Source organism: Patiria miniata, unplaced genomic scaffold (assembly GCF_015706575.1).
Source record: "Patiria miniata isolate m_02_andy unplaced genomic scaffold, ASM1570657v1 HiC_scaffold_29, whole genome shotgun sequence".
NCBI classification, from domain to species: domain Eukaryota; kingdom Metazoa; phylum Echinodermata; class Asteroidea; order Valvatida; family Asterinidae; genus Patiria; species Patiria miniata.
Genome location: NW_024037068.1, coordinates 19,693,859 through 19,936,130, shown reverse-complemented (window position 1 = coordinate 19,936,130; position 242,272 = coordinate 19,693,859). Strand labels below are relative to the sequence as shown.

General features: G+C 40.2%; 11 protein-coding genes across 13 annotated transcripts; all 11 read left to right on the top strand.

The window, feature by feature from the left end:
• The first annotated feature begins 3,511 nt into the window (after positions 1-3,511).
• On the top strand, positions 3,512-17,469 carry LOC119735915 (proton-coupled folate transporter-like). 2 transcript variants are annotated; one of them, XM_038209865.1, is made up of 7 exons: positions 3,512-3,598; positions 8,477-9,817; positions 11,321-11,452; positions 12,981-13,064; positions 14,880-15,036; positions 15,990-16,048; positions 17,207-17,469. In XM_038209865.1, the coding sequence occupies exons 2-7, from the start codon at positions 8,869-8,871 to the stop codon at positions 17,239-17,241; spliced, it is 1,416 nt and encodes a 471-aa protein (XP_038065793.1). In that variant the 5' UTR covers positions 3,512-3,598; positions 8,477-8,868; the 3' UTR covers positions 17,242-17,469. The 2 variants fall into 2 exon arrangements, with proteins under 2 accessions (XP_038065793.1, XP_038065794.1); XM_038209866.1 differs by having other exon boundaries at positions 3,512-3,647.
• A 5,651-nt stretch (positions 17,470-23,120) lies between these two features.
• On the top strand, positions 23,121-43,589 carry LOC119735745. Its single transcript, XM_038209661.1, has 8 exons — positions 23,121-23,437; positions 24,931-25,039; positions 30,729-30,795; positions 32,319-33,124; positions 33,389-33,494; positions 34,740-34,940; positions 38,747-38,879; positions 41,859-43,589. The coding sequence occupies exons 1-8, from the start codon at positions 23,302-23,304 to the stop codon at positions 42,722-42,724; spliced, it is 2,424 nt and encodes an 807-aa protein (XP_038065589.1). The 5' UTR covers positions 23,121-23,301; the 3' UTR covers positions 42,725-43,589.
• An 8,821-nt stretch (positions 43,590-52,410) lies between these two features.
• Positions 52,411-68,606, top strand: LOC119735920. 2 transcript variants are annotated; one of them, XR_005272232.1, is made up of 10 exons: positions 52,411-52,841; positions 54,400-54,607; positions 55,499-55,664; positions 56,827-56,980; positions 60,464-60,655; positions 61,644-61,776; positions 62,070-62,230; positions 63,278-63,454; positions 66,513-68,057; positions 68,331-68,606. XR_005272232.1 is itself a non-coding variant. In XM_038209869.1 (9 exons), the coding sequence occupies exons 2-9, from the start codon at positions 54,427-54,429 to the stop codon at positions 66,660-66,662; spliced, it is 1,314 nt and encodes a 437-aa protein (XP_038065797.1). In that variant the 5' UTR covers positions 52,411-52,841; positions 54,400-54,426; the 3' UTR covers positions 66,663-68,606. The 2 variants fall into 2 exon arrangements, 1 of the variants encoding a protein (XP_038065797.1); XM_038209869.1 differs by having other exon boundaries at positions 66,513-68,606.
• Positions 68,607-68,864: 258 nt separating this feature from the next.
• Positions 68,865-84,441, top strand: LOC119735895 (cell division cycle-associated 7-like protein). Its single transcript, XM_038209840.1, has 8 exons — positions 68,865-69,019; positions 75,739-75,816; positions 76,629-76,694; positions 77,903-78,112; positions 78,570-78,809; positions 79,442-79,591; positions 81,350-81,486; positions 82,611-84,441. The coding sequence occupies exons 1-8, from the start codon at positions 68,939-68,941 to the stop codon at positions 82,624-82,626; spliced, it is 978 nt and encodes a 325-aa protein (XP_038065768.1). The 5' UTR covers positions 68,865-68,938; the 3' UTR covers positions 82,627-84,441.
• Positions 84,442-87,808: 3,367 nt separating this feature from the next.
• LOC119736232 lies at positions 87,809-93,993 on the top strand. The gene is made up of 4 exons (XM_038210271.1): positions 87,809-88,008; positions 89,797-89,887; positions 92,747-92,833; positions 93,495-93,993. Exons 1-4 carry the CDS (start codon positions 87,865-87,867, stop codon positions 93,722-93,724), a joined length of 552 nt encoding a protein of 183 aa, XP_038066199.1. The 5' UTR covers positions 87,809-87,864; the 3' UTR covers positions 93,725-93,993.
• Positions 93,994-98,737: 4,744 nt separating this feature from the next.
• LOC119736140 (gamma-aminobutyric acid type B receptor subunit 1-like) lies at positions 98,738-144,353 on the top strand. The gene is made up of 17 exons (XM_038210153.1): positions 98,738-100,262; positions 107,124-107,261; positions 120,267-120,437; positions 122,243-122,350; positions 127,669-127,734; positions 128,912-129,100; positions 133,709-133,954; positions 135,230-135,293; positions 135,833-135,913; positions 137,220-137,370; positions 138,331-138,463; positions 139,232-139,339; positions 139,689-139,808; positions 140,330-140,475; positions 141,128-141,323; positions 142,096-142,272; positions 143,373-144,353. Exons 1-17 carry the CDS (start codon positions 100,020-100,022, stop codon positions 143,445-143,447), a joined length of 2,412 nt encoding a protein of 803 aa, XP_038066081.1. The 5' UTR covers positions 98,738-100,019; the 3' UTR covers positions 143,448-144,353.
• A 2,413-nt stretch (positions 144,354-146,766) lies between these two features.
• LOC119736246 lies at positions 146,767-153,082 on the top strand. Its single transcript, XM_038210285.1, has 2 exons — positions 146,767-147,054; positions 150,019-153,082. Exon 2 carries the CDS (start codon positions 150,021-150,023, stop codon positions 150,795-150,797), a length of 777 nt encoding a protein of 258 aa, XP_038066213.1. The 5' UTR covers positions 146,767-147,054; positions 150,019-150,020; the 3' UTR covers positions 150,798-153,082.
• A 2,238-nt stretch (positions 153,083-155,320) lies between these two features.
• LOC119736125 lies at positions 155,321-160,902 on the top strand. Its single transcript, XM_038210138.1, has 4 exons — positions 155,321-155,467; positions 156,989-157,079; positions 159,830-159,916; positions 160,483-160,902. The coding sequence occupies exons 1-4, from the start codon at positions 155,372-155,374 to the stop codon at positions 160,695-160,697; spliced, it is 489 nt and encodes a 162-aa protein (XP_038066066.1). The 5' UTR covers positions 155,321-155,371; the 3' UTR covers positions 160,698-160,902.
• A 6,744-nt stretch (positions 160,903-167,646) lies between these two features.
• On the top strand, positions 167,647-174,085 carry LOC119735531. Its single transcript, XM_038209266.1, has 4 exons — positions 167,647-167,826; positions 168,574-168,667; positions 170,717-170,803; positions 172,401-174,085. Exons 1-4 carry the CDS (start codon positions 167,731-167,733, stop codon positions 172,613-172,615), a joined length of 492 nt encoding a protein of 163 aa, XP_038065194.1. The 5' UTR covers positions 167,647-167,730; the 3' UTR covers positions 172,616-174,085.
• Positions 174,086-196,760: 22,675 nt separating this feature from the next.
• LOC119735561 (E3 ubiquitin-protein ligase TRIM56-like) lies at positions 196,761-199,655 on the top strand. Its single transcript, XM_038209310.1, has 2 exons — positions 196,761-198,051; positions 199,030-199,655. The coding sequence occupies exons 1-2, from the start codon at positions 196,761-196,763 to the stop codon at positions 199,653-199,655; spliced, it is 1,917 nt and encodes a 638-aa protein (XP_038065238.1).
• Positions 199,656-219,402: 19,747 nt separating this feature from the next.
• On the top strand, positions 219,403-222,423 carry LOC119736194 (E3 ubiquitin-protein ligase TRIM56-like). Its single transcript, XM_038210220.1, has 2 exons — positions 219,403-220,693; positions 221,710-222,423. Exons 1-2 carry the CDS (start codon positions 219,403-219,405, stop codon positions 222,318-222,320), a joined length of 1,902 nt encoding a protein of 633 aa, XP_038066148.1. The 3' UTR covers positions 222,321-222,423.
• The last annotated feature ends 19,849 nt before the right edge of the window (positions 222,424-242,272 follow it).

Below are 242,272 nucleotides of genomic sequence, written 5' to 3'. Positions count from 1 at the left end.
GTAAACAGATTCACTGATTAATTAGGCAAGACCCCGCCTCTTTTGACCAATCAGCAGGCCATTTCTATATCGGGCCTTCGGTCATTCACCCATTGCGCGTCATAGACAATGGATAAAAAAAATTTGACACGCGCTCTGTATCATGTTACGCGATATCGCGCCCGGCTGTTTTTGTATAACAAAACACTGCATTCGAATTGACCAATCAAACCATTTAGTCCTGATTTAGGAATGAAATGACGTCACAATTTAGTAAAGTCGACTCTGATTCGCTGGCGCGTGCAGCTTGCATATATCTGCATGTCTAGACATATCAGACGTTATGAGGACTTGGCTCCGTGCATAAAGGGTGATACTCGGACTAAGGAGAATTAGGCCCGTTTATGAAACGGATTCACAACAGCCATAGCGAAATTGTGTTCACTGTATGAGTCTTTGCAGTGCTCGTCGCGAACCAATAACCAATGGTTGCACCTCGAGTTGACCTCTGAGTGACATCATGACTATAGGCAGCCTTAAAATGAGCCAATAAGTAATAAATATTACCCGCATATATGCTTAATTTTTTTCCAGTTGATTATAAGCCAGCTTGAGGCCTTGTGTTTAAAATGAACAATAAGAGTGATTTCCCATTGGATATAATTAAATGTTTATGTGATGTGTTTATTAAAGGGAAATTACAACATTTGCAAGCATCGAAAAAGAAAACTACCAAGTTTTTATTAAATACCTTACAGGATGTTGGTAAATGACAGTCTAAAGCAACCTGTAAAATTATGGCACCTGGTGTGAAGTCATTTTCAAGTAAATGGTATTTTTGTATACATTTCCAACAGTGGTCGGCCAACCACCATTGGAAAAACCTATATTTTTCAACTGCTTCTCCAAATTTACCATTTTTTCTTCAGTCCAAATTTTGTTTCCTATTGGTTGCATGTTCATGAATGGGGGCAGGCCAGCTAGACTGGTTCCCTTACCATGCAATTTTCCGGCATCTATAAATTGATCCATTTAATTTTCAGTGGAGTCAGGGAACCAGACAACTTGAACATTTTTGGTTTTTCTTGGTTTTTCCAGCATTTCCGAACACAGTCAGTGTAACAATAATTTGATCTATTATATACTAACCCCTCAAATAGTTAATTTCTGAAAATTAAAGCAAAAGCAAATGATGTACATTCCCTTTCAAGATATCTTTGTGCAACTGTTACTGCAAATAAATAACATCTCTTAATTAGGCCCCCAAAAAAAATTATTGGTCTCTGGTCAGACCAAAGTTCCGGAATTGACGCGGCCACGCGGCTTTTTTTTTTTTTCTTCAAGCTTGGATTGTACAGACATGGTGGGTACTATTTTGCTTTTTTGGTGTCCTCATGCACATAATTGGTGTCCTCCATAATTTGCCTTGGTGCTTTCGATCATTTGCCTTGGTGCAATTTCCAATTCCTTGGTGCTCTTTGGTAAAAAAAATTGAGGTGCAGAAATAGAGGAACATTTTGGAGGAAAAAAAAGATCGACGCGCATGATTAAAATCGACGCGCGCGCTGACCAGAGACCGACTTATTTTTTTTTTGGCCTTATGTTACTCTTTGTTGAAATGTTTTTGTTTACTAGGCGTTAAAAGCGTAACTATATTCAGAATATTTTACAATTTAAGATATTATATATGTAATTGATTTAATTAAAAAGCTTGTTTAATTTATTGAACATTTGGAGATGTACGTGACTGTTGAAAGTTGTATTGTTAACAGGGTAAGGTTTTAGGAAATTTTTCGAAATTGAGTTTGACCAAAATCTGTGCATTAACATACCCCCCCCCCCAACCCCTCATATGCCCTCTGAAAACCTCAGTTGATCCCCCAGCTAGTATTTTTTGTGAATGAAGCCAACCCTTTCTTGTTCAAAAGTTAACATCATTAGTATCGGTTTTTTTAAATGTGGGTACGTGGCGTAGCTACTAGGGTTTGATCGGTCTGGGGTTCGATCCATTTGCGCTGGCCATAATTATGTATGTGTCCTTGGGCAAGCCACATATCACTAGCACTTGCCTCTCTCCACCCAGTAGTATAAATGCCAACTTATATTGTCCGTGGGATTGGTTAGCAAATTAATATGACATTTAACCCCCCCCCCGGCTCTTAAGCCCCGCCCTTTTTACTAAATTTACAAGTTTTGAACCGGAAGCCAAACACCTGCACCGCGCGCCACGTGACTCTGTGATCACATGATATTGAGAAATGATCAGGGTGACCGTAAGGTTATATCAAAATTCTGATAGATGCTGGTTAAAAATCTGCTAGATTTAACAAAATCCTGCTAAATCCAGTATTTATATCGCGAAATACACTATCGACGCTAATAGACTCACACACAGATGTTTAAATTTCCTTGGAAAATAAATCGTAAATTTTCCTTGGGAAAAAAATACATGAAGAAAACATTTTAAAAAAAATTCACATTATGTCTGGCAAGTTGCAATAATTTTTCTCAATGGGTCTCAACATAAGTCCTGTAATATCACGTCAGGGAACCTCAAATTGAAGGTTTTTTTTTTTCAAAACTAATCAGCTATGTTGTTGAAATCTGCCATAATTCTTTCAGATCAACAAGTTACAAAATTCTGCTAGAAATCAGCTAAAAATATTCATTCTGCTAAATTATTCGAGCTCGTTCCCCCAGGCGCGGTTCTAGAACCAATATTTTTGGGGGGCTAGCACGGTGGATCCAGAATTTTTTCAGGGAGGCGTGCTGAAATGTTGACCGGTTATTTTTTCCAGACACTTAGGCCACCGAAAATCAATAGGGGGGGGGGGGGGGGGGGGGGGGGGGGGGGGGCTTTTGCCAACACAATTTTTTTGGGGGGGCCAAAAATTTTTTTGATCCCCCCAAAAAGTGGGTCAAAAAAATTAAGGCGTGGGGTTCGGGGCCCGCTTAAGGGCCCCTAAAAATTTTTGGATTCTCGATGCTCTGTGCTGCGATCTGAGGCAATTTCTGACCACTTTAACCAATGTTTTTTGAGGAAAAGATGGTGGTGTACAGTGTACTCATTGCCTGCCTTTATTGCGATGTCACATAAAAAACAAAATTGGTTTCGTTTTTTTTTGGGGGGGGGGGGGGCCATGGCCCCCTTTGGGCCCCCCCCCCCCCATCCGCCCTTGGCTCATGCCATATTTTCAATGGGGAGCGCCAATAAAATCCTAAAATCATTCACACTTTATTAACTAATGCACCCTCGTCACGGCTTTTTCTTCTTTAGGGGGAGACCGTTCGCATGTACATCACAATCCTTCTTTTTGCTAATGCATTTTTTTTTTTACGGAATTTATTTTGGGGGGGCTAGACCAAATTTTTGGGGGGCTACAGCCCCCCCTAGCCCCCCCCCCCCCCCCCCCCCCCCCGTAGAACCGCGCCTGCGTTTCCCCCCCCCCCCCCCCCCCCCCGCCCGCGCCCCCCGAAAACTTCTGTCAAATTTAGCCGAAATTCGGTTTAAAACGGTCACCCTGAGGCCTGAGTCAGAAATCTGCAGTCAGCTGTCGATGTCGAGGCGACGAGGGTCGGAGAATGCTGAACCTATTTTTCATGAAAATCCTGCATACATGTACGTATGAATTATTTCTTTGGATTTACGGCTTTTGTGAAGGTTGCCTGTATGTATGTATCGCGGTTTTTTTTAACGAGTTTTTTAGTTGGACAACGGACGGGCATGACGAGTTGGACATTCAACAACGGACGACTTGACTTTTCCTGTTGAACGCAACGGGGAATAAACCGGTCGGAACACAGTTGTTCGATCATTCATCATATCTCCTCGATCGATCCTCCTATTTCTGCGCAGATAAGGCTTTGCAACCCAGTAGCTTCAAAATAGCAAAGCAACCACTTTTTTTCTCAACAAAACTTATATTGCTGGCTTACGATCATCCACCGTGCCGATCAACAAAGCGAAATATCTTTACTTGTGGCAGCAAGCGGGGAATTCCTAAGCGTGCAGTTTTGGCGTCGTAGAAAAGAATCCTGCCTAACTCTGCGGCTTCAGGGGACGCGTCATGAAAAATATGTGCTGTTCAGGCCATGTAACTCAATATGAATACTTTTTTTAATAACTTAGACTTGTTGGCTTCAGGAAAATATATTTTCCTGAGCTTTTCAAACATTATTTCTCTCTTTTTCTTTTCTTTTTTCAATGTCAATACACTTTTCGTAATTTCACGATTATTTTCAATATCCTATTTTAGAGATTTATACAAAGCCTAAAGGCCTATATATACATATTTACATAAATAGATTTTATACATATTTACCTATTAAATGTAGATCCCAATGACATTGTTATTCTGATCATCCCAATCAACAGAGACAGTTTTTAACATGTCGGATTTAAAAACTTATAACCCAAAAATTTCCAAAATAATATAAGAAATGTGTCTTTTTAGTTGCACCGTAAGTTTTACACCCTTGTAGAAACTGCAAATTATTACCTATGACATCATAACTATAATACTGACGATATTGGGAGACCAAGAAAGGTCACCTTTTGGTCAGATTTTCGCCTTCTGCAGGCCCGGAAGCATCTGCCTGCATTTGTACTTAGTAATTAGCTGTAAAATGCTGATGTTTTTAATTTTTTGCCTGAATTCCTGGTGAAGCCTTCAATTTCCACATTTTTTTGGGCTGCTGGTTAAAGTTCGTACATCAAAGTATACAATCCCGGTGAAAGTATGTCATTTTTTAGGATGCACGCCTTGCAAAATATAACTTAAGGCCAAAAAAAAAAAGTCTCCAGTTTCTGGTATGCGCGCGCGTCGCCGTAGCCATGTGTAACGAAGAAAAACGGTTCACTAAAGAAAATATCTGTAAAGGCCTGGTTCAAATTGATAAGTCGCGAAAAATTTAATAGAAAACTGGGACAAATTAAAAAAAAAAAAAAAAAAGACAGACTGAATTGGGATGGAACTTCACAAAAAAAACTATTTAATCCAGGATTAACTGCAAGTTTGACATTCACAAAAAACAACCTTGAAATGTGACCAAAAAAACCTTTTGGGAAAACAAAACCAGAAATTAATAAATTTGGAAAAAAAATCAAATTGGAAACAAAAAGTAATTGGAAATGAAAAGTCAATAAACCCAACCAAAAAAAAACTAAAGAAGACGAAAAGAAAATACCAACACAGAGCGTCAAAATAATGGACCTTAAATGCACTCTGACTGAAACCTAAAAATCAAGAAAAGACAAGAAAAGAAAGAATACAATTAAGAAATATATCAAAAGAAAAATAAATTGGTTAAATAGCGCAGTCTAACTCTATTATGTACAGCATGTTTATAAACAAGGTCACTAATGCCCAACATACACAATGGCAACACAAGTTTCTGGCTGAATATCTAATGAGTACTAATCCATGGCTCTTATCTGTTCCACATAACTTCTAATTAGACTTCACCCAGTCTAAGACAATCAAACTAAGCCTCAATGTAAACAGGTGGTAAAAGTCGATTTAAACATAAAAGAAAATGCAGTGAAGGAAGTGGGACTAAGACAAGTCTAATTTCATGAATAAACATCTGGTGATCTTCTAAGAAAGGAATTTATACACTTGGGTCTCTAGATCTGTGGGAAAGTCAAACCTCCTAGCTTAAACAATGGTAGAGATACACTAAAAAGTCATTCAATCTACATGTTCTAGGGGTAAAATATGAATCTTTCTCAACAAAAAAAATCAATTCTCCAAGCAAATCATGTCATCTTTCAAAGAGGAACCAAAAGTTATAAAACAAAACTCAATAAATGCAAACTCATGAAAAACATTCTTCCAACCTGTAAAACTATAGTCAAAGAAACTTAACTCCTTTAAAAAAACAATACTCATCCTTACCCCATGTATGTCAAAAAGGTAAGAAAGAAAATATAATTGTGCAGAATCCAAATCATAACCCATCATGGAACAGTAAAATCTCAAGCTTCAAAATTAAACTTTCACAAAAACTTTCCAAAGACAAAAACACACTTTAGACCATAACTAAGTAAAAACCTTCCAAAAACTGCACTAGAACTCAAAACATGATTATACAATATAAAAGAACAACAATTTCACAATATAACTCACCAGGACGTGACTTGAGCAGATAAACACACAGGGCAGGCGCTCCCAAGAAAAGGGGAAGAGTGGATATATAATACGCAGTCCTCTCTCTACCGCCGCTGGTCTGTTAAGTGAGGGGCTGTGGACTTGCAGGGTGGCAGAGCACATGGGTCTTATCAAAGGGGCTATTGTTCTAAGGGGTCATGTTACTGGGGAAGAGGGAAAAGTTAATCAGGGGTACACACTTCTATGAAAGGGTACGGGACATCTAATAAAAAGGGGTGATTTATTCAGGGGAGCTACACCTATACCTAAACACTAAAAGCAATACAGTAAAAACTACAAGTTCAATTTGGCCCTGCCACACATGCGCGTCGGCAAAATGAAAAAGTTTTTTTTTCAATGAAAGATGATGTCTCAAAACCGCCAAACTCACTGGTTTGACTGGAATCATGCTGCTGCACAATTTTAACGTGTTTTTAGATTGGGTTATGGTCGAGAATAAGCTTTATGTGGCCTCTCTGGACTCCCATATATTTGCACTAAGTTTAGTCGGGCACCATTTGCAGTCATCAGCCGACATTTGAAGCAAAAAATCAGGTAAAAAAAAAAAACAAAGCCGCGTCGCCGCACCACTTTTTGGGCAAGCTCCAAACCAGAAACCGGAGACTTTTTTTTTTGGCCTTAGTAGACAAACGAAGGACGCTCACAGTGGGAACGGAATGATAGAAATGCGTTAAAGGGAATGAAACGAACTCCAGTGATGTGCACTGAATGAGACACAATAGCATGAATCTGGCAAAGGGACAGAGACAATGAGCATACAGGATGGAATAATACTTTATTTATTCAGATTAATTGGTAAAAACACCTGTCTCCCAAACATACAACTATCCAATTAAAAGTAGTATACCAAATTTGATTAAAAACCGTCCAACAGAGTAAAAATACAGTAACAACAATAATTCCCTTAATTACAATAATTCCCTGAATAATATGAAAAATCTGTGCGACAATTACATGTAGTCGTGTATATTATAATTATTTTGAGTTGCATTATAACAGTGTGTTAATTATCTCAAATTTCTGAAAGATTAACGAAATACAAAGCCAATTGCAAGACTGAGCAGGAAAAAATATACCAGAAAAACTGCATAGTTATATTTCTACTGAAATTCTATTGATAGAGGATAGTCGTTGTGTTTTCCAAGCTTTTGATAGCATTTTTGAATACAACCATTGAATGTCAATGAATCGAAAAATAAAAGTTTTGAATTTATGGGACGGAGCAGCTTTTTGTGCATTTTCACTTTGACGTAGGCCATGATGACATTTCATGCCAGATTGACTTGAGCAGCCTTCGTATTTCTTAGACCTCATGGGTAGACTTTATGCGTATAGCGGCCATCTTATAAGGCATCCTTCGTTATTTTAATTCAGTAACAATGAGTGCTTAAAAAGGTTTATTTCTGGTATGTCACAGCAAGGCAAATGTATTGCCTTGATGACTGCTACCTATAAGGTCCATATACGCCTTTTTTGAAATATTGTGGGCAAGAGAGAGCGCCTTTTTTTCAGTGGGTGACCTCTCTTGTATATTCACCCCGCAAATGTATTATATTATGTTATTCATTTTTAAAAAATTATTTCATTGAAAATAAAACATGACAAAAAATAAAAAGCCCCGCTTCCTCCTTTTTTTGCAAACACCCGGACGAGAAACATGTTTTTTTTTATTCTGCCTAAGGAGCCAGCCGACAGGTTGCTTGTATGAGGCTGCATCCTAAGGCCAAAAAAAAGTCTCCGGTTTCTGGTATGCGCACGCGTCGCCGTTGCCATGCATGCGCGTCGGCAAAATGAAAAAAAAAAATTTCAATGAAAGATGATGTCTCAAAACCGCCAAACTCACTGGTTTGACTGGAATCATGCTGCTGCACAATTTTAACGTGTTTTTAGATTGGGTTATGGTCGAGAATAAGCTTTATGTGGCCTCTCCGGACTCCCATATATTTGCACTAAGTTTAGTCGGGCACCATTTGCAGTCATCAGCCGACATTGGAAGCAAAAAAAATCAGGTAAAAAAAAAAAAAAAAGCCGCGTCGCCGCACCACTTTTTTGGGCAAGCTCCATACCAGAAACCGGAGACTTTTTTTTGTTGGCCTAAAAATATTCATTCTGCTAAATTATTCAAGCTGTCTATGGTAGTATGGACGTACACCATATACATGTACATACAAACACGTACGAGAAGCAGGGGCCGGGACATGACCGTGACCTGCATGACCTGTGTCCAAAAAAAAAACTCTGCATGTAGATCAAGGGATGCACCAACGACTGTACTCTTGTACCGCGCCTTGTCATGAAACAGTTTATCTGTTCTTTTTTTTCTACAGACACAGATGCTTGGCTTGCAGAAATATCTGAACGCTGATGTTCATCAGAAGATTCCAGTTAGAATTGTGAACGCCTACACAAGGCGATGAACAGCCTTCCAGAAACATGATCGGCAGCCAACATCTGCCGTTTCATTTGTAAACAGTTTCTGTGGCTGACGAGTGGAAGCAAAACTTTTGAAGTTGGAAGATTTTGTAGATCTGAAGGAGTATCAAGATTGCACTTGTACATGGCACACGTACACGGATGACTTGTGAAGACTCAATCTGGCAAATTATGCAAATTTAAAAGAATTTGAATGTTATAGCACTGTTCAACTTGGCAAATTTCTTTTGAAAGAGCACATTTTGCTATAAATGGTAAAAAGGTTGTTACGAGGAGGACATTTGAAATGGCTATTGGGCGAGGTTTGTACAAATATGTGGCCACCGAGCATGTACTGATTGTGTACATGTTGGCCTATAGCCCCATCATCCCCACCCAGACGCAATACATTGAGAAGCGAATCATAGAGCAGCTGGGAGTCATTAACTTCACCCAGTCCAAGTGTGACGCGAACAAGTCCAGTCCTGAGTATAGACTTCGGGAGAAGGTACAGCAGGAGTCCAGCGTATGGTCCCTGTACCTCACCGCAACCTTGGCCCTCGCTGTGATATTCTCGGCAAACATCTGGGGAGCGCTGAGCGACAAGTACGGCCGCCATGTCGCGCTCGTCATGCCCTGCGTTGGCCTTGCTGCGAACAGCGCCGTCAACCTGCTTGTCGTTTACTTCCATCTCCCCTTGTACGTTCTGATCTTTGGCAGCCTAGCGCAAGGGATCGGCGGCGACATCACGACCTTCATCGTCGGCTGTGCAGGGTACAACTCGGACGTGACGATGCCGGAGAGTCGGGAGCGTACTATCCGCTTCATCCTGATCGACGTCTTTTACTGCTTTGCGGGGAGCATATGCCAGTTTTCGCTGGGGTTCATCATCAGAACATTCGGCTTCGAGGCGCCCTACCTGTCTGTCATCGGTTTCGTCGTGATCACGGCAGGCTTCATAATCTGTCTTTTGCCGGACCGACGCGTGGCTGACACCGTTACTTTCGTCAACTCCCGCGAGGAAGAAGTCCCCTCGAATCCACTGAACATCGTTAAGAACGTCCGTCGCGTGTTCACGCAGGACAAACTCCGTGGTTGGCTCCTGGCTGGTTTTAACTATATCATTTTCTCCAACATACTGGTTTCTGTGGCGTGGGTGGCTATCAGTGTGCTGTACACTACAGGGGAGCCGTTTTGTATGGATCCGCTGTATGAGGGATACTACCAAGGCACTATGAACGGTATTTATGGGATAGGTATGTGAACTACGGGTTTGCAATATTTGAGTTGCTGTTTGTTTTTTTTGGAATACAACAATAGGTCTCGTTCAAATGACGTCATTTCCTACAGACCATCCACGTGCATTCGCATTTTTGAGCGTCAACTTGCACTACGCGCATCAACTGCGTTGTATTTCGAACACATTTCGAGCAACAAGCGCGCGTTTTTGGAACATTTCAACACTGTGCAGTGCGTGCATGATTGCTTAAAATACACAGTTGCAGTTCTCCTACAGAGATGGCCGTCATTGAACGAGCCCTATTAACAACAAGCGTGGCAAGAACTTTTGCCGTACACATGTAGCTATTAACCAGTCAAAATATCCATGATTTGTAGCACCTTCTACTTGTAACAATGTTGCTATAAAGTCAGAAGGTGGCAAAGGCTAGCCATCTGTTGCTACTAACATGTAACAATTAACAATTGTGGACTGCTGTGATGTGGGATAAGATGTTTTGAACACCCGTGGGGGGGGGGGGGGATTTAGGACTATGAAATACGGACTCAGTGGTACTATTGCGCATGCCTATGTGTGCATTGTGAACGTTCAACCAACAAAACGGTAACTAAAAGGCACCGGATTTCAAAGGAGTCACAGTTTCATGTGTGACACTGGAAAAGTGTTAAAGACCAGCCAGCTGGTCTTAATCAGCCGTTTAAAACCGGTCACGTGACGGGCTCTCGACCAATAGGAATGGGTAAACTTGTCTTGGGTATTTATGAATAAGAGTTCAAAACATAGATGAATAAAGATTGCACCCTTTTTAAACTGGCTTCCAAGAGCAGCGGCGAAATATAAGAAGTGTAACAGGTCGACCAAAAGGGATTTTTGGTTTCATACTTTATTAAATGTTGTGTAGTTCTTTATTGACTAGCAACAGCCACTTGTTTACATTATGTCACCCCAAACTGTTTCAATTCAGTTTTGTCCCAAGTGATTGTACAAAAAACAACTCACGTGGGATTCGAACCCACGACCTCCTGCGTACTTGTGCAGACGTCTTACGACTCGACCACCAAGCTTGCTGGGCTTGGCTGGGTGGTTCCAATCCGGTTCGAGTCCCTCCTGCGTACTTGTGCAGACGTCTTACGACTCGACCACCAAGCTTGCTGGGCTTGGCTGGGTGGTTCCAATCCGGTTAAAGTCCCTCCTGCGTACTTGTGCAGACGTCTTACGACTCGACCACCAAGCTTGCTGGGCTTGGCTGGGTGGTTCCAATCCGGTTGAGTCCCACCTGAGTATACAGTGTTTAAAAACAATACATTGTTGAAGGGCAAAACCCAAAATTAAATGTTCATCATTCCGACTCAAATTTCATTTTACGAAACTGTTTCAAACTGCGAAATTCTCAACTATTTTATTCAAATCTTGGGAATAATTTGGACTGCAAGTCTAAACAGGTTGACTGGCCACATTGGTTGATTTGATATTTTAATGATTTTTTGCTGGTTTTTTTAAATTTTGTTTCATTTTGTAGGTGTTTTATTCGGAGGAACTGTAGTCTGCAAGTATCTGTCCAAATTTTGGTCGATGCATCTTGCCTCTCTCACCATTGTCGCTTCCCTGGTGATCACGGCCGTCGCCCAGAATTACTTGACACTGTACTTGGGTAGGTTTTACTATTTTATATCGGGGGTGTGAGTGACCACTGATAAAAATAGCTGAAAACAGCTGCAAAAAGGTGTAAAAAAGCTGAACTTTGGAAATCTCCTATACCTTTGTACACAGCAAGTGAGGGAAAAAGCTGAAAAAAAGCTGAAATCCAAAAAAAAGAAAAAAGCTGAAATTAGCTTTAAAGCTGAGATTTCACACCCCTGTTATACAATGTATGGAAGAATTTTTGCATTGGGTAGATTCAAACATTCTTGCCCGGGGGGGGGGGGGTCGGATGGCCGGTTGGAATCTGGGCCCAATTTCTTGGCTCTGCTTACAGTTAGCGAAAAAAATCCCTGCTTACTATAGCAGAAAATTCTTTGTTTACGGTACGCGTATTTCACGTGATGGGAGGAATTTTGGCTTCTGCGCATCCGTACAACCCGTAACTATGGATTCTGTGCTTAGAGGGTTTTAAGCACAGTATATTTCTGTTAGCGCGGTTAGCGCAAAAGGGTGATCGAAAGTGCGGAATTTTGTGGTTAGGAGAGCTATGAAATTGGGCCCTGACGAAGCAGCTGCTACTGCAGTCACTTGCTAAATCTGCTACACAACTGTTAAAAACTGGCAAGCGGCGTAGCTGGGGTTCAGTTAAACTTTTTCTGGAGGTGGTATTTGTTCTGGTATCTGCATAAGTGTAGCTTCAGGGAAGTGGTAACTTAAGTTGAACCAGATAACCCAACCGCAGAAAAAAAGAACACGATGGCCAAAGGTCAGAGCTTTGGTTTCCATTCAGTCTTTATTCCACGGTGAACTGTAATGAAAAATAAGCAATGCCAAATTTAATTGTCGTACAAATCAAACTCTAAAATCATGAAAGTGACCTTAGTTAGAGCAGGTGTAGTGTAAAATGAAGGGAAAAGTCAGTTCCAAACAAAGGAACAACTTATAAACGAGTCTACAGTGGTTTTCTCAAAACCTTAAATAAAGGGATGGCTCCTAGGTATGAGTGTACGGAGACCGTAGAGCTGTATGACAGAGCCGGCTACAGAACCTAAATACAGGGATCACTCCTACTCGAAAATTTGGCGTGGAAACGTCTGCGGCTTTAAATTTCTCAAACGAGGGTTTATTATCTACCCAGAAAACGATATAGAAATACTTAGAATAGAACTGGGATCTAAAATCCAACTAGAACTACTTTAAAACCGTAAAACTAGGGCTGGCCGTGGGTGACGAAAATGGCTTCTTCTAAAATGTGCTTTCCTCGCCTCGAGTCAGTGGCCAAGATTGAGTGCGCCCTCTCGTGTTGAGAAAAGGTAGGCGCCAGAGGCCGCTACAGTATTCATTTTAATTTCTTTTTCGGACAATACTGATGTGGGGCGTGCAAGCACTGGTGGGGGAACCCCTATGCCACTGGGGGCAAGAGGGGTCAAAGGCCTGGAGCGGGGGACTGGAGCGCACCTTACCCTGTCTACGCCTTTTTCCAATTCAACTCCAATCTTACTTCAACAGATTCTTTTGATTCATTTATTTTTTTTTAGGTTTGGCAGCCGGATTTTTTACGTTTCTGACGACCCCGCTGTGCAGGACAAGCATGGCCAACCTGGTGGGCCCTAATCAACAAGGTTAGTTCCTCACAATCTGTGTTTGCATTGAAGACTCTTCTTTTCGGGGCAATTTTATTGAGACGATAGTGGAAATTCTAATGGTTAAGTCTTAGTAGTGTCCCCACTTGGAATTTTGAATCAGGAAAGAGTGTGGTTACAGTAAGATTGTGGTTGAAGTAGATAAGCAAGGAAAATATTGTTTTCTGAATTGGTTAATTTGTCTACATCTCAAAATGGAACCTGCAAGGGATGGCTCCTGCAGGGAATGGCACCTGCAGGGGACGGCACCTGCAGGGGGATGGCACGGCACCTGCAGGGGGATGGCACCTGAAGGGGGGGAATGACACCTGCAGGGGGATGGCACTTGCAGAGGGATGGCACCTGCGAGGCATCTGCAGAAAAAGACGGAGCAATGACCTACTTTTCATCAATAGACCGTTTCATTAGGCCGTCCCCATTTGACTTCTGAGCAACTGCACATGTGTCTCTTCAGTGTAAAATCTTTATGTTGCAGCCGCATGTGATGTACATGCGTGCAGGCATGATGGACTTTTGTCCAAGCCTGTTGGACCTTAACCCTCATTTTGTTTGATCAGTCACAGACAGTCAAAAATTCAAATGCCATTAGTTTGCACAGGCAAGTCACCAACAATCGGACCGTATTTCTTGTATGGACTGTGACAGTTAAATGCCTTCAATAGACAAAAGCAGGTGAATAATAGGCCCAGCTGGCTTATCAATCTCCTACAGTCAAAGCATAGCAATCACAGCCAGTGAATCCTGCTTTATGAGGGCAGGGAGCACTCAACTGTTAAAAGAAAAGTCACTTGATTTATTTTCCATTGCTGGGCTGGCCTTGTTGAAAGTGCCAGCCAGAGAGGGAGGGTTAGTCTTGGCAACAATAAGCCTCAGTACCAATGACGTCACACTTTGTTTACATGTGTGCTTTCCTATGGTGCTCAGTGGACCGTGGGCCTCCACTGGTTCCATAGGAAAGTGCACATGTAAATAAAGTGTGATGTCATTAGTACAGAGGCTTATTAGTCAAAGTGTCATGAGGCAGAGGCTGATGTATTGGTCTTTCGCCGTTCGCACAGTTTTCATGGTCAATTTCGTGTACCCGATTTCACGAAACTCATCGTAACTTACGATGCGTCGCAGCGCTGCGACGCATCGTATCCCTAAGATGTGTTGCAGCTGCGACGCGTCTTGCGATCCATTTCACAAAACAAGTCGTAAGTGTGACGCGTCCTACATGTATGTGTATTTATAGCACAACTCGGTGACTGTTTTATGTATGAAGTCAGCGTTCAGTAAAGAGTCGTCTGGTATTCAATAAAGAGTCGTAAGATCTCCGCTCGAAATTTGTTAAAACGTAGGACAAAATGGCGGCCGTGCGATGCAATTTTAAAGGAGAACAAGCTCTCAGTGGACTGTGTAGCTACTTTGAAATTTCAACTGCAATATTCTAGGCTAATTCATAATTATTCAATGAATTTTCTATTTACAGCTTCACACACATTGCCTCGGTATTATAATCTCGTTTATGTAATGCTTATATGGCACAAAACTGGCTAAAAACGGAATCTTCTTATTTTGCGACGACCACTAGACACGTCGCAACTTGCGACGTGTTTAAGCCGGTCAACGAACTTAAGAAGCGTTCAACTCAATGCAACTTTCGTGAAATGGATTATAGGACGCGTCGTGAGTTGCGACGTGTTACACGTAGTAACTCGAGTTGCATCGCAGCGCTTCGTGAAATCAGGTGCCGATCGAAGAGTAACCATCTCCATATCTTATAACTTTTCACTTCGTTGTTCCTTTCCATAGGGGTTGTTTTTGCCTTCAGCGGTTGCCTAATGAGCCTGGCTGGTTTCCTGTCTCCCATCATCTTCAATGCCATCTACAGCAGCACTCTGCATTTCATGACCGGATTCGTCTACCTGACCATGGCGCTGCTAGTCCTGATTTCATGGGGCGTCATTGTGTGAGTATTTTTTTTGGGGGGGGGGGGGGGTTGACTTATGACTACAGAAATAAAAATGTTTGGATTGTTATTAGGCTATCAGCTTTGGTCCAAAAATTGGGCCGCCAGTATCAAATGATCGAAAAGAGCAATGTTCATAGCGATTTTTGGCAAGGTATACACATGTAGAATTGGAAAATGTGTGATAGCTTTGTAGTGTTAGCGGTGACAGTGTTTTTGGGTGTTGTTGCTTAAAAAAAAATTTTCAATAATGGCCGCCGAGCTGTTGCAAAAAAGTTATAAGTATAAAAAAGGGGGAAGAGGAACAACAGAAAATCCTCGATTTACACCATAAACAAATGTGGGTATTCCCGTGTGTGTGGTGCAAAGATCTGTTACACGGTACCCTCTGGAGACGTGCACAATAGGGAACAAAAGATTGTATACGTCCCCACAGGGCAATTTCTATAGGTGAATACGTCTCCACAAGTTTATCACGAAATAGATATATGGATTTTACTCAAAAACTAGGGATTTCCAAGGTGCGTTGATCCGTCGCAAATTGAAGTATTTTATGTGAGGGACATTAAGTCCGAATTTCAGCCCAGGAAATGAATTCTGGTTAAAATAGGAGCATTTTGAAAGTACACTTTCAAACTCGAAAACTTTAGTACACGAGAACAAAGGAATGACGACACAAGGATATAAATTTCAGTATATAGTCGTGTTCCCTAACGTGGCGCACTTCGAAGCTTACATTGAGAGGACTGTATTTTGTCTAAAGATGTAACAGTCTGTAACCTGACCCAAGACTTGCAAATAAAAAAATAATAGTAGTAATTACTTGCTCTTTAGGAATGGACATAACACATTTCAGACAATTAGAGGTTCATAGTGTCAGGTACATGCACTTTAAATATAATGCAGATTTTGTTAATTATTAAGCACTACAAAATCGTTTGGTTTTTTTCTAGGTTACTTCATATTTTTGAGCCCAAACGTCGAAACTGCTACGTCGCAATTGATGGCCAAGGTAAGTGTGTGTGTGGAATTGTTTCTACCAAGAGTGTAATAAAAAGGTGTTGTATAACATGTAAATGGTCAGTTAAAAGGTTGTGCCAAATATACATTGAATATTTCAATATTCAATCATCCACCGAATAATTAGTAGAATATTGGAATATTTGAAAAAAAAATGCAGGTGGTGGTCTCAATACGAGGGAGAAAACAGTCTGTTATATTAGTTTAGGCCAAAAAAAACAGTCTCTGGTTTCTGGTATGCGCGCGCGTCGCCGTAGCCATGCGCGTCGGCAAAATGAAAACGTTTTTTTTTCAATAAAAGATGATGTCTCAAAACCGCCAAACTCACTGGTTTGACTGGAATCCTGCTGCTGCACAGTTTTAACGTGTTTTTAGATGGGGTTGTGATCGAGAATAAGCTTTATGTGGCCTCTCTGGACTCCCGTTATATTTGCACTAAGTTTAGTCGGGCACCATTTGCAGTCATCAGCTGACATTTGAAGCCAAAAAAAAAAAACAGGTAAAAAAAAAAAAAAAAACACGTCGCCGCACCACTTTTTGGGCAAGCTCCATACCAGAAACCGGAGACTTTTTTTTTTTGGCCTTAAGGTATAAGTTGCATGGTCCAAATCTTTCAAAATTCAGCTAGTTGACTACTTTGTAAAAAAAATTAAATTGATACGTATATACAGTGGAAGGCTGCTATAACGAACATTGTGGGATCCACAGAAATTGTTCATAGTAGCAATCGTTGGGTATAGCGATTTTCAAGCTGCCGGTGCTCCGGTACTCACTTATCAATAAATAGCGCTCTTCAAAACTTCCCTGGTAGTTACTGAAAGATGACTTTGAACAAGTGCCGACTATTGACCAATGTAATTACACAGTTTTTGAGCTTACTACCTGCAACAACGGGTGGCGTTTCCCTTCTATTCCTTGGAGAAATAATATACAAATATTGAATGCTTCGAGTGGTGTAGTAAAACTAGCCTCCCGAGGTGATCCATGAAGTATTCTAGCCGAGGGAAGATAGAATGCTCCATGGATCATCGAGGGAGGCTAGTTTTACTACACCACGAGATAAAGCAGTCATTGTTTGTTTTGTAACACCTCTCCCATAGATTCTGCATTCACGTTTGTTCACAATCCTTTCGTTCTTCGTCCTTTACAGATGTTGCAGGTGTCAACAGCGACAAGTGTGCCTGATGTATACAGTGTGTGATAAATGCTTGAAAGTCCCTGGAAGGATTTGCCTTTTGTCTTTTTTTGTTGGTGCTTGAGTCGAACAAGATCCGTAAAGAGTCATTTCATTAACCCTAACTGCCCTGAATCCTTCAAAATCCTCTTTGCCAAAGTGGAGGCATTTGGAGGATTGAGGTTACGTGGCAAAAGTGCGTTACTGATTTCATAGGATGCACTTTGTCAAAGTCTTGGGCTGGACCTTGTGTTGTTTTTGCTCAGCCATGCATAAATATAGGCCTGGATTATGCTTGAAATCCTCCGTACTGCTCCAGGATGTCACTGGCCAAGCCTCAACATATTGACAGTCACTGCTGCAGGATATTGCAGGATTCAGGCAGTGGTCACCCCTCCACGGACCATATTCAAGAAATAATGGAGGATTTGCAGGATTTAGGCTATGTGCTATTTTTTCATGAGGCCAGTTGGAGGATTTTGCAGGATTGAGGCTACATCCTAGCAAAAAAGGCCTAGGGAGTTAGGGTTAAAGGCATATAGGATCATCATGCATTTTGTTCGTGTCCAATCGTAAAACCACTCAAAATCCGAAGACGAATGTTCAAAATCTAACCTGTTGAAGTTTCAACTCAGAAGCTACACTTTCCGCGAAAAACAGTGAAAAACCATCCACAGCCTCTTGATCAAGAATTTACGATTGACTGATTTTGGGAAATCACTTACAGTCCTTGATACCTTCTAACATGCCAGCAAGCCAGACGGAATAATTTCACGGGGTGTTTAGTACCAGTACACTCTTTAATCCAAGTAAGCTTTTTGATAATGATTCGGTAGGTTACTATTTGGATACTACAATGCAGATGCAAATGATCCTATATGCCTAGATATATCAGGGAAAGTTGCAGACAAGCTTATTCTCAGTAAAGAATGGACCTCGTTGTAATAGTTGCTGGATTTTCAACGAATTTCCTGGAACTAATCCCTCTCACCAAAGTTCAATGTGAAAGTACAATTGATTATATTTTTATTGTATTTTCACTGACTTTGAAATGAACTTGTATTAAAAAAACAGTTGTGTATTAAATATTTTTGCTAAATTCACTAACTTTAATCTAACTGACATTTTTTTAACAGAAGGTCCTCTATTTTTCAGAAATTCGTTTTTTATAACCTGGGTCGACAGTTGTTCAGAAACAAAAATCAACAAATAAATAAATCATACACATGCACACGAAGTTCTGATAACCATTTTCAACAACAATGATGTGGTGCTTGCATGTATATAACGCTTTATACTGAAGGTCTCAAAGCGCTTCACAATTATTACCCCTGATCATCAGGCCATGGGAACAGTTTTTGCAGCAGCTCGAGATCAGCGCATTCTGGTCTTTACCCTCACAGGTACCCGTTTATACTCCTGGGTGGAGAGAGGCAATTGTAGTAAAGTGTTTTGCCCAAGAACACAATCACCATGTTCCCCCATCAGGGTTCAAACCCACGTACCACGGCACAACAGTCGGACACAGTAACCATTGGACCAGGCATGCAACTTTTCTTGGATCAGCTGATTTCCTTGTTTTTCACTTCACATTTCTGCCATTAAAAATTGAAAAACACCGTGAAAAGGCTTGGAATTTACTCTTTTTGGGGGGTTAGCTCCATTTGCATATGCCTGATATTTAGGGTAAGGTATTTTTAAACAGAAGTGCAATTTGTCTAATAACGGGTCTTTCGAATGTGTTCAGTTCGTTATTAAACATGTCATCCAAATTGTACTGTACCAGGGTCTAAATATTGACAGTGACAAAGTACGCAGATCCGACAATTAGAGTTGGAAGTTCGCACTGCTCAGTTTTATGAGCTTACCGTTGCAATACAAATTAAGAATGACTTTTTTATAGTGCAATACAGTGGAACGCCGCTATAACGAACATCGTGGGATCCAAAGAAAGTGTTCGTGATAACGATCGTTCGGCATAGCGATTTTGAACTGCCGGTACCCTCTTTTGACCAATAGTGAAGTCACTGAACTGGCATTTCTCACATCCCGCGGCCGAACGAGGAGTTGTCACAAACGTTTAGCAACGGGTGGTTTTCCTTTTTATTCCTTGGGGAAATAATAGCCATCTATCGCTCTTCAACATTCAAACACAATGTAACCATGGGTGGTTTTTGATGTTCGGGAATTAAAAGTGGCCCAACAGTGTTTAATAGGTGTACAACCGGTAGGTTTTTTTGTTAATCTGTTGACTTTTTTAACAACGATGTTCGTTACGTTTTGTACATTAAAACCGGGAGCCAAGGATGATGTTCGGTATAGCCGAATGTTCGGTATAGCGGCGTTCCACTGACAAGCAAGCTAGCACGCGCTAATAAAAACGCATATTAAAGACTTCCTTAGGCACGCTGACTTCCCAGCAGCACGATCTTCTCAATGGTGTACATTTGTATTTAAATAAAAGTTTTTTAATAGTGCTATTCCTGTATATCCTGGGTCACAGTTTAAAGTAACGATGCCATTTTCTGAGTTCAAACAGTAGAAAAATCATGTTTATTTAAGCACTTGAAATAACTTTTCTACTAAACGATAGGAATATCATCTGTGTATAATTAGGGGAATTAAGTATTTTTTCTTCAATCTTAAATGTGAAGATATAAATGTGTGTGTGTGTATAATATCAGTTTGTAATGCCAATAACCTTGGGTTTATTAAGACTGTTTGTATCCTCATTAAAGTACTAGAATCATGTGGGAAGTTGTAATATTAAAATGTTGGCAGTTGAGTCGGCCATGAACTTTGTGAAGCTGCCTAGCTAAAATACAGTCGACTGTACCATTACTACAAAATCGGCAGGACCTTGCAGAAATGTTCATTGTATTCCGTACAGTGGTTTCCCTTACATTGTTCACTAATACCATAACGATTTTTTACTCTGTATATCAATAATAACTAATGTTGAAAAACTATGCATGTAAAAGTTCCAAATGTTTTTGAAGTAACATTTTATAGTAATGGAAATTGTATACGTGTGCATGTATCATGCATTAGAGAAACAATTCACATTTAAAAGGTACAAGGGGTGTAAAGTGTTTTTAAAAGCCAACTTATACGCTCAATTTAAAATATGTTTAATGTTTTAAATAATGTAAAACAAAATAGTCTTCCTTTTGATTATTATTATTGGATTGTATCGGGGTGCATAACCTTACTAAGTAGAAAGCACTCAGAGAGCGCAAACCTCCCCCAAGGCTGAAAAGTTTCCCCGTCATATTGTCAGTACACCCAAAAGACATACTCGCATATCCACTAGACTTTTATTGCACATTTAAAATGTCAGCAGGATTGCTCATACCTTCAAAACGACTCAAACATTTTGTAGTCTACATGCGTATGCCTGTGTCGGTCTACCTCTCCTCTCCCCCATTGTATAAAATGGTCTAGTCCATTGACCTGTGTGGTTAGATTGGTGGGTGATATACATACAGGGTCACCGGGTCAGTGCACGTATATGAAGCTGCTCAGTTGTACATTCATGGTCTCCACACCTAACATACACCCAACCAAAAAAATAAAGTCCCCCTTAATACTTTTTTAGTCCAAGTCAAAAACTAATGGGCACATCTTGGTCAAATTACGACTGATCAGTACAGAAATTCCTTAGCAATCCAGCCATACTCTTTGTTTGGCCAAAACAGTGATAATGTGTACAACATTATGCAACTTATGAGAAATGGTGCCGAAAAAAGTTGCACTTTTGTATATATGCATGGTGAGTGTGAACCACAACTTGCACGTATACAAAAATGCAACTGTTTTCGGTACCATATGTCATTACATTGCATAAATTCGTACACATTATCACTGTTTTGGGCCAAATAAAGAGTATGGCTGGATTGTTATGGAATTTCTGAACTGATAAGTCGTTATTTGAGCGAGAGCTGCTCAGTAGTTTTGAGTTAGACAAAAAAGTATTGGAAGGGGGGACTTTCTTTTTTGGTTGAGTGTATTACATGAGTGATTCGAATGATTCTTGTACTAAATGAAAGCTTATGAATTGGGCTTCATTATCCTAGATTTTGAAAGTGCTACATATGCAGAACTTCACTAAAACAATGGGGCCGACATATGGGTTTCGGTTTTTTTTTACTCACCCGGTACTTCCAAATCATCCTTCGACATTCTATGTGGCGGGTCCAACGGGTTTGGGGATAAAACTAATTGGGTGTGTAATTTGCTTATCAGCATAAAGAAGATGTATTTGTTGAGTGCCGTATTGCTATGGTCAAAATCAGCTGACTTACGACATGTACGAGGAACTGTCTCGCGATATAACAAACGTCTCGATCCCGCCTAATCCCTCTCGTCCACCCTCATGAACATGCACACCCTAATCCTCTTAATCATGGTATTGGGCGTAAATCCCGCCGGGGGATGGGGAGCTTGGGGATATTCCCCACTTCTTGACCAGGGTGCGTTGGGGATCATCTCCCGGCCCCGGACCCATTTTTTGTGTGGTTAATGTCAAAACAATGCCCGGATTTTTGTTCAGGTTGTCTTGTAAGTTGTAACTTAACAGTACAAATATTTGATAAACGGAGAACAAACCTCTACAAAAGCTTTCAATGTACTTATGACGCGAAGGCTATAACATTAATTGCCACACGTGTGTGCCTTTACCATCTCGTGGAGAACGCTTATGTTTTTCTTAAAAAATAGTTTTTCTTAAAAAATTGTTACTCGTAGAACATTTTGATGAAAATAAAATCACGATTATCAGTGTGTGCACACACTGATAATCGTGATTTTATTTTCATCAAATGTTCTACCAATTTTTTTAAAAGGCAGAATTCTGGTTCATATATAGTTTGCACCTAATTGCCACAAGCTCTTCAATGCAAGTTCCACAGGGCTCCTAATTAAGAGGAAAATTGAGTCATAACATTTTGATTTGGTCGACGCGTAGCCTACACTAGCCCTTAGTCAAGTCCTAGCACGAGCGGCGAAGCCGTGAGGGCCTTTACTATATCTCGTGGATCTAATCACTTATTCATTTATTCACGCAATATAAATCAAGCAATATAAACCAATCATCTAACGGTGGTTTGCGGTTACCAGCAACAGCACACGCGCCATCGCGCGAGTGCTGACTGGCGCGCCAGACGACGGCTGATTTACGTTAGTAATTCTGCTGGCATTTTCATTGGTCAATTCACAACAGGTAATGCACTATGCATGTCTACCAAATCGGTAGACAAATGTTAAGAAAAACATAAGCGTTCTCCACGAGATGGTAAAGGCCCTCGCGGCTTCGCCGCTCGTGCTAGTCTTTTTACGTGCCAGCATCCGGGGTGTGTTACGTGTCCGGATGGTCCGGGTATAGGCGCGTGGGACTTGACTAAAGGCTAAGCCTACACTGGTCCGCAACCTATACCGCCCTCTTGCGGCATAACTCTTAAGCTGCTAAACTTCAGGATTATGCACATCAAGATCAAGCATATTTCACTTATTTTTTTTTAATGTAAAAGGTAACGTTTGCGAAACCAATTGCGTTACCTAATTACCTACTTTAAATCAGTCGATCATTTATTTATTGAAAGACACAGATTAAAAGTAACAAACTTTATTAAACTTCATGAAGTTCTAAGCCGCTATGATTATACGAAGTGTCTATGGCTACAGTGTTACTTGGCCTTTGGATATCTGAAAGTGAATTAAGAGACGAAGACATAGCCGTTAGAAGGGGAAATCAGGACGCGGCCTATGACTCATGAAGTCTAGTTTCCGCCGCATTTTCTAATGTGATAATACCAAGCCCTTGAAAGTTAGCCAGACTAACGGGTTCAACAATACAATGATAATAGCAATCTGGTACCCAAACTCGCACACGTGTAACAAGACGACAAGTGAGAATGACTGAATGGGACCCTGTCATGCCAAGCTCAATCACTGAAAATGAATGATGCAGTGAATAATTATATACCATTTCCGGGTACAAAAAGTATCCGATTCTAAGAAATTTGCGTCGCAAATTTGGCCAGATATGATGAGGAGGGGACAGTGTGGCCAGAATGGATGACCTAAGGTGGCGTTCTGGTTGGATTCTGCTGGTGGTTTTGGTCCACAATGGGGTTAATTTGGCCGAATGCCGTCCGGTCGAATCGAAGGAAGGCGACTCGTTTGCGTCGGCGGGTTTGTTGACAAAAGGTTTGTTGTGGATGTGACTCACTCAGTCACTGTAGTGCCGTGGCCACTGGCCATTGGTTTTTTTTGTACAATACAACCAACATTACTCTAATAGTGGGGAAAGAATCCCATATACGGACGCCCCTTTGTTTCAAATAATTTTGAAACTCAACACAGGATTTTAAAAAGGGCAACATTCATTTTGGCATGTTTGGGGGGTTGTTTTAAGAAAATAAAGTAGGCCTAAATGTTTTGAAATAAAAATGCACAATATTTTTAATTACTAACGACATTCATGAGCCCAAATTTCAGCCTGATGTGATTCTTCGGTACAACTATAGAATGCAGGGCCACTTTACTCTACATCCACGCCTCCGTACGGCTGCGTGGAGGCGTGGAGCCGCAGTCGACCTAGTACCTACCTCCGAAAATCGATGTGGAGTCGTGGAGCCGCAGCTCAGTCGATATCTCCGAGAATTGCGCCCTCTATCGGTGCGCGTTTCTGCGACTCCGCGCCTCCGCCACTCCAGTGCCCCGCGTCTCTGCGACTAGACTCTGCGACTCCCAGACTCCGCGCCTCCGCCACTCCAGACAGTGCCCCGTCGCCCTTCTCCCTTCCTAATTTGCGAGCCCATTTAAAATGGATACGGATGCTTCGTTCTCAAAAAAATTCCGCCGAGAATTGCGCCCTCTATCGGCGCGAGTCCTGCGACTCCGCGACTCTGCGCCTCCGCCACTCCAGTGCCCCGCGTCTCCGCGACTAGACTCTGCGACTCCCAGACTCCGCGCCTCCGCCATTCCAGACAGTGCCCTGTCGCCCTCCTCCCTTCCTAATTTGCCAGCCCATTTAAAATGGATACGGATGCTTCGTTCTCAAAAAAAATCCGCCGAGAATTGCGCCCTCTATCGGCGCGAGTCCTGCGACTCCGCGACTCTGCGCCTCCGCCATCCCAGTGTCCCGCGTCTCCGCGACTAGACTCTGCGACTCCTAGACTCCGCGCCTCCGCCACTCCGATCCGTACCGTGCCCCCAACACATTTACAAGCACGCCCTCCCTTCCGATCCTTCATGAGAAGCTTAGAAGACAAGTGCATTCGCTGTACTTAGCACTTTTTGCAGGTTTGCATATCTATTACTCCTATCCATCCACGCCTCCAAGCAAAATAAAAAACCTTGCTCCGGCGTGGCCCTGCATTCTATAGTTGCTCCGATTCTTCATTTAGAAACATTGGCAGCACAAAACCTTTCAACTCGATTATCTCCAAAAGTGCTTTTTGCGTGCCTGGGCTGCTAACATCCTTTTCCTTGGCACACGATGAATTAGTATTTAATAAATTACATTTTCATGTATTTATCAATTAAATATTCACAAAAGATGCATTGTTATTAAGTAGGTTTCATCCAAACTTGATCGAAAGGCTAACCATCTCATGTTGGATCCCCATTGTGCACAGTGTTTCTGTGTATTACGTTTTATACAATTAGGCAAAATTTCTTTCAATTTCTCTGTACAGACACGAAATTGACGCACAACTTGGTGTTGGGGTTACTGGTTACCGCAGCTACCCTCATCAGTCTCATGATTGCGCTGATGCTGTGCGCGTGCGACAGCATGCCAGAAAGGTGAGTTGGAGTAAAACTGAAAGTTTCCTGAAACCCATTTTTTTTTCAGTAACTCTTGGTTCTTGGTTGGTTCATCTCCTAAATACTCCGCGTGGGAGTTTATACAGGAGACCAGAAACACCAGGGCAAACCCCTTCTCTTAGGGATAAGTGTCACTGGGTTCTTTATGCATTGGATTACACAACACACGGGACCTCTGGCTCAACGTCCCATCCGAAGGACGAAGCAATAATGGTTAAGTGCCTTGCTCAAGGGCACAAGACAAGTGTCCACCCGGTGGGCTCGAACCCACGGCCACTGTTGCCTCTGAAACACCAGAGCATGAGTCTGGTGTTCTTAACTGCTAGGCCATGTAAATTCCCGTCCAACATTTTGAAATGATTGTCTTTAAAAACCGTGTCGTGAAAAGTGGTGGGCATTTATGGGTAGTGCGGGAACGGGTGCATACCTATGTTCTCCAATACCGACGTTCCCCAAAATCCTTACCATACACCCTAATCCTTAGGATTTCGGGGAACATCGGTATTGGGGAACATAGGTATTGGGGAACATCGGGTAGATCCCTACGGGAACTGGGTACCCTTTTGGAGTAAAACATGGGTATTGGGTACTTGTAAAGAAAACCCAAGCCCAAAATTCAAATCCTGGAAGTTGTCTATATAGGGACACTGCGTCCTGGAACAGTCAATCCATACACATTAAAGGGCCCATCAAGTGAATATTTCTTAGGAACTTATTTTGTGCTACTTTCTAATCCTAATTAATATTCCTTTTTTAGTAAATTTTGTTGAAAAGTGCATTTCTTTCAACATTTAAAATTGTCCACGCTTTTCCGGACAACTGCGGGCGCTGTTGTCGTGATGTCATTTCAGGGAGACGCTGTTCATATTATCTCTTTCAGCACCCGTGAAATTTGAAAAGTTTAACCCTAAAGTGCCCAACTTTGAGCGTTTTATGTAATTGTTCAAAATTCCATAAAAAAAAAGTAAATAAGTTTTACTCACTAAATTTGTTGTTGTTGCTCTCTGGTATAATCCTTGGTATATTGGAAAGTCAGTATAGTCACATACATAGTGATACACCCCTGAAACACTGTTCTGCACACAGGGGAATTCTGTGCTTTTTGCAGAAAAAACAAGCGTCAGTGCTGCGCCCTCTCGCAGGAACTCGAATGAAACAAATAAATACAGGTCGTACCTGAATGAAAATGATATTATTAGAAAGAGCGAGAGCGCCCCCTTGTGATAACATGCTTACTCTACCTCGTACATGTACGAGGTTTGGCGATTTTAAGTACGAACATTACCTCCTACATGTACGAGGTTGGCACTGTCGAACTAACAAATATACGTCGTATATATACGACTTGGGCACTGAAAGAGTTATTAGGTGTTTTTCTGTTGAAAGAGTGAACCCAAAAAAATGCTCCTTGAAAACATTTGTGAGAAAAGTTTGCTCTTACTGCCATGAACTGGCACAACAACGAATCACTAATGAAAAGAAACTTTACGACAGCGAAATATCCAAAATTTAGGCAACTCTCTGTGCATAAACTAATTGCAACATTGAGGTTTCTGCCTGATATGACATCACACTTTTGCTCATGAATATGGAAATTCGCATTAGCATAAAAACCAAAAGTGCACCAAAATACCCTTGAAAGTGTCAAAATGAAAATTGAAAATAAGGTTAAAGGGACACAAAGGTACATTTTCAAGGATTGCATTAAAAAAAATTACATTTCATGGGCCCTTTAAGAATACTTACACTCTCTTTTTGCAAAACTTATCTATGGGCTCCATGCGGAGGGCGCCCTTTTACCTAGCAACGACGTCCCATGGGCGGGACATTTCCCTGGTTGACGCGCACCGTTCCTTGTGTGTTACGCAAGTACACCAGGGGATTTGTACTATGTACACACGCAGTGGCCGCGCTTCTTGGCAAATGAATTGCAGTCAGGCAAGATGGCGTCGGTCGGTCACCCCAAACTGTACTGTCTTTGCTGGTGAGGGGGTACTTGTAAACAGAGTGGATAGAGTCTGAAGGTGTAGTAAATACTCTACACAATGGTCTTGATCCCATCTCATTTGGACACCCCAGTCCAGAGATACAGCTAATTAAATGAAAGGACTTGAATTCCAAGTCGGGCCACTTGGTATCTAATGGTAGGCTTCACATACCAAGAAGGTGAAGAAAGTGGCCCAAGCAGATTTTGACAGTCTTCACAAGCTGTGCCGTAACCTTTAAACAAAAAGGTCTAAATCACACAGAACACAAATCCTGTCAAGGGTAAAGAAACACATCTCATGGTAATTTTAAAAAAAAACACCATTTACTTTTCTCAGAAAAAAATGTTGTTCGACTGCTACTTTCTTTTTGCCGACACCCTGTCATGCCTGTATTTTTTTCCCCGTTGTAATAGGAAATAATATAATTGACAGTCTACCACAGTTTAGGGATCATATTTTGATGAAGAAGATGTACAGTGTACGTTCACTGGTACAGGAAGCAAAACTAGATTAGTCAGGAAATGCAAATTAGGGCATCGTGTAAAGGGTGTATTCAGGAAGGAAACATACATTTAAAATGGTTACATTTTAATAGCGGAAAGTCTGCAGAACAGCCACACAAATGTATACACACACACATTTGTTTATGGTGTAAATCGAGGATTTTCTATTGTTCCTCTTCCCTTTTCCTTTGTTTATACTCTAACTTTATTGCAACAGCTCTCATTGGTTTTGTACACGTTTTCTAATCGAGGTCGTCCTCGATTTGGTTCCTGTCCTCGATGATGTTGCACGTGTGTGTCCTCGATTTACACCATAAACAAACGCACCCAACTGTTAAAGGGTTCATGATATGATTTTTTTCTTAGGAACACATTTTGTGCAACTTTCTACTTCTCTTAAATGTATGAAAGCTGTTTGTCATCTCTTTTTTGTTTTATGTTTTTTGAAAAGTGCACTTCTTAAACATTTAAAATTGTCCATGCTTTTGCGGACAACTGAGGGCGCTGTTGCTGTGATGTCATGTCAGGAAGACACTGAATATGCAGAATAGTTTTTATTACACATGTGACCTGTTACCATGAAATGAGCTTAAAGTTATCAACTTTATACAAGTAGACCCACTTTTTGACCGGGGGGGGGGGGGGGGGGGGGTGCAATGGGTCATTGAATCACCCTCAGTTAATTTTGCTGAATTCAAGCATCGTTGTGGTTGTGGAAAAACAATCTGTGAATAAATACAAAAGACTATTCAAGCCACACACATGTTAAATTAAAACTAGAGTATTTGCAGAATATTCCTGGCTATTTATTAAGCACTCGACAGATTAGTACGAGTTAATATAAGCCTTTCTTGAGCAGTCTGGCTCAGTGAGGTCATGTTGGGATATAGCTGTGTGTTCACCATGTATGGAGGCAGGAAACCAGTCCTGTCTTTTTCTTTGTGGGTAATAATTAACAACTTTCAGTGACTCAACGGTTTTGTACTCAGCTATTTTTTTTTTTTTAAGTGATGTCATACGAACAGGGAGGCAAAAGCAGTCCTTTAACTGCTTTTGTAGCTGCATTTCCAGTCAGTTTTGTTTTGCTGTTGTATATTTACTGTAGATCCATTTTAAAGTGTCCCGTGGTAGTTCAGCAACTGGGCAATTCCACGGTTACCGGTACTCACGTTACATTTTTGATGTACTTTTGAGTTTCCTTGGGCTGTAATTACCTTACTGAAACGGTTTAATAACTGTTATCCTGTAGATAGAGTAGACCTAGACCTACCTAAGCACCAAAGATGACATCCAGAAAAATGTGTTATGTATGATAAACAAGCACATCAAAATGTAACGTGAGTAACCGTGGAATTGCCCAACTGACACGAAATGGGCTGAATAGGCACATACAAGGCAGCGTTTTCCAGTGTTCTGATTATTTTGTTTCCAACTTGTACTACAAAAAAACGATACGAAAAAACATATTTTGTCCAGATTTGCCAAACTATTTCAAAATAATTTTGTTGTTGTTGTTGTTGTGGATCTCAACTTTCTTGTCCAAAGTGTTCTTTATTGTCCGTTAAGTGGTCTGCCAACATCAGTTTGCAGTCAGTCTGTTGCTGAATACTCTAACCATTTTCCATGTCTCCTCTTCTGAAAAACAAAACTACCTAATTATTATAAAATACTTAACTGGAGTGTTAGTGAATGACAGTCTAAAGCATCCTGTAAAATCATGGCACATACCTGGTGTGCTGAAGTTTTCAAGTGGCCCTTTTCAAATATTGCCCCCAATTTTAGTTAGTCCGTATGTTGTTTGTAATGGATTACACACCTATGAACGGGTACAATCAGCTAGATTGGTTCCCTGACCTTACAATTCCCTGACGTCTACATATGTACATGTACCGGTATAAACTGTTCTGTCAGGGAACCAGACCACAGGAATATGATTGCTTTTCTTGGTTTTTCATAAAATAAAAATAAAATTTCAAACAAGTCAGTGTAACAACATTTGCTATAAAATACGGTACTAACCCCCAAATTCATCCATTTCTGAAATTACAGCAAAAGCACATTTGTTTGTAGGCCTTATATTCCCTTTTAAGTGCAGGGGTGAGATCTTGTCCTGAAAGGATATTTCCTGACATCAGGAAGTTTGTGTTGTCAGGAGTTTTCCCGATTTCGGGATCTTACATAGAATCTCGTTTAATAGAAATCTGGAATTACTGAGGTCCTACCTTAACCCTAACCGAACTCAACCCATCAAAGTTCAACAGCAGGTTTTGTTTAAATCTGTTGGGATAGGTACAGTACCCCTAAACTGATGGTCTTTTACACTGGGTTGTATTGGCATACATGAACCTCCAGAAACTAAGTCCAACAGTGTGTGTGTACAATTTCCCATGTGGGTGTTGGAATTTGCCAGAATGGGTAGGCCTATGGTTCCTAGTAAATTGTGACCTGTTCTGTCAAAATCAGACTTTTCTGGGCATAAAGTCAAAAATGAGATTTTTGCATATTGTTAAAATATGTTCTGTTTCCTTTTAATAGGTGGTTTAATTTTTGAAACCGGTCATTCCTGGGCAGAGTTATGCTATTTTGAAGTTCATTGTGTCGAAAAGTAGAAAACAGAGAAAATGGCCACAAACGTCAAAAACCAGTAATTTCTTTAACTGATATACCTTAACAAATCATCAAAAATACTATAATTAGAGATCAAATTAGGGTTTCAAACTTTTATAGTATATTTTACTATAATTTTAGACATGCTCAGGATTACAAATATATGCAAAAATTAGAAAATGGAAAAAAATCACCCCCACAGCATTTTTTGGCCCTATCTCAATTTCAACCTCTGCCCAGAAGCGTCTGCTTTTGACAGAACAGGTCACAATAATGCTAGGGAGTTACATGTAGGGTTGAAGGTTTTTATGTTTAACAAATGTATAGAACAACAGAAATGGATATTTTCAGGGGTGCCTTTATAGGCAAATCCCATAGACTCTACAGGGGCCCACTGTGATCATCAAACCCTTTGCCAATTATTTTGTGGATTTTTCATTCCCCCTGATCTCGCACCCGAAAATGGCCATGCAGTACCTCATCAGGCAATGGCTCATAACACAAGCAAAAGTAAAAGCAGATTTTCTTATTATGTTGATACATAGTATATACATTGTACATGTCTTTCAGGAATGATCAAATAGAAGTTGCCACTGACAATGGCGAAGTCGCAGTAGTGGACGATGGAGTACCGGCGGTGAGTCATGTCAAACAACAACATTTTGCTCAAATCAAAACTTTGTTTCCCCTGGAACTAAGAGTACGTCTTAGGCCAAGTAAAAACAAAGAAATAATTTCTCGTCCTTAGGCTTTTTGATAAAAGGGAGGAGGGGCCTTTTTTTTATCCCCTTAACCCTAATCCCCATGAGGTATTCTTGAGGTACACTACTAAATACAACAATATCCAACACAACTGAAGTGAGAACCATGCTAAATGCAACAAAACTGCAACAGTGGATTCCGTTGCATTTTGCAGTGAACCCAGTGCATACCAGCCTTGGCACCAAGCAGTTACCCTGCTAAACGCAACCAAATGCAACAGTGGATTCTGTTGTATCGCCTTGGCACTATGAGCAGTTACCCTGCTAAATGCAACAAGATGCAACAGAGCACGGGCACTTGAGTCGGCTGCTAAATGCAACAGTGATGTGCAACAACTTTTTACCATTGTTGCCTTCTGTTGCATTTAGCATGGTTAGGGGTTTACAGGTGGCAGATTTTCCAAGATGGTGGATGGATTCTTTCAGATTTCTTGGCTCTTTTCCTGATAATTTGTGTCCAAAGGAGCCACCACCAGATTTTTGAACATGCATATTTACATAAAAATGTACATGTATACTTTTGCTGGGGAAAAAAAGTAAAGACAAAATATTCTGCGATTGTATGGTTTAAAAAACAACAACACAGCTGTGGATAAGAAAGTGGTTAATTTTTTTTACTTTGCCTTATTATTTCACCTCATACAATTTATGAACCAAACATGCTTCATTCATTGATGGATGTTTCAGCATGTAAGAGCGGTAGAAGTTGCTACCCTGCACGCCTACACGCAGGGACTGGTTGGTTCCTAGACTTGTAAAATTGGTTCCTAGACTTGTAATTATGCAACAGTAGCAATGGCATATGAGGTTGCTAGTGGTACCGGTACCAGACTAAAACCTGACAGTTGAGTTATTAATACAGGGTGACCCCCCCCCCCCCAAAAAAAAAGCAACCCTAAAACATTTGCCTAAAAAAAAGGGATGGGTGGATTTGTATGTTTTGGGTATTATTAAAGCTGAGAGCTTTTTCTTTCAAATACTGAAAAAATTCATGAAAATAGCACATTGGGTTGTTGAGAAAAAGTCAATTATGTAAAAAAGTAGTCATTTTCATCCATTTTTTGGTGTTACCCTGTACCTGAATCTTTTCATTTGAGAGGGTTTTGTGGAAATCTGTCAAATTTTGATATATGGAGCAACAAGTTAAAAACCCAAACATTTTGTTATTTTGTGTTATTGTACAATGTATACATGTCTGAATACATACATGTCGACCAGTCCATGGAACTTCGCCCCATGATTTTTTGACCAATCACAGTCATGTATGCGCAAAAAAATGTCCAACAAAAGTTTTAATGAACATGTATGAACATGCACTTATGCCTGAGTTCTGCAACTGAAAACAGGCACCCCAGCATTTTGCAAATGACCATTCAAAACAATGATCGTTAATGCACAGAGTCCGTCTCCAGACGCCCTTACGGCTCCAGTCCCAGACCCCGCACTAGCAGTCCCAGCCGACAGTGCTCCCAAGATGCGCACGGCATCCGCTTCCTCCAACAACCCCGGCCACTCCGACGACCCCCTCATCCGTTGCTCCACCATCGACCGCCGGCTCCCCGAGCTGCCCCCTACCCCTATGCCGCCGGTCACGCCCACAAATGAAGATGAGGAGGATGATTATAACCGGACTTATGACGTCATTGGAGAGACGAAAACCAACGCCGGTGCGACGAAAGATGACAAGAAGCAGGAAAGCTTTCCCGAGGACGAAGTCGAAGACGAGCAGTATGCCTCGGTGAGCGACAGTGCTGCCGGGAAGCAGAACCGCGGGGTCAAAGCGGAACCCACGGCAGATGCCGACTACAACAGCATCAGTGTCACGAACAGTGGCGTTGGGAATGCAGAGGAAGGCGACGAGCCTTACGCTGTTGTGGTGGTGCCCGGTGCGGAGGCCAAAGATGTGGAGAACGCAAACTACGCCAGCGTCGGTACTGACAAAGAGGAGAAGGAAGGCTACTCGCGGCTGCGCAGCATCCAGAAGCGCACCAGAGAGGAGTCGCCAGAGGGCGGGGAGAAGAATGGCTACGCCCGCCTGCGAGACATCGCCGTGGACGGTTCTACTGCAAGCGGAGCTGTGGGCGGGGCCATGGGTGGGGCCATGGGTGGGGCCGTGGTTAAAGAGGAGGATGAAGAGGTGCCGCCTGTGCCGTATAAACCACCTGACCTCCAGAATGAGGATGAAGAAAACTCACCGATTCCAAGGTGAGTGACATTTGGACCTTTACCCTTGACCCAAACTCTCACCTATGGCCATATCCCACATCACAGCAGTCAACATTTGTTCAGGCACATACATGTAAGTGAAACAGAAGTGTAGCAAGTTTTCATGATTGGTTAGGGTGGGTTTGCCCAATTCTTTTCTTGGACCGGGACGTGCTGTACTGGTATAAATACATGTCATGTTTTTGACGTCATGACATCATTTCTTTTTTTGAAAGAATATGTTTTCTATTATTGCCAAACCAGGACTCCCAGTGTGGGAACTGCAGCTGGTGCTACTGTGAATGGTATCACTGTTAACATTGATGGAAATGCACCAGCAACAAAGAAGAAAGAACCGCCATACACACAGGTAAGGGCCGACAGACATGGTGATAGATGGTATGACACATACTGCGACAGACACAGAGACAAAATCCATTTCTGGCATTGGACAATACGTGAGAATCCGGTGTACATAGTAAAGGGATGACAGAAATGGTGACAATTGATGTGACTAATATTGTGAGCGACACTAGACAAACTCAGATACTGGGTAAGATGTGAGAACCCCGTGTACATAGGAAAATGGGTTCATGACAGAAATGGTGACAGATGGTGTGACGCATACTGTGACGGACAGTCGGACACGAAACAAACTCAAGTACTGGCACTATACAAGATGTGATAATCCCGTGTACATCGGAAAGGGGTGACAGAAATGGTGACAGATAGTGTGACGCATACTGTGACGGACACAGAGACAAACTCAAATACTGGCACTACAAAAGATGTAATAATCCCTTGTACATAGGAAAGGGGTGACAGAAATGGTGACAGATAGTGTGACGCATACTGTGACAGACAGAGACAAACTCAAATATTGACACTGGACAAGATGTGAGAATGCTGTGTACATAGGAAAATGGGTGACAGAAATGGTGACAGATGGTGTGACGCATACTGTGACGGACACAGAGACAAACTCAAATACTGGGACTATACAAGATGTAATAATCCCGTGTACATGTACATGCATGGGCGTCGCCAGGATTTTTTCTAGAGGGGGGCAAAAACATTTTTTTGCCAAAAAATGCTTGTATTTCTCAACACATTCTCGATTTATCAGTTTTAGAGGGGGGCAGGGACATTTTGCCCCCCCCCCCCCCAACACATGAAATTTACACCACTTTGTCTTCGCGCCTCTTTTTCTTTTCTTTTTTTTCTTTTTTTTGTTTTTTTTTTTTTTTTTTTTTTTTTTGCTTTTCCAGGGGGGGGGGGGCAAGTGCCCCCCCTTGCCCCCCCCTCGCGACGCCCATGTGTACATGTACATAGGGAAATTGGTTCACGACAGAAATGGTGACAGATGGTGTGACGCATACTGTGACGGACATAGAGACAAACTTAAATACTGGCACTGGACAAGATAAGAGAACCTCTGTACATAGGAAAGGGGTGACATACATGTATGGCGACAGATGATGTCAAACATACCGGGTACTGTGACATACTTGCTCTATGATTCCACGGGCATGACGGGTACTACAATGGGCATATTGCTCTAAAATAACCGGGTACAGCAAACTCTTACCGGTACCTTCTAATCTTTCTTTCCTAGGTGTCGGCCAGGGAGAGTTTGGAGGTGGTCCGAGCACGGCAACAGGCTGAGCAGAGCGCCCGCCAGGCCGCCCATTACCAAACCATTGAAGAAGACCAGAACCTAGACGCCGACCATGACGGCATCTATGAACCTGTGGATGACCAACAGCTGGACGGCCAGATGGTGTTGTCTCCACCTCCCCTGCCTGGGGATAGACAGGTAAGCACCGCCCACCTAATGAATATTCTCGACACATGTACAATATAGTTAACTACTGGTACCTGGACTGTCACTGTGAATTCTGACATTATAGGCCCTATTGTATTGTCCAGCCAGCAAGGGGCTTGTGCAAAGTATTATTTTTCTACTGATCTTTATGTTTCAAGTTGCATTAATTGCTTGATTTCGTGCCAACATTTTCTTAGGCAACTAACCCTTCACCCTTAAATTTGAATAGAAGGGCCCATGATATGAATTTTACTTACATTGTAGAAACACAGTTTGTACAACTTTCTACTCTTAAAGGGAATGTACAACATTTGCTTTTGCTGCAATTTTCAGAAATAAATGGATTTGGAGGATTAGTATGGTGTATAAAATATTGTTAAACTGACTTGTTTCATGTTTTGGGCTTGTAGATGCTGGAAAAACCAAGAAAACCTATCATGTTCTTGTAGTCTGGTTCCCTAAACCCCACTTACAAGATGAAACGAAGCAATTAATACACTTTGGGGAATTGTAAGGTCAGAGAATCAGTCTAGCAAGCATGTACCCCTTCACAGGTGTGTGATCAATTGCAAAGAGAAGTCAGAATAACTAAATATGAAAAATTAAGAACACTTTTTGAAAAAAGCCAGTTTTCTCCAAGGCTGGTCGGCCGACCAGCGTTTGAAAAATGTAGTTTTTCTTGAAAATGTCAGCCCACCAGGAGCCACGATTTTAAAAGATGCTTTAGACTGTCAGTCCCTAACAATTCAGTAAGGTATTTCGTGATAATTTGATCATTTCGTTTTTTGATGTTTGCAAATGTTGTATTTTCCCTTTAAAGTGATGAAAACTATTTGACATTCCTTTTTGGTTAATCTTTTTGAAATAGCACAGCTTTAAACATTTCAAATTTTCCATGCTTTTCCGGACAGATGAGGGCGCCGTTGTTGTGATGTCATTTCAGGAAGACACTGTTCAGTTTAGGGGTTTTCCGTTCAAATTGTGAACCCAAGATATGCTGATTGAACACATTTGTGAGAAAAACTTTTTCTCATTAGCCTACTGTCATGTACTGAAACAACAAATCACAAAAGAAAAGAAAATTTACGACATCAAAATATCCAAAATTGGGGCAAATTTTGGTGCTGAAATAGCTTGTGACATTGAGGTTTCTGCCTGAAATCACATCACGCTTTTGCTCATGAACATATAGGCTATGCATTAGCATGGAAAAAGACACCAAAATGCCCTTAAAAATTGCAAAATGTAAATTGAAAATGAGCTTACACACAGGTGCATTTTCAAGGACTTCATTACAAAAAAAATTACATTACATGAGCCTTTTCAAGTTTCCAGTATAAACTGAATGTGCAGCTATGCACATGCATTGTGTAAAAAGCTTAGGAAAATTTCTTCAGTTTGTTCAACCCAAGATTTGCCCATATAGAAAACCTGTACAAACATGACAAAAGATAGGTTTGTGGTTTCCCTCTTTCAAATTTTTGTTAAAAATGCATGATTGCGTATGAATTGCCATGCAAAGGTCAGCAGACAATATGACACAAATACCGTAAACCCACAGCTATCGCATTTTTTAGCAGGAAAAGAACATGTTTGGACAAATCGGGGCTTTTAGCCACCAAAGAAGGAAGCGTCTAGCTGCATATTCCCTGGGACTTGTTGCGTTTTCGTTTGGCAGAGAAATCAGGAAGTTTGAATGTTTTTTTTGGCATCCTAACCAGGAAGCAATACGGGTGTTTAAATTGTAGAAGGGAATTTTTCCTGCGTATCAAGGGCCACACATTGATATCATTCATGTGTAGCTGCACAGTTTCGTATTGACTCGTTCCCGGTAAAAGAAAAACACAAAAAGTGGAACTGTTTTTACTGCAAGTGGATTAAACATTTATCCATGTATATGTACGTCATTTTACGAGTATTTTCATTTTCACTTACAACTCGTTTCTGTTTGGATTGGCTTTCATGTTTGCTTTTAATATTTAAAAAAAAAAAGAGGCATTTTATAAGAATACAATTGTGTATATGCATAAGGGACAGGTTCGATGCTGAAATCAAATTTGATTGTTTTAAAGAGTTGTGAATATATACAAGCAAATTGTTCATTGTTTACATTGTCTAAATGCGTAGATCCTTTTGCAATCAAACCAAATGTGAAAACACTGATTAGCTGAAACTTATTACGAGAAACTGCGTATCATGATCCACTGTTGGCTGATGGAAAAAAAAAACAGCAACAACCCAAAAACCCGTAGATTTACCACGTCAATAGTGTTTCTTAGATGTTTGAAAAAACTTAATTCCTGGACAGAATCAGAATCAATTCCACAATCACCAAAAGCCTATTGTACATGGTGAATCTGACTTCCTTTGACGCCAGGTGTCATGTTTTTTTTTCCCCTCGTGATTCATCGTGCCATCTTCCTCGCTGTTGTCTTAACCAACAATTTCCTGTTGACAACTTTGGGATTTGGGGCCCCGAAGGTTACAACACCGTTGTCTTTGAAATATCCTGACCCTGTTCGAGCAACAAATCAGGTTTGGCCCTGACTTGTGATCACAATTTGCAAAGGCTTATTGTTGTTTTGTTTTGTTTTTTCAGAAGGGGTTGGAAAAGGAAAGTACAAACTGTATGTAGAAGGTTGAATGATTGAAATAGAACGGTGAAATAAAGTACAATATTGTGTGAGAAAAAAAGTGCTGTAAGGCAAAAAAAAAAAAAAACTCGGTCTCTTGTCAGCGCGTGTGTCGATTTTAATCATGCGCGTCAACTGTTTTTCCCCTTCAAATTAACACGGAAGCTACAACAGCGCCCTCTATTGCCGCGCCTTCTCAAATTTTTGTACCAAGGAGCACCAAGGAATGGGGAAATTGCACCAAGGCAAATGATAAAGGGCACCAAGGCAAATTATGGAGGACACCAATGTACATGTATAATGAGGACACAAAAAAGCAAAATAGTACCCACCTTGTCTGTACAATACAAGCTTGGAAAAAAAAAAAAACCACCAGAAAAAAAAAAATGCGTCGCCGCATCAATTCCGGAACTTCAGTCTGACCAGAGACCGACTAATTTTTTTTTTGGCCTAACCCTAACGCCCGTTGCAGGGTCCCTATGAACCAAATTATTCCTAATACTAAATTTAAATTTGACTTTAAAACAGTTAGGCAGGGGTATATGTGGGGGGGGGGGGTGGGGGAAGAGTTCGAGGGGCGAGGAGGGGGAGGGATATTTTTTAGGGATTTGTATGATAATTTTTTTTTGGGGGGGGGCAGAGCTGGGTTTTTTTGTTTTTTTTACCCCCCCCTGGATCCACACCTGCTGAGCAAATACAACACAAGGTCCGGCCCAAGACCTTGCCAAAGTGCATCCACGAAATCAGTAACACACTTTTGCCATGTAACCTCAATCCTCCAAATTCCTCCACTTCGGCAAAGAAGACAGTTTATTCTTCCTTTCTTAATGTTATGAAAAAAAGCCAAAATCACTCAAACGGCAAGCCAGCAGTTATGTATGTGTTGCTAGCGTATATTTCTGTGACGTTCAGGTGTGTATGCATGAAACAATGTGGGTCCTCGGCGTGCACGTTCTTGCAAAAACTCCTAACAAAGAAATGTCTGTGTCACAGTTAATTTGAAAAACTTGTGATTTGACTTGAGACTGGAGAACTTGTGATGGACTTGTGATAGACTCTTCTACAACACTGAGCACTGGCTTATTGTGACTGTAGATACCGGTATGAAATTGTTCTTCTTTCCTAACCTCACCAATTTCTTTTTTTCTGTTTATTGTCACCCAGGGGACCACCAACGGACCCTCAGCCAGCAACAACTGGCAGATGACGAGGGCTCCCCGTGTCTACGAAGAAATCACCGACGAGACTAGGCCCAGGCCGCCCAACATGCTGGCAGCTGCTGCAAACGCACAAGCAGGTCAGATTCTCCCTTTTTCCCCAGAAATGGATTGTCTCAAACCTCAGAGCAATCCTGTTCTTTAACCAGTTTGCGCCGGATGATGTGTGTGCCCGCAGCGGTTTTGCGTTATTCAAAACGGGTGACGGATAAACACGCAGGGAGCGAGGCCGGAAATATCTTTCGGCAAACCGCTCGCAGCGAGCGAGGCCGGAAATACGAGTGTGCTGGCCTAGGGTGGTGGCTTCAACCGGCCTGGCAGTGAAAAGTAATCCCGCGCCTCGTTCCGTTCTTGTCGAAATAATCCTGGTGTGAACTGGTTTTAACCCTAACCCCTAGGCCCTTGTTGCTTACAACCATCCTCAATCCTCCAAAATCCTCCAAAATTTTTCAAAATTGTCAGACAGTCCTGCCTCAAAACGCATTCATCCTCAATCCTCCAAAATCCTCCTCATCCCAAAACTTTGCGCTCGTGTTTAAATGAAGGATAACCAACGCCAAATCCTTCAAAATCATCAGACAGTCCTGCCTCAAAATGCATTCATCCTCAATCCTCCAAAATCCTCTTGTGCTTCATTCACCATTCATCCTCAATCCTCCAAAATCCTCATGTGCTTCAATCACCATTCATCCTCAATCCTCCAGAATCCTCATTTGATTCAATCACCATTCATCCTCAATCCTCTAGAATCCTCCAAAACCGCCAGGAGGATTTTGGAGGAGTGAGGTGGGTTAGGGTTAAGGGCACATAGGATCATTTGCTCTTCGTGAATTTTGATTGTTTCCAAAAATAACACCACTCAAGATCCAAAGCAGAATGTTCACAACCTAACCTGTTGAAGTTTCAGCTCAGTGGATATTACTCTTTTTCGAGAACACAGTGAAAAACCATGCAAAACCTTTTGATCATTAAACACGATTTTGTTAATCTTTAATATTTCCAAATATCAGACAATTGACTGATCGTTGGAATCAGTTCTACATTTCTTGATTTCTTCTAAACGACAGTAAGCCAGATGGAATAATTTTAATCGGGTGTTAAGTTCCAGTATGATCGTTAATCCAAATAATCTTTTCTTAATATAATTTGTGAGGTTACTTTTGAGATAAGTGCAAATGATCCTGAATGCCTTTAAGGGGAGAATGTGAAATTAAACAGGCTATTAAACTCAAGGTTTAGCTCACGGTTTTATGAGGTTTTATGTGATACCTCAGGTTACCAATTTTTTAATTTTGCATTCTGTCCTAAATTACCCCTCTTCAAGGGCGGATCTAGACCACAATTTTTGGGGGGGCCAAATTTTTTTTTGCGATCTGAGGCAATCTGAGGCAATTTCTGACCACTTTAACCAATGTTTTTTTGAGGAAAAGATGGTGGTGTACTCATTGCCTGCCTTTATTGCGATGTCACATAAAAAAAAAAAAAAAAAAAAAATTGCTTTCGTTTTTGTTTGGGGGGGGGGGGCCATGGCCCCTTGCCCCACCCCCCCTGGATCCGCCCTTGCCCCTCTTTTGGTTCAGTCATGTTGATTCCAGAGTACATGGGCTAATTAAAAAAAAATTCACTTCATAGTGAAGCTATACATGAACATTGTCACCATTTTGAAGAACATGGTGAATATGTATGAGGATAGTAAAACAAATATGCAGCTTCACCTTGGGAACAAGTTTGTCAACTTCCAGTACCCCAAGGAGCTAATATTGACTATCCACCCTCAAACCGTGTGATATTTGTAAACTACTTCCCCTCAATCGGTGATATATTTGTACATATTTCCCTGCACTGGAGGACCTGGAAAAGTACTTAAGTACAACACTTGCATACAATAACATTGTATTCTCTGTTAGAATTTAAAACAATACATGTATGTCAACAGGTGGATGGTGATTGACACAAACCTTGATACACATCTGGTGTTTGTTATGTACACGTACATGTGAGGCTTTTGAAACATCTGTACAATACATTTAAATACACTTCGGTCAGTGTACTTTGCTGATGTTTAGACCACAAAAAACGTATGTTTCCCATTAATGGTGCACACTGACCTCACAGTAATGGGAAAGTGGGGGATAACATACCATTTGGTCCCCCCCCCCCCATTTTTTTTCTTGCCCCCAAAATAATTTTCGCATCGATTGATGCTGATTCATTTATCGTTACTGCTGAGCTTAGCGAAACTAATTCCATCCACACTTGAAAGGAGTTTTAGTTGTTGATCAAAACGTCTATGGATACCCACATGTTCCATTGGTTTGTGTACATACATGCACATGTACATGACCTGGGGGGGGGGGTAGTCTGAGTATCACCTGTTATACTCGGAGCCCAGACTCCTGTCTAACGTCTGATATGTCAAAGCATGCAGATTCATGCGATCTCGTGCCTCAGCCAATCGGAGTCGACTTTACTAAATCGTGACGTCATTTCATTCCCAAATCAGGACTAAACATTCGATTGGTCAATTCGATTGCAGTGTTTTGTAATGCAACAACAGCCGGGCGCGTTATCGCGTAACATGATAACAGAGTGCGCGCGTGACGCAGGGCTTTTTAATACATTGTCTATGACACGCACCTGAGACCCGATCAGAAAGCGCCCGCTGATTGGTCAAAATCTAGAAAGTCAAGAGGAGGGGGGGGGGGGGGGGGGGGGTTCTTGCTTAATTAATCAGCGAATCTGCTAACATTTCCTAGACCCATGGCATTCACCATTGGTCTATTACATAGACTAGGGAGGGTGGGGTTAACAACCAGATCGAAAATGTTGATTTTTGCGGAGGGAGGAAAACCCGTGAACTCAGAGAATAATCCTGGTTGCACAGGAGAGAATCAAGGTCTCTGCTCATATAATGGCCCGAGGTGGGGATTGAACCCAGGGCCCAGCGTTGAGAGGCGAGTACTTTACCCCCTGCGCTACCCATGTCACCCAAATGCGATGCATTCCTGCCAACCATTTCTTCATAGAAGAAGATTGACTTTTTTTTTTCATGCCTGCAGAAAATGATGACGACATTGAACCCTATGCTGTCACGGAGAAGCGACCCAACCCAGCCGACATTCCCACGTACTCAGTCGTGGACAAGAAATCTAAAGTCCACTACGCAAAAGTCAACAAGGCCGCCACGAACCCGGATCAAGCCAACAACAACGCAAGGACAGAAGTCAGGTCACCAGACCCCGGGTCGTCGTCTCCAGTGCCAACGGACGAGGCAGGCCTGCCGCTGTATGCCGTGGTGGAGAAGAAGGGTAGAAGTAAAGAGTCCGAGACGAAGGAGGACGCAGCGGAGTATGCGTGGGACGACCTGACAGCATCTACGAAGCCCCAGGAGGACGCGTACCAAGCGGTGGAGGATAACTACCAAACTGTGGGCGACATGCCAGGGACTAACGGTGACTTAAGTGCCGCGGCCGTCGCTGGCGGTATGGTCCATGTCAGCCAGCGCGATCCCCCCAACGACCTCTGGACCAAGAAGGAGCACATGTACATTGACGTGGAGACCAACCAACCGAGCACGCCGCCGGCTGGAGCCGAGCAGAGGTCCCCGGCCGGCCCACGGACCAACCACAGCTACGAGTCGGTGGAGGTGGTCCCCAAGCCCGCCAATAAAAAGGAGAAGCAGAAACAGGCCAAGAAGGAAGCCAAGCAGGCCAAGAAGGAAGCCAAACGGGAGAGGAAACACTCAAAGGGGTCCAAGGGGGCTAAGGAGAAGGACAAGGAAGGCGAAGCCAAAGGAGCTGCGGGCGAAGACACAGTCTGGCAGCGACAAGAATCACCCGAGGCTAACGGCAACAGCAACAACAACACCGATCCGTCTGACGACTACGAAAACGTGGCTTTCCCTCTTCAAGAGACCAGGCTTTAGAGGTTCTACTCAAGGCAGATCCTCAATTTTGTCCCCCTGTCCGCATCTTTCACCATAGGGCTGATTCACACTCAACATGGTAATGGTTTCTGCGTAGGGAAACAAATTCTGCATTTTGACCATTCAAGGCATGGGTGTGCATGGCGTTGCAGAGCTTGGCCTTGATGTTGCCCTGTAAACCTTTAATTAGTTTGCGTAAAAAAAACTGGCATGGTTTTCCGCCCCTGTGTAAATGTATCCTACCTTGCAAGTATGCTCACTTCTGTGTATTAAAGTTGGCCCTCGTAATTATGTTACATCTCTTCGACAGTTTGAACGTCTTGCCAAATTCCTCTCTGAGAAAAACCCTCTTGTGGGACACCACAATGTTGTGGACAAAATCTGCGGTGTTCAATAGTCAAATCTCTGTGTTTGAAAGTACATGCCGTTGGTTTTTTAATTTTATTTTTTAAAGTAAATCATTCATAACAAAATCCTGGAATAAGGTTTTTTTTTAAACTAATGTGGAACTAGCCAGAGGTTCTGTAGTTGAGAGCCAAAATCAATGCCATTTCATTATTTTTAAATGTTAAAAAAAATCTCAACAGAATTTGTTTCAAAAATATTTTTGGAACGATACGTTCTCTTGAAAAAAATTTTCAGTACAGCTATTTTACAGAACTGTCTGGGCACAGAGTATGGCCAACTCACAGTTTTCATAATTTTTTTGGCCATAACCAGTAAGTTTGTGAGAACAAAACAAAAGCAGAGCTGCCAATGCTCCCTGATTCTGCAGAAAGTTCCCTGAAAATAAACTAATCTTTCCATGTTCTGATGAACAAATTTGAAAATCTCCCTGATTATGGAAACTTTTTCCCTATTATGCTGAATGTAATTCTAAATATGTCCCTGATTATTGTACAAAATCTCCCTGATTGCAAGATGATAATGTTGGCAGCTCTGCAAAAGTATACTTGCAATAAAATCTTACTTAACTTGTAAAAAAAAAACATTGTGAAATTGGCCGCAGCTTTCAAGACGGCGACTGATTTATGTTGTATGTTGGTTTGTGGATTGGTCAGCAATATTTGTTATGGAGTACCGAAGTGTGACGTCATTTAGAACCAGAAAGTGTAGTCCAAACGAATGGAGTATGTGCGCGTGTTGGTTCACGGGCTGAATCAGTCTTTCACACACATTTTGTGCGCGTGACGTATTCACTTCGGTACTCCATTGTACATGTAGGCAATTTACGAAATCTTGACTTTTTTTCAGAGACTTCAAATCCTGTTGCACAAATCCAATCACTGGCGTGGATTATTATAAATCTTAGTGCAGGAGATGAAGGCGAAGCTGGAGACAAAGTCGGGGTTTCGTAAACACCTCTTGCATGAGAATAGGTGTTGTTCTTGAGCAATGAGGGCGCTATAACAAGAACATTGTGGGGAGTAAACAGGCGCCAATTGCACGGCGCTGCTTAGCACAAAAATTTGCTTAGCACAAAAAAAGACTGGCTTATAAAAGCAGCTTACCAGCCAAAACTCCACGTAATGTATATTGCTCATGATTAGTATTCAGCTGTTGTTTGCTAAGCATGAAAATCACATGGAGTTTTGGCTGGTATTCTGCTTTTATAAGCTAGTCTTTTTTTGTACAAATTTTTGAGCTTTGCAGCGCCGTGAAATTGGGCCCTAATCTGAGTAGGTTATTGAATTGCAGTTGCTCAGGAGAATAATTTGTCAGTCTTTGATTTTAAGATTTAAATCAAGTTAGTATAATAAGTGGATTAAGTTAAGTGGTTGTATCCAGAAAATGATGTTACAGTTGACTTGTTCAATCAAACATTGCATAATGAATGCTTTGTTGAAGAGAATGCTGCACTCTATTGAACAATTATAGAGAGCCTATCTCCATTTTGTTCTAGTGATGGTTTTAGGGTTGATGGGTGCACCCCAGTTAATAGGCCAAAAATCATTCTATATCAAGACAGTTCCGAAAGCCATGGAATGGGGAATTGAAGATAAACATGTATGGCACCGTACCTCTGGCCTGGACTCGAGAATAAATTCCGAGCATTTGGGTCCGAAAGCGTCGCGTCAATGCTTGCGCGCACTCATTCACGGATTCGCCCAAGTATAAACCAACTACTAACGGATATTTCCAAAAATGTTTCACTTGATTGACACATCCTTGGAAATGACCTTCTTTTATTGTTTTCTCAAATGTGACAGCATGCCAGAAGGAATAATAAGAAGTTTAGTGTCATTACTTTATCTTTAAACCAAGTAAAGGTTTCAACAATAATTTGGTCGGTTACTTTTTTTGGATCGCTGCAAATGATCTACTCTACCTTCAAGCTCTTTTGTGAAATTCTTGATCTAAAACGGCCAACTTGAAATATTTTGAGCAAAAAAATAAAAAAAAATACTCAGAATTAATCAGAATTAGGTATCAATTTGATATTAGTTGTTTTTTGATACAAATATTTAATCTGCCCAATGTACATAGAAAAAAGTATATATTTTATGACAGTTTTTAAGCTTGTATACTGCAATGCGGAAATTGACTTAATACATGTACATGTAGTTAGCATCCACATTTTTAGAAAAATTATATTGTATTCGGTAAAGTTTAGTTTAAACATGATCCTTTTTTTTATTTACTTGTGCTTTCGAAGTCCCAAAACGTATGGGTACACTAATGTACAAGATATTCACATTTCATGTGCAAAAGGCATTAAAAAAGGTGTAATTTTATTTAGTTAATAGTTAAAGTTTTAGTTTTTAATTGGACATGACAATGAAGGATATTAGAAATAAGGATGGCATTTTTTTTACTTCTGAATTTAATTTTTATTAGTTAGGGGAGACCACTAGTCTTGATCCAAGGCTGTTTTGTTTTTTATGCCCCTGGTACAGTTACTCTGTGATAAGCAGGTTGCTATCAACAAGTTTAATCAAATATGCAGTCTTGGCAATATTGGCAGCGCTACCCAGGAAATTCCAAGCATACCTGATGTGCACTGCTTTGAAGCTAATGTATGCACATGAGGTATGCGCGTGAGGTATGCTCGGCATTTCCCGGGTAGCGCTGCCAATGTTGCTAAGACTGTCTTAGGTTCATCTTGTTGATAGAGACCTCCACTGGCGCGGCAACTTTACTGCATTGTCACGGGACTGGCTGCAAAATAGGGGAATGAAAAATCAAATCCAATCTTGAACAAAGACTAGGAGACCACTGGCTGTAACAGACTTTGGAGCGCGTTACTGACTTGTACCGGTAGATCATGGGTGTGCACTCTCTTAAAGATATAGTCCATCATTTGTAATTTGTGCATTTTGTTCGTTTGAAGCAACAAAAGTGTTCAAAATCTAATGAAGGATACTGAACAACTAACCTGATGAAGTTTCAGCTAAGCTTCAGCTGTATATTCCGAGAAAAACAGCATTCTAGGATCTCAATTTCAAATAAAAAAATACTGAATCATGTTTGAATTGTTTTGAATTGCAGCTATACGCGACGTCGCGCACTGATCTGACGAATTATAGCAACCGCGTGTGCGTCGTGCCAATGCTTGTGCGCGCTTCGCCGAATAACAAAACGAACTACAAATTTAAATTTTCCTACAGTGCGTCTTAAGACGCACTGTTGGAAAGGCTTTCTTTCGTTGATTACTTCAAAATGACAGCTTCCCAAAAAGAATAATTTCACAGGGAGTTTAATTCCCTTACTATCTTTCAACCAAGTTCGTTTTTCAACAATAATTACGCCAGTTACTTTTCGGATGGCTGCAAATGATAGACTATAGCTTAAATAAAACTAGACTTGCGTTTTAGTCCACAAATCACATTTTTTATTTTACCCACATTGATCAAGTGATGACTCAAGATTGTTTTCCTGGATTTTCGTCGCCTCTCTTTACGACATAACTGTTTCAAAGTACACTGTGCTAGGGCTGTGCATCGGAGCCGGGTACCCGAGTACCCGACCATTGATGTCAGGAACTGGTTCCAGATTATGGAATCAGGTACCCGTAACCAACTTTACAAATTACTTAGTAATTTCAGACAGTGAAAAGAAAAGGTTTTGAATGCCATTTGTGGGTGATTTTCAAAATGAAAACCAGGCTACATGGGAAAACAAAACAGATTTCATGTTTATGACATGGGTCCGAGTCCCACCCGAGTGATTTTTTCCTTTACTCGGGAGGTAACACACTGAGTATACAGTGTTTACACGTCGGTGAAGGGCAAAACCTAGTTTGATTTACATCACCCCGACGCAAAAATTCCATCTTATGAATAATAGTTAATGCGGTACCCGCTGTTATATACATCAGATTAAACCGGCCAACCGATCCCGTTAGCTCGGTGGTCGAGTGGTAAGACGTCTGCACTAGAAAGCAGGAGGTCGTGGGTTCGAGTTCTACCCGAGTGATATTTTCCAAATTTCACTCGGGAGGTAACACACTGAGTATACAGTGTGTATACGTCGGTGAAGGGCAAAACTTAGTTTGATGTTTATGACGCTCGCAAAAGTTGCGGTTTACACCGTAAAGCTATAAAGCTCACTGTACACACTTGTATCTTGCTGTATTGACGCACAGATGTGGTAGTCATATTGTACGGGCCTTTGTGAACAATCTGAACAGCAACTTCCGAGATTTGAATTTTGGGGTTGGGTTTCTTTAACGGGTATCCGGGTACCAGTTGTTTTTTTCGCAACAGGTTACCCTGTGTCCGTACTACCCGTCAATGCCCACCCCCACAAAGTACAGTCATCCAAACAAAATAATCATTTGTACTCGTATAAGAAAAGTAGCTTTTTTGGGGGTTCGTTTGAATTTGACTTTTGTTTTTTGTAATATGATGTAAATAGAGGTGTCCACCTACAGGGTTGAAATGTGGACTGCATTCAGACGGTTAGAGCATACTGACCGGAACGTTGAGTTTATACCTCTGGTTCTTTTCAGAACCATTCTCTTAGTTGAGAAATTATTCGCACATGGTGTTTCCGCAAACCTTTCATTATTTAGTATCTCCACCCTGCAAAGCCTCAAATCTTACTTGCATTCAGTAGAAAGTTGAACTCCTGCGTAGTTTGGACAAAGAGTTTCAGAAACTTTTTGGGACGCATCAATTTTTCAAGCCCCATTGATGGCATTATTCGTTGCTCAATCTATGTTCCAATAAATAGGGGAGGGGAGTCAGTGATCCCCTCCCCACACTACACCGTTCTGACGTTACTAAAAATACTTGTTACTTGGGTAATTTCACTCTATAAAGGGGTACAAAAGTGTGACCAAATAAAAGGGAAGATTAGCTTTATTCGAGTGACAATTTAGTCCCATGGACTGAAACTAGAGGCCAGACATTTTAGATGGTGAAATTCATTTAACTGAATAGATCACTTTTTGATTGGTTTGATTTCTTCCTTCAAGTTATTTGAAACCAAAATTTGAATCATTTGCACCGTTAAAGGGAATGTACATCATTGGCTTTTGCTGTTATTTTTAAAAATGAACTATTTGAGGGGTTAGTATAATAGATCAAATATTGTTTCACTGACATGTTTGAAGTTTTGTGTTCGAAAATGCTGGAAAAGCCAAGAAAAACAAAAACGTTCAAGTAGTCTGGTTCCCTGACTCCACTAAAGATGAAATGGATCAATTTATAGATCCCGGAAAATTGTTAGGTCAGGGAACCAGTCTAGCTGGCCTACACCCGTTCATGAACATGTAACCAATAGCAAAAAAAAATTGACTGAACAAAATGGTAAATTTGGAGTAGTAGTTGAAAAATAGTTAGGTTTTTCCAACGGTGGTCGGCTGACCACCGTTGGAAATTTATACAAAAATACCATTTTCTTGAAAATGACTTCACACCAAGTGCCATAATTTTACAGGATGCTTTAGACCGTCATTAACCAACATCCTAGTGAGGTATTTCGTAAAAACTTGGTAGTTTTATTTGTCGATGTTTGCAAATGTTGTATATTCCCTTTAATCGTCAGGTCCCTACTTCAACTCTTTGAAAAAAAGAAAGTGGAATTTTTTTTGTAATTGTTTTTAATGGACGTTGCTACTGTACCATCTTACAGTTCAACTACTACGTAACAAAACAAGACATAAGTTGCCAGTTGACAGTGATAGGAAAGTAGACTTTTAAGCCCAGCAAGTTATTCCTCAGTTTGATAGAGCTGGTCAAATTGGAGACATGTGGTCGTACGCGTACATTTGCATTGCTTGGAATTTTACGTCTACTTTGTAGGTTATTTTGTACATATTTCAACTTTGTATATAATTATATCCATTGTTTTGCGTAATGTCATCCACCATTGTCAAACAGAAAAATTGTGTAATAAGTTTGCATTAATACATATTTCTTTTTTAATTGCCAAATGCGTATAAATATTCAATTATTTTAAACAAATATATTTTCATTTTGTTTTTTGATTTTATGAAATCAGATTTGTGTACCTGTAATAATTTTAATTTTTTTTTATCGTTGCTGCTTGGTTAAATGGAAGACTTAAACATAAAAATGAATTTGTTTGGTACCTGTAACCTGCTCTTGTAAATAGTGACCTTAGTCGTAACCCCCCCCCCCCCCAATTTTTTTTGTAAATATGGTTGAAAAATTGAAATGCCTCGATATGATTTTTCTTTAGGTATATATGTTGTACACCCATAGCGTGCACCGTTCATGTTTAAATACAAGAATCAATTTGACAATAATGTGACGCTAATATAGCACTTTAAACAAAAATCTCAAAACGCTTCACAATTATTACCCCTGTTCATCAGGCCATGAGGCCATTCTTAATTGCTTGCCTGAGATCGTCGCATTCTGGTCTCTGCCCTCACAGGTACCCATTTATACTCCGGGATGGAGAGAGGCAATTGTAGTAAAGTGTCTTGCCCAAGAACACAAGCACTGTGTTCCCCTGTCGGGTTTCAAAGCCACTTACTATCACGCATGAGGTGGACACCAGAACCTGCATAATTCATACGTAACTTACAAAAGAAAATTGGAAGGGAACATCGGGAAAAGATTATTCACTTCAAGAGTGTGATTAAAATGTGGAAATTTTTTTTAAGAGTATTGTCAAAATCATCCTTTGAGCTAAAGATGCAATCAAGAACAATAAAGAAAACCTTTTTTTTTTTTTTTTTTCCCAACAGGTTTTTCCAACCTGGGTTTGTTGAACAGCCAATTATGCGCATAAATTTGCATAGCGTTACTTAGGTTGCCTTTGCAAGAGCAGGTACATTTTGTTTTTACTTTATAGCTATATTTTGATCTTTCAGAAATGCTATGTTTGTATTGCTGTTCATGTTTGTAGCAAGATTATTGTTGTCAAGCAAAAACTGTTTACTTTCATCTTTCACCTTGTAAATTCTGTGTGCTTTGACATATACTGTATATTTGCAACGTTAGGAACTTTCTTTATAAGACCAATATTAGTTTAGACTTAGGCAGAGTTTCAGCAGAAGATATTGAATCTCATTAAATTTGTTTGAAGTCTGACCTGTCATCACCAAATGAACATAAAGTTGGCCCCGCCCTCCCAGCGGATGTCCTTGCCCCCCCCCCCCAGGTGCATATCCAAGGGGGGGGGGGACCAACCAGCTCTGTCAAAAAAAATTCATAGAAATTCCTTAAAAATAATGCAACCCCCCCCCCCCCCCCCACTCTGACACCCCAAAGAAATGATACTGGTAATAATGTCCACCTGTGCACAAAATACGGACAGAGCCAGCTTTGTTACGGGGTATTTGTACACTATTCTGTAATACAGTGTTAATAATTGTTGGATTTGAACAGCACCCCCCCCCCCCCCCCCCCCCCCCCCCCCCCCCCCCCCCCCCCACACACACACACACACTATTGATTTTGTTTTTCAGAGGCCAAGTGTCCGGAGAAAAAAACCTGTCTACATTTTAGATTTTTTTGCTGATAATCCACCCCCCCCCCTCACCCCCTACCCCTTTTGAAATCTCGAATTGAACAGCAATAATCGCTTGCCTTAAGGTGCCCCCCTTGGAACATTTGTGCACCCCTTGGTGCCCCCTCAGAATCTTAACCCTATTTACGCCACTGTTGTCCAGCATTATGTTTTGTTTGTACATGTATCTTCCAAATAATCTAGAGATTTGGAATCCATATTCAGAAAAAAAGAACAGAGCAAAACATTTCAATTATTTTTTAACATTTATTTTGAGCAGCTGTATTAAATTCTGCTTCAAACTTTTTCACTAAACTGTATTTTTTTTTTTAGCTCTTCATGTTTAAATATTAAAAAAAAAATCACCCAGGACGAAGCAATGTAATATTGGATGGGTGCCCTCTGTTGATTTTTCTGAGAGAGTGGCAGGCAAATATGCAGTTCGTTCACAAATGCAAGTTTTGACGTTTGCATATTGCATTTATAATCCAGCACATTTTGTTGTGTACATTTTTGTTGTGGTTGGACTCCATGTATCGATTATCCAACACGCTTTTTTTGGATGTTATAGAAAAGAAATTATAGAAAAATTGCTATATGGAAGTAGAAAGCGAGATAATCAGCAATGGGGAACAAATAAACAAATAAAATTGACAGTAAAGTCGGGCAAAAAGAGAAATGTTGCATTGGCATGCACAGAGAGCATTGTCAATTTTGCCTGTCACTGGCTGTAAAATACCACCAGAGGGCGCTTTGATAAATAACTTGTAATCTTAAGGAACGTTATCAATTCATTGGTGCTGCCACAAAGTACCAGCCTACTTACACATAACTGTACACCCACGCATCACTGTGTGGACTTCCGAACAAAAGAGGGCCACATAAACCAGGTAGAGGCGACGTTGTGTGGACTTGCCCACATCCACGCAAGGTTTGAAAACAGGTCTAGAGGCATTTTGGGGTTAGGTTTATCTGTGGCAAAATAAAGAGAAACTCTAAAGGGAATCATAGAATTTGGGTTGAAAGAGTTTTCACAGTTTTTAACAGTAAAATTAGTTTTTTCTCTGTTTTTTTCACACGAAAATAAAGGAATGTCCACAATATGTGTGTAAATGAAACAAACATGGGTGTGGTACAGATGTTAGTGGTGAGAAAAAATATGGGTAAAAAGGGCTATTTTTTCCCTCAAAATGAGGGATTAGTCCCGGATTACTGTTACGATTTGGAAGATGATTAGATCAAAGCGGCTTGGAATAAAAGAAAAAAAATCATTGTTCCCACCACTAGCTTTTTTCAGGAGAGATACAATTTTTATACTTGTGAATAAATCGTGGCCTTGATTTTGTTGTGTTTGTTTACTTCCCGTAGTATTTGACAGACAAAGTTATGGGGCAATGACAGTAATGCGCCTTTCCCCCCACCCCACCCTCGTGGGCTAGCTGCCCCACCCATGACGTTAGGATTGTCTCTTGTGAACTTGAAGTGACAAAATCCCCACCCCTCGGGCAAAATTTAAGTGGCAATCTCCGACACATACACTTATGCTTGGAAATACTCTTTCACATCAATGCAAGTCTTTGCATAGAGCAAAGAAAATATTATTGTCTTTGCAAGACCAATTTAGGGCGAATGCTTGCCCCCTACCTCCAGTGTTTCTGTGATGGCCGCGCCCCTTTTTGAGAATTAGACGGGCGCCCCGCTTTCGTGCAAGTGTCCATGTAGACAACACATGCTTCGTCTGGGCTTCTGTCATCAATCACGGCCTGTGAAAAAAAAGTAAACATTGGCCGCTACATGCAGTGGACACTTGTTGATCAGTGTTGATAGGGTTTCAGCGATGGATTTTGTGCGGCAGATGTTCACTGAACTCTGATTTGTATAAATACACGTGTGCCTTTCGCAGTGGTGAAAATAATGCACATTATCGATCTGAAATATGGAGATCAGATTTATCGTGTGTGTGCAAAAAGACCGCAGACGGTAGCGTGGGCAGTTTCACATTTTCTCCATCCGCATTGGCATTGTTAATCTGTTAATGCTGCACAGTGCACATTACACGCATTTCAAGTTGGCAGGCCGCACCAAGTTCAATTGCTGACTGCTTTACGTTCATTATTCAACCCAGGCTACTTTTGATTTTTGTGCTACCGATAATTCCTCATTTTGGGTGTGTAGACTCCTTTATCGCAAAGTAAGTAGACTTTTCACTGTAAACTAGCTGGAGTTACCCAGCCCTAAATTTTATCATTGGGCATGTTGGGTTGTCATTTAGGCAACCCAATGATAAAATTTAGGGCTGGGTAACTCCAGCTAACTGTAAACATGGAAAAGTAAATTAATTTTAAAAAGGAGTCTTTTTTATTTATTATAATTATGCATAATTAACGTTAATAATAAAAGTGAAATGTGTTTAAACAAAGTTATGTTAATGCCCCAAAATAAATAAGTGTGTTTGTACTTTGTTCAAAAATGTGATTCACTTGAAAAAAAAATAACTAATGGTAACAACTTTTTCAACCTATTAAATTTGTCTCAAAACAGTACTAGGACGCAACTTGCGTGTCACTTCCGCTGTGCAAAGCTATATAAGCCATTTCACCAATCATGAATGCACGAGATTAGTCCAAGTAACTAGGACTCTACGAATGGCCTTTTTTAACATTTGGACATGGTCGGGCGATAGTAGATCACCCGACCATGTCCAAATGTTAAAAAAGGGGATTCGTAGAGTCTAGTTACTTGGACTAGCATGAGATCTGCTTGACCACTAGTTCGCAAGAGATAAACAAAACAGTTAAATGTACACAAGTCTTTGAGGGACGTGGTAACCAAATCCGCATTTTGCAATTTTTTATCTAATCAAAAAGAAGATGGAAAGTTTTGTTTCGCACAAAGTTGGAGCATACAAAACAACTTAAACCATGGTGCCGTTAAAAACAATCAACATTCTGCATCTACTTCAAAACAAGAACTTTTCTTTGATTTTGTTGGTACTCCGCTGTGATTTTGCACGCATGTTGCGAACTGTTTATCGTTCGAAATTAAATCATTGAATCTGATGTGCGCACGCGCAGTTGAAATAGCGAAAAGGCTTATATGTTCAAGCATTTGTTTTCAAGTTGCCTTCTGCCTATATACTGCAATTCCTCTACTACTCAACATATAGCCCAGGTTGGACGACGTCTTTATTGCATAATGTAGGGAGGTAAGGGAGTCCACCTGGGCTACTGTACATGTAGCCCTAGTCTATGGCCCCGCACCGGAGTAGACTACGAGCATGACGAGCAAAGAGTCTACTCCAGTGGGGCCATAGTGTAGGGCTACTCCACATTGGTAGCTTTACTTTACTTTACTACATTTACTTCTAGAATTACAAGGCAGCCGTGTACCTTTTAATTCTAGAGGCAGGGAAGCCCATAGTTGGCTCATATTTGACTGATCAGCAAGTTCCCATCCATTTCTTCACCATTAATACAACTCTTGGAGTTTTGTTGTAAAGGCCAAGTGGTCAATGAATCACACCCAGTAACATGTGGAGGGCATTGCATGCGGCACCTCACTTGTCACTTTTTGTTGGCTTTGACTGTGAGCTAAATTGGAGTGGAAATTAGATAACCGTTATTCGGTTGGGAACAAAAATTAGGATTTATATCGCGGATTTGGAAATCTCTGAGTTTTCTTACCATTACTTTTGAGCTGTACTCTCTACCATGCCAAACGTCAAATTACATTTGATTAATTTTTTTTTGGTTGAACAAAATCTTCTGACAGCAAAAATGAAACTAGATATCCGTTCGCCCGATGCGTTGATTGTACTGACACTACTGCTGACGTTACTTCGAGATGCCTTTTCCGACGTTCCCTTCCCAAAGGACCAGCGAGAGATCAAGTTTCCACCCGATATTCCCAAGCCTCGGCCAGGCTCCAGCGTACCGACCGGCCATCTCAGACCATTCGGTGAGAAAAAGTGATGAGAAAAAGAAGTACTTTTTGATATCTCCCTCTTCTTTGCTAAGTTTAGTTTAAGTTTTTTTTTACACCATCTCTAAAATGCTTCTTTTGTTTGATCAGTCATAGACAGTCAAAAATCCAATCCTGTTCCCCTGCCACGCCTTTTCACAGGCTAGTCACCAACAGTCAGATCATATTTCTAGTAGGCACTTTGACAGTCAAATTCCATCAACAGGCAAAAGCAGGTGACTGGTAGGCACAGCTGGCTTATCAATCCCCTACAATCAATGAATGGCTAGGTTTCATAACTATCACAGCCAGTCAATCCTGCTTTATGAAGGCAGGGCAGGGTTTGAAATTAGCGGTAGCCCGCCAGCCAAATGCTAGTCAAAACAGCGGCGGGCTAGTCAAACTATTCCTTAACTAGCCCGGCTGGCGAGTGAAAAGTTATTGGGATACGGCAAAGATGAACGTACAGGAAGAAATAAATCATTACATTCAGAAAGAAAACCCCATCAATTTGTGTCTAATTTTATCAGCTGTTTTAAAGGGTTAAATTATTAGATCTGTTAATCCAAAAACACTGTCAAAATAGCCTCAGAATTAAGCCTGAACGTAAGCCATTTTGTATTTCAGATAAGAAAAAAATGCAGGCTAGTGAAAATGCCCGCGGGCTAGTTAAGAGTCCGTTTCAGTAGCCCGGCTGACTAGTGAATAAAAAAGTTAAGGTCGAACCCTGCAGGGAACACTCAACTGTTAAAGTCACTTGATTTATTTTGACAGCTGGGCTGGCCTTGTTAAAATTACCAGCCATAGAGAGAGGATTAAGGAAATTCAGGATCTGCCCTCGGTATCGCAGTCATAACAATTTTAACACTCTCCGTTTTCATATTTCAGGGTTCCAGAGAAGACCAGAGGGTCGCGTTCATGAATACAACCACTTCCTGCATCCCTTTGAGTTCTACGAAACTCACGTGAGTAAGCGGAAACCGGTGGTGTTTCGCCAGACCATCACGGACTCACCGGCTATGCAGAAATGGAGCGACGAGTATTTGAGGGAAAAGTGAGTAAAAGGGGTTTCAGTTCCGGTCCTATAAACTAGGCAGGATTTTGCTTTTAAAACATGGAACATATTTCCCATGCAAAAAAAAAGGTATGTGGAATTTAAAGCTGTCGTGGAAAAGTCATGGAAAGTTGTGCCGAGAGTCATTCCGAGGAAAAGTCATGGAAAGTCATGGAATCCTGTACAACCCATACGTGATGATGCATGCATGTATTACTTGGATACGGCAGTCATCAAGTTCACGACATACTTCCTCTTTATGCATGCTCTATGGAGTACCGAAGTGTGACGTCATTTAGAACCAGAAAACCAGAAAGTATAGTGCAAACGAATGGAGAGCGCGCGCGTGTTGGTTCACGGGCTGAATCACACGCTAATGTCTTTTACACGCATTTTGTGCGCGTGACGTATTCACTTCGGTACTTGTTTAACAGAGCCTGCAAGCTCCTACACATATGCCGCAACAACGTCTAATATATGTGAGCGTTCAAATTGTATGCGAGCCCGCGCGACAGCCAATCCGAGTGTGTGGTCATTCACAAAGATAAGCCTGGAGCCGTAGTGATCAAAATTACGGAAATCTGTAACCCTCCTGCTATTTAAACAGTCACAGACAGTCAAAAAGTCCATCCACTTCCCTTGCTACACTTTTAAATAGGCCAGTCACCATCAGTCAGATCATATGTCAAGCAAGCACTGTGACTAGTCCAACTCAGTCAACAGACCATGAACAGACAAAGCAGGCAAGTTGTGGGCACAGCTGGCTTATCAATTACCCACAGCCAAAGCAAAGCTGTATCGAGTTCCATAAACAGTCACGGCCAGTCAATCCTGCTTTGTGTAGGCTGGGAATTCTCAACTGTTGAAAACAGTCACTTGATTGATTTTGACTGAAAGGACAACTTGGCACAGATTGTATGTTTGCCTAGTTGAGCAAAACCCACTGCATATATGCACAAAGTATTGTTGGTTTTACGTAGATATTTCTGTCATTGCCGTATTTTAAGATCGAAACTGGGAGCAGAAAGCAACTCCCCCTTCCTCTGTAATATACTAACCAACCCCGCCTCCCCCTCCCCTCCATAAAAGGGCTTTTTCAGGTTGAAGTCCCCAAATCACCCCATTCCATATATTTATGATTTAACAATTTCTTTCCTTCCAGTTATGGGGACCTGGACGTTCTTGTGGAAGTCAAAAAGGAAAATCGGGAATTGCGGCCGAAGCGCATGAAGTTTGCCGAATTCTTGAAGCGCTACATGACGGACAGCGTGTACATTGTGTCTTTAATCCCGCAAGAAATGGCCCACGAAGTTAAAGTAAGTACATTTAACAACTTACATAAGAAAAAAAGTAAGACTGCTGCAAACTGCTTACTGACTGGATGGACCTGAAATATATAAATCTAAAAATTAATGTGGCCTGACGTTGCGAACTTAGCAAGTTCTTCTTCAGAGGCTAAAACAGAAATGACAGAGGTACATACATTAACATGGGGGTGCACACAAACCATGTGTTAATGTATACCTCTGTCATTTCTGTTTTAGCCTCTGAAGAAGAACTTGCTAAGTTCGCAACGTCAGGCCACATTAATTTTTAGATTTTTAAACTTACATAAGAAATATTTAGATACCTTTTTGGAATCAGAAATATTGCGGGCCACTTTATAGCTGGATACGATCTGCCAGGCATCTACGATTTGAGTGCTGTTACCCAAGTGCAATGTGCATGCGACATATCTTTACCGTCCATCCAGAGTTAGAAAGATTGACCCAGGCAAAAGCAGCCTTTAACGCACTGCCACTGTACGCTTGGCAATCAGACAATGCAGATGCAACGGGTTACTGCATGTTCCGATTAAAATTAGTCAGGTGTACTTGGTGCATTATGTATGCGAACCAGTACATGCCACTGGGCGTTTTAAAGATACCAGTAATATACAACATTAGCAAAATATGAAGAAAAAAAAACTACCAAATTATAATGAAATACCTTACTTGACTGTAAGTGAATGATAGTCTATAAGCATCCTGTGAAATTGTGGCAACTGGTGTGCTGTCCATTTCAAGAAAAGTGGATTTTTTTTATCAATTTCCAACGATGGTCAGTCGACTATTGTTGGAAAAAACTGACTTTTGTAAAATACTGCCCCCAATTTACCAAATTTAGTTTAATAGTTACCAAATTTAGTTTAATAGTTACCGAATTTAGTTTAATAGTGACACATTTTTTTTTGCAATCGGTTACACATCCGTGAACGGGTGGAAGCCAGCTAGTCTGGTTCCTCGACCTGACAATTTCCCGAGTTCTATAAATTGTTCTGTTTTGTCTGAAGTAGGGTCAGGGAAGCAGACTACAAGAAAAGTATTTTTTTTCTTCATTTTTCCAACATCCATTGATACAAAGCTTTAAACGGGTCAGTGAAACAATATTTGCTATAAAATACTAACCCCCCAAATCCATCCATTTCTGAAAATTACAGCAAAAGCGTATGTTGTACGTTTTGTATTATCTTTAATACGGTAGGGGTCAAAAAGAGCCATGTACTGTTCATGCATGGAGATCATAATCTGGAATCCCCAAAAAAAATTCTGCAAGAAAAAAGGAAAAAAAACAAAACCAGAAAAAAACAGAAAAAAAAACACGTGCTTGGGTTGAGACAATGATGTCGTGTCAATATCCTGACTTGCCACGTGTATTTATCCATTTCTGCACCTGTTGTGTTTTGTTACCGTGGCGATAATCAATAATCACTGCATGATTAAAAGAGAGAGTTCGTCCACAGCTGTTATTAAAATTGAGTGCACACGACACAGACATATTACAAGGCAGTTGCTTATTAAAGGGAAAATACAACATTTGCAAACATCAAAAAATAAAACTACCAAATCATTTTGAAATACCTTGCTGGACTGTTAGTGAATGACAGTCTAAAGCATCCTGTAAAATCATGGCACCTATACTGTCATTTTCAAGAAAAGTGGTATTTTTATATCAATTTCCAACGCTGGTCGGCCGACCAGCGTTGGAAAAAACTGGCTTTTTTTTCAAATACTGGCCCCAATTGACCATAGCACTTGTTTGCAATCGATTACACACCTACGAACGGGTACAAGCCAGCTAGACTGGTTCCCTGACCTTACAATTCCCCAATGTATGTAAACTGCTCTGTTTCTTCTTATATGGAGTCAGGGGAACCAAACTACAGGAAAATGATTGTTTTTCTTGGTTTTTATAGCATTTTCGAACCCAAAACCTCAAAAAAGTCAGTGTAACTATATTTGCTATATATATATTTCCAACCCCCCAATTCCATCCATTTCTGAAAATTACAGCAAAAGCAAATAATGTATATTCCCTTTAACAGTTGTGTGCAATCCAGTGACTGGATTAGTGCGGTTCTAGAAATGTCCTACTGTCGTATGACACGTGGATTTGTTCAGTTTTCCAACTGCATGTGTGCACATCCAGCTTGTCAATCTGGATTCGGATGAGCAATCAATCTTTAAGCATGCAAAAGCATTGAGGGTAATGAAGTTGGAAATACTAGAATGTATAGACTAAGGCCAAAAAAAAAAAGTCTCCGGTTTCTGGTATGGAGCTTGCCCAAAAACTGGTGCGGCGACGCGGCTTCTTTTTTTTTTGGTACCTGATTTTTTGCTTAAAATGTCGGCTGATGACTACAAATGGTGCCCGACTAAACTTAGTGCAAATATATGGGAGTCCAGAGAGGCCACATAAACCTTATTCTCGACCATAACCCAATCTAAAAACAAGTTAAAATTGTGCAGCAGCAGGATTCCAGTCAAACCAGTGAGTTTGGCGGTTTCGAGACATCATCTTTCATTGAAAAAAAAATGTTTTCATTTTGCCGACGCGCATGGCTAAGGCGACGCGCGCGCATACCAGAAACCGGAGACTTTTTTTTGGGGCCTAATCCGGCGAACCAAATTTGAAGCATGAGGTAGCACCATGTTTGCACTCATGCCGCACGTGTTCTTACAGACCTTTATCATGGTGCCACCATTTCAGTCATGTTCCCTGTATCCAGTAACAGTACTGGATGATAATGTTCTTGTTGTGCAAAAAGGAACCGAACTATTTTTTTCTTCCAGCCTTGTTTTGGTTACGTTAATTTGAATGGGAAAAAAATCAAGATGGCCGCAACATGATAATGGTCTATTAGTTGAAGGAGCCACAACGGAGTGCGTGCATATTACCTGACTAACCTGAGCACGACTCGCGTGAGCCTGCTGCCACCTCAGAAAATGGTTTAGTCTACATAAAAAAATCCAAAAATGTTGAGATTGCTTCAGGTTTAAGCAGTAATGTCCAATAATTTTCACCAAAATATGCCTTGTAAAATGAATTTTGTGAATTTAGAAGTTGGTTAGTTGTGTTCATCCTGTTTGTGTCTCCAACTCGTTTTGAAAGATTGGGCTTAAAAACTACTGTTTTTTTTGTTGTTGCAAGATTTAGTTGTGAAAATTACAGGGGTTTGTCTATAGTTAACGGAGTAGTCCCAACAGCGTTATTTGCCTGCCACTATTTGCAAAATATCAAGAGAGGGCGCTGTATTCTTCACGTGAGCAAATTGGCTTTGTTAGATAAACTTTAGGATTTGGTAACTTACAATGTACTTGGGAAAAGTCTCAACGGCATTTTTTCGCCTGCAACATTCTCTGCAGAAGTCATCTGAGGATGCTGTCAGGTTTTTCTTTGCTGTTATAATAACATTTTTGCCTGACACTGCCTGTAAAAGTCAATAGAGGGCGAGCTCATTTCCTTGTTTGTGCTCCCAGGTTCCGGAGAGCCTGTTGTGTGGGACGTTCAGACGGCGTCTCCTGGAGACCAATCTCTGGATGAGTAGTGGCGGGACAGCCTCTGTGATCCACTATGATGCCGATCATAACATCCACTGCCTGCTGGCCGGACGCAAGGACTTCATCATGATCGATCCCAAGTATTCCAAGGAATTGGAACTCACGGAGGAGGTATGTTAGATCGGGGTTCCGTTTGCCATTATCCTCATTCAGGCCGGTTTGAAACCGGCCAAGCATATATTTATTTCCTTATTTCATACATTTTTCAATGACCAGTAACTATCAGGTGCGTCGACCATATGGGCAAATCCATGGTGACTCGCATTACACTTTTTTGCCTCCTTTGACATTCTGAGTGCTTTGACCTTCGCAGTGCCCGAAACTACCTGCCTGTCACTTAATAATAATCGTAGTGCTTTTATAGCACTTTCCATCGTATCAACAATCTCAAAGCGCTTTACAATTATTACCCCGTCCATCAGGCCATGAGACCACACGGCAGCCGATATCAGCGCTCAATCGGTCTCCGACCCCCATGGCCGGGTACCCATTTATACTCCTGGGTGGAGAGAGGCAATTGTAGTTAAGTGTCTTACCCAAGGGCACAAACACCATGTTCCACTTGCAGTGCTGCCCCAAACCACCCGGGCACTCTATGGTTTTATGGATTCATCAGTGAATAAATACAATGTAATACAATGTAATACAGTGTAATACAATGTAATACAAGGTAATACAAGGTAATACAATGTAATACAATGTAATACAAGGTAGTACAATGTAGTACAATGTAATACAAGGTAATACAAGATAATACAAGATAATACAATGTACATGTAAAACAATGTAATACAATGTAATACAAGGTAATACAATGTAATACAATGTAATACAAGGTAATACAAAGTAATACAGTGTAATACAATGTAATACAATGTAATACAAGATAATACAATGTACATGTAATACAATGTAATACAATGTAATACAATGTAATACAAGGTAATACAATGTAATACAATGTAATACAATGTAATACAATGTAGTACAGCTGCTGATGGGTTAAAGTGTTCTGTGAAATGTTTAAACAATACATGAACGTTTCTATCCTTAATTTAATGTAATGCCGCACGTGCATTGTTTGTTTTCTGCTACACAGCACCACATGACAGGCTCAGGTTATTCCAAGCTTGACGTGGACATGATCAATCTCTTTGAGCACCGAGACGTAGGCAAGGTGCCATGGAGATGGAGCACGTTGAAGCCTGGTGACTGCATCTATATCCCTGCAGGTGGGTAGAGTGTACAGCTGTGGCGTTTATGGGTATTTTCTTTGTGTATTAATAACAATACTTACAATACCGGAGTTTTATAGAGCGCACGTATCTACCAACAATTAGGTACTCAAGGTGCTGTCAAATATGTCTATTTTTAAAGACAGGTAAATGAAGTTTATGAGAAATATGAGACCCATTATCTAGCACCTTTATAAAGGGTACACAAGGTGCTTCTCCTAGCGAATCCCTGTACCTCTGCAAGATTTACCGTCATTTAATTAATTTATTTTTAAACTTGATTTGCCCAGGCCACTTGCACCAAGTCCGTTCCTACAGCCGCAGCCTCTCCGCAACAATCCTGTTTGCCTCTGAGCCGACCTTCGACCAATCAGACTGTGCAGATGCGACCTTCGAATACACTGACCTGACCCAGGTCAGGGTAATGTGGACCTACAAGAAAGGCGATAAGGTAGGGTCCTAAGCCGCATCACAGCTAGCTGTTTTATGGAGTATGGCTACGACTACATATAGGTCTTAGATGGACATGTCTGACAGTTACTATCCATAGCCATACACTAAAATAGATGCCCGTTTTGGACACAGCACATTTGAGGTATACCGAACTTCCAAAGCTGACGACAGAACGTAATATTTTTGTGCCAAGAAGGCACTTAACAGACTTTACATAACTTTGAACAATATTTTTTACTTCTGAAATATTATTACTGAAATGAAAATAGTTCAATATGGGAAACAGTTCCATATGTTGCAAAGATTGCAAGCGCTCCGTGGTCACCAGAGAAGTTTGCATGAGCAAGAAAAGGCCTCTCCATGGTAATTTCTTGGTGATGCACTTTATTGTGAATTGATCTTGTAATACTACTGACCCCATTCCCAGTGGAACATTCCAAATGTTTATCACATTGTCAATATCATTGTCAGTCACATGGCAACCACATGTTGATCACACATCAGTCTACATCCATCACAAGTCAGTCACATGTCAATCACATGTCAATCACAAGCCAATCGCAGGTCACCTAAGTCTTAATGCAAGTCCAGAGCTGTTGAGCTGAGCTTTGACACAGAAACATTCCTTAGTCATTTGTCCATCCCACATTATTTGTGACCTTAAAACTGTTTATAATATGAATAAATAAGTGGTGCATATATAGCGCTTTATACCCAAGTTCTCAAAGCGCTTTACAATTATTACCCCTGTTCATCAGGCCATGAGACCAGTTTTTGCAGCAGCTCGAGATCAGTGCATTCTGGTCTCTGCCGTCACTGGTTCGCATTTATAATCTTGTGTGGAGAGAGGCAATTGTAGTGAAGTGTCTTGCCCAAGAACACAAGCACCATGTTTCCCATCAGGGTTTGAACCCTCGTACCACGGCACGAGTCGAACACCGTAACCATTGGACCACAGCGCTCCACAAATTGATTTGACCTCAATTCTGTTAACGCCATTTAATTTGAATGGACCTGTAAAATTCTCACTTTGTGGCATTTTCAGGTGATAGAAATTGGCTACATGGACACGGAGAACATCCGCAATGACATGATCTCACTCCTGAAGGAAAAGGACAAGTTGTCGGCGCACTGGTTCGGCCATTACTTCAAAGGAATGAGCGCCATGGAAGACGAAGAAGTGGCCACAGAAGACGAAGACATCCCTATAGAAGCATATGAGGTAAGCACAGAGTAGAAAAATAAAGCTTAGGCCCCCCCAAAAGTCGGTCTCTGGTCAGACCAAAGTTCTGGAAGTGCTGTGGCGATACTTTTTTTGAGGGGAGTTGTTACTTCTTTTTTATGCCCCGCGGCGAAGCCGAAGGGGCATACTGTTTCCGCCTTGTCCTTCCGTGGGTGGGTGGGTGGGTGGGTGGGTGTGTGGGTGTGTGTGTGGGTGGGTGAGCTTGTCTTACATACGCAGTGTGGACTTCCGAACAAAAGACGTCCACATAATGTAGGTAGCACCGACGTTGTGTGGACTTGCCCACGTCCACACAGTGTTTCCCCATTTCTGGAAAACAGGTTTAGAGGCATTTTTGGGTTAGGTTTATCTGTAGCAGAATGAAGAGAAACACTAAAGGGAATCATAGAAAAAAAATTGGGTTGAAAGAGTTTTCACAGTTTGAGAAAAATGAGTTTTTTCACTGGTTTTTCTTAACTACACGAAAGCAATGGAAAGTCCACACTAGTCATGTGAAACAAGGGTGGGTGTGTGGGTGTGTGTGTCCGGACAAATCTTGTCAGCGCGATAACTTGAGAAATACTTTACATATGAACTTCAAATTTGGTTTGTGGATTGTCCTTGGTAATCCTAAGAAGCCTTTTGCATTTGGGGCCGAAAGGTCAAGGGTCAAGGTCACAGTGGCTGAAACAATAGAAATTTTGTCAGCGCGATAACTTGAGAAATACTTTACATATGAACTTCAAATTTGGTTTGTGGATTGTCCTTGGCAATTCTAAGAAGCCTTTTGCATTTGGGGCCAAAAGGTCAAGGGTCAAGGTCACAGTGGCTGAAACAATAGAAATTTTGTCAGCGCGATAACTTGAGAAATACTTTACATATGAACTTCAAATTTGGTTTGTGGATTGTCCTTGGCAATTCTAAGAAGCCTTTTGCATGTGGGGCCAAAAGGTCAAGGGTCAAGGTCACAGTGACTAAAACAAAAGAAATTTTGTCAGCGCGATAACTTGAGAAATACTTTACATATGAACTTCAAATTTGGTTTGTATATTGTTCTTGGTAATCCTAAGAAGCCTATTGCATTTGGGGCCGAAAGGTCAAGGGTCAAGGTCACAGTGGCTGAAACAATAGAAATTTTGTCAGCGCGATAACTTGAGAAATACTTTACATATGAACTTCAAATTTGGTTTGTGGATTGTCCTTGGCAATCCTAAGAAGCCTTTTGCATTTGGGGCCAAAAGGTGAAGGGTCAAGGTCACAGTGGCAAAAACAAAAGAAATTTTGTCAGCGTGATAACTTGAGATATTCTTTACATATGAATTTCAAATTTGGTTTGTGGATTGTCCTTGGCAATCCTAAGAAGCCTATCGCATTGGGGGTCGAAAGGTCAAGGGTCAAGGTCACAGTGGCTAAAACAATAGAAATCTTGTATTTATTCTGAGATCATAGGGATTAGGGATTAATTCATATAAAACCTACAGAAGACACTAATGCTGTCAATGAACGTTCCATTTGACCAAGGTACATGTAAGTTGATGTTAGAGTGGTGTTATGTCATGGAAACAGTCACGGTTGCGGGGCATTTGTGTTTGTAAACACACCTGACTTGTTTTTTCAAGCTTTGATTGTACAGACAAGGTGGGTGGCATTTTCTTTTTTTGTGTCCTCATATACCTTGGCGCCTTCCATCATTTTTGCCTTGGTGCCCTCCATCATTTTGCCTTTGTGCCCTTCCCCATTTCTTTGTGCTCCTTGGTACGAAAATTTGAAGCGGTGCGGAAATAGGGGGCGCTGTTGTAGTTAATGTGGAAAATTTGACAAAAAATAAATGATTGACGCGCATGAACAAAATCGACGACTTGCGCTGACCAGAGACTGACTATTTTGTTTTTTTGGCCTTAGCAACTTGTTGTGCTGGGCAAATATGAGCCCAGCACCCGATTTCACAAAGCACTGCGACATGTTGTAACTCGAGTTGTGAAGGGTAGCTTCTAGCTAAGCTTCATACAATCCATTTCAAGAAAGATACGATGCTGGAATGCATCGCAAGTTCCTTGACAGCAGTTTGAAACATTTTACAAGTTGTGATGTGTCTTTTGGTAATCACACAAGTGATACTAAATATTTTAGTTTTTTCGATTCAAATATTTGATAAATGTGAGCGGTTTTGAGGAGATGATAAGAATGCCCACAAAGTAAATAATCGTATAGTTGTGTGGTTTTAACTGTTTGTCCAGTAAGACAATTTTGTTGATAGCAACCTTACATGCATGGTTGATTTTGAGCTTCCTGTAGTAATGTTAGCTCAACTTTCATCTTTAAAATCTGTCAAAAATTGCATTGTGGATATGTTGTCGGTTCCCCATTTTGTCAGTGTCTTTGTTCAAGGGGCTGCTAGTCAGAAGCCATAAACCTGTATATGCCATGTAGCCAGGGATCACGCCTGATGCTGGCAACACTCAATGCTGCAAACCTGGGAAATAGCTATAGATCTATACGATCACACGAGAGGAGGTACAACTTTTTATTAAGGGAATAAATGTGTGCTTAGCTGCGTTTTAAACACTATGTTTAACATCGGTTGGAGTCTGGGTGGGCAATTACTACCCCAGCTGAATCCAGAGGTCGCTGGTTTAAATCCCAGTGAAACTGGGATCGTTGCCGTGATCCCCAAGTTGGAGAGACACGCCCTATTGGCGACAGTGTTTTGTTTCACTTTTGTTCTTCTCCTTGGCAGCCCTGCACTGTCCACGTTCTGTCTTTCGTGTGTAGTGTTTACTTGGTTTCTTATTGTTTGTATATTCTTTTGTTTTAATATCAAATTTTATGTATTTATTGTAATTGTGTGTATATATGTCAATTTGCCAAATAAAATATTATTATTATAACTTTTTAACTTTTCTAAAGTTGAATTAACAACCACCATAGTGAAACACAGTGTTCACGAACGACTGCTGCAGAGCGCACACATAAAACTATGGTTTCACCGAGTTGACCTCCGAGTGACCTCACAACTTCGGCCGCATATTAAATCTCAATTTTTGTTCTCTCCCGACAGATTTTTGCCACCTTCGACACAGAAAACAAGGGGTACCTGACCCGCAAGCAGATCGAAGAGATCGATGTTGAAAAACTCAAGAACTTTGCCCGGGTCCTGGACCAGCCAAGCGGCCCGGTTGTCGTTGAGGTGGAGCATGATGAACTTTAACCTTTGACCTGACCTGTGACCTCATCAGTCACAAAGTCAACAAAAGCAATATTTGAGTACTTATATTTTGCTGCCTTGAGATAATTTTATTGGAAAACCAGCTCAGTACTTATTAAAAACTGTCTATATCGAATATTTTCTGTTCAAGCTTCTTTGAAAAAAATCTAGTATAAGTTTTAATTGATTAATTAGATTAATCGTTAGTGAGCTTCTATTTGGCATTTATGATGAGATGGTCATTATTAAGCAAGCACACTTTAAATTCTATGACGACGTCCACGCCAGGAAGAACAGGCCCACGTACTCTGAATGAAATTGGAAGTAATGGACACCATTTGCAAAAACTGGTGTTTTTTTTGCCAATTCAAGGAGCAACATGATAATAAATCTGAAGCAGGTCATACAAAAACTGGCAACATTTAAGCTCATAGATATACTTTTTTTAGAAAACTTTGAAGATGCATCTTAAATTTTTGTTGACGTAGTGCATAGGTTTCCGTTGCGAGTGGGATGGTTTGATCCTTACCATCACATGGAAATGATGGTAGTTCCTCTTTTCTCGCAAATGATATAGGTGCAACGACCTCACATGATGCTTGATCCCATTATTTACTTACATTTTTACAACCAAGTATAGGATATTTATGATACTTTGACAGTACCTTTTTATAATGTTTGAAAACCGTGTCCATTACAATGCCAGTCCCTTAGTCTGCTTTCGTGAATTGTGGCCAATGAGCAATTCTCATCTCTGTGCACCATGAAGATTTATTTATTTAGTACAAATCAAAAGTGCTTTCTTTGGTCTCATCCGATTTGTTCGTTATATTTTTACAAAGCTGTATGTGAATGATGCTGATTCTGTCCTCATGTCAAATGTTTTTATGGTAAACGTGCTTCCGATTTTTAGACTCTTTTTACAGAAATGATTTATTTTAGACCTATATATAGCCTTTATATCGTAGAGAATTTAAGGTGGAGGTTGCAATAAAGTAGAGTTCACGGGGGAAAAATTACACTAAATTCTGATGTGTTTTCCAAGACACTGCATATGCTTTGATTAAAAAATATTATCAACATTCCTAAAAAACATTCTAGTTTTGTCATGATCAAGAATAGGGAAGGACAGCACTATTGTGTTGAGTGTTGACTACACAGCCATACAGTAAACAATGATAATCATAGTTAAAATAATTTGAAGGGTACATTTTTGCTGTTTTCGAGGTGAAAGTTGTAAATAGCATGGGGTTGAAATCTCAATAAGTCAAACATCAGGGGAATGGGCTCAAATTTTGAGTTAAGCAGAGTTTTGAGTTAATAAATGGATTTTCTTTTCAACAACAAGTGACGGGAATAAGGTCTTACTTTGAGTGAGAAGGGTTTTTGAGTTAACAGGTTTTGACTTATCGAGATTTCACTGTTCCTGTAAATTCCTTTGACACGCTGACGAAGAAATATGTTTGAAATGAAATAATGAATTGTTGCAGAATTAAAGTGATGTTCATGAATTTACAGATTGCAAAATCATTATAGTCTTTTTAGAAAAATCGGCTGTATGTCTTTGCTTGCCAACTATTAACAATTAATCTTATTACTAATTGGGCAAAACTTACAACTATGTCAGCAAAACATTTGGCGAAGTTTTCGACTTGTCGAGATTTATCGAAGTTTTTGACTTATCGAGATTTCACTGTACCTGTAAATTCCTTTGACACGCTGACGAAGAAATATGTTTGAAATAAAATAATGAATTGTTGCAGAATTAAAGTGATGTTCATGAATTTACAGATTGCAAAATCATTTTAGTCTTTTGGAATGAAATCGGCTTTATGTCTTTGCTTGCCAACTAGTAACAATTAATCTTACTGCTAATTGGGCAAACCTTATGTCAGCAAAACATTTGACAAAGTTTTCGTGTACAAAATATATTTTCCTTTTCTTAAATACAGGCCGAGGTTTTATTTATTGAACTTTTATAACTTTATAAACTCCGTATCAGCGCGCTCCTCCCGCCAAATAATTGCCCTGTCGACCTGCTGAGGCTGATGCCGCACTGCACGCTGCAACTAGGCCAGGCCGTGACAAGCGCGCGCAAATATTTTAGGCCCCTGGGAAACTTGTTGCTATTTTTAGAAACATAAATGTCGGTTCCCCTGACTGCTTTACATGGTGAGCTGTGGGGAGAGAAGCCAAACACAGTGGACTCCGACTATTGTGTATAAGCCCGCGATTTAAACCCACGTGTGCGCCATTAGTTTAGTGCATGTATGTAGTGCATGGGACGGGCGGTAGAGTCAGAAACTGCAACGGACAAGTGTAGCTGGAAAAGAACTCCAAAAATGGCCCCAAATCCGAAGGTAAGTCATGTCTTTCATCGCTGTCTGATAGATAGTCTCATAAAACTGTGTAGAGATAGTTTTACGTAGTCGTATGGTTATCGTTACGGCAAGTTTGTCCATTAAAAAATGTGGGTCAAAGTCAAAAGTCAAAAGTGTACATGTGATATAGCCCCATAAATGTGGCCTATTTACTGGACTGCCTCCGTAAACATAAGCCACACATCCACATGTACAAAAATCGTGTCGACGGAGCCAAATTTTGATTTTCACATTTAGGCTTAGTTTGTAGGTTTTTTTTGCTTTAGAAGCATACTCACCCTCTTTACAGGCTAATCAGAAAGTGCTGCCTTTTTCAGATGTCTAATTTTTGTGAAATTTTCATGTTGAAATTTTGATACGCAAACGTGTAAAAATGAATCTGGAAATTTCACGAAAAATATACATCTGAAAAAGGCAGCACTTTCTGATTAGCCTATAAAGAGGGTGAGTATGCTTCTAAAGCAAAAAAACCCTACAAACTAAGCCTAAATGTGAAAATCAAAATTTGGCTCCGTCGACACGATTTTTGTACATGTGGATGTGTGGCCTATGTTTACGGAGGCAGTCCAGTAAATAGGCCACATTTATGGGGCTACATGTGATATAGCCCCATAAATGTGGCCTATTTACTGGACTGCCTCCGTAAACATAGGCCACACATCCACATGTACAAAAATCGTGTCGACTTTGCCAAATTTTGATTTTCACATTTAGGCTTAGTTTGTAGGGTTTTTTTGCTTAAAAAGCATACTCACCCTCTTTATAGGCTAATCAGAAAGTGCTGCCTTTTTCAGATGTATATTTTTCGTGAAATTTCCAGATTCATTTTTACACGTTTGCGTATCAAAATTTCAACATGAAATTTCACAAAAATTAGACATCTGAAAAAGGCAGCACTTTCTGACTAGCCTATAATGAGGGTGAGTATGCTTCTAAAGCAAAAAAATCCTACAAACTAAGCCTAAATGTGAAAATCAAAATTTGGCAAAGTCGACACGATTTTTGTACATGTGGATGTGTGGCCTATGTTTACTGAGGCAGTCCAGTAAATAGGCCACATTTATGGGGCTACATGTGATAGTGACCGTCACATGTTAATACTGGATGGAGAATGAACTTCCGCCGTAGGCCTATGTTTTTTGGGAGCCACACGAAAGGATGGGATAGTGTGTGGGGAAGAGTTATATTTTACGAAGTGGCTATCGTTACGGCAGCCGTTGTTTAGCGCCCTCTACGATACTTTTTTGATACGCACGCAGGTATATAATTATTTGTTTCCCCACGTTTGGAAAAAGTTCCGTACTCGATCGCCACTTTTTTCAATTAATTTTCTAGCGCCAAAAGTTACATCTTTTATGGTTATTCCTCCACTTTCCCTCCTCTACTCTCACCCTCTCCTTTCCTTAATTTCTATTTATTAATCAGTCAGTTACTTCATCGAGATTCGAACCTCTGACGCTTGCTTGATACACGAGACTCTTAACCGCTAGGCCGCGCACAATCGCTGTTGCAATAATCAATCTTTGGACGTATTTGAAGTATCTATTGAAATAAACTAAATATTCATGAGAAAATAAATATTCATAATGACGTATTGCACTATCATTGGCCGGCTCATGCGACGTCATGGTTGTCGATGTCATGCGTATAACGTACCGCTGTCTTTTCAGCCACTACAATCAGTTTTGACCGGCTGCTTCAAGCATGGAGGAATAAGAACACATGGAGTTTGAACGGACTCCACATCAAACGTTCAGGGTAGGCTGCCGCGGTCGTAAAAACAGCGGGTTAGTAAACACCCGCAGGCTTATCTGTCAACTCATTAGCGCGAGCGACCGCTGTCGAGGACGCGCATTCCCCGGATGTACCGGCATCGCGTGTGCGCAGTGCATTCTTCCTTCGTTCAAGATGGCGTCGTACGGGAAGGAACTGCGCAATAGTCGTAGGATGATTTTGTTACTGGTTCTGATTTGAGCGACATTAGTGACTTTTGCGAAGAAAGTATTAACCCTAGCGAACTTTTGGATGAGAATTCCGATACAGAAGATGGCGGTCGTCAATACTGTGTGTGTGGTAAACCATCCACAACGGAGATGATCGCGTGCGATGACGATCAGTGTGCGATCGTGTGGTGGCACATCTGCGCGCGCCGGGCTTTGTTCGGAGACAATCCCAGAGTTTTCATGGGTTTGTGAACGATGTCGCCCTGAAAGCACTGGACCATCAAATACTGCTACTGGTAAGTACATGAGCAACAACAAGGGGATAAGAGTTTGACTAATAATTTAAATACAAACATTAGGCCCTATTTATTTTTAAAATAAAATAATTTTTTTGTGTACAAGATTTTTTTTTCTGGCTTTTGTTTTTGCTTGGGCTATAGTATAATTTTTTGTTTTTGCTTAGGTCTATTACCTAATTTTTCATTTTTCATTATTTTCTTTAGCCATGTCAGCAGCTTCAGCGGATGGATCTCCCTCAAGTCTTCCAGTTTTACCAGTCACACCAGTGTTGCCAAGCACAAGCCAGAGCACAGTCTCAGAAAGCAAGTCCAAAGGCAAAGGAAAGGCTGCCAAGAAAGCTGAAGCCAGTACAGCCGACCCAGCCAAGAAAACAGCAAAAAAGAAACCTCGTAAGCCTGGTATGTAATCGCATTTTCAAGACAATAAAACACTTTTTAATTTTGTTTGTGTTATACGATGGATTCCTGCTCTTAAATTGAACTTGGAAGGTCTCAAGAATTTTGATTTTAATTAGACCTACTGTTTAAAAAGTTGGATCCTTCCATTCCTTCATTTTGGGTAGTTCTATAAACCTGAACTTGAACAATTATAGGCCAAATGTATTTAGTAGATTTTCAAGTGATAAAAAAACTAGATTGTCTTTGTGAAATTAGACGCAAGTAGTAAACATTTTACAAGACTTAATTATCAATTCCATTTTAATTACAGCTGTCAAAAGACCACAGGCAAAATTCACGAGGGAGGATGCCGTTGGGAACGCAACAAGGTATGTGAGGAATAGTCTCCAGCAGATGAAGGAGCACCCTGTGATCAGCGCAAGCTACCCCCTAGCTCTCTGCATGATGGGACTAGTTCTGCAGTTAATCGGCATCGGTGACTGTCAAGAATTGGATGACTTCTGCTCGGCAACCGTTTGCGCACTCTGGCTTGTTGTTACTGCAGGGGACACTAAGAGTCTCAAGCCAGAGGGAAGTGACCTAATGTGGCGGACATTTATTCAATTTAGGTTGAATAGTCAACAGACGTGGAACAACTTCTTGTCTTCCTTGAACATTCACAATGAAGGTCAAGGCGTTTGCGTGTACATCCTGGACTTCAGTAACTTTGCAATGTCTTAAATATGGCACTGAAGTTTGGCACTTCGGCCTATTCCGTCTCTCGTAAATAACCTCACCCAATGACTGTAATACCAAGGTTTAAACTAGATTTAATAGATTATTGAAAGTCACCGAAAATGAAAAACAAATACAATTAAAGTTTTGTAAATGTATATTTTTCTACTACCTCTTAATTGATAATTGCTTCAGTTTCAAATCAATAAGGATATTGCATAAACACATTCCTTTGTGCCCATTTTGCCAGGTAAACACTCTTTTCCTTATTTGATCTCATACACAGCTTTTACATGTGACAGCTTTACATGTGCATTTACTATTTCTTTCATTTTGTACTGCATCATGTTTTGTTAGCCCTATTTTAGTAGCAGAAATGCTGATATTAATTGACTAAAGCTATGATGGGACTTAAGTACATGTATTGAAATAAAAATATGAAAGAAACATAATGTTCCCCATGTCAATTCCTGAATTTTGGTTTTTGGTTAGCACATGTATAGCCTTATACTGAGAATAATTCCCTTTTTCCTTCAGTGAAGAGTGACCACTGTAAATTCAAATCAATGTGGCCACCTTCCCTCATTTCAATCGGTATCTTTACATATGTACATGCATTGCCCTCTATCTTGAATATTTATTTTCTCCGTGGGAGAGGTGTGGTATCCAAAGGAAGTTCTTCCGGTCGACCTTCAAGTCGACAATTGCCCCTCTTAGATGCTTTGATGCAAGTTGATGCCACTTGGAGTGCGAGCATGTTGTGCCCGAATTGCTCTACGGTAGGGTTATCATTGCATCCTCCAGCCCCTCATTGCTTACTGAAGTACTCTTCGATGGGATCTTGCGAGAACTTCTCACTTAAGAGATGTGTCACGCCAGGTAGTTCCATCAAAACTTTTGCCATCTCGACAAAGGAGTACACTGAATTAAAAAAAATAATTAAATAAAAGTAATTATTTATGTATCACTGAAAATTGAGTTGGTCTGCAAGTGCAACATTGAGACAGATTTCTACTTGACGATCAATCAGTCATTATTGCCACAACCTCTTTTTTAACTTGTTATTGTCCTAAAAAAAAAATTAAAAAAATATTTATTTTCCTAATTATAAAAAGTCAAGTCAAAAACATGATAAATCAAATGTAAAAAAATGTGAACAATAAATATGTTAAAAAAACAGCCCTACTGGAAGCATTTCAAATTAAGTGACTCCACAAATATATGTAACTTTTTCAAGAATGAATAAACATTCAATCTTTAAATACCATAACACGATTAATAACAGCTTAAGATTTAATACGAATCCTCAAAAATATATTTCTTGAACATGATGAAACTAATGTCCAACAAAATGTCAAAAGAATTCAGAATTCACAAAAAAATAAGTCTTGAAATTCTATTAAAATGAACGCAATAAGTAACGAAGATTCGTATCTCACCGTTCATGATCGTTTTTGAAAGAAAAAAACAACACAAAACGATCCCCGAAAAAATTTGTGGAACAAACTGGACACTGAAATGGAACACACGAACGGACAAAGAAAAGCCGAACGAACGAAATCGTCGTGTTTTCATCAACTGCCGACCACTGGAAAGCCCCTAAAATTGTCAAAATATGAAATCATAATATATGAAATATGCCAATATATTCTAGAGGCAACAACAAATGTATCTTACCATCGGAAAGTCCGATTTTGGCGAACGAAACACCAAAATTTTTCGCTTTTCGAGAGGAATTCGCTGAAGAAAATCGCGCATGAGGTATATTGACACTGGGTCACTGCGCATGCGAAACGTGTTCTATTCGTGTGTTTAGGTTTATTTACTCCAGTGACAACGAGCGATTCGTTCCTCCACTGTGCATGCACTCGCGGCAGCCAACCCTGTGCACAAAGGATCTTATCGCGGTCGTAAATCTGTCGGTCAGTGGGCGCGCAGCGGGAGGCCTCCATGCCTTTACCACTGGTCAGCCTGGGTCGCTAATTGGTCAGTAAATACCCTGTGGGGCTTGGCGGGCCATTCAAACTCCATGCGTTCTTATTCCTCCATGCTTCAAGTTAGTTCTGCATGACGTGTGCATCCAAAATGTGCTCTAAAAACACATTTTGCCTAATTTTTTTTCGCATTTACACAGCTTCCTGGATTCCTCTTGGTTGAAATCACAAGATGAGGTGCAAATTGATATGTTTGGCGGCAGTTAAAGTGGCGATCGAGTATGGACATTTTCCCCCACGTTTTAGCGAGCAGTGCGACAGCTCAGTCGATAGCGGGTAGGATTTTGCACCGCGAGGTTGCGGGTTCGCATCTCAGTTTTGCACTCGAAATTTTTTCCTTTTCTAACCTGAGGCTTTGGAGGATTTTTTTTTAAAGGGAAATAAAGTCCGAATTTCATAACGTTCAAATTCACTTTTTTTCCTTCTAATTTTATATTTTCTTATGTTTTTATAAAAGTTGCAGTAGGGCCTACTACCGTAACGATAGAAAATGGGAAATGCGTTACGGCTGCCGTAACGATAGCCACTGCGTATATTTTAAGGAAATTGATATCGTGACTTTTTTTTTTGCTGCCGTATATTCACTATAGCCTAGGCCTAGTACTTAGTAGAAACTCACCCAGTTAATCACCAGGAAAAATTAAGGAAAAAAGTTGCAACCTGACGCCACTTCCGCGATTGTAGCAATTTAACTTTTAAGCAATTAAGTCTAGTATTGAGACTCAAGACATTTTTTAAGTGTTTTCTAAAAAATTCCTTAAAACTAAGACGTGCGTCACATGACAACAATACGAAACACGTCACCATGATTTTGCCGAACTCGATCTCGAAAGCAGCTGTCAGTGTCAATGTCTGCAAACAAATTACGTTTTTGTTTTTTGTCATTTGACATTTGCTACACACATGACAAAAGCTCCTGGTTATAGCAGATGTCGTCGCGTCAGTGCAAGAAGGTCGTAACTCCATTCTGCAACAAAGTCGTATCTTGCGCGAATACGCTCCTTGCAACAACATCTCAACGTCCATTGACTAAGTGACACTTAGTGTGTACTGTACTCTGGGTTATTTTAAGTGAGATACGACCTTTTGATATTCTGAAACTCGCATTTCACGTACGGCCCATTTTAGGAGATACAACCTTGTTGCACGGACACAACGATTATCAGTGAAGAAAAAGTTAGATTTCAACTTCAGGAAACACATTTTACACAATTTTTTTTCAGGAAATTTAGCATGCATTGTTGTATGGCTCTACATACTCGTGAGATTTCCCAGACTTTTCTTCTATTTCTGTCAATATTGGGTGTGACACTGAAACCTTTCCTGAATTATTTTTTTCTTCTCTACAGCTGTCAGAGATTGATACTGAAGATGACGTCAGCTACGAGCTGCGAAGGCAGAAAAACATCGAAGAAAACAAAGCCATGGTATGTTTCTCCTGTTGAATTTCAGCTCGGTGGATATCACATTTTTTGGGAAAACAGTGAAAAAAACCATGCACACCTTTTTGATCATGAAATATGATTTTGTTAAAAGTACTCTATTTATTTCCAAAGAATTGGTCAGTTGACTGAATGTTGAATAATTTTGAAATAATGACAGCAAACCAAATGGACTAATTTCACGGGGTGTTTAGTACCAGTATATTATACAAATATTGAGTGGCTCAGCGTGGAATGGGAGGAATATTATCGCAAGGTAAAACTGGTCTTTTCCATTTCATGAGGCGAAGCCGAGTGAACTGGAAAGTCCAGATTTTACCGAGCGATAATATTCCTCCCATTTCACAATTTAAAGCCACTCAATATTTGTTTTAAATAATTTACATATAGATCCTTGTCATTTGATATATTTGAACTTTTATTTCAATACACAACTGGAGGAAAATGTATTTCTCTCGTCCAAACCACCCCTTCACGAAAATGTTTGAACCCAATGCTGTAGCGCTGGCTTTTTTAGAACAATACGCGCAACGCTGAACGCGCACACCAGCATGCATTTGCACACAAATAATGCGTCATGATCCTAACTGTTCAATAGTATTTCCCATTCCCCATGGGCGGATAGTACTTTTTGAGCCGTGGCGTGAATGGAAGCAATAACGAATGTCACGTGATTTGAGTTCCACCAATCAAATGACAAGGATCTGTATGTCGGTTATATAATGGATAATAATTTGGTTGATTAGTTTTTTGATCAATGGAGATGATCCTATATGCCTTTAATCTCGTTGCTACAGCTGAATCAGTTGCTGTCAGACCTGCATGGAATGCCTGGCCTGCCTCGTCGTTCCAACTCGACCAAGGTGAGCATTTTACTGGTGTAGAGTAGTATACAAATATGGAATGCTTCGAGTGGTGTAGTAAAACTAGCCTCCCGAGGTGATCCATGGACATTCTATTTTCCCAAGGCGAAGCCGAGGGAAAATAGAATGCTCCATGGATCACCGAGGGAGGCTAGTTTAACTTCACCACGAGATAAAGCATTCAATATTTGTTTTATGACACTTCACCCACAGATTCTGCTTGGTTTTAATATTTTAAATTATTTAAATCTGAACACAGTTGAAATAAACTTCAATTTCCATACAAAATTGGTGGAAAATGTTATTTCTCTCTTCCAAACTACCCCTTCGCGAAATGTTTGAACCCAACTCTGTGGCGTGCTCTTTTTGGAACAAAACGCGCAACGTGCACACCAGCATGCATTTGCACACAAATACCGCGCCGTGGAAATAGTACTTTAATCGGTTGCTAATGGTATAGTACTTTGATTGCTACGGGTATAGTACTTTTGGCCGTGCACAGAAAGATAGCAAAAATAGAAAGTATCATGTGACTCTCTCTCGGCCAATCAAGACACAGAATCTGTGGGTGAGGTGTTATAATTTCAAAGATACAATGTACAGGAGTGCCTCATTGCTTGATATGTGATCAAGTAAGGATAATTCTTATCTATCAGCACTATACTATAGGCGTAGGGGATGTGAGGATGTGTGTGTGCACGAGTTGTTCACAAGTTGACTGCTCTTGAAGTGGGCGCCTCACCCACAAATCAGGTGTTTGTCAAGAGCCAGTGTGGCCCATCAGGCCGATGTGTATCTCCGGTTTCAGTAGCATGAAACGACTGAGAATATTTCTACTCTACCTGGATGGGATGCTAGTCCATCGCAGGTTACTCCCCAGCTAATGCCGGTGTAGCGTGAATTTACGTTTCTATGAAATTCGGACTCATTGGTAATACCGCGCATGCGTAAGTATGGTATTTAGGAAAGTGACCGGTCACGTGAGAGGGATTAACCAATAATAGGGAAAAGGGGTCCGATTTTCATAGGAGTCGGATTTTCATGTGACACCGGTACCCATTTTACACTTCTGTGTGGAGAGAGGCAAGTGGAGGTGAAGCAGCTTGCCCGAGGACGCAACATTGGCCAATAGCTGGATTCGAACCCCTGACCCTCTGATTCTGTATCTAATGACTCGTCAATTCCTTCACCTCGTTCCCTCTGTGTAGAGATCCCCCAAGACCCGGAAATCCCTGGACTGCAGTTTCATCCGGCGGCGCAACCCTTCCCGCAAGGCGCGCCTGAGCACGCCGCTGTTTGCCCGCCCCTCCATCATCCGGACCCGGGGGCAGAAGAGAAGGGCGGAGACTGGGGAGGAGGACGAGGTCAAAGTTTACGTGGACGACGACGAAGACCTGTTTCCTGTTAAAGAGGGGGAGGTGGGTTACCAAGGTTTTTCTTAGATACATCTTATATTAACTATTTTAGCCTCGGAACTCGGGTACCAAATACCTAATCGCATGTTGTGGTGTACTAGGGCTGTGCATCATCAGAACCGTTATTTACCAGTACCCAACAGAATCCAACTATCTGAATGTTTTCGGTTACCTGCTGACTCCAACAGATTTCAACAGGAATATATACCAGGGGTTTACTGTTCAATCCAACAGGACCCAGCGGGTATCATATGTCATATAGTTGGATCATGTTGAATTGAGCAGGGTTAGGGTTAAAAAAGACTCCCAGTAAAAAGCCACTCTGAATCAATTCATCAGAATGATGTACGCTCTGGGACCAGCTTTATTAGGCTTCCCTCGTCTTTCTTTTAATACTAAGCGGAGCAAGGGTATATGAGTCCGTTGACAACTCACTGGTTTCTTTTACTCATTCTTGCAGAAACTGATCATAAAATTTGGCCCAACGTTAAAGAAATCCTCCCTGGGCTCGGGCAATGATTCTGACTCCGATTTTGAGGTTTACGAGGATGATGAGATGGAAGAACTGCCGACGCCGACGAAACGCCGGCGGCTGAACAACCGCCCTCGGGAGGCGGTGAAGCGACCAGAAGACATCACGGAGGAGGAGCTACGTATGGTGGCCGAGTGCGTCAGGGACAAGAAGTACAACACTGAAGTGGTAGGTCAGAGGTCAACAAGCACCATGGCCCAGTGGGTATTATGATGCTTGTGTTCTTGGGCAAGACACTTTACTACAATTGCCTCTGTCTCTCAAGGGACAAGAAATACAATGCTGAAGTGGTAGGTCAGAGGTCAACAAGCACCATGGTCCAGTGGGGATTGTGGTGCTTGTGTTCTTGGGCAAGACACTTAACTACAATTGCCTCTCTCCATGCAGGAGTATAAGTGGGTACCTGTAAAGGTGCAGGACATGTGCCAATCTTGAGGTACTATAGTGTAACTAATTTCATTGCCTGATGATCAGGGGTGGTAACTGTAAAACAACTTGAGAAATCTTCTGAAAAAGGCTACTTGTTTGGTCTTGTTTTGTTTTGGAAAGATTTCCATATACGAAGTTCACTCAACACCCTGTGTACAAACCCTATGAGATTGGACTGAAAAATTCTAAGTGTTTTCTAAGAAAATGCTTGTATTTTCTCACTGCTCAAATTGCCTTTGATGACATGAAATTGCTATCCGGGGGCTTGTTAGTCAATATAGAGGAAAATTAGTGAACTTCTTATATGGAAATCTTTCCTTTTTTTTTGGTAAATAAATAACATTGCCTTTGAAAATGTCAATGTTTCGTAGGGCACCAGTTGTCACCAGTGTCGTCAAAAGACCATCGATATGAAGACCATCTGTCGTGATGACGGCTGCACTGGGGTCAGGGGTCAGTTCTGTGGGCCGTGTCTGCGGAACCGCTACGGTGAAGATGCAAAGGCCGCCCTGCTGAACCCAGTAAGAAAAGACGCCGGATTTCCTTTTTTTTCCTCTCAGATTCTGCCACCGTCCGACCTGCCCCAACCTCCAATCGCAACCCACCAACCTTCTATATTGGATGTTAGTGTACTGACGAAACAGACTAACCAGGGCCATTAAGAAATAACAGGCTGAAACGTACCCCTGTTTTCGTTTGTGATGCTACATATGACCTGATTGACTCGGGCTGGGATCTGACTTGACTCGACCTGAGCACACTTTTTTAGCTTGACTGGACTTGACCCTGTTGACGAAATATCTCATTTCCGTAGACTTATTTCCGTATGACTTAAAGGTAGGGTAGATCATTTGTCATTTGTGCGTATATTTTTTGAAGCAACAAAAAAGCTCAAAATCTTAAGACAGAAGCTTAGGCCAAAAAAAAAAGTCTCCGGTTTCTGGTATGTGCGCGCGTCGCCGTAGCCATGCGCGTCGGCAAAATGAAAAAGTTTTTTTTTCAATGAAAAATAATGTCTCAAAATCGCCAAACTCACTGGTTTGACTGGAATCCTGCTGCTGCACAATTTTAACGTGTTTTTAGATTGGGTTATGGTCGAGAATAAGCTTAATGTGGCCTCTCTGGACTCCCATATATTTGCACTAAGTTTAGTCGGGCACCATTTGCAGTCATCAGCCGACATTTGAAGCAAAAAAATCAGGTAAAAAAAAAAAAAAGCTGCGTCGCCGCACCACTTTTTGAGCAGAAGCCGGAGACTTTTTTGGGGGGGGCCTTAACTACTATTAACCTGGTGAAGTTTTAGCTCAGTGGATGATGTATACTCCAAGAAAACAATATTTTAGGATCTCAATTTCAATTCAAAAGTTGTAGTGTCATGTTTTGAATTGCACCTGAAATCAGTGCCCGGGACACGTTCTCTTTCAGCCGATTGCAGCTACGTGATGTCACACACTGAATTGACGAATATTAGCAACCCTGCGCGCTTGTGTGTCGTTTCAACACTTGCGTGCACCCATTCACAGATTCACTGAATTACAAACCGACTAACAACAGAAATTTAAAAACATTCGTCACTTAACAAGTCTTTGGAAATGGCCTTCTTTAATTGTTTTCTTCAAAATGACTGCATGCCAGAAAAAAAAGAATTTCACAGGGAGTTGTAGTGCCATTACTATCTTTAAAACAAGTAAGCCTCTCAACAATAATGTTGTCGGTTACTTTTTGGATAGCTGCAAATGATCTACTCTACCTTTAACTTGACTTGAATTACTGCGTTGCAATGAATTGATTCCTCTTGAGCCACAAGATTTCGTTGGCTTGTACTTGGTACTTGGTACTTGGTACTTGGTTGGTTCTTCTCCTAAGGAATTCCACAAGGGAGTAATAACTAGGAGGCCAGAAACACCGGGGCAAACCCCTTCTCTTAGCGATAAGTGTTACTGGGTTCTTTTACGTGCGTTAGGCCTTATACAACACACGGGACCTCCGGCTTAACGTCCCATCCGAAGGACGAAGCAATGCTGGTTAAGTGCCTTGCTTATTGGGCACAAGTGTCCGGGCCCGGGCTCAAACCCACGCCAATGTTGCCTCTGAAACACCAGAGCATGAGTCCGGTGCTCTAAACCGTTAGGCCTTATACACTCTGTAACACCACAGCCTCCAGTCACAAAACTGAGTGAATTGTTACAACACTAAGGGGGCCAAGATGTAACCCCTTGTCCTCTGAAATCGGGGGAGTTTCTCTTTCTAATTGTTCTCTTTGGCTTTTTGTTTCTCAGGACTGGATCTGTCCGCCGTGTCGTGGCATCTGCAACTGTAGTTTTTGTCGCAAGAAGCAAGGCCGTCATGCCACCGGCATTCTAATCCACCTTGCCAGGGGGAGTGGTTACTCCAGCGTTAAGGATTACCTGGAAAAGTAAATATCGCCACCTGTTTCAGATAAAGACCGGCGGATCTAGAACTTTTTTCGGGGGGGGGGGGGGGTGGTGCGTCTTTATTAGGTGCGTCTTTATTTTTGAAAGCGGTCATATGTTGATCCGCATAAAGTTCGGTTGGACACTAAGGCCAAAAAAAAATATAGTTCTGTATCCAATTACATGGCATTTGAAAGTAGGGTAGGTAGGCAGGGAATTTATTTTTTATTTTTATTTTTGGCAAATTTTTTTTTTTATGATCATAGGGAGGTGTGTGCGTGTAGTAAAGGGTGAAAGGTAGTAATTTATGTTTTTTCAGGGTTTTCTCCTTATTTTTCCGAAAAACAAATTAGGGTAGGGGCTGTCAAAATAGGGTAGGTAGGGTAACCGGAAGCAGAACGCTTATTTTCTTTGGCCTAAGGAAAAGGGGGAAAAATGTTGCAACCTGACGCCACTTTTTTTCTTCATATATCATCTCAATGAAGGTCATTCACTGCAAAAATGATGATAAGACATGAATCTGGGACTGAGAAACATTTCCAATTTTGTTAGGAAATACTTAGAAAATGAGCTTGACTCTCCATAGACTTTGTACACAACCGCTGAAGTGGCGTCAGGTTGCAACGTTTTTCCGAAAAGGGTTATGTAGGCTACTGCATTGGTTTAAAATGGTGGTCTGCAATTCGTCTGGTTGAACCGTTTTTTTTGTGTGTTTTTTTTTTGGGGGGGGGGGGGTGGGGGGGGATGGGTTGGTCTGGATCTATCCTAATCTTGGTTCCAAGATGTCCTTAGCAGTGCAATGTTTCAGTATGCACTGATTATTGGACTGCAGTAATTCACCGAAGTGGGAGCCGAAATAACACGCGCCAGTAAGCCTCTGGTACTGATGACGTCACACTTTGTTTACGTGTGTGCTTTCCTATGGTGCTCAGTGGACCGTAGGCCCCCACTGGCTCCATAGGACACTGCACATGTAAACAAAGTGTGAAGTCATCAGTACAGAGGCTTATAGGCTGCAAAGGACATCCTGGGAATTTTATATTTCTGATAAGGAAATTCAGACCAGAATTTCTAATGTGTCTTTTAACATGGCAACTTTTTTGGTTCATTTTTCTTTTTTCATCAGATTTTCGAGGGCTTGAGGACCCGCCAACAGTGCCTTGACTTCAACTGCTGCAGACTACTCAGGTCAGAGGTCAAAAGGTCAAAGCATGGACTTACGTTCCAGCCAAGTTTGAAATATGCACACTCAGAATGTTTTTTTAGGATAACAGTACTCAGAGCCAGACAATAATTCGTAGTTTTTTGGGTTAAGAATTTTTGTTTAAATAGTGGATTTTTTGTAAAAACTGTTGCTAGGATACATGTATTCTTTTGTATTATATCCCACCGATTTGGATTCTTGTATTTCTGTAACTGAATTGATAGCCTGAAATACTTGTTTAAGAGTAATTTCAAGCCGATAAAAAGATTGCCTGTTAGTGTTTAGTTACTAGATTGTTGTACTAAAACTGGAACAAATAAAATAAATAATATTCCAAAATAAAATTGAAGCTTTTCCTTAGATATAAAATGGTAACAGAAGACGTTGCCGTTTTAGAAATTTTTTAATGCTTTGTTTTGGATTTTTTTTAATGTTAGTTATCAAAGAAGTTGGATTAGTTGCACACAAGACCAATTGTAGAGCAAGCACGAGACCATTCACAAGACCAGCCGCAAGTAACAGGGGACGAACAATGACAAGGGAATGCTTTTGTAACAGTTCATTTGAACAGCTTGTGACTTGACTTGAGACTGGAGGACTTGTGATGGTCTCGTGATGATCTTGCGATGGTCTTGTAATGATCTTATGTTGGTATTGCGATGGTCTTTTGTTGATCTTGTGATGGTCTTGTGATGGTCTTGTGTTGGTCTTGCGATGGTCTTGTGTTGGTCTTGTGTTGGTCTTGTGATGGTCTTGTGATGGTCTTGCGATGGTCTTGTGATGGTCTTGCTATGGTCTTGCGATGGTCTTGTGTTGATCTTGTGTTGATCTTGCCATGGTCTTGTGATGGTCTTGTGATGGTCTTGTGTTGGTCTTGTGTTGGTCTTGTGATGGTCTTGGGATGTCCTTGCGATGTTCTTGTATGGTCTCCACTTCAACACTGCTGTTCGGCTGATTAATCCCTTTAATAAGGCCCCCCTCCTCAAGTCTGTGGAAATTGTTCTTCCACAAGCCTGATTTGATTCATCTTAAATGTCTTGTTGAAGATATATGTTGTAAGAATAATGTTTTAAAAGTCCTAAATGATTTCTTGCAGCGTCATTGCATCTTAGCTTGGATTTTTATAGTTTTTGTATTGCCAAAAAAGAGAAATTATTGTAATGTTGCTTGGATTGGTTTTATTTTTTGTACCGCGATCAAAGAAGAATTTATTTGAGAAAAGTCTTTGTCGAAGCTGCTTGGCCATTGGGCTGCTGCTTGTACGGTTTTATTGTAATCTTTAATTAATCACTGCAGTTATGTAAGTTTTGCAAAAAAATATTCCGTGAGGAGAAAAAAGTTGCAATTCTTCAACTTCTAGAGAGAAATTAGTAAATTTTCAGAAGAATTTCCTCTTTTAATTATGATGTTTGTATAGAGGATGTTTAATCAACGATTTTTCAACAAACAGAAACAATGTTGCAAAAATCACGAAAGCCTTTGCGCCATGCATTTACCGTGTCATGTGATTATCATGTGACAGTCACGTGTCAGCTAGTCACATATACCAACAGCCGTCAATTAATCAAGATTTTATATATTCAACTATTTGTTAAAACAATTTATATTTGGGAATTTAAATTTGAATTTGTAATAATATTTGAATTTTAGATTAATTTCGTAATATTTTTTTATTGATAATCTTGTTACTGTTTTGTCTTTTTGCATGTATTTTCAATGAATTGTTTATTAATAAATTGTTTCAAGCAATGCAGCGGTTTCGTATTATCGTTTTTTTTTATACTTTACAATGATGAAGGCATGTGTATGGACCAACTTATCGTTAATTGAAGATAGCCATGTCGCACACCTCAATTTTCCAAAGTTTTGTAAACAGTATTAAGAAAGTTTGGGTAAATATTTTGTTTACACTTCTTGATGTCTGAAAAAGGGATGGCTCTTATACGCTCTGAAAAAAGGGTATGTAAAAACTACTGGACAGTGTTCTTTGCCTGGCAAGAAATGACCTTCATTGTTAATTCACATAATAATTGACAAACTACGGAAAACTTTGCTCTAGAGTAGAAGCATTTGGTATGGGTTGACAAACGATAAGGAGAATACCCATTGCCCATCTTTTTTGTTTTTTAGTGTGTCTTGTTAAAAACTGCATCAGTGCTTCCACTTTTCAAAAGTAAATTTCCATAGATGTGCATATAATTTTTTTTTACCCCTGAGTGAGGTTTCCTACAATTGCCTTTGAATTTTTTTTTGTGGGGGGGGGGGGTGGTTATTTTTTTCCCCTAAATAATTACAACACGAAGTCAACATGGTAATGATGGCAAACACAAATTTATTAAATTAAAATTATATTTTTGAAATGTCTTTGAACTGTCAATCAGATTTTGGATTTTTCTAAAAATTCCCTAATTTTTTATTTTTTTTTTATTTCTAAGAATGATCCGGAGGACGTTAAAAAATTTAAGGAAATCTTAAAATATAAAGGAAATTTCCTTTTGACAACCATATTACGAAAGAGGGCGCCATTGATCTTTTCACTATAAGATTCATTCATTTTTGACGTTCAAAAGTACATTTCGACATTTAACAGTGTGCATACTAAACGTTACAGTGGATTTTAGATTTGAAAAAACGTATCAGTTAGATCCTGCAATGATTAAAAACAAAAACAAAATATTCATCCAGCATTTTGTTTGCTTTAAAGAAATCGGCTTGAGCAGTATGGTGTGCTCAAGATGACGAATGAATTTTGTGTACGTACTCGATAATTGTACAGTTAAGTATATAAACAGCTGAACTTAGGATTGAGCATTTTGAGAAATAAACTTTATTTTTATAAAAAAATACAGATCATAAGCTTCAAAATGAAATACACGTTTCATGTGTGGCATTTCAATTTTTTGAAGTTTTGGCATTGAGGTTTATAAATCCGTGGAAATTCCTTTCTGTTTGTGCTTCGGATTTCGGAATAAAATAAAAGAAATTTGGCGATGGCTCTTTGGTTGGTCGGTATGAATAATGGTCTCCTGGGAATAATCGTTTTGTAGCTTGCGTCGTAAACTTTTGCATATATTTAGGATACGTATTAGTCTTTACTAATAAAATGTATAGGCCCTTAAGCATGGGCCATATCATTCCGCTTTGTCCAATCAAATCAGATTGCACTTTATTTAACCGGCAATTAACTTTAATATTACTGGCTTTTTATATGTTCTCTATGCATCGGTTATGCATACATGAATAATAAAGACAATAATGCGAGGTCAAATCTCTGTTCATGGGCGTCGCCAGGATTTTTTTCCAGAGGGGACAAAGCTAATTATTTCCCAAAATTCGTTTACTTTCCTGTGTAGCATATTCTCAATTTATATTTTGTTTCGGGAGTGGGCGGGGACATTTTTGCCCACCCCACCCCATTGACACCCCTGCAGACGCCCATGTTGTTAACTGTGCATTAAATTAGCAGTAATTATGACTTCGTACCTCGCCTTCTTTTTTCATTTTTCTTCCTTTCTTTCTCCTGTTTTTCTGCTTTTGTGTGTGTGTGTGTGCGTGAGCTTGTCTTACATACGCAGTGTGGACTTCCGAACAAAAGACGTCCACATAATGTAGGTAGCAGCGACGAAGTGTGGACTTGCCCACGTCCACACAGTGTTTCCCCATTTCTGGAAAACAGGTTTAGAGGAATTTTTGGGTTAGGTTTATCTGTAGCAGAATGAAGAGAAACACTAAAGGGAATCATTGAAAAAAAATTGGGTTGTAAGAGTTTTCACAGTTTGAGAAAAATGAGTTTTTCCACTGGTGTTCCTTAACTACACGAAAAGAAAGGAAAGTCCACACTAGGTATGTGAAACAAGTCTGTGTGTGTGTGTGTGGGGGGGGGGGGGGTGTTTTCCGCTAGAGCACAAACAGAACAAAAATCCTTCAAATGCATTTAAGAATAATTACAGAGCGTCAACGGAATTCTAAAAGAGTTCTTGGTCTGCTGACACAAATTAATAAATATTTAATAAAATAATGTAAACCTACAAATGTCAGTTTCTTGTCATTATTGGTTTTTGAAAATTAAAAAGAATTGAAAACCAGTTGCAACATTTTACCACGAAATATAACAATCATAATAGAAAACGTTCTTTCGTTGAAGGGATGTATCTTGATGGCACTTTGACGTCGAGTACAATAACGTACATGTGATGGCAAAACGACGTAGGTTTATTATTACGCCCTCTTGCTTATAAAGTCACATCTAGCATAAAACAGGATTCATCTTAATATACGCCCTTTTATCTAAGAAACTGAATCCAACATGCACATTGAGATATACCTCTTTGCGTAATTCACGGTTAGCCTACAGAACCTACACTGAAAAGTTGCCTGGCCTTGGGTTAATTTTACCAAAGAAAGGGTGAAAACTGGAACTACCCAAACTTGGGTTGTTCTATAACCAATTGTTTGGGTTATAATTTATGTTAAATTCAACCAAAAGTTGTAGTCATACAAGACCAAATTAAATTTGGTCTTGATTGACCACAAGTTTTGGTTGAATTTAGCAGAAATTCTAACCCAAACAATTGTTTATAGAACAACCCAAGTTTGGGTAGTTCCAGTTTTCACCCTTTCTTTGGTAAAATTAACCCAGGCATTTTTTCAGTGTATACGAATTTCTTTTTACACGACCCAAAATTTCTAGTATTCAAAACAATAAGGGTTCCTTTACTGACTGAAGTGAAAAGAAATAATTTCGAAATATTTGGACTGCATAAATTATGCACCATAAGAATTATGCGAACTGTAATTTATATAGCAGCGTTTTCTTCTTTGATTGCATGGAAAATTACCGATTGCACTGATTGTGTTATGAGTGTGCCCATAAATACTTGTTTATATACGGAAAGACACAAAAAATATCCGTTCAACTTTTGATTTGCATATGCATGCGCTGCTCGCACAGGAATTGCCGAAGCCGCATTAACATTCCTACGGAGTTTGCAGAAACGATTATTATGGACATTGTAAATTTATTGAGCTAGGCAGAAAGAAAAGAGTCTCTAATTTGCATTTGTGCGCTGCAATACAACCTGCAAAAACTACTGAATCACTCTGCATACTATATTACGGAGATCAAGTTGAGTTGGTCTGTAAATCCAGTCTTCTGCTGCCGTTAGAAAACCTGTAGATGTTAGTTTTTTCCCCCTCATCCAACATGGCTGCGATGTTGACAATGTCATTGATGAGTTTGCTGCTCGCCCGCGGAGCGAGTGGTCGCGATCGACGCAGTCCCTGGGTCGATGGAGGCAGGGATACGACCTACTCGCACCTGGTAACGACTTAAATTTGCTTTTTTTGTGTTAAAGGCATATAGTATCATTTGCATTTATCCCAAAAGTAACCTACCGAATTTTTACGAAAAAGCTTACTTGGATTAAAGATCGATCTATAGTACTAAACACCCCGTGAAATTGATCCGCCTGGCTTGCTGTCATTTAGAAGAAATCAAGAAATGTGGGTGATTTCCAACGATGAGTCAATTGACTGATTTTTGGAAATAAATGGTGTTCTAGACGAAGTCGTGTTTCGTGATCACAATGTTGTGCATGGTTTTTCACAGTTTTCTCGAAAAGTGCAACACTTAAAAAAAAACACCACCTAAAAAACACACCTAGATTTGACTACAGGGTGAGTCAGAGCAAAGGAAACCCAAATGACAGGACCATTTTCTTAATAAACTTCTGCATGTAGCACTTTCAAAATCTAGGATATGAAAGCCCAAGAAATAAGCTTTCTTTTAGTACAAGAATCATTCAAATCACTTGTGTATTTTTAAGTAGCGGAATTTTGAACACAGACACCGTTTTAAAGTTCTGTCCACGGATCACAAGAAGGTAAGTGTTCTTTCAGCAAAACGAAAACAATTCATATGGACGCATGTGAATTGTTTTCGTTTTGTTAAAAAGAACAATTTGTTTTGGGTGTGATCCGTGGATAGAGCTTTAAAACGTTGTTTGTGTTCAAAATTCCGTAACTTGAAAAGTACATGAGTGATTTGAATGATTCCTGTACTAAAAGAAAGCTTATTAATTGGGCTTTCATATCTCAGATTTTGAAAGTGTTATGCAGAACTTCATTTAAAAAATGATCCCGACATTTGGGTTTCCTTTTTTTTGGACTCATCCTGTAGAGAACAGACAAACGCGCACCCAGCTGACTAACCGAGATATTATTGCTAATTGGAACAGAAGTAGGGCACATGTGAATCAAAGGGAGATATCCTCTGTTAGGGTTGAATCTCCTCTTTAAAATGACACCCTGATCATGTCATTACATTCACGGTTGACTGAGCAGTGACCAATTTGATGAAAGGGTCTATTTAGAGAATTGCGCCACTTCTCAATTGTGGTTTTTGTGGTGTCATTTGTTTGTCACAGACTGAAAGGCTATGGTTGCCAATCAAGGCAGGTGGGGAAAAAAGAAGAAGAAATTTCACCATGAAAAGTGGTGCAATTCTCTAAATAGACCCTTTCATAAAATTGGTCACTGCTCAGTCAACCGCGTATGTAAGGACATGATCAGGGTTTCATTTTAAAGAGGAGATTAAACCCTAACAGATGATATCTCTCTTTGATTCACATGTGCCCTACTTCTGTTCCAATAAGCAATAATATCTCGGTTTCGTGTTTATTTTAATCCACCCTGTTCAGCTAGGGTTAGCTGGGTACAAGTTAAACTATTTCTAGTCAAATTTACTTAGAGCGTTCATAATGTAGCACGATATGAGACGGAGGGAATCCTCTCCCCCTCCTTTGTGTTGGTCATTGTGTTGCCAGAATCTCAGGAATTCTATTGAGATATCTAGGGGGATGTGTTTTGCAACAATAGTCTATAGGATTTGCATAGGGAATAGGGAGATGGGGGGGGGGGTACCCCTTCGTCTCATTTCGTGCTTCGTCTCATTTTCGTGTTTTATTTTTCATAAAATAACAAGTGACATGTGCCTGTGGGAGACAAATTTCAAGTAGTAAATTATTTACATTGTAGGGAGACATTGGTCAAACGGAGACATATTGGTGTCATATTATAATAATTTATGTTATCTAATGTTTTTCGACAGGGATTTTATGTCAGGAATGTGATGTGCAACACAGATGGAACTCAATGCTCGAACACCTACACAATAAATGATGAGGGGCGAGAGATTCAACGTACGTACCTTCCTACTTTTAAAAAATACGGATTTTAGTTTCGAACGGAACTGTCCTCTGAAATATAGCTACTTCATTGCAATGTAAAACAATATGGCATTTTTTGGGGAGGTGTTTATTGGGAAAGGGCGTAATCATTCATGCCGCCACTACATCTTAAGTTAAATGGAATGGAGTTTGGCCGCCACCATGAATGTCATTTTTCCTCAGACTTGTGTTTTCTTAAAAAGAAGCGGTTTTATAGCCGAGAAAATAGCAATGAAGAATCAGTTTTGTGCAAGCAAAATACAGGGAATAATCCGTTGATATTAATATCTTATTGGAAAATTCCAGCATCCTTCCGATACAGTTGCCGCCGTGAATCTGAGTTTATGAAGGGGAAGGAAAATGGAATTTGTTCTCAGCATCAACAGGGCCGTTCCTCATTCTTTACATTTCATGGAATGTAAATCTAATTTGAGGACGAGAGGATCTGCGAGCTGATGTATTTTTTAAGAAAAACATTTGTTCTTCTCGCAACCAGCTTGTAGGGAAGATTTCCGTTTATTTAAGACTTAATTCCCCGGACAGGTGTACATCATTGAACTGTCTAGAGCTTAATATGTGTGAAACAAAGAAAGCCGAATGTTTATTAAAAACAGTTATACCACACAAAATATTAACTGCAACGGATGAGGATTACTGTAATGTTGTTATGTTGAAATGCTAGTAAATGCAAAACAAACGCAGGCACCTTTTTTATGCGTACGGGAAGCGGTCATGGCCGCGGCCGCTAATCCTCATTGGAATGCAGTTGCCAGCTGCGGTATGCCGTAGCACACGGCTAGTGGGTAGTTCCACAGCTGCTGCTTTTGTGCAGTCCCGCTACCACACAAAGGCTGTGCAGTCAAGCGGGCCACTTGCTCTATGTGTGGAGGAATGTCCCCATTACACCCATCCTTAAGGGGTTAATACGTGTACCTAACATCATTACCACACCCCGAATATCGGGGTGCGAACATAAATGTCAACTGGTTTGGTAAAACGCAGTTAATGACCACTCCGATTGCCTATTCGCATTTTTATTTTCATTTTTAATAAAAAAGAATTAAATTAGAATGATGACGCATGAGCGTGTGTACCAACCATTTGCAGGACACGAAACAAAAACGAAAGGCAGCGATAAAACTGTGATAAAAGTTATCACAAGTCAGTGAAAAGTCAACTTCAAATCAAGCACAATCAGTTAAATCGATCATGTATATGTCAAAAAGTCAATCAAAATCAGTCTGCAAGAGAATATAACGCCGTCACACATGACATTGGCTACCACTCTCACACATCTCTTGATCTCCTGCCTCCAAGCTGTTCTGACCTCAGCTAGACGCTTGGTTAGTTGTACAAAGCTCATTCCTGTCCATTCTTTGATGACGACCCCTCCTTTCTTGTTCCCTCTGCCATTCCTTCAATGAGCTGGAGATGTGAAATTCAATTTTCAATTCAGTTGACATTTATTTAGCACTCTCCAATAAACCAATACAAAGTTGGATAATAAATCAAATTAGATGGTTTCAAGGAGGCACAGGTGTCACCTGCATATCGTAGGTTAGAGATGTTTACCTCCTAGAGTTATTCGCTGATCTACTTTAGCATCTGTCATTGCTTTTTCCGTGTAGGCAACAAACATGTGTGGTGATGCAATACAGCCTTACCTTTAAACACCTTGCTATAGCAAACAGGGTGACCGTTTTAGCTGATTTTAGGCTAATTTTGACATATCTTTTGTTTAAAAAACGAGTTTGACAGAAAATTTGACAGAATGGATTTTTTGGCAGATTTTTGGCAGAATTCTGCAAAAATTGTTATTTGACAAAAAACCATTGCAATTTTGCAAAAAAAAGCTTCAATCTTTTCAAACAAACCCTTGCATAATGGGTCAGGTTGGCTGGTCTGGGTGCTGAGGTTCACTTTGAACTAGACTTCGTCGTGACGCGTGTTTTGCCTGAAATTTACGCAATAATTTCATAACATCGTTGTGTGACTATATAGATTGTTTATAATGTAATTGGAACCTTGATTAACATCTGCATATGATTTTAAGTGTTTCAGTATATATTTCGAGCAATTCTGGGATATTTGGCAGATTTTTGATAAATCTGACAGATTTTTGAAGTGCATTTAGCAGAATTTATGACCTTACGGTCACCCTGATAGCAAACACCACTTGTATGTTCTCCCATCTGATTTGGCCCTTTGGTTTACACATAAAGATTTTATGAGTGCAACAAGATGCGTCGGGAAACCCATTTCTATCATTGCAGCAAACAGCTTGATGTGGCTGACTGCATGAGTCAAAGGCTTTGGAGTAATCAATTAACATGATGAAGACTTTACGGTCTAGAGAAATGGCCTTTTACATCAGAATCTGCAGGCTTGCAAGCATGTCTCTGGTGCCCCTGTGTGCCTTTCCTGTATTCAGCCTGTTCTGGTAGTTCTTGCTCAAGTGTGGTTGTAAGTGAAGAGTAATAATTATGATCATCAGAAGAATCTTACTAGTATGACAGAGTGCAATTGAACTAATCACAAATCAACCACACAAATAATCACAAGTCGACAATAACTCAACCAAAAGTCGATCACAATGTCCACCGCATTATGCTATATAATCAATAAGAAGTCACTCACAGGTTACTGTTCAACTCAATCACAATTTATTGTTCAATCACAAGTCATCCACAAACCCATCAAACTATCTAAACGATCTGCACCTGACTTGACTGTTGAGGTGGCAATATGATTGTCTTGGTCTTGTGATTGACGTGCGTTTGTTCATAAAATCTCGTATCATAATAATTATACTGACGTCTTTACATTTTGCAGAGAACTTCACCTATAAGAAGAGTCCGTATGAGTTGGTGTTTGAATCTAGTGCGCACTTGGGCCACATAGTATTGGACATGGAGCAAGGTAAGGAGCCAATATAAATATTTCTTTTTCAGAACGCAGAGCGTTTTCACAAAATATGTTCTTGAATTCCAGGGGACTTAAGTTTGTGTAATCCAAAACATCGCTTCTGAACTCTTCATCATATTTTCAAAGCAACGAAGTGTCTAAACAAACTCAAGTTTCCATTGAAACTTGTGATCGGTTAATTTAGTCAAATTTGAGCAGCCAACACTTTTTTGAAAAATATATTTAGTCGTACATTTTTTCTTCCCCCCCCCCCAATGCATCACCAATTGAGGTAATTTCTTAAGAAGTATTGTCGTCACCGCTTATGCATATTCAAATCCGACCATTACTATTGTTGGAAGATGTAGTTCTTGAACGTTGCCATTCTGAAAAAAAATAATGAGCACTTATTGACAACAAATGAAATATTCATGATGCGTGACGATAGCCTCCTCCTGTACATCGTCACAGCTCATGCATATTCAAATGTGATTATAATGAATGTTGGTAGGTCTCGAACTGTGCCTTCCTCAAAGGTTGGAGCAATTCGAATATTCATGATGCATGACGGGAACAACTGAAGTGAGTCGTCACAGCTCGTGCATATTCAAACGTGATTACAAATGACGGTGGTTCTCGAGATATGCCTTCTATTTGGCTCTTGCCATATCCGCAGGGAACCAGGATCCGTTTCGCATCTGTTTTGAATACCAGTCCACCATTCCCTTGACGAATGGGGGCGTTCACATTCACAAGATGAGACGATGTGTGGAGAACACCTTTGACGGGGTGGATGTGCCGCCTGACTGCCTCCTGCCCATCGCCGCGCAAAACGTGTACGTGAAGGATGGGGACGAGGAAATACGGGGAACGGAGGTGCTGTACTGCGCAGGCGTGAATGATTAAACCGTGATTGGTTGAAAGAGAGAGAGAGAGTCAAGCTTCAGCCGCTTGAACGCGTTATATAGTTTCATACTCTGCTTTTTCATGTGATCAAGAATGGATAGCCCACTGGCCATTACCCATCACCGTACAAACAACTGAAGCTAAGCGCTGGTTCCCAATACCTCTATTCAAATGCTGTACGGAAACCAGTACAAAGGCCTATCACTCCAATCGAATAATACAATAAACTAGAGATGTCTTAACCTAAAAGGTGGGGGTTGGGGACCATCTCACAGCCCTTCCCATGGGGGTGGGGGGTGGGGGGGGGGGAGAGGTGAGGGTGGGAGGGGCGGATTTTCACACAATTTGATTTTCATAACAGAAAGTGTTGGCCCCATGATCGAATGTGAAAGTTAGCACACTGTACAGCAAGCAGTATGTACATGTATATGGGGAAACGTGTTTTTCTTCGTAGGTAACCTCAACTAATGTCGCGCTGCGCGGTGACCCTAAGGTCAATTTTCATAAATTTGGTACCAAAACGTGCGCCAGACTTAAAGCTAGAAAGCCAGAAGAGCTTACAGCGAAAAACGAGTGTTTGGTCAAAATATTGCCAAAAAAAAGTGCAGGTGGCGGTGTGGAATTCGCCCGGTCCTTTTAGGGTTAAAAGCATATCAAACAATTTTCATTGTAAAAGAAATCTCGCCGAATAAAAATTTTCTGGTTATTATAATTTATTATAAATTTAAAAAAAGAAAAGAAATTTAGTCACAAGGGTATACATGGCAATTACATTTTGTTTATGATTCTATTGTTAAGGGGGCGGCAATATGGCGGACGGTGCCTTCACTTTGAACAGCCAATGGGCTATCCAGATATTTTTACATAGTGTTCACTGTATAGAAGACCCTGAGATGGTGGCTTGCTTATGTTTCCTGTATTCTAATTCGATCCGCAAAGGAAAGTAATGGGTTTTGTTTATGGCGAGTAATGGATTTAGCGTTTTAATTTGTAACGTGTATAACATGTTTTAACTTTCATTGTGCATGTAATTATTATGGTCTACAGGTTTAAGAATTCTGACTAGCTAGCGCCCTTTGAACAAAAACATTAACAAATTGGTGAACTGCCAACATAGGGCTGATAGCTCAGTTGGTAGAACACTCAGTGGGAACACAGCAAATCGTTCAAACCCCGCTCCAGTCAATTTCTTTATTATCTCTATTCTACAATATTCAAATAATTACAGATCAGTCACTTGAACGTGTCAAACATTGACTAATTTTTAAATTGAAGAAGGGGAGTTACAGCCGTAAAAAAGGAAAGGCGTGAGCATTTGCTTCAACTGGCCCATTTGGATGACATCATCAAGGTTACGGCTCTATACAATCAGATTACTGTTTATTGTCATACTCCTACACATGCGCATATCGTGTGACAACAGTGTTTGGTCTGATCATGCATGGATGAAAGTCAGCTGTGGATAGCAGCTCAACAAATCGTCATGTCTCTCCGTTAGTTAGTTAGTTAGTTGTCTGTTGCTCCTACATATTTTGGCCGATTTCAACTAAACTTTGTCAAAGATATCGGTAGTCCAGCCCCAACATGTCACATGACCAAACTGGGGTGAAAGGTCATCATGGGATCAAGGTCAACATGGTGGCCTTGGTCAAACATTAACAATATCCATGGTGACCTCTTTGTCTGACCTACAGTTATGGGGTCAAAGGTCAAAATAGGTCAAATTCAAAGAAGCTCAAAATTACAAAAGTAGTGCTGTCAACATGTTGGCCTTGGTTAAACATTAAAAAATGTCCATGGGTGTTCTCTTCATCTGACCTACAGCTATGGGGCAAAGGTCAAAATAAGGTGTACACACAAATTCGTTGGCCTGCAGCTTCCGAGATCAGATCTAGTTTGTTTTATACTTCAGTTGGAAGGAACTTCTTGAAATTTTAGCGCTTTCGCATTGATGGTTACTATAGTTAGAGAGCGCTGCGTAAATATTGTTTTCTTTTACGTCCGCATTAACTGGCGTATAGACTTGAGGAGGTCTATCTTACCTTTCAACAAAGACCACTGCGCGCGGTGGCTTTCAGATTTGCAAGGCTCTTCCCCCGATCTGGCCTCGAAGTCTGTCAAGCCAGCGAATTTTATTTTTGAATATTCATGATCTACGTTTTTAGTTTTTATTATTGAATTCTGATAAGTGATAACTACATAACCATGGTAATGCCGAGAACAATATCTTTAGCCTTAAGATGAACAATGAAATATCGCTTTTGTTTCATCGGTTCGGCATCCTATCTCTCTATGACTTTTTAATAAAAGCCTAATTAAAAACGAAATTTGGGTAAACGGTGTTCTCCTCGAAATTTGACGTTTATTTCCCGGGTAAATACTTCATCTATGACGACAAAAAATGCACAATACCATCTGTTATATCCTGAAGTATTTATTTAAAAATAATTTGGAACAATTATATTTTAAATTAGAGGTAGTTTTACTTACAGTTTTATGAATATTTCCGTTTTAGATATCGTGCATAAACCCAACACGATGGCACACCTGGAAAATTGGCGATTACGCGCCAACGGGTATTAATGCCCGTTAGCACGCGTCTAACCAATTAAGTCCACTGAGTGCATTTTGTACTAGAGCTCAGAACAGTCGTTTATCCTGGTGTCTAGGATCCGTGATTGAAATGGGGCCCAGCCAAAGGTTCTTGGCTCATGTTCGTAGATCTTTAACATGGACATATTTTCTGTTCCTTGACAATAGAAATACACTTTCTTCAACTCAAAACTCCGCCTGCTGGTGCAAGTTTGTTCCCCAAATCGCGGACAAATCTAGAAATCCACATTCTCCAACTCAAAACTCCGACATCTAGTGCCACCCTATTTTGTCCCCCAGATCGCGCACAAATCTAGAAATGCACGTTTTTCAACTCAATACTCCGTCAGTTAGTGCCAATTATTTTTCCCTCCAAATCGCGGACAAATCTAGAAATCCACGTTCTTGAATTCAAAACTTCGCCAGCATATAGCCTACGGTGCGAATTTGTGCCCCAAATCGCTGCGGACAAATCTAAAATCCATGGTTTTTCAACTCATGTAGCTAGCATCGTGACTTTTGGCGTGATCCAAATATAGTTACATGGCATATACCTTTATTGGGAATCCTTTTGGAAACAATTATTTCCTTTCCCATTTTACTTATTGCCATATTTTGTATGATACCATGTTGTATGAGTAAGACTATCACATTAGAAATTTGAAAACATCTAGTAATTGGTTATAAAGTGCATTTAAAATAGTCTTGTCTATATTATCACAACACCTTTCAGGTTCTAATTACTAAGTTTAAACTCCAAATTTAACTTAATTTCAGTCATGTTATTTTATTGTTTAAGTTTTAATGGCATATAATTATATGTAATACGCAAATAATAATTTTGAATCTCGCACACTTTATTGTAAATTGTAAGTTATTAATTACTGTGATTGTTATCTTCGAGGTTCTGAAGATTTCGGTAGGCGTCTGTTAAAACCCTGTGCCCACGTGGGTAATAGGGGTGGTGGACAATGCCAGTGGTGTCAACCCCCCCCCCCCCACCTCCCCCGGGTGGGGGACACGGCTCCCGTTCCTCAAGATCTCGTATCACTCACATTTTTAAAATTTTTTATGAAATTCGACGGGGTTAAAAATTATATTCCTGAAATTCAAAATAATTTGAAATTTCGCATAACATCATATTAAAATTTGAACGGTATATTTTAGGGATTCTATTCCTTACAAAAGCAAAATTTCAGAGTACCCAGGAGCGTCTCCCATAAACGGGTTTCTGGATGCAGTTTATCAAATACCATGTACGACAGACGGATTCTTGGGGTAAAGCCATAATGCATATTCTGCTTTTTTATGGAATTTCTAAATCCACAGAAACCACCCGGTGCTAGCTGCAGTTGCCCGCAATTCATTATTCACTCATTAATTAATACGAGAATATTAGAATTGAATTGATGGTCAGAATCAGAATCGGTAGACTTGAGGGAGCTCACTGACGTCACTGGAGCTTATGCAACATATGATTATCTCAATTTAAAAAGAAATTTACATTTTGTCTTTTGCAAGCATGGGCTTAAATACAATTCTGCTCTGAGATTACGAAAAAATTGTGGCTGCACTGTCGAAATATTAAATTTCTGCATGAATGTACGAATTAAAGAGTCACTGTTGAGATGCGAGTTACGCCGAAAGAAATCAGAAAAAGGACTAGAATGTTAGTATTGAATGCTTTGTGTGATTTTTGTAAAAATTCCTGCATCCTCCCCTGAGTTTATTCTTATAAGAGCTTGGATTTTGCAGTCCCTTGTGAACAAATATGATGAAATTATGTGGTAGCGGTACTATCATTGTAAAGCAGTCGCTTTCTTATTTGAGCCAACAAATATAGTAAAATGTAATAAAATGCTTCAGCTTCCTAGTTATATTAAAAATAAGGGTGGAAGTTGTGCATCTTACTGTTAGCTTGTATTTGTGAAATTTGGATGAAATTGGGCCCTAAAAGCGCTCCATTTTGCAATGGAGTGTAGGCACCGTTTTTCAAAACGGCGATGGCGTCAGGACTATTTTAAGGGTGATCATCTTCGGATGGAAATTTATTTCTCCCAAAAGTCATCAAATTACCCACACAAATTGAAAAGAAAATAATAGATGATGAAACAAGCTTTAATTTGATTTATGTCTCGAACACCTTGGAGAGTTGTGAGTATTTTTCCTGAATTTCTGAAGTGGGGGTATTTATCATTGGGGTCTATGGCAGTTTATTTACTGGTCTGGACCCTTGTGCCGCCGTTAAAGCGCCACCTATGGTCCGAAGGTGCACATGATCGTCTGCTTTACACAGCGCGCCACCATAGAAAGATGATGTCCAGACCAAGTAAATAGGCCTAACATTGCCTACGCTGGCGAAATCATGATTTCTATACTGTCAATGTTTAACTTAACCCCCCCCCAAAAAAAAATAAATAAAATAAAATAAAGAAATTAACAGAAAGTTAAAGAGAACAAATCTATAGCTTTGATTGTATCTGTGAGAGTTGCGAGTACAATTTCCCCCCGATTTTTGAAGTTCAGTATTTATCATTGGAGTCTATGGAAGTGTATTTACTGGTCTGAACCCATTTGCTGGGTACAGAAAAATCCCGTGTATAGACGAATTTCAAATTAAAATTCAAACCGAGGCACTCGGTGCTAAGTAATTTATGAAACAAGGACCTTTCCTTTTTTTGAATCGGGGGCCCTCGGCTTCAGCGCCAATATTTGAAATTAGTCTATTATGTTCCATCGCTGCCTTGTCTTTATTTATATTTGGGAGATCGATCGTGTTTCGTTCAATAATTGTACACTTTACATAAAGTTCTTTGGCCCTGTTTCGTTTCGTTTCAGAACATGATTTAATTATTTTGGTTCACACAACTGCCGTTCATTAATTCAGAACTAGAAAGAACCCCCAAAACAGCAACACATCACAACAACTTTCATTTGTTCGCATTTCATCGGATTAATCGTAACATATTTCAACTACATTGCTATTCAGCCAATAGATTTTTTTCCCGGTCCATACTCCGTTAATCTTTCCCTACCTCCATGCTTACATTGACTGGTTTTCGGGTTGCACCCAGTTGACCCAAGTAAGGGTCAGCTGAGAGCAGTGACGTATCCCAGCGTGGGTGGGGGTGGGGGCCTTGCCTGTTTGTTTAAGACGCTCTTTAAGACGGTTCAGATGTCGTACAGTATATTCGTAATTTTGCCCCCCCCCCATCCCCCCTCCAGCACAAACATAAATTGGATACGCCGCTGACTTGGAGCCAAGTTTGACTATATGACTACAGTTTCTAACAGTGTATAGTTTTGTGAACGCTTAATGAAAACAGAACCCTTTGATCGGGCTCACTGATTGCGATTTCTTTTCAATTTGAAGTGGACGGATATCCCCAGCCTTTCACATCAGCCCTACGGAAGAATTCTTCAGGAATTTATAAAAGCCACATCTTCTCTTGCAAAAAGAATCGGCATCAAATGCGCTCACTTCCTTCCGTTCATTTGCTCTATCTGCTCATCTTGAAGGAAAACAAACGGTCGACAGAGCTGAAGGCCACTGCGCATGCGTCTTTTTCACTAACCCACGTGACTCCCAAGCACCAATGGCGTATCAGCAATAGTTGTATATGTTAGGTATGCACTCGTTGTGTGTGGCAGTCTTATAACTGGTTGTGCTTCGCACACACGCACACAAGAGAGGACTTTAAAGATGGTGACTGGACAGCTCCTCCGGTTCACGCTCACCACGACTCTCACCCTCCTGTCTCTCACCATGGGGACCTCCAGCCTCACCAACGTGACCCTGGGCGGCCTGTTCAGCTTCGGGGGTGCAGGGACGGACTGGGACGGCGGTGCTATTCTGCAGTCCACGCTGATGGCTCTGCAACACGTGAACGAGGATCCTACGGTGTTACCGGAATACCACCTGAAGCTGGACGTTAAAAATTCTAAGGTAAGATTTTTAAAGTTAAATCACCAATTAGGCAAGGACACTAGCTGGGCCCAATAGAGCCTGAAAGTTGACCCCTGGTGGCGCGCTTCCGGACACCTGAAATAGAAAAAGTAACGTGTAAAGCCCGGTTCATACTTCACGCGAATGCGAATGCGAAGCGAATTTGACGTCATGAAACAGTCGCTGCGAAATTCGCCCGAGTTGAAATTTGTTCAACTTTTACGAATTCGCAGCGCAAATAGTTGCCACGACGTCACAAATTCGAGTTCGCTTTCGCTTTCACGCAGAGTATGAACCGGGCTTAAAGTCGGGGTTTTTAAAAACAAATTGGTATTTTGCTTTCTTAAGAAAATCACTCTTTGGAAAAGGCTTTTGTAAACTTGTTACTAGCATCTCAAGTTATGGAAACTGAAAAATTGCATGACGTGAAAGAGAAATATTGAACTCTCACTTCCGAAAATCTAAAACAGGCCCTACATGTGGAATAGTGGAACTCGGAGCACACGAATAAAGATGAAAATGTATGAAATAATGTTGTGGATGTCATTGGGTAAAAACGTTAACTTAAATAGGAGACTAAAATGTTTTTTGGGATACACATTTTTTTGGGAATAAACTTGAAGGACTTATTCGCATTTACAAACAAATAATTTTCATTCTCACGCAAGTAGCTAGGCTACGCGATGTGAAAACAAAAATCCGGATGTGAAAGGTCGTGAGTAACGTTCGTTTTTACCCGTCTTCAATTGATTTCTCATCATTTGTTTTCTTGTGAAAATAATGCCAAGATCAAATTCCACCATGAATGTTTCTCAGGGGTGATACCGGTTAGAAATCGTTGTCAAAAATTGTAGCAAGAGAAAGGGCAACCCCGTGTTAAATGCCCATAGAAGGGTCACGGAGGGGTCCGGAAGCTCAAAGACAAAATGGCGTACTTTCAGGCTCTTTCCCGCTTACTGCAGAGGGAAAAACCTTTGCATTTTTTCAGGTTATATAGGAATGTTGGTTTTTGCACATGCATGCAGGTGTTAGTCGCGAGGCGCGCGGGTCAGTCCTAATGATGTGCATCGGGTCGGGTTGACCAGGCCAAACCGACCCGAAACATTAGAGATATAAACCGAATCAGGACCGAAACCGATCTTACTCCCTCAAACCGACCGACCCGGCCCGACAAAAAATAAGGTAAAACCGACCCGAACCGACCCGAACCCGAATCGACCCGAAAAACGAATATCTGGCTTGGACAAAGTGATTACTTTTGGTGCCTGCCCTTACCCACGTACGTACGTGGCATGAATTCTTTTTTAAAAACCATTACATCGTCTCTCTCTCTCTCTGTCATACTCAGTGGGTTGATCGAGAGTAACTCCGCTTATTGAACAAAAGCATGGTCACCACACGGTATCAAGAAAACTGTTACAGTCTATCTATTTCACTGTCAGTCCCGATCCGACTGGAGAAATTAATACCGTTGGAACGTGTTAGTGCGCTCGGTGGCCACACCACAATGGGTTGCGGTCACAGTGACTGTATTGCATCACCTGAATTTCTCAACTGTTTCGGTTTATTCGGTTTATTTCGGTTTTTTCCAAAAGTTATGGCTAAACCGACCCGACCCAAAAATGTGCAAAACCGACACAACCCGACCCGTAGTCGGTTTGGGGTCGGGTCGGTTTCGGGTCGGGTTTGCACATCATTACACGCGAGCGCAACGCAGCAACAGAGTGAATATTTTTTTTATACACAACGCAGTGTACATGAGCTAGTTTATTTGCAACGCGGTGTATATGAAGTAAACGTTTTTTCACAGTCTGGACACATGGCTGTTCTAAAACAATGAAATAACAGTATCATTGACATAACAATTGGCAAAATAACAATGTAGATATTTGTCTCAGGTGTCCTCCCTTCAATGGATTTAATATACATCACTATCAAACGGCACTTAACAGTTGATGGCGGCAAAATGGCGGCCATTTTAGCCACTGGGCAAATCTGATACGGCCCTATAGACCATTATCATGTTGCGGTCAGCTTGATTTTTTTCCAATTCAAATCAACATAACCAAAGCGAGGCTGGAAGGAAAATAGTCTGGTTCCTTTCTGCACAAATAACATCATTAATAACTGTTGTTGGATATACAGGGAAAATGACTGAAATGGTGGCAGCATGATGAAGGTCTATAGCCAAAAATTCCAATAAGGGTATTTCCAACAATATCCAAAATGTCATGCCTCCATCATCAAAGGAACAATTCCATCAAATATTTGACATTATTTTTATAACTATAATAGCAGTCCTGAAGCCCATCGCTATATTGAACAAAAACAAAGAAGATCGATATCGCTCCTGACCACGCAATTTCACGCAAGTCCAATTTCATCACAAATTTCATAAAAATATAAGTTCATAGACCCGTTTAGAGCTAAAACCTTTTGTTTCTACAAACCTTTACGTTCAGGGACCACAAAAGATTTAGATTTAGGTTGGATTTACATTTAGTTATTTTCACACCAATCGTGGCCCTGAGCCCAAATTAATACAATTAACATTGGCAGTAAAAATACGGATACATGAAATAAAACAGTGGATATTAAACATTTTTTAAGACAAAAACGATAAGAACTATAAACGTTTTCATATTAACACTGAAGAAGTAAAATTAGTTATTGATACATTTGGATAAGTGGGAGATAACCTAATTATCTAAAATGTCGATAAAAAGGGAACTGGATTGTTTTGTAACCTGTTAGTTCTTGCTGGTAACAGCAACATTTTGTTGTTTGACTTAGACATCTGCCACGACTCTGTAATAACCGTGTCGAGGGAACGTGGGGGCTAGTGCGGGGATTGGGTTTTGAGCCCTTTAGCGAAATTATAGCAATGCTGCAATCTCATATCAGATAGGGAATCCAGATTATAACTTTGCAAGTCATCTTTATAATTCCCAGACCTATCACCCAGTGACAGTGGGTGTCAAAGCAGGGGGGGGGGGGGGGTCGCATTTTTGTAGGGATTTCAATGGGAACATTTTCTTGGGGACACAGCTGGGAGGGGGGGGGTTGACCCCCCAAATCCCCCCTGGATCTGCGCCTGCTATGTACAGAAAGCATTTGACAGTATACAGATCGTGAGTTGGCCGCGCCGTCGTAGTCATTTTGGAAAAAAAACCCCTATAATTACCTAGCAACTGAGAGCGAAGAAATGCACGGAGAACTACCAACACACTCTTTGTTGCTTTTATAAATAACTAAATTACTTTTCATTTCTCTCGGGAAAAGCATCGTATATTCCCAACTGACGGTTCAAAAAATAAATAAAACAATTATATTGTCTGCTTTTTTTGTAATATTGTCTACTCTTTTTTTTTCTCTTTTTTCAAATTGTCAAATTAACTTGCCATTTCTTTTCTGGCAGCAACTGAAGAATGACTTTCACTACAGACATCGAACGATGCAATTAGTGACGATATGTTTGACAGAGTCTGTATTCAGTAGGCCCAGACATAAATTGCAGTAAGACGTCGTGCTTATGCCGTGTTGAATACAATTGAATTTAGCACGGTGTAAGCACGGCGGTGGTTTCAAACGTCGAACTTAATTGCAAACGCCTAATCGAATTTAAATAAATCCAACATGGCGGACCAACAGTCACAACAACAAATATGATTTTGTGCTCTAAATCAATTATTAGAGTTTCATGATGCAAAAAATATTGCTTCAACAGGATCCTTAATCAAGTACTTAATCCCGGAGGAAAGCTTTACTGGTGTCCCTTATTGTCGTCCTTTTGTTGTCGTGGCCCGATGAGAACTTTACGCTAATTCCTCATCTGCCTATCTTCAATTTTGTTTTCAATACTCAGAACTCTCACAGGTATTTAAGCTGCAAAGCAAAATGATGATCAACATGTCATCTGTTCATTTCCTTTTAAATTTTTGGTGGGTTGACCATTAACTTTTCGAGAAAATCGCATCCAATGAAGACGTCCCTTATTTTCCCAAGGCGGAAAAGTAGCAATCTTAAAAAACGATCCATCCACAATATTTCAAAATAGCGCCAGTTTCGAGTCCAGTTGCGGGGGCGAGTTAAAAAAAACCCAAGGGCGAGTGCACAATAAGCTCCTGCCGTCTTGCATGAAAGTTTTACATGAACTCTACGCTATTGTACACAGACCCATATAAACAGTAAACTCTACATGTATAGTCACATTGGCGTTTAGTTTGGGAGTTGCCCTTTCATATGCAACACTTTTGATGTATTATAGCGATTTGTGATAATACCACGTCACTATAACATAACTGCACATGTTTTGCCTCAATTTACAAACTTTTCATATAAGCATTATTTCTGAATTGTTACAAATAATTTTTTTTAGTACTTAATATATTTTGTTTGCTTTTATGAAAATTTGATTTTTGGTTGTTATATTTTGTGGGAATCTTAGAATATTTTTGAAGTACTCAATATATTTTATTTGCTTTTTTGAAAATTTGATTTTTGGCACTTGTATTTTGTGGGAAACTTAGGCCTATGCTACGGGGCCTTATTTTGGTCAATTTTCCGGGGACAGCCAGACAGACAAACCGACCGACCGTCCAGCCACCAATTAACATGTAGAAGTTCCTGCCAGAGCTTAAAAAAGAGCAATTTTCAAATGAGTTTTTGTTTTTTGAGCAACGAATAAAAAAAAGCTGTAAAAAGGCATCATTTGCAAAATTAATTGTTTTAAAAATGATGGAATGAGGGACGTACATAGTTTGAAAATGCGTTTCCCTTCCTATTGTCGAGTTGGACCTCTAATTTTTTTTCCAATTGCTATTTCCTGCTACAATGTAACAGTTATTTACTTTTGAATGAGACATGGAACGAAAAACACCCCCCCCCCTCGACGCGTAGTTACTGAATTATATCTTTACAAGATTCGAATTATTGACCACCAGGCCATAAATTGGCTCTCGCGGCGGTTCATTCGTGCGCAAAATTAAAGCCATTTTTTTCAGATGGTTGCAGTCGCTCAAATTCGGAATAGATTGAAATTAAATTCGTCAGGATAAAGACTTGTTGAACTAGAAGAATGGCTACAGTGTTCAACGCAATATCTTTGTTTTATACTGCACTGCCCTGGTAAACATTTTGAATTGTATGATTTCTCTTGTCTGATATTCTGTAGCGTGTTTTTTGTGTATTGATTTGTTTCTGCTCTTGTTTGGTGTGCTCCTTTTTGATCGATTTGTATGCCTCATGACAGCTCTACAAATCAGCTACATTCTAGTCAGCTCATTAAGCTTGACTCAGCTCTGCTCCTTAAAGGTATACAGGATCATTTGCTTTTCATGCATTTTGTTCGTTTCCAATAACAAGACCATTCGAATGTTTAAAGAGGTTGTGGAATGCTCGAAGACATTTCCGTCATTTTTCGGGTAAATGTAGCCTAAGGTGTGATGAAACAAAAACGACTATTGTGTCTGTCATGAAATAGAGTACAAAAGGTACTTTTGAGAGCTGTTTTTCAGGTCCTGTTTCGACCCGAACGTTCAGTTTGTGTAAAAGTCGTCGTTGGGGGCAGCAAACAAAACATAGTAAATCGTGACGTAATAAACAGGACTCCCGATGCAGCGTAGTATAAACGAGTCCTGTTTATAACGTCACGATTTTTCTCATTTTACGAAGAACCCTAAGACTGTTGATTTCAATTATGCGCTCGCCGACCAACAAAATACTCGATGAATTTCAGTTTTATAAACATATAAACGCACATTACAAAAGAATGGGACTTTGTCATTGTGAAATATATGGGTCTACTCTACAATAAAAAAAAATATAAAAAACAAAACGACTTTCAGCATTCCACAACCTCTTTAAAACCTAAACTGTTGAAGCTGCAGCTCAGTGGATATTACACTATTCGAGAAAAACAGTGACAAAGCTATTGCACAATCTGTTAAAGCCAGAGTCCATCATTTGCAGCTATCCAAATAGTATTTGGCGTACATATTGTTGAAAAACATACTTGGTTGAAAGATAGTAAGGGGACTAAACTCCCTGTGAAATTATTCTTTCTGGCAAGCTCTCATTTTAGAGAAATCAAAGAAAGAAGGCCTTCCAAACGGTGCGTCTTAAGAAGCACCGTTGGAAATTTCTGTTAGTAGTTCATTTATTTTTATTCGGCGAAGCGCCGCGCACAAGCGTTGACACGACGCACGTGTCTCGGACGCTGAATTCAGGCCCAATTCAAAACATGATCCAACAACTTTTGATTTGAAATCGAGATCCTAGAATGTTGTTTTTCTCGAAATATAGAGCTGAAGCTGAGCTGAAACTTCATCAGGTTAGTTATTCAGCACCCTTCTTTAGATTTTGAGCTCTTGTGTTGCTTCAAACGAACAAAATGCACAAATTACAAAAGATGGACTATACCTTTAATCGTGAAACACTATTTCGTCAATAGCACACTTTGTTTCCGAAATCAGTTACATTTCTCGATTTTTGTTGTGTCAGCAAGCCAGACGGAATAATTTCACAGGGTGTTTAGGAACAGTATATACGATCTTTAATCCGAGTTAGCATTTTGATACTTATTCGGTAGGTAACTTTTTGGATAAATGCAGATGATACTGCAACGTCTTTAAACACTGCTCTCCTCCCCCTTCACTCTGCTCTGCTAATCTTCTACTATATGTTCTTCTCTACCATGCAATGTTCGTTTTCTACATTGTTCGTTTGATCGTTTCTGCTCCGTTCGCATATTCTCTTCGTATTTGAAATCGTGATTAGCTACATGCAGCCGGAGCCCATACCGGAACCGAGGTTTAAAATAACCCTCTAAATCTGAGCTTCGTGTCTGTGTCTTGTTTATAGTGCCGTCCGGGTGAAGGCATGAAGGGGTTCGTGGACCTCATCAACGAGGAACCAACGAAGCTGATGATCCTGGGAGCAAGCTGCTCCGTGGTCTCACAACCCGTGGCGGAGACGGGCCAACACTGGAACCTAGTGCAGGTAAGTCCGAGCGGCCGAAATAAAGGGAACAACTACAGGGCCGAGTTAGCTCGAGAACCAATGGTTTACCCAGGCCCAGTGGTTGACTCGTGGCGTATGTTGCACCTCTAGGCAAACGTTGGTATCAAACGAATATCACAGAACTCGGTCCTGGCTTCATAGGCACCTTCAAATCTCATATAGGCTCCTTGCATCATCAGACGTCAAATCTGAGGGCGTGTTCTGGGTCTTTGTACATACCTTGCACATTCATTTGTTAATGACTTTAAATAATTAAAATTGTCCTCAGTGAGGGCGCCCGGTACGGTGCGAGGGGTCCATTGTGATTCGCGCGGCTATTGATCATAAACGATTTGAAAACAATTTGGTAGACCGATATACACCGATGATTGTTACGAGTGATATCGTAAAATTCATGAGCCTCCCAATGTGATCACGTTAGTCAACCCTTCGCCTATTTTTTGGCCCAATTTACGGGCACCTCATTTCCCCTTTTTTTGGTTTGTTTTTTTTGCTTAATATCAGGATGTTCTCATTGTTCACGTGATGTTCCATTTACTTTTGTTAAGGTTATTGTGCCGGTAAGTAACTTTGTGAATTTGAAGCTCATGTTATTTAAGTAAGGATAGGCCTATGTAAGTAGAATCCTAAAGGTACACTTTCAAAAAAAATTAATAAAAATACATATAATACCCAAACAGAGAATAAATATATTACACAGCAGGTATTAACGATTAATGCAAATAAGATGGCTAAAAACTCAAAATTTCATTTGGAATCCGGTTTTATCGGAACAGTATATACCTGAATAATGCCGAAAAGCCTAGTTCCCAATTTTTACCCAAATATGCCCCTTAATTCTTATTTACCTTTTTCCCCCAGAAATTCCACCAGACTAAAACGTGACAAATGACCCACTATTTTGCTTGAGATGGTGCGTTTTTATCGACAGAAAATTCCTGCCATCGACAAATTATATTTGCACTACCAACTCGGCGCTGCCAACAGACCTATGGGAAATATGAAATTCTACACCCAAACGAGCGCAGCATCCGATTACTTACACGCCCACACGATACGGCAATCGGTCAAACAGCTGATAACGCAAGACGTCAACATTAGACGGATGACTTGAGTGCCATGCACTTTAAATGCACATTAATGACACTCATCGTACGAGCACAAAGGCATCATTAACGCTAACTCCCTAGGGGGTGTGCAACATAATATTAAAATTGGAGGATTCGGGACTGTAAGGGTTACAGATCCATGCAGTGTCATTGTTTTAAATGCAATCCTTGAAAATGCACCCTTATGTCCCATTTAATCTTACTTTGAATTATACATTTTGCCATTTTCAAGGATACTTTGGTGCCTTTTTGATTTTTTACGCTAATGCGAATTTCCATATTCATGAACAAAAGTGTGGTGTCATTTCAGGCAGAAACCTCAATGTTACAGCTATTTCAGCACCGAAAGTTGCCAGAATCGTGGATATTGTGCCGTAGTAAATTTCCTTTTGTTTTGGTGATTCGTTGTTGTGTCAGTACATGGCAGTAAGCCAATGAGCAAACTTTTCTCACGAATGTTTTCATTGAGCAAACCTTTTGGTTCACAATGTGAACAGAAAACTCCTAACCTTGTCCGGAAATGACACCACTGTAATCGCGCTCACATTTGTCCGAAAAAGCATGGAAAATATTATTTATTTTTTAAGTGTTTAAAGAAGTGCACTTTTTAAATAAAAAGAGCTAACAAGTAATGTCAAACACTTTTCATAATAGGAGTAGAAAGTTAAATGGATTTTAGGGCCATTGCGTTTAAACGGTAATATTCTTGAACGGATTGAGCAATTTCAGTATTGTTTTTCATCTAAAAGTAGCTTATGAAATTGGCTTTCCAGTCATTATTATGGTTGGTGCTATACATGTTTGTTTAAATATGAAATATATTTTTTGGGGGGTTGGGTTCCGCGTTTTTTAATGACCCTGTATTTGCATGTCTAGACATATTTGACTTACCCTGTATATGCAAGCCGCGCGCCAGCCAATCGGAGTCGACTTTGCCAATCGGAGTCGACTTTACTAAATCGTGACGTCATTTCACTCCTAAATCAGGACTAACTTGGTTTGATTGGTCAATCCGAATGCAGTGTTTTGTAATTCAACAACAGCAGAGCGCGTGACACATATTTTTTTAATCCATTGTCCATGACGCGCAACGGGTGAATGACCTAAGACCCGATAAAGAAATCGCCTGCTGATTGGTCAAAAATCTATGAGGTAAAGTGGAGGGGTCTTGTTTAATTAATCAACGAATCTGTTCACGCGTGATGGACTATGGCTTTCCCCATAGTCTATTACATAGACTACATGTTTGAATGCTGGAAACCTTTGTTGGTCCAACGTGATTCCAACACAATTCGAAACAGGCTGTAACCCTGCCCAACCCAACAGCTTGGGCAAACAAGACATATTAAAATCACGGTTTGTTTACATGGGCGCTTTTTCCCATGGGAGCCAGGTGATGGGATCGAGAGCCACTATAAGCTCCCACAGGAAATCACACACGTAAACAAAGCGTGACGTTACTATGTCTCAGGTTTCGCAAGCATTGATTGCAGAACATATTCAGCCGTGTGATTGATAAGCAAAGTTAATCTGATTACGTACTTAGACGCTACAATGGAGCAGGGAAATTCATGCAACCCCAAAACATGGCCGTTTGAGCGTTGTTTTTCTCAGAAAATATGCTCAGTATGATTGACATGTTGCATTATAACGGGAGATGAATTTCTAAACTTCATGTCAGTGAAAAATTACCTTCATTGATGCCAAGACGTCAGTACTGGTTACCGGTAAAGCTGACCTTAAAGTCGGGAAGAAATCGTTCGAAAACGCCCCCAAATCTATGTATTTATATCGATTTTTAGGAATTCCCTAAAGTTGTTCTTACACGAGTAGTTGGAAACTCATATCAGCTGGGTATATTCCGAATTTCAGCTTATTCTGTTGTTGCAAACGCTTGTGTTACACCTTGAACTATCGCCAAGGAAAATTTCGAGGAGGATTTTTTTTGCCGACCAAGGCCCACGTGCATTGTTTTCAGCAAAGGCCTAATACGGTTGGCCAATTTCGGCCCGGAAACACAATGACGAAGATCATATTAGCATATTCATTAGCGTCACTCGCCGTGACTTGGCGTGGGTCTTGGTATCGACCAATGGAAGCCGGCAAAAAGGGTGATATTTATCAATTAATAACGCTTTAAGGAGGCTTTTCTGCACATCATAATAGATAGGAACTTTATTAATATTCGTGAGTCTTGAAAAGATTGACAGATATTGCAAACGCCAGTGTTACAACTTTCAACAATGCACGTAACCAGTCCTATTTTTCCAATTTCAACGAAAAGTACTAAACATTTCAAAACGATTGTTAGTACATATACATTGTAGTTGGATCATTTTAAGGGAAATAAAACCTGAACGTTGCATGAAGATACGGTTTTCCAAACGTGAGAAACTTATTTTCAAAGATTTCGCCGGCCAACGTGAGCATGTCTGTGTGCATGTTGTTTCATTCAAAATAAAGTATGACGTAACTTAGAAATCGCAGAAATCGCTCTTCGAAACCACACGGCTGTATTTGCGAGGCCCATCATCTGCCTTGGCTCTTGGAAATGAAAAACTGTTTATGATCCACCATAAAATTTAACTTTTCACACTGTTCAAGTCAATATACAGGGTGAGTAAAAAAAAGGAAACCCAAATTTTAGGACCATATATAAAATGATTTTTTTCATGTAGCACATTCAAAATCTAGGATATAAAAGCCCAGTTAATAAGCTTTCTTTTAGTACAACAATCATTAAAATCGCTCGATCATGTACTTTGCAAGTTACGTAATTTTAAAGGTTGCGTGGACGCTATAATTCACTTAACTTAAAAAAGTAATACACTTTGGAAATAACACCAAGTACACGATATAAATCCATAATTTGATGTTGCTGCATCGAATCTGGATATAAAAAAACACGTTCCCCCGGGGGTACTATTGGAGACGAGGTTGAAAATGAAGTAACCCTTGAGACGAGATTAAATCCGGGTCACATTTTTGACAGGACTGTTGTGGTGGTACCTTTGAGGGTCAAATGACACCTTTCGGGGTCGAAAGTTAAACTTCGCTGGTTCATTTTCCTCGGATCGTTTTAAACCGCAAACATTGACAAAAATGTCATTGTAACCCAGAAAATTCTCATTTTCTCCCTGAAAAGTATCACGTAAAAGACAACCCCGATTCTAAGTCAAGTCTGGAGTTTTTACAGTGTACGTATTAAAGCCTGAGGTGGAGTTGGAAATGAGCACATCGTAATCGGCCTAAAGCACCGTTTCTTTTACATGACTAGCGGGATGCCGAGTCATATACTAATGTTTACTTCGACTTTAATTTGCACTTTGACCCCAAGTGGGCGTGGTAAGCCTTTGCGAAGCGATTTGGCCACATTTTTCATCATCAGCTGTATGTTTTGCGTAATAGCGATATGTTTTTGAGTATTTACATAGATATAATGTTATATTTAACTATTGAAAGTCTAAAAGAAAGACATCTGCAAAAAAAGCAAAACACAACAAATAAATCATTTTGGCATGTATGTGCGTTCTGGAACTTCAGAGGACAGTGAATTCATAGCATAGGACCTCCATAATCTGGAGAGCTCTCCATCAGCCGTTCCATCCTGTAAACGCTCATAAGGCCATTTACAAAAAACAAAACAAAAACGTGACAAACAGACTGACAGCAGATACCGTATATTTGATGAAGGACTTTTAAACAATATCTAGTAAAAGGAAGTCGATCCTCACTCTGGAGATTAATTTGTTTCTTAATTTGATATTGATTAAAACGTACACGTTATAGTCAGATTCCCTTTGTGGTTCTATAATGGGGGGTTACGCAACTCGATTAACAGTATTCTTCAGTTACAATCAAATTAAACGTGTACATAAAGAGCAAGCTGGTAATTGGAAGTAATTTAAACCGCAGCACGTTTGTGTCTACAATTGACAGAAACTCCTACGTCAATGGGTATTTCCAGGGCCCTGAACAGATATGTTAAACTATTCTGTGGGTCGAGACCGAGGTATGTGTTTACAACGAACTTGTTCAAGGGAATTAACAATATTTGCAAACATCACAAAACTAAACTACCAAATAATTACGAAATGTGTTTTACAACAACTTTATACTTCTTTTTTTTTCACACACCATGCTTCTTTGTTTTCACACACCAACCTTGATTTTTGTTAGGAGTTCTTAACGTACAGAAGTACATTTGAATTAATGTGTAAATGTTAAATGTATCTGTGTGTCACAAGCCATGGTACGTGCATGTAAATTTGCCATTGCGGGCGATTAATTCGATTTAATTAAGCCTTTGCGAAGCGATTTCACACACCAACCTTGATTTTTGTTAGGAGTTCTTAACGTACAGAAGTACATTTGAATTAATGTGTAAATGTTAAATGTATCTGTGTGTCACAAGCCATGGTACGTGCATGTAAATTTGCCATTGCGGGCGATTAATTCGATTTAATTAAGCCTTTGCGAAGCGATTTCACACACCAACCTTGATTTTTGTTAGGAGTTCTTAACGTACAGAAGTACATTTGAATTAATGTGTAAATGTTAAATGTATCTGTGTGTCACAAGCCATGGTACGTGCATGTGAATTTGCCATTGCGGGCGATTAATTTGGTGCACATCCATGCTCTCCAATACCGATGTTCCTCCTTACCATGTCACCCTAACCCTAATCCTAACCCTAATCCTAAGGGTTTCAGGGAACATCGGTATTGGGGAACATAGGTATTTGGGAACATCGGGAATGCCCGACTAATTAATATTACGCCAAAAAAGTGATATGCACTATGCTATAGAACCTTCGTTTCCTTGACAGGCAACAATATTTCCAAAAGCATAATGTTGCTAGCACCTTCTATAATACACGGCGTGATAATGGTGTGAACTTGGATATTCTTCGTTCAGCACTCTTACCATGGGATTACGTAGTTTTATACCCAAACTATAGGCCTACAGCAACTAAGAAATATATAGATACCTTTTGGAATAAAAAATATTGCAGCGACGTAGCTTTTGTTGTCATCACGACATCTTCATTCATGATCGCCCAAAAGGTGGTTACATGACCGGAGTAGTCTTAGTCACTACGTTAGATGTCGTGATGACATCGAAAGCTACGTCGCTGCAATATTTTTGATTCCAAAAGGTATCTAAATATTTCTTATCAACGTGATGGAATCCAATAATAGAATACATGCTGTTAAACAGAAACTGATATTCTGGCGGGTTGAAATTATAATCGCTTAGCTTGGAAGTCTAGAGTGCACCGGCGCAACTCGTTACAATGTTTCGCCGACGACGACAACCGAAACAAAATCAAAACAAAACATACAAAAAAGAGAGTCCACACCAATCTTACAAGTTGTAGTCCAACACGTAAGCTTGATTTGCCATCGTTCACATTATGTGCACCGTTTGGGAAGTAATCCTTCAACTTGGCTAAATGTCCGTCGAAGATCATCCTTAAAGTATTCATGAAACCCACCATTTTGAACAAAAAGGAACCTCCACAACATGCATTGTATAATACAGCGGATTTCAGTTCCAAATTCAATCATAAGTATGTACAGCTTGCCGTAAATATTATATGCTCCGACTTGAGATCTTCATTTCCCCTGCCTCATGAATGAGCCGCAACACCTGCTGTTAAAAGAGAAACATGGCATCCAATTTGGGGCTAATTCCACTCAGTATCCTTCCGTAAAAAGAACTACGGAGGCAATTAAAAGGAAAGTACTTACGTTGCTGGGCAAGAACTATTGATTGTTGGTCATTTGCACAGTGGGGCCACTTGTTCCGTAACATCCTTGCTACGTCGTAAACGGTGACCTTTACTGCCCGTGCTGTTTTCGAGCTTTGCTCTGAATAATAGATTTTGCTATGAATTGGTATAGCTTTTTTTGTCTTGCAAAACAAAAGTTATTCACTTTTGAAGCAGACAACCACCGAATAATCATGACAAACGTTTAGTTGTGAAATAATTACAATAAGAATTTCGAAATATTTGCGGCCTTGCAATAATTCGGCTCTTGCAGGGTAGACTGGTTCCCGCCCCAATCAGAATAAATAATGGAGGGAACGAGTTTACTCGCAGGGCGGATCGGTTTTAGAGGGTTGCAGATGCCGAAAATAGACAAAACAGAAAATCTCGTAAGGAAAAAAGGTATCGCACTGTTGAAGGTCACAGACAGCACATTTGAAAATTCCTTCTTAATTTACCGGTACTTATACAGTATGTCCCCAAGGGCGGATCCAGGGGGGGGCCAAAGGGGGCCATGGCCCCCCCCCAAAACGAAACCAATTTTTTTTTTTTTTATGTGACATCGCAATAAAGGCAGGCAATGAGTACACCACCATCTTTTCCTCAAAAAAAAACATTGGTTAAAGTGGTCAGATATTGCCTCAGATCGCACCACAGAGCATCTAGAATCTAACAAATTTTCGGGGCCCTTAAGCGGGCCCCGAACCCCACGCCGTAATTTTTTTGACCCACTTTTTGGGGGGACCCAAACATTTTTTGGCCCCCCAAAAAAATTGTGTTCTGGATCCGCCCTTGTATGTCCCCCCCCCCCTCAAAGTGTTCGCCTGACTGTTTATAAAATAACTATAAACTATGAGGTTAATTTTAAATATATTTGGTTGTGCAGATACTCCTAAGCAATGGCCTCAACCCCGCGGTGAGTGTCATTTAATTTCAGTCGCGCATCACTGCACAATTTATTGTCATTTGTCAATTGAGACACTTGTGGCCAAGTTCCATGCCTTAATCAGTTTCAATACTGTATATAAGTTGTGCGAAATCCAGCATGTTGAGAAAAAAAGGCTGATGTAGTTTGTAGTTTGCCCTTGAGCATTAAAGTTTTAAACTGATGTCAATTAATTGTCATGGTAAATTATAGTCAGGCAAATAACTCCAATCCCAACTGCAGCCCTTTTCACAACACGAAGGATTTTACACAGCTTACTTTAAAAACACAGTACTGAAATTGAATAAGGCAAGGAACTTGGTAATAGTGTCAAAAAATGTTGTTGTGCTCCATTGACAATTGTGTAGTGATGCGAGACTGAAGTTAAATGAAACTCGTTCTAGGGTTGAGCCCAAGGCCTAGAAGTATCTGCACAACCAAAACATTTTCAAAATTGACCTCATGGTTATGTAGTTATTTCAAAAATAGTCAGACGGACACTGTTTTGGGACATACTGTATGTTTACTGGTAGGGCTAGCATAATGTCCTCTTTGCAAGTACGTCACTGAATACTGATGACTAATTGACTGATGACAGACTAACTGACTGACTGACTGGCACTTGTGCATTAGACTATATTGTAGACCGGTGAAGAGAACCGGGCAGTACTATCGTATAGTATTACCCTGTTTCTAGTAAAAAAAAAACCAATCGGAATCAATTGAAAGGAATTGTTGGCGCTTTACCACCAGCTTAAATAGACTTGTCTTGTCTTGATTATAGTCTGTAAAATTATATTTCCACCGAAAAAAATTGCAATTTATGCTTGGTTTTGCCCTGAGTATGCGTAATTGTAAAACTGCGGCATGCCCAGTGCTGTCCAATGACGAAGATCTTGATGTTCAGAAACTCCATTCGAAAAAAATATTGTTTTACAGCTTTATGATGAACCTATATTTTACATTTCAAGTGGGCAGTAAAACAAATCATCGCATGGAGAGTCGTGCCGAAGATCTTTACGGCAATCCCATTATGGTCCTTGGATATTATCACTGTATTGTGCTTTTGCCCGCGAGACTTGCACTCAATTTTCAACGTGATTACGAGCAGACCCTTATTACCTTACGGGTGAATCATTGAATCCTTGGGGGGAACCGTGACGACTCGCCCAGAGTCAATGCAGACTCGGAATAACATAAGAAAGAACCAACAGACAATGCAATCTGGGCCAGTTTCAATTTCCATGTTGTTGACATTCAACAAGAACACATGTCTGAGCGGCAGGCAATTTCATTTTCTATGTGAGTGCCAATCCAATTTCGCGCTGAGTTAATAGACCTAGTCAAATGACGATAACAATTTGGCGGCAGGGCTCTCTAATAACATCGAACTGTCATCTTTTTTTTCTGTAGCCGTCTGAAAATGAATGACTAATGTGATACTGGATTGTGAATCCTGTGCACTTCAGTCACTTGTCCTTGCCGGTGATGAATTTCGCTGTTGAGTGAAATGGATTTTATAGAGCCTACTAAAGGACGTGTTCCAGTGCGGGTGCGTACATAATTATGTTCCCCAATACCGATGTTCCCCAATACCCTATAACCCTAACCCTTACCCTTACCCTAACCCTAATCCTAACCCTAAACCTAAGGACTTCGGGGAACATCGGTATTGGGGAACATAGGTATTGGGGAACATCGGGTAGACCCCGTTCCCGCGGTCTTTCTTCACTTGTTTTCCCCGACCGTTCTTCCAAGTCCCTTAATCACATTTACCATCAAATTGCCATCATAGTTAATTTACTTTTGAAACAACAAATGTATCTTGTATTATTTGCGAAGTTTGGTGGTCGAGTGGTAAGACGTCTGCACTTGTAAACAGGAGGTCGTAGGTTCGAATCTCACCCGCGTAAGCTTGTGAATTTCCGTGGACAACGAGATGATGATCAAACCAATATTGCATTGACAATCCGTTCCAAAAGCGCAGCTTCAAAAAGAACTCTCAGAGAAGTTCTCTTCTTCGGCTCAAGGTTCAAAATTCACATCAATCATCATTCAAAAGCAACTCTTGAAAGATCATCGATAAGACAAAGGCTCAGTGTTAAAACAGGGGAAGATCCATTCCCAAAGCGCAGCTTAAATAAGCACTCTAAGAGCTCTTCTTCAGCTCAAAGCTCACAACCCACATCAATCACAATTGAAAATAAATCCTTGACAGAACATCGATAAGACTAAGTCTCAACGTTAAAACACGGGAAGATCCATTCCCAAAGCCCAGCTTAAATAAAAAAATCCATTCTCTTATCTTCTAAATATGTGTATAGCGAAGTATAGCTACAAAAATTGGAAACGAAGCAACAAAATGACATGCATGATTTACGAGCTTGCTCTGTTGTACAAGGAACTTATTCTCAAACCGCAAATGATGCGCATACAATGAATTTTAAGTGCACCTGTGTTGCGATCGTTACAGATCGTATCCGCCGCGTGTCCACTTTTTAAAATGGGTATGCATTAAGCTTCGGTGTCGCTGTTTGGTATGTGGCTCTCCGTTATATTATAATATTATAACGGAGAGTCACATACCAAACAATACGGTAAGATGGAAATTAATGGGCTACTTAGCCTCGTTATGTTCTGCACGCTTAATGACTGAGTCATCAGTAATAATTGTAGGTAGCTCGCTGTGTTTGCAAAGTGTGTTGGCGCCAGAAACCTGGGATATATTCTATAGGGGGAATGATGCATGTACAGGATATGCGGCTCGCGTTACTCCGATTTGCAGACCTTAGGTGTCACGATTATTTCGGCTTTCCGGACTCCTTAAAGCTATAGTCCATCATTTGCAGCCATCCGAAAAGTAACTGGCGTAATTATTGTTGAAAAATAAACTTGGTTGAAAGATAGTAAGGGAACTAAACTCCCTGTGAAATCATTCTTTCTGGGAAGCTGTCATTTTGAAGTAATCAACGAAAGAAGGCATTTCCAACGGTGATTCTTAAGAAGCACCGTAGGAAAATTTAAATTAGTAGTTCGTTTTGTTATTCAGCGCAGCGCGCACAAGTATTGGAACGACGCACACGCGCGCGCGGTTGTTACAATTCGTCGGATCAGTGCGCTACGTCGCGTATAGCTGCAATTCAAAACAATTCAAAACATGATTCAGTAACTTTTGATTTGAAATTGAGATCTTAGAATGCTGTTTTTCTCTGAATGTACAGCTGAAGCTTAGCTGAAACTTCATCAGGTTAGTTGCTCAGTATCCTTCATTAGATTTTCAACTCTTTTGTAGTTTCAAACGAACAAAATGCACAAATTACAAATGATGGACTGTAGCTTTAAACATTCATTAATGTCCCGTGCTTTCGATTGCTCAAGTAACCGTTGAAAGGAAAACTGACCAGTCATACATTCATAATGTAGCGAACGAAAGCCCTAGTTGCTGTCGTCGGACTCTGCCGGACCACCACCGGACTTCCACCGGACTTCCACCGACTTCCACCGGACTTCCACCGGATTTCCACCAGACTTCCACCGAACTTCCACCGGACTTCCACCGAAGCCCCCAATTGACAGTCAACTCTAACACTAAGAACGAGAATTGTTTGAAACGCTATTATTCCGGTAAAGAAAACATGGCGGAAACTGACACAATGATAGTCATTTTTACATTTCAGAAATTTTGTCAGAAACAAAAGGGTTTACAGACATTTCTGTTTGAAACGTTGTACGAACCCTATTGTGTTGCAGCTCCGGAAACGCGTCCCGGAAATAGGCTCTGCGAATCTAAGTTCTCAAATGGGTTTCTTTGCTCAGTCTTGGCTGGAGGGGTCGGCCAGATGCAAGTGCCAGGTTGTGGCGGGTGCATGTTGATGTTATACATTGTATAAAAGTTGTCCACTTTGTTAGGTTTTGTCTGGCCAGGCGGTTTTTTTTTGGGGGGGGGGGGCAACATTCTGATTTCAAAACTAAACTGTCACCTAACCCAAGTTGACCTTATCCTTTCTCCACGAAATTCGATGTTTTTACTGATTGGACCACAAGAAATCGATCTAGATGGTTTGCAACAATAAAATGCCTTGTCCTAAGGATCGTTTTTTTTTACAATAGGGTGACACCAAATTGTCGCCCCGATAAGGCGTGTCGCCTGTTTGCAGGATTCTGTTGATTAGTGAATTGAACAAAGAAATTGCCCTGTTCAGGTTATATTTAATATGTACAGGGTGTTTCAATAAAAAGGAAACCCAACTTTGAAGAACCAGTATGGACAGACTAAATGTTTACTGGCTATGAAACTGGTATCATCTGAAAGCGTAATCTCTATGTTTTTCAATGATACCTTGTTTACATTTCCAGGGTCATGCATCACTGAGCGCCATTGTCATGAGATTTTGATGCAAAATTGCAGTTGGTTCACCGTTTCATGCCAAACACAATATGCATGGTGTGCATGAGAAAAAGTATTCAAGAAGAAGACACGAGTACGTAAAAAGAAACCAAAACACAATTCGGGTTGGTTTCAAAACTGGATTTTATCGTTTGTCATGAATTTCTCGTTTTGACCAAGCCACGTTCAAAACAATGTGCCATTTTCCCGAGGAGAACATTCAAGCCATTTCACAGACATTTCCGTACCAATTGGCACATCGTGCCCGGTGGGTTTTTTTTTATGAAAGAGAACCAACTGCATTTTTGCATCTTATTTTTAAGACAATGATGCTCAGTGATGCATGACTCAGAAAACCTCAACACGGTATCATTGAAAAGCATAGAGATTACGCTTTTCAGATGATACCAGTTTTATAGCCTGTAAACATATCGTCTGTCCATACTCATTCTTTGAAGTTGGGTTTCCTTTTTTTGAAACACCTTGTATATGTGTGCACCTATTCAGTTTCCCTTTGGGATTCGTTTGATTATTTGAAATTGTCTTCCTGAATTTACAAACTGAATTTAATAAATGGGCAACCCAAGCGTTAAGTGCAATGTCCGTCACAGGTCAATTACCCATGATATATAATGAATAATTCAGAGAAATTATCTAAAACTCATTGTCTGTAATCTCCTTGAACATTACTAGATGTTGGATGTATACAAATACACATTTTCGGGATTATTCACTGAGCTCCTGAAAGCTCTGTCAATTGCCCATAATGCATTTATTTTTGTTTTTCCAGATGTCGGCCAGCTCTACATCGGACGTCCTGTCCTTCAAGGAGCGGTTCCCCTACTTCTTCCGGACGAATCCGGCTCAGTCCGGTTTGAGCACGCCCCGGATTGCCATCATGAAGGAGTACGGATGGACAAGGGTGGCCATCATACACGAAAGCAACGAGGTCTACACCAGCGTATGTCATACTTGTTTTCTCTTTCAGTATTTCATGTTTCAGCATTGGCAAAAAGAAGAAGAGGGCTGAAAAAAAGGAAGCGGGCGGGAATGTTATAATAACAACAATAAGTATTATTAATATTGCGGAAATTCCATAAGAACATGTTCAAATGCGAAATACAATTATTACCCCTGTTCATCAGCTCAGTAATGAGACCCTGCAGCAGACCGAGATCAATTTCATTTCAATTCAAGGATTTTAGTATCGATTCGTCGCAGCCCTAAAGCTGTATTGTGAATGATTTACAATAAAGTACTATAACAAAACTGTGATTTGAATTACTTCATACCAAAAAATGAATCGTCATAACAAAATAAATAGCTATAAAATAAGAATAAATGAATATATAGATGTCAAATTGAATAGCAATATAGCCCACACGTAAAGAATACATATTTTATCTTCTAAGTAAACAATAAAGCAACATTCGTGCTGATGAAATTACAAATCATCATACCGACATTCACGTATTTCCAATCCAAGCAGAAGTTATTGCGGAGATTTGTTATGTGTGACATCCATTATATTACATACATTCATGTGAATCCCGTTACGCTTGAACACCAAGTCATATCGTGAATGAATAGAAAAATATATGAATTCCGCACAATATGGTCCGTACCTTCACAGGTATACCCATTTGTACTCCTGGGTGGAGAGAGGCAATCGTAGTAAAGTGTCTTGCCCAAGCGCAAAAGCACCATGTTCCCTGTCAGGGTTCGAACCATGCATGTACCACGACACACAAGTCGAACACCGTAATCGTTGGACAGCTTTTTGTTACGTGGACTTATGGGCGATCGTTCAGTCATTGATAAATATTACACACTGTTAAACGTTGTGTTTGAACACATTTCAAACGTTCAATGTGTTCTTTTGACAAAATAACACATAGGGGTCATCCAGCCTACACTGCAAAACCTGTAGTTTTAATTTAACACCATTCGGTATCTATATAGGACCACACCAGTAAAATTTAACACCAGATGGTCCTATATAGATACCAATGGTGTAAATTTAACACTGCAGTTTTTGCAGTGTAATGGGTCCTAGAGGGTCTAATGTGTGGCCTTTGTCCTGTCCAAGTTACCTCTGAAGCTTGTAATTAGCCAATGAAGCGTCATCAAAAACGAGCTCCAGATGTTTTCATTTGTTTGGAGGTTCGTTTGCTTTACCCAGTCAATCTTGGAGGAAGAATTAAGTAATGAAGGATGTCATGATGTCAGATGTAACAAGGTCAGGAAAACGTGGATTACACTTGTTCTTTAAGAATGATCATTACGGATTGTTACCCTCATGGGCGTCACTAGGATTTTTTTCGGGGGGGGGGGGGGGGAAAGCACATTTCCCCCAAAAATCCTTGTACTTTTTATAGCATATTCTAAATTTATCATTGTTTGGAGGGTGGGCGGGGGACATTTACCCATCACACCCCCATTGACACCCTTGCAGACGCCCGTTTGTTAAATGAGTATTGAATTAATAGCAAATATGACTTCACACCCCTTTTTCTTTTTTCTCTTTTTCTTCTTCCTTTTTTTCCTGGGGGGGGGGGGGGGAGAGTGCCCCCTGCCTCATCCCGGCGACGCCCATGTTTACCCTTCACTTTTTTCTTGCGTTATATTTTTAGTTTCGTTTCTGGCGGCTATTTTTTGGCTTAATGCAGAGTTCGTAGCAATACATTGGAATCACTTCAAGACAATAGATGCATGGATCAGAATCATTTTGATATTGTTCTATTTGCTTATTTACCTCCTTTCCAGGCAATGAACAAATTGTCGGAGGAGTTGCCGCTGCACAACCTTACCCTCGTGGCTAAAGAGTCTTTTGCGGCTGGAGAAACACCTACGGTCCAACTCAAGAACCTCAAGGTTCGTGGATCAAAACCTTTGAAATAAATACCTGCACGAGTGTGCTTATCTCGTAGGGATTACATTTTCTAGTCGGTTGATTCTGCAGGAGAAAGTCTAGTCGAGAGGAACGTTGGCAGCTTTATTTCAAAGGTTGAACACGATCGAAGGATCTACCTTACGATCTTAATTTACCCAAGGCTCAGCTTTTATTGATATCATGCGGACAGGGTCGGAAATATATTAACAAAATCAGTAGATTGAACTTCTATAGGTGCATGTACGTGTATCTGGCAGCCTTGTGAATGCAAGTGACGAGTTGAATCACCGACATTTGTATTAAAGCTACAAGATTTCAGATTTGTGGGATCACATGGCTCTTATGATGACGGCAAATGAAGGAACCAATGGGCGGATTATTTTCGGGATCTAGACAGATATATGCGTTCATGTAGGTACGTGTAGGTGAACGGAATTAAGAGAATTCACAAAATCGGACAGACAAGTACATACTAGGATTGGTTGGCTGTTTCAGAACCCCAACCCCCTCCCCCACTCCCACCCCAGTCCCCCACCCTCACCCCTTTCTTTCGTTTAATGTTGTCAACGTTGAACGTCATTTTGTATGGGTTGCAACAAGTGCAGAAATTAAAGCTGTGATGGGCAACACATTTTTAACAACAATTGCATCATTATCAACCTCATTATAAAAGAAAGAAACATTTTTATTACAGACTTTGATAGTGTGTGTTGGTTATATTATATTTAACAATTGAATGATATTTTATTTCTGTTTTAGCCTCTGAAGAAGAACTTGCTAAGTTCGCAACGTCAGGCCACATTAATTTTTAGATTTATATATTTCAGGTCCATCCAGTCAGTAAGCAGTTTGCAGCAGTCTTACTTTTTTTTCAATTTAATGATAGGTTTAAAAACATTTGTTTTCTTTATAATTGCAACGTTGACCTTTCACAGTTTGCCAATCCTTGCTAGTCAAGAAATGTGTATACTTGGAATAGGAGCATGACGTAGGCCTTTATAATATTAAAAGAAAAGTATTGAAAGAAAACTCGGTAAATCATTTATGAATCTGAGGTAGTCTAAGCAATTTTGACCTTGGCTCCTTGAAAATAATTCATGACATTGACATACAATGGATAATGACATACAATGGATAATGACACTGACGGATTTTTTTCATAGGAGTATGATGGAAATAAGGGTGTGCTAGTGTGATAAAGCATTCATAAACGCGCGCTTTCAGACTGGTTAGGGGCCTTGCCGCCAATGACGGAGTCATTCACCCGACACCAATTTTTTTAGTGGTTCAAAGACGCGGCCGTAAAAGGTATGATCGTGCTTGAAGCAAAGTATTCAATGCGAACTAGAAAAAAAAGGTAACGAACAATGCACCGCGTGCACGCACAATGTACAGCACTATGTGCATCTTGAAGTGTCGGGAGAAGCTGCCTTCCCTTACTACGGCTCCTACTGCCGAGCAGTAACAAACCATCTTGCACTGTTTTTCCAATTTCATAGCGCTGCTAAGCACACAGTTTTCTGCTTCGTATTACATTGTATTTCATGGAGACCGTAAAAGCAGCAAGTACAGCAAAAGGCACGCTAATCTCAGAGGAAAAAGGTGCTTAAATTAGTAACGCAGCAAAAGAAATCTCCACTGCGCGCGCAACCGTTAGCACATCCTCGCCATGAAATAGTGCTTGCGTTTAGCACATTTGTTAATTTTTTTATTGTAAGCGCAACTTTCTGTTAACTGTTAAGCAGCGCCATGAAATTGGGCACTGGTCTTGAATTAGTGCTGACCGGTGGTGAAACGGTGGCTTAAGACTGTACCCACGTGACAGGTTCTCGGCCAATACGAATGGGAAACTGTTTGAGGTATTTATGAATACGATGTTTTAATGCCTGAGTGGTTTTCATTGTTTTGTTTATTGCTCCCGAACAACCTGTTCTTGAACAATCGCCACAGCCCACAGGGTTCGCAGTTGGGCGAGAAACCATAATTATGTTGACATTTGGAGGGGCTGTGGGATAGATATAAATTTTGTGACGAGAGATCATGTATCACGTGGAGCCCTCCAATAGCTCCTTTCGGAGTTCAATCCTTCATCGAACTATTTATGTAAGAGTTACCGATGTGTAAGTGTTCAGGTTCTCCCAGGTCAAGTCCTCACAAGTCGATCCTCTGAAAGGTTTTTCAAGATCGACCGTGAAAAAACACATTTCCTTTTTCGTTTGTAATCACGTTACTTGTGATTACTTGCGATTGACTTGTGATGTGTCTTCTGATTGACTTGTGATTGGTTTGACTCTAAAGGCGCGTAGCAACATTTGCAATTACACGGGAACTTACCTACCGATTGAACGAGAAAATCCTTGCTCGAAGTGAAGATAGGACTGGTACCAAATACCCTGTGAAATTATTCCGCCTGAAATGGTTCATCCCGAAGAATTGAAGGTGGTTTTAAAAAAGTTGTTTAAGAAAAGGTGCTCGCGGGCACAGGTGTTTTTTTCTTGCGTTAGCAGCGGAATCCAGTTACGAGCCCCCAAAGAATGTGCATTCGGTTGCTCTGTATTCTCAAAATGTATAGTATCCCCTGAGCTAATATTTTTGAAAAGTTAGCTATGATGCACCCCTCTTGAACAATTGAATGGCTTCAAATGAAAAACGAATGCAAAAAAAAGCAAATGATCATTCTGTACCGTAAAAAAAGTGCCCCTGTCACATGCAATTTGGACTCCTATGAAAGCTGGTCCCTTGTATTGGTTGAACCCTCACACGTGACTAGTCAGTCTCCTAAGTATCTTCAATTAGGTATGCGCAATACTACCAACCAATGAGTCCGTGTTTCGTAGTCTTAAATTCACACTGCACCTTGATACGGATATCAAAAGTTTGCCAACCATGAAGCAGTATTACACACCCGCGTAGGCACTGAGTCAATTGTCCTTCCGAATGGCGATAGTGGATTTGACAATTAATCGGTAAATGACATTACCGATACCGCTAATTCTACGATTTGTTTAAGCCATTCGGAATCAATTGAAAAGAATGTTATGTGCTCTGGGACCAGCTTTACTATAAATTGTGAGTTAAAAAAAAAATAACTTGGACGGATGATTATTTCCCCTTAAAAAGCAACGAGCACGTTCACTCATGTGAAAGAAATTACTTGCTATCATAACTTTTCATGTTTTACTTAAAGAACCCATTTTCCAATGAATGCTAAATGCTTTGAAGTGATCTAGCTGAGTGCACGCATGCATTCAAATTCAAATGAGATTAAATTTGAGTCAAGTCTGAAACTGTCAAAATGTTGTGTTTTTTATTATGTGGAATTACTTAGGTCCTTTTCTGGAATGAGAGTGATGAATATTACCTGTTTTCCTTGCATATGCGCATCGGTAAATGATCAGTGGTGGACAGCTGAATTTTGTGGAATTTCTATAAAAATGGAAATAGCTTGTGAATAGAGTATGAAAAATTACGTGAAATTGTCACAGTTACTAGCCTATAACAAGTCTTGTACTCTACTTTTATGTTATTGTTTTTATCAAATGGATCAAGCCACATTGATATTATTATGTTTGTTTTTAAATTTCGAACTCGTTTCCCTTTCTTTTTGACTCACTTAGTATTGTCATATGTACGTGCTTAATGAGAACATTTAGGCCTACTTGTCTTCAATTTCGTGGTTAGTTGCATGTTTCCTGCATTTCTTCTCTCGGGAATTAAGATCCTGATGTCGCTTGCAAATTGGGAAACTGAGGTGACATTGTGTGCTTGCAGGAATCGTGAGCTTCTTAAGACTTGAGTTAAAATGCCTGCATAGTGCGTGCCTAAATATCTCCTACGAAATGTGAGTCATGGGGAAGGTGCGGAAACAAGGTTTTTTTCTGCGGGCAAAAAATTATTCATGGAGGGTTCGGACAACACGCGATGTGTGGACAACAAACATTCTTTAAGGACGACGGAAGGCTGTATCCTCATTGATACAGTCAAGGAGAAGGGACGATACTGATGTCACTTGCCAATCGGGAAAGCGAGTTGGTATTGTGTTTTGTATGCCGAGAATCGTGCTCATTTAGCAATTTTGAGCTTTTTGAGATATAATTTGAAATGCCTGTAGTAGGTGCCTAAATATCTCCTACGAAATGACTCATGGGAATGGCGCGGAGACAAGGTTTTTTTTCCCGCGAGGAGAAACTGATTCATGGAGGATTTGGACAACACGCGATATACCCAGCACGATATTATGACAAAAGGGGTACCCCCGATCTTCCTATACCCTATACACACCCTAGACTATTGTTACCTAACACATCCCCTAGATATCTCCAAAGATTTCCTGAGATTCTGGTAACACAATGGCCAACACAAAAGGGGGAGGGTCCTCTGTCACATGTCGTGCTACATGTGACACGCGATGTTTTGACGGAAACTGCGTGTTTACTTCCGTTTTGGTGCAACACTCAACTGTGAACAACAACATGAATGGAATCCTTTGATTGAGTAGTCGTGAGTGCGGCGTCTCTCCACGTCGTCTCCTGCCTCAGAGATCAAGAAACACATGCACATGTAAATAATGCAAATGTCTTTAAAGAAAACTCGGGAAAGCGCCCATTTGGGCTCGAAAGCGAGTTAGCCATCAGATGATAAAGAGTTGAAATGATCGGCGAAAAGTAAAATAAGAACGTGTGTATAACGATATGTTCGTATGGGATCAAATACATAGGGCAAGAAATGGTTTTCCTAAAATTAGGCCTACTAATAGAAATAAAAGGTTGGTTGGTGGGTATTTTCTATGGCATTTATTCGTAATAGTTAACATTTAAATAAAGTGTTCATTTTGCGCGGCAAGACCGCATGATTACTGACCAACTTTAAAAAAAAATGACATTTTGAAAAATGCAGGACGATGTTCGCAAACTAAAGTGCGGGCGGTACCATATTTTTTGCTACATAAACTTTTTCTTATAAACAGATTTAGTTTCGGCGTGACTTTCTAAGTTGGAGGGAGTAACTGGAAACACAGGTGTTTTTTGGGGGCCTAATGTACATTTTAAAATATTCGTGCACTACAGAAGTAGCAGTGCACTACAGTACATGAGAATCAATTGAAGTGGAGAATGTCATCACATGTCATTGAGAATGCCAAGCTTTAGCGCTCATGTTTTGTGAATCAACACACTTTGTTCGTCTGGCGTGCGTGAGAGGTTTTGTTTGGTGAAAAAAATGCTTTCCTCTTCTAAACGTCTTCCCCCGCGACATGTGATGGACGACCTCTCCTATTGTACTTTTATTTCTATCTTGGCAGGATAAGGATGCTCGAATCATTGTTTCAAGTGCGTACACGGAAGGATATAAGCGGATGCTTTGTGAGGTAAGTGGTATTAAAAAAAGAACTGCAAATGTAAGCAATCAAAGGATTAAATTAAAAACAGAAATTATTTTCACTTATTGTTCATATTCGATGAAAGAATATTCGAGGAAAGAATATACTTTACGCTTTGTGTTGAAATGATCATTTTTAAAAACTTTTCTTCTTATTATTTTTTTTAAATTTATAGGCATAGGCCTATGTGAGTGAACATTGCAGTTTCTCTTGATTTATGCCAAATTTGTAAAAAGGCCTTAACGTTGCCGAATATGACGTCACCTGATCACCAGGTCAGCCTCATTTCATAAACAATGGTTCACGCGCATTCCATAACGACGCATTCCACGTACGTTTAATATTTACACGATCACAATCAGAAATCTCCAACCCTGATTTTGTAGAGAACGTCGGACGGGAGAAGAGTGGGGTTCGGTGGGGAGCACTGCCGCCCGACACCCAAGGTCCACCGAACCCCCCCCCCCCACAACCTCGAAAAGCTCCCCGGCGTAAAAATGATACAGGTCATGACGCCTCTCATGTAATAAAGTTCTCAAAATTACCGACGTGGGTTCTTTAGTGAGCTCAACATGATCTTGCATCTGACGCCCCGAAGGAGGACCACCCCCTGCCTTTTGAAAATGTCTAGATCCGCCGATGCTTATAGAACATCTTTACACATTACCTGAAATGGGTAAAGTTATTTGTCGCTGATTGTCACCACAAGAGTTAAAGCAATATTTGCACTTACGTTTGCTTACCCAGAAGCGATATCAGCCAATGGGAGACTTTTGAGACGCTTGGTGGCAGCACACAGACAGGTTTTTTTTCTATCGTTTGCGTTATTTTGAGCATGCTCACATTAGCTTAAACATGGCGTAAGCATTTGAAAAAGGGCCGGTGCGTTTGCTGCCACCAATTGTCTAAAAATAAACATTATAAAACTTTGTTTACAACCGCCATTTAGCAAAGCATGTGTTCTCGTGCGCGGTTGCAGTACGCGTGAAAGATTAATTATGTTTGCAACGAATTGACCTCAAGTGACGTCAAGATTCAAACAAAGTGACGTCAAGATTCGGCAGCGAATTTGGCGAGCTAGGTCACAACGCATGCGGAGTTGGCATACCGGTCTGGCTTGTTTGAATGATTCCTTGTCCCTATCTCGTCCAATTCCCTTCCACAGGCGTACCACCTGGGAATGTACGGCCCCAGGTACGTGTGGATGATTGACAGCTGGAACAGCCTTGATTGGTGGAGAAATGTCACGTGGCTGGGTTGCTCCGAGCAACAGATGTACGAGGTGGTCAAGAATCACGTGGGCACCGTATTCCTGGACTTGCGCACGGACAACGAGCGAGCAGTCTCCGGACTGGTAAGAAGTCTATGAAACGAGTCTTGTCCCCAGGGTGTTGGAGAATCAGCACATTTCTTACTGTTCATTTCACCTGTGGAGACCTTGACATTCAGTCATGATTGTTTTCCAATGGAAAATTACAAAATCAAATTAATTAAAAACAAAATCATTCATTAAATATATGAATTTCAATTAGTTTTTCAACGTGTAGATAGTGATATCCCTATATTATTTTCGATCGTGCACATCATTTGATTGTTGTCGAAATAGCTTAAGTTCTTGTCATACAATTTCAAATATTTATAAATAATGTTACAATATTTATTTCATACTGCTTATAAATTGCAAGCAGTCCACCAAACGAAATTGCAGTTATCTATGCGAAAATGACTATTATAATTATTGTATTCGTTCACAGAAGTATGGAAATACTTGTGATATGAATTTATATGAATTTCAAAGGGCACCTCTGTAAGCTCTCCTTTAAAATGTTGGACTTCAATGACTCAAGCCCCCCCCCCCCACCTTTGAATACATCCTTGATCATTCGTCCGACTGAGAGCTCTCCAATTTGAGACCAATTACACTCTAATAGCCGTTGCATAATATAACGGTTCAGATGATCAATTCTAATTATAATTGCATGAATGGTTCATTTCCAGTTCTCCCCCAGAGAGCGGGTCATTAATTATACGCCAACTGGGAAATCAGCTTCTTGCAAATTACAGCTCAAGGTTAAGCCATCGATTTTTTTTTAAGGCTACCAGCTCAACTGATTTGCCAATTACCCAAGTAAGCAAAGAAGACGAGCATTTTTGTCGTGAAAGGATCCAGGAGATGATTTTTTCTTAGGAACACATTTTGTGCAACTTTCTGCTTCTCTTAAATGCATAAATACTATTCGACATCCCTTTTGGGTGATTTTATTGAAAAAAGTGCACTTCTTTAAAAATGTACAAGTTTTCCATGCTTTCCTGGACAACCGAGGGCCCTGTTGCTGTGATGGAATTTAATAGAAGACACTGTTCGGTTTAGGGTTCTTTTTTTTAATTGTGAACCCAAACATTTGTTCATGGAAAACATTTGTGAGAAAAGTTTGGTCACTGGCGTACTGCCATGTACTGACATGACAACGAAATGCCAATGAAAGTAAATTTACAATCAGCAAAAAGTCAAAAATTGTGGCAATTTTTTATGCAGTAATAGTTGTGATATGGAGGTTTCTGCCTGAAATAACATCACACATTAGGTCATGAATATAGTAATTTGCAATATCTCATAGACCAAGATGGCACCAAAATATCCTTTAAAATGGCAAAACGATAATTGAAAATAAGGTTAAATGGAACACAAAGGAGCATTTTCAAGCATTACGTTAAAACATAAAATTGAATGAGCCTAATAAACATTTACTTGTCTGTGCTATTTCAGAGTTTAATCCTGAAAAAGAAATTTTCTTTTCAATTGATTAAAAAATATGAAAGTAATTCACTTTTGAATGAGCCAGGAAACGAAATGTTTACTTGTGAAATAATTGCTTCTAATAAATTCCGGCCCTACAATAATTAAGTTCGTGTAGGATAGAATGGCAGGCGCGATTCTAGAGCCTATATTTTAGGGGGGCTAGCAGGGGTGGATCCAGAAATTTTTGCAAGGAGGCGTGCTGAAATGTACACTGGTTTTTGTCTCCGGACACTAATAGCCTTCGAGAGTCTATAGGTTGGGGGGGGGGGGGGGGGACGGGGCACCTTACCATATTTTCAATGGGGAGCGATGATCAAATCCTACAATAATGCACACTATAGTGTACAAATCACCCTTGTCACGAATTGCTACGCCTCTGGCGGACATGTACGTAATTATTATCTATACAATTTTCAAAGCGGGGGGGGGGGGGGGTGGATTTGACACAAACAACACCCCTCTCTGGATCCGCGCCTGGCTATAGCGAATATATATATTTTTGGGCCCTGTTGAATAAAAACACACACGTCAATGATGGTTGCAGTGCAAACGATTTTTTTGACCGCAGTGAAGCATGAAATGCGAGGTTTTTCAATGATTCCACTATTTTAGTCATGCATGCTCCCAGTATCCAATAACATTACTGAATGAAAATGGTTTTTGTGCAAAAAGGAACCAGACTATTTTTTTCCTTACAGCCTCGCTTTGGTTACGTAGATATGTATGGGAAAAATCCAAATGTTGCAACATAATGGTCTATAGACCTTTCTACGCTTGGTTGGCAAACTGCACTTTTGCCAACCACGGGTTGCAAAACTATGGAAGGCCCGACACTGCAAATATGAAGAAGACTTAATACAGATAACCAAAATAATATTTGATTCTTGGAAATACAACATTGTCAACAAAGCTAAAACATTATTCCTAAACATGCTTTTTTCCTTCTATGTATTGAGGGCGTTATGGGGACGTTTTTGTGGGAATAGAACGGCCAACCACGGCTTCAATTTATGCGCTTACGGCAGCCCATATAAAATGGCGCCAATGTTTACAAACACAAGAAAGGTCCGGTCCTACTAAAGCGCGTCAACAAGCGTCAACAAGCGTCAACAAGCCTAAACGGTCGTCAACGAGCGTCAACAAATTTTGTATAGGCTTTTGAACATTAAAAACAGCTTTATATTGTAGAAAAAGTATTAAAGAATATCTTCTGCATATCAATTAAAGTTAGAATTATTCTAAAACTTGGTTTTTTGAACGCGAAATGTACGACGAATTTGTCGATAAAAGTTGGCCGCCATCTTGTTTGGATGGCGCTGTGGACTTCGCGCATGCGTAGTATGGCTCTGTACACTTCACGCATGCGTAGTACGGCTAGCATAAAATACAAGCACACGGTCCTTTGCACGGCCTCCACTTTTTTTTTTTTTTTTTTTTTTTACAAACCCTCAAGTTTATAGCCCACAAAATGCCCTTATGCCGAAGAATTTGAGGGCATGGAAATCGTGATTTGGCCGGCGTAGGCAATTTTGAACCGATTTACTGGCCTGCACCCGAAGGCACACCGTCTGTACTGCACGGTCAAGGTATGAGCAGTGTATAGCGCGCCCTCACACGTCAGCTCCAGACCACCATGTTGAAAATGTACATGTATATGTTATTTTAATGTGCTTTCGGAGACTTGCGGACTTTTCGAAATCTCATGCACGCACATGTTCTGCTCAATTAATTTTGTTTGCGCATTGTCGTGCGGCACTGAAGTGGCACGCGTGTTAATTCGGCACTTGTCTCACGCTTATGGGACGATGTTAGTAATGGGATTCAGGGCTGGTTTTGGTGCCAGCGGTTGTTGTGGGTATCGACTTATAAAAAGTCCGACTTAAGTCAAGTCTAACCGTACATTGGAATAGTGTTTACATTCAGGGGCCGTTGTGTGTACTAATAAACACGATATTTACTTTTTTTTTCAATTTGATGAGACCTGTTGTCTTAAAGGGAAGATACAACATTTGCAAACATCAAAAAAACGAAATGATCAAATTATCACGATATACCTTACTGAACTGTAAGGGAATGACAGTCTAAAGCATCCTGTAAAATCGTGGCTCCTGGTGTGCTGACATTTTCAAGAAAAACTGTATTTTTCCAACGCTGGTCGGCCGACCAGCGTTGGAAAAAAACTGGCTTTTTCAAAAACCTGTTCCTAGTTTTTCATATTTAGTTATTCCGCATTTTCTTTGCAATTCATTACACACCTGTGAAGGGGTACAAGCCTGCTAGACTGATTCTCTGACCTTACAATTCCCCAAAGTCTATAAATTGCTCTGTTTCATCTTAAGTGGGGTCAGGGAACCAGACTACAAGAACATGATTGGTTTTCTTGGTTTTTCCAGCATCTACAAGCCCAAAACGTGAAACAAGTTAGTTTAACAATATTTGCTATAACATGCTAATCCTCCAAATCCGTTCATTTCTGAAAATTGCAGCAAAAGCAAATGTTGTACATTCCCTTTAATTTGCAGACACCTGAGCGTCTAAAATAGCAAGCAAACAAACATAATTTACAGAATATATCCCATTTTCGGCTCTGCATGCATAATCACGGTGACCCAAATTGCCCTCTAACGTCGCCCTGTGCGCAAACGGGATATGCACGACCGAAAATGACTAATAATTTTTTTTTAGTTCGACGTCAAGCTCAACATTGAGATGAATTTCCCGAAACTACGAACCAGAATGCGACATTCGCGAATTACCCTGGACCGAAAATGAGATCTGTTGGTGTAAATTCAAAATCGGAACAAAGTTCGGGTATCATACATGTATAATAATTCTGCCACAACACATGCGAGACATTAGGCCTAATGGGGACAGTCAACCAGGGCATCAGCACGTCATAACCTGTTAAAATAAACGTACATTTCTGGTGCTTTTTATTCTTAATATTTCTCCATTAAGAAGTCAGCTTGTGAGATTCTGAAAAAAAGGAAAACTTAATTCTCTCACAATTCCACAAGTGCATGGCCAACTCACAAGCTGTTGAAAACGAATGTGACAAAAACCTTCTCTCATTGTTCATCCTGGTTGGGTATGGCCTGTGCTTTACTTATAAAGATCGGACTTGTGATGAACACGTTTTGTTTTTCTTTTGAATGAAATCAGACTGCCAGTCAGTACCAGCAAGCCTACGCCTCCTACACGGGCGGCGTCCCGTTTCCCGGCGTGGACTTGGCCCCGTTCGGTTATGACTCGGTCTGGGCCGTGGCGCTGGCCTTGCACCGCGTGGCGGAGAGCTTGGCCGCCGAGAACTCCTCCATTGGGATCGAGAACTTCGACTACGACAACACTTACCATCTTAGGGAGAGACTGGTGGAGGCGCTGTCCGACCTGCAGTTCGAAGGAATCACGGTATGATTATGCCAGTTTGGTGTTTTCTACTATTCGTATGCACATTAAAGGTAGCGTCCACCATTTGTAATTTGTGCATTATGTTCGTTTGAAGCAACACAACTGCTCATAATCTAAAGAAGGGTGCTGAACAACTAACCTGATGAAGTTTCAGCTCAGTGAATGCGGTATAGGCTATTTTGAGAATATTGTAGGACCTCGATTTCAAATCAAAAGTTGAGGTGTCATGTTTTGAATGGGGCCTGAATTAAGTGTCCGAGACACGTTCTCACTGAGCCGAATGCAGCAACGCGATGTCGCGCACTGAATCGGCGAATTATAGCAACCGCGCGCGCGTGTGCGTCGTGTCAACGCTTTCTCACGATTCGCCGAATAAAAAAACCGAACTACTACCCGTCCGGGTAACAGACATTTCCAACGATGCGTCTTTACACGCACCGTTAGAAAGGCCTTCTTTCATTTGATTTCTTAAAAATTACAGATTGCCAGAAAGAATATTTTCAAAGGGAGTTTAGTCCCATTACTATCTTTAGACCAAGTATGCTTTTCAGCGATATGAAGTACGTAAGTTACTTTTTGGATAGCTGCAAATTGTGGACTGTACCTTTAAGATTTTAATTTACTCCCTTAGTGCTCTACAGGGTTGCGCAAAAAGAAGGAAACCCACTTTTGATAGCAATTTTCACCTACTTGTTGAGCATATTATGAAAATTCAATTTAGTGGTATCAAAATATTGATCTTTAAACATAAGTGACGAAAAAAACGATTGCAAATGCATATTTTTTGCGGTACTTAAAACATTTCATGTGCCAAACCTGTTTGTCCACGGACGGCTTTATTCCATTCGCTTGACTGAGCTCCAAAGCTTGATATGAAGACAAAAAACACTACACTAGACTTTCTTGTCGACAACAGTGGTTTTGGTGACTTGTATTCAAGCTAGCATACTAAAACACTATTTTGGCGATTTTTTTAAAAGATTGTTTTCACCACGTATTGGAGAGCTATACTTCACTACATTATAAAATAAACCTGTTCAAATAAGTTAAGTAAATAGGTTAAAATTCCTGTCAAAAGTGGGTTGCCTTCTTTTTGCACCCTGTACAACGAATTCGATTTTATTCTCCTGACGTACGACTTTTCAATTTTGATCCAGAAAGGTGTGCTTTTTTGACCCTGAAATGTATCAGGCCAAATTGAACCCAGAATCCGGTTCAAATCCGGCCCGGATCTTTTGACAGTGTATCTGTTTTGTGTCTCTTCTATGATTTTAGGGCTCTGTCTCATTTGATGAATCCGGAAATCGCCTGGCGCCTTTCAAAATCGAACAGCTGTTAGGTAAGAGATACATTCAATTGTAGCCATACTTGAGTACAGGTTCCACACCAAGCACTGGTCAACGAAGTAAGAGTTCAAACAAAGTAGTTTGAAATATATGTTCCCATTTTAAACTGATTGTGTCCGAGAGCTTTTTCTTTAAATTTTGGGAAACATTATAGTTGAGTAGATTAAACTACATGTATATAATATGTTATATATTATACAATATATCTTGCGTTTCTGTGTGGGTTTGGTAATCCGTCCGTTACACGTATGTTATTTAAAGTTGGAAGCATTCAACAATTTGCTCATTTCTTCTTGTTCAGAGTTGAAAACTAACTGAATGCTTTTGTTTTGTAAGGGAGTTTTCCATACAAAACTCTAGTACAGCTATAAGTTGTTATTTTTTCCCCATCAGATGGCGTTGAGGTAACCGTTGAGATTATTTGCTCATTTCTTCTTGCTTCAGAGTAGAAAACTTTACTGAATACTTTTGTTTTGTGAGGGAGTTTTGTTTATGCAGTCCTCTAGTACAGCCATATTTTTGTTTTCATCAGATGGCGTTGAGGTAACCGTCGGACTGTACTTGCAAGAGCAGGGGTTACAGTGGAGCAAACAAGAGAGACTAAAATTTACGGGTAAAAAAAAAATCCATGAAATCTTTCCACAAAGATTGCATACTTTAGATTTAGTGTAAAAGCCCTGGAGGTCGAGGAGCTATAGTGGGCTATTCTTATGAAGGTCACAGGGGAGGAAGGACTGTCCTAAGAAAAACAACTCCGAACCGAATGAGTGCGAATTGCCCTCGCTAAATTGCAGCATAATCAAATCTTTTTTTTTTCGATTGCGCTATTTGCGCCCTAAGTGACTCGCCATTGTTTACGTCACAAACCGACCGGCCTCTTTCAAAGGAACGATGCGACGAAAAGTGAAAACGCATACACTTAAAAAACAGCATTCTGTTTTGCCCTCACGGATGGCTCGTTCGTAGTATTATTATAATCGCGGCTTCGAGTAATGCACAATACACCGGCCAGTTTCGTTGATTCTTGCTGTTAAGTGATAAAGCAAATAACGCATTTTTAAAAACGCTTTAATGACGTTGGGGGATTTAAGAACGAGCGAGATTGTAAATTGCCACTTTAGTGCTTGCCCATTATTCCATGGAGATTTATAGCTCCATTCGGTCCTTCTGATGTCGCTTGTTTAGTCAAGGCATTAAGTGGTGCGTTCCCCTGCGGTTTAGCCTTAAAATTAAACCCCTACATTGAAAACGATTTATTGTTTGCTACTTCTACTTTGAGGTCAATTACCTAGCGATTTTATATCTCTCAGTTCGCGAGGTTTTAATTTCGCTGTTAAAATCCCGCTCGATGGTTGCCGCGGTCGTGTGGCTTTCCTTCGTGCGTTGTCCCCTGGGAAGCACTACTCGGGGTGACAGTCCGGGTATTTTTATTCCCAGGACGGTTGGGGCCAAGTCATGAATAATTCAGTAGTTTCGATAGGGCCAGTATGTTTAACCATGAGAACGGAACAATGATATCAAAAACATTGTTGTTATTTAGTCAACCAGTCTACCACACAGATCTACCACACAGTAGCCTAGTGGATAGCAAGATGAGCAATGGATACAAAGATCTCTGGCTCGAATTCACGTCGTCGCTGCTCATTTTCATGGACTGTTTTTCTTCTCTTAATTTATCGATGAGATAATTTTGATTTAAGGGGAAAATAGTAATAATCAAAAGGTTTTGGGAACAGAAGTATTTAGGAAGGTTTTTAGCTTGTGCAAGACTTATAATGTAATATCTGCCTGTAAGGTAACATTTTCGGTATTTAAATATACGCCGAAAGATAACAGGAAATTGAACGTCCACTACTCTTGGGTCTAAGTTGGTTTTATTTTTCCTTAGAATAAATATGGAACTCGATTTGTTTTCCCAGGGGGTGCCACGCCTATAGACGGTCCGGTTCGTGAGAATGTCTACATTGGTATCGATGCCGTAACGTTTGTTGTCTTCACGGTACTTGCTGTGGTAGGCATGGGAGGAACAGTGCTGTTTCTGGTCATCAACATCAGTTACAGAAACAAAAGGTGGTCATTTATCTCTCCTTTGTTGAGATCAAACAGTTTCATACATGTGTTTGATTTCCCCTTTTATTTTACTGTGTCTGTTTTACAACCCTCAAAATAAATGAATACAGTGCGAGTCAAAAAAACTATACTTTTAAAATTGGCCATAGTTTTATTCTGTAGCAATATACATAAGATATTTTCATATGTACTTTTATAGTAACTCTTCCTGCTTCTTTTGGTGACATTTTCACTGGGTTAGTTTTCATGCAAGACTGCACAGGAGACAATTGAAGGGATCGGGTGAAATCTGACTTGTGCCAACTGGTCATCAGGGCTGGATAATAGTGAGACGATATTAAAGAACACAACCATTGTCTAACAGAGAGACAAAAAAGGATTTCATTAGCTTTCAAACTTCGTGTTTATTTATAACATTGAAATTAAATTAAAAAGGCAATTAAATTCCACGGTGGCTTAGTCCTCAACATGGCCACCATCTTGTTTGATGCACAGCTGGGCTCGGCGCATCATTCCAGCAACAGCACGGCGAATCATCTCCCTGTCTTGTCTGAGAATGTCAATTTCACGAGTTATCTTTTCCTGGATGTCATCCAGATTTGCCTACTGAAACTCTTGCAAGCAAGATCCACAAATCTGAACTGATTATGCATTCCATGACCAGAACCAAGACAATGCTTGTGTTCTTTAAAATTGTCTCCTTTAAGATCCAGCCCTGACCAGTTGGCGCAAGTCAGATTTCACCCGACTCCTTTAATTGTCTCCTGTGCAGTCATGCATGAAAACTAATCTAGTAAAAATGTCACCAAAAGAAGCAGGAAGAGTTACTCTAAAAAGTACATATGAAAATATCTTATCTATATTGCTACAAAATAAAACTATGGCCAATTTTAAAAGTGTATAGTTTTTTTGACTCACACTGTAAAAATGGGTTAAATGTTTCATAATTTACTTATGCAGAGTGATCAAAATGTCGTGTCCTAACGTGAACAACGTGATAGCGGTGGGCTGCTTCATGTGTTACGTGGACGTGATCGTGGCCGGGCTGAACCAAAACTATATGTCTGAAACGGTCGGCAATTCCGTCTGCTTGGTAAGACCCTGACGTTTCAAATTTATAAAAACTGACTTTGACATTTTGTTGTTGTTGCAAAGTTTCGACTACTCGTTGATTTTGTTTAGAAATATTGCAATTATTCTTGGTTACTTACACTGTTCCTGAATTCAGGAATTACAGCCGTGTTAGTGGAGGCTTTTGTTACATCCTTAAGCAACATGATTATATCAATTAAATTTTAAGTATTATTGATGTAATCATGTTGCTAAAGGATTCTTTTGTTGACACAGCGAATGCGAAATAGTGAATTCAACAGCCAATCCCCGAAACACAACCGCCAAAAAAAAATAAAAAAGAGAGAAAAGGTCCGAAGCTGATATTTGATATTAATTCAAAAAATATAAAATTAATGGTAAAGGAAATATGAAAAAGGGTCCCAAAAACGCTGCTATGTATTCCTTAATAATTCCTCTTCAAACAAAAAAAATCCTGTATCTAGGTTTCGGTCCATGAGCAAACCTTTCGGGAATGTCTCATTCCACCTGTTAAAAATATTTAATGTGTGGGAGGGATCAATGACTCTCGCTTCAATTCCTTAGAAACACAGTCCCAACTTGAAACACGCTAGTGGATTTCCCTACTGAAAACTAAATTGCACCCCATCGCACCCCAATTTCCGCGATGCTCTGCATGATCCAGCCTCTTGCTGGTTCCTCGGTCGCTTCCTTTGAATGAGGCTGTTGACTTAGCTCTATTACAGCTAAAGTCATCACTACTTTCTCCGTCTTGTTCATTTCACCACAGGCACAGATTTGGATTCTGCCCATATCTTTCTCCCTGGCGTTTGGCGGACTCTTTGCCAAGACCTGGCGAGTCCACGTCATCTTCAGCAACAAGACCAAGAGAACCAAGGTATGCCCACAAGACTTCCTTGAGCTTCATTTTGTGCATGCACCGCTGCGACTAGCCCGTTATTAAATTCCTTGGAGCTTGATGGTACTGACATTTACTTTGCAGCCAAATTTGCTTATGCCAAAATACTTACTTGGCTCTGCGCACCGATTTGCCTGCTAAACGTCATACAGTATATTTTCTAGTATCGACTCTCAGCTGATCGATGCTTAACGATTTGCTGAGCAGTGAATGGACATAAGCAGCCCAATGACACAGTTCTCAAGCAAAAACAAATGATTTTAGGCTTTCTAAGGATCATTATGTCAACACACATATTTTGCAGTTTATTTGTGTTGTTTTGTAAAAGATTGTGGACTATCATCTCTTTGCGATCATTGGCGTGGTTGTTGCTGTTGACGTCATCATCATCTCCGTATGGACAGCCATCGATCCCAGCCGACTGATCCATACCACCCTCTCCGACCAGGTAGGGCCTACGAGTAAATTACACTGATTTGGGTGGCAGAAGTGGGATCGAAAGAATAATTCATGTACTGTGGGGAAGAAACTGTCTGCCGCCACCAAGTGTTTCAAAAAGTCTCCCATCTAGAAGACACTCATTACGCCATGCATTGCACTAATGTCAAACAGTAACAAAATCAATAGAGACGAACCTAAATGGAGTGGGAGTTGAACACGCGACCTCAAGAACATAAACTGTTTTGAAATCTATACCAGATCACACAATTAACGCCTTTGTGTATATAAATCATTCACTGGCAAGTACTGGGAAATTTTAGCACCGATGCACAGTTTGTAATGGCATGGATTTCATAAAGTCACTTCCTGACAACGATTTCTCCTGAATAGTTCCTCGCCATAAGGGGAGCGTATTAGACCAAATTCCAATGGCAAGTCCTCTGCAATGTTTACGTCTATTGCAATCAAATAAAAATAAGATGCATATCTACAGGAACAAGAAAAAGACTTCCACTCTTTTTACAACAGCTTGATAAGAGCGCCGACAAGATCATAGTCCGCATGGTGGACAAGTGCGACTCACCCGACTCGCCCCGATTTCTTTGGATCGGTATCATCCTCTGCTGGAAGGGAATCCTGCTTATGTACGGGGCCGTTCTGGCGTGGGAAACGAGGTGAGAGAAAAGATAATAAAGAAAGTTTACTTGCACTTTGGCATTCTTGACAATTAGTATTTGTTGATCCACAATATTTATTGAGAGGGATATATTGAGAGGGGAGGGTATTTCCGAGGTATTTAAGCTGAATGGTTTTTAATGTGCGTCGGATGTATCCCAAGTCTAGTGTTTTTCAAGGGGAAGGTGGAGGGGGTAAAGTCCGCACAAACAGAGACTAAAGACCCTGAAAATGATCATAGATCGGCCAGATTTTTGACTTTTTTTGTTAAAGCGAATTGGGTTTTAGCATTGGTTGGATGGAAGGGTTGGATAACCACCCAACTACCCTATACGCTGCCATTTGATCAATTTCATCAGAGGCTGAGTTGTAGTGGCATCGTATCAGAATTTACCTGAGTGCCAGGTCGAATCTGACCCGGTTTCTGGGTCGAATCTGGCCCAACATTTTTAAGAGTGTATGATGATTCTTGCAGTTGTGATTGAGATAAGTGATCATTCCGATGATCTTGATGCGGTGATTTTGATTGTGTTGGTGGTCGTGGGTGATGATGAGGGTTTATGCCGGCAAAGACATCGACAGGATCAGAGTCCGAGTCAGAGTGTCACCCCCAATCCCATTTTCTTCTTCTTAATACACACAAATTTGCAGGAAAGTAACCATGCCTCAACTGAATGACTCCAAGTACATCGCGGTGGCCATCTACAACGTGGCTGTTCCAAGCATCATCGTCGCCCCTCTGGTCACCTTCATCAGCAGTGACATGCCCGGGACCTCTTACATCCTGACGGCGTCTTGCATCATCTTCGGTACAACTGTCACCAACTGCTTGATCTTTATTCCTAAGGTGGGTGCAATACGCCTCCTTAAATCAGAGACAATTTGTATGACAGACAACTTATTTCATCTACTCTGGGATAAGAACAACAGATGCTTTCCGTTTTGCTTAATTTTTTTATTGCTCCAACATTGTTTGTAAAATCAACAAAACATTTTTCATTAAGTTCCCCTTTAAACAGAGCATCCTGGTGAGTGCCCTTTGTGCGCCTATCAATTGTTTCCCCACCCCTCCCCGGGCTGCCCCACCCAAGACGTGGGGATTGTCACTTTTAAAGTGACAACATCCCCACCCCAAATTTAAGTGACAATCCCCGACTATGCCCTGACATACAATACTGGGGCGCACTAGTGATTGCCTTTCCATGTAGTGCGCCAATGGTAACGATGCAATTTGAGTCCCCACCCTGGGGCATAAAAACGTGACCAAATCCTGACATCGGACCTGGGGCAGCGGGAGGGGGAGGGAGGGGCAGAAGGGGGAGGAGAAACATTTGATAGCCGCTTTAGCCTGGTTGAAGTATTGGCCCTTGAAATCCTAGCCAAACACTGGCCCCTTTGGCAAGAACCATATTTTGGTGTAATACAATCCCATTGAGTTTAGCTGATTGATCTCCCTGTCAACCACATGAGGAGGGTCTGCATGGTTTCCATGTGTCCCTTATAGAATGTACATCGCTGAAAGCGGTTCAGGATAATGACGTGATAAAACCCTACTGAACAGAACGCTCGGTGGCGTTAGACACTGTTTTCAATTACAAATAATAACACTTTCTCGTTAGGTTATTGCATTGAGACAGCAGAAGAACGATGGCACCTCCGAGGACCAACGCCATTATTCGGTGCATAATCAAGTGGCACCTGCTGCAGCGGGATCTACGGGCACTGGAAGCGGGGATAATTCCTTTAGCAAGGAGAAGGAAAGAGAGATGATGGAACTCAAGAATAGGCTGAAAAAGGTAAAGGAAAGTACATTTCGAGTCAAGGGGATCAAGGCGGCGGGGGGGGGGGGGGGGGAACGGTGGCTATACCCCGAAAGGAACCCAATTGGTTAGAGTAGTCCGAAATTGCCTCAGATCGCATCTAGAATCAAACTTTTTTTTAGGTGCCCTTAAAGCGGGCCCCGAACCCCACGCCGTAATTTTTGGGACCCAATCTTTGGGGACCATAATTTGTCCCCCCCAAAAAAATATGTTCTGGATCCGCCCTTGTCTCGAGTCAAAGCCCTTTGGTAGAGGGCCGGGGTGTATCAAGCCGGAGAGGGGAGCTTGGTGCGGTGCCCGATAGTATGTTGAAGGAGGTCGGGGGAACCTATTTTGAAATTTTTCAAAATAGGTTCAGTGATAAATTCTTACGGACATAAAATCTGGATATACCGTTGCCGTTAGGTATATCTTTATAGGTAAAGTTATCACAAACCAATTTAATTTTTTGTTGTCTCATAGTTATTAGACCAACAATCGGCCCTTTAATATTATAGGTTCGATATTAGGTCTTTGAGGGAACGGTTTCAGAGTTGGGGAATACCACCCACACATTCTGAATAAGAACAATCATAAGTTAACAATCATATCGGTATTATGAGCAGTGATTTTTCTAAACTTTACAGTTTTGTGACTGAAACAATTAATATTTTTTATGTTGCTTTCTTCAATTTCTCTCGGGAAGCCCCTTTCCCCAAAGTCTCAGCCTTGTACTTAACGAGTTCAACAACACAAAACCTCTGAAAAACACGTTTAAAGATATATTTTCTCCCAATGTTGAAGTTCCACTAATGTCACAGACAGAGAGGCTAAAACAATGAAATATCGGATGTTTGAGAACTTTTCGTTTTTGTACGAAAATAATGGAAATTGCCTAATGGTGCAATTATTTGTTTAAACACACATTTTTCACCATTATGTGATTATCAGTCATACCATCCAAAACAATTAAATGTCGGTCAAAATGGGTTAATTCAAGGCCATGACGTGAACTCCCGTATCCCACATATCAAATGCACGTTTCATTGTGAAAGAGTCTGTATTTGTCTTTTCTTGTCGGTGTGGGTAATATCCAGAAAGAAGAAGAAGTTGAGAGGTTGAAGGAACTTCTAAAACAGAGTCGCCATCAACAGCAAGGCCCAGATGGATGAGAGAGTCTGCGCAGTAGCAATCTCGAACAGTCTGAGGTTTATTCCCACCACGTGCAGCACTCTTAAGGGCGCCCTTGCACTTCACGAAGAGCACCTGTTGACACACTAGCTCCGTTCCAGACGCATTGAGGGATTATGCTTAATTGACAGTTGAATAGAGACGAATAAATACACTCCACATTGTGCGGAGACAGTCAGTTTGCTCGGAAGAGGCCTAGGTTTAAAACCACCCATTGAAACACTCTAGAGGGTGCACTTGTACCACTTCCAGCAGCACCTCGCTGACACGCCCCCTCCCCTGAAGTTTTGAAGGTTGAAGTTTACTAACTGTATATTAGTACCATCGTGTGTATAACATAGAGGGCGCCCTTGTGCTTTTACAATGAACAGAACACTTAGATGACAGAGCAGCACCCACGTAGAATTTAAAGGCTAAAGGTTAATTGACGCTGTAAGAAAGCCGTTTAATTTAATGGAACAGTGCCAAGCTGATAACTTTCTCGTGAACATACTCTTGAGGGCGTTCTTTTAATTAATGTTTAACACAGCAGCTTGCTGACACTTACGGCAGCACCCCCATGTTGATGTTTTTTGTCTCATCTAAGGAGAATAGGCAAAGTAAATAAATGTAACATTAAAGTATATGTACTTTTTTAACACCTTTACATGAAACAATATTTAGTTAAATACGAATATTCACCCAAATGTATGATTGTGAATACTCCCGATGAAAGCAAATTTATATTTTGAAATTCACTGTCTGATTGTGTTTATCAACGGGTATTTCCCTGCTAACGTGTTATCAACAAGAGTTTGAAATAAATCACATGAGATCACTGGTTTTAAACCACATTAGCGTTTGGTTTTATACGTCATATAATAAAGTATACCTACACATGAGAGTTGCACACATACCTTGTGTGTTGTGTCCTGGTTCCTGTCTATTTACTGTTTCATTTTTGCTTCAGATGTCTTTACCGTTGGCAGGACATTTCTTCGTCTTTATCCTTTTTTTGCATCAGAGTACAATTTTGTTATTAGTTGAAATTCAGCTGATTTGGACTTCAGTAGCCAAGATCGGTCTGGCAACGCCCAATGAATAACTGTGTCATTCAAAACGTTTATTATCCATGGTACAGGGCCAGTATTGGGCTCTATGCCTCGTGGCCGCAAATTGCTCAGCTGATCGGTTTGTCTCCGACTCTCCGTATAACGTGTGCGAGTGTATGTGGTTCGCCCCGCCATTGTTTTGACAAGCTGAGCCAGCGTGAATGCCAAAGACACCTCTTGCTATAGGTCCGGGTATTTGAAATCTACGATGCTTTTTCCTACATTCTCTGACAATTATTAATATAATATTATTAATATTTGTGGTTCCTTTTTTTGGTTGGGTGGGAGGGAGGGGGAAGGAAGGTTTGCAACCCCAAACCCCCTCTAGATCCGCTACCGGTTTCATAAACACAAGTGTCGTATTAGTATAGGGCCCAGAGGTGCATGAGTGCGCCATCACTGTGACAATGTCACATCCAGATGAAGAGTCTGAGGCCGACAAGTGCTTCGTTGTCCGATTGACCCATGGGGAAGGGGTCGTCTTAATTTAAATAGCAACGATTAAAGCACGAATGAGGCGGCATCTTCAAAATTTCAGACGCAGTGAGGCTGTTGCTTCGCGTCATTTTCAGGTGCGATGTGAGATCAGGTCTCCAGTCTAGGTTGAAAGGCTGCATCCTATGGTATCCATCCGTGCTTCATTGTTTCTGCGCGGCACAACGAGAACCCAAATGCAATTTGAAGCCTTTCAAATAAACCCATCGTTTTTCAAACAAAAATCTGAAATTGCGTAATATTTGCGCGAAGACAATGCCATATTATGTTAACATTGAGAGGAAAAAAGCCTCACTGAATCAACCACTTGGTGGTGCCCTTCAAGGCAAAAGGACGTTGGAGGACAGTAAATAAACTGCCATATATCCCTGTGATAAATACGCCCAATTTTGTAATTAAGAAAAAAATACTCACAACTTTGCGTAGTGTTTGCAACACACATTAAATTAAAGTTAATTTCATCATCTTTCATTTTCCGTTTAAATTTGTTGGATTAACCAATGACTTTTGGTTGAAATTTCATCCAAAGATGAACACCCGTTGAAGTAGTTCTGATGCCCTTTGCCATTTTGAAAGAGTGATGCCTTGGCTCCATTGCACAATAGAGCAATTTTAGGGCCCAATTTCATCCGAATTCCACAGAAATACGAACTCGCAGTCCTTGGGCCAAAAATATAGAGCTGCTTAACCACAAAATTTGCTTAAGCACAAAAACCCTTGCTTAATATAATCAGGTTACCCACCAAAACTCCATGCGATTGCTCTGGTAAGTAAACAACAGCTAAATAGCAGTCGCAAGCACTGTACATCACATGGAGTTTGGGCCTGTAACATGGGCCCAATTTCATAGACCTACTTAAGCAGAAAATTTGCTTAAGCACGAAAAAACATTGCTTAGTAAAATTAGGTTACCGGCCAAAACTCCATGTGATGTACATTGCTTGTGACTGGTATTTAGCTGTTGTTTACTTAGAATAACAATCGCATGGAGTTTTGGCCGGTAACCTGATTATTAAACAAGACGTTTTTGTGCTTAAGCAAATTTTGTACTTAAGCAGCTCTATAAAATTGGCCCCAGTGCACGGCTTCCGCTCTTCTTCTTCATTTTTCCAACCCTCAAGATCTTGAACCACAGAATGCTCTAAACCCCCCCCCCCAAAAAAAACCAAAAAACCAAAAAAAAAAAACCGAAAAAATAACGAGGGCATGCAAATCTTGATTTGGCCGACGTTATTGTTATTTTCTACATGGAGACTGAACAGGTTTGATCATAATTAAAATATACAGAATGCTGCTCTTTTCTTTTCCTAGCACGAGGAAAAGATGGAGTGAGCACATCATCCGCGCTTAGTTTAATTTTCTGTCACTCCACTGCTTTATAGACAAAACGCACTTGTGCTCCCCGTGCTATTTCGAGTTTTATCCTGAAAAATGATTCCTTTTCAAAATTATTATTTTTTCCCCCAGCAATTCAAAGGTTAGGCTTACTTACTTTTAATGAGACATTGACCCCCCCAAAGCATACTTACTTTTTTAATAAGACGTTGACCCCCCAAATCGGCCTTTGTATAGTGATTGAACTATTTCTTTACAATTTCGACTTATTGTCTGCGGAGTAGGCTGGCTTTCGCCCCACAATCACTAGCGTTCATGTACGGACCGCGAACCAGTCTGCTCGCAAAGTTGATCTGCTTATGGCATTCAGTGTATAGCCCGTGCAAACACGACAGCATCGTGCTTCTCTAAGCACACCAGGCAGAAAAGCCATTCCGCCAACTTGTCTCGGGTCAATCCGGACGGTGAGCGTCTTGCCATGTCTACGTTTTTAACGAGTCACAAAGTAAAATGCACCAAAGCGTCCCATTCACCGACTGAATTTATGACCGTCAGGACGAACCCACCACACAAACTGCGGAAGTCATTGGTGTTAAAGGCGTACAAGCTCTGAACTTCGACATGCATAGGATACCGGATGTGCACGTATGTAGCGACATGTGTTGAGGTAATATTACTCTCTAAAATTATAAATAGCTGTTACCCCTCAAACGTCACTCCTCAACTGAATGACGACTAAGCAGATGGGAAGTGATGCAAGGGTGTTTATAAGTGAAGCAACCTTATATAGTAAACCTTTACTTCTTATTCAAGCATGCTATTCGACAAGTTGTCAAGGCATCAGGGCAAATAATACGGCAAAAGCAGTGCAAATACTTCGACGTCTGAACGGTCGAAATAAATGAAGCAATCTCTCCTGATTGACTTATTTTTCAGCAATCTAGCTAGCCGGCCTGTATACCGCCCTGCGTAGCTGCCTGCTTCCCTGCTGAACTTTCAATCTAATAAAGGGTGAATTACATAGAAAAAAAACCCAAGGCTCTCTCTGTTTTCATCAGTATCTCTTAAATTATCCTTAAACTTTTCAAAGAAGTAACAAAAATGAATAACGTCAACGAAGCTGATCAGTGGCGTGACTATGGAAAGGGGGCGGGGCACGCTCCCCAACCCCCCCCTTTGCCTGGGGCCTGTCCAGGGGGAATGCAAGGTAATTGTAATTGTTGAAAGGGCATTGAGTAAACTTCGTCCTATAACGGGCCAACCCCATCCCCCTGCAAATTGGACACCGTCTTAAAAGCCGTAAGAGCGCATACATGCAGATAAAAGTCCTCAATCTTATAGGATATTGAGAGCAAGAGTTTGCCCAAAAGTTGCCACGGGTTACACAAGGAAACTCACAGTTGCAATCAACAGAAAACGAAAGAGGATGTGTAAGCCAAAGAGGAAATGTTTGTACCCGGTTGTTTTTGTACGTCAGTACGTGCCATGCAGTATTCCTGAGTAACAGATTAGGGTCAAGTTCCCAACATATTCAACTTTGGTTTCTTGGGCTGAAAGGGTTTGGTGGTATTTACTGCGACTTATATTCAAATTAGTAATTTGTAATGAAATTATTAATGAAATGATTAATCAATGAAAAGGACCGGAAGCTAGCTCCCATTTAAAGCCATTGATTAGATGACCTCTGCGCGCAGCGTGATTGGTTAGTTTTGAATCGTTATTCAACTTTGTACCTGGACGATACTCCAACACACGATTATCAAAAAACTGACCCCTGTCTTACCACAAATACGGAAAATCTTACCACAAATACGCAAATGCCACAAATACGCAAAATCGCCAGTGTCTCCATGAAGGCAATTTTCAAGCATTTCAACAGCATAGGTTGTAAATACTGAACAGTAGTACCCCTCTCTTTATTGCTATTTGCCAGAGACACTTTCGAATTTAGCAAAAATCGAAGCTCATCACCTCCCAAACTGCACGTACGTAGCCTATCCGCTCCGTTCACAAGTACCCCGTCACCGGCAAAGCAAGTACAGTTGGGGGTGACCGACCGACGCCATCTTGCCTGACTGCAATTCATTGCCGCGAAGCGCGGCCACTGCGTGTGCATAGTACAAATCCCCTGCGTCACACACAAGGAACGGTGCGCGTCAGCCGTGCCATATTTTCAATGGGGAGCGCTGATAAAATCCTACAATCAGGCATGCACACTATATTAACTAAAAGTATACAAATGCACCCTTCTCATTTAGGGGCACACCCTTCCCATATGTACGTCAAATGATAACATTTTGCTAGTGACAATTTGTTTTTAAGGAGTTTTTTTTGGGGGGGGGGCTAGACAATTTTTTTTTTTTGGCGTAGAACCGCCACTGATGCGCTGGTTTCATGTGTTCTTGAGTAAATTAGTGACAGTGTATATGAAAATGTCACCGAAATCCATTTCAGTCAACAAACTAATCGCTTGATTTAAAAAAAAAAAGGGATTTTTTTGTGGAGTTTTGTGTAATTCCCTTTACCATCTTACAGAAAAATATGCTGTTGGGTCACCTGGTCGGGTAAAAGTTATGTAAAAATGTTTACCGCATTAAGTGAGACATACAAAAAAAAGGTGTTAGAACTGATTTTACGTGTCATTGTGCGGCACAAAATGAGGCAACAATTACATGATAACATGAAAACTGATCAATGATAACGTGATAGGTGTCATGGAAGATCAAGGTCATGGTAACCGATTAGGGGAAAAAATCGACTGTTAGTATGCAACACTTCATTGTGTCGATTGCGCAATAATTCGGGGACTTCCCGAAGCAGTTCGTTTCCGTGTTTCCCAAGAACCAAGGTGGAATGCACTGTCACCGTGGAGGAATGATCCAGTTTAATTTTAGTTGCCATCGGAGTTGCTGGCCGGCTGCAGTCCAAGGGAATAATTGTCGGGAGATCAGGAACGTGCTGATGTCTACCAGAAAGAACAAGTATGGCTGGGGCACGGAATATGAAGGCCTTTCTCGATACGCCGTTTCAAGGTGAGTCAAAATCAAAGGTTCAAAAACTTCTGTTCGTTAAACTGGCATGCCGTCACCCACGCCGAGGGTTATTTGAATACTTTCGTGAGCATTGTAGGGCTTAATTAAACCACATAAACACAGATGACTATTTTTGAATCGATTTTCTTTACCTTCCACTACGTGAAACAAAGACTAAAACAAAGTACAAAAGAAGAAGAAGAAGAACAACAACAACAACAAAAGAAGACAAAGCAAACAGCCCACCCCTCCTGAAAAAAAGAAAGATAATAAGCAAAACAAATATGAACCCAAAAAACCAAAAAAAAAAATCAAAAAAAAATCAGAGCTTGGTTCACGACCCGCCAGTATAGGCCTTCCTCGCTTTCGAAACAAAAGCTGTATTTCATTCATATGTATAGACATATCCATCATAGTACAAATAAATGATCTTAAAGCTTATTTCATTTGTATCGTGTCTATTTCTTCACCAGTTAATTCCGTAAAAATCGTCTAGAGTGGCAGCCTTGATTCCATGACTGGTGTATGTTGTGAATAAGGCGGGCATGGTATAAATCACGTTTTTCCCCCTAAATTTCAAACCCTCTCATTTTTGACAGGAATGGAGCTTGGTGCTGGCAGTAGATTTTTTCTCAAAAACCCAGAGAGCGGGTTCAAAATCAAGATCGAAATGCCAAAGGATGGAATCTTCAAACGCATTAGAAAGTCTTTCGTCAAACGGGGCAAGTCGACAACAGAGGGATTCGAACCGCCGAACCAACCCCCACCAGTACCTCCACGGCGCCATGGCGCCAATCAGGAGCCAGAAGAGAACGAGTATCAGCCCTTGGTGTTCAAGGAAAGGAACAGAGAGCCCATGGCGGGTAACGAAGTCCCGCAACGTGAACCAGCGAGAATACCCGAGAGTGAGATGGCACTGAACCTAGACGAGGATATTTATCTGCCACCAGAATCTTATGATCGTCAGGTTTATGTAAATGAGGACTTGTTTCCAGGCCCTCCAAAGGGTCAGAAAAGGGCCAAGCAACTTCCACGGCGTGGATCGCAGAATCCACCGGACGTTCCACGAAGACTGCGGCCAGTGTCGGATGGTCATGCCTATGTTCAGGTTGCTGATGGTGACTATGCCCCAATGAGTGGACGAGATCGAAACGTAGACGCGCCTCCGTCTCCGGGATCGAACACCGAGTACGACTCGCAACGCGAGGACAGCTTCGGTGACGACATCGACGAGGCGTACAAGCGTCTGCGCCAAGACTACGAGAATGCGAAGCTGGATAGCGACTGCCCGACAACCCCACAAAAGGTGGCGCCTTTGCCAACCGTAAACCATGACGCAAATCCTCGGGTTCCAGTGCCAGACTACTGGATTCCTTAAAGGCTACGAACGACTTATAAACACAACATAAACCCGATAGGTGTTACAACTACGCATGTGCGTTTTAATAATTTATGACGACGTCATTTCTACGATAAATGCAACGGAAAATTCACACAAGACTATGGGGGAAGTAGTAACCGATTGAAACTTGTGCCATAAGTTGGAGCGCTGCAATTGTTACACATCAAAACTACCAGGTTAAAGAAATGTTGCACTAACTTCGGAACAAGCCGAACTTTTCTTCAGTTTCGATTGTGCCCGCTAGGATTTTGCACGAATACAGCAAAGTGTTTACACCTCATTTGTTTTTGGCATCCGTAGTTGAAACACCGAACTGGTTTATTTCGACTAAATGAGTCTTTTCCGTGTAAAAAACAACTATTAATTCCTATATTAAAATATCCAAGTTTTTAACTAAGCAATTAACCACATCAATAAATTGTAATCCACTCAGACTGATTTTAGCACTCTCCTCGTTTTTGAGGAAACCTGAATATCGAGGAACTATTTTTATATGTATATATGCCCTGACATCAATGTTGAATGCAGACATTCCTACAGACCTTCTTGTGTAAAATCTACAAACGTGAGGTGCCTTTCTTCATAAGCCCTGCGGCCTGCGATATCAAATGCATACATTTCAACTGTTATTGGTCTCAGCTAACTATACATTATTTCTTTTGCAATGTTGTCCCAAAGTTCCCAACCACTGGTGTCAAAAACTATGACTGTGATGTAACTATTTGGAACCGGAGCCGAATTTCCCTGTCTTCCTCCCCCCGCAGAAAGGTTTTCGCAGGCTTTTAGCCCATCCAGGAATCAGTACTTCATACCATATACTTGAATGTTTAAACTGAACTTGTGTTTATAGCTTGTACTCTACTTTTTACTTGTACTTTACTTGTTTCCTTACTTTTTGTATCTTTATTTAATAATATGTAATGTATGCGGAGCCCGATTGGAAACCAGTTTTAACTAAGGTGTACATACATGTACCATGGGGTAAAGAAATGTAATAAATAAATAAATGAATAAACTACAGGATTATCTATAGCCATCTCATGGGTTCCCAATCCACTGAAATTCCATTCGATGTATATGTATTTACGGTGAACAAGGAAGTAGTTTGTGTCGGTTCATTCATCGGTCACCTGACGGCCAAAGAATTGGAACAGATGTTACGGATGTAAAAAAAAAGGAAATACATGTACTGTGAATTTATTGTTGATTTGCTGATAAAACAGAATTGGGGATAAGGTATACTGGCCTTTTAATGTCAGTCGTATTTTAAACATAAACACTTTTTTTTAACAATTTAAATAGGGACCGTATCTTATTGCATTTTTGTGTGAATTTCTTATTAATTGATTTTTTTGTTTCTAATGGTTTACCATTGTATTGTCACCTTAAATCGGCATGTGCCGCCAGGATGATTTTTAATAACTTGTCTATCCATATATACATGTATATCCATTTACACTTGCGACACTTGCCGTTGTTTGTAATTTTTGAAGTAGTAGCTACCATGTTATAAGAAATCTTTAAGAATTACCACTAAATATGTAATGTTGATAATCTTAACGTAATATTTTCTAACAAACAAGCTGCCCCGGACATTGGGTTGTAAACAATCTTCAGTACTACGTGTTTGTCTTTTGGCTCATTGTCATTGTTCTGCTCTCATAAATAAACAAAATTGATTTCCTTATTTTAAAAACATAAAAAATGAAGATGGACGAAGGCCTTCGTTCAGGCAAAAGTGAGGAATTGTTGGAGGGTGTTAAGTAGGCTAATACGCTCAGAAGCGCGCCGTTCGTGAATGATGAATGGACCTCGGGCTTCGCCCTCGGGCCATCCACGAACGGCGCTCTACTCGTGTAGTTTAAGTGAACTTCTATTCGTTACACTGGCATGCCGTCACCCACGCGCAGGGTTATTTGAATACTTTCGTGAGGATTGTAGGGCTTAATCAAACCATATAAACACAGAGGACTATTTTTGAATCGATTTTCTTTACCTTCCACTAAGTGAAAAAAAAGACTAAAACAAAGTACAAAAGAAGAAGAAGAAGAAGAAGAACAAATGAAGACAAAAGCAAACAGCCCACCCCTCCTAAAAAAAGAACGATAATAAGCAAAATAAATATGAACCACAAAAAACACCAAAAAACAATTAAAAAATCAGAACTTGGTTCACGATTCGCCAGTAAAGGCCTTCCTCGCTTTCGAAACAAAAGCTGTGTTTCATTCATATGTATAGACATATCCATCATAGTACGAATAAATGATCTTAAAGCTTATTTCATTTGTATCGTGTCTTTCGGCTCATAGTCTATTATTTTTTTGTGTAATCTAATGTTTCTCTTCCATAGTTCGTTGTATTGAGTAATTATTTCTATATAATTGACCGAGGGCCGATCCAGAACACAACTTGTTGTGGGGGGGGGGGGGGGCAAAACATTTTTGGTCCCCCCAAAAAGTGGGTCCCAAAACTTACGGCGTGGGGTTCGGTGCCCGTTTATAGTGCCCGGATATTTTTTTGATTCTAGATGCTCTGTGGTGCGAAGATTGTAGCACTCAAAACTGTCACTGTTGTTTGCAAATCGTCCTCTTGTCGGCAAAATCGTAGCTACGTACGTAAATGTGTCCACAAGTCATTCCCTTAGTAAATGGTGGGTTTTCTCCCCTCAGAGTGCAGCTTTCCGCTGATTCACCGCATGTGTAAAAACAAAAGACCTTGGCTCAACAAAGAGGTTTCTGTTTTGGAATAGGCAACATTCCTAGCCTAGCGAATGAGGGCGCTGTATCGCCACCATTTTTGAGTATAAACAGACGTGAATCACAGCTTATTGGCTTCAGCTTACAGATTGCTGCAGCAAAAAGGACATTTTTTACAATATTTGAATTTAAATCAGTTACTGTACTGTTTCAGTAAATGGGATTTTTCTAGTGTTGGTATCCAGAAAAACGTCTTTGTTTGAGCGGCCTCAGTCGCTCAAAAATAAGTCTGGTTTAGAGCTTCGTGTATCCAATTCCAACAGTACAAATGTGTACAAATCTTACCGCATTTGTAGCACATAATAACGGGATAAACTGGCTTTAAGTTACTCTGAGTATCACCCTTGAGCCAAGTCCCCTGTATAACGTATGATATATATAGGCATGCGTGACGTCATTTCATTCCGAAATCAAGACTCAGATTGTGATTGGTCAATTTCGATTTTTAGTAATACAACAACCTATACAAAAATGCTACTCGTCGTGGGCGTGATGTTCACGCACGCTGGGAGCTCGAATTACGCGCGAATATAGAAGGCGCATACTGATTGGTCAGTTTCTCGAGGTCATACGCAGTCTAGTTGCAGAACTAATCGCCGAATCTGGTTACGTATAATAGACCATGGTCGGCTTCGCCAGGGCCATGGTCTATTAAATAGACTAGCTTTAAGTGTTAATCGAGGAGAAAAGAGTACGGGCTCCCTTGTAATTACGTCGAGATATTATTTTGTTGCCAGAAAAAAATATGCGAATTGTCTTCAATGCAAATACTACCCACTGCAAAAGGCTGTATTCTGTTCTCATAAAATATGACTAATAGCAGTCAAACAATATTCTCTATAATGCATGAGATTTTCAATTTGGTGATTAATTTTATTACTATGCATATATTGACAGTCGCGTAATGAATAATTTTTTATTGCCCTTTACTCACAATCATAATGTGAATAAGCACAACATGCGTCACCGTTATCCAAAAGGGATGGGCATGTAGAAGATAATATTTTTTTTTAATTCGAGTTTCTTTCATTTTTGCGCTTTAACATACCGTCTTTATTCATTCCGAGTTTGCATTGTGTGTTTTTTTTAAAAGAAAAATTACGTTCGTTTGTTACTTCCATTGATGAAAAGGGCTGACTTTTGAACAATTACACTGTACGTGTTTACAAGGAGACGCTAGCATAACTGCTCCAGAAATGCGCACAAAAAGATATTGCACGGGAAAAGGAGCAACATAATGCGCTTACACTGAGATTTTGTATACTAGAGTCAATCATTACAAGTGTAGCTTACAATAGTTCCTTTAGCAGGTCATGGCCATGTCAATTCCAGATTTTGTCGAAGTGGCAGTATTTATTTCTTTGTATTATATTGGTTGGACGCAATGGAGATGTTCCAACCCCAAAATATTTAGTCTTCAGCGTCTAATATCGCTTCTATATATCGATATCCAAAGGTGTCTTTTACAGCGAGGAATGAGCGAACTATGTAAGACATATTGAAGGACAAAATGATAACTATTTGAGAACTAGCTATCGCTTTTGTTTGTGAAGGTTTGTAATGAACGCAGGACGATTTAACGTATTCAAATTTATTGCAATAAAGTTTAATCGTACGGATTTATGGAGCCTAGCCTACGAGTCGGATTTCATTTACGTTCCACACAAGTTAATTACAATCTAAATCCACAAACCAGAAGTTGTTTTCGTCTGTATATAATTATTATTTCCGCGGCTGATCAGCCACGTACAAGCATATTACTCCGGGCAGGACTAGGGTTCCTCAGTTGCCATCATGTTGTTGGGAGTGTTGTTTCTTCTGTTCCTTACCAGCCAGGAGGTCAGTGGTTTCTGGGGGGATGGGAGCCAGGATCCTACCTACTCACACTTGGTAAGAATTCTGAGGCTGAGTCCAACACAAGCCCACTACAAGTAAAATGTAAATCACAAGTGCTTTCACAATAACCCTATAGGTACTAATGACGTCACAAAATGTTTACCGCAATACATTGTGGGATTGAGTGGGGGTCGCTGCACCGCGCTCGCTTTGGAAAACATTTAGTCTTGTGTATTTTGGGCCTGGAATATTTTATGCGCCACCGAGTTAACTTTGGACTGAGTTGACTCCAACCGACTTGGTTTGGGACCGAATTGACTCGAAACAACCTCGGTCCCAAGTCAACCAGGTCCCAGGTGCCAAACAAAAATAGATGGAGAAAAACAAGTCTGCAATTTGATTCAACTACTTGCAGGGTCAGTCTTTTTGAGAATGTATTTTCCGTGGCTAAAGTTTTCCATGTTGATGTATATATTTGGTTTAACTATTTATCGAGGTTGTACCGGTTGTACCGTTTGTACTTGAAGCAGCATGCTTCTCCGAAACTTCCTGCCGCATACAAGTGTATGGGTTGCCCGCTGTACACAATCGCATACAGTCACGCGCGATACCGCGTGATATATGGCCATTGTGACTTGCGTTGTGCATATCTAATTCTCCATTATTTTTAAGGATCACTGACCTGAAAAACAGTTTACATTAATTGAGAAAAAGTTGTATCACTTGTTAGGGTCGTTTTCGATAGCTTTCGTGTCGCAAACTAAAATAATCCAGACCCAACATACACAATACTACATGTTTTCTAGCGAGCGCGGTGCGGCGACCCCCACTCGATCCGGCAATGCACTGCGGTTAACATTGTATGACGTCATTAGTACCTAGGGTTATTCCAGCTACCGTAAAATCAACAGTACTGCTTCCTTCACAGTTCATTTGGATAGCGTGTGACGTCACTTTAAAGAGTCTCTGCACGGTCAGATTGACCTGGAATCCGGCTTTTGACTTTGATTGGTGAAATTGTCGTTATTCCGAATTTGATACTAGCAAGGCAGAAACTACACTTCTAAAACAACATGGTCAAAAGACAAGCTGGTTTATATTGGGCTCATGAGATGATTGGAATGGTAGTCGCTATCGTCTAAGCTTTTGAATGGATTTTCTTTTTCCAAAGACCTTCCAGTTATCCTCGTCATAAATTCTTGCCAGTGACAATTGAAATACGGTCGGTCGGATAAGGTCTTTTTTCAAACACACCACCTCTTTGTCTAATTTCTTTTATTACTTTGCATTTCATTTAGTTACTGATGTTCTGTTTATTGAGTTTCATTGTTCATTATGTAATTTATTATATGTATTGCCTTGTACCCCGCTGTGGTCCTCGAGGGGCGCTTGATAAATGCCTAATTGTACTGAATTGTATTGTATTGTACTGTATTGTATTGTACTGTATTGCATTGTATTGTATTGTATTGATAAATACAAATAGGATTGGCTGGCCTCTTTGTGCAGCAAAGCGTATGTGACTTACCTACAATCGGTTTTTTTAGTCAAATCATTTGATTTCTCAACAAACAGGGTTTCTATCAGAAGAACCTGACGTGCAACGACGCCGGAACCACGTGCCAGCTATGCTACGTTGCGCATGCTGAAGGAAAAGCTTTTTCGCGTATGTTTTCCTTTTTTGTACATTTTACGCAGACGTACATTTTGCCGGCTTTTAACAAAAGAAAATCCCAAGATGCAAACCACGAGTGTCATTTAGAATCCATAAGGAAAATCACATGCAGAAAAAGTGAAAATGAACACTAAAAGGGGCATTACGGCCTAAAATCTCCGCAAATAACATGTTTTGAATTGGGTATACTATTTTAAAGATGTGGTTGAAAGGAAACAAACCTTATAATGTCTTACCATTCTCGAGAAAAGATGAACAAGCTCCTATTGCTTACATCGTTTACATTCGTATTTCAAGTCGTGTCTATTCAATGTATCGTACACGTTATGCATGCGATACATTATACACACAGCACCAATACACAAATATTGTTTCTTACACGTCCGCAGAATTCGAACCACTGTGTTGCTGGATTTAGGCCACCTTTACACAGGGCTGCGACCTTTGTACCACCTATAAGGCCAAAAAAAAAAAAGTCTCCGGTTTCTGGTATGCGCGCGCGTCGCCGTAGCCATGCGCGTCGGCAAAGTGAAAACTTTTTTTCTTCAATGAAAGATGATGTCTCAAACCGCCAAACTCACTGGTTTGACTGGAATCCTGCTGCTGCACAATTTTAACGTGTTTTTAGATGGGGTTATGATCGAGAATAAGCTTTATGTGGCCTCTCTGGACTCCCATATATTTGCACGAAGTTTAAAAAAAAAACCGCGTCGCCGCACCACTTTTTGGGCAAGCGTCATACCAGAAACCGGAGACTTATTTTTTTGGCCTAAGCGACCAAAGAAATGGCCAGGTCGCTCAATGGTCGCCTATACCCAGAACTGAATCCTGTTTCTATGTAACTGCTCCAGCGATCCTTGTGCCTCCCTTGAACCACCAAAACTGCAATTTTCGGGCATTTTCATCTCCAGCTACGAGCGACTTGTGCGTCCACTGAGCCACTTGCCTGTATCCACTGTGCTTCCACTGTGCAACCTACGGCCATGGTGTCTCAAGGGTTGCCGTGGTCGCCGAATTAAGGCTCAGCGATCGCCACAGTCATCGTTCAATGCACGCTATTGGTCGGCCAAAGGAGGCATAAGGGAGGCACAAGGGAGGCAGAAGCATTGCCCAGATTGACGGTAAAATTTGCAACAGAACGGATCTAATACGTGGGGACTATTGGCCGACCATTGTGCATCCATTCTGCAACCACGGCAATGCTTGTGCCTCCCTTCTGCCTCATTATTTTGAGCCACCTTTGAGCAACCAACCTCCTCGGCGACCTTTGTGCGACTGTTTTGAACATGTTCAAAAATTAACGGCGACCATGGCGTCCATGGCGTCCATGGCGATGTCTGAACATCCTGTGTACCACCTTTGAACGACCTAGGCAACCATTCGGCCTCCTTTGAGCCTCCAACGGCGACCTGGCCAGTTTCATTGTCGCACAAGGGAGGCTTAAAGGACGCAGCTCTGTGTAAAGGGGGTCTTAGGTACAAGCATCAACAGCTCGATTTTTCGGGGACAAAAAGTATCGCGTCTTTTCCACACCGGTGAACATTGTGTATACCTGTTCGCCGGTATGGAAAAGGCGCGGTGCAACCTGTTCGCCAGTATGTAAAATACACGACGAACTGTGACCACCGAAATTCCTTCTCGCATGGTTCTCGCAAGAATAACTCAAACACGTACAGTTATTGAAGGATGATTGTGTGGACGTTTATATTCTACTTTTAAATGTTTTTTCATTATATATATATATATATATATATATTTGTTTAAAACGCAGTTTGTATCTCAATTGTCGCACTCCAGGCCGTAATGTCCTTGTAACGTTTGCTAAATCGACGGGGAGAACCTTTGAAATGAGCCATGAAGTTGATCCGTATATAAACAGTGCACATGAAGGATGGGGAAAGAGTGCTATTCTTCTTCTCATAATTTTCATTCAAAAGATGGTCAACATATTTGCTTTCGACGAAGAATAAAATGCAGTGAGACCTACCCATTAATTTGCAGAACGCAAGTACAACCTTCGCATTTATAATAGGCACATTATATAGGAGTGTAAGGATACTCTCTAAATTCGAAAGAGTGAAAATTCACTCCATCCGAGTGAAGATTCACTCCCACAGGCGGAAACTAGGGACTAGACGTTTTGGAGTGAAATTTCTTCAATCGATTGAATTGTCACTAGAGCTTCGACTGAAGTGTGTGTTTTTCAGACTATTTCAATCGAAAACGAGAGTGATTTTCACTCTTAAAACGTATAGTCCCCAATTTCTCTCTTTGGAATTTAGAGAGTATATAGGGGTTTAATACCGCTCATTAATCACACAAACCGTTCGTAGCCTGTTGCATTACCCACGGTCTATGCAAGGCATTTTATAAGGGGTGCATACCTATGTTCCTCAATACCTGTGTTCCCCAATACCTATGTCTCCCAACCCTAACCCTAACCCCAATCCTAACCCTAACCCTCACTCTAAGGATTTGGGAAACATATAGGTATTGGGGAACACAGCTATTTGGGAACATAGGATGCACCCCTTCAAGAAGTGTGTAATTATTTCGCAATTTCTTGTAGAGAGCTACCGTACGCTTTGAAATTGGGCTATGTTGAAGTAGTACAGAGTAGTTCATTTGAATTAAACAATGCTCTCGTCGTATGTTGACAAATACATAAATGACCTTTTTATTTTAAACCGATACATTTGTGGATTTTATAGTTTTCGTGTTTTGGTAAAATTGTTTTGTAGAAGTGATCCAATATACAACCGAACCCTACAAGTTGGAATTCACTAATTTTGCCGGACCTTTTGACACCAAATACTCCATCATTCAAGGTGAGTGATAATAGCAAAAGCAAACAAATAAACAATCAAACAACCCAACAATTTAACAAGCAACCTATCAAACAACACCCACGAAGCACAGCATCCGATTATATGATTGAGTTTAATAAGTATTATATTTCATAATAGATTAACTACGAAGAGCCGAACATTTCCAAACCAATGCAAAATATGAAAAAGAAGCAATATTATGATATCTGTATATATTGCCGCAGCGCTAACAAAATATATTTTGTTCTGCCATCAACGGCAATTCAATGCTTATTTTATACAAGAAACAAATCCGCGAAGTAAAAAAAAAATTGTATTCGAAAACCAACATTTTTAAGTGGAATAACGAATTGACTTTCCACGAATGCACATCTCGTGTGTCTTCCGAGTCATGATGATGAAGTTTAGAATACCACATTACTGAACATTTCACAATGTGTCCGTATATAGTCAGGATGTGTGAACCTTTTAAAACGACAGCGGCAGGACATACGCATTCAGTATGAAATGTTCTTTTCGTCATATTTTATTTTTTATTCATTATTGCATGTTGTTACGATTTGCAGACGATCCAACCCAGACGTACCGACTGTGCTATGAGCTCCAAACAGAGCATTCTCAAATGAGAAACAAGAGGCTCGTGATTTGCCTGGATACTCGCTTCCCTCCCGGTGTAATGGTGCCGGACACCTGTGCCTCGCCCATCGCCGTGGCCTCACTGCACGCTAACCATGGAGACAGGGAGATGAGGGGCCAACAGGTGTTAGTGTGTAAGCCTTAGTAATCAGGGACGGTAGTGAAAGGGTTGCAGTTTTGACAACCCCCACCCAAAACATTGGTCAAGGGACAGATGATGTTAATCTAAGCCACATGATGTTACCCCCCCCCCCCGCAACACCCTTACACCTTCCCACACCCAAACCAATCGATTTCCTTGATTTCTTACCTTGAAGTTGCTCTTCAACTATTCGATTTTTTTCTCCTGTCAACTTGGTTTTAATATGTGAGATATATTTCAACGTAAAAAAACAGCTTTGTCCTATTTTTTGACAATTCAACTAAACTTTTGATGTGGTCATTTTTTTAAGCCCATAGCGCACAAGGGATACGCCTGAATAATTATAGGACTACAAATTATCTAAATCTCAATTGCAAATATTATTCCATAACTGTACATTAGAGAACTTCGCTCGATGAGTCATTCATAAGTGAAAAGCGGTTAGCCCTTCTTTGGGGGGGGGGGGGGGGGCGGGGGGGGGGGCTCGTAATTGGTGAGGGGAGGGCAACTTAAAACAAATCATGCAAGCACGCAAGTCTGCAACCCTCGAAAATCTTTTTTCTTTTTACAATTTTCAAACGTTTGGGCGATTTTAGGCCCTTTTAAGATCATAAAGTGATAGTATTCATTAAAATAATGTAGGAAACAGTAGTTTCAATTACGCTTCAAATTACATTAAAGGTTATTACTGTGAACGTTGGGCGAATGTATACGATGTATTGGAATTTTAAAGAGTTGCGCACTGTTTAGGATTATTGTCGGTCTATGTCAAGTTGTAAGGTGATGCAGTGTATATTCTTATGTCTTACTTGATGTTTAAAAAAATTGAGTGATTGAGGAAGAGTGGTAAAATTAAATTCTTTGAGTTTCTACATTATATGGCTTGTCAATTGAGCACTTGTTGGCTTCTTTCAATTCTTCTGTTACTGTCATTTCCATTATATGTTTTCTTTTTACAGGCATAACGTGATCACTTCCTGTTTATGTATTTTGATCGTTTCCTACAACAACAAAGTCCAAAGAATTACGTTGAAAACCTAATCTGTTGAAGTTTCAGCTCGGTACATATATCCCTTTAAGAGAAAACTCTTTACCCCTATTGACTGAACGCTGGAATTCATCCACATTTCTTGATTACTTCTGAATGACCGCAAGCCAGACGGAATAATTTCACAAGATGTTTAGTACCAGTACGATTTTTAATCCGAGTAAACAGTTTGATAATAATTCGGTAGGTTACTTTGGGATCAGTGCAAATGAATCTATACGCCTATAGATGCAAGCGCATGCTCCAGCACGTTTTGTTTATGGTGTAAATCGAGGATTTTCTTTTGCTCCTCTTCCCTTTTCCATCGTTTGTACTTTTTGCTTTTTTTTCGCAACAGCTCTCATTGGGTTTGTACACATTTTCTGATCGAGGTCGTCCCTCAGTCGATTTGGTTCCTGTCCTCGATTCACCGATGATGTTGCACGTGTGTGTCCTCGATTTACACCATAAACAAACGCACAAAGGACAGTCGAAGATATTTTAATGGCAAGGTTGTTTAACAATTATTCTTGTTCATACAGTTGTAAGAACTTTCCCCTATGGTTAGGTAGGTTTCCTGAAATACAGTCGGCAGTAAAGCCGTTTGGGCTGAAGGCGTACTGCAACACCCGATAACATCATTAAGCTCAAAATGGACCAAAACATGAGAAACCCACTTAATAGCTTCAATATCTCATTCCGAAACACGACGGTGTTCAACTAGATTTCAAAATAAAACGGGTAGTGGAAGAATACTATCTTACATCTTTTTACAGAGTTATTATATATTTTAAATTAAAAAAACTCAGATTGAAGTCTACGCAAAAACGGACAAGTCACCGGGGGTATTGTAGATGCCATCAATCAGCTAAAATAGATAATTTAATACAAATTAAGTTTAAGAAAGTCAGGATCAGGTCAGTACAAACCAATAAATTGTGATTAAATACAAGTCAGATTCAAAGAGAGTAAGGAACATACAAACAAACAACAAACAAACAAACATTTGGAAATCAAGAAAAATAGTTCATCGTTCATTTTATTATCGTGTTGAATAAAGTAACAGAAACAGACGTTCCCCAAGGAAGGCCTTACTACCGATCGAGTATTTTTTTTTACAATACTCATAATACTTGGGCCTGGGATAACGTCCAGAAACCTATCACTACTTCTGCCAAAGCCGTATCCCTAGTTCTATAAGGTACCAATAACGTACACTATTCTAATTTGATGGAGATGTCGTTTGAGTTGCTCGATGAAGACGTCAAGCGATTCGGGAAATAGTTTACTCCAATAGGCTGTTACAAATGGCACCTAGTACTTATTACGTGTACAAACAATTGAAGTTTCGGGTTGGCTCGTTCTGGCTTTGGACATTAGGTGGGAACCAGTCTATACCACTCTAACCTACAGATCAGTGTAGTTAAAGAGCGATTCAGCGCAGGGCACCACCAAGAGGTTATCACGGAGAGTCAATTTCTTTGCAGTTTTCTGTTTGGAAGAAGTTGCCATTAATATGAAGGCATTTCTAAATCGAACGACATTCATTATGCACCAGGCCACAAGCTCTTGGTGGAATGTACTTATTATTTACACACTAGAGGAAGAGTGTGAATACTGTAACGTTTCTCTTGGGTGAGAGACATTATCAATAAAGAGTCAGATAGGATATCTTACACACACTTCGGGGTCAGACCACAGATCTGCAATCTAATGCATCATACAAGGAGCGAGTAGGAGCTCAATCTAGGTCAGAACCCGGCTCAACAATGACCTGAACTGTCGTTTCCAGGGTGACCGTCAGGTCATGCCCAAATTCTGCTGAATGTGCTTTAAAAATCTGTCAGATCAATCAAAAAATCTGCCAAATTCCCCAGAATCACTCGAAATACACTATTAAAACTTAAAAACACATGCAGATGTTGTAGTATTGCCTTAATTAGGGTTCAAATTATATTAAAAACAATCTATCGTCACATAAAGATGTCAGGAAGTTGCGTAAATTTCAGGCAAAATGTGGTTGCTTCACGGCACGACGAAGATCCGCGTTCCAAGTGAATCTCAGCAACTAGACCAGGCATACTGTCCCATTATGCAAGGGTTTGCTTGAATAGATTGAAGCTTTTTTAAAGAGGTTGTGGAATGCTGAAAGTCGTTTTGTTTTTTATATTTTTTTTTTTACTGTAGTGTAGACCCATATATATCATAATGACAAAGTCCCATTCTTTTGTAATGTGCGTTTATATGTTTATAAATCTGAAATCCATCGAGTAATTTTTGGTAGGCGAGCGCATAATTGAATCAACAGTCGTCGGGTTCTTTGTAAAATGAGAAAAATCGTGACGTAATAAACAGGACTCGTTTATACTACACTGCATCGGGAGTCCTGTTTATTACGTCACGATTTACTATGTTTTGTTTGCTGCCCCCAACGACGACTTTTACACAAATTGCACGTTCTGGTCGAAACAGGAACTGAAAAACAGCTCTCAGAAGTACATTTTGTACTCATTTCATGACAGACACAGTAGTCGTTTTTATTTCATCACACTTTTATACACGAAATATACATATACCCGAAAAATGACGGAAATGTCTTCGAGCATTTCAAAACCTCTTTAAACAAATTAACATTTTTGGTCCAAATTGCTATGTTTTCCTGTTAAATAACAATATTTGGAGAATTCTGCCAGAAATCTGCCAAAAAAAAATCCATTCTGTCAAATTTTCTGTCAAACTCGTTTTTTACGAAAAATTCTGTCAAATGTACCCATCAAAACTTACCATTATTATGAATAATACATATTATATGGACATTATCACGGCGCATTGTAATGGTTATTGAGCCGGTTTTTTTGGTGGGATTAATGTCAGACGAACCCTATAAACAATTATTCAAATCTTTGCTGACAAACAAATTGGTCAAACAAATCCGCAAGGTTGCTCATGTTTATATGAAATGTGAAACTACATATTGGCGGGCTAGATTGTAACATTTTAACTTCCAAAAAAAATCGTGTTTTCAAAACTCACGGCGTGACGAATTGATGCTGTTTTTACGCCAGACACACGCACACAAAAACAAACGCTAATGTAACGCACATGCAGGCACCAGACTATTCCTCATTTGCATACGTACGTGTTCAAAAATCTTGCATATACAAATGATCCAATACTAGGCTGAGAGAGCAGGTAGTGGTGAGCACGTACTGCCCGACAACCTGGGGACGAGGTTGATTCTGACTATTCCTGATGAATCTTAGGTCAGGTAGCTCTCAGTAATACATTGTATTACTAATAACGTCACGTGACTAAGACGGGAGGAATTTCTCCTTTTTCCGAAAATGTCCGAAATTTGCCGAATTCATTTCGTCGACAAAAATATAGCGCCCGAGTATTTTCGAGTATAATATATGTTTTAATAATTGCTTATTAAAAACCTTAAGAGAATGTCCATTGGGAGACATCCCCATGGACTTTCGCACCTTTTTTTCAAACTTAAATGTGCCTTACCCAATATTCTTTAGTCCTTTTCCCACAAATTTCGGTACGTTTACTAAATAGACCGCGACCAACAAAAATAACCCCATTGCGACAATACAATTTGACCTCTAAAGGGGGGTGTGACATTAGTGAGACATGAAAATGTCTCCCTTATGACCGATGTCTCCCACCGTTCGAAAAAATTACAATAACGTGTCTCCTCAATGGTACAAGTGGAATTTATGTTATTATTATTATTATTTTTTTTTATTATATTTTTTTGTTATAATTATTATTATTGTTGCTGCGTACACGAATTAGTCTATGAGTAAATGAAGCCATGCTTGTAGTTTGGTAATTATCTTATCGTTTGAAAACAACAGGGGGCGCAATTCAAATTCAATGGTGACGTACTGCACCATACAGCATCATGTTGGCCCAGTTATGTTTATCCAGTTATGTTTATGTCCACTCACGGGCGTCGATAGGGGAGGTAATTCGGCTGAAGATTGTAGCACTCAAAACTGTCACTGTTGTTTGCAAATCGTCCTCTTGTCGGTAAAATCGTAGCTACGTACGTAAATGTGTCCACAAGTCATTCCCTTAGTAAATGGTGGGTTTTCTCCCCTCAGAGTGCAGCTTTCCGCTGATTCACCGCATACGTAAAAACAAAAGACCTTGGCTCAACAAAGAGGTGTCTGTTTTTGAATAGGCAACATTCCTAGCCTAGCGAATGAGGGCGCTGTATCGCCACAATTTTTGGGTATAAACAGACGTGAATCACAGCTTATTGGCTTCAGCTTACAGATTGCTACAGCAAAAAGGAAATTTTTACAATATTTGAATTTAAATTAGTTACTGTACTGTTTCATTAAATGGGATTTTTCTAGTGTTGGTATCCAGAAAACGTCTTTGTTATATAGCGGCCTCAGTCGCTCAAAAATAAGTCTGGTTTAGAGCTTCGTGTATCCAATTCCAACAGTACAAATGTGTACAAATCTTACCGCATTTGTAGCACATAATAACGGGATATACTGGCTTTAAGTTACTCTGAGTATCACCCTTGAGCCAAGTCCCCTGTATAACGTATGATATACATATAGGCATGAGTGACGTCACTTCATTCCGAAATCAAGACTCAGATTGTGATTGGTCAATTTCGGTTTTTAGTAATACAACAACCTATACAAAAATGCTACTCGTCGTGGGCGTGATGCTCACGCACGCTGGGAGCTCGATTACGCGCGAATATAGAAGGCGCATACTGATTGGTCAGTTTCTCTCGGTCATACGCAGTCTAGTTGCATAACTAATCGCCGAGTCTGGTTACGTATAATAGACCATGGTCGGCTTCGCCAGGGCCATGGTCTATTACATAGACTAGCTTTAAGTATTAATCGAGGAGAAAAAAGTACGGGCTCCCTTGTAATTACGTCGAGATATTATTTTGTTGCCAGAAAAAAAATATGCGAATTGTCTTCAATGCAAATACTACCCACTGCAAAAGGCTGTATTCTGTTCTCATCAAATATGACTAATAGCAATCGAACAATAAGCTCCATAATGCATGAGATTTTTAATTTGGTGATTAATGTTATTACTATACCTCGGGTGAATGCATTATTGCCAGACAGTCGCGTAATGAATAATTTTTATTGCCCTTTACTCACAATCATAATGTGAATAAGCAAAACATGCGTCACCGTTATCCCAAAGGGATGGGCATGTAGAAGATAATATTTTTTTTTAATTCGAGTTTCTTCCATTTTTGAGCTTTAACATACCGTCTTTATTCATTCCGAGTTTGCTTTGTTTTTTTAAAGGAAAAATTACGTTCGTTTGTTACTTCCATTGATGAAAAGGGCTGACTTTTGAACAATTACACTGTACGTGTTTACAAGGAGACGCTAGCATAACTGCTCCGGAAATGCGCACAAAAAGATATTGCACGGGAAAAGGAGCAACATAATGTGCTTACACTGAGGTTTTGTATACTAGGGTCAATCATTACAAGTGTAGCTTACAATAGTTCCTTTAGCAGGCCATGGCCATGTCAATTCCAGATTTTGTCGAAGTGGCAGTATTTATTTCTTTGTATTATATTGGTTGGACGCAATGAAGATGTTCCAACCCCAAAAATATTTAGTCTTCAGCGTCTAATATCGCTTCTATATATCGATATCCAAAGGTGTCTTTTACAGCGAGGAATGGGCGAACTATGTAAGACATATTGAAGGACAAAATGATAACTATTTGAGAACTAGCCATCGCTTTTGTTTATGAAGGTTTGTAATGAACGCAGGACGATTTAACGTATTCAAATTTATTGCAACAAAGTTTAATCGTATGGATTTATGCAGCCTGGCCTACGAGTCGGTATTCATTTACGTTCCACACAAGTTAATTACAATCCAAATCCACAAACCAGAAGTTGCCTTCGTCTGTATATAATTATTATTTCCGAGGCTGATCAGCCACGTACAAGCATATTACTCTCGGCAGGACTAGGGTTCCTCAGTTGCCATCATGTTGTTGGGAGTGTTGTTTCTTCTGTTCCTTACCAGCCAGGAGGTCAGTGGTTTATGGGGGGATGGGAGCCAGGATCCTACCTACTCACACTTGGTAAGAATTCCGTGGTCGAGTCCCACACAAGCCCACCACAAGTCAAGTCAAGCCCACCACAAGTTCTTTCACAATTCCAGCTACCGTTAAAACAACAGTGGATGAAGTACTGCTTCCGTCACATTACTTTGGATAGCATGTGACGTCACTAAAGATTCCCTGGTCAGGTTGACCTAGAATCTGGCTTCTTACTTTTCAGCGTCAAAATTGACCCGTCAAAATTGACCCTTTTGTGTCACACTATTCCGGACCGCTTTGCCGGAAACATTAGCAAAATAAAGAGGTTTTCTTTTACGGCTGTGGGAGCTTTTTACTTTGATTCGTGAAATCGAATTTAATACCAGTGAGGCAGTAGCTGCACTCTTGACACGATATTGTCAACAGACAAGGAAGTTTATAAAATTAATAAATTACACTCCTGAAATAATTGGATTTTTAGTCGCTATTGAAAACACACGCACATCGTCTAAACTTTCAAATGGGTTTTCCTTGTCCGAAAACCTCTCATTTTATCCTTGTTCGAAATGCTTACCAGTGACGTAGGAATAACACTTCGAAAAGCTGGGCCAGACTGTTCAATTCACAAGTGACAGTCAGAACTCAGTCAGTTAGTCATTGAGGCAAGGCTCGTCTCTGGGTACAGCAAATTGTCTGTGACTTACCCACAATCTTTTGTAAAGTGGGAAAACGTAGGATCTACGCCTCATTGCAATAACACTATCTTCGTATTTATTTCTGAACAAACAGGGTTTCTATCAGAAGAACCTGACATGCAACGACGCCGGAACCACGTGCCAGCTTTGCTACACTGCGCATGCTCATGACGGAAAAGCTTATTTACGTATGTTTTATTGTATTATACATTTACGCAGGCTTATATTTTTGCCAGATACAAAGAATCCCCAGATACAAACCATTAATGCCACTTTGAATCCATAAGGAAAATCACACGCAGAACATGTGAAAATAAACACTTAAATGTGAAAGCATATCCAAAGAAATGAACAATGAAGTCGAACGGTAGACAGAGCACATCAATTACTGGAAGACAATACAATAATTATCTAATTTTGACGAAGAATTTAAGCTGATACATACCGGTTTTGAGGTGTTACACCTGGAACAATATATATTTCAAATTGAATGGACATTTTTCTAGCTTTACAATAGTAATGAGCTTTCAAATGAGACGTCGAACGAAAAAAAGGACCCACAACAAGTATTCAATTGTGTTAACTTTTGAATTAGGAGCGTCCCGCTCTCAATTCAGTTCTCTGAAGACAGAAGGACCTACTGTGCGCATGCGCATTGCCACAGTGCAGTTCATAAATAATTATTCCAACAGCTGCACAGACTAACTGCACATAATGGGTGAGCTATCCATTTAGACTTAACCCTTGGGACAATGGGGTGCGTCGCCGTAGCCATGCGCGTCGGCAAAATGAAAAAGTTTTTTTTTGAATGAAAGATGATGTCTCAAAACCGTCAAACTCACTGATTGGACTGCAATCCTGCTGCTGCACAATTTTAACGTGTTTTTAGATGGGGTTATGGTCGAGAATAAGCTTTATGTGGCCTCTCTGGACTCCCATATATTTGCACTAAGTTTAGTTGGGCACCATTTGCAGTCATCAGCCGACATTAGAAGCCAAAAAATCAGGTAAATAAAAAAAAAAAAGCCGCGTCGCCACACCACTTTTTGGGCAAGCTCCATACCAGAAACCGGAGACTTTTTTTTGGCCTAAAGTAAAAACGAGTTTGTTTCTGCAGTCAATAGGGAACGCTGAACAATAGAGGACAATATGGTACACAATTCCTGAAGGTCCACAATTGATGATCGTGTGCAAACCATCATTATGGGAGGTCTTCCTTCAAACAAAAGAGGGACAATAGAGGGTTCAAGATTGCAGGTAAATACACACCTGTGTGTGGATGTATACACAGTACGTATACACAGTGTCGTACCGGCGTAAAACAAGACTTGAAAAACCACGGGTTTGCGATCGAGTGAGAGGAAAACATGCATAAGTAGTAGAGATTCTGATAGAACGTATAGTAGGAGTGTGGTGCAGCCAGGGCGGCCTGACTGCGCGTAGGCCTACTATGATCGCAAAGCAGTGTCGCGAGCCGGCCCGGTGATCATCTCGAGGTACCAGGCGCCGGAATACAGAACGTGTGATTCCAAAATTAACATACATAATGTATGAGCTGATACGTCACTATGAATGTTTAGAGCATCATTCGCTCAAAACTTTCTGAACAGGAGCACCCCTTTTCAAATCACTTTTTAAAACTGCAAAAAGCCTGCAAAACGGACGAGCGAATGCATTTTGTTACAGAACAATATCTTCCTTTAAATCTCGTTCGGAAAAAAAACTGACAATTTTGAAAAAAGGGACGCATGTAGGCCTACCCATTCATTCGCACAAAACAAGTGCGACCTTTGCATTTTACAAAAATGCAAAATAATTATGTATGAGTTTATGGAAATTCAGTTGTTTAATATTTCACATCAATTACAATAAATGTCCGCGGCCTGTTGCATTATTCAAGGTCTATGCTAGAAGCATGTAAGTATTCAGAGGATACGTTCATGTAGGCTATATACAGTTTAGCTTTTGAAATTTGTAATTTGTTGTAGTTAGATAACTTCCGTTCTGAGCCTAGACTGTGGTAGTTTGCACATTGATAAAAGTGTTTTTCCGCTATTTACGTTTGAATTGATGATAAATGGCAACCAATTAGCTCAATCAGTGCTCATTAAAATATATAGAAATATATTTGAATTAAATAGTCATATCGTAATAAAAATACCAAAACTAACCTTTTTTTAATACGTTAAATTCGGTATACTTCAAAGTGTTGGTATTTTGGTAAAATTGATTTGTAGACGTGATCCAATATACGACCGAACCCTACAAGTTGGAATTCGCCAACTTAGCCGGACGTTTTGAAGACAAATACTCCATCATTCAAGGTGAGTGACAATATCAAAAACAAACAAACAAACACATCAAACGGCCCCCAACAAACAACCCAGCTTACCAACAAAATCACCCACAAAACAAACAAAACGCACGAAAACGCCGGCGTATCAGATTTTATGATTGTGTTCAACTAGTATTGTATTTCATAGGTTAACTGCAAAGAGCAAGATTTGCAAACGAACGAACATATACTGAATAATCAATAAGATGAAATATTTATATTTTGCAGCTGCGCCTAGGAAAATATATTTATTTCTACCATGGACGGCAATAATTTCAGTGCGTTTGTCTTATATACACGAAACGTCTTAAAAACCATTAAGTAATATAAACAAAGCATCCAATGGCCTCGAATTGAAGCCGTTTGTGACTTCTTTAAGGGAGTTTTGAATCACACACAATTCCAAGATATACCGGTGAGGTAGTTTCAATCAATCTTGAATGGAAAACTGTGACCCAGGGCTCTTGTTCAATCTTTGTTTCATTTCTCATTTTTTTTTCAACACAGGTGTCAAAAGAAACAGTAAGCAAATCTCACCCATGTATATTTTTATAATTATCAAAGATGCCATAGTTTGTGAAATATTAGGGGCAGAACATGGGTTGTCTAATGCGCATCAAAATAAGTAGTCTGAGTATCACCCGTTATCTACGGAGCCCAGTCTCCTGTCTAATGTCTGATATATCTAAGCATGCGTGACGTCATTTCATTCCAAAATCAGGACTAAGATTGTGATTGGTCAATTTTGATGCCACGTTTTGTAATACAACAACCTGTAAAAAAAAAGGTAATCATCGTGGGCGTGATGGTTACGCACGCGGGGAGCTCGAATTACGCGCCTGCTGATTGGTCAGTTTTTCGAGGTCATACGCAGTCTATAGTTGCATAGACCATGGTCGGCTTTGCCTAGTATAAGAATCACCCGTTATCCACGGAGCCAAGTCCTGTATAAGGTCTGAATTGTCTAGACATGCAGATATATGCAAGCCGCGCGCCAGCCAATCGGAGTCGACTTTACTAAATTGTGACGTCATTTCATTCCCAAATCAGGACTAAATGGTTTGATTGGTTAATTCCATTACAGTGTTTTGTAATACAACAACAGCCGGGGCATATCGCGTATAAAATGATACAGAGCGCATGACACAGGTTTTTTATCCATTGTCTATGACGCGCAACGATGGAATGACCAAAGACCCGATATAGAAAACGCCCGCTGATTTGTCAAAATCAAACAGGTTAAGAGGCGGGGTCTTGCCAAACTAATCAGCGAATCTGCTCACATATCATAGACCATGGCTTTCTATTACACAGACTAGGCTTTGCTAGGGCCAGGATCTATAGAGTACGAAGTGAGGAGATCACGCGCACAATTATGTGTGTAAAAAGACATTAGCGCCTGATTCAGCCCGAACATGCCCGCGTACTCCATACCTTTGCGCTAAACTTTCTGGTTGTAAATGACGTCACAATTCGGTACTCTATTACATACACCAGTAAATAAGTGGGATTCCTCAGAAAAGGTTTAGTAGAAGATGTTTTCTACCCCTAAAATTTGTTGTTGTTGGTCTTGTTGCGATTCGCAGACGATCCGAACCAGACATTCCGACTGTGCTCGGAGCTCCAAATGGAGTATTCTCCCATGAGAGACAGGAAGCTTGTCATTTGCCTGGATACTCGCTTCCCTTCCGGTGTAGTTGTGCCAGAGACCTGTGCCTCACCCATCGCTGTGACTTCACTGCACTTTAACTATGGAGACAAGGAGATGAGGGGCCAACAGGTGTTAGTGTGTAAGCCTTAGCAATCAGTGGCGGTACTGAAGGAGAGTGGAGTGTCCACAATACCCCAATCAATCTTATTCGATTTTTCGTCTCTTTATTTTTTTAAACTATGTTTTATCCAAACGCAAAAAAGCTACTTTGTTCTATTTTTTTTCATAATGCAACCCTCTGAAAATACATTTTTATTTGTTGGCTGCTTTTGCGCCAATAACGCACAAAGGATATGCCTGAATAATTATCGGTCCATAAATGAATCAAAATGTGAATTGCGATTATTCCATAACTGGACGTTGTATACTTGTTCGATGAGCAAGTCAAAAGTGAATAAATGTTGTTCTATTTGAAGAAAACAAGCAGTTTGAAAATAAATATCTGAGTTGGTATGGGTAAAACTCGTAAATAGTACAGGGAGCAACTTGAAGCTATTCCCAAGCACAAAAGCAAAGCAAAACAAACACTCAAGCACTCTACGTGTAGTCTACAATCCTGGACCATTGTTGTTGTTGTTTTCCCAAAGGTTCGGGACAACTGTGGGCCCTTTTACGATATGAAGGAATATGGTATTCATTAAAATACAAATGTAAGGAAAATTTAAGTACTTTTTAAAATTTCGCTTTAAATTTACATAGGGCCTAAAGAGTTCTTACTGTGACAATTTGGGTAATGTCGTATTTGTTTTAATTGAATATTAGCAAATTGTTGCACACTGTTTAGAATTTGTCGGCGTATTTGAACCTCCGATTACCACAATTTAAAATTGAACTTAATTAGTAATTAAGGTGATGCAATGTATTGGTATCCTGAGGTTTTGCTTGATGTTTAAATTATATGGTGAGAAGTTGGTTAAGAATGGTAAAATAAAATTGTTTCAGTTTGTAAATTATATGCTTGGTCAATTGAGCACTTGTTGGCTTCCTGCCATTCTTCTATTACTGTTGTTTCCTTTTAACAGGCATATGAGATCATTTCCTGTTAATACATTTCCAATATTCCACTCAAAATCCAAATAAGAATGGCATCTTGCAGTTCATGACAATTTTGAAAAGAAAATCAAGCAAGACAAATCAGTACAATTTGCAGGTAGTTATTGAATCAGAGCTTATTGGCTTCAGCTTATATACACCGATTCAGCAACAAAAATGACATTTTTGCAGTCGATACATTTTAAGATTTAAGTCAGTTACTGTGTTGTTTCAGTGAAAGGGATGTTTCTAGTGTTTACACCCGGAAAACAACGTCGTTTCAGTGGCCTCGGTCGCTCATCTCTTTGTCTTCTTTGGGGGCTTCTAGCTTCACATTCCAACAGTACAAATGTGTACAAATCTTATCGCGTTTGTAGCCCGTAATAACCGGATGTACCGGTTTTAAGTATTAATTAGGGAGAAAAAAGTGCGGGCGCTCTTGCGATTAAGTCGAGATGTTATTTTTGCCAGAAAAAAATATGAGAATTGAGTTCAGTGCAATTACCACAAAATGCAAAAGGCTGTATTCTGTTTTCGTACAATATAACTAATAGCAGTCAAACAATAAGCTCCACAATGCATGAGATTTTTCATTGAGTGCTCGCATAGAATTCGCTAGCGATTCAAAATACTCCCATGTGTGTGTACAAAATTGAAAACGTATTTGCCAAGTCGGTAATTGAACATCAATAGCTAGCATCATTTAGTCTGGGAACCAGACTACGTGCATTGCAGCGATATATTTTTTAGTTCGTGGAGCCAGTAACCTGTCACCGTATGCAAAACAATTGCCGACTTGGCACAAAGTCTAAAGAGGTATCGGATATGTATCGGTATTTCTATCCAGCAGTTACCATAGCGGATGTTCGCTCGTACCCCCCGCCCTGCAAACAGGACGCTGGGATACTCTGATGAGCTTAACAGAATCTTGTGAAGGAAGTGGCCTATGACCTATGTATGAAGCATCTGGCTGCAGCTGTTCAAGACCGCAGTTAGACAATGTGCGTAAATGAAAACTTCCCATAGAAATGCGCACATTCCATGCCAGATGTGATTTCTGTTTCATTGCGGCCCATGTGGACAAACATTTTGAACGTCGCATAATGCAATCCGACCGTTCGTGATTCGAAACGGAGCCTGACCAAGTGACTGGAATTGTAAATTTACAACACACGTAAGTTTTACAGAATTTCCTACATTATTACATTTTTAAACGAAAAAAAAAGAACAAAAGAGTAATGAATCAGTCTTAACAGCCGTTTCAAACCTTGCAGAGTCATGACCGTGATGACGCGCAGGTCACTGGTCACGCAAAATCCAACCAATCAGAGCGTGAATTCATCAGAGTATCCCAGCGTTCTGTTTGCAGGGCGGGGGGGGGGGGGTACGAGCGAAATGCGTATGGGCCATTTAATGTTAAACCCATTGACCATAGCAAACCAATTTCCAGTGGGAGGCAACTAGGTTCAAAGATAATTATATCGGATATTTATCTCTATTTATGAGGGAGTCTCGCTATTATAGGAAACCGCGGTTGTGCATGCACACAAAATCGCTCGGGTAATATGTGGGGTTCTTTTTCTGCTATGACACCGCTGCTGTTTATTGCGTGCTGGGGGATTTTCCCCGATGAGAAATCATGTTGTGTGTAGAGCACGGAGAGAAAATGGCACACATGCATTGGATGGAGCATGTCAATGTCTGGGAGTGACAACCAGCCTAAAATTGAACGGAATTGTGCAGTGTTGGTGATTAAAGTTCCAGAAAGTGAGTATTTATTAAGCAAGGATTAATTATAGATCTACATCAGACAATCTTCCAGCTTCCTTTTTTTCATTTTATTAGTGTAAACTTTACCAAAACCTTGTATACAAAATAAAGCTTCCTGCGTATATGTGTAACCACGTGTAGTTCTATGTATTTTCACAGTGCAGGCAGAACGTGCAGTCACCACTCGATTTACGAGACAACATTACGGCTTGACTGACCCTCGGGTAAGGTTTTGATTCATTTAATTCATTTTCGAAAACAGCTGAAAGTTTGTCTAGAACCAAGATATGATTATCAAGCTGTAGCATATCTTAAAAATTTATAGAAAATAGGCAATACTTATTTTTCATTTCAATGCTTTCTGTTTTCCTTGCATCTTTGAATAAACAATGAGAAGTCACTGATTGGTGTCCAGCTTCATCCATCTTTAATAAGTGGACGGACCCCATGCCTAGAATCAAAGTAGGGCAGACCACCACAGTAAATATGAAGGAGTTTCAATCTGACGGCTGTTTAATGTCACTTAACCTGGGCGTCTACCTTGTAGTGATTTTATCATGACTCAAGGCTCTCTGTTTTTCACTCATCTTTTATAATTCATGTTCAGGCTAACCATAACCCAAGGTTGGGCATACATGTAAAAACATGCATCCTGAAGCAAATTTGTCATTGTTTCAAATAACCCGATCTAATAATTTCAACCGTTTACTATACACAAATGTATACCGGTTTGCTTTCTGAAATGCAATGATTTCTTTCTTCCTGTACTTTCATTCACCGGTATAAATCAGTGTTGTAGGTCTCGAGACCGGTCTCGGTCTCTGTCTCGGTCTCGAGACCACTTTTTGCCGGTCTCGGTCTCGGTCTTGGTCTCGGGAGCTGTGGTCTCGGTCTTGGTCTCGGTTTCGGTCCCCTTTGGTCTCGATATTTTGGCTGGTCTCGAGTCGAGACCAGCCAAAAAGTGAGGGGGCGGATTCCGCCCCCGGCCCTTTTAGGGTTAAGTAAAGAATCAGTTTAGGGCAAATGTGACTGCAGTGTGATGCTAATGGACATGTCTCTCTTCTTTTTCTAGTGAGTGAGGCATAGTCCAATAACCATTGCTCCTCTTCTTATTTCTCGTTTTTATTGTGGGACGATCTGTTGAAACAAGCACTTTATAGCCATCCTCATTGATTCCAAATACAACTGAGATTTAAATCTTATGAATCAAGACTGAAACATTATTTTTACCGTCAGATTTTGTATTTTGAATATGGGGAACAATTCAACTCTTTATCTCTAGAAATATTGGTGATATTTTTTTATTTTCCTTTTTAATTTTTCCGTTATTCGTGGAGGCAGGAAAAGGTTTTTTTTTCATTATATTTATTAATGGATATTCATCAATTCGTAGATCGTTAAATTGGTATTAATGGTGGACAGCTGAATTTTGTGATCTCTTTATTAAAATAGACACGACTTGGGAATAGAGTATGCAAATTACGTGAAATGTTCACAGTTACTACTCAATAACATGTTCTTTATCCCAATTGTATTTTTTTACAAAATGGAGCGTGCCATTTTATTTTTTTTCATACTGTCACTTTCTTTTTGACTCGCCATGTATTCATCTTTTCATCTGTGATAAACACAAATTGAGCTACTGCCATGGTAACACAAAAATAGAGTCTAATTGCCTGCCTCGTCTCCTTCCTAAATGTCAATTGCATTTGCATATGAGTCGGGAAGAATTGTGTTCCATTAATCGCTATATGCTGTTTACGGCCATCACAATAAACTATTAATATATTGGCAATATGTCGTACTTGTTAATCACTAAAATATTCAAGTAAATCGCCCGGCAAAGTAGCCGATGCAGGCGATACGCTGGCACGGTACAAAACACAGAGAGGCGTGCGCACTGAGCCATGAATCCCAAAAGTACATCTCGCCCACCACATTCAGTTTGTGACAGCGCCATTCTATTGTGTCAGCCATATTCTCAAATAGGCTAATGGCGATGATGACGGCGGGCTGAATAACAGAAGATAGATCAGGCAAATATGGTTCATCAATCTTCTATAGTATATGTAACGTTATTGACATTAAACAAAAATAAAGTGGCATTACATTTCAGCCTTAGCCAGGCCTTCTTCAGCGGTAAATGACAGATGAACAAGAAACAACACGTAGGGGACACACAAACATGCAGGGTTGGAAGGAGAATCACAAAGAGGGATGTGGGGGGGGGGGCAGATCAATCCATATCCGGCCACCATCTCTCAATTTTTTTGTACAAATCTATATTCCATGACTGAAATAAATCAATATTTTCTTGCTCCAAATTTTTTTCGAATCAGGTTTACAAGGAGGTTTCAATGTAAAATTAAAATATCCGTTAGTGGTCATTGCTGAAACCAGGGGGTGGCTGTGGAGTTTAGGGTCCGAGTTCCTATAACAGATGAAACATCCACCTTTATTTTTTTTACTTTTGTCAAGTTTCAACATGTTCAAGTTTTGCAAAAACTAGTACAAATTATCATACTCCTAAGTTAGAGTTTCTTCATCAGATTTACACTTTATAGTAGTTAAACAATATTTGTAAAAAAAAAAAAAATTAAAGTGGCAAAAATATATGGAGTTCATCAAATAAGGTTTTCCCCTTCTTTAAATTAGGTTGCTTCCAATTTTTTTAATGATTGGGACAATAACAAATTCTGTTGCCATGTTGTAATTTATGGCATGAAACAAACACGAAGAGCACTCGCATGACACAATTAAGCAGGTACAAGTGATTCCTAACTTTCAATCACTTCCTTCACATCCTCATGAACATCAACATCTCAAGGACAGACTGTTCAGCTGTAATTAGTGTCTTGATGTTTATTTAGATTATTGTTATTTATTATCCGCGGTCTCGGTCTCGGTCTCGGTCTCGGACCATTTCGGTCTCGGTCTCGGTCCGCCTTGAAGGGTCTGGTCTCGGTCTCGGTCTCGGTCTCGCAACTTCAGGTCTCGGTCTTGGTCTCGGTCTCGGACTATCCGGTCTCGACTACAACACTGGTATAAATCAAATCATTAAGTGAACTAGAAACAAAAACCACATGTACCAAACCAGTCCCTGCGTCGCCTAAACACCGGATGAGTTTTTTGAAATTCACGCTCTCCGGTTATCACCAATCTAATGGGCCCGCTGGCGAGGTATGTGTTATAACCCACCCATCACCGCAACCCAGCAGCGGAACTGATTTTACTCCCTATATGCGTATTGAATTTCCAAAAAAGGAAAAAAAACCTTAACAAATACGCTCTAGGCAGTTTAGTCATATAATTACACAGGTATCCATACCAGTGCTTGTAAGTCTTAAATAAACGGAAATCTTCCCTAGCTGGTTGCAAATACAATGTTTTCAAAAAGATTCATCAGCTCGCAGAGCCAATCGTACTCCAATTTTATCATACATCCCATAAAGAGAAAAGAATGAGGAACGGCCCTGCTGGTGCTGATAGCAAATCCCATCCTCCTCCCTTGTTTTAAACCCTAATTCACGGCGGCAACTTTCTTGGAATGACTTTGGAACTTTCCAACAAGTTATTAGTATCAACAGATTGTTCCCTGAATTTTGCTTGCACAAAACCGGTTTCTTCCTTGCTATTTTCCTAGCCAGAAAACCACTTCTTTTTAAGAAAACACAAGTCTGATAAAAAACTAAAATGAATGGTGGCGGCCAAACTTCATTCCATTTAACTTAAAATGTAGTGGCGACATGTATGATTACGCCCCTTCCTAATAAACACAGTGAAATAAATCAGAGAGCCTTGATTCATGATAAAAATCACTACAAGGTAGACCCAGGTTAAGTGACATTAAACGGCCGTCAGATTAAAACTCCATCATAACTGGTTGTTTAACTATAGGGCTTGACAAGGACTTCGTACTTTTTAGAATGCATGATTCACATTGCGAAGGAGGACGGTTCAACAATGATATTAACAAGATAGATGGTCAAACGTTCATAATGCGAAGGTACATGGTTCATATTGCGAAGAAGCAAGGTGCAACGTTGACATCAAGCATGATCAATGGTGCACATTGGCAAGATCGAACGTGAACATTAACAAGTTGGAACATTCACATTAAGAAGGAACAACTTCCACAATGCGATATTAAGCTACGTGCAACGTGAATATTGCAAAGGTACAACGTCAATATTAAGAAGTTACAAGGTTCATATTAAAAAGGTCAATATTAAAATGTCGTTCCAGGGCCACCGTTCACTAGCGTCTTGTGAACTCTGCATGCATGTTGAATCATACTATCCCACAAATTGCTCGAAATTCGATCACGTGGCCGGGCATTAACGGTGATAATGACCGGCTTCAAAGAACAAGCGAAAAAAAGTGGCCCCTGAACCAGCATTGATCCAGCCCCATGGAAGGCAATGATTGGCCAAATTTACAACAGTCATACGGTAGTTTGTATCAATACAGCACTGCACATGCGCTCAACCACCTTCGCGTGACACTGACGCGCGCGTAGGCAACACAGTTGCTATGGGTGTGCGCGCGCGCCTAAGGAAGTTTTAAAACGGCTGGACATCGTACATGTACATACAGCAGTGCAGTATCTGATATACTGAGGATGTTTACGACGAAAGCGTAGATCTACGATTTTTTTTCTTTAAACACTTCGCCCAACGACATATTTACCTTTCCTAAACCAAGCATCTTTGTAATTCTGGACACGAAGAATATAAACGAAATTTCAGCTTCCTTCATCAGGTAAAAATATGAAAACATTGTTGTAAATATTTGATTCGCTACGGCAGCAGAAGTCTAAACCCTGGACGTCGTACGTGTACGCAATGAAGACGTTGTCCAGCAATGTCCAGCACAGCCTGGGCCCGGCTGTTGGTGTATATAACAAGGCTTATCGAAGAGACAGGGTACCACGCATAAGTTAAAATATGGCCCATGAACATGAACCCCAAAAAGTCTGGAAATATCGCCGAAAGAAATTTACAAAATTGGAGCATTTTAACTGTTTATTTCGTTAAAAAGGTATTTATTAATGGGAATAGCAGTGTGAGGATCCGGTCTTCACTGCGTGATAATGACCGGGTTTGGGGGTGACCGCTGTTAATTGACCTCGACTGCGTCTCGGTCCATTAACAGCGGTCACCCCCAAACCCGGTCATTATCACGCAGTGAAGACCGGCTCCTCACACTGTTATTCCCTTATTATTGATATGAAACCAACAACGGTGTGGAACACGTATGGAAAATTGTTAAGTAAAGAAGGAAAGCGTCGGATGTTTAGTCATATTGCTTCGAAGAAAATATAACCGCTATGGGTATTTATCGGCACATTTAAAATGTCCTTTCGTCCACAGAGAAGTTTGGTTACTTTTCAAAGTAATAAAAAAAATTCCATACCTGCAATCTAGGATCCAAAACTTGGATTAGATACGAAACTGGCGGGTGGTGCTCTCAGTGTTGTAGTCGAGTACTTTTTTTTCCAGTACCGAGTACTGCCGAGTACTTAGGTTGCCGAGTACAAGTACGAGTACTTGTACCTCCGAGTACAAGAACGGGTCTCCAAGTACGAGTACTTATACTTCCGAGTACGAGTGCTTCCGAGTACGAGTACGAGTGCTCGCATTTCCGAATACGTCCATACGGCAAATGGTTCCTTGTGCGTAATTGGCCCAGGCCCAGTCAGACCGATCGATTTCTCAACAAGCCAATCAACCATTTTAAATTGAAAGTATCGATAAAATAAGGCCATGGTAAGTGAAGTTATAACATTTTCCCCCGAGTACTGCTATTCGAGTACGAGTACTTTGCTGCCCGAGTACGAGTACCGTCATTTCGAGTACGAGTACTTTGACATTCGAGTACGAGTACGAGTACGAATACTCTAAAAAAAAGTACTAGAGTAGTGCTCGAGCACGAGTACCGAGTACGAGTACTACAACACTGAGTGCTCTCTAACCTTGCATGCTCTTTGTGGATCTGTGAAAAAAGTGGTCCACAGGATGCAGGAAGCGTGAACGCTTTGTGGACTTGGCACACGTCCACACTAGGTTTCACCCTCTTCTGAAAAAAACCCAAAACGGTTTAAAGGCATTTGGGGTAAGGTTTATCCGTCGCAAACTGAAAGGAACACTGAAGGAAATCATAATTAATAGAAATTCAGTTGAAAGAGTGTTCAGAGTGTGTGCAAAATAAGGTTTTTCTCCGGTTTTTCTTAACTTAAAATACAAAAGACTGTCCACTGAAGGTATGGAAGGTAAGTCTGAGCGTGTAAACACCGGCAATCAGGGACCTTGGACAAAAGGGTTAGGGCACAAACAATACGTCCACGGTTGACCGATAGTCCACGATTGAATTTCGTGTACAAAACCAATGGGAGCTGTTGCCAAAAAGTTCGAGTACAAACAAAGGAATGTTGGCTGCACGATTGCCGGTGTTTAGAAATGTGTGCATGGGTTTATGTGTGGGTGAACTTGGAAGTCGACTAAACTCTCAAAGTTTCAAAAGTCAAGTAGATCCTGCGCTGTTTATCTATACAGTTGAAGTGGTAAACACTTCAACAAGTTCATGCTATCAATAAACCACCGACTCTGCTATGAGTCACTGTGGCGTGATTTGCCTCGTGTTGGGTAAGGCCTAGGTGGAGAATCGTTTTTTTCTGGATCAGAAGAGCTTTGTCGTATTCACTGACCAAGCAACTTATGTGTGGCTACACTCCTGTCTTCCCATTGGCTACTTGGAATAATAGTTTCACATTTGATTGGTTAAGTATTTGTAGATAGTTGTACATAAGGCGTAAGAGTAAGAATAAAGTTGTTGAAGTCATTTCGAGGTTCATGTTCATGTGCAGCAGAAGAGTTTTACGGTTCGCGCTTTGTCCTAGTGTACTCACTGGGATATTACAGGATTTTGCATAAAGACAGCAAGCAACCTTTTCAAGGTAAGATATTAAGATATGTTCCGCAGAATGATCGTTATTGATTCAACGTTCTGTGGCAAAGATTACTGTTAATACATGAAAAAGATATCGGGGCTGTTCAACAGTTACGCGAAACGAATCGTGAATATTTGTTTTTTTTTCAAAAGAAAGCAATTTCAAATCATCTATTGCTGTACGAGCTGCTTTACTGTGAAGAGTATTGAATTGTAATGTACTTTTGCATGATTGCATGGAATAAAAGTAATTTCAATGTCAAACAGGTTACCAACAAAAATGCAAAAAAAAAGAATGGTCGGTTGTGGCCTGTAATCACGGTGACCGTTTAATTCCTACACAGATTTCCCGTAAGTTCAACGGTATTTTGCCGTAGGCTCCTCCTAAAATGTACAGGGTGAGACAAAAACGGTAAAGGTTACAAGGTCTTCTCTTCAGCCAACATTCGATCTTGGTAAACATATTGACCACATTCAGTACACATTTCACTGATTTCATCGCTACATGTATACCATTGTTTGAGACTACCCATAAACACTACCAACACAATGTTTCCTATTTTTTTAAGGGAGTATTTAACGTTTTTTTAATGGCGCAAACAAGAACCTTAATTAAGTGCGCGGAGATCCCCCAGTCTTATCCCCGTTTGATTTTGTTTTCTTTGTGTGTACCTCAATGACTGTGTGTACCGCTGCATTGTGTCGGGTTTTGCTCACCTTGTATAGCACAACGAGGGTGGTAAGCCGGGAGCCACGGGTGTGTTGGTGGCAGGGAGGTATGCGTAAGCTGGGATCGGTACCAGTTGGTGCTAGCTGAGCAAGGAGCACACGCTGTCAAACAAATGCAATCATGCTGCTGGAATGATTAGCTGCATGGGCTCTCTGAAACCAATATTGGAGCGTTAGGAATGTTGCACAGCACAATGATCAGGCATGATACACCTTAGGCGGTTTCTGGTATGGAGCTTGCCCAAACAAGTGGTTCGGCGACGCGGCTTTTTTTTTACCTGTTTTTTTTGCTTCAATTGTCGGCTGATAACTGCAAATGGTGCCCAACTAAACTTAGTGCAAATATATAGGAGTCCAGAGAGGCCACAAAAAGAATATTCTCGATCATAACCCAATCTAAAAACACGTTAAAATTGTGCAGCAGCAGGATTCCAGTCAAACCAGTGAGTTGGCGGTTTTGAGACATCATCTTTTATTGAAGAAAAAACTTTTTCATTTTACCGACGTGCATGGCTACGGCGACGCGCGCGCATACCAGAAAACGGAGACCTTTTTTTGGCCTTAGGTATCTACCTCTGTCTATGGGTTTCATCTGGTTTGTGCGCATGCGCGACATATTCCAACAGCAAAGTGAAGTTATTTGTCGCGCACTTTTGAGGATCAAAATGGGGCTGTCGCATTGGCGAAATATTTTGTGTGTGTTATAATTTTAAAGAAGAACCGAAAATGAAACAAATGTCTCAGAAAGTTTTTTGCAAGAATGTACAGCTATTTCAGACAAACAAATACGAATGCCTGGATAGTTTGAAAACGATAAATTAAAGTAAATGTTGATAGTAACCGATAAATTTAAATACTTTGATATGACTGATTTATTGATATGCATCTTTTTTTTATTTGTAAATCACATACCAAATTCAGTTGTTTCCTAACGCAACTGCAATTTTGATCAGAACAAATAATCTTTTTCGAAATTGCCTACTCGGTGCAAACTCGAAAGCCAACAAGCAAAATAAAAATTGTTTATCCGTACATTAAGTTTGAAAACATTTAGTTTAGTTTGATAATATTAAGTTTGAAAACGTTTGAAAACATTTGAACGAAATCAAATGCTCTTACTGCAAATTAAAAATCATATGTTTACCCTTCTCTCTGTGACTATTGAAATTGGGTTTAAAATAAGCTGAATGAGTTGTTAAAACTTGAAATTTGAACCATACGTTTTCGCTACACAATATGTGTCACTCAATTCCTAATGAACCTTTCTGACATTCGCAGTGCATCATGGGTATGGATGACAAACAACGAGTCAAGTTTAACCAACATTTCAGTGATTTTCAAAATCAAATCCAGATATAATGTTTTAGGGCTTTACACGGTGGAGTATCAGTAAAGTACCAGTTTGCGGCAACGCCATGTGGTAATAACTACTGTCGCTCAGTAGATATTTAATTCTGAAAAGAACTTGTCCTGCTTGTTATCAACCTTCGTTGAATCCTTTTTTAGTTCTGATTAGTTCTAAAAGATCATGATTTCCACATGTTTCATTCAAAATCTTTCAAATTTGGTTGAAATATCCTTTTTTTGTCAGTACCCATACAACAAATGATACTCAAAGTTACTGCCAGAGGGCGCTATATCGTCTATTTTTGTCATCTATTAGTCCTAAATTCCATTTTTTAAAAACCTAAATCGGCACTAACGACGCAGTTATGATAGTGTTATAAATGCTTTGTATTTCGTCAAAAAAATAGTACTCCAAAACCCACGGGCGTATAGAACGAGTATTGGAGCTGATTTTATAATTGAGACATGTTTTGGTAAAAGGCAGAAATTGTAAAGAAAACCCTTGAAGATTGAGTCATTTTGGCAGCTGCGTAGCAAGGGTTCTCACCGGGGGCGAGAGTGGAGGCGCTGGATGTTACGGTTGCAGAGGGGCCCAATTTCTGTTCAGCCCGTTGATCTAGTCTGGTTCTCAGACCTGACAATTATTCCCGACGCTCACGTCTAAATTGTAGGTCAGGCAGGCTCCTTGGCTAAAAATAAAAATGACGACATTGACGGCCCTTTTTCAAAGCTCGGCTTCGTTTCCGAATTCGCTTTATTACTTATAACTTTAAATTTTCCGATCAAATTTTCAAATAAATCACTTGCTTCATAATATCATACAGCTATGATAATACAGTTTGATATTTCTTTAAGAAGACATTGACTAATGTTGACCAGGAATCTTCAAAGTTTGAAACCCAAATAGCACTGTTAGCCGGCAGAGCCGAATGGAGACCACGCTGAGTTTTGGAAAATGCCGGTAACGGTCGTCAAAATCAAAATTGTACATGACGCAGAGAAAAAGTTTGCCAGATCCGAGTACATACTTGATGCATAAAATCGTCGTGGAATCTCAAGTTTTCTAAATAAAAGCAATGAATGTTAATAACCTTTTAAGTTTTTTATAAGCATTTAATAAAACCTATATTATACTCGGAAATACTTGGTCGCTATGCGATTGTCGACGAAATGAATTCGGCAAATTTCGGACATTTTCGGAAAAAGAAGGAATTCCTCATGTGACGTATAATTGTAATACAATGTATTAATGACGGCTACCTGACCTAAGATTCAATCAGGAATAGTCAGAATAGTTTGGTCTGGGAACCAGACTAGTTTATCATTGTCAATTATAGGACTAACCAATTTCCAGTGAGAGGTAACTTGGTTCAAAGATATATCGGATATTTATCGGTACTTAGATATCCAGCATTAAATAACGACTTGTGGAAAGTAGTTTAATGAAAGAAAGGTTTGAGGAAACACCATGCGGGAATAATTTCAACTATAAGAGAATGGTTCTAAAAAGAACAAGAGGTATAAATTCGACGTTCCGGTCAGTATGCTCTAACCGTCTTCAGGAGAGTGGTCACAACATATTGACCAGAACTTCGAGTTTATACCTCTGGTTTTTTTCAGGACCATTCTCTTAGTTCAGAAATTATTCCCACATGGTGTTTCCGCAAAGCTTTCTTTCATTAGTATCTCCACAATGCAAAGCCTCAAATCCTAGTGAAAGTAGTTTAAACATTTTCCATCGGCTCTTTTGTCTGCGAGCCCAAGACAAAAAAATGGCAATTTTCGAAATAATAATTACTTGAAAAAAATATTTGCTTGCCATCCAGGAACCAAAGCCTGGATTTGTGTAAAGGATCAAAGTTGACTAAACTTTCAAAACTGTTTCACGAGTCAAGTAGAGCCCACGCTCTTTATTCATACTTCTTTATCGTTGTGCAGTGAGGTAAACACTTCAACTAGATGGCACTATCTACGAACCATTGTCTGTGCTATGAGTCACCGTGGCGTGATCTGTCTCGTGTCGGGTAGGGCCTAGGTGGAGAATCGCTTTACCTGTTGCATCAGAAGAGCTTTAGTTCTTGCGCTTCGTGTTAGTCTACCCACTCGACTAACAACAATTTGCATAAAAGACAGCTAACAACAAGTGTCAAAAAGTATCCCAAAATATTTCGTAGCATACATTGTTGTTGGTCACGTGACCAATAATGTCTTAAGTGCTTACGTGATGGGTTTGGGTAGAAAAAAACATGGTTTTTACCCCCATGTATATTTACATGGTTTTTCTTTGACCAAAAAAAATGCAAACTGTTTCAGTAAATAGTGATTTTTAATCAGTTGCCATGTTGCCATGTTACCAATAAACTCTGGGTTTTTAATGTATGCTTGAGCAGACTGGCTCCCGGTCTGTATATTATTGAAACTGATTGTGGCGCGGGAACCAGCCTATACCCGACCGAAGGGACTTATTGACTTGCAACCATGATTGTTCTTGTAAATGCAAGTCTCATTCGAAAGTGAATGAAGATTGTATTGTATACAAAGTAACAATTCAGAAAGGAATCCGTTTTTTTTTTAAATGAAACTCAAAATTAACATGGAGGACGCAGCTTTAAACTGTGAGATACTTTATATAAAGTTTGTTCCTTGCACGAATTTAATGTGCATGTAAATGGCACTGTTGAACACGAAGGAGATCTCGAAAAGGTACAAAGTTGTATACAAAGTTGTAAACATTAACATTATCTTCAAACTTAACATTTGGCAAAATTAATTTCAATAAGCTTAGTTAAAGAAATATATTTTTATTCAAAGAAATTACATAGGAAACTAAGGCCATATCCTCTCTGAGTGCTTCCCGTTTGCTATTTCCCGGGTTTGCAGCATTGCTAACGGGCCTGCATTGTGACTTTGGGCGTGCTACCTTGTTAAATAGTACTTAACGTTTTCCGACTTCTGCCTGACGCCTATAGACCTTTATCATGCTGCCACCATTTCCGTCATGTTCCCTGTATACCATCACTTTACTAAATAATAATAATTTTGTGCAAAAAGGAACCAGGCAGACTATTTTTCCTTTCAGCCTCGCTTTGGCTACATTGATTTGAATGAAAAAAAAACCAAACAAACAAATGGCCGCAACATGTCAATGGTCTATTGGACAAAGATATTGGCTACACGGGGAGCCGCAAACATAGGCTTTATGCTTGATAGCTCAGGTTGTTCGAGCACTGGAACGGTAATTCGAAGAGCGTAGGTTCAAACCCCGATGCAGTAAATGTTTGTGTTCAACCTTAAAATAGGCCTAAATACACATATTAAAACATGGGTGTTTCTAAGTCAAGAAATGAATCTTTCTTCAGGAAAACAAATCAACATAGTTGTACGTATCTGAACAAGCCGATTTTGTTATGGTTTGGCCCCATTTCTGCATTTTTAGCGTCATTTTTGCGTCGAGCTCACAAAATGGTAGTAGCCAACTTTTTTTGCCTGTTTCTCCATGTCAATTAACTCTATTTGGAAAAAAACTGCAGGCGTAGCTAAAAAAAATAAGGGAATCTTGTAATTATGCACATTAAAATCGATTTCTTGAAATGTGAAGTTGCGCGAAAAGAAAAACAAATCCCTTAAAAGTTGTAGCATGGAATGTTAAAGTATAGGTTTTCTCAACTATTTTGACAGTTATGTCGTCTAAATTGTATGAAAAGAACTTCATTTTTGTTCCAGAATGCCGTTGGGCTCCATTGCTAATTCCAATTTAAAAATTACACCATTATAGTTCATACTTTGACCAGTGTAATTCGTTATTGTGGCATTCTGATTAGTCCTAAATTCGGGGATTTGTCTCATGTGGAGATTGGTGTTGATTGAAAAAAAAACCCAAACTATGTTTGTTATCGGTTATTTAAATCCTTCAGTCATTCAATTTCGTCAGTGGCAAGGTGAAAAGTTACGGTCAGATATTTTCAAACTCTCTTCGACTTCTAGCAGGGGATTGTGTAAAATAATTGCCAATCTTGCTTTCTTCATTCATTAAAAAAAGGTAATCTATATTTAAAAACGTTTGTTGCGCCTCTTTAGCCTAATCCATGTGCAGATGACCATGGAGATCAGGTGGAACATGTATGACTCATTGACGACCTTTGTTTTTCAATTCAACGTCAATCACAACATAAGACGAAAATACCAAGTTGGGACGAGTCAGAAAGCTACATCAGCGAATTACACCTGACAAAAAAATATTATAAGTAATGGTGTAAATTCCAGCTCGGAAATAACATTGAAGCCCAACGGTGGCAACGAAATTAAAGTACCTGTCGATGAAATGTTGAATGATACAAGAATCAAAATAATCGAAAAACGTATACGAAACCTAAAACTGTGCTTTGAAGTTTTATTTCTTTTGTTTTTCTTTTTTAAAGGCTCCTTTCCCTGACCATTAGCGTCCCTGCTTGTCATCCGTGTACGTTTCTTCACTGGATCGGACCAGACTCAAAAGGTAGGAGCCGCTTAACCTTAGGTTGCATTCTTAATTTGAAGTAAAACATTAGCAAGCCATGCCTTTGTCACAGTCTTTCTCTGGATTGAACCATTTGACTTATTTGAAAATTCCAAAGTAAAGCAGATGAAATAAATCAGAACCTGAGATACTTTATTTCATCTCTTAATTTATATGATTTCAAGGTATAATCAGATAATAAATACCATTTAAAGAAATGCGGAATCCATTAAAAAACTAAGCTTGTTGGTGTGGACCCAGAGATAAATATGATTATCAACGCAAACTGAATGAAAAACACAACAACATGTATGTAACAAAACAATGGGGATGGGAAGTAAACAAGATAAAAGACAGTAGATTTAAATAATGTGGAGGTAAAAATTATGACCAAAAACCGAAATCATCAACGAAATCAAGAAAAACACCTTGATCAGTAGCTAAAAGTAAATAGAAACAAAAACTTGAACAAAAAGGTGAACTAAACAAGATAAAATTGATTAAATTATAAAGTGAACAAAGTGTACGTACATGTCGATAACTGTATTAGAATGAAATGATCAAAATATTATTGGAGCACATTTAAAATCACAAAATAAATACAAAAAAAATAGTGAACAAGACTTAGTCGTGTTTGTTTAAGCAGAATTGCTTGCATTTTTTTCATATGACTGAAGAGCAGTAATCCAAAATTAATACCCAAAATATCTTGTGTAGTTCTAGCGTTCTACTTTATGTAACATCTCAGTAAGCATACATACCAAACGACTAGTAGTAAACGACTAGTAAAACTTGATTGAAATATCTTACAATAAATATCTGAGAAGAAAATAGTCCTAAAATGTCCTCCAAGGCACCAACCATGCATGAGACTGAGAAGAGTGCTATTGATTGGTCAGTGCTGGGGTCGTGAACTTGAAGTCTTGATTCTAATTAATTTAATCAGAATGTGTACAATACATTTGTAATTCAAATGCTTTCAAATGTGGTTCAATCATTCTTTGGGTCAGTATCCATCCAACCAAACTATTTTGGCAATTCACCACCAGCAGGCGTTATATACCCACTGTTAGGCCCCCAAAAAATATTCGGTCTCTGGTCAGACCAAAGTTCCAGAATTGATGCGGCGACGCGGGTTTTTTTTTTTTTTTTTTTGCCTTTTATTTTTGCCTTTTCCCCCCCTCAAGCCTGGATTGTACAGCCAAGGTGGGTACTATTATGATTTTGTTGTGTCCTCATATACATTGGGGTCCTTCATAATTTGCCTTGGTGCCCTCCATCATTTTCCTTGTTGCAATTTCCCCATTCCTTGGTACAAAAATTTGAAGAGGCAATAAAGGGCGCTGCTGAAGCTACCACGGACAATTTGAAGAAAAAAAAGGTTGACGCGCATGATTAAAATCGACGCGCGCGCTGACCAGAGACCGACTAATTTTGCTTGGCCTTTAAGGGGAACAATCATCTTATCCTGGGACTAAGTCTAAGACTTTAACCCTAAAGGGACCGGGAGCGGAATCTGCGCTCCCCCGTCAACTATTTTTGCGATAGCCTCGAAATATATTTTTTTCGCGACCCGAGCTGTTTTGACTTTTTAGCCTCGAGACCTGCTCATCTTTTGATACCCAAAACATACAAATCGGTCCACGGGTTGCCGCGCAGCGAAACATTTTCCGGGGCTACGCGCCGTGAAAACTGAACTTTCCCATACGTAGTGTACGTGGAGCAGAATTACCTTTCGTGCATAATTATAATTATGATTATGGTCAAAATAACTCGGCCCTTTTAGGGTTAAAATAATACATAATTGAAACAATCAAAACTGCCATCCAGGCACCAATGTAGGTAGTAGGTTAATGTGTGTGAAGGATCGAAGTTGACTTAACTCTCAAATGTCAATAGTCAAAGTAGGGCCCGCGCTATTAATACGTACATTATTAACTTCTTTTTGCGTTGTGGTAAACACTTCAACTAGATAATGCTATCAATAAATAGCTGACTGTGCTATGACTCACTGTGGCGTGATCTGCCTCTTTTTGGGTAGAATATAAGTGAAGAATCGTGGTTGTCAGAAGAGCTTTGTTTCTTGCGCTTTTCTTAGTCATTAGTATTACAGGATTTGCCTCGTGTCAAAAAAGTACCCCAATACTTGTGGTAGCATGCATTGTAGCAGTTCACGTGACCATTACATTTATTCTTAATTGTTAAGCTGATTGGTTTGGGCGGAGAAGACACGGCTTTGACCCCCCCTTTCCCACATATAAAATGCCGCAAAATTAATATTACAACTGTTTTTCAATTCTTTGACATAGTAACCATTGACATTATACGAAATTGTTTTTTTTACTAAACTGTCTCCAGAAATTTCATACCGATCGACCGAAGCGTTCTTGAGCTATTAACATAAGTTTAAAATGGAAAAACGTTGTTCATTCCGGTTCAGATAGGGTAAACAAAAAAATAACGCACTATAACACATGAACGGTTAGGTCTTCTTAAATGTAAGGAATTTAAAAAAGGAATGATAATTATTATTATACAGTCGCCTGGGCAACAACTTTAGTTCAATATGAAAGAGAAACAGCAAGACAGGATCAACGTTTAACCACCATTTCAACCCCAGGTCCAAAATACACATTACATTACTTACCAGAGTAAATCACAGTAACAAACAAAGTGCTTGAACTCAGATTATCTGTACATTGTATCAGCCTGATTGGTGCGCGTGATTTGTCTGTTCACACCACCTAAAGAAGCAATCCCCGTGCTCTTCACCAAATCTGGGTGTAATATTGTTTTTTTTAAAAAAAATTCCGTAAATTCCCCTCTTATCATCTGCAACCTTCTGAAGAAAGGTAAAACAACACGGGGAATGCAACTTTAATCTGTATGCTTTGTCATTTCTTACATTTCCAAAGCTTGTGAAAAGTTTGATAAAACCATCCTCTGCCATACCGAGGTGCACAGCAAGTTAAGGACACTGTGACGAAACAAAATCAAGTTGATCAAGATCGATGATGAAAACGTGGATTATCAACGTGTCAAAAGTATCAACATCATATCTGTTGCTCAAATAAAGAAGCAGCCTTTCCGAAATTGTAATTATTAAAAAACGTATTGTGTTATACGATTTTGTGAAATGAAATCAAAATGAGGTGCCTTCGAAGTTGGACAGTACAGTGTTGAAGTAAGACGAAAACACTACACTGAACTTTACAGCCTCATTTTCTTTTTCAGGCTCTTGTTCCTGGCCATTATCGTCCCCGCCTGTATTCTGTGTAGACGTTTCTTTACTGGATCGGACCAGATTCATTATAAGGTAATTACCGCTTAATCCCTGATTGAATTTTCAGGTATCTCATCAAAAAGTTGATAAAATATAACTACTGTGAAACCTTTACCTTGGTCTTGCTGTATATTAAAACAATTTGTATCATCCTGTTGGAAAATTACTCAACACCTCTGTCATGGTTGTAGGTTTCTACATTCTTGTAAATACTAACAAAAACAGTGGCTACAACATTGAGTACATTGCAATAACTTAAAACTTCTAGGAACGACGACATAATTGTTTTTCGAACAAGTGCCTCTCGGTATCAAGGCTCAATTCAAACATCATGGAACTTCGGAAGCCCTTGAAGATGCTTTCGTGACAAAGAGACATTTCCTGAAATTAATTTCTCAATTCTTGCAAATAGCAGTAAATCCAGGTAGAAGTTCATTGATGACCTACTGTTCATCAGATATTAGCGCCAGAAATATACCAAGTAAATCCAGCAAACTGCCCGAATACAGATAACACCCACTCAAGATTCAGGGCTACAGAGTATGGAACAGAAATGGGCACAAGGGTCGCTTGCCTCTGTTCCCCAAAAGCACACCTGGATCGTGCATTGGAGGTACACTGTATGTTAGCAGTGGGCTCATCCGAAAGTGACCTTTGGTATAAAACAAACAAAATGTTGTAATAATACATCCACAACCCACGTGCCAATTCTGGTATTAAAAAAAATAATAAACAACAGAAAGATCTACTGTTATAAATTTTTCCAAGTCAAGACTTCTCGTATGCTTAACATATCAGGGTGAAGGGTTATAAATAAAAATGAATCATCCTCATCCAGTCACTTTGGCAAAAACATAAGCTCAATATGAAAGAGAGAGAAATAGCAAGAAAGAATCAGTGTTCAAAAGACGTATCAATCCCAGGTCCAAAATAAACATCCAAGTACACCTACTCGCCAGTGAGTAAATATAACACAGTAATAAACAAAGTACTTGAGATCAGATCTGTACATCGTATCAGCCTAAGTAGTGCGCGCGATTTATTTGTAAACATATCTCTGAAAATACACTTAGTTTCTCGCACAAAACCGAATTTAAATGTAATAGTTATAGACATTGTTTAATCAAGACGAAATTTTTAAAAACAAAAACACTGTTTTGAAAACGTAAATCTTATAATTCTATATTCTCTATTTCTCTTCCCTGCCGAGCAATATAAGAATGTTGTTAAACAAAATATAATTTAAGTCCTGTTAAAGATGCATTGGAAATATCCCACAAATGTCATTGTACAATGCATTTCTATTTGCTTGTTTTTCGTGGGCTCGTTTCTCTGGCCAGTTGCGTATCAGCTTGTCACCGCCCGTCCTAGATTGCACTCCCTTAAAAAAAATTGCCGATGGCCAAACGTCTACTAACTTGAAAAATCTTCTGAAATTCTTCTCAGATTTCTAAGCAAAGAAGCATTTCATAATTAAAATGATAAAAATCAGGCACAATGAACAACCTAACCCAGGTGAACCTGTATTGCCGACCAATAATTATTATATCACACTTTGGTTCCAAACTGATATGCCGAGTAAAGCAAAGTGAGTGCAACAAATTACTTGATTTGAAAATCAATATTCAAGCAAATTATACTTCACAAATAACACTGTGGTGTGTTTCCCATCTTCGCTTTACAAACGCCTGTTGCATTATTCAATATATTCCGACACTGTCAACAAAATTGACTGACAACAAAATTTCGGGCCAATTAGCAGTTTATCAGTCAAACATTTATTTTCTTATCACTTAAGTAGTGTTTCTGTGTACTGCAGCTGCGGTAGACCGATTTGACATCCCGCAGCCGCAATCAGTCCTTCACATTGGTCTTTGGCCACCTGGTCTTGTCGTGGGCGAGTAGCTGTAGGCAATGGATGTTTCGCGGTGCGGAGGGGTCCGAGTCCAGCCCGTTTGAGGTCAGCACGTGTTGTGCCCAGTAGATTTATGCAATGCCGTCCTGGTCTGGGTTTGTAGGCTTGAGAGCCAGTAACGGCAAAGTCTAAGGCTCTCTGAGCGGGTGTGTCAGGGTCCATACGTAGGACATGGCCTAACATTGACCATCTTTGCTTTGTGACCTTTGATGAGAGGGGTTCTTTACTGCACAGTTCGCATAGTGCCTGGTTGCTGATAAGGCTCTTTGACCAGCAGTGACCTGGGATGATACGGAGGTATCTGCGGTGGCACGCGGTTGTCAAGCATGACTTTGGGTGCTGCCCAGCTGTTACAGTTGTAGAGCATGATTGATATGCAGTATGCGTTGTAGAGACGGAGTCTTGTCTTCAGCGGGATCTTGGTTCGCCGGCTCCAGAGTTTCCGTAACGTGTGGAATGTTACATTGCCTTGAATGCAGCGAGCTGTGATGTCTGAAGTGCTGCACAGTAAGGAGCCCAGGGTCTTGTTCTTGCGACAACTCTCGTTGCCGCGGACAGCCTTTCCGTGCGAGTCTGTCTCCGTGGCTTCTGCTAGGTCTTCGTCTCATTCATTAACAAGTTTTCGACTTTTAGTTTCTCCGCTGCTATTGGCTGGAGATGGTCCAGGGGTTTCTTTTCTTCGTCCAGGAAGTCAACATTTTCTGCGTACTCCATTTCTAGTGTCAGACCTAGGCTGGAGCCCGGTGGGTTGGGTCTGTTGGAGCTTTCTTGGACGGATGAAAGTGCAGCAGCAGGTGAAAGGTGAAAGGACTAGTGATAGGCTATCACCCTGGGGGATCCTATTGAGGTCTCAAATGAGTCTGACAGCTCGTTTTTTACACGGACCCTGAGCTCTGTCCCTGCTAACAGTGATCTTGCTAGTCTTAGTTCATCTTCGTTGCAGCCTGCTTGTAGTGGGACATCTAGGATTCGTTTCCGCTTGATGGTATCAAAAGCTCGCGACACATCAATGCTCATCTTGTGGAAATCCCATTTCCTTGTCATAACAACTGAGGTCAGCATGCATTGTGCCCATACAATGTCTGCGCAGCTCCTGCCTCTTTTAAAACCACTTTGATATGGTCCGGTGAAGCAGTCGATCTTGTCTCTGATGCGGCGTAGAGTGATGATGGACAACATATTTCGTATGCCGTTCAGCAGGGCTATCGGCCGGAGGTTGGCTGGTGGGCCGGGGGGGGGGGGGGGGCTTCTCTGGCTTGGGAAGAGTGATTAGTGTGCCTTCTCCTAGTGTCTGTATGATCATGTGATGCTCAAACGATGAGTTGATGGTTTCGGCCAGTGGGCGGGAGACAAGGTGTTTGGAGTACTTGAAGAGCTCGCTGTTGATACCGTCTGGACCGGCAGCACGGCCATTTTGGAGTGCAGTGATGGCGGTCTTGACTTCCTCAAAGAGGTTGTTAGTTGATAAGAAATCAAGAAGAGCATCGCCATTTGAGTTGCATTTGAGGTGAACGCCAGCCTCAGCATCTTCGGGGGTGAGCTTTCCCAACTTGGAGTTGAAATCACCGCAGATGAAGAGCTTCCATCTAGAAGGAATGGCTATCAAGGAATCTATTTCAGCATAGAACTTGTCCTGGAGGGTTGGATCCTGTGCTGCACGTTCGCTGGTGGGTCCATAGGCATCGACCACTTGGCATTTCAATTGTGGTCCACTTCTTGTAGGGAGGGTGAAATATAGTATGGAGACCTGATCACTTAAAAACTTGTATGAAGTGATGTGGTTGAGAAGTCTTGGACTGATGACAAAGCCTAAACAGCGGTAGGAGGAGGCTTCCTTCTGTTTCATGAGTGCCAGCTTGTATCCTGACCGAAGTGTCTGTTCCCAGTGGTCTTTGGTCTTTGATCTTTGTTTCTTGGATGCACAAGATGTCAATGTTGTAGTGTTTGCAATCTGTGCAAAGTGTCTCTCTTTTTGATGCGGCGGACAGGCCGCGGACGTTCCATGTACCAATGGCAAACTCCCAAGGTAGAGGCTTTGCTCTGATTTGCCTGGCGCATGGTCGAGGAATCATGTGAAGGGTAGACATAGTTGCTGAGGGTCGAGGGGTTATCCTTTTACCACCCTGAGCATATGCGGATGTCAGCCCGCAAACCTGACAGCGATTGGTTTCACAGCGTTACGTTGCTGTAACTTGCAGGGAAGGCCGAGTGATTATTCACAGGAGGCTGCTGTCATCTTCCCCAATCACTTAAACAACAACGAATATCTAAAGCAAAAACACTCACACAACACTATCAATTATCATCATCTTGGCACAAAATAGTGGGAACCTATTGCGAAACTGACTAAACATATTAAAACAAAATACGTTAGAACAAAACCAGATGTACGATGTCATATGCACATTCAAGGACACGTCCTCGTCAATACAATTCATTGACATACAAGCCCTTCAAAATCTGTTTATCTTTAGGTTATATCGCTCTGACTTTAGTCGTTCGTGTATGGAATGGGATGAGTTCCTTTCGTTTCCAGCACCTCTGTTTGCTATAGCTGCGTTTGGAGAAAAAAAAGTGGCCAACTTTAAATTATTTAAAATACTGCACTAAGAAATCGATACAAATTTTTCACCACACAGTACCTAAGTCATAATTTGATTGATTTTAAGAACATTGATCGTGATGTAGAATTGCATCATTTATCTGTTCCACAGGGATGGCTACTGCTACATCGGTAGGCTCTGCTTTTAAGAAGATCGGCACCCATCTTGAGTGCAGCATCTGCACAGAAATATACAAGCAGCCGAAAATACTGACCTGCCTCCACAACTTCTGCAAGGAGTGTCTCGTAAAATACCGTGATGGCACATACCGAGGATCTCCACAAATTCCTTGCCCTGTATGTCGTCAGGAGATGGTACTACCACAGTCTGGCATCCAGGGCCTCAAGACCAACTTTCATTTGGTTGCTTTGATTGAGGAATTTGAATTACAGGAGAAGGTAGCATGCTCAGGATTGAACTCGAAGCTTCTCTGTGAGACATGCGACGAGGATAACGAGGCTTTATATCACTGTCTCGACTGTGGAATGAATATCTGTACGTCGTGCCGCAAGGCACACCTACGGTTCACAGTTTCGGCAAACCATGCAGTAGCAACTTTAAACGACATTCGTCAGGGGAAGGTGAACCTGACTAAACAACCGGCCCAGTCCAAATGTCACAAACACAAGGAGGGCATCACACAATTCTATTGCAAGACATGCGATGAGCTGATATGCCAAGTATGCACTGTCTTAGATCACTCTAAACCCGATCATGACATCATCGACATCGGAAAAGCTTCAAAAGAATTTAGACAGTCACTGGAGAAAGGCTTTCCTGCTGTCGAAAAAGAGATAAAAGGCCTTGAAGTATCCCTACAGGGTGTGGCTGCATCTAAGAAGGTTTTGAACGACAACACGACAGAGGCTCGAAAAAAGGTGCAGGACAGAGCTGCTGAGGGCAAAGCAAAGATCAACGCTGAAGAGAAACGACTCCTGGATGAGATCACTACGCAGGAACATGAGCAAAACAAGCGACTGGTCGAGCACGAGAAGACATTAAGCAATTCACTTCAGAGAAAGAAACATTGCCTACAGACCAGCCAAGAAGTAACGAGAAATGCATCAGATTCCCACTTCCTTTCCCTCCATCCCGTGATCAGCAAAGACATGGACAAGCTCAGAGGTCAACCAACTCCCAAGATGGCAGGGTTGAAGTTGCATCCCGTGTTCGTTAAGAGCAAGAAGCTTGACATCGATCTGGGCAAGGTGATGGTGGAAGACACATGGGAGATAGGCCATTCATTTGGCAAGAAGGGTAGTGGTAAAGGGGAGTTTGAATCAGCCAGAGGCATTGCTGCTGCTGCTGACCCTGACGAGATTGCTGTGGCTGACTGGAAGAATGATAGAGTGGTAATCTGCAACAACCAGGGACAAACCAAGAATACCATTCCGATTGACCCAAGTAAGTAATTTGTGTGCATACATTTTAATTTCTTTTTCCCATTTAACCTGCAATGAAACTATATTGGCCTATTGGATTTTATATTATTTTCTCGTTCCGTTTTATTCAGCGATTAAAAATGTTATCCGCGTCCTGCACACCCTTGTTCTTTTTTTTTTTCATAAAAAGTGCTAAGAATCATTTGTTCTTTTTCTCAAATAAATTGGTAAGAAATTTAAATTTCAAAGACCCAATGATACAGAAACAAAAAAAAACGGTGCTTTCAATGGGCCTCATCCACAATACCTTCCATTAATCATAGACATTATAAAAAAACATCAGTTTCATGATTTCCGATTCTCTCCTGCGTAAAATCACAGTTGTTTTGAAGTGGCATTGTAGTTGCTATATATACCATCCAACCAAGCTATTTTGTATTCCTTTTTTGAGAGGCCTGTCCTGTTTGCCTTCGAATTAAAGATAATGTCCGTATCCTAATTTATCCATAATTTGTTGTCCAACAAAAGCAACACACACAAAAAAATCGGGGCAAGTGAAATGCAATTTTACCTAAAAAGATGAACAGCACCAAACCCACTCTTTCATGTGTTTTACTAAGTAAAGAACACCACCTGGTGCCAGAAGGTGAATTCTTTTCTACACCAAATGAAAAACTCAAATACGATGCTTGTGAAACAAAGGCTTGAATACTTAAACATACTTTTTCATCCCATGTAACATCCACAGTTTATGATGGCCATTCTTTGGCGAAACAAAATGTTTTTAATTAAAACCTCTATGGTTATTATTCAAACTCATCCGTGCACGTTGCATATGCGTTTTAGATTAAAACTGCTCCGAGTGAATTGAACATGAGAAGGTCTGTGGTGGATCACAATCACTTGACCATCAAACAGTCAGATATTTCTGTTAATTATTTGAATGATTTTTTTGACAAGAGTAATTAGTCGAAATACTTTCAATTATTTTGTTTTCCAGATGACGTCGTTGCTGTATCGAATCAGTGGGTGTGTGCTCATCCCAGCAAGATGATGGTTTACCATAGGGACACCACGCACAAGTTTGATTTCCGCACTGTGCCAGAGGATGAGGTTGGCAAGACGGTCGTGCAGCTCGTGAGCGTGGCTGTCATGCCCAATGGTAACATCATAGCGGGTGATAAGGTGAGGAAGGTATTGACTGAGCACAATCCTAGGAATGGTGATATCCTACACACCATGCCGGTGAAGATAACACCTGACTTCTTGGCTGTACTGAGCAATGGTTGGATTGTGATCAGTGACAAGGAGCAGGGACTAGTGGAGACAGTGAAGGTCTCTAATGGCAACGCTGTGACTGTTAGCACAATCCAGCCAACCATCGACGGTAAACCGGCGAAATACTGCGGGGGTGTTTGCAGCAACAGCTCGGGTATCTACCTTGCAGTGGTCACAGGCAAAGTCCACACCGGTCACATACACCACTATAACTGTGCATGTCAGTTTGTCAGCTGTGTGGCCCAGGGTTTGTATGACCCCTGTGGAATCACGTTCACAGCTGCAGATGGTGGGCAGCAGCTGGCAGTGGCTGACTGGCACTCAGTTAAGATATATCACAAGGTGTGATGCCGACGATGTCATCCAGTATTAAACCGCCCTTCCAATGCCCGCCTTTGGATATGTTTATGCCCGCTTGTATCAGACCTAATGGAGGCCTAGGTATAAAATTAAATACATAAAAACAAACAAAATACAAATTATAACAAGGACTGACAACGTGCATGTTGAATGATGTCCTAATATTGTCTCCCGTATGTATCCGTTATTTTAATTATATAAAATATCCGAAAGCAAAAATGTCATATTGTTATAAAATAGCTCACTTGGTTGCTTCAGGAAACTATAGCGACTTGATACTTGTATTTTTTTGGTGGAAAATGGGAATTTTCTGTCAGTTTTGCAAGATCACTTGGCCGCAGTCGACTTAAGTTTCCTGTGCCTACTTTTTGAAAAAAAAAAAATTGATTACAAGTTTCTCTCCTTTGGAGGTCAACGAGTGGAGAGGAAAGCTGGGTAGGGTCATTAAAGAATTAAAAAAATCAGAATATTATGTAAATAGAATTATTTGAGCGAAATTGTGTACTGTACAGCAACATTTCAAATTGTTGAAGCATATTTTTTTGCAATGGAAATCGACAGGTTATTTTGAAATTTTCAATTATTTGTATATGAGATTATTTGTATGAATATCAGTCGTTTTGGAGGTGTTTGTTGATTACTAAGGAAATACTTGATTAAAAGAATAAAGATATCATTGGATGTGTTGGCAAAACGGCCATTACCGAAGTTAAAAAGATATGAAAAATTGTATTAAAACTTTTGTACATTTACATCCAAATCGACCGTAGTTTTGCATAACGATTGCAACATGTATAAAAAGGTCATGTGAATGTTGTGGACAAAAAGTGTTAATGTCTCAGGATCCATCATCAACTTTTCTAGAAGCGAGCAATACAGGAAAATGAACTGCTTGTTTTGAAAATATATGAAAAAAGAAATGCTCAGAAAGGTGTTGTTAGGAATATAAGATATAATATGGAATAAAGTACATTTATGATTCATGTAATTAGAATAAATCATTTTAGGCACAACTGACAATCATGTATTTTATACGACATCCACTATGTGGAATGGTTTTCAAATCTAATATTCGATTAAAAAAAGAATGGTTTACAGAAACAACTACTGGCGTGTACATAGCTAGCTTATTTTCACATTCCCTAACACATTTATCGAATTACTTTGGAAAATTCTTTTTAATACTTCACTGCAACAACATTGATATAAAAACGAAGTGCGTTAATGAATTGTGTACAATTATAAATAAGGTCCGAAAGCGTAATTTACGAAATTTGATTTTATTTCTAATAAATGGGCCAAAAAACATCACTATAATAATAACAGAAAATGGTGCCTTTCTGTGATTTTGTATTTGTCTACAGTATTTAGTCTTGGTTTTGGGTTTACTTTGAATTGGCTTGGTTTGGGCTGGGATGAGCTAGGTTCATTGGGTTGGGTGGGTTTTGTTGGGATGGGCTGGGCTTCTACGTAATTTGAAAACCATGACAAACGTTGATTTGGGCAGAGGACACGCAAGAAAGTACTCGTTGCATATACTTATCATTTAGTTTTAAACATTAGCAAAACCCTAAACGTAACTGCCCTAAAGCACGGCTGAATGCACAATCCATAAATATTCCGTCTCCAACATTGATTAGTCAGCAAACCAGATGCTCCATTACCTGAAATTGTAATTCTAAGTAATGTTAAATGCCGCAACAGGTGCTGTTTAACTCGTCAGCTTCTTGAAGAGCGCCACCATGATTGTCAGCCGACTCTACCACGGTCGTGAGACTCATGCCGCATAACAGACCGAGATAGCATCCAATGTCAGCTTTAGAAATAAAATGCATCATGTGTCAATGATGGGTCTTAGAGGAATGTCAAACAATGCTTCTAAAAGGATGCTTGAGAACCTAGACGCATGCAACTTGACTGCACGCCTCAAAGCAAGTTTCGTTGATGCATTTAGATTTGTGTGGCAAAGGCCAATCCAGGCACGCTATCAATTTTATCACCAAGGTCCCCAAAAATGGCAAAAGCATCGTGATAGCTTGGAAATCTGTCATGGGCCAGTTGGTTTGTACCATAGCGTGCACAGTGGTTTCTACATTGAAGTGGTTTCTCCATTGAAAGTGTACAGTGATCACGTGCGGAGATTCGTCTATACCAATAATGAGAGACTTTGGAGACTTTGGTGGCAGCAAACACGTCGGTCCTTTTTCAGTAGTTTGCGTCATGTTGAACATGCGCGCTTTAGCTTAAAAATGGGCCTCAGTCTAAACAGTTGATTCGGATGCAGCCTTATTTAGACGTGAGCGTCGGGAATAATTGTCAGGCCTGGGAACCAGACTACCACCGGGCCAGTGCTCCATAGGCCTTTCTTTTGTTTGTAAACATTGGCGCCATTTTGTATGGGCTGCCGTAAGCGCATAAATTGAAGCCGTGGTTGGCAACATATTTTTCCAAAAAAAAAGTCCTCATAACGCCATCAACACATAGTAAAATGGCATGTGTAGGAATTATTTTGTAGCTTTGTTGAAAATGTTGTATTTTCAACTTATCAACTAATATTTTGGTGATATGTAATAACTCTTCTTCATTTTTGCAGTGTTGGACCTTCCATAGATTTGCAGGCCGCGGTTGGCAAAAATGCAGTTTGCCAACCAAGCGCAGAAAGGTCTATAGGGACGGCCCAACATGGCCGGCTGTGAACGGTTGACATCGTTTTTGAAGACACGCGGTTCGTACATGTAAACGTACGGTCGGAAACTACAAAAACGATACCCACCTAGGGAACGCAAAGCTATTCGCAATAACTCGTAAATCCTGTAATAATATAGTTTAATATCTCATTCATTATGCTGTGATAAGTGGCATGTTTGTGCAAACTGGAAGAACATAAAAATCTCAACTTCAGTTGGCCCTTTTTGCCGATTATTTCATGGATATGGAAAGCAAACTACGATCTAAAACGACATTTTCTTGAAAATAGTGCTTTTAAACAAGGGCGCCTCCTCAACTCCAATGAGTGATATTCCACTCCCAATTTGAAACCCGCTTGTAAACGATCGAACGGGAACTTTGAACAATATTCCCGGCTGTTTACAAAGTGAATTTCAGTTGGGTGAAACAAAGTCTTGTAGGCGCGGATCCAGAGTTTTTGGGTCAACCCCCCCCCAGCTCTGTCTCAAAATATTTTTTTTCATAGGAATACATTCAAAATGATGTGCCCCCCCCCGATCTGACGCCCTCAAAAATATATGATCATCAAACTGTCAATAATATCCGCCTGTGCACAGAATTGTGTCAGAGCCGTGGGTTAATTACGGGAGTATTTCTACACTATCCTGTAATTATAGTGTTGATGATCGTTGAATTTGAACAGCGCCCCCATTAAAGGTATAGTACGAAAAAAACTACTAAAGAATGTGCGTCCGAATCCCTATGCTTGTGCAATACTGCAAGGAATAAACAGGTTTTTCGCACTGCATGCCATATGCAACTTAATTACGCGACTCAGTATGCTCTATTCAATGAAAAATGCAAGAGGGCGCTCGCAATGCTTCAACATCATTCGCATCGCTAGTGCATGTCAAAAATATAAGACATCGACAGCCGGGACCTGGCAGCACAATTTCTGTAATTTAAGTCTGGCCGGTCACAATATATCGGATATTTATCGGTATTTATGTGGAATCCCGATATAGGAAACCGCGGCTGTGCATGCACACAAAATCGCTCGGGTAATATGTGGGGTTCTTTTTTGCTATGACACCGCTGCTGTTTATTGCGTGCTGGGGGATTTTCCCCGATGAGAAATCATTTTGTGTGCTGAGCACGGTGAGAAAATGGCACACATGCATTGGATGGAGCACGTAAATGTCGGGGAGTGACAACCAGCCTAAAATTTAACGGAATTGTGCAGTGTTAGTGATGAAAGTTCCAGGAAGTGAGTATTTATTAAGCAAGGATTAATTATAGATCTATATCAGACAATCTTCCAGCTTCCTTTTTTTCATTTTATTAGTGTAAACTTTGCCAAAACCTTGTATACAAAATAAAGCTTCCTGCGTATATGTGTAACCACGTGTAGTTCTATGTATTTTCACAGTGCAGGCAGAACGTGCAGTCACCACTCGATTTACGAGACAACATTACGGCTTGACTGACCCTCGGGTAAGGTTTTGATTCATTTAATTCATTTTCGAAAACAGCTGAAAGTTTGTCTAGAACCCAGATATGATTATCAAGCTGTAGCATATCTTAATAATTGATAGAAAATAGGCAATACTTATTTTTCATTTCAATGCTTTCTGTTTTCCTTGCATCTTTGAATAAACAATGAGAAGTCACTGATTGGTGTCCAGCTTCATCCATCTTTAACAAGTGGACGGACCCCATGCCTAGAATCAAAGTAGGGCAGACCACCACAGTAAATATGAAGGAGTTTCAATCTGACGGCTGTTTAATGTCACTTAACCTGGGCGTCTACCTTGTAGTGATTTTATCATGACTCAAGGCTCTCTGTTTTTCACTCATCTTTTATAATTCATGTTCAGGCTAACCAGAACCCAAGGTTGGGCATACATGTAAAAACATGCATCCTGAAGCAAATTTGTCATTGTTTCAAATAACCCGATCTAATAATTTCAACCGTTTACTATACACAAATGTATACCGGTTTGCTTTCTGAAATGCAATGATTTCTTTCTTCCTGTACTTTCATTCACCGGTATAAATCAGTGCTGTAGGTCTCGAGACCGGTCTCGGTCTCGGTCTCGAGACCACTTTTTGCCGGTCTCGGTCTCGGTCTTGGTCTCGGGAGCTGTGGTCTCGGTCTTGGTCTCGGTCTCGGTCCCCTTTGGTCTCGATATTTTGGCTGGTCTCGAGTCGAGACCAGCCAAAAAGTGAGGGGGCGGACTCCGCCCCCGGCCCTTTTAGGGTTAAGGCCAAACAAAAAAAATTGTGTGTTTACGGTAACCCGACCGACCTGGAATTTTTTTCGGCCAAATTGCCGACCTCAAACTTTTTATTGCCATTTTGAAGCTTGGTAATTGACAAATTTCAAACATTTCAAGTACTGTTAATTATTTGCCACGAACAAAAACCATTTTCCACACTTGAATCTGACCATGATTTGACACAAACATAGCTGTGTTAAACGTGCGAAAATCGCGACGATCTCAAAACTTGAATTCTCAAACTACGAAGTACGATTATTTTTGCACAAACGCATCGGGGTGAACCGGTACGCCTGGCTGGCCGACGGACGGCATGGTTGTCCCCACGTACAAACGTGCGTACTGCGTATCGGCCCGATACGCTGGAATTGCGGCTGGCCCGATACGCCGACAAAAAAAATGCCGATCACATTTTTTAGCCCCTGATACGCATTATACAATTATCATACACGCCATTAAAATGCACAATTTGATCGTTACATACGCCATTATTTCATCTTGACATGCAAAATCTTGACCAAAATCCTGTTTTTCCGATGCATGTGTGATCAAAATGCACACGATGACGTGTTCTGTCGACTGCAGCATGGTACACTGGTTCCCTTCGCCAGCTAACGGAATCAATACTATGATGAAGGACCAGAACCAGTGACTACTGCCTCTCTACGGTCTATACTTCGTATCATACAGCATGATGATGTATAGTGGGCCGAAGTTGGATCGTAAAAATATTACCAAACAAACATCGCTGGAGAAAGAGAATTTCTGCGAATTAATTCACAGAACGTGATCTTTACTTTCAGTGTATGTGTTTTCCATTAAAATGACGAGATTGCAAAGCTCGAACTTGTGGCGAAACATCGTAGCGTGTTTCTGCAGTAGTGCAAGATTTTCGGCCACGTGGGCCGTGAGCACGGCGCGATGTTCGGCCAGCCAGGCGGAATGTTGGCGGTACCAGCGGCCGTGATGAATGTAATTGTTAAGCATAAAGTGGAATCACCGACCTCAAATATTTTTTTTAATTAGGTGAGGCAAGTTTTAACCACTTTTGATAGCCAGTCTTGATAATTTTCGTGGCGCAAATGAAAATAATCCAGGCACAAAATAAACATGATTCCGTGCTCTATGATCATGGTTAGTACGAATGATGCTCCATAAATCAGCACCCCCCCCCCCCAAAAAAAATGGGGAAATAATTTTCCGACCAGCTGAAGCTATTTTGAAAGGCATGTAATCGGAAGCAAAAGTTATTTTTTTCTCCACCTTAATTTCTTAATATGAAACTTACATGTAAATGTAATTCATACTTTTCTAGTTAGGAAGCAGTGAAACACAGGTTGTGAAATGTTAATTTTTTTTAAGTTAACAATTTTGATTTTGTTTTCTTTAATTACAAAAATATTAGTGACCTACAAGATCTCCTCTGAATTTCAAGGACAAATCTTAAGATAAAGACCCCCAGATTTTCTCTAAAATGCATCAGAGAGCTTCTAAAGTTCAAACATTTTCAGGTTGTTGAATCACAGCAAATCTCCCCCCACATGTTTGAAAAAATCCTGGGGAGAACCCTGGCCGACGATACAAATTAATTTGGATTGAAATGTATCGATTGAATATCTTCAATGCTTGAATAGTGGTTTTATACATTTTTTTGCGAAAGAACACGCATGGGCATGCAGAACTGAAATGAAAAAAAAAATTACAAAATAAAATTATTTCCCTACCTACGTACCTGGATTTTTTTCAGGCTGTTACCGTAAACACACAATTTTTTTTGTTTGGCCTAAGTAAAGAATCAGTTTAGGGCAAATGTGACTGCAGTGTGATGCTAATGGACATGTCTCTCTTCTTTTTCTAGTGAGTGAGGCATAGTCCAATAACCATTGCTCCTCTTCTTATTTCTCGTTTTTATTGTGGGACGATCTGTTGAAACAAGCACTTTATAGCCATCTTCATTGATTCCAAATACAACTGAGATTTAAATCTTATGAATCAAGACTGAAACATTATTTTTACCGTCAGATTTTGTATTTTGAATATGGGGAACAATTCAACTCTTTTTCCCTAGAAATATTGGTGATATTTTTTTATTTTCCTTTTTAATTTTTCCGTTATTCGTGGAGGCGGGAAAAGGTTTTTTTTTTCATTATATTTATTAATGGATATTCATCAATTCGTAGACCGTTAAATTGGTATTAGTGGTGGACAGCTGAATTTTGTGATCTCTTTATTAAAATAGACACGACTTGGGAATAGAGTATGCAAATTACGTGAAATGTTCACAGTTACTACTCAATAACATGTTCTTTATCCCAATTGTATTTTTTTACAAAATGGAGCGTGCCATTTTATTTTTTTCATACTGTCACTTTCTATTTGACTCGCCATGTATTCATCTTTTCATCTGTGATAAACACAAATTGAGCTACTGCCATGGTAACACAAAAATAGAGTCTAATTGCCTGCCTCGTCTCCTTCCTAAATGTCAATTGCATTTGCATGAGTCGGGAAGAATTGTGTTCCATTAATCGCTATATGCTGTTTACGGCCATCACAATAAACTATTAATATATGGGCAATATGTCGTACTTGTTAATCACTAAAATATTCAAGTAAATCGCCCGGCAAAGTAGCCGATGCAGGCGATACGCTGGCACAGTACAAAACACAGAGAGGCGTGCGCACTGAGCCATGAATCCCAAAAGTACATCTCGCCCACCACATTCAGTTTGTGACAGCGCCATTCTATTGTGTCAGCCATATTCTCAAATAGGCTAATGGCGATGATGACGGCGGGCTGAATAACAGAAGATAGATCAGGCAAATATGGTTCATCAATCTTCTATAGTATATGTAACGTTATTGATATTAAACAAAAATAAAGTGGCATAACATTTCAGCCTTAGCCAGGCCTTCTTCAGAGGTAAATAACAGATGAACAAGAAACAACATGTAGGGGACACACAAACATGCAGGGTTGGAAGGAGAATCACAAAGAGGGATGTGGTGGGGGGGGGGGCAGATCAATCCATATCCGGCCACCATCTCTCAATTTTTTTGTACAAATCTATATTCCATGACTGAAATAAATCAATATTTTCTTGCTCCAAATTTTTTTCGAATCAGGTTTACAAGGAGGTCCAATGTAAAATTAAAATATCCGTTAGTGGTCATTGCTGAAACCAGGGGGTGGCTGTGGAGTTTAGGGTCCGAGTTCCTATAACAGATGAAACATCCACCTTTAATTTTTTTACTTTTGTCAAGTTTCAACATGTTCAAGTTTTGCAAAAACTAGTACAAATTATCGTACTCCTAAGTTAGAGTTTCTTCATCAAATTTACACTTTATAGTAGTTAAACAATATTTGTAAAAAAATAAAAAATTAAAGTGGCAAAAATATATGGAGTTCATCAAATAAGGTTTTCCCCTTCTTTAAATTAGGTTGCTTCCAATTTTTTTAATGATTGGGACAATAACAAATTCTGTTGCCATGTTGTAATTTATGGCATGAACCAAACACGAAGAGCACTCGCATGACACAATTAAGCAGGTACAAGTGATTCCTAACTTTCAATCACTTCCTTCACATCCCCATGAACATCAACATCTCAAGGACAGACTGTTCAGCTGTAATTAGTGTCTTGATGTTTATTTAGATTATTGTTATTTATTATCCGCGGTCTCGGTCTCGGTCTCGGACCATTTCGGTCTCGGTCTCGGTCCGCCTTGAAGGGTCTGGTCTCGGTCTCGGTCTCGGTCTCGCAACTTCAGGTCTCGGTCTTGGTCTCGGTCTCGGACTATCCGGTCTCGACTACAACACTGGTATAAATCAAATCATTAAGTGAACTAGAAACAAAAACCACACGTACCAAACCAGTCCCTGCGTCGCCTAAACACCGGATGAGTTTTTTGAAATTCACGCTCTCCGGTTACCCAGCAGCGGAACTGATTTTACTCCCTATATGCGTATTGAATTTCCAAAAAAGGAAAAAAACCTTAAGTAAGATTTGAGGCTTTGCATGGTGAAGATACTAAATAATGAAAGGTTTGCGGAAACCCAATGTGCGAATAATTTCTCAACTAAGAGAATGGTTCTGAAAAGAACCAGAGGTATAAAGGAAACAAACCTTAACAAATACGCTCTAGGCAGTTTAGTCATATAATTACACAAGTATCCATACCAGTGCTTGTAAGTCTTAAATAAACGGAAATCTTCCCTAGCTGGTTGCAAATACAATGTTTTCAAAAAGATTCATATGCTCGCAGAGCCAATCGTACTCCAATTTTATCATACATCCCATAAAAAGAAAAGAATGAGGAACGGCCCTGCTGATGCTGATAGCAAATCCCATCCTCCTCCCTTGTTTTAAACCCTAATTCACGGCGGCAACTTTCTTGGAATGACTTTGGAACTTTCCAACAAGTTATTAGTATCAACAGATTGTTCCCTGAATTTTGCTTGCACAAAACCGGTTTCTTCCTTGCTATTTTCCTAGCCAGAAAACCACTTCTTTTTAAGAAAACACAAGTCTGATAAAAAACTAAAATGAATGGTGGCGGCCAAAATTCATTCCATTTAACTTAAAATGTAGTGGCGACATGTATGATTACGCCCCTTCCTAATAAACACAGTGAAATAAATCAGAGAGCCTTGATTCATGATAAAAATCACTACAAGGTAGACCCAGGTTAAGTGACATTAAACGGCCGTCAGATTAAAACTCCATCATAACTGGTTGTTTAACTATATAGGGCTTGACAAGGACTTCGTACTTTTTAGAATGCATGATTCACATTGCGAAGGAGGACGGTTCAACAATGATATTAACAAGATGGATGGTCAAACGTTCATAATGCGAAGGTACATGGTTCATATTGCGAAGAAGCAAGGTGCAACGTTGACATCAAGCATGATCAATGGTGCACATTGACAAGATCGAACGTGAACATTAACAAGTTGGAACATTCACATTAAGAAGGAACAACTTCCACAATGCGATATTAAGCTACGTGCAACGTGCATATTGCGAAGGTACAACGTCAATATTAAGAAGTTACAAGGTTCATATTAAAAAGGTCAATATTAAAATGTCGTTCCAGGGCCACCGTACACTAGCGTCTTGTGAATTCTGCATGCATGTTGAATCATACTATCCCACAAATTGGTCGAAACTCGATCACGTGGCCGGGCATTAACGGTGATAATGACCGGCTTCAAAGAACAAGCGAAAAAAAGTGGCCCCTGAACCAGCATTGATCCAGCCCCATGGAAGGCAATGATTGGCCAAATTTACAACAGTCATACGGTAGTTTGTATCAATACAGCACTGCACATGCGCTCAACCACCTTCGCGTGACACTGACGCGCGCGTAGGCAACACAGTTGCTATGGGTGTGCGCGCGCGCCTAAGGAAGTTTTAAAACGGCTGGACATCGTACATGTACATACAGCAGTGCAGTATCTGATATACTGAGGATGTTTACGACGAAAGCGTAGATCTACGATTTTTTTTCTTTAAACACATCGCCCAACGACATATTTACCTTTCCTAAACCAAGCATCTTTGTAATTCTGGACACGAGGAATATAAACGAAATTTCAGCTTCCTTCATCAGGTAAAAATATGAAAACATTGTTGTAAATATTTGTTTCGCTACGGCAGCAGAAGTCCAAACCCTGGACGTCGTACGTGTACGCAATGAAGACGTTGTCTAGCAATGTCCAGCACAGCCTTGGCCCGGCTGTTGGGGTACCACGCATAAGTTAAAATATGGCCCATGAACATGAACACAAAAAAGTCTGGAAATATCGCCGAAAGAAAGTCACAAAATTGGAGCATTTTAACTGTTTATTTCGTTAACAAGGTATTTATTAATGAGAATAGCAGTGTGAGGATCCGGTCTTCACTGCGTGATAATGACCGGGTTTGGGGGTGACCGCTGTTAATTGACCTCGACTGCGTGTCGGTCCGTTAACAGCGGTCACCCCCAAACCCGGTCATTATCACGCAGTGAAGACCGGCTCCTCACACTGTTATTCCCTTATTATTGATATGAAACCAACAACGGTGTGGAACACTATGGAAAATTGTTAAGTAAAGAAGGAAAGCGTTGGATGTTTAGTCATATTGCTTCGAAGAAAATATAACCGCTATGGGTATTTATCGGCACATTTAAAATGTCCTTTCGTCCACAGAGAAGTTTGGTTACTTTTCAAAGTAATAAAAAAATTCCATACCTGCAATCTAGGATCCAAAACTTGGATTAGATACGAAACTGGCGGGTGGTGCTCTCAGTGTTGTAGTCGAGTACTTTTTTCCCGAGTACCGAGTACTGCCAAGTATTAGGTTGCCGAGTACAAGTACGAGTACTTGTACCTCCGAGTACAAGAACGGGTCTCCAAGTACGAGTACTTATACTTCCGAGTACGAGTACGAGTACTTCCGAGTACGAGTACGAGTGCTCGCATTTCCGAATACGGCCATACGGCAAATGGTTCATTGTGCGTAATTGGCCCAGGCCCAGTCAGACCGATCGATTTCTCAACAAGCCAATCAACCATTTTAAATTGAAAGTATCGATAAAATAAGGCCATGGTAAGTGAAGTTATAACATTTTTTCCCGAGTACTGCTATTCGAGTACGAGTACTTTGCTGCCCGAGTACGAGTACCGTCATTTCGAGTACGAGTACTTTGACATTCGAGTACGAGTACGAGTACGAATACTCTAAAAAAAAGTAGTCGAGTAGTGCTCGAGCACGAGTACCGAGTACGAGTACTACAACACTGAGTGCTCTCTAACCTTGCATGCTCTTTGTGGATCTGTGAAAAAAGTGGTCCACAGGATGCAGGAAGCGTGAACGCTTTGTGGACTTGGCACACGTCCACACTAGGTTTCACCCTCTTCTGAAAAAAACAAAACGGTTTAGAGGCATTTGGGGTAAGGTTTATCCGTCGCAAACTGAAAGGAACACTGAAGGAAATCATAATTAATAGAAATTCAGTTGAAAGAGTGTTCAGAGTGTGTGTAAAATAAGGTTTTTCTCCGGTTTTTCTTAACTTAAAATACAAAAGACTGTCCACTGAAGGTATGGAAGGTAAGTCTGAGCGTGTAAACACCGGCAATCATCGACTTAGGACAAAAGGGTCAGGGCACAAACAATACGACGTCCACGATTGACCGATAGTCCAAGATTGAAATTCCTGTACAAAACCAATGAGAGTACAAACAAAGGAATGAGGGCTGCACGATTGCTAGTGTTTAGACATGTGTGCATGGGTTTATGTGTGGGTGAACTTGGAAGTTGACTAAACTCTCAACGTTTCAAAAGTCAAGTAGATCCCGCGCTGTCTATCTATACAGTTGAAGGGTAAACACTTCAACAAGATAATGCTATCAATAAATTACTGACTCTGCTATGGGTCACTGTGGCGTGATCTGCCTCGTGTTGGGTAAGGCCTAGGTGGAGAATCGTTTTTAATAACTGATTGGATCAGAAGAGCTTTGTCGTATTCACTGAACAAAACAACTTATGTATGGCAACACTCCTGTTTTCCCACTATTTGAAATAATAGTTTCACAATTGATTGGTTAGGTATTTGTAGATAATGTGTACATAAGGCGTAAGAGTAAAAATAAAGTTGTTGAAGTTATTTCGAGGTTCATGTTCATGTGCAGCAGAAGAGTTTTACGTTTCGCGCTTCGTCTTGGTGTACTTACTGGGATATCACAGGATTTTGCATAAAGACAGCAAACAACCTTTTCAAGGTAAGATATTTAGATGCGTTCCGCAGGTTGATCGTTATTGATTCAACGTTCTGTGGCAAAGAATACATGAAAATAGACATCGGGGCTTTTCATGTTAATACATGAAAATAGACACCGGGGCTGTTCAAAAGTTTCGCGAAGTGAATCGTGAATGTTTGTATTTTCCAAAAGAAAGCAGTTTCAAATCATCTATTGCTGTACGTGCTGCTTTATTGTGAAAAGTATTGAATTGTAGTGTACTTTTGCATGATTGCATAAAAAAGTACTTTCAATGTCAAACGGGTTACCAACAAAAATGCCAAAAAAGGATGGTCGGTTGCGGCTTGTAATCACGGTGACCGTAAGTTCAACGGTATTTTGCCGTAGACCCTAGTAAACTGAACAGGGTGACATAAAAACGGGAAAGATTACAGGGTTTTCTCTTTAGCCAACATTCAATCTTGGTAGGCCTATTGACCACATTTAGAACAAATTTCACTGAATTCATCGCTACATGTATACCATTGTTTGAGACTACCCATAAACACTACCAACTCAATGTTTCCTAATATTTGAAGGGAGTATTTCAAGTGTTTTTAATAGCGCAAACAAGAACCTGAATTAAGTGCGCGAAGATCCCCCAGTCTTATCCCCGTTTGATTTTGTTTTCTTTGTGTGAACCTCAATGACTGTGTGTACCGCATTGTGTCAGGTTTTGCTCACCTTGTATAGCACAACGAGGGTTGCAAGCCGGGAGCCGCGGGTGTGTTGGTGGCAGGGAGGTATGCGTAAGCTGGGATCGGTACCAGTTGGGGCTAGCTGAGCAAAGATTACATTCTGTCAAACAAATACAATCATGCTGCTTGAATGATTAGCTCCATGGGCTCTCAAAAACCAATATTAAGCATTAGGAATGTTGCACAGCACCGTACAATGATCAGTCACGATACACCTTAATTATCTACCACTGTTTATGGGTTTCATTTGGTTTGGCGCATGCGCGAAATATTACCACAGCAAAGTGAAATTATTTGTCGCGCACTTTTGAGGATCAAAATGGGGCTGTCGCATTAGCGAAATATTTATGTTGTGTTATAATGTAAAAGCAGAACCGAAAATAACACGAATGTTTCAGAAAGTTTTTTGTAAGAATGTACAACTATTTCAGACAAACAAATACGAATGCCCGGATAAAAGAAAATACAGTTATAACAGAACTTTCAAATAGTACAGTTTGAAAATGATAAATTAAAGTAAATATTGATAGTAACTGATAAATGTATATACTTTGATCCGACTGATTTTTTGATATGCCGATGAAAGTTTCATCTAGTCAGAATGTTTTGGTCTGGCAACCAGACTTGAGTGACCATAGTCAATTATAGGATTAACCAATATCCAGTGGGAGGCAACTTGGTTCAAAGATATATCGAATATTTATCGGTATTTAGATATCCATCAGTAAACGACGAGTTGTGGAAAGTAGTTAAATAAAAAAGGTTTGCGGAAACACGAAGTGGGAATAATTTCTCAACTAAGAGATTGGTTCTGAAAAAGAACCAGCGGTGTAAATTCGACGTTCCGGGAAGTATGCTCTGACTGTCTTTATAGGAGAGTGGTCAGAGCATACTGACCGGAACGTCGAGTTTATACCTCTGGTACTTTTCAGAACCATTCTCTTAGTTGCGAAATTATTCCCACATGGTGTTTCCGCAAATCTTTCTTTCATTACTAACTCATGCAAAGCCTCAAATCTTACTGAAAGTTGTTTAAACATTCTCCATCGGCACTTTGTCCCCCTGCCCAAGACAAAAAAATGGCAATTTTCAAAATAATAATTATTTGAACAAGAACATTTCCTTGCCATCCAGGAACCAAAGCCTGGATGTGTGTAAAGGATCAAAGTTGAGTAAACTTTCAAAACTGTTTCACGAGTCAAGTGGAGCCCACGCTATTTATTCATACTTGATTATCGTTGAGTGGTGAGGTAAAAACTTCAACGAGATGACGCTATCTACGAACCATTGTCTGTGCTATGAGTCACTGTGGTGTGATCTGTCTCGTGTTGGGTAGGGCCTATAGGTGGACAACCACTTCACCTGATAGTATCAGAAGAGCTTTACTTCTTGCCCTTCTTTTTAGGGGCCATTTAGAATTTTCAATGTTTTAAAATTTCGACTTTTTTTCCAAATTATTTTGACCCACCCACCCACCCCTAATTTCGATTAATAAAAAACTGAACATGTATTGTAGCCTACATGTACATGCACTTGCATGTACAGTGTGCATATAATTGAGCATGTACATGTATACCCATGTACATGTACATGTGTACCCATGTACATGTGTACCCATGTACATGTGTGTCTAGTTCAGTGACGGCGTGAAGTTGTCGGTCTTCCTCTTTTGCAGTGGTGGCCTTCAGTTTTCTTGGAAGCCACAAAGATGACCGTGGTTTTGTCATTTTCTGGATTAGCCCCATAAATGTGGCCAATTTACTGGACTGCCTCCGTAAATAAGGTTACACTGCCACCATGTATAAAACCGTGTCTATTTTTCGTGAAATTTCCAGATTCGTTTGCACACGTTTGCGTATATCAAAATTTTAACATGAAATTTTACGAAAAATAGACATCTGAAAAAAGGCAGTACTTTCTAATTAGCCTATAAAGGGGGTGAGTATGCTTCTAAAGCAAAAATAAACTACAAACTAAGCCTAAATGTGAAAATCAAAATTTGACAAAGTTCGACATGTTTTTGTATATGATGGCAGTGTGGCTTATTTACCGGGGCAGTCCAGTAAATTGGCCACATTTATGGGGCTATTTCTAGATGAGGGGGATGACATGTGACATACGAGGTTGTGCCTGTCACGTGAGGTAGCTGAGAAAAACATTCCCTCGTACCCCCCGCCCTGTTTGCAGGGCGGGGGTACGAGCGAAAGAAAAACATCAAGTTTGGGCAGTCATCACATCACAGGCTGCGGTCCTCGTAGTCTTGGAGTCCAGTGGTTGAATAGTCCAGTTTTTATAGCGATTGGTAATCGACACCCGCGGCGTGTTATAGAGCCGATCTAGTACACCTGGTACCCTGCTGCCTCTGCACGGCCTAACCGCTAGTCTGGTTCCCAGACCTGACAATTATTCCCGACGCTCACGTCTAAATTGTAGGTCAGGCAGTCTCCTTGGCTAAAAATAAACATGACGACATTGATGGCCCTTTTTCAAAGCTCGGCTTCGTTTCCGATTTCGCTTTATCACTTTTAGCTTTTAATGTTTGATCAAATTTTTAAATAAATCACTTGCTTCGTAATATCATACATTCATGATAATACAGTTTGATGTTTCTGTAAGATAACATTGATTAATGTTGATCTTGAATCTTCAAAATAAGGCACCCAAATAGCACTGTTAGCAGGCGGAGCCGAATGAAGACCGAGTTTTGGAAAATCTCGGTAACGGTCGTAACGTCAAATTTCAAGTTTTCTAAATGAAAGCAATGAAATTAATTATCAACTCATTTAAAAAAAAATTAAAAATAAGCAATTATTAGTTAACTAACCTATATTATACTCGGAAATACTCGGGTGCTATCCGATTGTCGACGAAACGAATTCGGCAAACTTCGGAAATTTTCGGAAAAAGGAGGAATTCCTCCCGTTTTAGTCACGTGACATAAATTGTAATACAATGTATTACCGGAGGCTACCTGACCTAAGATTCATCAGGAATAGTCAGAATCTTTTGGTCTGGGAACCAGACTACCTAACCGCTAGAAACGCCCGGCATCCAAGTCTACTGAAAAACCACCTCCCTCTCATGCCACAGTGGGTCTATATACATGTACATGACGTACATGTACAGTACCAACCTCGTCCCCAGTGCTTACTCTATTTCCAACCGTATTTCCAATAGTAAACCCTGGATAGTAAACTTTCTTCCTGTATCCTGATTCGATATCGCAATTGGCTAGTAATGGATTTTTATCGTGTACTTGGTGTTGTTATTCACAACACGTGTTTTCACGATCATTCGTCCACACCTTCTCAAAAACATTCCTTTCCTTTTCCAATTTGTTCATATTAATATGAAATGTGATACTGCATGTTGTGTCGATAAGATCGTAACAGTTTAATTAAATAAATCGCGTTTTCGTAACTCACGCTGTGCTCGCGCTGCGACGAATTGACTCTGTTTTTACCCCAGACACCGCATACAAAAACAAACGATAATGTAACGCACATGCAGGCATCAGACTATTCCTCATTTGCATACGTGTTCCAAAATCTTGCACATGCAAATGATCCAATACCAGGGTGAGAGAGCAGTTAGTGATGGGCGCGTACTGCTCGACACCCTGGGGTCGAGGTTGGTACAGTACATACAGGGGACCAAGTAGGAAAAGAAACACGCATTGCGATATCGGAACGCTTGCGCGTTGTTCAGGCAAGTCAAAAGATCTATCTTTCTTCTTCTTTTTTTATCTTTTTTCCATGGAAAGTGAATTTCGATTTTCAATTATTTAGCTTGACCCACCCACCCACAATTTAAAAAAAAGATCGAAATTTTAAAACATTGAAAATTCTGAATGGCCCCTTAGTCTACTCTCTCAACTAACAACGATTTGCATAAAGACAGCAAACAATAAGTGTCAAAAAGTAACCCTAAAACGTGTAGTAGCATTCATTGTAGATGGTCATTTAAGTGCGTATATGTGATAGGTTTGGGCAGAATAAATACATGGTTCTAACACTCATGTATATTTCTGTGGTTTTTTTTTTAATAAAGAACATATCAGTGGTTTCAATAATTAGTGATTTGTAATCAGTTACCTTGGCAACTATGAACACCCTTCAGATTTTCACTATTGACCTCCCGCCAACAGTTAGGAAAAGTCTGCATATCATCGATATTGATTGTGGCGCGGGAAGTAAAGTCCAAAACCTCAAAGCGTACACCCAATTTTGTTATGTCGTTTGGGGGCAAAACATCGCGACCCGGATGAGCCCCGAGAATAACGTCACATAAATCAAAAATTTCACACCCAGGTCCAAAATACACGATCAGTACGCTTATTTGCCACTGAGTAAATACAACACAGTAACAAACAAAGTACTTCACTTCAGATTATGCATAGATAGTATTTGCTTTATCAGTGCGCGTGATTTGTCTGTACAAACCACCCGTTAGGGCCCTGTCACACTTCTGCGTATCCTAATTCCTTATGAGTTGCGCATTGACATTTTTTTCATACGCAGTCGTACGCACAATACGCACCTCATATGCATCTCTATCGTTTTGTGTAAGTTTTATGTACGCAGGCATACGCATGGTACGGCCCAGTACGCCGGATAGTTTTGGGCATGCACAAAACTACGCTGCGTACGCTGTTACGCAGGTCATAAGTTATAAATACGCAATGCATCGGTCCCGCATCGGTCGTGCGCGGTACGAGTGCGCTATGTGTTCGTGGGGGATTTAGCGGTTCATACCACTGATCTCTATATAAAGACTGGATAGCTAATACAGAGCCGCACAATGTACGAATTTGACGCCATATTGGTGAGACCGGCTGGTGATCTACAAATGACAAGTTGTCGTTTTTATAGACAGCTTGATTTCTTTTGTAACGTCGCGGCTCACTTGACTTATATTTTGGCCACCACCACTGACCAACTGACCAAGGTTAACTACAATTTTTCTAACGTAGTGGTTACTTTTATATTATGCCGCAAATCACTTTTCCGGCGTTTTTGAAATAATAATCACTACGGAAATGTGTTCCATTTAGAACATCATAATATGTGTACGTGACCAAAATGCGCGTCAACTGTTGATACAACGCGCGCGTATTTACGCGTAGAACGTTCGTATTATACGCGGCCATCTTCGTGAGACCGGGGGCGAATTGGTCAATATGCAAAGTCTACTGTGTGAATGTTGTATGCATATCCGCTATCCAGTCTTTATATAGAGATCAGTGGTTCATACGCGGTAATACGCTGACCTCCCGGCACGCACCCCGTCAGCATATGAGCCGCCTATATTGGACGTATACATAGCGTACTTGCAGCGCAGATACAACGCACGCTGAACGAACTCATAGCGAATGCCGACGTATTGCGTCAGGCATGCGGTCGGCATAAGTCGGGTGCGTCCGGAATACGCTCGGCATGCGCACTGCATACTGACCTATTCGCAGCCCGAAAAATAATGTTGTGCACTGCATACTTAACTCATACGCATCTCATACGCAATGGATGCGCTAAATTCGTTACTTGTACGCTAGATGTGCGTTGCACATAAGTCAAAGTAATCCAAAAAATTCGACGTTTTGAGCGTACGGCTGCGTATTGAAAAATGTTGATAAGGAACTCATAAGGAATTAGGATACGCAAAAGTGTGACAGGGGCTTTAGCTCTGGTCCCCGTCCGTGCTTCTCATCAAATTCGTTGTCGTCGTCGTCGATTGTGGGGCGGGAAACAGCCTATACCCACAAAAACGGAATTATTGTCCGGCAGCAATAATAATAATAGTTAATTCAATTACTAAATAATGGTCCGTTTGGGGGTTAATGTCTCATTCAATGTCATTATCATCGTCGAGGCTCACGATAGCTTGTGAGACTTCAATCACAAAACTGACTAAAACCTAAAAACAAGATATGGCAGAACACAACGAGGAGATGTACGAGGGCATATACCGTATATCGGTGTTTGGTATAGCGGCGTTCCACTGTATTCAAGAACATGTCCTCGTCAGTATAACTAATTAAGAAAACAACCCCTTTAAAACATGTTTTATCTTAAGGTTACATCGCCATTAATTTAGTCTTTCGTGTACGGAATGGGACGAGTCCCGTTGATTTCAAGCACCGTTTTTGGTGCTAAAGCTGCGCTTGTAAAAGAGGAAGTTGCAAAATTTAAATCATTTAATATACTGCCCTAAGAAATATACAAAGTTTTCACCACACAATACAAAAGTCATTATTTCACGACATTTGATCGTGATTTAGAATTGCATCATTTATTTGTTTCACAGAGATGGCTACTGCGGCATCGTTAGACTCTGCTCTTGAGAAGATCGGCGTTCACCTTGAGTGCAGCATCTGCACAGGTAAATACAAGCAGCCGAAAGTACTGAACTGCCTTCACAGCTTCTGTGAGGAGTGTCTTGTAAAGTACCGTGATGGCACATACGGAGGAGCTCCACAAATCCCTTGCCCTATGTGTCGTCAGGAGACGGTACTTCCACAGACTGGCATCCAGGGCCTCAAGACCAACTTCCATTTGGTTGGTATGATTGCAGAATTTGAATTACAGGAGAAGGTAGCATGCTCAGGAGACTCGAAGCTTCTCTGTGAGACATGCGATGAGGATAACGAGCCTTTGCATCACTGTTTCGACTGTGGAAAGAATATCTGTACCCCCTGCCGCAAGACACACTTACGGTTTCCAGTGTCGGCAAAGCATGCAGTAGCAACTTTGGATGACATTCGTCAGGGGAAGGTGAAGGTGACTAAACAACCGGATCAGTACAAATGCAACAATCACAAAGAGAGCGTGAAATTCTATTGCAAGACATGTGATGAGCTGATCTGCCAAGTCTGCACAGTTGTGGGTCATCCCACTGCTAAACATGACATCACTGACACCGGCACGGCTTCAAAAGACTACAGACAGTCACTGAGGAATGCTTTCTCTGCTTTGGGTAAAGACATACAAGGCCTTGAGTTGTGTCTGCAGGACACTATTGAAGCTAAGATGACAGTCAAGGACAACATGGCGAAGGCTAGAAAGGGGGTGCAGGACAAAGCTGCTGAGGTCATAGCGAAGGTCAAAGCTGAAGAGAAACGACTTCTTGATGAAATCACTACCCACGAACTGGAACAAAGTAAGGGACTGGATGAGCACGAGAAGACACTGAGTGACATGCTGCATAGAAAGAGGCATTCCCATAGCACCGGTAAGGACGTAACGAGTAATGCATCAGACTGCAACCTTATTTCACTCTATCCCGTGATCAGTAAAGATTTGACAAAGCTGAGCAGTCAGCATCTGGCACAGTATCCCCACAAACTTTGGTATCTGAGGTTCAAGAGGAGTCAGACAGCTGGTGTAATCGATCTGGGCAAGGTGGAGCAAGAAGGGGACAAGTGGGAACTGCAGCATAAATTGGGCAAGCAGGGGAGTGGTGAAGGGGAGTTTGAATTAGCCAGAGGCATTGCTGTTGCTGCTGACCCTGACGAGATTGCTGTGGCTGACTGCAAGAACAAACGAGTTGTAATCTGCAACCACCAGGGACAAACCAAGAACACCATTCAAGTCGTTGCAAGTGAGTTGTTAGTGCACATTGTAATGTTCAATGTAAAGAAATTGACAAGTAAGTAATTTGTGTGCATACATTTTAATTTCTTATCACATTTAACCTGCAATGAAAATATATTGACCTATTGGATTTTATATTATTTTCTCGTTCCGTTTTATACAGCGATTAAAAATGTTATCCGCGTCCTCTATTCCCTAGTTCTTTCTCTCAAATAAATTGCTATGAAATTTAAATTTCAAAAAGCTAATGAAACAGAAACAAAAAATGGTACTTTAAATCATCCCCAATGCCTTCCATTAATCATAGACATTATACAAAATCAGTTTCAGGATTCCCGATTCTCTCCTGTTTCAAATCACAGTTGTTCCTGAAGTTGCTTTGTAGTTGCTATTTACCATCCCACCAAGCTATTTTTTCTCTACCTCTTTGTTAGCCCTGTTTGCCCTTCAAATTAAAAATAATGTCCGTATCCTAATTTCGTATTGTCCTACGAAAGCAACCCACAAACAAATCGGGGTAAGTGAAATACATGTTTACCTACAAAGGTGAACAGCACCCAACTCACTCTTTGAAATGTGTTTTTACTGTTAAAAATGTCCCAAGCAAGGAGCGCCCCCTGGTGCCAGAAGGTGTGCTGATACATTTTCTTTTTCTACACCCTAATGAAGCATTTCAAAACGATGCTAGAGAAAAAAACCGCTTGAATACTTGAACATCATAATTCCTAATCCCATGTAACATTCCCAGTTTATGATGGCCATTCTTGACGAATCAAAAGATTTTTAATCAAAACCTATAGTTATTATACACACTCATTCGTGCACGTTGCATTTGCGTTTAAAAACAAAACTGCTTCGAGTGAATTGAACATGAAAAGGTTTGGTGTGGAGGATCACAATCACTTGACCATCAAACAGTCAGATATTTCTGTTAATTATTTGAATGATTTTTTTTTCACAAGAGTTAAATCGAAATACTTTCAGTTATCTGATCATTTCATTCAATTTTGTTTTGTTTTCCAGATGACGTCGTTGTTGTATCGAATCAGTGGGTGTGTGCTCATTCCGACAAGATGATGGTTTACCATAGAGACACTACGCACAAGTGTGACTTCCACGTCGTGCCGGAGGTTGGCAACGCAGACAATAGCCTGTTAAGCGTAGCAATCATGCCAAATGGTAACATCATAGCGGGTCTGAAGAAAAAGGTATTGATTGAGCTCGATCCCAGGGATGGTGATATTCTACATACCATGCCAGTAAAGATACGACCTGGCTTCTTGGTTGTACTGAGCAATGGTTGGATTGTGATCAGTGATTGGAAGCAGGGACTAGTGGAGATAGTGGAGGTTTCTAATGGCAACGCTGTGACTGTAAACACAATCCGGCCAACCATCGACGGAAAACCGGTGAAATACTGCAAGGGTGTTTGCAGCAAAAGCTCGGGTATCTACATTGCAGCGGACACAGGGTACATCAAGACCGGTCACATACACCACTATAACTGTACAGGTCAGTTTGTCAGCTGCGTGGCCCAGGGTCTGTATGACCCCTATGGAATCACATTCACAGCTGACGGGCAGCAGCTGGCAGTGGCTGACCGGTACTCAGTTAAGATATATCACAAAGTGTGATGCCGACGATGTCATCCAGCATTAAACCGCCCTTCCAATGCCCGCCTTTGGGTCTGTTTATGCACGCTTGTATAAGGCCTGATGACGACCTTTTCATTAAATACATAAAGATAAACAAAACAAATAAGTAACTAAGGACTGACAACGTGCATGTTGAATGATGTCCTAATTTTGTCTCCCGTATGTATCCGTTCCTTTCTTCAACTTACCACTGACGAATTCTAAACACGAAGCGTTATTATTTTTTTCTGAATTGTTGAATTCAGACACCAAACACATAATTAAAAGTTTGAAGACACGCATCGTCGCCAACGGTTACTTGTAGCTAAAGATGTATGGATGTTTAATCTCACCTTAAATGAGAACTCTTCCACATTCAAGTTGCGGTCTGAATGTGACGCCCATGTCACGACAGGAACATATTTCTCGGTGAATGTTCATTGATTGTGGCTCATCCGTCGCTATGGTGATCGTAAACAGAAAATGAGCGATATTACAGACGAGACAAATTATGCATACAAGAGATGTAGTGTAGTTATTTCACCAAGAGCTAATTAAAAAACAAATCCAAGAAAACGAAAATGACATTTTGTTATAAAATAGCTCACTTGGTTGTTTGTTTTTTTTAATTATAGTGACTGCATGGATCTTGTGTTCCTTTTTTTTTAAAGAAAATTTGAATTTTCTGTCAGTCTTACAAGATCGCGTGGCCAGCGGTCTACTTAACTTCGCTACTTTACTTCGTACACTTTTCTGAAAATTATTTCGATTACAAATTTCTCTCTCATGGAGGTCAACAAATGGAGAGCTGGGTAGTTTCATCACATAACTCAAGGAACCAGAAAATCTGTAAATAAATGCTTTGAGCGATAATTTTGTAGTAATTTGTGGAGCATTCTTTGTGCAGTAGAAATTGACAGGTAATTTCGACTTGAAATTGCATCGATTGTTTGTAAGTGAAAAAAATTGACATTTGAATTGGTTCAATGGTCTTTCACTTCGACTTGTTTGTATGCATGCAGGTCGTTTTGGAAGTGTTGGTCGATTACTAAGGAAATACTTGATTTAAGAGAATAAAGATATCGTTGGATGTGTTGGCAAAACGGCATCTACCGCAGTTAAAAACATACGAAAAGTTGTGGTAAAACTCTTGTATATGTACATCCAAATCGACCGTAGCCATGCAAAACGATTGTAACATGAATGAAAAGGTCATGTGAATACAATGATTTCTTGTCTAAATCAGAATTTGAGCGGGAAAAAAAGTGATGTCTCACGATCCATCATTAACTTTTCTAGAAGCGAAATATAAAGGAAAACGAACTGCTTATGTATATAAAAACGGAAATGCTCAGAAAGGTGTTATTAGCAATACAATAGTGCATTAAAGTTTCATGTAATTAGCATAAACCATCTTATGCACAACTGACAATCTGTGTTTCATACGAAATCCAATACTTGGAACAGTTTTAAATATATGTCGTTATAATCCATTAAAAAAAAGAAGGTTTACCCCAATAACTACTGGCTTGTACGTAGCTACCTTATTTCCACATTCCCTAACACATTTATCAAGATTCTATTAAATTCACAGTTTGAACATGTGTATGTTATCACTCGACCATGAGTTATCAGGGGAAAAAGCAAATCTTGCGTAAAAACAGTTTAACCTGTATTCAGTAGATATGTGTAAATAATCCAAAGCTGGTGTTTTTGACCCCACTGAGGTTATTTATCATTGTTGTCAGCAGGAATGTAGTCGAGTCCAGCACAAGTCCTTGCAAGTCCGTCACAAGTTATCCGTGCCAATCCGACTCACAAGCTATGCAAATGAGCTGTTAGTGTTCATCCACCGTTACTTTTGACTGGATTTGTGAATGAAAGTCTAATTAACTTGTGACTGATTCGACTACATACCTGGTTGTCAGCAATTTCTTTTTTCCGTGTATATGGCTATGTCTAATATTTTTTTTTTTTTAATGCGGAAATATGTTCAGTTAACAATCATTACAAATATTTCGGATCGTTTTGCAAAAATTCACTGTTTATACTTTACTGCAACGACATAGATATAAAACGAGGTGCGTAAATGCATTATGTAAAATGATCGATAAGGTCCAAAAGCGTAATCTAAGCAATTTGTGGTAAACTATTTCTGATAAATACGTCAAAAGAAAACACCACCATAACAATAACTGAAAATGGTGCCTTTCTGTGATTTTGTATTTGTCTTGAGTATTTAGTCTTGATTTGGTTTTGCTTTGAGTTGGCTTGGTTTGGGTTAGGATGGGCTAGGTTAATTGGTTTGGATGGGTTTTGTTGGGATATGCTGGGCTTCTTCGTAATTTGAAAACCATGACAAACATTGATTTGGGCAGTGGACACGCACGACATATAAGTCAATAGGACAAACCTGAACATAATTGTCCCAAAGCACAGCTGCGTGCACAACCCCTAGATATTTCATCTCCAACATTGATTTAAAAAAAATACATTATATTCTAATCAAGGCTATATCAGCAAACCAGAGGCCAATTTCACGGCGCTGCTCAGTAGTCTGGCTAATAAAAGCAGGTTACTAGCCAAAACTCCACCATTTCTAACTGTAAACTTTTGCATTTTGTTTTATTCATCCGGTGATAGCTGGGGGAACTCCGTCGCCATTATATATTTATTTGGGGGAGACGCTCACGAAGATTTCCCATTATTTAATGTAGTTACCTTTATTTACATGTTTTATTTTCATCGTTTAATACCGCGAAGTTAATTTTTGATATCCCAAGATATCTTAGAGACGAATAGGCGAACTATGTGTAAGACATATTGGGGGACAAATATTGTAACTACTGCAAAACAATGTATCCTTATTTATTTGTGAAGGTTTGGAATGAACGTCGGTCGGTTTAACATATTCAAACAAATTGCAATAAAATTTAATCGTGTGCATTCATTAAGCCTAACCTGCGCGTCGGTTTGCATTTACGTCTCATTAAAGTTAACAATCCCAATATGTTGGCCAAATGTTGCCTTTGTCTGTATATAATTATTAATTCCGCGACTGATCAGCCACGTACAAGCACATTACTCTCGGCAGGACTAGGGTTCCTCAGTTGCCATCATGTTGCTAGGAGTGTTGTTTCTTCTGTTCCTTACCAGCCAGGAGGTCAGTGGTTTCTGGAAGAATGGGAGCTAGGATCCTACCTACTCACACTTGATAAGAATTATGTAGTCGAGTCCAGCATAAGCCCTCCACAAGTCAAGTCTAAAGTAAATCAGAACTGCCTTCACAATTCCAGCTACCGTAAAAGGAAGAGTGGATGATTGAAGTTCTGTTTCTAGTCAGGTTGACCTGAAATCTGGCTTCTATTTTGCATGGCACTTTTTAGGTTCAAAATTGACCCTTTTGTGTGACACTATTCCCGACCATTTTGCCGGAAACATTAGCAAAATAAGGGGTTTTTCTTTAACGACTTTTTACTTTGATTTGTAAAATTCCGAATTTAATACCAGTGAGGCAGAAGCTGCACTCTTGCAACAACATTGTCAAAAAAACAAGCTGGTTTATAAATACATGAATTAAATTCCTGATATGATTGGAATTTAGTCGCTATTGTCTTTCAAAAGTGTTTTCCTTGTCCGAAGACCTGCCACTTTATCCTTCTCCGAAATGCTCACGAGTGATGATTCTTAAGTTGAGCGCCTAGGCGTGTTTGGCCGTTTTCATTGAAATCCGAAAAGAGTATGAACAAACACTTCAAAAATCTGTTATAGTAAAGCTAGGCCAGACTATTCAATTCACAAGTGACAGTCAAAACTCAGTCAGTCAGTCAGTTAGTCATTGAGGATAGGCTCGTCTCTGGGTACAGCAAAATGTCTGTGACTTACCCACAATATTTTGTAAAGTGGGAAAACGTAGGATCTACGCCTCATTGCAATAACACTATCTTCGTATTTATTTCTGAACAAACAGGGTTTCTATCAGAAGAACCTGACATGCAACGACGCCGGAACCACGTGCCAGCTTTGCTACACTGCGCATGCTGATGACGGAAAAGCTTATTTACGTATGTTTTCTTGTATTATACATTCACGCAGGCTTACATTTTTGCCGGCTTTCTACCAAAATAATCCCCAGATGCAAACCATTAGTGCCACTTTGAATCCATCAGGATCATCACACACAGAACATGTGAAAATAAACACTGAACGTTTTCTAAATTTTAAAACCTATCCAAAGAAATGAGCCATAAAGTCGAACGGTAGACTGAGCACATCAATAACTGAAGGAAATAATGTTATTTTTATTCTTTTAAATTAACAAGACAGTAAGATAATTATCTGATTTTGACGAAGAATTAAAGTTGGTATATAAGTGCTTTTTGGGGGGTGTTTCACCTTGAAAAATAGATTTGTCGAATTGAATTGCTATTTTTCTAGCTTTACAATAGTTATGTGCTTTCAAGTGAGACGTCGAACGAAAAAATGGACACACACCAAGTATTCAATTATGTTAACTTTTGAATTAGGAGCGTTCTGTACATAATGGGTTGATGAAAATAGACATTGTGTAGAATTTAAAATGTTGAGGATTCCAATTGCTTAAACACTGTGCAACATTCTTTCAAAGACCTTTAGCTCAAAAGTGGCTTTGGAGACACGTGACTCATTTTTGCAGAGCGGGTCACATTTACAAACCAGACTGCCAGATGTTGTCTTCGTCTATATTCTGCGACTGATCATGCATTCATTAAGCCTAACCTGCGCGTCGGTTTGCATTTACGTCTCATTAAAGTTTACAATCCCAATTTACAGACCACTTATTGCCCTCGTCTGTATACAATTATACAATTAATTCCGAGGCTGATCAGCCACGTACAAGCATATTACTCTTGGCAGGACTAGTGTTCGTCAGTTGCCATCATGTTTCTGGGAGTGTTGTTTCTTCTGTTCCTTACCAGCCAGGAGGTCAGTGGTTTCTGGAAGGATGGGAGCCAGGATCCTACCTACTCACACTTGGTAAGAATTCTGTAAAAGCAATAGTGGATGGAATAACTCACAGTTCATTAGGATAGCTTACGACGTCACTTTAAAGAGTCCCTGTTCAGATTGACCTGGAATCCGGCTTCTTATTTGCATGACACTGTTCAGGGTCAAAGTTGACACTTTCCCGGGTCAAAATGATATTTGTGTGACACTATTCTGGACCATTTAGACGGAAACCATAGCAAACTCAAGGGCTTTTCTTTTACAACTGTGTGAGCTTTTGATTTTGATTGGTAAAATCGTCGATATTCCGAATTCAATACTTTCAAGGGAGAAACTACCAGTTTTGGAGGTCTCGAGGCCGGCCTCGGCCTTCCGGCCTCGGCGAATCGGTCGAGGCCGCCCATTTTTATGTGTTTTCTATTCTAATTAATTTTAATTTTTTACCGTATCAAACCCTCGAGATTCTGCCGCAGTGGGTTCCGTGAAACGAACGCATATACAATGTACGCACGAATAAACTGGAAATGGTTGCATTGAACGTACTCACGCACGTAGCATCTTCGCCTAGCCTGCGCTTCAGCTTTCCACGTGTGTGCAAGCGTTATAACTGTTACCGCGTGCCAGACATCCATTTGCGTACAATAACATGTGGAAGTACACTAGTCTGGTTGCAGTGTTGTACAAAATTTTCTCGTTTCGCCTCTGTTCCCCGACCTTTAAAAATGATTTGCGGCAAGGTGCGGCAAGCTTAATCATTTCTTTTTATAGGCCACTGTTTCAGTAAAGGTCTGAACTTTCTGGGTACGATCGAGTGTACTAGTCCGTACCATTTTTTTTTTTCATAAAGATATGATAAAAACAATTACGATTTATCAAGTAGATTTTATTTTTACACGGTGATTTAAATGAAAGTTCCGGCTCACACGGTAATGTTTGGCGCAAATGGTCGATATGGAAAGCGCGATTTCATAATTCGTTTTTCCATCCAAATTATTGCAAAGTTCTGAATGAATGTTTTAATAATAGGAGTCAGTATTCCTCGTGGTACCAGGATACTTTTTTTGTATTTTTAGAGCCATGTTTATACTTATTACATGTATAAGCATGGTTTGAAATTGACTAATTTTGCGTGGTTACAGATATACGGCCAAAACCTCTGGACTCCCTACCTCTTGCCATGATCTTAAAATTCTTCGAAGCCATTGGATTCAAATCGGATGATCCGAGAATTCATGGTCATTTTGATGAACTGAGTGATATCATGCACGCATGTTCCGTGTTGCCGTGTTGTTTGGAGCGGGATTGGCCATTGCCAGACTTTGTCTGGTACCGCGGTATTAACAGTGATAATGCGTGGACACTTATCCCGTTGTGTGGAGCGAGATTGGAACTATGCTTTGCCCGTGCGTAACGGCGGGCCGTCTGGCATTGTCTGGTCGCATCGCGGTGTTTGCTCGGCGCGCGCCTGGACAGTGCGAAGGTCGGGGGGTCGTAACTTTTTGATTATGAGTGGTAAAAACCTGGTTCAAAAATCAAGTTGTTGTTTATTTAATGGGGATTCCTATGATATTAAGCATTTTGATAGGTTTTGAAAATAAGATTTATAAAACATGCTAAAAGTAAATGATGTAAATCTTACAGAATAGAAACTCAAAATTTGGCCATTTAAATTGTTGTATCTCCAGGGGCAAACTCCTATGAGCCTGATTCAAACGCCATTGATTTTGTTGTGTAATGTGCTTTCAGTGATACAAAACTTGAGATTTCTTTCTTTAAAAAATAAAATTCGCCGGACTCCCTACAGAGGAAACCCATTGCAAGTTGCAAATTTGTAAGCCAGGCACTCCAAAACTCAGTGAATTCAACTAAAAAGATGTTAAAACTCCAAAATAATCTTAGCCTTGTTATGATTTTTATTTTATTACGTGTTTTGATAGCTGGCCTGGGCCTCGGCCTTGGCCTCGGAGGTGGTGGCCTCGGCCTTGGCCTTGGCCTCGCGGTTGTGGTCTCAGCCTTGGCCTCGGCCTCGGCCTCGGAGGTTGTGGCCTCGACTACAACACTGGAAACTACACTCTTGAAACATACTGGTACAGGGCGAGGCAGAATGATCTGGGCCAAAGTTCACCTTTTTTGATGGCAAATAGAGTGTTTCCTATGAATGGCTAATACTTTGTCTTCCACGGGAATTTTAAATGTTTTAAATAAGTGGCTGTGGTGAGGATTTATGCCATTTTCAATAACTTCAAGTGAGTCAGTCTCCGTGCCTAGGTTTTTATTTGCTTCACATAAGAACGCGATTTCAATAAACTTGTTGAACCATGGAACCGTGGTCAGAGTGTTTTTAGCGTGTGTTCTTTGCTAACACTTTTCTTCAAAATGGTACAATGGATATACATGCCTTTATATCTCATTTGCACTAGTTTTGATAATTGCTACATATTTTTTATATTTTCTTTATTTCGGGTCCACATCAGTCTGACTCACCCTGTACTCCAGAAATGATTGGAATTGTGGAAGCTACCTAAAACGCATGCAGTTGTCTGAGCTTTCGAATGGATTTTCCTTGTGCAAAGACTTATATTCAGTCGGTCAGTCGGTCAGTCAGTATTCATTTGGATATACACATCGAGGACATGCTCGTCTCTGGGTACAGCAAAACGTCTGTGACGTATATCCACTATCACTCTAAAGTGGGGGAATCCACAACCTACGCCTCGTTACAATGAGACTATTTTCGTTTTTATTTATTTTCCAACAAACAGGGTTTCTATCAGAAGAACCTGACATGCAAACGACGCCGGAACCACGTGCCAGGTTTGCTTCAATGCGCATTCTGACGGACGAGCTTATTCACGTATGTTTTCTTTTATTACATATTTACGCAGGCATACATTTTTGTCGCCTTTCAATAAAAAGAATCCAAAGATGCAAACCATGAGTGTCATTGGCTTTTCCGCCATCCACGGAAAAGCCATTGTGTTTGTTCAGATTGTCTTTGCTTTTCCGCTTAAAAGCGGAAAAGCGTTTGTTTTTGTTCTGATTTTATGTTTTCATATCTTTACCTGATGGAGGAAGCTGAAATCTCGTTTACACATTTCTTGTGTCCGGAATTACAAAGATGCTTGGTTTAGGAAAGGTAAATATGTCGGTGGGTGAAGTGTTTAAAGAAAATAAATCATAGATCTACGCTTTCGTCGTAATCATCCTCAGTATACATACTGCACTGCTGTACGATGTCGTTTCAAAGCTTCCTTACGCGCGCGCACGCAAGCATCCCTATAGCAACTGTGTTCCATACGCGCGCGTCAGTCTCACGCGATGGGGGTTGAGCGCATGTGCAGTGCTCTATTGTTACAAGCTACTGCAGGACTGTTACTATATTTTGACCAATCATTGGCTTGCATGGGGCTGAACGGGGCTTGATCAATGCTGGTTCAGGGGCCATTTATTCGCTTGATCTTTGAAGCCGGTCCATTATCACCGTTAATGCCCGGCCACGTGATCGAGTCTCGACCAATCAGAAACCATCAACTCTCCAAGGTATTTATTAATTCACATTAATTACAATAAGTGTCCGCGGCCTGTTGCATTATTCAAGGTCTATGCTGGAAGCATGAAAGTATTTCGCATAGAGCTATATTAAAATCGCAGGTTTGTAATTGAATCATAGCTTTAATATGTTGACTCCAGCTTACACACTGATGCAGCAACAAAAATGACATTTTTGCAATCGATAAATTTAAGATTTTAGTCAGTTACTGTGTTGTTTCAGTATGTGGGATTTTTCTAGTGTAGGTACCCGGAAAACAATGTCGTTTCAGTGGCCTCGGTCGCTCATCTCATAATAACCGGATTTACCGGTTTTAAGTATTATTTGGGGAGAAAAAAGTACATGCGCTTTTGTGATTTTTTTTTTTGGCAGAAAAAAAATATGCGAATTGTCTTCAACATATTTTAGCTACACTGAGATTCGCGTTTAACCAAAAGATGGTCATATTTAAAGATTGTTTCAATGAATTTTTATTTGCGGGGAACCAATGGAGATGTCCCAACCCCAATATACATTTATTTAGTACATGTATTTACCTGTTTTATGTTCATCGTGTTATACTGCTTAGATATTGATATCTCAAGATATCTTATACATCGAGGAATAGGCGGACTAGTGAGGGACAAATATTGTAACTACTGTAAAATAATGCATCGTTATTACGAATGTATTCGTTAAGGCAAAAGATGCGGGTCATTTATATTCAAATTTACAAACCAGACTGCCAGATGTTGTCTTCGTCTATATTCTGCGACTGATCATGCATTCATTAAGCCTAATCAGCGCGTCGGTTTGCATTTACGTCTCATTATAGGTTACAATGGCAGCTCTATGGTTACAATCCAAATTTACAGACCAGTAATTGCCCTCTTCTGTATACAATTATTAATTCCGAGGCTGATCAGCCACGTACAAGCATATTACTCTTGGCAGGACTAGTGTTCGTCAGTTGCCATCATGTTTCTGGGAGTGTTGTTTCTTCTGTTCCTTACCAGCCAGGAGGTCAGTGGTTTCTGGAAGAATGGGAGCCAGGATCCTACCTACTCACACTTGGTAAGAATCCTGTAATAGCAACAGTGGATGAAATACTGCTTAACTCACAGTTCATTTGGATAGCTTGCGACGTCACTTTAAAGAGTCCCTGTTCAGATTGGCCTGGAATCCGGCTTCAAATTTGTATGACACTGTTCAGGGTCAAAATTGACACTTTTCTGGGTCAAAATGATATTTGTGTGACACTTTTCCGGACCATTTAGACGGAAACCATAGCAAATTCCAGAGTTTTTCTTTTAACAACTGTGTAAGCTTTTGATTTTAATTGGTAAAATCTTCAACATTCCGAATTCAATACTTTCAAGGGAGAAACTACACTCTTGAAACATACTGGTACAGGGCGAGGCAAAATAATATGGGCCAAAGTTCACCTTTTTGTGATGGCAAATAAAGTGTTTCCTATGAATGGCTAATACTTTGTCTTCCACGGGAATTTTGAATGTTTTAAATAAGTGGCTGTGGTGAGGAGTTTAATATGCCATTTTCAATAACTTCAAGTGAGTCAGTCACCGTGCCTGTAGGTTTTTATTTGCTTCACATAAGAACGCGATTTCAATAAACTTGTTGAACCATGGAACCGTGGTCAGAGTGTTTTTAGCGTGTGTTCTTTGCTAACACTTTTCTTCAAAATGGTCATTTGCACTTGTTTTGATAATTGCTACATATTTTTTTCATATTTTCTTTAATTCGGGTCCACATCAGTCTGACTCACCCTGTACTCCAGAAATGAGTGGAATTGTGGAAGCTACCTAAAACGTACGCAGTTGTCTGAGCTTTCGAATAGATTTTCCTTGCGCAAAGACTTATATTCAGTCGGTCAGTCGGTCAGTCAGTATTCATTTGGATATACACATCGAGGACATGCTCGTCTCTGGGTACAGCAAAACGTCTGTGACGTATATCCACTATCATTCTAAAGTGGGGGAATCCACAACCTACGCCTCGTTACAATGAGACTATTTTCGTTTTTATTTATTTTCCAACAAACAGGGTTTCTATCAGAAGAACCTGACATGCAACGACGCCGGAACCACGTGCCAGGTTTGCTTCAATGCGCATTCTGACGGACGAGCTTATTCACGTATGTTTTCTTTCATTACATATTTACGCAGGCGTACATTTTTGTAGCCTTTCAATCAAAAGAATCCAAAGATGCAAACCATGAGTGTCTTTGGCTTTTCCGCCATCCACGGAAAAGCCATTGTTTTTGTTCTGATTGTCTTTGCTTTTCCGCTTAAAAGCGGAAAAGCGTTTGTTTTTGTTCTGATTTTTTTTTTTTCTTTTTGTTCTTATATACCAAATCCCATAGTACACGATTTTTCTGAACACGATTTGTAAACATTGTATCTTAACCAAACTTGACATAAGGGAGGACCCCTACCCAAAGACATTCCGCTTAACACGACTCCACGATGACGTCATTATAGGTCATGTGACGTCCTCTTAAGGTGTATATTTTAAAGCCCTACATCTAGAGAACTGTTTGTCCGATTGGGTTGAATATCGGTATTATTATTTATATAGACAGGGATGTGTTATAAGTAAAAAAAAAAATGAGGTGAAGTAATGATGAGGTCATCGTAGGTTATGTCACGTCATCCTTAAAGCTACATATTTTAAGGTCCTGTATCTAGGGAACTGTAAGTATGATTGGGTTTAAACTTGGTATGTAGGTATACTGGGATGCGTTATAGGTAAACATGTAAATGTCGTTATGGTAACGTCACCGAGTGATTTTATATGGATTTTTGAATTTTTGAACCTTTTAGCCACATCTCATTAACAGAACAAGCTAAATTCAAAATTCTTTTTGTAAGAGGTATGTTAAATATGTCATACATATTTGTTCACCAAAAATTGAAAAGTGTGTGATGCCATGATGACGTAGTCAAATATGCAATTTTTAAATCACATATAGGGTTAGGTCTGCTCTTGGATAGGAAGAAACTATTATTAGTATACAAAATCCGAAGTGAACGTTATGTTGACGTCATCACCCGAAGTTTTATTAATTCTTTACCTTTTTACAATTTCTTCTTGGTTGGAGTCTGGATTTTATAGTGTTCTTATTTTTGTAAAATTGATTTGTAGACGTGATCCAATATACGACCGAACCCTACAAGTTGGAATTTACCAACTTCGCCGGAAGTCATGAACACAAATACTCCATCAGTCAAGGTGAGTGATAATAGTAAAAACAAACAAACAAACAAACAAACAAATAAACAACCCCAACAACCCAACAAACAACCCATAAAACACACGAATCACCACCGTATAAGATTATATGATTATGTTCAATTAAAGTGGTGTACATGTATTTCATAATAGTGTGGCACGGTTGGAGTTTGACAAGCCTTTATCCCACACACAAAAATATATTTATTAGCCTCGCGCGAGGAAGAGCGGTTACCCAGACGCAAGGAGGAGAGATACTTAACGAACGGCGGACTAAGCCCTGTTGTTGTTTTTTGGTTGAAATATACCACCGCTCTGTTAATTGAATTAGTAGTGTGGCGAAACAGTCGGTGGACTGGTGCGAGTTTATCTTGGCTCGCCTGGTTCCCCGACGTCGCGCACGTAGTGTATAGCGCATTGTCAGATGTTCAGGCGGTTCGTCTGCAGGCGCCGTGGAGTGAGCATCGGAAAGCGATTTGTGCCGATTAGGCCCAAAAAAAAGTCTCCGGTTTCTGGTATGCGCGCGCGTCGCCGTAGCCATGCGCGTCGGCAAAATGAAAACGTTTTTTTTTTCAATGAAAGATGATGTCTCAAAACCGCCAAACTCACTGGTTTGACTGGAATCATGCTGCTGCACAATTTTAACGTGTTTTTAGATTGGGTTATGGTCGAGAATAAGCTTTATGTGGCCTCTCTGGACTCCCATATAACAATCAGGTACAAAAAAAAAAAAGCCGCGTCGCCGCACCACTTTTTGGGCAAGCTCCATACCAGAAACCGGAGACTTTTTTTTTGGCCTTAGAAGATAAACGAAGGACGCTCACAGGGGGAACGGAATGATAGAAACGCGTTAAAGGGTATGAAACGAACTCCAGTGATGTGCACTGAATGAGACACAATAGCATGAATCTGGCAAAGGGACAGAGACAATGAGCATACAGGATGGAATAATATTTTATTTATTCATGAAAAAAAGTAAAACTGCTGCAAACTGCTTACTGACTGGATGGACCTGAAATATATAAATCTAAAATTAATGTGGCCTGACGTTGCGAACTTAGCAAGTTCTTCTTCAGAGGCTAAAACAGAAATGACAGAGATACATACATTAACATGGGGGTGCACACAAACATGCAGGGCTGAAAGAAGAAACACAAAAGGAGGATTAGGAGGGAAAGGTGTGGAAAGATGCAGGGGAGGGTGGATGAGAGAACAAAGAAACAAAGGGAGATGGCAAACCACAAGGGGTCTGGTGTAAACAGGGGAGGGACCAGAAAGGGGAAGGATCAAAGGTCACAGGGAGTGGGAACGGACAAAAGAGTGTGAGAGTGAAGGGATGATGCGGGGGGGGGACAGTATTGAGGTGGAAAGGGATGAAAGATAGCGGGAGATGTGTAAACACAAACAAGGATAGTCCACGATTGAATTTCGTGTACAAAACCAATGAGAGCTGTTGCCAAAACGTTCGAGTACAAACAAAGGAATGTGGGCTGCACGATTGCAGGTGTTTAGAAATGTGTGCATCGGTTTATGTGTGGGTGAACTTGGAAGTCGACTAAACTCTCAAAGTTTCAAAAGTCAAGTAGATCCCGCGCTGTTTATCTATACAGTTGAAGGGGTAAACACTTCAACAAGATAATGCTATCAATAGACCACCGACTCTGCTATGAGTCAATGTGGCGTGATTTGCCTCGTGTTGGGTAAGGCCTAGGTGGTGAATCGTTTTTAATAACTGATTGGATCAGAAGAGCTTTGTCGTATTCACTGACCAAGCAACTTATATGCGGCCACACTCCTGTCTTCCCATTGGCTACTTGGAATAATAGTTTCACATTTGATTGGTTAAGTATTTGTAGATAATTGTACATAAGGCGTAAGAGTAGGAATAAAGTTGTTGAAGTCATTTCGAGGTTCATGTTCATGTGCAGCAGAAGAGTTTTACGTTTCGCGCTTTGTCTTAGTGTACTCACTGGGATATCACAGGATTTTGCATAAAGACAGCAAACAACCTTTTCAAGGTAAGATATTTAGATACGTTCCGCAGAATGATCGTTATTGATTCAACGTTCTGTGGCAAAGATTACTGTTAATACATGAAAAAGATATCGGGGCTGTTCAACAGTTACGCGAAACGAATCGTGAATATTTGTTTTTTTTTCCAAAAGAAAGCAATTTCAAATCATCTATTGCTGTACGTGCTGCTTTACTGTGAAGAGTATTGAATTGTAATGTACTTTTGCATGATTGCATGGAAAAAAGTACTTTCAATGTCAAACGGGTTACAAACAAAAATGCAAAAAAAAGATGGTCGGTTGCGGCTTGTAATCACGGTGACCGTTTAATTCCTACACAGATTTTCCGTAAGTTCAACGGTATTTTGCCGTAGACTCCTCCTAAAATGTACAGGGTGAGACAAAAACGGTAAAGGTTACAAGGTCTTCTCTTCAGCAAACATTCGATCTTGGTAAACATATTGACCACATTCAGTACACATTTCACTGATTTCCTCGCTACATGTATACCATTGTTTGAGACTACCCATAAACACTACCAACACAATGTTTCCTAATATTTTAAGGGAGTATTTGACGTTTTTTTAAAGGCGCAAACAAGAACCTTAATTAAGTGCGCGGAGATCCCCCAGTCTTATCCCCGTTTGATTTTGTTTTCTTTGTGTGTACCTCAATGACTGTGTGTACCGCTGCATTGTGTCAGGTTTTGCTCACCATGTATAGCACAACGAGGGTGGCAAGCCGGGAGCCGCGGGTGTGTTGGTGGCAGGGAGGTATGCGTAAGCTGGGATCGGTACCAGTTGGTGCTAGCTGAGCAAGGAGCACACGCTGTCAAACAAATGCAATCATGCTGCTGGAATGATTAGCTGCATGGGCTCTCTGAAACCAATATTAAAGCGTTAGGAATGTTGCACAGCACAATGATCAGGCATGATACACCTTAGGCGGTTTCTGGTATGGAGCTTGCCCAAACAAGTGGTGCGGCGACGCGGCTTTTTTTTTACCTGTTTTTTTTGCTTCAATTGTCGGCTGATAACTGCAAATGGTGCCCAACTAAACTTAGTGCAAATATATAGGAGTCCAGAGAGTCCACAAAAAGAATATTCTCGATCATAACCCAATCTAAAAACACGTTAACATTGTGCAGCAGCAGGATTCCAGTCAAACCAGTGAGTGTGGCGGTTTTGAGACATCATCTTTTATTGAAGAAAAAAACTTTTTCATTTTACCGACGTGCATGGCTACGGCGACGCGTGCGCATACCAGAAAACGGAGACCTTTTTTTGGCCTTAGGTATCTACCTCTGTCTATGGGTTTCATCTGGTTTGTGCGCATGCGCGACATATTCCCACAGCAAAGTGAAGTTATTTGTCGCGTACTTTTGAGGATCAAAATGGGGCTGTCGCATTGGCGAAATATTTTGTGTGTGTTATAATGTTAAAGAAGAACCGAAAATGAAACGAATGTCTCAGAAAGTTTTTTGCAAGAATGTACAGCTATTTCAGACAAACAAATACGAATGCCTGGATAGTTTGAAAATGATAAATTAAAGTAAATGTTGATAGTAACCGATAAATTTAAATACTTTGATATGACTGATTTTTTGATATGCAGATGAAAGTTTCATCTGCATCTTTTTTTTTATTTGTAAATCACATACCAAATTCAGTTGTTTCCTAACGCAACTGCAATTTCGATCAGAACAAATACTTTTTTTCGAAATTGCCTACTCGGTGCAAACTCGAAAGCCAACAAGCAAAATAAAAATTGTTTATACGTACATTAAGTTTGAAAACATTTAGTTTAGTTTGATAACATTAAGTTTGAAAACGTTTGAAAACATTTGAACGAAATCAAATGCTCTTACTGCAAATTAAAAATCATATTTTTACCCTTCTCTCTGTGACTATTGAAATTGGGTTAAAAATAAGCTGAATGAGTTGTTAAAACTTGAAATTTGAACCATACGTTTTCGCTACACAATATGTGAACCTTTCTGATATTCGCAGTGCATCATGGGTATGGATGACAAACAACGAGTCAAGTTTAACAAACATTTCAGTGATTTCCAAAATCAAATCCAGATATAATGTTTTAGGGCTTTATACGGTGGAGTATCAGTATAGTACCAGTTTGTGGCAACGCCATGTGGTAATAACTACTGTCGCTCAGTAGATATTTAATTCTGAAAAGAACTTGTCCTGCTTGTTATCAACCTTCGTTGAATCCTTTTTTAGTTCTGATTAGTTCTAAAAGAACTTGTCTTTGGTCTCATCGTCAGATCGAGAGATTGTTTCATAAAACATATTAATGTATAGAATATACGAAACTAAATGTTAGAAAATGAAAGAAGAGAAAAATGTTGAAATTACTGTTTAAGGTACCAGTTACCAGGCCCAGAAAAGGGATTATGATTTGTCATTGTTGGAGGCGTGAACTTAATTAAATCTTGATTCTGATTGGTCAATATCATGATTTCCACATGTTTCATTCAAAATTTTTCAAATTTGGTTGAAATATCCTTTTTTTTGTCAGTATCCATACAACAAATGATACCCAAAGTTACTGCCAGAGGGCGCTATATCGTCTATTTTTGTCATCTATTAGTCCTAAATTCCATTTTTTTAAACCTAAATCGGCACTAACGTCGCAGTTATGATAGTGTTATAAATGCTTTGTATTTCGTCAAAAAAATAGTACTCCAAAACCCACGGGCGTATAGAACGAGTATTGGAGCTGATTTTATAATTGAGACATGTTTTGGTAAAAGGCAGAAATTATAAAGAAAACCCTTGAAGATTGAGTCATTTTGGCAGCTGCGTAGCAAGGGTTCTCACCGGGGGCGAGAGTGGAGGCGCTGGATGTTACGGTTGCAGAGGGGCCCAATTTCTGTTCAGCCCGTTGATCTAGTCTGGTTCCCAGACCTGACAATTATTCCCGACGCTCACGTCTAAATTGTAGGTCAGGCAGGCTCCGTGGCTAAAAATAAAAATGACGACATTGACGGCCCTTTTTCAAAGCTCGGCTTCGTTTCCGAATTCGCTTTATTACTTATAACTTTAAATTTTCCGATCAAATTTTCAAATAAATCACTTGCTTCATAATATCATACAGCTATGATAATACAGTTTGATATTTCTTTAAGAAGACATTGACTAATGTTGACCAGGAATCTTCAAAGTTAGAAACCGAAATAGCACTGTTAGCCGGCAGAGCCGAATGGAGACCACGCTGAGTTTTGGAAAATGCCGGTGACGGTCGTCAAAATCAAAATTGTACATGACGCAGAGAAAAAGTTTGCCAGATCCGAGTACATACTTGATGCATAAAATCGTCGTGGAATCTCAAGTTTTCTAAATAAAAGCAATGAATATTAATAACCTTTTAAGTTTTTTATAAGCATTTAATAAAACCTATATTATACTCGGAAATACTTGGTCGCTATGCGATTGTCGACGAAATGAATTCGGTAAATTTCGGACATTTTCGGAAAAAAGAAGGAATTCCTCATGTGACGTATAATTGTAATACAATGTATTAATGACGGCTACCTGACCTAAGATTCAATCAGGAATAGTCAGAATAGTTTGGTCTGGGAACCAGACTAGTTTATCATTGACAATTATAGGACTAACCAATTTCCAGTGAGAGGTAACTTGGTTCAAAGATATATCGGATATTTATCGGTACTTAGATATCCAGCATTAAATAACGACTTGTGGAAAGTAGTTTAATGAAAGAAAGGTTTGCGGAAACACCATGCAGGAATAATTTCAACTATAAGAGAATGGTTCTAAAAAGAACAACAGGTATAAACTCGACGTTCCGGTCAGTATGCTCTGACCGTCTTCAGGAGAGTGGTCAGAACATATTGACCGGAACGTCAAGTTTATACCTCTGTTTTTTTTTCAGGACCATTCTCTTAGTTCAGAAATTATTCCCACATGGTGTTTCCGCAAACCTTTCTTTCATTAGTATCTCCACAATGCAAAGCCTCAAATCCTAGTGAAAGTAGTTTAAACATTCTCCATCGGCTCTTTTGTCTCCGAGCCCAAGACAAAAAAATGGCAATTTTCGAAATAATAATTACTTGAAAAAAATATTTGCTTGCCATCCAGGAACCAAAGCCTGGATTTGTGTAAAGGATCAAAGTTGACTAAACTTTCAAAACTGTTTCACGAGTCAAGTAGAGCCCACGCTCTTTATTCATACTTCTTTATCGTTGTGCAGTGAGGTAAACACTTCAACTAGATGGCACTATCTACGAACCATTGTCTGTGCTATGAGTCACCGTGGCGTGATCTGTCTCGTGTCGGGTAGGGCCTAGGTCGAGAATCGCTTTACCTGTTTGCATCAGAAGAGCTTTAGTTCTTGCGCTTCGTTTTAGTCTACCCACTCGACTAACAACAATTTGCATAAAAGACAGCTAACAACAAGTGTCAAAAAGTATCCCAAAATATTTCGTAGCATACATTGTTGTTGGTCACGTGACCAATAATGTCTTAAGTGCTTACGTGATGGGTTTGGGCAGAAAAAAAAATGGTTTTTACCCCCATGTATATTTACATGGTTGTTCTTTGACCAAAAAAAAAATGCAAACTGTTTCAATAACTAGTGATTTTTAATCAGTTGCCATATTGTCATGTTACCAATAAACTCTGGGTTTTTAATGTATGCTTGAGCAGACTGGCTCCCGGTCTGTATATTATTGAAACTGATTGTGGCGTGGGAACCAGCCTATACCCGACCGAAGGGACTTATTGACTTGCAACCATGATTGTTCTTGTAAATGCAAGTCTCATTCGAAAGTGAATAAAGATTGTATTGTATACAAAGTAACAATTCAGAAAGGAATCCTTTTTTTTTAAATGAAACTTAAAATTAACATGGAGGACGAATTTAATTAATGCACGAATTTAATGTGCATGTAAATGGCACTGTTGAACACGAAGGAGATCTCGAAAAGGTACAAAGTTGTATACAAAGTTGTAAACATAAACATTATCTTCAAACTTAACATTTGGCAAAATTAATTTATATATTCTTATATATAAATATAGAAATATATTCTTATTCAAAGAAATTACATAGGAAACTAAGGCCATATCCTCTCTGAGTGCTTCCCGTTTGCTATTTCCCGGGTTTGCAGCATTGCTAACGTGCCTGCATTGTGACTTTGGGCGTGCAGCCTTGTTAAATAGTACTTGACGTTTTCCGACTTCTGCCTAACGCCTATAGACCTTGATCATATGCTGCCACCATTTCAGTCATGTTCCCTGTATCCCATCACTTTACTGAATAATAATAATTTTGTGCAAAAAGGAACGAGACTATTTTTCCTTCCAGCCTCTCTGGGTGTTTCTAAGTCAAGAAATAAATCTTTCTTCAGGAAAACAAATCAACATAGTTTTACGTATATGAACAAGCCGATTTAGTTATGGTTTGGCCCCATTACTGCATTTTTAGCGTCATATTTGCGTCGAGCTCACAAAATGGTAGTAGCCAATTTTTTTTTGCTTGTTTCTCCATGTCAATGAACTCTATTTGGAAAAAAAACTGAAGGCGTCGGTAAAAAAGGGAATCTTGTAATTATGCACATTAAAATAGATTTCTTGAAATGTGAAGTTGCGCGAAAAGAAAAAAAATCCCTTCAAAGTGGAATGTTAAAGTATAGGTTTTGTCAAATATTTTGACAGCTGTGTCGCCTAAATTGCATGAAAAGTACTTAATTTTTGTTTCAGAATGCCATTAGGCATTTCCGATTTTAAAATTACACCATTAGAGTTCATATATTGCCGAGTGTGATTCGTAATTGTAGCATTCTGATTAGTCCTAAATTTGGGAATTTGCATCATGTGCAGATTGCTGTTGATTGAAAAAAAAACTATGTTTGTTTTCGTTAATCCTTCAGTCATTCAATTTCGTCAGTGGCAAGGTGAAAAGTTACGGTCAGATATTTTCAAATTTTCTTCGACTTCTTACAGGGGATTGTGTAAAATTGTTTCCAATCTTGCTTTCTTCATTCTTTGAAAAAAAAGTAATCTTTATTTCAAAAACTTTTGTTGCGCCTCTTGTCCTAATCCATGTGTCGATGACAATGGAGATCAGGCGGAACATGTATAACCCCATTGGCAACCTTTGTTTGTCAATTCAACGCCAGTCTCAACGTAAGA

Excerpts from the sequence above, each read along its gene's own strand:
- LOC119736125 (XM_038210138.1), top strand. The coding sequence starts at position 155,372 with ATGTTGTTGGGAGTGTTGTTTCTTCTGTTCCTTACCAGCCAGGAGGTC. Across the intron at positions 155,468-156,988 it reads ATCCTACCTACTCACACTTG|GGTTTCTATCAGAAGAACCT; the intron begins GTAAGAATTCTG and ends CTCAACAAACAG. Across the intron at positions 157,080-159,829 it reads TGAAGGAAAAGCTTTTTCGC|AAGTGATCCAATATACAACC; the intron begins GTATGTTTTCCT and ends ATTGTTTTGTAG.
- LOC119736140 (XM_038210153.1), top strand. The coding sequence starts at position 100,020 with ATGGTGACTGGACAGCTCCTCCGGTTCACGCTCACCACGACTCTCACC. Across the intron at positions 129,101-133,708 it reads AGCGAGCAGTCTCCGGACTG|ACTGCCAGTCAGTACCAGCA; the intron begins GTAAGAAGTCTA and ends GAATGAAATCAG. Across the intron at positions 135,294-135,832 it reads CAAAATCGAACAGCTGTTAG|ATGGCGTTGAGGTAACCGTC; the intron begins GTAAGAGATACA and ends TGTTTTCATCAG.
- LOC119735895 (XM_038209840.1), top strand. The coding sequence starts at position 68,939 with ATGGGACGGGCGGTAGAGTCAGAAACTGCAACGGACAAGTGTAGCTGG. Across the intron at positions 78,113-78,569 it reads TTCCTGTTAAAGAGGGGGAG|AAACTGATCATAAAATTTGG; the intron begins GTGGGTTACCAA and ends TCATTCTTGCAG. Across the intron at positions 78,810-79,441 it reads AGAAGTACAACACTGAAGTG|GGCACCAGTTGTCACCAGTG; the intron begins GTAGGTCAGAGG and ends AATGTTTCGTAG.
- LOC119736194 (XM_038210220.1), top strand. The coding sequence starts at position 219,403 with ATGGCTACTGCGGCATCGTTAGACTCTGCTCTTGAGAAGATCGGCGTT. Across the intron at positions 220,694-221,709 it reads CACCATTCAAGTCGTTGCAA|ATGACGTCGTTGTTGTATCG; the intron begins GTGAGTTGTTAG and ends TTTGTTTTCCAG.
- LOC119736246 (XM_038210285.1), top strand. The coding sequence starts at position 150,021 with ATGGAGCTTGGTGCTGGCAGTAGATTTTTTCTCAAAAACCCAGAGAGC.
- LOC119735915 (XM_038209865.1), top strand. The coding sequence starts at position 8,869 with ATGGCTATTGGGCGAGGTTTGTACAAATATGTGGCCACCGAGCATGTA. Across the intron at positions 13,065-14,879 it reads GGTGGGCCCTAATCAACAAG|GGGTTGTTTTTGCCTTCAGC; the intron begins GTTAGTTCCTCA and ends TCCTTTCCATAG. Across the intron at positions 16,049-17,206 it reads CGTCGCAATTGATGGCCAAG|ATGTTGCAGGTGTCAACAGC; the intron begins GTAAGTGTGTGT and ends CGTCCTTTACAG.
- LOC119735745 (XM_038209661.1), top strand. The coding sequence starts at position 23,302 with ATGGATGACCTAAGGTGGCGTTCTGGTTGGATTCTGCTGGTGGTTTTG. Across the intron at positions 23,438-24,930 it reads GGCGGGTTTGTTGACAAAAG|ACACGAAATTGACGCACAAC; the intron begins GTTTGTTGTGGA and ends TTCTCTGTACAG. Across the intron at positions 38,880-41,858 it reads TGCTGCAAACGCACAAGCAG|AAAATGATGACGACATTGAA; the intron begins GTCAGATTCTCC and ends TCATGCCTGCAG.
- LOC119735531 (XM_038209266.1), top strand. The coding sequence starts at position 167,731 with ATGTTGTTGGGAGTGTTGTTTCTTCTGTTCCTTACCAGCCAGGAGGTC. Across the intron at positions 167,827-168,573 it reads ATCCTACCTACTCACACTTG|GGTTTCTATCAGAAGAACCT; the intron begins GTAAGAATTCCG and ends CTGAACAAACAG. Across the intron at positions 168,668-170,716 it reads TGACGGAAAAGCTTATTTAC|ACGTGATCCAATATACGACC; the intron begins GTATGTTTTATT and ends ATTGATTTGTAG.
- LOC119735920 (XM_038209869.1), top strand. The coding sequence starts at position 54,427 with ATGAAACTAGATATCCGTTCGCCCGATGCGTTGATTGTACTGACACTA. Across the intron at positions 56,981-60,463 it reads AAATGGCCCACGAAGTTAAA|GTTCCGGAGAGCCTGTTGTG; the intron begins GTAAGTACATTT and ends TTGTGCTCCCAG. Across the intron at positions 62,231-63,277 it reads CCTACAAGAAAGGCGATAAG|GTGATAGAAATTGGCTACAT; the intron begins GTAGGGTCCTAA and ends TGGCATTTTCAG.
- LOC119736232 (XM_038210271.1), top strand. The coding sequence starts at position 87,865 with ATGTTAGTTTTTTCCCCCTCATCCAACATGGCTGCGATGTTGACAATG. Across the intron at positions 89,888-92,746 it reads TGAGGGGCGAGAGATTCAAC|AGAACTTCACCTATAAGAAG; the intron begins GTACGTACCTTC and ends TACATTTTGCAG. Across the intron at positions 92,834-93,494 it reads AGTATTGGACATGGAGCAAG|GGAACCAGGATCCGTTTCGC; the intron begins GTAAGGAGCCAA and ends CCATATCCGCAG.
- LOC119735561 (XM_038209310.1), top strand. The coding sequence starts at position 196,761 with ATGGCTACTGCTACATCGGTAGGCTCTGCTTTTAAGAAGATCGGCACC. Across the intron at positions 198,052-199,029 it reads TACCATTCCGATTGACCCAA|ATGACGTCGTTGCTGTATCG; the intron begins GTAAGTAATTTG and ends TTTGTTTTCCAG.